The 247,862-nt window shown below is 48.3% G+C and overlaps 5 protein-coding genes across 26 annotated transcripts; all 5 read right to left on the bottom strand.

Moving 5' to 3' along the window:
- Positions 1-34,866: 34,866 nt before the first annotated feature.
- LOC128322922 (protein lifeguard 1-like) lies at positions 34,867-53,642 on the bottom strand. Its single transcript, XM_053245183.1, has 7 exons — positions 53,551-53,642; positions 52,979-53,108; positions 52,392-52,510; positions 48,943-49,143; positions 43,170-43,328; positions 40,780-40,923; positions 34,867-35,923 (listed from the first exon to the last, which is right to left on the bottom strand). Exons 2-7 carry the CDS (start codon positions 53,076-53,078, stop codon positions 35,768-35,770), a joined length of 879 nt encoding a protein of 292 aa, XP_053101158.1. The 5' UTR covers positions 53,079-53,108; positions 53,551-53,642; the 3' UTR covers positions 34,867-35,767.
- A 6,258-nt stretch (positions 53,643-59,900) lies between these two features.
- LOC128322920 (protein lifeguard 1-like) lies at positions 59,901-79,205 on the bottom strand. Of its 8 annotated transcripts, none has more exons than XM_053245171.1 (9): positions 75,904-76,103; positions 75,021-75,176; positions 73,698-73,956; positions 67,887-68,019; positions 67,336-67,433; positions 66,120-66,320; positions 65,731-65,859; positions 61,421-61,573; positions 59,901-60,941 (listed from the first exon to the last, which is right to left on the bottom strand). In XM_053245171.1, the coding sequence occupies exons 4-9, from the start codon at positions 67,981-67,983 to the stop codon at positions 60,789-60,791; spliced, it is 831 nt and encodes a 276-aa protein (XP_053101146.1). In that variant the 5' UTR covers positions 67,984-68,019; positions 73,698-73,956; positions 75,021-75,176; positions 75,904-76,103; the 3' UTR covers positions 59,901-60,788. The 8 variants fall into 8 exon arrangements, with proteins under 8 accessions (XP_053101146.1, XP_053101143.1, XP_053101142.1 ...); XM_053245168.1 differs by adding an exon at positions 68,724-68,902 and having other exon boundaries at positions 60,801-61,573; positions 75,904-76,163; XM_053245167.1 differs by lacking the exon at positions 75,904-76,103 and adding an exon at positions 79,156-79,205 and having other exon boundaries at positions 60,801-61,573.
- Positions 79,206-89,087: 9,882 nt separating this feature from the next.
- On the bottom strand, positions 89,088-103,364 carry LOC128322921 (protein lifeguard 1-like). Of its 9 annotated transcripts, none has more exons than XM_053245173.1 (8): positions 103,165-103,362; positions 102,255-102,528; positions 95,473-95,806; positions 94,736-94,848; positions 92,584-92,755; positions 92,160-92,288; positions 91,015-91,158; positions 89,088-89,548 (listed from the first exon to the last, which is right to left on the bottom strand). In XM_053245173.1, exons 3-8 carry the CDS (start codon positions 95,768-95,770, stop codon positions 89,244-89,246), a joined length of 1,161 nt encoding a protein of 386 aa, XP_053101148.1. In that variant the 5' UTR covers positions 95,771-95,806; positions 102,255-102,528; positions 103,165-103,362; the 3' UTR covers positions 89,088-89,243. The 9 variants fall into 9 exon arrangements, with proteins under 9 accessions (XP_053101148.1, XP_053101150.1, XP_053101149.1 ...); XM_053245175.1 differs by having other exon boundaries at positions 102,255-102,482; XM_053245174.1 differs by lacking the exon at positions 103,165-103,362 and adding an exon at positions 103,052-103,146.
- A 19,392-nt stretch (positions 103,365-122,756) lies between these two features.
- On the bottom strand, positions 122,757-186,937 carry LOC128322923 (protein lifeguard 1-like). Of its 3 annotated transcripts, none has more exons than XM_053245186.1 (9): positions 186,836-186,937; positions 172,803-172,898; positions 172,130-172,227; positions 145,796-145,910; positions 145,242-145,354; positions 142,102-142,302; positions 131,914-132,042; positions 124,250-124,393; positions 122,757-123,716 (listed from the first exon to the last, which is right to left on the bottom strand). In XM_053245186.1, the coding sequence occupies exons 4-9, from the start codon at positions 145,872-145,874 to the stop codon at positions 123,531-123,533; spliced, it is 852 nt and encodes a 283-aa protein (XP_053101161.1). In that variant the 5' UTR covers positions 145,875-145,910; positions 172,130-172,227; positions 172,803-172,898; positions 186,836-186,937; the 3' UTR covers positions 122,757-123,530. The 3 variants fall into 3 exon arrangements, with proteins under 3 accessions (XP_053101161.1, XP_053101160.1, XP_053101159.1); XM_053245185.1 differs by lacking the exon at positions 186,836-186,937 and adding an exon at positions 184,048-184,075; XM_053245184.1 differs by lacking the exons at positions 172,130-172,227; positions 172,803-172,898; positions 186,836-186,937 and adding an exon at positions 149,642-149,774.
- Positions 186,938-209,091: 22,154 nt separating this feature from the next.
- On the bottom strand, positions 209,092-247,190 carry GPT (glutamic--pyruvic transaminase). 5 transcript variants are annotated; one of them, XM_053249606.1, is made up of 12 exons: positions 247,159-247,190; positions 228,488-228,659; positions 225,735-225,824; positions 224,768-224,876; positions 223,868-224,001; positions 223,341-223,584; positions 221,309-221,388; positions 220,931-221,067; positions 217,160-217,334; positions 216,241-216,396; positions 213,184-213,296; positions 209,092-212,048 (listed from the first exon to the last, which is right to left on the bottom strand). In XM_053249606.1, the coding sequence occupies exons 1-12, from the start codon at positions 247,173-247,175 to the stop codon at positions 211,958-211,960; spliced, it is 1,518 nt and encodes a 505-aa protein (XP_053105581.1). In that variant the 5' UTR covers positions 247,176-247,190; the 3' UTR covers positions 209,092-211,957. The 5 variants fall into 5 exon arrangements, with proteins under 5 accessions (XP_053105581.1, XP_053105583.1, XP_053105585.1 ...); XM_053249608.1 differs by lacking the exon at positions 247,159-247,190 and adding an exon at positions 244,250-244,405; XM_053249610.1 differs by lacking the exon at positions 247,159-247,190 and adding an exon at positions 235,764-235,782.
- Between the last annotated feature and the right edge of the window lie 672 nt (positions 247,191-247,862).

Genomic DNA, 247,862 nt, shown 5'->3' with positions numbered 1-247,862 from the left:
CCTGACCCCATAGAGAATCTATGGGGCATTGCCAAGAGAAGGATGAGAGACATGAGACCAAACAATGCAGAATTGCTGAAGGCCGCTAATGAAGCATCCTGGTCTTCCATAACACCTCATCAGTGCCACAGGCTGATAGCATCCATGCCACGCCGCATTGAGGCAGTAATTGCTGCAAAAGGGGCCCAAACCAAGTACTGAATACATATGCATGCTTATACTTTTCAGAGGTCTGATATTGTTCTATTCTACAATCCTTGTCTTCTTGGTTCCATGTAATATTCTAATTTTCTGAGATTGTGGATTTGGGGTTTTCATGAGCTGTACGCCATGATCATCACAATGATAACAAATTAAGGCTTGACTTATCTCGCTTTGCATGTAATGCGTCTGTCTCATATATCAGTTTCACCTTTTAATTTGCATTACTGAAATTAATGGACTTTTGCACGATATTCTAATTTTCCGAGTTTCACCTGTAAAACAGTATCTAATTAAAAGCAGGGAGCATGTTCCAAAGCCTCAGGGCAGCAATGGAGAAGGCCTGTCCCTGAGTAGCCACCAGACCAGCCGGTGGAAACTGCAAATGGACCTCCCCGAGGATCTCACTGGGTGGTGTGATGCATAGCAAAGACGACAGTCTCTTAAATACCCAGGGCCCAAGCCATTTAGGGCTTTATAGTTAATAACCAGCACCTTGTATTTTGCCTGGCAGCCAGTATAGTTCTTTCAACACAGGAGTAATATGGTCTCTCCTAGATGACCCAGAGACCAACCTGGCTGCCGCATTCTGGACCAACTCCAATTTCCAGACTACGTACAAGGGCAGCCTCACATAGAGTGCATTGCAGTTGTCAAGGCTGGAGGTTACCAGGCCAGCAGATGCACCACTGTTCTGAGGTCATTTATCTCAAGAAACGGATGAAGCTGGTATATCAGTTGAAGCTGATAAAAGGCACCTCTGGCCACTGCCTCAAACTGGGACACCAGGGAGAGTTTGTGTCCAGAAGCACACCCAGACTGTGTACCTGTTCCTTCTGGGGAAGTGTGACCCCCATCCAGAACTGGCAGATCAAAATCATCTCCTGAGTTCCGACCTCACATAATAAGTACCTCCATCTTATCTGGATTCAGTCTATTTGTTATTTCTCATCCAGCCCATCACAGCCTCTAGGCAGACATTTAGCGAGGTTATGCCTTCTCCTGATGATGCTGACATGGAGAAATAGATTTGGGTATCAACAGCATACTGATAACACCCTGCACCAAATCCCTTGATGATCTCTCCCAGTGGTTTCATATAGATGTTAGACAACATCGGAGACAATGCGGAGCCCTGAGGGACACCATACCGAAGTTCAGATTCTGAAGAACAACAGTCCCCGAGGGACACCATCTGGAACCTGCCAGAGAGGTAGGAGTGGAACCACTGCAAAGCAGTGTCCCCCACCTCCTCAGACACTCCAGAAGGATACTATGGTTGATAGTATCGAAAGCCGCTGAGAGGTCCAAAAGAACTAACAGAATCACACTCCCTCTGTCAGTTCCCAATTGGAGATCATCCATCAGCTGACCATGGCAGTCTCCCCTCCATAGCCCACCCGAAATCCGGTCTGAAACGGATCAAGATAATCAGTTTCATCCAAGACTGCCTGGAGCTGAGAGGCTACCACCCTCTCAATTACCTTGCCCAACCCTGTCCTCGTGGTGGACAGAGAGCAGCCAGACATCTGCCTCAGTAGTAGAGGTACATAGCCGCTGTCAAAAACCATGTGCTTTTGTTTATAAATAAATGCATGCGGCTGGAGGGTAACATCATAGTGACATCATGGAGGGCGGGGCGGTGCAGCTGTCAGAAGGCGATTACGTCACCGGAAATGCATCAGCGGAAATGGTGAGAGAAGACCCCCACGTGGCCAGAAAGGGTCAGAAGTAGGGGGACGCCCTCACCCCGGAAGCTTGGCCCCCACCCTCCACCCCTACCCCCAGAATATGTCCAGACATGTCCCGAAGGTGGGCATGTGACCCCTCTACAAACACACCTAGCCATCCTGGACCAATAGGAACAGGTTTCAGGCCCCAGAAAGGGCAGTGTGTGTAGGCATGATAATGGTCAGGCGGCCATTTTGTGTAACCTTATTGTCTGAAACGAGGTCAAGTGTCCCCTCTATGAACAAAACTCACCACCCAGGGCCTATGAACAAGTCCCCAACACTTTGCCAGCTTAGCTAACAAATAAAGTCAAGGAAGCTTTAGAGGGGAAGAAGACCTCCTTCAGAAATTGGAAAGCCTGTCCAAACGAAGAGAACAGAAAACACCACAAACTTGGGCAAAATAAAATGCAAGGCATAGCCTGTGTCTCTCTGAGCCATCTTGTTTTTGCAGACTCGCTGTTTGTGCGATCATGGGGTCCCCAGAGAGATCACGGGAGCCAGCTTGTACCCCTAACAGTTGTAAAACTCAGCCCAAGAAAGCATTCTATTAGCACAAGCTCTGATGATGAGAAGTTCCCACCAAAGCTCATTAATTTCCTTCCTTCTCACAAATACGCACATGCACACTTTTTTTAAAAAAAAAGCAGGACCTCTCTCTCTCACACACAAGATAAGCATTTCTGGGATATATATCTTTTGTTGCAAACCTAAGCACACAACAGTTACCTGAGAGTAAGGCCTCACGGGTTCATTAAGGCTTTGACTTAGAAACTGTATAGAATGGTTGCAATCTGGGCTGCTATGATTTAAATCACTTCACAGAACTCAATTTTAATGATTTAAATCTCAATTTAAAGCACCATTTTCTAGTAAAAGTACATTCTTGTTGTCTAATATAACCTTCGTACGTATTCAGAGATCATAATGCTGCTTCATTCAGGCAACCAGACCTTGCATTTCTTTGTTGCTCTGTTTGCATTTTTGCACACATGTCTGACTTACCCACATGTACAGAAACTTGATTAAAATATCCCCAAGTAAGGTCTCTTTGAAGCATGCAACCATGACAGGTGTTTCCCTTCTAAAATGGAGGATACACTTGGAAAAGGTTTCCTCCGTGTTCCTGTTGCTTGCCCAGACCTATTCCAACCTCCCCAGATCCCCTTGGCCTTCTTTATCCCGATTCAGACTCTTCTGTGGAAATGTAAACAAGTTGCTGTGAATTACTGTACCTGGGTTCATTTTAAAATTCAAACCGGGATAGAGGCCCTTCAAGTGCATGGTACAGATAGGGAGTATAATGCTGTACCTGTGTAACATTTGAATGACTGTACCTGTGCACAGATTTGTACCTGTGTGTACACTCATTGTAGAACATAATGTGTGAATGGACCAACAAGTTCACTGAATATAATTAGGCGCTATGATTAACACTCATGTTCATGATATCTTTGACCTATGTTCTTTTTAAAAAAATAACTAAATGCATTGGTTTAAGGGGGGGAAATCCAATTTAAATTTAAAAATCTGGATTAAAAAAATCATTGTTTTCTATCAACCCTAGCTGCAACTCTAAGCAACATTTGCTTTATCAGTTTTGAAAAATTAAGCCATATAGATCACAGACCTGAGAAAGAATTTATACTGAAGATCTCTCCTTTCAAAACTACTATCAGTCACCAAAGTTAAAAAACAAAACAAAATAACCAGCCAACAGCAAACAAAAAAACTGGCATAATTAAGGACTCTAAAGAGAGGTGCAGCTACATGAACATTTTGGACTTGCCTGGTTTCTAAGTTGTGCCTTTTAGGTTGGCTCATAAATAGAAGGCAAGAACGTCAGATTTCTTAAAAATTAAAAACAAGTATTTCTGTTTTTAAAACATTTCAGACAGGATAGGTTTCAAATTATCCAATTAGTAATTTCAGTTAAAATATCATGGTTTTTTTTTAAAACCACCCTCCCGAGAGGAGATCCGAGGAAGTAAGCAACAGGCTCTTCTAGATCTCTGAATGTTACTAAGATTTGCTAGTGAAATCTTAGGAGACGGGGAAAACGAAAGGAAAAGAGAAAAGCTCTCTGCAAGAGCTGGAGCCCCGCCATAGCCAAACAAACTGCAGTTCCTGGAGCAATAAAGTTGAGAGACAGAGGGGTGCATATGTTACTGGATTCAAAACGATGCAGCCTGCAACTTATAATTAGGTGGGTAACATGCCATCTTCAGGGGGACGGTGCCCACTTTGCTGCCGCCACCCCCTGCATCCCGGGAACCGTTATAAATGGGTGACAGGCAACATTCCATCACCCTTGCCTGTAATGCTAGCAAGAACACTGGTGTGGCCTTTACTACCCAGTTAGCAAGGCCCCGGGATCTTCCTGGGGGAATGGGACCGGTTGAAATACAGTGTCCACACAGCAGAGACACTGTTAAAGCAGATAACTCCCCCCCTCGAATATGGGGGGGGGTCTTCAGGGGTGCCCTCTGATTCTTCTGGGCTGTTTGGTTGGGAACTCATAGCAGGGCCAACATCAGATGCCATACCTACGCAAAAGGCTCCATGACGGGTAACACACTCTTTGGTGTCTGCATTCAGAGGACCGGAAAAACGATGTGCCTCCGCTGATGCTTCAAACTCACCTGAAGAACCAGAAGCATTCCTATGCCCTCCTTGCTGGTTGCTAGATGTGTTCCCTCCGCTTTTGAGCCCCTTCGAGTGTTCATGCCCCCCTCCTCCTCCCAATGTGTGGTGGTACAGGAATACATGTACTCATTTTTAACACTAGTTCGGCCTTTACTACCCAATTAGCAAGGCCCCGGGATCTTCCTGGGGAATGGGGAGTGGGCCCGGTTGAGGTACAGTGCCCACACAGCGGGGACACTGTGAAAGCAGATACCCCCTCTCGAATATGTGGGGCCCGGGACTACACGTGAGGCCATATTAGTGTCAGATTCTGCAGAGGTATCTGCCCGAGAACTCATCGCAGGATTCAGCAACGGAAAGGTGTCTCCGTAGAAGGTCCATGACGGGGACCAACTGTTCATCAGCACCCCACGGATCAGCAGATGGATTTGACTGAGACACCTCTGTAGGATCATCAGCAGATGGGTTGGATGGGGTTACTAAAGCATTAGCAGCAGAGGATGGCTTTTGGGCCCCTACGAGTGTCCATGTCCCCTCAATGTGTGGTGGTACAGGAAAACATGTACTCATTTTAAATTAATTCCTGAAACTTGAAGGCCTCAGACAGGTCATTATAGAGTTTCAGGACTCTCTTCTGGTAATCAGTAGCTCCCACGGCTTGTTCAAAAATCTGCACAGCAACATTTTTAGGGACATAAAGAAAACTAGCCACCACCCTCAGGCTTTCATCATGGTCTTTCCCACACACCACCAGATTTGGTGGAGCGTCAGCATTGCCTGGTTCCTCATCAGCGAGTTCTAAAAACAAGAACATGATAGAGTTAGAAAACTATACATCAGCCCGCCCCACAAGGTGGTTGCAATTTATTTATTTAGATATGTATACTCCGCCCCCGCAGTACTCTATTGCCCGGGGGTGGATCAGAAGCTCTTATTTCAACAGGGAGCACATCCAAAGTCCAGGGGCTGCCCGTTCTGAGTAGCTGCCAGAAGAGTTGGCAGCAGCCACAGGCGAACAAGAACATCAATAAAATAGCTGCAATGTAAAATAAGACTAATAAAGTTAAACAAGTTAGAAGACCAGACTAAAACCACAATTTTTAAAGTCTCAAATTGAGAGTCATTTAATAAGCCCCCCAAAATTGAGAACTATCAAAACTACATCCTCTTTAAAAGTATGTGTTTTAATTGGTTGCTACAGACACCAAGTTTTTTATTCTGAATGCTTTAAAACTAGTGCCCCAGGTGAGACACAAACTCACAACCATGGTGTTGTGCTTTTCTACAAATACAAAAGTGTTTATGTACTTATCTCAGAACGCACTCAGCACTGCTCCTCAGCGTGAGCTTTTCTCTGGGTTTCTTCACCTTCACCAATTTATTTATTACCAATAAATAGCATATTCAGCTACTGGGGAATTGAGCGGGGGAATCCTCACCACCAGCAGACTACCACCCCATTCAATTCCCCAATAAGTGCTGACTCTGAGTGCATGAACCTACATTTGTACCTACAAAACTGGGGGCACAAGGGATTAAGGCTTTCATGGCCACCACTTACATTCTGAGATAAGTACATAAAAATGCAACACCCCCCAAATGACACCCCCCAAATGCGTGTGTGTAGTGCAACTCAGTTCAACGTATTTGCTCTGGATGCTGCCCCTGGGGAGTGTGTGAGAACTGGGGCCCTCAAATAGAATGTGGCTAGATTCTGGCCCTTTGTCAGAATGCAGTCCTGCTTTAATGCATCTGGTACTGCTTCACCAGCCTGTAATCTGGAACAGCCCAAACTCTGTTGCAGTATCACACTTACAACATAAAGAGATGGAGTGACACAATAAGGTTACAGACAAGTATACTATGTACATTCTTAATCAAAAAGTTAGTTAGTTTTTACTCTCATTGCTGTTCACTGGTGTGTAGAACACAGATTTCTAAAATGTGTGTTCCATCAACCATTAAAAACCCAGGTTTTAAGATGACTTTTAGAAAGTTATTAATAAAAAGAATTTTTCCACATGTTCAATGGATAGCATAGGGTATTTGTAGAAAAGCACAACACCATGGTTGTGAGTTTGTGTCTCACCTGGGGCACTAGTTTTAAAGCATTCAGAATAAAAAACTTGGTGTCTGTAGCAACCAATTAAAACACATACTTTTAAAGAGGATGTAGTTTTGATAGTTCTCAATTTTGGGGGGCTTTTTAAATGACTTTCAATTTGAGACTTTAAAAATTGTGGTTTTAGTCTGGTCTTCTAACTTGTTTAACTTTATTAGTCTTATTTTACATTGCAGCTATTTTATTGATGTTCTTGTTCGCCTGTGGCTGCTGCCAACTCTTCTGGCAGCTACTCAGAACGGGCAGCCCCTGGACTTTGGATGTGCTCCCTGTTGAAATAAGAGCTTCTGATCCACCCCCGGGCAATAGATTACTGCGGGGGCGGAGTATACATATCTAAATAAATAAATTGCAACCACCTTGTGGGGCGGGCTGATGTATAGTTTTCTAACTCTATCATATTCTTGTTTTTAGAACTCGCTGATGAGGAACCAGGCAATGCTGACGCTCCACCAAATCTGGTGGTGTGTGGGAAAGACCATGATGAAAGCCTGAGGGTGGTGGCTAGTTTTCTTTATGTCCCTAAAAATGTTGCTGTGCAGATTTTTGAACAAGCCGTGGGAGCTACTGATTACCAGAAGAGAGTCCTGAAACTCTATAATGACCTGTCTGAGGCCTTCAAGTTTCAGGAATTAATTTAAAATGAGTACAGTGGTCCCTCGACTTACGAAGTTAATCCGTTCCGAATGCACATTCGTAGGTCGAAAAGTTCGTAAGTCGAAAAGCGATTTCCCATAGGAATGCATTGGAAACGGATTAATTCGTTCCGGAGCCTAGGAAAAAGACCCAGACACCCAGTTTTATGTGCAAAACTCTTTATCAAGTGCACTTTAAAGGCATGCAAAATGCAAACTCTGCAAACTCTGCAAACTCCTGCGGAGCATTGCTCGCCATGGGGCAACGACCACATTATCAAAATTCGTAAGTCGAGGAAACCGCATCTAAAATTCGTAAGTCGAAGAAACCGCATCTAAAACCGCCAACGGTTTTCCGTTCGGATGTCGAAAAATTCGTAAGCGTGCGGCCACTTTTTCCTTTCTTAAGTCGAAAAATTTGGATGTCGAGTAGTTCGTAAGTCGAGGGACCACTGTACATGTTTTCCTGTACCACCACACATTGAGGGGACATGGACACTCGTAGGGGCCCAAAAGCCAACCTCTGCTGCTAATGCTTTAGTAACCCCATCCAACCCATCTGCTGATGATCCTACAGAGGTGTCTCAGTCAAATCCATCTGCTGATCCGTGGGGTGCTGATGAACAGTTGGTCCCCGTCATGGACCTTCTACGGAGGCACCTTTCCGTTGCTGAATCCTGCGATGAGTTCTCGGTCAGATACCTCTGCAGAATCTGACACTAATATGGCCTCACGTGTAGTCCCGGGCCCCACATATTCGAGAGGGGGTATCTGCTTTCACAGTGTCCCCGCTGTGTGGGCACTGTACCTCAACCGGGCCCACTCCCCATTCCCCAGGAAGATCCCGGGGCCTTGCTAATTGGGTAGTAAAGGCCGAACTAGTGTTAAAAATGAGTACATGTATTCCTATACCACCACACATTGGGAGGAGGAGGGGGGCATGAACACTCGAAGGGGCTCAAAAGCAGAGGGAACACATCTAGCAACCAGCAAGGAGGGCATAGGAATGCTTCTGGTTCTTCAGGTGAGTTTGAAGCATCAGCGGAGGCACATCGTTTTTCCGGTCCTCTGAATGCCGACGCCAAAGAGTGTGTTACCCGTCATGGAGCCTTTTGCGTAGGTATGGCATCTGATGTTGGCCCTGCTATGAGTTCCCAACCAAACAGCCCAGAAGAATCAGAGGGCACCCCTGAAGACCCCCCCCCATATTCGAGGGGGGGAGTTATCTGCTTTAACAGTGTCTCTGCTGTGTGGACACTGTATTTCAACCGGTCCCATTCCCCCAGGAAGATCCCGGGGCCTTGCTAACTGGGTAGTAAAGGCCACACCAGTGTTCTTGCTAGCATTACAGGCAAGGGTGATGGAATGTTGCCTGTCACCCATTTATAACGGTTCCAGGGATGCAGGGGGTGGCGGCAGCAAAGTGGGCACCGTCCCCCTGAAGATGGCATGTTACCCACCTAATTATAAGTTGCAGGCTGCATCGTTTTGAATCCAGTAACATATGCACCCCTCTGTGTCTCAACTTTATTGCTCCAGGAACTGCAGTTTGTTTGGCTATGGCGGGGCTCCAGCTTTTGCAGGGAGCTTTTCTCTTTTCCTTTCGTTTTCCCCGTCTCCTAAGATTTCACTAGCAAATCTTAGTAACATTCAGAGATCTAGAAGAGCCTGTTGCTTACTTCCTTGGATCTCCTCTCGGGAGGGTGGTTTTAAAAAAAAACCATGATATTTTAACTGAAATTACTAATTGGATAATTTGAAACCTATCCTGTCTGAAATGTTTTAAAAACAGAAATACTTGTTTTTAATTTTTAAGAAATCTGACGTTCTTGCCTTCTATTTATGAGCCAACCTAAAAGGCACAACTTAGAAACCAGGCAAGTCCAAAATGTTCATGTAGCTGCACCTCTCTTTAGAGTCCTTAATTATGCCAGTTTTTTTGTTTGCTGTTGGCTGGTTATTTTGTTTTGTTTTTTAACTTTGGTGACTGATAGTAGTTTTGAAAGGAGAGATCTTCAGTATAAATTCTTTCTCAGGTCTGTGATCTATATGGCTTAATTTTTCAAAACTGATAAAGTAAATGTTGCTTAGAGTTGCAGCTAGGGTTGATAGAAAACAATGATTTTTTTAATCCAGATTTTTAAATTTAAATTGGATTTCCCCCCCTTAAACCAATGCATTTAGTTATTTTTTTAAAAAGAACATAGGTCAAAGATATCATGAACATGAGTGTTAATCATAACGCCTAATTATATTCAGTGAACTTGTTGGTCCATTCACACATTATGTTCTACAATGAGTGTACACACAGGTATAAATCTGTGCACAGATACAGTCATCCAAATGTTACACAGGTACAGCATTATACTTCCCTTCTGTACTGTGCACTTGAAGGGCCTGTATCCCAGTTTGAATTTTAACATTTATTTTATTTTATTTATTTTTACATTTATATCCCGCTCTTCCTCCAAGGAGCCCAGAGCGGTGTACTACATACTTAAGTTTATCCTCACAACAACCCTGTGAAGTAGGTTAGGCTGAGAGAGAGAAGTGACTGGCCCAGAATCACCCAGCTAGTACCATGGCTGAATGGGGATTTGAACTCGGGTCTCCCCAGTCCTAGTCCAGCACTCTAATTCACGGCAACTTGTGTACACTTCCACAGAAGAGTGTCTGGATTGGGATAAAGAAGGCCAAGGGGATCTGGGGAGGTTGGAACAGGTCTGGGCAAGCAACAGGAACACGGAGGAAACCTTTTCCAAGTGTATCCTCCATTTTAGAAGGGAAACACCTGTCATGGTTGCATGCTTCAAAGAGACCTTACTTGGAGATATTTTAATCAAGTTTCTGTACATGTGGGTAAGTCAGACATGTGTGCAAAAATGCAAACAGAGCAACAAAGAAATGCAAGGTCTGGTTGCCTGAATGAAACAGCATTATGATCTCTGAATATGTACAAAGGTTATATTAGACAACAAGAATGTACTTTTACTAGAAAATGGTGCTTTAAATTGAGATTTAAATCATTAAAATTAAGTTCTGTGAAGTGATTTAAGTCATAGCAGCCCAGATTGCAACCATTCTATACAGTTTCTAAGTCAAAGCCTTAATGAACCCGTTGTTGGAAGTTAAAGGACTTTGCGCTGTCTCTTTGCCTCAGACAGTGGAGGACAGATTAGTGAGCCAGAGGGCTAGTCAAGAGATTGGTCATCACTTCTCCACTGCTCTGATGCTATCCCTTTGAAATGTAGATTGCTACTCTTAGGGGATTCAACTTCCTTCCTTCTCTCTCTCTTCCCTACCTGGCCTCCTACCTTGCAACATGGCAAGCCTTTCTCCCTGCACCATATGTGCAGAGAGGATGCAGAATCCATCTGCATCCAGCTAGATAGATAGAATAGAGATCCTAACTCCTCACTTTCCTATCTAGAATGCCTTAATAAATGCCTTTTATATTGATTTGAAACTATGAATTGGCTCCAAGTTACTTTACTCTCAGCACACACGCATGCCTAACTAAACTACCGCTGTGTTGTGCCTCTGTGCACTCTGATATAATGAGAAAGGGATTCTCTCACCACAGAGAATTTCCAACAGGTTATGGGAGCCCAGTATTTTGAGCTGCGTGTGCTGCAACTAGAGAGTTAGGTTTGCTCCAGGAGATCCAGTGAGATCTAGCGTGGACACTTTGAATTGCTAATCTACAGCAACTGCCTTTTGGAGCCGGTGAGGATGGCTACATACCTAGAAGGAAAACTCAGGCTGACTATCCTGAATGCAGACAATTATTTGGAATGGAAGACTCGATTGAGGATTGCACTGAAAGCAGAAGGACTCCAAAACATTACTGAGGAGGATCCCCCCCCCCCGCAGATGGATCCACAAATGCTGAGAAAACTTTCAAAGAAAAATGGTTGCGCCAAGATGCGAAAGCTGGAGCTTTGATCGCAGCTTCTGTGAGTAAAAATCTTCTTTATGCTATATGTGAACTTGGAACCTCAAAGGAAATGCTAAGCAAGCTAGATTCCTTGCATATGAAAAAAGGGTGGGCATACACCTTTAATTTAAGAAAGAAAATGCAAGATCTCCAATATAAAGATAGGGACTGTTTTTCTACTTTTGTGGGATTTTTGGAAGATTTCTTTTTCCAATTTAAAGAGGCAGGGTTGGAATTTACAGAGAATCAGAAGCTGGAAGCTCTGTTCTTAAGCATGCCCCCCAGCTATAGCAGTTTAATCGGCCAATTGGAAACCCACACCAATCTAAGCTTTGAAAAGGCTGTGGAAACATTGTCTTCAGAAGCAAGCAGGAGAAAAATTTTGAATTCACGCTGTGAGAGTGAACTGGCAAGTAACTTTGCTCTTAAAGCAACAGTTGATCATTCCAGCCGAAACCCATGGTGGGGAGGGAATGCTGCAAGAGGAAACAGCATGGGGCCCTCACATTTACATACAAAGAGATCTGGCTTTGCCGCCAAAGAAACTCAGCCCAGAGAGAGGGGTCACATGACCGCCAGCAGAGAGACTGCTCCAATCGGGACTAATGCCTTTAGATGTTTTCTGTGTAACGAATTTGGCCACAAGGTGGCAAACTGTCCCAAGAATCAGACAAAGACTAAGGAGAATGGGAATCATGATTTCAAGCATACAGGAAGATATTTAAACAGGAATTATAATGTTTACTTAATGCAAAGCGATGAAAAGTTCATTTATTTAGATTCTGGTTCATCTGTGCATATCTCAAATGATCTAGCTTTCTATACTGAACTGTTTGATATTCCTGAAGAGACTGTTTATTTGGGCAATAATACTACAATTAAAGCCAAGAAGAAAGGTGGAGGAATTTTGTATTGCAAATTGCTGGATGGATCTGTTAAACCATTTTTTCTTAAAGATGTTATGTATATCCCTGACTTCTCAAGCTCCTTGATTTCTGTATCCAAGCTAGAGCAACAAGGCTGTGAACTGTATATTAAAAATGGACAATGTGTTGTTACCCAGAATGGAGAAATTTGCCTTGTAGGCTCTGAATTCAAAGGTCTTTATTGTGTGGAATCTACAGACAGAGAAAGACCAAGACCTGAGGCATACCAGCCTAATGAAGTGAACCTTGCTAAGTCATGCCTGCATGAAAACTGCTTGCAACTGTGGCATAGACGGCTAGGACACAGGAGCTATGATTCAATCCAGGACATGAAAGAAAAGGGATTAGCTAATGGCATTGATTTTGTACCATGTGACATTGTAAACTAACTGTGTTTGTTGTCTCGAGTCCAAAGCAGTTAACAAGCCATTCCCAAAGCAGAGTGAAAGGAAGACCGGAAGACCCTTGGAACTGATCCACAGCGATATATCTGGACCACTGCCAGCAACCATAGGTAATCAAAAATATTTTCTAACTATAACAGATGATTTCTCACGATACATGTGTGTATTTCTACTAAAGGAAAAATCAGAGATGCTGGAGAGATTAAAAGAATATGTCGTGATGGCAAGCAACAAATTTGGCTAGAAGCCAAAGATCCTGCGCACAGACAATGGAGGAGAATATATGTCCAACACCACACAGCAGTTCCTGAGAGAACATGGAATCGTGCATCAAACCACGGTACCTTACTGCCCGTCCCAAAATGGAATCTCAGAAAGAAAGAACAGAAATCTACTGGACATGGTAAGATGCATGCTTGCTGACGCGCACCTCCCACAGAAATTCTGGGGAGAAGGCATCATGACTGCTGAATACATACAAAACAGAATGTACACAAAGCCTATAGCTACAACACCATATGAACTTTGGCATGGTCATAAGCCGTCCATGATGCATCTGCGTGTCTTTGGAAGCACGGCTTACTCATACATCCCAAAGGAAAAAAGGACTAAGTTAGGGGCTAGGGCCACAAAAGGGATTTTGTAGGCTACCAAGCACAGTCCAAAGCCTACAGAATTCTGGATCCTGACACCAACAGGATAACTATAAGCAGAGCGGTGTATTTTGATGAGAATGAAAGAGCTACACCTTCAGAGGGGGCCTACACCGAAGCAAGCAACCAGACCAACCACCCTGATGACTGGATTATGCTTCCTGATCTCAGAGGAATTGAGGAGGAGGAGACAGCAGATCCAGATCCAACCACACTCAACACAGAGATCCCCAGCGATCCACCAGATGCACCTGAGGTAATGGAAGGGACCACAGAGGGTGAAGTGAGGCGATCAACGCGCTCAAACAGAGGTGTTCCAGCTCTGAGACCGTCCTACCTCGCAAGAACAGCAGAACAACCAGAACCTTCATCAGGGGAGGAAATATCCCAGCTACCACAACCGGAAGCCCAGAAGTGGAGACAAGCTGCAATTGAAGAGCTTGAGGCTCTACACACACACACACACACACACACACACACACACACACACACACACACACACACACACAAAACCTGGACTCTTACTAAGTTACCACAAGGAAGGAAAGTTATAGGCTGCAAATGGGTTTTCAAACTCAAACATGATGCTGATGGTGAGATTCAGCGCTACAAAGCCAGATTAGTAGCAAAAGGATATTCACAGAAATATGGAGAAGATTATGATAAAACCTTTGCACCAGTGGTTAAACATACCACAGTAAGGACTCTGTTAAGTATTGCTGCTAGCAAAGGAATGAATGTTGAATACCTAGACGTGAAAACTGCATTCTTGCATGGTGAACTAGAAGAGGACATTTACATGCAACAACCACCAGATTTCTTAGAGAAAGGCAAAGAGGACTATGTATGCAAACTGCAAAAGAGCATTTACAGTTTAAAACAGGCTGCCAGAGCATGGAACATAAAACTGAATGATATGCTGCAGCTTCAAGCAAACTTCAAAAGAAGCAACGCAGATCCCTGTCTATACACAAGATGCATAGATGGCAAGTGGACTTACATTTTGGCGTATGTTGATGATTCGATTCTTGCCTATGAAAATCCAGATGACAGCAAGGAAATAATGCATCATCTGAACATAGAGGTGGAAGTCAAGCGACTTGGCAACATTGCACACTACTTGGGCATTCAAGTACAAAGAGAGAAAGATGGAAGTTTCCTCATCAACCAAGAACAGAAAATTAAAGACTTGATAAAACTTGCTCAGAATGGAAAATGCAAATCCTACACCAACTCCAATAGAAGTGAACTACATAAAGCAAGAAGATCAAACTGAGCCACTATCTGACAACCATAGATATTGTGAAGCATTGGGTAAGCTTTTATACATTAGTACACTCACTAGGCCAGATATTAGTACAGCAGTTGACTTACTTTGTAGAAAGACTGCATCACTAACAGTCAAGGACTGGAATGCAATGAAAAGACTTGTTAGGTATCTAAAGGGTACTGCACACTTTAAGCTCAAGCTGCCAGCTAATAGTCAACCAAAACTAGAAGCATATGTAGATGCAGACTGGGGTGGAGATCTAACAGAAAGGAAATCCACCAGTGGTCACATAATTTTCTATGGAGATGGAGCGATAAGCTGGTCAAGCAGAAAGCAAGACATAGTAGCATCATCAACCACTGAAGTGGAAATGGCTGTGTCAGCTACTGAAGGACCTAGGTACAGATGTACCACAGCCCATACCAGTATATGAAGACAACCAAAGTTGCATTCAACTCTCCAAACAAGAAGATGTAAAGAGGAGTACCAGACATATTGATGTGAAGTACCATGTAGTGAGAAGTCTGCAGAAAGATGGACTAATCAAGCTGATCTACTGCCCGACAAATGAAATGCTTGCAGACATACTCACTAAGCCACTACCAAGACCCTGCTTTGAAAAACTGAGAGAGAAAATGAATCCTATGAACTGAGTCACGAGACATCGAGATGGGGTGTTGGAAGTTAAAGGACTTTGCGCTGTCTCTTTGCCTCAGTCAGTGGAGGTCAGATTAGTAAGTCAGAGGGCTAGAGAGTCAAGAGATTGGTCATCACTTCTCCACTGCTCTGATGCTATCCCTTTGAAATGTAGATTGCTACTCTTAGGGGATTCAACTTCCTTCCTTCTCTCTCTCTTCCCTACCTGTCCTCCTACCTTGCAACATGGCAAGCCTCTCTCCCTGAACCATATGTGCAGAGAGGATGCAGAATCCATCTGCATCCAGCCAGATAGATAGATTAGAGATCCTAACTCCTCACTTTCCTATCTAGAATGGAGTTCCTTAATAAATAGCACTTACATTTATATACCGCTCTATAGCCGGAGCTCTCTAAGCGGTTTTACAATGATTTAGCATATTGCCCCCAACATTCTGGGTACCCATTTTACCGACCTCGGAAGGATGGAAGGCTGAGTCAACCTTGAGCCCCTGGTCAGGATCGAACTTGTAACCTTCTGGTTACAGGGCGGCAGTTTTACCACTGCGCCACCAGGGGCTCTTTTATATTGATTTGAAACTATGAATTGGCTCCAAGTTACTCTACTCTCTGCATACACGCATGCCTAACTAATCTACCGCTGTGTTTGTGCCTCTGTGCACTCTGCTATAATGAGAAAGGGATTCTCTCACCACAGAGAATTTCCAACACCCGCGAGGGCTTACTCCCAGGTAACTGTTGTGTGCTTAGGTTTGCAACAAAAGGATATATATCCCAGAAATGCTTATCTTGTGTGTGTGAGAGAGAGGTCTTGCTTTTTTTAAAAAAGTGTGCATGTAGGTATTTGTGAGAAGAAAGGAAATTAGTGAGCTTTGGTGGAAACTTCTCATCATCAGAGTTTGTGCTAATAGAATGCTTTCTTGGGCTGAGTTTTACAACTGTCAGGGGTACAAGCTCGCTCCAGTGATCACTCTGGGGACCCCATGATCGCACAAACAGTGAGTCTGCAAAAACAAGATGGCTCAGAGAGACACAGGCTATGCCTTGCATTTTATTTTGCCAAAGCTTGTGGTGTTTTCTGTTCTCTTCGTTTGGGCAGGACTTCCAATTTCTGAAGGAGGTCTTCTTCCCCTCTAAAGCTTCCTTGACTTTATTTGTTAGCCAAGCTGGCAAAGTGTTGGGGACTTGTTCATAGGCCCTGAGTGGTGAGTTTTGTTCATAGAGGGGACACTTGACCTCATTTCTGCCAATAAGGTTACACCAAATGGCCACCTGACCATTATCACGCCAGTGCATACGGACCTTTCTGGGCTCTGAAACCTGTTCCTATTGGTCCAGGATGGTTAGGTGTGTTTTTAGAGGGGTCACATGCCCACCTTCTTTTGTACACCTTGTTTGTAAACAAAAGGACATGATTTTTGACAGCAGGTATGTACCTCTACTCCTTGCCTCCACATCACACTTCAGCATCAAGGCTGCTGGCCCACCCACAGCTATGCATAACTCTCAAAGATTAATCAAGTAAAGTATCCCAGACCAAGCCATGTTCAGGTGGTATCCTGCAGTATTTTCCCATTAATACTTGAAACATTTCTACATTCCCACTAATCCATAGGATAAGGATTATTTTTTTGTAGGCTGCATGCTTAACCATCATATTATAAAGTGTGGTTTTTCATGTTCTACATATACTGACATATACATCTCATCTTCTAAAGAATGTAGTTTTATATCCCATTGCATAGCTGTATTTCCTATGACCTTAATAGACCATTGTGAAATTCCTTTCTGTACAACCAATAATTGTGTTTTTTTCACAATTTGTGATCTTTGCTGCAGGTGCATCATTCTTGGTCAAAAATTTCTCCCATAGATATAGCGCTCTGGGGCAAATGAAGAACCTTGTTTACATGGCCTTCCCCACATGACACTCAGGATCAGGCATTCACTCTGGAGCCGAGTACAGTTGGCACCCTGAACCGCCCCAGTGCTCATTCACTGTCATGTCAAAAGCGGAAGCTGAATACTTGATGGCAGTTGGGTCTTTAGCCTCAACACTGGGCTCTGTGATTGGCTGAGCTTTACTGATCCAGGCAAGAGATGCCCATTAAGAAGGGGATAAAACCGGAATGCCCAAACAGAGATCTAGAATTCGGGTGGAAGCAACTCTGCATCAGTTGGGAGCAACGCAACTGTGGCTGTCAATTCACCAAGGACAGTCAACGCTTCTGCTAATCCAAACACGTCATGTGAAGGTGAGTTGTGATGATCTACTGAACTTTTGCTCTACCTGAAATACAGAAAAACTATTGTTCCCAAAGCTTCTTGATTGGGAGCCAGGTTTGAAGTCTTAGTTAGACATGCCGGGTAGATCTGCCTCATGGCTACCCTGAATATTTCCCCCCTATAGTTTTAAAGCACTGCCTGTTTCCTCTATCCATAGGTAGTGACCTTCTGTTCCCCTCTTCCTTCTGAGGTCTATTTACCATCAACCAGGATTTTCTCTTGCCTAAACATACCCGGCACCTAGAGTATTTGCATCGCAACCCTTTCAATATCTTTGCAGCTTCCCTCTGAACCCTCCTCAGTCTCTCACCCCTCTCTGCTCTCTCTCTCACAACAGTAGTGCTAGGAGTGAACGCGGTGTTCAAGTCTCAAGATCCAGCAGCATTTGTTGGATCTTTTAAAATCTATTCCTTTTAAAATCTATTCCTTCTTTTTAAATCTATTCTTTTTAAAATCTTTTTCTTTTTAAATCTATTCCTTTTTAAATCTAGTCTTTTTAAATCTATTCCTCCTTGCCATTTAAAAAATTCATGTACACACAATAATCAACAATTTAGAACCTTTAAAATATACTGCCTAAAATTGCCACCCATAAAAGATCAAGAAAACAGCAGGAAAAGCAGAAATGCCTCAAAACAGGAGAATCGTATTTGCGCTCTTTCTCACACGAAGAGACCACTCTGTGTGTGATATTGCTGTTGGAAAGCAAAAAATGAAACTTTAAAGACTAATGACCATTATTAATTGTCACAATAACTTCAAGAAATACAAAGGTTTTCGCCTGGCACCTAAAACTCATGTAACTGGGCTACAGGTGGTGGGCTGTCCTAGGACCACCTAACAAAGTGCCCGGGTGCCACTACAGAGGAGGCCTCTCCCTGGCAGCAAATACCTAACATTGTAGGAGGGGGGGAGCTGGAGGTGGACTCTAAGGATGATCTCAGGCCACTCCTATGAGGCTTTGCCAGCTTTGAACCTGATCCTGAATCCGTCTGCGCCTGCCATCTTTTATCCAGCTCATGGGGAGCCAAACCCCACCACCCCAGCATCTGCTCCCCCTCACTGCCTTCTCCACTGGTCCACCCCTTGCAGGATGCTCATCGTCTGGCCTTTGCTGCTGGTGTTGGCAGTTCTGGGAGGAAGTGGAGAAGCCCAGAGCTGCAAGAGATGCTTGAAAGGCAAAGGTAAGAACGGGGGGAAGAGCAGGGTGTGTGTGGGGGTGATATTTAAAAGCCACCTCACTTATAAGACTTGAGGCAGTGTGCAACGACCTGAATACAGCAGAAATGAAACACAATAAAAGCAATCAAAACAGTTTTAAAATAGTTTTAACGAAAAGCTGAAAAAAACAGAGGAGTCTTAAAGGACTTTTAAAAGGACAGCCAGAGGTGGAGAAGCTCATACACTGACCAGGAGTGCATTCCAAAGCCCTGGAGCAGCCAGGGAGGAGGTCCGGTCCTGAGAGGCCACCAAACGAGCCAGTGGCAACTGGAACGAGCCAGTGCAGAGGTCAGCTGGTCCTCCTGTCTGCTTTTCTAACCTCCATGTTCCTTCCCCACAAGCTCCCTTGGAAGGGGGTGTCCCAGTGGCTTTGCACAGCTTCCCCACCGCCTGACAAAGGCGCTGGAGTCCCCCACAAGAAGAACCAGGCCCTTCAGCTGTGGCTCTGTGGTGCTCTCTCTCTCTCCAATGGGTTCAAAGAACCCAGGCCATGCCCAATCACGGGCCCCGCCTCGTGGCCCCGACACGCCCCCCATGTCTGACATCAGATGCAGGGGTGCTGGTTTAGCTCCCGAGTGGGGGCCACACAGCCCCTTGGGGAGCTAAACTAAGGCTGATGCTGTGTTTGCAGCGGCAGCCAGGAGTGGCTCTTTCCTGCAGGTAATTCGCTCCTGGCTGCACTTGCAATGCACCACCAGCCTTAGTTTAGCTCCATGGCCCCTTCAGTAGTTAAACTCCAACTCCCGAACAGAGCCTCAAGGCCACACACACACAAACACACATACACACGTCTGACGTCAGATGTGGGGGCTTGGCTAGCCCCACGCCCAATGTCAGATGCAGGAGGCAAGGTCAGTGGGGCCGCGGCAGTGGCCACACATGTGCCTCCAGTGGTCAGGCTCCATGCCCCCCCCCCGTCTGGTTGCTTTGAATGGTGTCAAGCTAGGGCAGGCGGAGAACAGAGGCAGGCTCCCTGGGTGGGGAAGGAAGACCCCGAGGTGCGCCTAGGTCCTTTTGGAGCCTGGCCCTAAAGGCCTTTCCTCCCCACCCCTACCACAAGATCAGGTGCAGTTGTTCGAAGAAATTCTGCATAAGAGACTTCCCACTGAGCTGCGCAGACTACATTTTGCATGGACACTCTCCCCTCTGCCTCCCTTGCCTGTCGGGAGTGTGCCAGTGCCAGCCCCAGCAAGGTCGGGGGGGAAGACAGCAAAGAAACTCTTCTGTGGCTCTTGGCAGGTGTGGGCAGGGGGGAGACACACACCAGCCGCAGCCGCAGGAAGCACCGGAACTTCTCCCTGCCAGCCCCAGGAGCTAGCTAGTGCCGTCTGCCTGCTGCGGAGGCTGCTGCCGCCATGCTTCCTCCCCCCGCCCCCCACCCCGTTTCTTCCCCCGCTGCCTCGAGTCGTGGCCAGGCAGGGCAGAAGCTGCTGTCTGCTGGGAGCTTTCCAGGTTACACCCTGGAACAGCAGCAAAACGCCTCGTCTTGGTAGGATCGTACTGAGAACGAGCCCCAGAATCTCCAGCTCCTGCAACGGGGAAATACAGCCAGTTTTCTGCCACCGACTTGCCACGTGTTGGCAATCCAAAGCAAGGCATCGGAAATGTGAACGGCCGCTTGCTGCCAGCGCAGGGCCTGCAGTGCCACCACACAGGAAGTACAGAAGACACTTGGCAGATACGCAGTGACACTGTTGTAGGGTTTACACCTTCCCAGGAGTCTGGAGAGAGCAGAGTGCCCTGAGAGGAAGGCAAGGAGGCGGCACCCAGGCCAGAGAGCTCTTGTCCGCAGCTCCTGAAAAGACCAGCCGTCTGAGACAACCGTGCTTTTCATCTTCTGTCATTTGCTTCTTTTAATATTGTAAACTGCTTTGGGTGCCTTTGTCAAGGCAGAAAGGCGGGGTTAAAAGGTAGTAAACAAGTAAACAATCTGGAAAGTGCCCTGGCTGGCTTCTCTCACCTCACCCGGCCTCATCAGCTGCCACTGCTGTACATGGACGATCTGAAGTTGTATGGAAAGTCCCAGTCAGAAATCGAATCACTACTAAACACTGTCCGTATATTCAGTAGTGATATAGCAATGGAGTTTGGACTAGACAGGTGTGCTGCATTAATAATGAACAAAGGGAAAATAACAAAAACAGAAGGAATAGAACTGCCCAATGGAAGCAAGATCAAGAACCTGGAACAGAAAGAACCTTACAAATACTTGGGCATTCTCCAGGCTGATAACATTGCACACACTGCAATTAAAAGAAAAATTGGAAGTGAATACATCAGGAGAGTCAGAAAAATCCTCAAGTCCAAACTCAATGGCGGGAACATCATACAAGCCATATACACCTGGGCTATACCTGTTATTAGATACACTGCAGGAATAATAGACTGGACCCAGGCAGAGCTAGAGACGCTAGATCGTAAGACCAGGAAAATCATGACCATCAATCATGCTCTGCACCCCCGCAGTGATGTAGATAGGCTCTACCTCCCTTGCAGCTCAGGTGGAAGAGGAATGCTGCAAGTCCATCAAACAGTAGAGGAGGAGAAAAGAGGCCTTGAAGAATATATAAGGGACAGTGAAGAAGATGCACTTCAAATGGTCAAGAACGTGAAACTATTCAACACCAATGAAACAAAACAGGCCTACAAGAAAGAACAAGTCAAGAATCGAGCAGAAAAATTGAGAAATAAGCCCCTGCATGGTCAATATTTACACAATATAAGTGGAAAATCAGACATCACCAAGACCTGGCAATGGCTTAAGAATGGCAACTTGAAGAAAGAAACAGAGGGTTCAGTACTGGCTGCACAAGAACAGGCACTAAGAACAAATGCAATAAGAGCAAAAGTCGAAAAATCAACAATAGACAGCAAGTGCCGCCTTTGTAAAGAAGCAGATGAAACAGTGGACCACCTGATCAGCTGTTGTAAGAAGATCGCACAGACTGACTACAAACAAAGGCATGACAAGGTAGCAGGGATGATACACTGGAACATCTGCAAAAAATACAAGCTACCTGTAGCCAAGAATTGGTGGGACCATAAAATTGAAAAAGTTGAAGAAAATGAAGATGTAAAAATATTATGGGACTTCCGACTACAAACAGACAAACATCTGCCACACAATATACCAGATATCACTGTAGTCGAGAAAAAAGAAAAACAAGTGAAAATAATCGACATAGCAATACCAGGGGATAGCAGAATAGAAGAAAAAGAAATAGAAAAAAAATCACCAAATACAAAGATCTACAAATTGAAATTGAAAGGCTGTGGCAGAAAAAGACCCAAATAATCCCAGTGGTAATTGGCGCCCTGGGTGCAGTTCCAAAAGACCTCGAAGAGCACCTCAGCACCATAGGGGCCACAGAAATCACCATCAGCCAATTACAAAAAGCAGCTTTACTTGGAACAGCCTATATTCTGCGACAATATCTATAACCATTGACAATAAAATTCTGGCATCCCACGTCCTTGGGAAGGACTCGATGTCTGGATAAAAACAAACCAGTCAATAACACCTGTCTGACTGTGTAAACAAGAAATAATAGGATAGAAGTTGAATTATTATTCAAGTGCTTGAATAATAAGTGAAGTTGGTATTTCGATCTAATAATAACCCTGTGGTGAGAGTCAATTCCTACAAACCAGTCTCCTGACTTGGTTGTTCCATTGATTTTGATGGGCACATCCCATTGATTCTGGGGGGCACAGCGGTGGAATGCTTGATTACCAAGCAGAAGGATGCCGGTTCAAATCCCTGCTGGTAATATATTGGGTAGTAGCAATATGGGGAGATGCGGAGGGGCGTCATCTCACACTGTGCTGGCTGAGGCAATGGTGAACCCCTCCTGCGTTCTGCCAAAGGAGACCACAGTGCGCCGTGGGTGCCGGGAGTCAAACCGGCTAGAGGGCACTCTTTACCTATGCCTTACCTGGTTTTTCTATGGGGTTTGACATATGGTGCATCAGACAATGAGATGGGAGCTACAGAAATGACTTCTTTTTATCTAAATTATAGCCATTGAAGCAAACAATAACAAAAACTCCAGTGAAGCTCTGGTTATATGTTAGAATTTTAGCTTCCTGCTAGTTGATGCAGTCGCTATAGAAACTTACAATTGGGGGCTGAATAAAGTTATTTCTATTTGGGTGCCGGTGGCTAGGGCTGATGCACCCGATGCCAACCAAGCTGTGGGCAACCAACAAATTTCAATTCTAAAGTCTTCCAATAAGATTGGCGATGGCTCTTGCAATAAGTTGGGGGATGGCTTGTGCACTCCTGATTAGTCTAAATTAATCTTGCTTTAGAAGCTTATGCTCCTTTTGTCTGGTAAGGAGCTTGTTTCATCCCTAATGGTTCCCTTTCCTCTCTTCATTCTTTCAGTCTAAGAACCTGAGGTAGCTGATGATTTTAGTCAATTTATGACCACTCAGTCTCTCAGGTTATTTTAATAACCAGAGACACAATTATAGGCAGCTACATTGATTTGCGATACTCTAAGACTAGGGCGACAAGCCCTAAACAGTCAAATATAGGGGTTAATGAACTAAATTTAGCGGACTAACGGGTGGGGACTGAAAGCCGAGCCCACTTTGTTGAGGGCGGAGGTTGGAGTTTTGTGGGTTCTGATGCGCTGCTAGAGAGGAGAGCTGGAGAGGGGACCTGGTCTGGTGGTGGTAAGCATGACCTGTCCTCATAGCTGAACAGGGTCCGCCCTGGTTGCATGTAATGGGAGACGATGTGTGAGCACTGCAGATATTCCCCTCAGATATTCCCCTCAAGTGATGGAGTCGCTCTGGGAAGAGCGTAAGGTTTCAAGTTCCCTCCCTGGCTTCTCCTGGATTGGGGCTGGGAGTGAGTCCTGCCTGCAACCTTGGAGAGGCCGCTGCCGGTCTGTGGGGCCAGTGCGGAGCTGGATAGACCAATGGTCTGACTCAGTATATGGCAGTTTCCTATGTGCCTAGACAAGGAGACAAAACAAGATAATATTCAATATATCCTAGCCGGCCGCAAAATAAATAAATAAATAAATAAATAAATAAATAAATAAATAAATAAATAAAAATAGATAAAAATAAATAAATAACGCATTATGCCTAATAATAATAATAATAATAATAAATAACACATTATGCTCTTCACGATCAGTGACGAATGGTCTCAGGGGTGAAGGGGAGTGGTCAATGCTTGCCCTAAGCAGAGGATGGTGCACCTTCCTTGGAAGAACGACACCGCTAGGCCCCTTCCTTAATAGCCTCCGATAACATTTCCGATAACATGATAACATTTCCGTTCCTTACTCTTACATACTTGCAACTGTTACGTGGGAGGCTGCTCTGGCCGGCATACACCATGGGCCCGTATGGGGGTTTCTCCGTTAAGGTACAGCACCCACCCCAAAGTTGGAGAGGAAAGTAGGCTTTTGCGTGGCAGGCTGGGCTTGCCCCAGTGGCTGAGCAGGGTCTGCCCTGGCTACATGCGTTTGTGTGACTTGAGGGGTGAGCCTCAAGTTGGAGTCGTCATTCAGCCACAAAGTGTTGCCAGATGGCAGCTGGCTGGTCACTCTCCTCTCAGCCTAACTCACTACGCAGGGAGCAAGAGCAGGATATAACATGTTAGAACAATAATAAATGACTTAAGTACTAAGGAATAATAATAACTTCGCTTAGGGCAGCTGCACAGGCCTTATAATAATAATAGCAGCTGCACAGGCCTTATAATATAATAGCAATAATAATATAATAGCAATAATATTGATGTATAATGAAATAATAACAGAATTGCACAGCCTGCATTAGTTTGAAATAATGGTTCTCTGCAAGAGATGTTTCTTTGCTTGTCAGTGCAAAGCACTGTCACAACTATGTTTCTCTAGTAATGTTCCATCCCCCATAGGTTACAACGACCGGCTATGGAATGTATTGAAGCTGATATGTAGAAGGGGTTGATATGACTAGGAAGATGTTGGCAGTCTGCCTGCGTACGTGTTTAGAGTTTGTTTTCTGGCCTTGGTTAGGCACCTTGGCGTTGATATGCTGTTTGCTTGTGAGGATGACTTTCGCATTTGTCTTGTATAAAGGTATGGATGTTTGAATATTCCTTTGTCTTGCTTTGAGCAAATAGTCAAAGTAACACCTCTGTTCTTAAGGCAGAATAAAACCTTTGATCTTAAAGTCCTCTCATTTGGGCTGATTATTGGGCTCCATCTGCCCAGGAACGAACCTCCTTATTGGGGACAAGGTTACCCTAATACATCAATATGAGTGATTATAATAAACTGAAACATCTTTTTCTTAGATTCTCACACAGTGGGCCCTACCCTTCCTTGGGCCTGGAGGGCGGTGGACCCCCGGCCCAGTGTCGCTTAGTTCTAGACCCTTGGGGGTCTGTCAGGGTCACTCACATGACTTCACATGCTGAAAGGTGGGACCAGCTACGTAATGAAGGGCTGGGTCAACCGTATGATAAAAGGCGATGGCAGAAGTAGGGTTTGGAGCGTTGGCACGGTACAGGGTGCCAATTGGCCTGGGACGCGGGTCTCAGCTATGTGTCTATGAGCACAGAATGGACTGGGATGCGGGTCCCAGCATTGTGGCTCGGAATGCCGTGGGGCATCGAGCACAGATGGTCCTGGGATGTGGGTCTCAGTGATATGGTGGAAAACGCACCCACTGAGTAGCCGGGTCACTGAATGGTCTTAGGCTGATCTCAGCTACGTGGTGTGAATGCGCACTGGTCTGGGACACGGGTCTCAACCCAGTGGGGCAGAACACGCGCCTGAGACGCGAGTCTCAGTGGTCTGGCGGGGACACACATGGGCATGGGACACCAGCTCAGCTATGTGTCGTGGACCACTTATTGGCATGGGCTATATACAACTCTGTCATGATGGGCCCGGGCGGCCTCTCTTCTAGACAGCAACCGGGATTCTTGCTGTCTCAGCAGACCATGCAGGACCTGGAGGAGGTGCTGGCATGGTGCCTGTATTGTTATTCTCTGGTCTGACAGCACGCAGCGTATGGTATGGAGGGGTGCCCGAGAGCAGAATAAGATTGATAGGGCTAGACTTGGCGTTAACACGGCGTTGGCACACCACTCTACAGGGGTGATGGGGTACACCTTTCACCCGAGGGGATGTCTAGAATCTGGGATTGGCGGGGGTCCAGAAGGGCTTGTGGGGTGCGGGGCATTAAGCTAGGCTAACGCCCGCAGTGGCAAGTACAGTGTGGGTAAAAACTGGAAAATTATCGGTGCAGCACCTTGGGTAAGCTTTTGGGCTTCAACTAGGAGGCCCTGATCCCCTGAGGCTTGACAGATCGGGGATGCAGCTCAACTCCTACCCCGCTCTAGGTGGCTTCCTTCCGTATGGCTTGACAGCATCGGATGGATAGTGCCTGCAGCAGGGACCTGACATTAGGTTGGCTGAGAAGGGCGTTCCCGCTTGTCAGCGGTCGAATTGCCTCGAGCCAAGGTGCCAGCGCCATAGGCCTTAGGGTAAGGCGGCCACGCGCGTGGCTGCGAGCGCCCACACTGTGGGGGTGGAGCGTCAATCCCAGCTGAACTCCTCAAGTCCACTGTAATTTGGAATGTTAATAAAATGGCCAATTTCACCAAAAGTAACTGTGTCCGTGTCTCCTTGGGTCTGGGTGCAATGATCTAAACTAAGAGGGGAGTTTTGCAGGGGCTGTTTCTCTCTAAGGGGTAGGTCTTAGTCTCTCTATCTCTCTGTGTGTTACTTGTTAGGGTTACTTGTTAGGGTTAAGATATCACAGGGCTAGGAGTTCTTAGGGTTACCTAAAGGCAGTGTTTACTTAGTAGTGGGGGTGGAGTCAGCTAGGGCTGGGAGGGGCCCCACATTCCTTTCCTTTGACTCCCATCCAGTGTGACAGTTGGAAGGCTACTCTACATATGAGGTGTAGGCCCAAGAGCATAGCGAACAGAGCATAGCAAACAGGGATAGCAAACTGGACGTTTTGCAAGAGTTAGGCGGGAAGTGTGCGGGGGAGCCTGGAACAAGCCCCCGCGATCACAAGGATCAGAAAGAGCCTGGTGGAGAAGAGAACGTAAGTACATATCCCTCCCTCGTATCCCTCATATTCTTGGGAAAGGCTATTTGGACAGTTAAATAGCTGACTATTACAGCTGAGACCTTTCCCAATAAACTATCTAATAAACGGACAATAAGCTCCCTAAATACTGTAAAGAGCCAACTAAAACAGTATGAAGATAGAAAGTCAGCAGGGGAAGGGGCACTTCCCAGTGTATTGCACAGAGTGCCACATGTACGACTATTTGCCCCATGGGCAGAAGTCATGGGTGTGTGCTCGGTGCAAGGAGCTCCTGGCTCTCAAGGAACAAATCCGTTCCCTCGAGACCAAGGTGGCGGATCTGGAGAAGCTCAGGGAGACAGAGAGGCATGTGGACAAGACCTTCAGGGATGTGATAGAGGCATCCCACTCCAGGGCTGGTAGCTCCCCTGCTGTCAGAATAAAGGTCTTGGGCGAGGAGGACATTGGTCTGAGGAAGAAGGAAATGCTCCTTTAGAAGGGACCCCTTCCGTGGATGATGAGTCCATATCCTCTCGCACAGGGGATACTCCTCTGGGGGGTGGGGGCCTCCTCGTAGTCGGTGATTCGATCATTAGGGGGATAGAGAGATGGGTTTGTGACCCGCGTGTTGACCGCACAGTGACTTGCCTGCCTAGTGCGATGGTTGTGGACATTACGCAGCGTCTAGAGAGGCTCCTAGGCAGTGCTGGGGAGGAGACAACTGTTGTGGTGCACGTCGGCACCAACGATGTGGGGAAATGCAGTCGGGAGGTCCTGGAAGCCAAATTTAGGCTGATAGGTAGCATTTTGAAATCCAGGACCCCCAAGGTAGCATTCTCAGAAATGCTACCTGTTCCACGCGCAAATACAGTGAGACAGGCAGAGCTGAGGAGTTTCAATGCGTGGATGAGACGTTGGTGCCGGGAGGAGGGGTTTAGATTTGTTAGGCACTGGGACACATGTTGGGGCAAGCAAGGCCTGTACAAAAGGGATGGGCTGCACTTGAACCAAGATGGAACCAGACTGCTGGTGCTTAAAATCAAAAAGGTTGCGGAGCAGCTTTTAAAATGACACCTGGGGAACAGCCAATGGGAGCTGGGCAGTATCCCGTTTGGCAAAAGCCATCCTTTAAAGTGTGAGGCTGCAAAGAATTCAAATAAAACAGATGGGGAAGGAGCAGAACCGCATAAAGAGCAGACGGGAGCCTGTGCCAGTAGGTCAAAGAGTCAAAAGAATAGCATACATCAGGGGAGAGATTCAGTGTATAGGTGCTTATACGCCAATGCCAGAAGCCTCCGAGCCAAGATGGGTGAGCTGGAGTGCTTGGTTGCTAACGCAGAAATAGACATAGTGGGCATAACAGAAACATGGTGGAACAGTGAGCACCGTTGGGACACTGTTATCCCTGGGTATAAACTCTATAGGAAGGACAGGGAGGGGCGCCTTGGAGAAGGGGTAGCACTGTATGTTAAAGAAGGCATAGAATCTAACAAGGTAGAAAACCTAGGTGGACTGGAGTCCTCCACAGAAACCCTGTGGGTGACTATACAAGGCCAGAAAGGGGACGTGCTACTGGGGATGTGCCATCGCCCTCCGGATCATAATACCGACAGTGACTGGGAGCTGCAGGAGGAAATCAGGGAGGTGTCAAGGAGAGGCAGGGATGTAATTATGGGTGATTTCAATTACCCACACATAGACTGGGTAAATTCACATTCAAGTCAGGACAAAGAGGTCAAATTTCTAGATACACTAAATGACTGTGCCCTAGAACAGTTGGTCTTGGAACCAATCAGAGAGAAGGCGACCTTGGATCTAATTCTGAGTGACACCCTGGACCTGGTGTGTGACGTCAGTGTCATCGACCCTTTAGGGAACAGTGACCACAGTGCCATCAAATTCAGCATACATGCGGGGAGAGAATCACTAAGTTTAACACAGACATTTTGAATTTCAGAAGAGGAAACTTCTCCAAAATGAGTAGTATGGTGAAAAGAAAGCTGAGGGGGGAAATCAGGAGAGTCACTTCGCTCCAGAGTGCATGGAGTTTACTCAAAACCACAATACTAGAAGCCCAGTTAGACTGTATACCCAAAAGGAGGAAAGGTACCACTAAGTCCAGGAGGATGCCAGCATGGCTAATGCTTACCGTCAAGGAAGCCATAAAAGGGAAGAAGACTTCCTTCCGAAATTGGAAGGCCTGTCCAAATGAAGAGAACAGAAAGGAACACAAACTCTGGCAAAAGAAATGCAAGGTGACAATAAGGGAGGCAAAAAGAGAGTTTGAGGAACATTTAGCTAAAAGTATCAAGGGGAATAACAAAAACTTCTTTAAGTACATCAGAAGCAGGAAACCTGCCAGGGAGGCAGTTGGATTATTAGACAATGAGGGAGTGAAAGGGATTATTAAGGAGGATATGGAGGTTGCAGAGAAGCTGAATGAGTCCTTTGCATCTGTCTTCACGGCAGAGGATACTGAGCATATACCTGTTCCTGAACCAGGCTTTTTAGGGATGGAGGCTAGAGAGCTGAGTCAGATAGAAGTGACAAGGGATGATGTTCTAAACTGTCTGGAAAAACTGAAAGCAAACAAATCATTAGGCCTGGATGGCATCCATCCAAGAGTCCTCAAAGAACTCAAATGTGAAATTGCCAAACTCCTTGCTAAAATATTTCTTATCCCTGAAATCGGGCTCTGTACCAGAGGACTGGAGAGTAGCAAATGTAACACCGATTTTCAAGAAGGTATCCAGGGGCGATCTGGGAAATTACAGGCCGGTTAGCCTAACTTCCGTTCCAGGCAAATTGATGGAAAGCATCCTCAAGATTAAAATTGTAAAGCACCTAGAAGAACAGGCCCTGCTGGGAGTGAGCCAGCATGGCTTCCGCAAAGGTAAATCTTGCCTCACCAACCTTTTGGACTTCTTTGAGAGTGTCAACGAGTGTGTGGCTCAAGGTGATCCAGTTGACATAGTCTACCTGGACTTCCAAAAAGCTTTTGACAAAGTTCCTCATCAAAGACTTTTGAGGAAACTTAGCGGTCATGGGATAAGGGGTCAAGTACATGTGTGGATTGCTAACTGGTTGAAAGACAGGAAACAGAGGCTAGGTATAAACGGAGAGTTTTCACTATGGAGGGAAGTAGGAAGTGGGGTCCCCCAGGGATCTGTACTGGGACCGGTGCTTTTTAATTTATTCATAAATGATCTAGAAGTAGGGGTAAGCAGCGATGTGGCCAAATTTGCAGATGATACCAAACTCTTCCGGGTAGTGAAATCCATAACGGATTGTGAGCAGCTCCAAAAGGATCTCTCCAAACTGGGGGAGTGGGCGACAAAATGGCAAATGCGGTTCAGTGTTAGCAAGTGTAAAGTGATGCACATTGGGACGAAAAACCCCAACTTCAAGTATATGCTGATGGGATCCGAACTGTCAGTGCTGGACCAGGAGAGGGATCTTGGGGTTGTGGTGGACAGCTCGTTGAAAGTGTCGACTCAATGTGCAGCAGCTGTGAAAAAGGCCAATTCCATGCTAGGGATCATTAGAAAGAGGATTAAAAATAAAATGGCTAACATTATATTGCCCTTATACAAAACTATGGTGCGACCACACTTGGAGTACTGCGTACAATACTGGTCACCACATCTTAAAAAGAACATTGTTGAACTGGGGAAGGTACAGAAGAGGGCAACCAAGATGATCAGGGTCCTAGAGCACCTTTCTTATGAGGCAAGACTACAACACCTGGGGCTTTTTAATTTAGAAAAAAGACGACTGCAGGGAGACATGATAGAGGTCTATAAAATCATGCATGGTGTGGAGAAAGTGGAGAGAGAGAGAGATTCTTCTCCCTCTCACACAACACTAGAACCAGGGGTCACTCAATTAAATTGATCGTTGGGAGGTCTAGGACCAACAAAAGAAGTACTTTTTCACACAATGCGTGATCCACTTTTGGAACTCTCTGCCACAGGATGTGGTGACAGCCAACAACCTGGATGGCTTTAAGAGGGGTCTGGATGACTTCATGGAAGAGAGGTCTATCAATGGCTATTAGTCGGAGGGCTGTGGGCCACCTCCAGCCTCCAAGGTAGGATGCCTCTGAGTACCAGTTGCAGGGGAGTAATGGCAGGTGAGAGGGCACACCCTCAACTCCTGTCTGTGGCTTCCAGCAGCATCTGGTGGGCCACTGTGTGAAACAGGATGCTGGACTAGATGGGCCTTGGGACTGATCCAGCAGCGCTGTTCTTATGTTCTTAGGCAACAAAATGGAGACACCACTATAACTCATAAAAATCAGAAGAAAAACAAAATAGCTCTCAAAAGACCCCTGAACAAATCAAGCGATTCTTTCTAAACCTTTGGAAAGAAAAACCTGTGTAATTTCTCCACGCAACTAAAGCTTCTCCATGCAACTTATACCATGGCTTTTAACAAGAGCTTTGGAATTGCATTGAGCTCCCAAAGATGTTTGGGTATTTCTGTCTCAAAATGCTGTCTCCCAAATCCCTTTCCAAGGTCAATTTACATTTCCATCAAACTGAAGATGTTTGCTGATGAGGTAGGGTTTTGGGCAGTCAAATTGACTTTTAGGGGGATCCTTCCCACAGAACCCCCTTTTTAAATTCTTCTAAACTAAACAACATACAACTTTGTAATTTCAAGTAAGCCAAGAATCCAGAATTCCAGAGGGAGAGAGGGAGAGAGAGAGAGAGAGAGAGAGAGAGAGAGAGAGAGTAAATGGGGGTTCACTCACTCAGTCTAGGGCTAGCGCTAGCATGCAGCAGATAAAATGATTAATTCATTCCAGGCTGGCACACTTTTCCTACATTCCCAAAGCAAGCAGCTCAGAGTAGCTAGCTGAATAGCTAGCTATTCATGTTACTCAGAATTTCTTCGTACACAATTCATTGCATTACAATGATACAACACATTCTTAACAAAACCATTCATGCCTTGCAGGGAAGCTCTGCCAGCTTTTTGTATATCTTATCTTCTGCTAACCACTCAGTGTCTCAGCTGGAGTGGAGAGGAGTCAGAGAAATCAATTTCAATTGCAACGCTGAAACAGACTTTTCCAAAGAACAAAGCATTCGGTCCGAAACAGGGTCATTTTGATTTGGAAACAAAAATCTCTGTTTTTTAATTCTTGATTTTGTTTTGATTACCAAACCTCCGAAGTTGCCATTTTCAGGCACAAAACATTTTGTACCCAAATCGAAATGCATAAGCCTAGTAAAATGTGCTTTTTCTAATAGGCACCATAAAGAATTCTCACAGCAGTTATGAATAAAGATAACTCTAATTATTCTGCAGATATAGAAGTCCTAGTTATATTTTAATTAATTAATTGCACTTTTATACCACCCCACACTCGTGTCTCTGGGTGGTTCACAATGATAAAACAGTTTAAAACACATATAAGAAGACATAAAAACAATTAAAAACTAACAATTTAAAAACCTATCACAGAATTAAAAACTTATATATTATTAAGAAGCTGAAAAAGCCTGAGTAAAAAGATGGGTTTTTAAATATTTTTTAAAAATTGTCAGAGATAGGGAGGATCGTATCTCAATAGGGAGCACATTTCATAGTCCGGGGGCAGCAGTCGAGAAGGCCCGTCTCCGTGTGGTCACCAGAAGTACTCCCAGACCGCAATCCTGTTCCTTTTGGGGAAGTGTGACCCCATCTGGAACAGGTAGATCAAAATCATCTCTAGAGTTCTGACCTAGCACAATAAGTACCTCCGTCTTATCTGGATTCTGCTTCAGTTTATTCTCCCTCATCCAGCCCATTACTGCTTCCAGGAAGGCATTTAGGGAGGATATGCCAGCTCCTGAAGAAGCTGACATGGAGAAGTAGATCTGGGTGTCATCAGCATACTGGTAACACCCAACTCCAAATCCCCTGATGATCTCTCCCAGCGGTTTCATGTAGATATTAAAAAGCATTGGAGAAAGTATGGAGCCTTGAGGGACACCATACTTAAGCTCAGATCTCAAAGAGCAACAATCTCCAATTGACACCATCTGGAATCTGTCCGAGAGTAGGAGTGGAACCACTGTAAAACAGTGCCTCCCACCCACAACACCTTGAGACGTTCCAGAAGGCTACTATGGTCGATAGTTGCGAAAACCGCCGAGAGATCCAAAAGGACCAACAGAGTTACACTTCCTCTGCCAATTGCCAATTGGAGATCATCCATCAGGCCAACCAAGGTAGTCTCCACCCCATAGCCAGCCCGAAAACCAGTTTGAAATGGGTCTAGATAATCAGTTCCCTCCAAGACCGCCTGGATCTGAGAGGCCACCACCCTCTCAATTACTTTGCCCAAACCATGGGAGGTTGGAAACAGGCCTATAATTGCTCAATTCTGAGGGATCTAATGCAGGCTTCTTTAGGAGAGGTCTATTAATTGCCTCCTTGAGACAAGGAGGCATCCTGCCCTCCCTCAGAGAGGCATTTATGATTTCCACCAGGCCACCTACAACAGCCTCCCTGCTAGATAGAACAAGCCATGTTGGGTAGGCCTCACCACTCCAAGCAGCTTGTCCACATCCTCAGGAGTCACAAACTGAAACCGATCCAGTCGAGTCGCATATGAGGAGTTGTCGGACACCTCTAGTTCAGACATCAAATTAATTGTGGAGTCTCCATCTAAGTCGGCCCGAATCCGAGAGATTTTATCTGCGAAAATTCTGTAAACACATTGCAGTGGGTAACTGATGACTCCAAATTCTGGTTCAAGGGAGGGGGGGCAGATACTAGTCCCCTCACAACCTGAACAACTCCGCTGGACGTGAACTTGCAGAGGCAATACTGGCAGAAAAGAACTGCTTCTTTGCCACACGTATTGCCTGAGCATAGATCTTTAAATGTGCTCTATGTTGTAATCTGTCGGATTTGAGTTGAGTCTTTCACCACTTGTGCTCCAGTCGCCTACCTTGCTGCTTCAGCCCCCATAGATCTTCCGTATACCAAGGGGCCAGTTTTGAAGTAGTTCGGAAGGGACGCTTAGGAGCAAGTGTGTCTACTACCCTGGTTAGCAAGTTGTTCCAATTCTCAACCAGGGCATCAATAGGATCACCCACAAAGCCAACATTAAATCCCTCCAAGGCTTTTTGGAATCCTTCCAGATCCAATAACCTCTTCGGGTGGACCATTCTAATAGGCCCCTCGCCCCTGCGGAGATGGGAAGTGGTTGTAAGTCCAACCTTAACCAGATGGTGGTCCGTCCATGATAATGGGGAAATCACAGGAGTCCCCACCCACGGAACACCACCATGATCAGAATAAAAGACCGAATCAAGAGTATGACCTGCAATATGTGTCTATCCAGAGACCGCTTGGGATAGGCCCATAGTTGTCATGGCCGCTACGAACTCCTGAGCTGCCCCAGACAAATTAGTCCCAAAATGAACATTGGTCCCCCTGCACCAGAAGTCTGTGAGATATTTAACAAAAAGATCTCTGGTGCAAAGCAAAAATCTATTTTTAACATTTGCTGCATTGTACTATGAATTAAATTCCAAAATTTCTGTGCTTTAGAACATGTCCACCACATATGGTAAAAGATTCCCGGCTGAATTGTACACTTCCAACAATTAATGGGATACTGATTGTCTCTTTTTGAGATCATCATTGGGGTAAGATACCAACAAAAAAACATTTTATACTCATTTTCTACTAGAGTATTATTTGTTGTAAATTTAATATTGACTTTTCCATTGAAATCCCCATTGTTGCATATCTATTGCAATATAGATTCTGCATCCATTTCATCATACAGTCTTTCACTTCTTCTGACTCTGAATCATACTTCACTTATATATAATGCCCAGTAGGTGTTCGGTATTTTTAGTCATTGATATTTCAAATTCTATCAGATCTCTGAGGCTACCACCTTGTTTTTGTATTTCCTTCTGAACCATGCTGCTTTTTTGTAAGTATTGAAACCAAGAAGGTTTAATCACCCATTCCAAAGAAACAGCCTGCATAGAATTAATTTTTGTCATTCCAATAGTTAAGTTTTGCAAATTATATGCAGCCTCTCTCCAATAAGCATTTTTTTATTTTTAAAAATATTCTTCTTCATGAAAGTATATATAAAGAATTGATATCTGGCGTATTCTCACTTTTATTAGGACATCCAATTTCTAGAACGTAGTGAAGCAGTTTGCCCAGGTAGTTGTTGAACATGCAGCCACTCAGGCCCCACTAAATCCAGCCCCAAGGTGGAGGGGAGGGGAGGGGAGAGAGGAAAGGCAAGGCAGTGGGCCAGACTGTTGAGCTGACTTCAAGGGGCAGGAAACAGCACAGAACTGAGTTTAAGTGATCAACTGTGCAGTGTTGGAGTCCCAGTACAACGGAGTCTGCATCCCACATGCCCAATGCCAGCCTGGAACTGGCCAGCCCCTGCCCCAGAGTTAGAGGGGAGGAGCCACCCCAAATACTTGGGGCAATATTCATAAAAAGGTGCTCAAGGGCACGCACACTTTAATAGGGCTGGAACAGAAGGCCCAGGAGCAGGGAGTTAGAGGGGATGGGGCAGGGACCTCCTAATAATGGGGTAGGGGAGGAAAGGGAGTGAAGGAGAGTGTGGGGAAGCTCACCCCCAGCCAAAGGAGATGTGTCTGGATGATCAGAGCCCAAGAATAGCTGTTGTATTTTTTGGTGGGGGGAGGAAAAAAAGAGGAGTCTAGTGGCTCCCCCACCCCCAGGCAGACTCAGGGCAGATAAACTATTTTCCTTCATGAGCTTGACAATTTCCGACATGCTAGGAAGAGGTGAAGAAAAGAGTACAATTTCCCTGCTTCCCTTCCCTTGGGGTCGTCCCATTGGCTATCCCAACCCATATCATGTTGCCTTCTCCAGAAGAGCACAAGAGGGGGAATAGGAGAACTTGAACCCCAGCAGCACCGGAGAAGGAAAAGCACTAAGCTGGAGGAGGAGGAGACGACAGGCATAGAAGGTGGGACCTTGGGGGAAGCATCATGGAGGAAAGTGGGGGCAGTGAGGGAGGGCCTACATATGCCTCAAGAGGTGAATGTTCATCATGATGTTATCAAAAATGAAGATCATGGCAATGTACTCGATGAAGGCTGCCAAGGCATAGTTGTCAGGGTTGAAGGCTCTCTTCTTCTTATTCCCCCAGATCATCTGGGTGTTTAGAACCAATACCTGAATTGGAGAAGGGGGATAGGATCAGCTCACAGAACCCCTCCCTGTCTTCCAGGCCCCCATTCATAGGCAAAGACTGGAACAGAGGAGTGAGTGGGGATAGGTCAGGGAGGGGCTGGCATGGAGCTCCTGCAGCACCTCCACTCCCACCTCCCAAACCTCCCAGAGCAGGTCCAGCCCCCTTGAAATGCTGGAAGGTTCTCAAGCAGTCGCTTCAGGCCAGGCCACCTGGGCAGGTTGTCCTCTCTGCCATGGCCCATGTGCAGCAAACACTGGGCTTGCCCCTTGGGTGGCTCATGTCCTGGCTCCCATTTTGAGGGGCTGGTTCCTCTTTAAGGGATACGTCCAAGTCTCTCTGTGTGTGTGTTATTTGCCAGAGCTAGCATTTGCCAGGGCTAGCAAACTCCTGTGTTTTTGTTTGTCCCTGCATGGAGGAGGTGGAGTCAGCTAGGGCTGTGGGAGGCCCAAGAACATAGCCAACAGAGGATAGCAAACAGGACGTTGGAGTTTTGCAGGAGTTTAGTGGGAAACGTGCGGGGGAGTGTGGAACAAGCCCCTGTTATCACAAGGAGCCTGGTGGAGAAGAAACGGTAAGTACAAATCCCTCCCTCATATTCTTGAGAAGGGCAAATCGGACAGTTAAATAGCTGACCATTACAGTTGAGACCTTTCCTTCTAATAAGCTATCTCTAAATATTGTAAACAGCCAACAAAAACAGTATGAAGATAGAAAGTCAGCAGGAGAGGGGGCACTTCCCAGTGTATTGCACAGAGAGCCACATGTATGACTATTTGCCTCATGGGCAGAAGTCATGAGTGTGTACTTGGTGCAAGGAGCTCCTGGCTCTCAGGGAGCAAGTTCGTTCCCTTGAGACCAAGGTGGTGTATCTGGAGAAGCTCAGGGAGACAGAGAGGCATGTGGATGAGACCTTTAGGGATGTGATAGAGGCATCTCACTCCAGGGCTGGAAGCTCCTCTGCTGTCAGGGAGAATAAAGGTCTTGGGCAAGGAGGACATCGGTCTGAGGAAGAGGGAAATGCTCCTTTAGAAGGGACCCCTTCTGTGGATGATGAGCCCATATCCTCTCGCACAGGGGATACTCCTCAGGGGGGTGGGGGCCTCCTTGTAGTGGGTGATTCGATCATTAGGGGGATAGAGAGATGGGTTTGTGATCCGCGTGTTGACCGCAGAGAGACTTGCCTGCCAGGTGCGAAGGTTGCAGACATCACGCAGCGTCCAGATAGGCTCTTGGGCAGTGCTGGGGAGGAGACAGCTGTCGTGGTGCACGTTGGCACCAATGATGTGAGGAGATGTAGTTGGGAGGTCCCGGAAGCCAAATTTAGGCTGATAGGTAGTGTACTGAAGTCCAGGACCCCCAAGCATTCTCAGAAATGCTACCTGTTCCACGCGCAAGTACAGTAAGACAGGCAGAGCTGAGGAGTTTCAATGTGAGGATGAGACGTTGGTGCCGGGAGGAGGGGTTTAGATTTGTTATGCACTGGGATATATTTTGGGGAAAGTAAGGTCCGTACAAAAGGGACGGGCTGCACTTGAACCAAGATGGAACCAGACTGCTGGCGCTTAAAATCAAAAAGGTTGCCGAGCAGCTTTTAAAATGACGCCTGGGGAACAGCCGACCGGAACTGGACAGTATCCCGTTTGGCAAAAGCCATCCTTTAAAGCACGAGGGTGCAAAGGATTCAGATAAAACAGAAAGGGAAAGAGCAGTACCGTGTAAAGAGCAGAAAGGAGCCTGTGCCAGCAGGTCAAAGAGTCAAAAGAAAGACAGCACACATCAGGTAAGAGATTCAGCATCTAGGTGCTTACATGCCAATGCCAGAAGCCTCCGAGGCATGATGGGTGAGCTGGAATGCTTGGTTGCAAACGCAGAAATAGATATAGTGGGCATAACAGAAACATGGTGGGAACTGTGAGAACCAGTGGGACCAGGGATAGAATCTAACAAGCTAGAAATCCTGGGTGGACTAGAGTTCTCCACAGAAACCCTGTGGGTGACAATACAAGGCCTAAAAGGGAACCTGCTACTGGGGAAATGCTATCACCCTCCGGATCAAAATGCTGACAGTGACTGGGAGTTGCAGCAGGAAATAAGGGAGGTGTCAAGGAGAGGCAGGGTTGTAATTATGGGTGACTTCAATTACCCACACATAGACTGGGTAAATTCACAGTCAGGTCATGACAAAGAGGTCAAATTTCTAGATAAGCTAAATTACTGTGACCTAGAACAGTTGATCTTGGAACCAACTAGAGAGAAAGCGACCTTGGACTTTATCCTGAGTGGAACTCAGGACCTAGTGCGTTATGTCAGTGTCATCAACCCTTTAGGGAACAGTGACCACAGTGCCATCAAATTCAGCATACATGTGGGGAGAGAATCACCAAAGAAGCCTAACTCAGACACTTTGAATTTCAGAAGAGGAAACCTCTCCAAAATGAGGAGTATGGTGAACAGAAAGCTGAAAGGGAAAATTAGGAGAGTCACTTTGCTCCAGAATACATGGAGTTTAGTAGAAGCCCAGTTAGATTGTATATCCAAAAGGAGAAAAGGTACCACTAAGTCCAGGAGGATGCCAGCATGGCTAAACGGTAATGTCAAGGAAGCCATAAAAGGGAAGAAGACTTCCTTCTGAAATTAGAAGGCCTGTACAAATGAGGAGAACAGAATGGAACACTAACTCTGGCAAAACAAATGCAAGGTGACAATAAGGGAGGCAAAAAGAGAGTTTGAGGGACATTTAGCTAAAAGCATCAATGGGAATAACAAAAACTTCTTTAAATACATCAGAAGCAGGAAACCTGCCAGGGAGGTGGTTGGACCGTTAGATAATGAGGGAGTGAAAGGGATTATTAAGGAGGATATGGAGGTTGCAGAGAAGCTAAATGAGTTCTTTGCATCTGACTTCACGGCAGAGGATGCTGAGCATATACATGTTCCTCAAACAGGCTTTTCGGGGATGCAGGCTAAAGAACTGAGTCAGATAGAAGTGACAAGATATGATGTTTTAAACTGGAAAATCGGAAAACTAGCAAATTGCCAGGGCTGGATGGCATCCATCCAAGAGTCCTCAAAGAACTCAAATGTGAAATTGCCAACCTCCTTGCAAGAATATATGACTCATCCCTGCAATCGGCTCTGTACCGGAGGACTGGAAAGTAGCAAATGTAACACCAATTTTCAAAAAGGGTTCCTGGAGCAATCCAGGAAATTAGAGGCTGGTTAGCTTAACGTCCGTTCCAGGCAAACTGATGGAAAGCATCCTCAAGCATAAAGTTGTAAAGCACATAGAACAGCCCTGCTGGGAGTGAGCCAGCATGGCTTCTGCAAAGGTAAATCTTGCCTCACATACCTTTTGGAGTTCTTTGAGAGTGTCAACAAGTGTGTGGATGAAGTTTCCTGAGTAAAATGAGTAAACAGTCATAGGATAAGGGGTCAAGTACATATGTGGATTGCTAACTGATTGAAGGACAGGAAACAGAGGGTAGGTATAAATGGAGAGTTTTCACAATGGAGGGAAGTAAGAAGTGGGGTCCCCCAGGAATCTGTATTGGGACCGGTACTTTTTAATTTATTCATAAATGGTCTAGAAGTAGGGGTAAGCAGTGACGTGGCCAGATTTGCAGATGATACCAAACTCTTTCGGGTAGTGAAATCCAAAATGGATTATGAGGAGCTCCAAAAGGATCTCTTCAAACTGGGGGAGTAGGCGACAAAGTGGCAAATGCACTTCAATGTCGGCAAGTGTAAAGTGATGCACATTTGGATGAAAAACCCCGACTTCAAGAATACGCTGATGGGATCTGAGCTGTCAGTGACTGACCAGGAGAGGGATCTTGGGGTTGTGGTGGGCAAGAACTCGTTGAAAGTGTCGACTCAATGTGTGGCAGCTGTTTAAAAAGGCCAATTCCATGCTAGGGATTATTAGGAAGGGGATTGAAAATAAAACGGCTAATATTATGATGCCCTTATAAAAAACCATGGGGCAGCCACACTTGGAGTACTGCATACAATTCTGGTCACCACATCTAAAAAAGGACACTGTAGAACTGGGAAAGGTGCAGAAGAGGGCAACCAAGATGATCAGGGACCTAGAGCACCTTTCTTATGAGGCAAGGCTAGAACACCTGGGGCTTTTTAGTTTAGAAAAAAGATGACTGCAGGGAGACAAGATAAAGGTCTATAAAATCATGCATGGTGTGGAGAAAGTGGATAGGGAGAAATTCTTCTCCCTCTCCCATAACACTAGAACCAAAGGTCATCCCATGGAATTGATTGCCAGGAAATCTAGGACCAACAAATGGAAATACTTTTTCACACAATGCATAATCCACTTGTGGAATTCTCTGCCACAGGATGTGGTGACAGCCAACAACCTGGATGGCTTGAAGAGGGGTTTGGATAACTTCATGGAGGAGAGGTCTATCAACGGCTACTAGTCGGTGGGCTATAGGCCACCTCCAGCCTCAAAGGCAGGATGCCTCAGAGTTCCTGTTGCAGGAGAGTGACAGCAGGAGAGGAGGCATGCCCTCAACTCCTGTCTGTGGCTTCCAGCGGCATCTGGTGGGCCACTGTGAGAAACAGGATGCTGGACTAGATAGGCCTCCTTGGTCCTGATCTGGCAGGGCTGTTTGTATGTTCTTATGTTCCCCTCCAGTCCTGCACATGCCAGTCAAGACGCTTCAGAGGAGCTCCAGGTTCCAGCCCAGACAGAGGCACACAGGCTCCTAGCAGAGATCTGGGGCCTGCTTGAGAGGTGCAACATGCCGCCTGGTGTGGCTGCATCCAAGCCAGGCTGAGAGCCTCTCCAACCCCCAGTCATCCATGGTGATATACTCACCCAAAGGAAGAGGATCATTGAGAGGAAGGAACCGACAATGGTCAGAACGTGGTTGTTCATGAAAACCATTAGCAGGCTGACCATGATTATCATGATTAGGGAGATAACCAGCGCCTTCAAGGAGGGAGTGAAGTCATACCTGATCTGCAGAGAGGAACAACAAATGCTAGAGAGGGGTAGTGCCCAGGCAAAAATGCAGGACAAATACCAAAACGAGCTGTACTCACGATGGCAAGTGGAAATACAACTTAAGGTGCAACTTCATAAAAGACTCTGAGTAAAGAAATGTATTAAACAGAGAACAAGGGGAAGAGAGGGAGCAACTCAACACCAAGGGGGTGGAATGTTGGCTGCAGGCTGCAAAGATGGCTGCATCCCAATATACACACTTATGACCACTTGACATGGTAGTCTTCCTGGTTTTGGTATTTGTACTGCAGAGAAGAACCCCAAGGCAAGGATCAGCAAGCACCCCTGAAGGAGCACTGCTGCCTCCCTCCCCCCTTGCCCCATTAGCCTAGCCCTCTTCGGTGCTCTCCTCCCCACACTCCACCCCCCTCCACCTACAGGTTTCCTGCCCTGCTCTGGAGACTGGGGGAGAGGACTGCCCTGGCTGGGGGACCAAGGGCAAGCCGTTCAGAGGCTGTCATGGGGAGAAGCCAAGCCCATGCTGTCCAGCTCCGGCCACTGCGGTTTCTTTTCATGGAGTCCTCAGACATCTCGCTGGGGGAGAGGCAAAGGGGCAAACTCCCTCCTGCCCTCACTGGGCCACTCCCATCAGGTGAAGGAAACCTGCCTTGCCATCGGGCAAGAACCTCCATGGCCGCCTCCTCAGGGAAACGGCATGGCCTTTAATGCTACAGTTATGGCTGCCTTCTCGGCTAGCCGGTGATTAGCCCAACAAGGCGATGGCCAGTCACTTTTCCCCACCGCAACTCCAAATCCATTTCATCCTGCTACAAGAGCCAGTATGTCACAAGAACATAGGAAGCTGCCACATACAGGTGAAACTTGGAAAATTAGAATATCGTGCAAAAGTCCATTAATTTCAGTAATGCAAATTAAAAGGTGAAACTGATATATGAGACAGATGCATTACATGCAAAGCGAGATAAGTCAAGCCTTAATTTGTTATAATTGTGATGATCATGGCTTACAGCTCATGAAAACCCCAAATCCACAATCCCAGAAAATTAGAATATTACATGGAACCAAGAAGACAAGGATTGAAGAATAGAACAATATCGGACCTCTGAAAAGTATACAGTGTACTGTGCTTGATTAGCCAGCAAACTCGCCTGACCCCATAGAGAATCTATGGGGCATTGCCAAGAGAAGGATGAGAGACATGAGACCAAACAATGCAGAATTGCTGAAGGCCGCTAATGAAGCATCCTGGTCTTCCATAATACCTCATCAGTGCCACAGGCTGATAGCATCCATGCCACGCCGCATTGAGGCAGTAATTGCTGCAAAAAGGGCCCAAACCAAGTACTGAATACATATGCATGCTTATACTTTTCAGAGGTCCGATATTGTTCTATTCTACAATCCTTGTCTTCTTGCTTCCATGTAATATTCTAATCATCATCATCATGATCATCACAATTATAACAAATTAAGGCTTGACTTATCTCGCTTTGCATGTAATGCGTCTGTCTCATATATCAGTTTCACCTTTTAATTTGCATTACTGAAATTAATGGACTTTTGCACAATATTCTAATTTTCCGAGTTTCACCTGTACTGAGTCAGACCATTGGTCCCTCTAGCTCAGTATTGTCTACCCAGACTGGCAGCGGCGTCTCCAAGGTTGCAGGCAGGAGTCTCTCTCCCAGCCCTATCTCGTTGGAGATGCTGCCAGGGAGGGAACTGGGAACCAAGATGCTCTTCCCAGAGAGGCTCCATCAGAGGCTGAGGGGAAGATCTTATAGTGCTCACATGTCAAAGGGCACCAAATGCCTGGATGTCAGAGAACAAAGCCGAGCCTGTCCCAGGAAGGGGCATGGTTTGGCCTCAGTCTGGAGGAGGGGAGGCCCCCCACCCCATGGAGCAGCAGGCTCTGACCCTGGAGGCCCCTCAGAACTCCACATCTGGCCGAGAGGGGCTCCTGGACCCAGGCTTGGCCAGGCCATATCCCAGCTGCCTCTCGCCACTCCCCTCAGGGCAGAGCGCCCACCCACCCCGCTCATCAGCCTCCTGCCAGGCCCTGGTGGGGCCAGGAAGTGGGTGCGGCAGCCTAGGCTGCTCTGGGCAGGGAAAGAGCGGCTGGCCACCCATGCTTTGCAGGGGGATAAAATGGCACAGCTTCCCTCAGCCACAGTAGGAGCCTCATTTCCTTTGTCCCCCTCCCCCCCGGGGGTCTCCCAGCAGTGCAAAGCAACACCAACCTTTATGGCAAAGATTATGACAGCCACGTGGATGACGACACTGACGCCCAGAGCAATGAAGATGGTGTCCATCTTGATTAGAGCAAAGTGGAGGTTTTCTGTCCTGAGCAAGTCAATGCTGAAGCCCAACCAACAGGACGTGCTCAGTGTTGCAATGGACTGTGGAGCAGGAGCAGATGCATTTGCAGCCAGTCGCCAGCAGGAACCCCAGGCCGTCCTCCTCAACAGGGCGGGGGCAGGGGAGACCTAGTGCTATTCTTAGCCTGCATCCCCACCTCCCAGGCCTTGGGGTGTTCCAAGGAGTAGTCCTCCACCTCTCAGCCTACCAGTAGGGATGTGCACAAGCCTGTTCAAAAGCCCTTTTCCGCGCCTTCAGACAGGTTCAAGCAACTGGCGGTTTGGCCGGTGCAAAGGTGGGGAGGGTATCCTGCTCTTACCCCTCCTGCCACGTTCCCCCCAGCAGCGCTCCATTTTTAAAGGGTCTGGAGGGGCGGCAGAATACCTCCCTGCCACCCCATTTCCCCATTGGACTGGAAGTGACCAGAAGGCCAGTCACTTCTGGTCTGAAGAGGGAACAGTGCAGCAAGGAGGTACCCTGTTGCCCCGCTGGACCCTTTTAAAGGGAGCGCCAGTGGAGGAAATGAGGCAGGAGGGGTAAGAGCACCCTCCCCCACCCTTAAAGGTATCTCTTCCTGCTTTCGAGCCGCCCCCCACCAGTTCCATGCACATCCCTACCTCCCAGCAGCCGTGCTTCCCCTGTAGCAAAGGGTTTTCCTGGCCTGGAGCTTTCCCCTACAGGGCTTCCAGCTCTCAGAGTATCCAATAAGCATAGCCAGTTCGATAGAAACTCACAGCATTAGGGAAGCAGCCCCTCTGCTTTCTACTGTGAGTTTTCTTTTGTGTAGGTTCACACTGCTTTCTTCTGCGTTTTCTTTGTGGCCAATGGCTTCCTCCCTCCCTCCCCCAACCAAGGGTTTAGTAATTAAAGCACTCTCTGTGATCTGGCTCTATTAATGTCCCCTCCCACACACAGACCTCTGCTTAATTGGTTTGTGGATCGCGTTGGCTATTAGCCCTCAGCTTTGGCTTTCTATTCCCCACCCCTACCCCCGTTGCTGTTGGACATGGAGTTCCAGTGCATTGACCTTTCACACCAACTATCCTAATGACCACTAAGGACATTGGGAGCAGAGGTAGCTAGTGAGGGTCTCCTTGCTTGTCCCTGCTTGCCTGTGCTCTATGACCCCTGCTTTGACTCATCAGGTACTTCCTATAGTGAGTCAGTCCTCTTCCTTTCCTCCTAGAGAGAGGATGGAAACATCTCCCTCCCTCCCTCTTCATTATGTAGCTGATAGATAGGATAGGTCTTTCCTATCTCAAATGTATTTCACTACTAAACCTATTTAGTTTAGACATTACATTGATCTCCATGCGTGTTACTTAAATAGCTGCAACAACTAAACTCTGCACTCTGTAACTGGAGTGGTCGCTTCCATGGTGCTTTACCAAATAATCACAAACCCCAACAGGGTTATGGGCCCAGCAGCCCAAAAGTCTGCAGCAGAGATTTTTTCTTGTAAAGTGCAGCTGAGAGAGTTAGAAAACAGCATGGATCCAGAGGTGAGCAACGCTGCCTTCTCCAAGCTAAATGGGAGGGATTATGAACAATGGGTCATGAAAACGGAAGCCCTACTGAAGGCAAAAGGAATCAACGGAGCCCTCACAGAAGCAAGATCAACAGATGGGATGGCTGCCCTGGAGGAGTGGGATTCACAGAACAACTGAGCATACGGCTTAATTCTCCAAAATGTGACTGAAATTGTCTCAGAGGTTTGGGATAAGCTCAAAAAGTAATATGGGAGAGTCTCTCCCAATGCTGCTGTCCTTTTAATTCAAATGATTTGCAAAATGCAGCTGGAAGAAGGAGGGTATATTTCAGCCCATATAAGTGGAATGTAGGAGACTCCCAGATTATTCAAACACCATGGGTCTACTTTGGGTGATCAAATGCTAATTGGCTTGATTCTGAGATCTTTGCCACAAAGTTATAACCATGTGAAGAGACTAAGGTCAGACAATGGAAGCGAATAGATGTCAAATGATATGAAAAGATTCCTAAAGGAACATAGGATTTCACATGAACCTATTTCCACATACACACCTGAACTCAATGGTGTGGCAGAGAGGAAAAATCGCCCTCTACTAGAAATGACCAGATGCATGTTACATGATGCTGGCTTGGAAAATAAATTCTGGAGAGAAGCAGTGATGACTGTAAATTACTTGCAAAACAGTTTGCTAACCAAAGCAATAGACATAGAACTATGGCATGGGCACAAACCCTCTATAAACAATATCAGAGTGTTTGGATCAAAGGCTTAAACATTCCAAAGGCCAAGAAAACCAAACTCAATTGCAGATGTGAACTGGGAGTATTGGTTGGATATGCACCTGCCCAAACGGGATACAGAATCGTTGACCCTGCAAGTGGAGAGGTCAAAATTAACAATGTGGTGTATTTTTATGAGAGAAAAGGACCAACTAGAGGTAATGTACCAGAACTTGTGCTAGAGATCCAGGTGAAAGAGGAACCACTTGAGTGGACTCTCATGAGGCAAGAGCCAGACAGTAAACCAAAAGAATCAATGCCAGAACCAGAACCAGAACCAGATTCAGAAGGGGCTGCACAGTATGAGCCAGTACTGAAGCGCTCACAAGGCCCAACAAAGGGGTTCCACCCAAAAGACTCTCACTCATGATCAAAGGAGGAGAGATACAAGAACTCACCTCATGGCAAGATATAGAAAAGATGCCAGCTGATGAAGCTGAGAAATGGAGAAAAGCAGCATAAGAAGAAATTGATTCCCTGCACAAAAATCAGACTTGGAGACTTGTGGAACTACCCATTGGAATAAAGACTGTGGGATGCAAGTGGGTCTTCAATATCAAGCAGGATGCAGAAGGGAATGTACAGCCCTATAAGGCCAGACTACTAGCCAAAAGATACTCCCAAATCTATGGTGAGGACTACAATGAGACCTTTGCACCAGTTGTGAAACCAATTAGGATACTGCTCAGTGTGGCAGCAGCCAGAAAGATGCAAGTTGACCACTTGGATGTAGAGACTGCCTTCCTTCATGGGGAAATCAAGGGAGATATCTACATGCAACAACCACCAGGCTTTGAGGTTCCTGGAAAGAAGGGGCTTGTGTGCAAACTACAAAAGAGCATCTATGGCTTAAAGCAGGGATTCTCACCGTTGGGTCCCTGGATGTTATTGGACTTCAACTCCCATAAACCCCAACTATAGTGGCCTTTGGTTGGGGATTATGGGAGTTGAAGTCCAATAACATCTGGGGACCCAACGTTGAGAATCCCTGGCTTAAAGCAAGCAGCCAGAACACTGTGGACTGAGAAATAGAATCAACTTCTACTTAAGGAGGGGTTCACGCAAGAAAAAGCTAACCCCTGCCTATATTCAAGATTCAGACACAATAGATGGACTTACATCCTGACTTTCGTGGATGACTTGATTATTGCATGAGAGGAAAAACAATTGCTATGAGATTGTACAGCATCTGAACTAGGAAATAGAGGTGAAGGAACTCGGAAGTATTTCCTAGTACCTTGGCATCCAAATAGAAAGAGGGGAGAATGGGGCATTTCTTCTCAACCACTCAGGTGACATCTTGTCCAGATTTTGTCCCCCATGCTGTTTAACACCTACATGAAACCGCTGAGAGAGGTCATCCGGGGACTTGGACTGAGTTGTCAGCAATATGCAGGTGACACTCAGCTCTATCTCTCCTTGTCACCTGATCCTAGGGAGGCGGTTGATGTCCTGAATCGGGGGCTGGAGGCTGTGATGGGTTGGATGTGGGCTAATAAACGGTGACTGAATCCGGACAAGAGAGAGGTACTATTGGTCAGTAGGAGAGTCAATCGGGATGAGGAGATTCTACCCATTCTGGAAGGGGTTGCACTCCCCTTGAAGGAACAAGTACGCAGCTTGTGGGTATGATGTATAGTAAATCAGAAATGCATAGAGGTTCACAGCTTGACATAAGCAACGCCATTATGTTTAACTAAACTCAAGGATTTGCTCGGCTAGAAGGATGCTTACTACTGTGTATTCTTTCCAGTAGTCTTCCATCCCCCATAAGTTACAGTGACCATTTGTGGAATGTGTTATGTAGAAGAAGGGAGATAAGGCTGTCTGTCTGCCTGCCTGCATGTTTGTGGTTTATTCCCTAATCTTAGCAAGTCATGATGACGTATTTGCTATGTAGCTGAACAACATGTTATTCTGGAGAACAATTTTAAGAGTATAAATGTATGCTCTCTGTAATGGTCCTTTGTCTTGCTTTGAGCGAAAGCCAAAGTAACACCTCTGTTCTTAAGACAGAATAAAACCTTTGATCTTGTTATCTCGTCTGGGCTGATGATTATTGGGCTCCATCTGCCCAGGAACGAACTTCCTTATTGGGGACAAAGTTACCCTGATACATCAGGTATTGCTGGATCCGGCTAAGGCTTTTGGAAGCTCAGGTGGAGGCGGTGGCCAGGGGTGCCTTTACACGGCTTTGGCTAGGTAACCCGCCTAACTACCCCTCCCCTTAAACTGGGTTTGTGAAGTGAATGCTCTGCAAACCTGGTTTTCAAAATCGTGAGTAGCCGTGGTGCGGCTCTGTGCCGTGGCTACTCATGAGTAGACCCCCAGCCGGGAGGCTTAAAAGTAGCCTCCCGGCTCGGGGGTCTCTCTAGTATGCCCTGTGCTCTTGCGCAGGGTATACTGGAGCTTCTGGGGGCCGCATGGCCCCCAATCCTCCGCATGGCCCCTGATCCTCCCAGTCCGCTGCGGTCGCCCAGAGCAGACTGTCTGCTCATCTGTGAGGAGAGCGGGCTTAGCCCGCTCTCCTTGCAACCCCCCTAGAGGCTCTTCTCACCGATTGTGAGAAGAGTGAGATAGGTCTTTCTAGATAGGATAGGTCTTTCTTATCCCAAATGTATTTCACTACTAAACCTGTTTAGTTTAGACTCTACCTCCATGTGTGTTACTTAAATAGCTGCAACACCTAAACTCTGCACTATGTAACGAGTGGTAGGTTCCTTGGCACTTTGCTAAATAATCACAACTCCCCTACCCACCCATCATGAGCCCCCCACACACACACATACATGTCCTCAGCATGTGTCAGTCCTCCTGCAGCATCGCCTCTGCTTTTGCAGCCCCCATCCCAGCTTGGATTGCATGCTCATTTTCTGCAAGGAAATGCTCATTTTCTGCAAAAGACTGCAAACCCTCTCTCCTCCCGGGATCCTTCTTCCTCCAAAAACTTTCAAAGAGAAAAAAGCCTGAAAACTGGCTCTCCTGCTCTTTGCCTGAGGGTCGAGGGCAGGGCAGCGAGGCATCTTTGTGTCTGCATTCCACAGGTGTTATCATGTAAAGGTATCCGCGCCTCACAGATTTTCCAGGAAACTTTGGTAAAATGCAGGATTTTAAAAACCTGGACATAAATCGGGATGAGGCGAAATTCAGGAGGAAAAGCCCGATTTGTGTTTGGGGTGCTTCCAAAGATCTCACATGGACTTTGGGTGAATGACTGTGGTGTGAAGGCCCTCACTCCCTTCCGGCGGAGAGTCCAAGTAACAGCCCTGTGTGGGAAAGCTCCTGACCTTAATGCAGCCTCTTCCCAGTCGGAGGTTTTCAAGGCAGCTTTCTCTCCCCCCTCCTCGTTCCCCCCGCCCTCCAGCTGGATAGGGCCCCACCTACCAGCAGCAGGAGGTTCCAGGGGAGCTTCCGCCGGATCGTCTTACAGCAGACCAAGACTATGAAGCAGATGATGACTAAAGCATAAGGGACAATCCCGATGAAGCTGTAGGTCTTCACCAATTCCTTCACATCTTCCACAACGACAAGAACAGCTGCAAGGGCTACTGTCACAGGAAACTGGATGGCCAGCAACAGGCACACCTGCAGGCATAAGGGCAGCAGCCCAGTCTGGGTCTACCATGGAACGGGGGAGGTGGGGAGGGATAAAAGCTGCTCCTCTGAGGAGACTCTCCTAAAGTTGAAGGAATGGTTTTCCAGGCAGGCTGCTGCCAGGAGGGGGCTGGGACAGAATTCTGTGGGCTCTCAGGACAGAACCATTGGATTTAAATCTTAGATGGGACCTTGGCGGTTTCCTTCTAGTCCAGAACTGTTATAGGAGGCCAGACAAGCTTCCCAGCCTCTGAAAACATCCAGCGGGGAGCCCACCGCAGGGCACTTTGCTGGTTGTCCAACAGCTCTGAGACTTAGGAAATTCCGGCCTTACCCTACCAGACTTAAGGTTGTATTTTGATGCTGTTTGTTTGACGTGGTTAAAAGAATGGATAACATTAAGAAATTCTAGAATACTTGATCTGGAGGGATTTGACAGAAGGTCCGGATGGCACTCCTATTTGTGGTATGACAAAAGTAAAGTACTGTACATAAAGATTTTCTTAACCACTATATAAGGAGTTTAATGAGAGTTTGGGTAAAATATAAAAAATGGTTGTAACCTAAAACTCCATTATGGTTATCCCCGATTGAAGATTTAGTACGTAAAGAGGTAAATATGCAATTGCAATGGGGTACTTATAGGGATTTGTTATGTTTTCAAGAAAAGGACTGTAAGTTAAAAAGTTTAATTGAAGTACAAACTTTGGTTAGTAATTGGTTTCAGTACCATCAGTTAAATGAAGTTTATAAGAAGGATCTTAAAGTTGGATTTGAGGATCAGATGTCGAGATTTGAGAAGGAGCTGTGTGAAAATGATGAAAAATTAGTTTCTAAAATGTATAAGCTCTTGCTTTTGGATGAGACAAGAGACGAAGTGGTTAAAACGACGATGGTAAAATGGGCTCAAGATGTGGGCTATAATATAGAAATGGCAGCCTGGGAAAACTGATTTAAAGTTCACTGCATGTTATGTTTTAAAAGAAAATTATTATAAAATGATGTATAGGTGGTATTTGACACCTAAAAAACTGGCATTAATGTATAAAAATGTTTCAAACAAATGTTGGAAATGTGGACACTCTGAAGGAACCTTTTTTCATATGTGGTGGACTTGTAGGAAGGCTAAAGCATTTTGGGACATGATATATAATGAGTTAAAGAAAATTTTCAAAATGACATTTCCTAAGAAGCCAGAATCCTTCCTGCTGGGAATAATGCAAGGAGTGTTTTCTACAACCAACTTAACCTTCTTTGTGTATGCTACCACGGTGGCCAAAATAATATATGCGTAGAAATTGAAGAGTAATGAACTGCCCTCAAAAGAAGATTGGCTGATAAACATTTTGGAATATGCGGAGTTGGCAAAACTTACAGTACTGATAAGAGATCAAAATTTGGAATGTTTCAAAGAAGATTGGAAACCATTCTTATTGTATTTAAAGAACTATTTTCCTAATATTGATTTTACAACAGGGTTTGAAATTTAGTAACATTAACAGGTTGGGTAGATCAAAATCGAGTTTGTAAGGTTTAAGATCTATGTTTTGAATTACTATTATAGCAAGGGTTAATTCTATAGTTGGTGATTCACGAGGGGGGGTGAGCGGGAAGTCCATATTTGTTCAATATGTTGTGAATGTTAAGATATTGTTAAAATCAATAAAAATTTAAACAACAACAAAAAAAAGAGACTTAAGAAATTCCTTGTGAAGTCCAGGAGGCCTGTGGATGCTGAGGACACTTTGGCTCCGCTCTGATCCCACCCGACAGGGAAATGACAGGCCTCCCCCAAACGGTCTAGCCGGGTCAAAACCCGGACATTTCCCTGGCATTCTGCTGGCCCCTTGCAGCCCTTCCCCCACCCTCTCCTACCCTCTCTCCACCTCCCCGCCTGACCTGGGACCACGCTGGAGGCAAGGGAGGGCACTCATGGTGCACTCTTCCAGAAGATTTACAAACCCTCTCCCCTTTTAAATCTCAAGGTCTGCTGGGAGAGGGGCTTGTCAGCTAGCTCTTCTGCTCCGCAAGTAGGAGTGGGGAAGAATGGGGACCCTAATGGGGAGCCACAGGGTCAGAAAGGAGGCCACTGGGAGGCGATGCATCCCCTTCATCCCAGTTCCCCAAATCTTACCCTTGAAAATCACCCCAAGAGCCAAGTAGGAGCCATTTTGGGAAGGGCGATATATAAACCAAGTAAAGCAGTAGAACAGAAATCTTGTGTTCTTGGCTCTGGGGGTGGCTTTGAAGGGCAAGGGCTGCATTCCGAAAATGGGGGTGAGGGAGAGAAAGTGCAACTCCCCGACAGGGAGGGGCCCTCTGCTCCTGCAGGTCCCCTTCTCCCCTCCACCATGTTCCTGGAGCAGAAGAAGTAGCTAACTGGCCACTTGGGTGGCTTGAGGTTTAAAACCACAAGAAAACCTTCACCCACCCCGCACCCCGATCTAGCTCTTGCATTCTGGGAAGGAAGGAGATTCCTCTTGCCCTCGGCTGCCTCCCAGAAGGGGAAGAAGAGAGGGCAGTGTGGGGTGCAGCGGGAGGTCTGGCAGGCATGGGAGAACTCCAACAGACTTCTGCAACTAGAGAAGGAAATCCAGGACCAGTTCTGGCTGCCAGGGGCCCTCCCTGTCATTGTGGAGCTCATTCCACCACTGCCCAAGCCCCGCAGAGGGCCTATCAGGTCCAACATGCCTGTCGACCCGACACAACGCACAGCCCGGATGTCTCTCCTGAATCGGTTTCCTTCTCGTTTCAACCCTTCAGTTCTAGTCTTGCCTGAGGAGCAAAAGAGGAACCCTCCACCCCATCTTCTACAAGGAGGAGGAGTTCCTCCAAACTGGCCCAGCTCCCCCCTGCCCTGAAGTTAGTGCCAACTTTCCTGTAACCTCATTAACCAGTGAAAAGAGGGGCACCAGCACCACCATCTCCTCTCTGGTGTGTCCTGTGAGGTCTCTCCCCCCACCCCCAATCCCTGCTAGTGGAACTGGAGATGCTGCCAGGGATGGCACCGGCATGCAGAACAGGTGTTCTTCCACCAGGGAATGTGATGCTGCTTGGCCCAGCAAGGCGGGGGGGGGAGAGGATTTGGGCTCAAGACACCGCTCCCCCCCCGGGACAACTAGGCCTACTGAACATGCTGCACTTGCTCAGCCCTTCCGAAAGCACAGTGTGAGGGCTCCTCCCGCCTCCCCAGGCTGGCCTCGCTGCAGACACACCGGGGAGTCCTCCATCACCCTCACCTTGCAGACAAAGGTCTTGCGGAGGTTCCTGTCATCCAGGTCAATGGTGGGGGCATCCAGGTTGACAGAGCCAATGGATGGCCCGTCTTCGTTGTTGCTGTTGTTGCTGTGCTGTGTTGCTGGAGACAAGCAGTAGGCAGGGTCAGGGGGAAGGACTCCCAGTGCTGCCCCTTCAAGCTCCCGGAGGAGTCCTGCGGTCCTCCTGCCTCTGACCATGATGAATGCTGACTCCTTTATCCCAGTCCATGAGAGGGGCACTCGTCAGTCCAGGAGGCTGTGGGGCCTGGCACTCTGCCCCACAAGGAGAGGGGCCTCACTCACTCCTCCTTGAGCTCAGAATGCTGCAGCAGCAGGTGGGGAAAGCAGCCCGAGGGGGCCAGAGCCCCGTGAAATGCCACCTGGCCCTCGGATCCACAAGGGCAGCCCAGGTCCCCATGGAAGAAGCTAGAGGGCGTCAAGCACTGCCCTACAGCAAGGACCAGAAAACGGGGCGAGGGCCTCTCAGGGACTCCCCTGAGCAGCCTTATCACAGAGAACCAGGCAAGGGAGATGGGCCCACCCCTCCCCACAGCAGGGTGGCTGCTTACTGGCTTGACCCACAGTGCCTGCAGGGTGCAACTGAGTGTTGGGGTCCAGAGGGGAGCCAGGCTGACTGAGCCCCGAGAAGAAGGTCTTCAGGAGTGACATGGCTCTGGTGTGCACAGACACTTCTTGGAACTGCAGAGAGACCGAGAGAGGCGAGGTGAGAGACTGCACCTTGGCGTGCCCCAGGAAGGAACCTTCCCAGCAGCCCTGCCCTCCCGGCACAATTTGGTCCCCATATATGTTTTGCGTAGGGTCAGGAGGAACGTCTCCCTGACCAGGCTGGTTGCCAACCCCATGTCAGCTTTCACAGGGTGGAGAAGAGGAGCTGTGCCCAGTGCGGGTCTCACTGACATTCTCTCTGGCTTTCTCCCTTTCTGGCACCAGACGGAACCCAGCCGATCAGCAGGTGGCACACTTGAGCCAATGCCAAGGGCCCAGAACCCTGTGGATGGGCTTTGGGGGCTTGAGGCCTATGCTCCTGTTATGTTGCAGTCTGGCACAAAAGAGGATGAGCATCCCCTGCCCTGGTGGGCTGTACTACCGTTTTCCTCCCAACATCCTTCCTCAGACTTGCCTGAGATGCTGCTCCACCTGCTGCAGCCAGTTCCTCCACCCATCTAACCTCCTGGTCTAGCAAAGAGGCCAGGAGGAAAGACCGGCTCTCCCCAAGAGGCTCCCTCCCTCCCTCCCGCCCTTCCTCCCAGCCTGTTGGTCTAAGTGGCTCTCAGATGCTGCCGTGGCCCACCAGGAAACCAGGCTCTATTGTGACCTCTGTCTCTATAGCAACGCTTTGCCGCCCATTTGCCCCTGGATGCTGGCTTCCCAGTGGCTCCAGGGCACAGCGCTGCCACTCAGAGGTTTCTCCACTCCAAGGGAAGTCTTGCAATCAGCAGCCCCCTTCCTCCTCCAGGGTGACTAGTTTCCCAACACACGGAGGGAAGACCAAGTGATGGAGCACGCAGGAAACAGCATGTGTGTAAGAGTCACCGGGACCCAGCCCTTCCCTCTTTGCTCCTGGACCCATACCCGAAGATAAGGTTGACCCCCACACTTGTTCCCAGCCTCCCCTGCAGCACTACCCACCCACCCCTCCAGATGCTCCTGGCTTTCTCTCAACCTGCCCAGCCTTCCCTGTAAATGGACCTTTGTGGTGGAGGGCCAGCTTAACGAATGGCCTGTAATGGGTGTGTTCCATAGAGAGGCAGAGCTGGTCTGCCATGCAGAGGTGAACCTAGATAGTGTTGGGGCCTGGACCTAGAGGCCTTTGGAGGGCCCCCCCTGCGAATTCAGCATTGTCATGCCCGGCTGTGTGACCACATCACTCAGGATAGACTAAAGAGGATTTGGGAGCTCCCAGGGGCTGTGGAGGCCCTGGACTTCGGCCCCGAAGTCCAGGAGTAAGAGTGCCTCTGCTGCCATGGAAGGAGGTCCCTCCCAACAGTGCTGGTTGGCCTGCTCCTTGAAACACAGGCACAACACACAATGCAAATGTAAGCACACACACACAAACACACACACAGAGAAATTCATGCTGCAGACACGCATGCACATACCATACAAACACAATCACACACACACACACACACACACCACAATCAAACCCAACCGTGCAACACAGAACACAAGTGCACACAATATGCACATGTACTACAAACATGCACACACAAACACAGACATGCAACAAAGACACAAACACAGATGTGCAACAAAGACACATGTGTGCCCACACATGCAACATAAACATGCACATAACAGTCACTAATTGCTTGGTGGAAGTCTAAGCCCACCCTCGAGAGGAAAGAAAAAACACACACACTGATTCCAGGGCAGTGTGTGCACCTCCCCCCGCCCTCATTTCTTTTTCTTGAGGGTGATGCTTGGACTGCCCCCCCCCCAGCAATCAGAAGCCAGATGACTTCCATTTTGGAAACTCCTTCTTGTTTTGGGGGGCCCCATTGAGGAAGGGAAGCAAACGTAAATTGGGGTGTGTGAGCGCAAGGAGTTGCTGCTAATCTGATTGGGGTTGCCTCCCCCATTTTTATGTCTGTCATTCCCAGACTGTCCCCTCTTCTTGCCCCCCTCACTTCCTCCTCTCTCACTGCTGAGAGAGTCAGAGGGCCTGTGGGCAAGAAATAGCCTCTTTCCCTTCGAACAAGGAGCTTCCTCAGCAGGTGCATCTCACTCCATTCAGTAACCTTTCCAGCCAGCAGCAAGGAATACCAATATGTCGTATACAAATATTTATATGCTGCTTCTCAACAAAAGTTCCCAAAGTGGCTTACATGGACATAAAAAAGGAAAATGGCTCCCTATCCCCAAAGGGCTCACGATCTTAAAAAGGAATATAGGATAGACCCCAACAACAGTTACTGGAGGGATGCTGTGCTGGGGATGGATAGGGCCAGTTGCTCTCCTCCTGCTCAATAAAGAGAATAACCACTTTTAAAAGGCGCCTCTTTGCTCAATTAGCAAGGGTACCCCGCCCCCCATGGCTTTTGTGCCAAGACGCACAAGACAGACAATAGGATACAAAGCTGGAGGGCCTGGATTTGGAATTAGAATGGGACCTTAGACAGGAAAGCTGTGGTGTCCTCTTGTTTAAGCTGGAAATGCTTGGTGGCAGTCATATCTCCTTTGTGTCAAACTATTATTATATCCCACCTATATGATGCACCGGCACTTGCTGGGAAGAATAACAAAATTATTTTTCCTTCAAAATTATCCTTTTTACAAGGGGAATAACAACAACTTCTTTAAATACATCAGATGCAGGAAACCTGCCAGGGAGGTGGTTGGACCATTAGACAATGAGGGAGTGAAAGGGATTATTAAGGAGGATATGGAGGTTGCAGAGAAGCTAAATGAGTTCTTTGCGTCCATCTTCACGGCAGAGGATACTGAGCATATACCTGTTCCTGAACCAGGTTTTTTAGGGATGGAGGCTAGAGATCTGAGTCAGATAGAAGTGACAAGAGATGATGTTCTAAACTGTTTGGAAAAACTGAAAACTAGCAAATCGCCAGGGCCGGATGGCATCCATCCAAGAGTCCTCAAAAAACTCAAATGTGAGATTGCCGACCTCCTTGCTAAAATATATGATTTATCCCTGCAATCGGGCTCTGTACCGGAGGACTGGAAAGTAGGAAATGTAACACCAATTTTCAAAAAGGGATCCAGGGGCAATCCAGGAAATGACAGACCGGTTAGCTTAACATCCATTCTAGGCAAATTGATGGAAAACATTCTCAAGGATAAAATTATAAAGCACATAGAAGAACAGGCCCTGCTGGGAGTGAACCAGCATGGGTTCCGCAAAGGTAAATCTTGCCTCACAAACCTTTTGGAATTCTTTGAGAGTGTCAACAGGATCTAGGTGATCCAGTTGACATAGTCTACCTGGACTTCCAAAAAGCTTTCACCAAAGTTCCTCATCAAAGACTCCTGAGAAAACCTAGCAGTCATAGGATAAAGGGACAAGTTCACGTGTGGATTTCTAACTGGTTGAAGGACAAGAAACAGAGAGTAGGGATAAATGGAGAGTTTTCACAATGGGGTCTAAACTGTAAGAAGTGGGGTCCCCCAGGGATCTGTACTGGGACCGGTGCTTTTTAATTTCTTCATAAATGATTTAGAAGCAGGGGTAAGTAGCGAGGTGGCCAAATTCGCAGATGATACCAAACTCTTTCGGGTAGTGAAATCCAAAACGGATTGTGAGGAGCTCCAAAAGGATCTCTCCAAACTGGATGAGTGGCTGACAAAGTGGCAAATGCAGTTCAATGTTAGCAAGTGTAAAGTGATGCACATTGGGACGAAGAACCCCAACTTCAAGTATACACTGATGGGATCTGAGCTGTCGGTGACTGACCAGGAGAGGGATCTTGGGGTTGTGGTGGACAGCTCGTTGAAAGTGTCGACTCAATGTGCAGCAGCTGTTTAAAAAGGCCAATTCCATGCTAGGGATCATTAGGAAGGGGATTGAAAATAAAACGGCTAATATTATCATGCCCTTATACAAAACTATGATGTGACCACACTGGGAGTACTGCGCACAGTTCTGGTCATCATATCTAAAGAAGGACATTGTCGAACTGGAAAAGGTGCAGAAGAGGGCAACCAAGATGATCAAGGGCCTAGAGCACCTTTCTTATGCGGCAAGGCTACAACACCTGGGGCTGTTTAGTTTAGAAAAAATACAACTGTGGAGAGACATGATAGAGGTCTATAAAATCATGCATTGTGGGGAGAAAGTGGATCAAGAGAAATTCTTCTCCCTCTCATATTAGAACCAGGGGTCATTCCATGAAATTAATTTCCAGGAAATTTAGGTCCAACAAACAAAAGTATGTAATCCACACAGCCTGTAATCAACTTGTGGAATTCTCTGCTACAAGATGTAGCTACAGCCAACAACCTGGATGGCTTTAAGAGGGGTTTGGATAACTTCATGGAGGAGAGGTCTATTGACAGCTACTAGTCGGAGGGCTATAGGCCCCCTCCAGCCTCAAAGGCAGGATGCCTCTGAGTACCAGTTGCAGGGGAGAAACACCAGGAGAGAGGACATGCCCTCAATTCCTGCCTGGCACTTTTACACACATAACTGTTAGTTTGAATCTCCTCCAGAATTGAGGGTGCCAGCCAAAATATCAGCTTGATTAACCCCGAAATCACTGTAGGCTATCAGTGACCAGTTCAGACACAACACTGTTTCCCCCCCAGCATTATGTCTGTGCATTATGGCTTAGCCCAAATTATGTCTGGCATAAAAAAAAACCCCTTCTGGTAAACCCCAGCCCTTATCTGTGATGTGTGGAGTGGCCATTGCTGATCATTCATTTCCCCCCCAAACTCACAATACCAAGTAACAGGAAGGAGAGTTTGATAGATCAGTCTGCTCTGCTCTTTGAGTGATTTGCAATTGTGAGGGGTGGGGGGTGGGGAGGGGTTGTGGCAGATCGGTGAAATTCTGTGGAGGGAGTCCAGAAGGGGAGGGGGAGGGAAAAATTCTGAAGCACATGCAAAATGTGGGTCTTCCTATGCTTTCAAGTTCTTCTTCGTCTTATTGAAGCCTGGTCACCTTAGGAACCTAGGCTGTACATATCAGGGGCGTAACTACTATTAGGCAAGGGGAGGCGGCTGCCTGGGGGCCCCCAAGCCTCGAGGGGCCCCCCAGAGGCAAGTCACATGTGAAGTGTGTGTGTGTGTGTGTGTGTATCAGCGAGGGGCCCGTTTTAAAATTTTGTCTCTGGGCCCACTCCAGCCTTGTTATGCCCCTGGTACATATGCAATGTAGATGTTGTTGGAAACTTTACAATGGAGACTACAGCTTCTGACATAACCTGAGCCCTTTGTGTCTGAGCTGATTGAGGCTGCATTTTTCTTCATGACAGAGAGAAAGCAACAATTGCTACTTTAAACTTTCCTGCCTCTTAAATGGTCGGGGGGGGGATGAGGTGATGAAGGCAGTCTCTCAAAAAGCAAGTTCATTATAAAATTCAGCAAAGATTTGGGTCAGATATGGCAGGTTCAGGTTTAGCATTCTGTATCTGTTGTTTGATCCGGCTGCTTGGCAACTTGTCCTGCTGGTCTTCTGTAACCAACTGTCAAACTAACAACCACAGCAACAAAGGTGTCTCGCCTCCTCCTCTGGGTTGTGATTGGTTGGAGAAGAAACCTGGAGCAAGCTCTGGGAACACGCACAGGAAAAAGATCTTCAGGGACTGTGGAGAGGAGCCGACCCTATGTGAATGGTCCATTTAATCCCCCAAATTAAACATCTGCGAATCTGCTACGAAGCAGATTCACTCTTCAGGTGCCCTGTGGCATGAAGCTGTGTGTGAATAACTCCCCATAGGCTTCCAGCAGCATCTGGTGGGCCACTGTGTGAAACAGGATGCTGGACTAGTTGGGCTTCATTGGGCCTGATCCATCAGCAAGGCTGTTCTTTTGAAGAGAGAGTGACCAGAGAGGAAGCTCCTGTTTATTCTGCCTGTTTTGTATATACAATAAAGAAGTGTTACTTTGATGGCGACTGTGCTCCGAGCTCCCATCACACCATTGGCTCAGCCCTGTGAGATATAGACCATGGTGGCGACTCAGAGGTGGACCTTCTCTGTAGCTGCTCATGGGCTATGGAATGCACTCCCGGCAGAAATCCGTAATTTGAGTTCATTACTGTCTTACAGGAGAGCCCTTAAAGCCTGTCTCTTTGGCCTGGCCTTCTAGGGTTTTTAAATTGTTGTAAACTGTTGTAAATTGTTTTAAATGTTTGCCCTGGTTTTCCAAGGTTTTTAACTGTTCGAATGTTTAATTGGTTTTATTCTGTTTTTATAGTTTGTTTTTTTAATTGTTAACTGGTTTTAATTGGTTTTATTCTGTTGTAAAGCGCCCTGAGCCATTTTGGAATGGCGGTATATAAATCTAACTAACTAAGACACCTAAAAGTGCTGAGGAAGTCAGTGAGCATGTGTATGCCATCTGTGTGCATCATCAGTGGTGTTTCCTGTTAATGCTTGTGAGCGTGCCCTCTGCCTCTCTTTTCTGCACATACACATCAAGGGGATCTAGAGTCAATTGGCCCATATGCAGGCATGGGTCCAATCAGCAGTGGTGAGCTGTGTTCATATCCAATAGGCTGGGTGTGTGTGTGTGATCTTCATGAGCAGCTGTCGGCCCCACCCCCCATGTGTGTCATGGCCAACCTCTTTTGAAACAGTTTGTGATAGGACACGCCAGGCTTGCTGCTCCAAAGAAAAAGTCAAGATCCCACCACCAGACAAACCTAACATATTGCGCGTGCCTGAAGCAGCTCTACCCATTAGGCCATTCCATGACAGCTCTGGGTAGCAGCCCCCCTCCCCAAAAGAGGCGAAAGTTTGGGGCGGTATACAAATTTGATAAATAAATAAATAAGAGACCGACAAAATGGACGGCGGCTGCCTCCTCACTTTTATTAGGACACCCTGTGTCGATTGCTCAGTGCAAAAACCAGTCCTGGTGCACAGTGGTGGGTGCTGAGCATGCAGTAACGCAGGGCCCCCCTTAAACTCAATGTGGGGAAGGGAAATAAAGGGAGAGGAAAGGTAAAGTAGGGAGTGCAGAGTGTCAGGCTAGCTTCAAGTGTCAAGACGTTCCACATATCTCCATACGAGCATTCAAGAGAGAAAAGTGTGGCGGTCCAGTGCAAAGCTCCTCCATCAACCCCTGCCCCCCAGTGCTAGCCTGAGTCTGGAAGCTGATCAGCCCTGACCCATAGCGAGAGGGGATGAAAAGCCACCCCAAGCACGCTGGAAAACTATTCACACACGGGTGGTGGGGTGTTCCCACTGTAAGCACAAAGCCCAGGAAGGTGGAAGGCAAAGTGGCTGGGAAAGGGACCTCCTAAATTAGGGGGAAGGTAGACAGGAAGGCAAGGAAGGTCTGGGGAAGCCCACTCACAAGCCGTCTTGGTGGTGGTGAAACTACGTGTGTGGGTGAGCAAAGCCCCAGAAATGAATTGCCTGGGCAATCAACGGGGGGGGGGAGGAGGATCTGGGTGCCCCCCACCTCCGCACAAACCCAGGGCAGAGCAAGACCTTGCTTGGGTGAGATTGGCTGCCTGCCTCCCCCATGCTGACAGCAGGTAGTGAAAGAGCGCCTCACCCCTCCCTGGCCTCCGTTGTGTGTGGCACAAGTCAGCGGGGAGGAGGAGACCTCGGGCCCCAGGCCGGAGGAGCCAACACACACACACCGAGAAGCAAAAGCAGAGGGGTAGGAGGTGGGGCAGAGGGGGCTGGCATGCAGTGCCGGAGGGGAGAGGGGGAGGAGTGGGGGGCCCTAGATCTTGCCCAGCAGGTTGGTGATGCTGAAGATGTGATCGAGGAGGAAAATGAGGAGGTAGTAGTGGACGAGGGCGGCCAAGACAGGGTCGTCGGGGCTGAAGTCCCTCTTCGTGCCCCCATGGAGCATCTGGCTGCTGGTCACCAGGCTCTGAAAGAAGGAGCAGGGCAGCAGGCAAGAGGCGGCGGTTGGCTCTCGGAAGAGCCCCTCCCTTGTACACCCCACCCCATGCATAGGCATATATAGGAGCCCAGGAGGAGATGGGGGCCGCTGCCTGCCTGGGCGCTCTCTCCATCCCTGCCGCCAGCCCACCACCCATTCCAGCCCACCGGAATGCGGCAGTGACTGGCACCTGCAGGCCAGGGAGGAGGCTGGGCCAGGCCGTGCACAGCGACAGGCCTCTTCCCCAGGCTGCCGTCCTCTTGGCCCCGCTCCCCTGCAGTGGACGGTAGGCCGCGGCTAGCCCCCCTGCCGCCCGGTGGCCCCCTTCGCTTCCCACCCAGGCCAGTGGAGACGCCATTGCCAGCAGAGGCAGCACATGTGGGGGGCCTCAAGAAGAGCCCCGGGGACATGGGGGGGGATGGCTGGCCTGCCGCAGGTCCCCTCCTTCTCGCGCCTGACAGCCTCACCCAGATCAAGAGGGAGAATCCGAGGAAAAGCAGCACGATCAACATGGTTTTCAATTGTCTCAGCTGTGTTAAACGTCCCAGGCGCCCGAGGATGAGCAGCAACATCAGGCAGCCGAGCAGCACCTTCAAGCCGGCGGTGGAATCGCACGGGGCCTGCAGTGGCACCGAGGAAGAGGAGGAGGAGGCCATGGTGGTCAGTGAGAACTGCAGCCGGAGCCCCCACGCCCCCCCTCCCTGCATGACCTCCCATTTCTTCACCCAGCCACTCGGACCCCCTCCCCATGCACCCCCCCTTATGGAATTGGTCCCCTCAGAGGTGTATCTATGGAAAATAGCACCCAGGGCAAGCACTGAAATTGCGCCCCTGTCCAAACATCTGACGCAAACTTAGAATAAAACTGCTTTGTTCCAGTAGGGTGGGGAAAAGCAAGTTAGAAGGGAAATACAAAAACAAGCCCACCTCCCACACAAAATCAGCACAAGCTTCCTGTAAGAATTCAGCAGTAAACTGGGTTTTCCAACAGTCCTCAAAATTGTCGCCTCCCTATTGACTGAGCCATCCATGATTGATCCCTAAAGGGAGCATAATTCATTACAGCAGAGGTTTTCAAATGTGTGCCCTCTGATGTGGCTGGACTACAGCTCCCATCATCCACAGCCAAAAAACCACTGTGGGTGATGGATGTTGTAGTCCAACACCTGGGGACCCATGTCTGAGAACCCCCTGCACTCAACAACCAAGAAACAAAGAAATAATTGCTTTGATGTTTATTTTTTTATTTCTATTCTACTCTTCTTCTAAGGAACTCTGGGTGGCATATATGGTCTCCGACATTTTAGTCTCAAACTTGAAAGGGGTCAATTTATACTCCTGTCACCCACAGAACCCTGTTGTTTTCTTTTGGTAGAATACAGGAGGGGTTTACTAACCCTGAAGTGGTACAGTCCAATCTTTCACCTCAGGGATATACCACATCATTTTAATGAATATGTAGACTAGAGCTGCAGTAGATCTGCCTATCACAAGCTCTTCAGACTTTGAGTAAAGAGACTTGTAGGGTTTGCATTCTTCCTGTAGCAAAAACTACTTTTATTTGTTCTTACAATAAACTCATTTTGTTAATTAAAACCTCTCTCCCAGGCCAGTTTTCTTGAGTTCAGACACTTGCACAAATTAAAACTGCTTGGAACTCTCTCCTCTTTTAAGCTAAATTCCTCAAATTTGCCCAAACTGGGGGTGTTGCCCAATCATCCCCAAGGCAGTTCCATCAACACTACAGGCTGACAAAGGATGGAGAACTACATTGTGTAGTGCACACATGTACCCAATAAACACAGTATAACAGTTCCAGACTAAACAACAAGTCTGGAAGTGCCCTTCTATTCCTTTTGGCCAGAGACATCCTTGAAATTTTTTTTTTAAAAAACCCACAAAAAACTCAGAAGCCATAAAGTGCTGAATAAAACTTCTGATAGTCATACACTGGGATTTTGATGCTTATTGGCTTTCCTGAAGATTTACAAAAGCAACTTAGATACATGGGAAGCTGCTTTATACTGAGTCAGACACTCAGACACTCCATCTAGCTTGGCATTGTCTACTTGGACAGGCAGCGGCAATCACTGACTTATATTATATTAAATAAAATTACCTGTAGTCCCTTCAGGTGGCTCCCTAAAGGCCACGGGGGGGGGTCTTCAAAGGTTCCCCCTCACCCCACCGGACTCTTAATTTACCGCCGTAGCCCGTCCCAGGCTGATTTTTGGGCCCGTTCAGGCCTGCAAAGATCAGTGTGGCAGCCATTTTGGAGGCAGCCACGCATGCCCAATTGGTCTCTGCAAGGCCTGGCAAGGCCTAGAAAGGCCTATGGCATCGCAAGGGCCATTTGAGTATGTGCAGCGGCCATTTTTAATTTTTTTAATTTTTTTTAAAAAATGTCCACCCAAAACAAAATGGCCACCGCACATGCTCAGAGGGTCCCTGAGAGGCCCTAGGCCTTGCCAGACCTTGCAGAGGCCATTTGGGCAAGTGTGGCAGCCTCCAAAATGGCCACCACGCTGATGTTCGGGCCCGAAAATTAGCCCAAGATGGGCTGTGGTGGTAAATTAAGAGGCTGGTGGGGGAGGGACAACCTTTGCAGACCCACCCCTCACAGCCTTTAGAAAGCCCCCCCAAAGGGGCTACAGGTTAAAAAAAATTTCAGTTTAAAAATATTTCGTGAACTGGGGAGGGAACTGGGGAGGAAGCAGAATTGCACTGGCGCCCCCTTCAAGTGGTGCCTAGGACATGTGCCCTGGCTGCCCCAGCCTAGATACATCCCCTACTCAAAGCTGGAAGAGCAGGACAGAGGAGGGGCCTGGCAGGAGGTGGGGCTGGCAGTTTCCACGCTGCCCCAGTGGCAAAGCATGCAGACGTGCTGCTCTTCTCAGGGTGGCCAGAGAGGGAAGGAGGAGAGACAGGGGGCCTCACACTTTTACCCTGGCCCCTCCCATCAGGTGGTGGAGGCAAGAGGGACTCAATTCCCCCAGTAGTGCAAGAAGAGGCCTTGTGGCTTCTCTCGGCCCGGGGAAATGGCAGAGCCATCCCAGAGCACTCTCTGGCCAGCCAGCCAGTGATGTACCCAGCAAAGAGCCCCTGGTGGCGCAGTGGTAAAACTGTAACCAGAAGGTTACACGTTCGATCCTGACCAGGGGCTCAAGGTTGACTCAGCCTTCCATCCTTCCGAGGTCGGTAAAACGAGTACCCAGAATGTTGGGGGGCAATATGCTAAATCATTGTAAACCGCTTAGAGAGCTTCGGCTATAGAGTGGTATATAAATGTAAGTGCTATTGCTATTGCTAAAGAGAAAACAATCAGCTCGGTTCCCCAATCATAAACCCAAATCCTCCTGGAAGAGATTAGACTTTACAGCTGTCTCAGAGTCTGAAATTTCTTTTTCTTTATTTTGTTCTTGATGTCTTTTCTGATCTTTACCAATGTAACTAATTAGAAAAATGATGTTTTTCATTATGATGATTTTGCTTTATATTGTCTCTACGGTGATCTGTTTCCCCCCTGTTTCCTTTGGTTTATTTCTTAATAAAAAATTGATTTGCAAAAACCAACCAACCAACCAAACAAATCCTGCTGGAAGAGACAGCATATCAGAGAGGCTGGAGGACATGAATGCTGCCTGGACAGCTCAGTCCAGAGGTTCAAGCCTGTGTGCTGCCAACATGGGATTTGGATGGGCCTCCATCTAGGGAAGGATCCCTGCCCAGCAGGCTCTGGATCCAGGCTCCATTTCTGGCACAGAGGAACTCCTGAGGTAGGTCAGGCTCTATCTCAGAAAGTGAGAGAGCAACAGCTGCCCAGAGGTGCACCTAGGTAATTTTTGCCAGGTTAGCACATTAAATAAATAGATAGATAGATAGATAGGATTTGGGGGCCTCCAGGGGGAAATGCTTGACTAACAAGCAGAAGGTTGCCAGTTCGAATCCCTGCTGCTATGTTTCCCAGACACGTATATCGGGCAGCAGAGATATAGGAAGATGCTGAAAGGCATCATCTCAGACCCTGTGGGAGATGGCAATGGGAAACGCCTCTGGATTCTACCAAAGACAACCACAGCGCTCTGTTTGTGCCAGGAGTTGAAATGGACTTGACGGCACACTTTACCTTTACCTTAGGGGTGTGGAGGCCCTAGATTTCGGCCCAGAAGCCCAGGGGTAAGAGTGCCTCTGCAGAGCGCTTTTCAGATTCAGCTGGGCAGAATCGTTTGAGAATCATTTTCAAATCGTAAACAGAAGTTGTTGTGCAAAGCCACCAGCAGGGGGAGCCGTCTTTTCTAGCTTGCGTGAAACTTTTGCATTGGGAAAACACAGCTATTTATTTACAACATTGTAAAGGCTGTATCACAAAGATAACACCTGAAAGAAGGCACCAGAAATGTGAATGGCACCTTGCAGACAGCGCAGGGGCTGCCGTGTAGAAACATGGGCAGTACGGAAGGACACTTAATAGACACGGAGTGACACTGCTGTAGTGTCCAATCCGGAAAGCGCCCAGCTGCCTCTGGCGGCTTGCCTCAGGGCAAAGCCCCCCCCCCCGTCAGCAGCCTGAGACCGGCCCTGGTGGGGACAGGAAGTTGATCAGCCCCAGCTGCTCTGGGCAGGGAAAGAGCCACGCTTTGCCAGGGGGTAAAACGGCCCACCTTCAGTCAGCCACAGAACAAGCCTCATTCTCATTTCCCTCTTAAAGGGGTCACAACAGTCTAATGCGGCCGGCGGGGGGCGGGGGGGGGGAGATTGGGGCAGAGGACACACCAACCTTTATGGAGACGATTGTGACAGCAAAGCAGATGACGACAGTGGCGCCCAGAGCAATGAGGATGGTTTCTGTCTTGAGGAAGCTAACGTCGACGCCCAACATACAGGATGCCCACAGGGTCGTGATGGACTGTAGAGCAGAGGCACCTGGAGTTAGCAATGCCACACAGGGCAGGGCTGGAGAGAGAGATGGCGTGTGCTAGAGCAGCTCCCCGCCTCCTCCCAGGGCTGGGGGTCGGCCAAGGGGCTTCCTCTCCCCCCTCCCCATCAATCATCTGCCACAAAGGCCTTTCCTTGTCAGGGAGCCACAATCTACCACCTCAGCTCAATGCCCTCCAGGCAACTGTGGTCTGCCACCCCCCCTCCCCCATGACTTGCCATGGCTCCTACCAGGGGAATGAGGTTCAAGGGATGCTTGAGCCGGGTCTGCTCAAAGAAGATAAGAACCGAAGCAGACGTAAAGGCAAGATATTCAAATAGCGCTCGCATATAAAAATTCCTCTTCCAAACTTGGTGCTCATTCTTCAGAGAGGCTAGGGTGGCTGCAAGGGCTAAAGTCACGAGCATCTGGACAGTCAGGACGAGGAACACCTGTGGGCACAAAGGCAGTAGGGCCATCTTGGTGACTCATGGCAGCCTCTGCTCACTTGAGATTCTTTTATTTATTTATTCAATTTCTATACAGCCCTTCCAAAAATCGCTCAGGGCAGTTTACACAGATAAATAATAAATAAGTAAGATGGCTCCCTGTCCCCCAAAGGCTCACAATCTAAAAAGGAACATAGGATAACCACCAGCAACAGTCACTGGATAGGGCCAGTTACTCTCCCCCTGCTAAATCAAGAGAATCACCACATTAAAAGGTGCCTCTTTGCCCAGTTAGCAGGGATCTGGAATTGCTCTGGATATCTTATTTGCTCTGGATATCCACCAACAAGTTGGGGAAGATATCTTTGCCTGACCGTTTTCCTTGACATACTAGCAGCAGCAATAGAACAACAACAACAACAAATGCACAGCTTTTAAATTAAGGTCCAATTCTGCACACTCTTATTTGAAAGAAGATCTGATTGAAACTAGAGGTGCTTACTTCTAAGCAGGCATGCACTGAACGTAAAGCCAAGAAAGTCCTTTAACATCACAATACACAGCCTGGTAGGCAGGCAGTGGCTTACATCAAAAGCAAGCTATCCTCTCAACTGCCTGAAAGAGATCCCCTGCTGATAACAAACAAGGCAACATTCCTCAGGGGATTCCTGTACTTGTGAAAGTGAACTCCTCCCAGCCTTTCTGGTTTCTTCCTCTCTTAATCCAAGTTCAGCGGCTGAGTAAAATCGTGACTGCACGTTTTGCTCCATAACTCCTACATGGGCTAAAGCTTAGCTTTTAAAACATTGTTATTTGAAAGCTGAAATCCAGGTGTATCTGGGTGGGCTAAGCAATCTGGGTGAGATCCTCAAAATCCGGGTGATACCCAGAATTCTGGGGGGCATGGCAATGCTACATGGCACCACACCAAGCATGTGCTTCCCACCGCACAAAGACAGCCTCCCGCAAACCCTTCTCTTTGCAGACACACCCTGCTACCCTCCCTCACCAGCCTTACCCTGCGTATGAAATACTTGCGGGTGTTCCTGGTGGGCAGGTCCTGGGTGCCGTAGTTGGAGGGTGGCCCATCCTCGGGGTTGTTGCTCTGCTGAGGTGCTGGCAAAAGCCACATCAGGCAAAGTCAGGCTGGAGCTCCCCCAACATTGTCTCTCAGGAAGGAGCAGTGAGCGCCCCTCCTGACTGCTTCATGGAGGGCACTCACAAATGCTGGAGGCCGTGGGGCCCGCTCTCCATACCACATGGATGGGACCCCTCACTCCATTCCGGCAGTGAGGGGAGGGGAGCCTGAGTGGGGCCCCAGAGCACTGCAAAAAGCCCCCTTGCCTTAGATTCCACAGGGAAGCCTGGCCCCCACCACTGAGTGGGGCTAGAGGCTGGAGAGGGCTAGCCTGGAGCAAGGGTCAGGCTGCTATGATGGGCCCCTTCGGAGACTCCCGGGAGAAGTCTCTAAAACCACCACACACCGCTGCATGTGGGGAAAGGGTCCAGGTCCCCACTGACCTCTTGCAGGAAACCCCCCCACCCACCCACAGCAGGCCTGCCCCTTACCTCCTTGGCTCTCAGTGCCTGCAGGGTGTGGCTGAGCCTGGGGGTCTGGAGAGGAGTCTGGCTGCTTGAGCCCCCGGAAGGTCTTCAGGAGCGACATGGCTCTGGTGCTCACACATCTGTCCCCTCCTCAAAACTGCAGAGAGACCAAGAGAGGGGAGGGGAGGGACAGCACCTCTGCCTATTCCTGGGAGGAGCCTTCCCCCAAGAGCCCCCTCCCCATTTATTGACATTTTTATTTTATTTTTTACATTTATGTCCTGCTCTTCCTCCAAGAAGCCCAGAGCGGTGTACTACATACGCAAGTTTCTCCTCACAACAACCCTGTGAATTGGGTTAGGCTGAGAGAGAAGTGACTGGCCCAGAGTCACCCACCTAGTATCATGGCTGAATGGGGATTTGAACTCGGGTCTCCCCGGACCTAGTCCAGCACTCTAACCACTGCACCACACTAGCTTATTTGGATGGAGAAGGCCAGTTGCTCTCCCCCTGCTCAATACAGAGAACTGCCACTTTAAGAAGGTGCCTCTTGGCTCACCTAACCCTGGCACGCCAACGTTTCTTTCTGCTTGAAGAGCCAGCTAGGGTGGGCCCTTTCAACAGCACCAGCAGTGAGAGAAGTGTGCTGTAGTAGAAGCAGTAGTAGTAGTAGTAGTAGTAGTAGTAGTGATGGTGATAACAGCCACCTTTATTTGTTAGCCACCCCATAACAAATTGTTCTCTGGGAGGCTCACAACATGACAAAATACACAAAATACAGTGCAAAACAGTTTAATTTTTTTTTAAAGTCAGTTTTAAAAATCAAATTTAAAAGGCCTGAGTGAACAGAAAGGACTTTACCTGGCGTCTAAACGAACAAAGTGATGGTGCCAGGTGAGCCTCACTGGGGAGGTTGTTCCCTAAACAGCACATCACACAAGAAGCCCACCAGCGCCCTCCCACAAAGTGGAGCATTTTGTCCTGCGCCCTTCTAACACGAAGCCAGCCTTGCACAAGCACTCAATTCAGGGTCCCACATCCTGCAAACCAAAGTATTAAAAATATGCAATCACGTTTATTAAATAAACCTTCCGGCCTCCCCACACTGCAGCCACTCCATCCGAGGATTGGCAGCTTGAAGCCCCCACATGTCCTCAGTGATGTGTCTGCTTCCGAAGGGGAAGGAGGAGTGTGAAGATCGTCCTTCTTGATCGGCTGGCTAAGTGCTGCACAAGTTTACTCAGGGGTCACTAGTCTGGATATAAGCCAGTGACTGGAGTAGTCTGTCTCATAACTGTAGAGTGAGAGAGAGTGTGTGTGTGTGTGTGTGTGTGTGTGTGTGCAAACATCCTAAAAATCTTTATGGGGTACCTGAGCTGGAGGTTTTTGACGGGGGGGGGGTACAGTTTAAAAAGGTTGATAATTACTTCTGTAAGCCATATGCGAGAACTGGAGCTGGGGCAGAGAAATATTCCATCATATTGCACAGTTTGTGTTATTGGCCAGTTAGCAAGAATTCTTGACTTGCTAGTCAATGGTACGGCAATGTTAAAGGAGTAAGGGAGTGCCCCTTTAGTTGGGAAAAAAAGCAGGAAAAACAGGTTCTTCCGTTATAATCCTCAAAATTGAATTGCTTATAAATATTACATCTCTTGAGTTAATAACATGAAATGTGTCATGCATGAACTACTAAACACAGACTACAAACATGCCCAATTTCAAAGTGATCTGATAAACATAACCACAAGTACAGCAAGGTATAAAGTGCTGAAAGTGATGATTTTTGGGTCCAAGTTTTAGACAGGCATATCATATATTCTGCCTGCATTCTCCAGCAATCGTTTATGTGTATTTTGGTACACTAAGGCTCATGATGTGCATACTGCTATGCTTCTCTTCCCCCCCCCCACCCCCCATAATAGCTGTTCCCAGGCTGACATAATCCCCTAGTTTGTGCACCTTGTAGGAAGGCCCACTCTCAAGACCCCTCTTAACAGGGTCCACTGTTTAGATCCCTCACTTGGAAGTGCTCTAAAGCACACACCTTTTAGCTGCTTTTGCTAATGGGCCCAGTAAAATATACTCATAGATACTCCTGGTGTCCATGATCTTATCTTATCCCTTTTAGAATTTGATATTTCCCAAATACTTCTGGTTTAGGGATCTGATTCCAAAAAGGGGCAAAGGAAAGATTAACACTGGAGGCCAGAATTTTAGTCCAAGAATATATATATTCACTTTTGAGCATGTATATATTCATATATTTTGAGCATGTCCAAATTTGATGTTAACATAAGCTATTTTCTTAAATTATAGAAATTCAAAACATTTATTGATTGATTGTTTGATTGATTGTTCAATTTCTATACCGCCTTTCATATGGCATCCCAAGGAGGTTTACGAAAGTTAAAATACAATAAAACTCCATAAAAACCACACTTTAAAACCTTAAAACCAGTTCAACAGACCATAAAATTTTAAAAAGACAAATATAAAAAGCTGAGAAAGCTTGGGCAAAAAGATGGGTTTTCAGGGGTTTTTCAAAAATTGCCAGAGATGGGGAGGATCGTATCTCAGCAGGGAGCACATTCCACAATCTCGGGGCAGCGACCGAGAAGGCCAAGAATTTACTTGAGAAACTCATGAAAGAATGTCATACAGATCATCTTAGTTATAGTTTAATTGGGACAGACACAACCTCCTGCTAAACATGTGTCAAGCTGCAAAGCACAATCCTGTGTGTATATTAACACAGTGTGCTGACATAATTTAGTGTCAAAAGAAACAAAGAAAGAAAGAAAGATCATCAAATATAAAGATCCTCTTTGATTTAATATTAGAGTTACAATTTCCACTCATGCTCTAAAACTGATAGAAATGGCAAGTTAATAGGGATGGGCATGGACCAGTCTGGAGGCCATTCTAAAGGCCACCGGACTGGTCTGGACCAGTCCGGACCTGGCCGGTACAGTTCGGGCGGGGGGGGGGGTTACTTACCCCTCCCACCGCTTTCCCCCCTCCAGTGCGCGTATTCCATGTAGTAATTGGGGTGGCAAGATAGCTCCCTGCTGCCCCTTCTCCCGCTTGAGCTCAAAGGGCTGCACAGAGCCGTTTGCGCACGCGCACGTTGCACGCGAGCTTGACGTCTCCTCGACGTATGTGCATGTGGCCATGCGCGTGCACATGTCGGGGAGATGTGAAGCTTGTGCGCAACGTCCGCATGCACAAAAGGCTCCCTGCAGCCTTTTGAGCTCGTGGGAGAAGGGGCGGCAGGGAGCTATCCTGCCGCCCCAATTACTACATGGAATACGCGCGCTGGAGGGGGGAAAGCAGCGGGAGGGGTAAGTAAACCTTCCCCCACCCTTAAAGGAACCCCCTCCACAGTGCCGGACCGCAGCTTTGCGGTTCCGTGCACACCCCTACAAGTTAAGATGCCAACCTTTACACCAAGTAAGACTTTGTACAGCCTCATATATTATTCTGACTTTACAAACGAGACTCATGCACTCATAATTTGCCAAGATATTTCCCCAGGACATTTGGATGGGGAGGGATGCATACAGGCAGAAATTCAACCGGTGCAGCTTCCCAAACTACTTGCTAGGGTCTCCTGATAAATGTCTGCATATCTTCAAAGCACAGTACTTCCCCCAAATGCCACCTACTATAGTAACTAAATGTGCAGTCAGAAATTAGAACATAAGAGCATAAGAACAGCCCTGCTGGATCAGGCCCAAGGAGGCCCATCTAGTCCAGCATCCTGTTTCACACAGTGGCCCACCAGATGCTGCTGGAAGCCACAGGCAGGAGTTGAGAGCATGCCCTCCCTCCTGCTGTGACTCCCTGCAACTGGTACTCAGAGGCAGAGGCATATCTAGGGAAAATAGCGCCTAGGGCAAGCACTGAAATTGCGCCCCCTGTCCAAACATCTGACACCCATCTTTCAGATAACTTTACCATAATATCAGCTGAAAAATACAAGTCAAGCTCATTAATCTTTTAATATTTCAAAAGCTATTTAGCAGTGGACGTAGCCAGCTGCCAGACCAAAAAATGATGGAAAACTACAAATTTAAGTATGCTGGGGCTCATGAAATGCCCAAATACTATGTGGAGATGTACTTGGAAAACTAAACAGAAGTGCCTGTCTAATTCTCTACTATGCATTGTAGCATCACTATTACATAAGTTTTAAAAATAAGTGGAGAATTTGACTTTTCCCAGATACTCTGAAAATAATTAAAGGATATGCAGAGTAAACTGTGTCACTGCTTGGAATATATTCTAGTATTTCAGAAAGACAGTTAACATGAGAGAAAGAGAGCAAGAAACTCCCAGTGGACTTTAATACTAAGGATTTCACATGGATTCAAAGACAAACTCACCATTAATAGCCATATTATTAAGACATCACATTTAACTCACTTATCACAAGAAACAAAGTAAGAGCAAATGAATACAATCTTAGCTCATAAGCTTCAGCTCAGTATTCACAAGCCCTGATTCTCTGTACATAGTGCCAAACTGAATATGTGTACAGTGACTTATATTATATTTTTTAAAAAATGTTTTTACCTGTAGCCCCTTTGGGGGGCTTCCTAAAGGCCAGAGGTGGGGCGGTCTGCAAAGGCCTTGCAGGGACCATTTGAGTATGTGCGGTGGCCATTTTTTAAAACAGTTTTTTTTAAAAAAAATGGCCGCTGAAAACAAAATGGCCACCAGGCATGCTCAAATGGCCTCTGCGAGGGCTGGCATGACCTAGGGCCTCACAGAGGCCATTTGAGCATGCGCGGTGGCCATTTTGTTTTCAGCTGCCATTTTAATTTTTTTTAAAAATGGCACCCCCCTTCAAGTGGCGCCCGGGGCACGTGCCCTGCCTGCCTTACCCAAGATATGCCCCTGCTCAGAAGCTTCCTGCCTTGGAGGCTGGAGGTGTCTCTCCGACTAGTAGCCGTTGATAGACCTCTCCTCCATGAAGTTATCCAAACCCCAATTAAAGCCTTCTAGGTTGTTGGCTGTCACCACATCTTGTGGCAGAGAATTCCACAAGTGGATTATGCATTGTTTGAAAAAATACTTCCATTTGCTGGTCCTAAATTTCCCAGCAATCAATTTCATGGGATGTCTCCTGCTTCTAGTGTTATGGGAGAGGAAGAAGAATTTCTCTCTCTCAACTTCCTCCACACCGTGCATGATTTTATAGACCTCTATCATGTCTCCCTGCAGTTGTCTTTTTTCTAAACTAAAAAGCCCCAGGTGTTGTAGCCTTGCCTCATAAGGAAGGTGCTCTAGGCCCCCGATCATCTTGGTTGCCCTCTTCTGTACCTTTTCCAGTTCTACAATGTCCTTTCTTAGATGTAGTGACCAGAATTGTACGCAGTACTCCAGGTGTGGCCGTACCATCGTTTTGTATACAGGCATGATAATATTAACAGTTTTTATTGGAGCTACTTCAGCTATCACTCCTGCAGGTAGTCTCCCCCTTCACCCTGCATCCAGACCTATAGCAATGCAAGGGCTTTCTTTGCCTTCAGCCTGAAGTGGAGGAGAGCATCACTGAACCCTTCCTGACTTCGTCCCTTTTCTCTGCATTGCTTTGCCTTGCCAACCCATGCAGAAGTAATCACCCGGCTGGCTGCCTCATCACATGCTTGCCCATAGCCTCCCAGCAACAATTTGGAGTTCTTTTGGGGTGGACTTGAAAATGTCTGTGAGCAATGCTCCCCCCAGCATTGTATTTTTCATTGCAAGCTGAGCTCAAAGTGGAATATATCACTGTATCTGGAAGAGTCCTGAAAATCTGGTGTTGGTGGTGGGAGGACAGAGAAAGCTTACCAAAGCCAGCAGGCAAAGAAATGAATGTCCCAGCGAAATCCCCTTGCTCTGCTTTGCCAGGCAAGGTTGTCCAAATGTAAAGGTTTTACTTGATTCCTGTACACCTGTCAGGCTGACCCTGGTGGGAGTCCCAGGGCAATCAGCTCCAGAAAAAAGAGGTCACTGCAAAGACGGAAGGAGGAGGGCCATGCTGCTGTGCCCTGGTCTCAGCTCATCTCTGTTCAAAATATGTCAGGGCTGGCCAGTCGGCTGCAGGATTCTGGGTGAGGGAAAAAAGAAACAGAATTTAAAAACCTGTCTAAAGTTTGCATCAGCAGAAGATGAAAACTTATATATATACAATTAAAAGAAAAACCTTTGGTTTACAGAGATAGTTATGGGTGTGGCAACTTCAACTCTGCTCCAAAAAAGAGAGAGTTGATGTTGTTGGAAATTCTCTGTGGCAAGAGAATCCTTTTTCATTATAGCAGAGTGCACAGAGACACAACACAGTGGAATTTACTTAGGCATGCATGTATGCTGAGAGTAAAGTAACTTGGAGCCAATTCATAGTTTCAAATCAATATATAAGGCATTTATTAAGGAACTCCATTCTAGATAGGAAAGTGAGGAGTTAGGATCTCTAATCTATCTATCTAGCTGGATGCAGATGGATTCTGCATCTCTGCACACATGGTGCAGGGGAGAGGAGCTTGCCATGTTGCAAGGTAGAAGGACAGGTAGGGAAGAGAGAGAGAGAGAGAGAAAGGAGGAAGTGGCTGGAAGGAAGTTAGTCCCTGAGATTAGCAATCTACATATCCAAAGGGATAGTGTCAGAGCAGTAGAGAAGGGATGACCAATGTCTTGACCCTCTAGCCCTCTAACTCACTAGTCTGTCCCCCACTGTCTGAGACAAGAGACAGCGCAAAAAAAGTCCTTAACTTCCAACAGTTCACACCATGAGGGCATGAGAACTGATGTCCTGTCTGAGATATTGTACTGGCCTACAAAATAATAACAACCATGGAAAGAAACGCCATTTAGCTAGGTCCTCTATGCTCCAATGCACTCCCTGTATAGGCTGGTGGCAACAGCAAAAGCTGGGGATCCAGGCAACAGCAGTGTTTAAGAAGAATTTGATAACGTGCCTTTGAGCAAGGTAGGAGATACGTTAATGGGACTGAAGGTGAGCAAATGTGGACCCCATCTTCAAAAAAGGGTAGAAGTAGAGGAGCTAGAAAACCACGACAGACCTGTCTGCACTTAGAGAAGAAGATGGCAGTTAGAAGGAGCCCTAATGGGCCCCTGTCAAACACAAGTCACACCAGACAAATATCATCTCACCTTGACAGAGTTCCTAGTTTAGCAGCATCATGGCAATCCTGGGGACAAAGTGTATTTTGGTTCCAGCAAAGCATTTGACAAAGTTCTCCACAATATCCCAGTTGACAAGTTGGTAAAATGTAGGTTAGATGATGATCCTGCCACGCAGATTCACACCTGGTTGAACAACCGTACTCAGTGAATATTCATTAAGGGTGCCACATTATCCTGGAGGGAGGTGTGGGGTAGAGAGCCACTGAATTCTGTCATTAGTCCTGTGCACTTCCAAATTTTCTTGAATGGCTTGGAGGAAAGAGTAGAAGGGGATGTGCATCATATCTGCAGGTGGCATGAAGCTGGGGTGGGAGCGGGAGATAGCTAACGGCAGGGTCGGATTAACATAGTAGCAAATGTAGCATTTGCTATGGGCCCCACGTTTTCTAGGGTCCCGCATGCCTGGCTTGAACGTCTGCCCCTTCTTTCTGCTCTCTATTTGGTGCTCTCTGCTGACTCTCCTCATTGCCTGCTGCTGCCCATTCTCATCTACGCATCGCTTGAGGCATTTAAGCAAGGTCTTCCTGGCACCATGGTGTTGATTGGGTTATCTATTATGTTAAGCAGCACAGGAGGGGGTAGTAAGAACAACAATAGGAACAGATAGCTTGCAAAGGGGTCTCAAAGATAACTTAATCGCCAGGGAGTTGGTCCTTATTTGTTTAAACTGTAAAGTTTTTAAAAACATACACAGAGAGAGAGTAAAAGAAATAAAAGTAGTTTAGATTAAAAAACAACCAACTATTAATGCTGGGTGGAAGAAAGGAAGCTAAGGAAGATGCTAGTTGAATGTTCCTAGCGTTTTCCGACTGACTGGGAGAGGGTAAAGATAAACAATGAGAACGTGTACCTTTAAGAGGAAAAAGAAAGCCGGAAGTAACTCAGATGCGCGGCAAGAGGAGTCTCAAAGTTTAGTGGATCAATTGAGGGGAGCTTATATCACGGTCTTGTTGGGTAAGGTCATTTATATCCTCCTTTAGTATCTAGTGCTGTTGGGAGGGAATTTGTGATCATTGCTTTTCATGGAACTGCCAAATTTAAGGTGAGCTCCTTTCCTCTCCTCTAGAACTAAAATAACTACTGCTGTGTTGCCAACTTCATTAGCTTTATGCTGGGATGCCCGTTGAAATTGTCCAAAGATAAACGGAGTCTGCAAACCTAAACACGCTTACTTACTTACTAACACGCTTAAGGCTGAGTGGGACTTACTTCAGAGTAAACATGCTTAGGGTTGCACTGAATGATTTGTGCATTTCCTCTTTTTAATATTAAGCATGTTAGTGTGATTTAGATTGAAAGAGGCTGTGCCTCCTGCCAAAAGATTGTCTTTTGGATACTTCTGTTTTCATGGAAGTTGCTAATGCACCTCATCATAATCACATTCATTTGCAATGCATCAACTATTTTAAATATACATCTGCTTTCCTGTCAGGCTTGCACAAGAGGTTAAACATATATTCTTAATATTGTCAAATGGCCCTTTTAATGTGATGGCTGCTGGGATCCAATATGTTCTGCACACATTGGAATCAAACATCCACTGCTGTGTGCCAAAATTGCTAATAGGTTCAGATTTCTCAAAGTTCAGAATTCCTGAGAACCTTTTAATTTAAACATTCAGAGTTTTGTTCCCCACCCCCTTTCTCTTTGTGAAAATAACTCCAAAGGAGAACCCATGGTCAGGAGTCACAAAAGTGTGTGTGTGGGTGTTTTGCAAAGTTTGTTTAACTGGCTGGCTCAGTTGAGTGGAAGCATGGGGCGGTTGGTGGTGGTGGGGCACTAGGCAAATGAAAAAACTGAATTACTTTACTATGCAAGTAAATAATTTATGTTTCAGTATTTATGTGCATTTTTTAAATTTGAGGCCCCTTCATAACATTCTGAGTACCCAGAATGTTGGGGGCAATATGCTAAATCATTGTAAACTGCTTAGAGAGCTCTGGCTATAGAGTGGTATATAAATGTAAGTGCTATTGCTATTGCTATTGCTATTGCTATAACATATGCTACAGGCTCCACACTAGCTTAATCCGGCTTAGAAGACAGAACCAAGATTTGGTCTGATCTGGAGAGGCTTAAGTCATGATCAACTTTAATTGGACCAAAGCCAAGATGATGAAGTTCAACAGAGACCAACATACAGTCCTGTATTTAGGTAAGAAGGCTCAGCTGTAAAGACTTGTGTTTTATAGCTGTTTCCCTCATAAAGGCAGTTCACAATCATAAATACAATAAAAACACAATAAAACAAACTATTAAAACAAGTTACAGCAATTTAAAACATTCAAAGGTTACTAAAAGCCAAGCTTTAAAAAAGTGTCTTAAGGGCTCTTTTAAAGTCTGACAAAGATGTTAAGCCACAGATCTCATACTAGATATCATACTACTAGATAAAAATAAACAACTTGTATCTTGGGTAAGAAGAGTACAGGAGTATGGGGGAGAGTAGGTTTGGCAGCAGGAAAGGAACCCAGATGTCATTGTGGACAGTAAGTTGAATATGAGCCAGCTGTGTGCTGCAGCGTCTTAAAACACTTAATGCAATCCTTGGCTTCATTAACAAAGTCAGAGGCCAAATTCGCATGTGACATGGAACTGCATCCCCGCCCCCTGCTCTCCTGTCGCCCAGGAGAAATCTGGACGTTCAGGAGAACATCTTGGCAAGAGAGCTGGCTGTGCAGTCTTCCTTCTTGCTTGAAGGACAGCCCACATAGCCAATCAGGGAGGGAGAGAGGGAGGAGCTTCCTCCCTCAACTCCAGTCCGGCTGAATGCATCCCCAAGTTCTGCATTCAGATGAAAAGGAGGCTCCCAGTTTGGAGCAATGGACCTCACTACAGACTGAGGGTTCAAATTGGAGTCTCATCAGTGCGACCTCCGGTCGTGCTTCCGGTGGGACTAGAGTTGGTCGGGTTCAGACATAACGATAGGGAAACCATGGGTCCCTCCAACTGTGGTCCCCCATTACATGCTAATGCAGCTATAGTGTCCAGATTACAAGAAGTAATTGTTCCATTCCATTCTGCACTGATCAGAACTTGCATTCTGTGTCCAGTTCTGGGCACTGCATTTGAAGAAGGAAGTTGATAAATTGGAACTGGTTCAGAGGAGGGCAACCAAGATGGCGAACACCAGGTCGTAGGAGGAAACGTTGAAAGAGCTGTGCATGTTGAGGTTGGAGAAGAGGAGGCTGAGGGTGGGGGTGGGAATATGATTGCTGTCTTCCAATAGCTGAAGGACTGTCCCATAAAAGGAGGAGAGGGCTTGTTCTCTGTTGCTTCTGGAGGCAAGACTGGAACCAATGGGTTGCAATGGCAAGGAAGTAGATTTAAGCGGGACATTCGGAGGAGCCCTCCAAATGGCAAGAGCTCTTCAGAACAGCCTGCTCTGTGCAGTGGTGGGCTTTTCTTCACTTCTAGTCTCCAAATAGGGGCTGGAGATCTAAGAAATCATGTTGCAATTTCCTGCCTGTAGCTGGGAGCTGGACTAGAAGAACCTGAAGGCCCCTCCAGAAATAAAATCCTGTGATCTTAAGATCCCTTGCATGTTTAGGAGAGCAATTATAATAAACTGCTCCCCCCCATTCAATCAAGAGGAAGCATCTTGATATGCTGGGAAGGAGGGGGAGACCTGCCACTCAAGGCTTATACACATAACATTGTAAGGTATAGACTGTAGACCACCCAGGGCAGGGACCTGTCCTATTGTGCCTGCAAACATATGTGGCCTACAAAAACAATCTGTTCTGTTTTTTTGAAACCAGCACCCTGCCCCTTTCTGGGTTAGACAGCAGAAAAAATGCTTCTGCCTGCACCCCATGCCCAATACGCTCAGAGCTGAGCAGAGCTTCTCTTAGACCAGGGTGAGGACCTTTGGGATTCATAGTCTATGTTCTTAACTCTATTTTCTGGTGAAGAAGGGAAGGATCCCCTGCTCCATTAGGCTCTATGGCTATTTTCCTCCACTCAGTGCCCCCCCCCCACATCCATCCTCCGGCCTTGCCTGTGATGCTCTGGCTGCTGTGGTCAAGCCCTCATTCTGACCTCCTGGCCCACCCAGGATGAAGACCAGACACCCCCCAAGAGGCTTCCTCTTCTCACCCACCCCTGCCTGCCAGCCAGAGCTGCTCTCAGCTACTGCCCAGGTTCTATTGCGGCCGCTGTCACCATAGTAACCCCCTTGTCCCCATGGGCCACCACATGACAGCTTCCTAGTGGTTCTCGGCCAAAGTGTTGGCACTCCAAAGTTCTCTCCACTTCCCAGGAAGCTCTTGTCATTTGCCAGCCCCTTCCTCAGTCCAATCCAGCATCTTGTTTCCAGCCAAATGTCTGTGGCAGTCAGAGATAGGGTTGCCATGTCCTCCGGAATTTAGGTTAGCTCCCGGATTTTGGCTCCTCCACCCGGCTGCTAAATTCCACCCAGATTTACACAGATTTCAAATGTGCTGCCCGGATTACCCAGATTTTACTCTGGATCCGATCACATGGGAGAGCAGAGAAGGAGGGGAAAGTATACAAATCCGTCAAATAAATAAATAAATAAATAAATAAATAAATTTCAAATCAGTCGCCCCACAACTTGCATGATATGCAAATTAGGCCACCCAGATTTGGGAAGCTTGACTAGGGCAACCCTGGTCAGGGATATACTGCTTCTGAACATGCAGGAGGCACCTTTTAGAAAAAGTGGCTTACAGACATTGCTGGATCCCTCCTCCTCATCTATGAAATTGTCAACACTTTCCCTTGGGAGACTGCATCATTTCTCCTAGGAAAGAAACCACTAGAAGGTGACCCAAGCATGGTGAAAAGGTGTTTGTGAATGCTCCCAGCCCTTTAAGGAACTTATTCATTTCACCCTAATGCCTGCAGGGCTTCCATACAGGGCAGAAGGTCAGAGAGCATAAGATGCCACCCCCCAAAAAATTTGATTGCTGAAGCTCAGCTGTTGGGTAACTGTGTAAAATATTTTTTAAAAAATTGGTGGAGGAAATAAAGGATTCATCCCCATTAAAAGCCTGTTAAAATAAAGACATCACACCTCATAGAACTCAAACATGTACCTAAGAAATATGCTGGAGATGGAATTCACCAACTATCACCAAACTACCTTTTGCACCAGCTATCCTAATGACGACTAGAGGTAGTGAGTGAGGGTCTCCTTACCTGTCCCTGCTTGCCTCTGCTCTATGATCCATGCCTTGACTCCTTCTCAGGTACTCCCTGTAATGAGTCAGTCCTCTTCCTTTCCTCTTAGAGACCAGATGGAAACATCTCTCTCTCCCTACCTATTCATTGTGTAGCTGATAAATAGGACTAGGTCTTTCCTATCGCAAATGTACTTCACCAATAAACCTATTTAGTTTTGATTGTACAACAATCTCCATGTGTGTTCTTTAAATAACTGCAACAACTAAACTCAGCACTGTAACTGGAGTGGGTAGCTTCCATTTGGTGCTTTGCTGAATAATCACAAACCCTAATAAAATGTACTCTGTGTATGCCCAGAAGCTATGTCCTCTGTGTACTTCTAAAATGTACTGCTCTGTAGACAGCAGGTAAAGGAACACCAATAAGTGTCATACATTATTCTTTGGCGTGTGTGGGGTGGTAAGGTTAAAATGTGTAGTAAAACAAGATTCCCCACCACCAGATTTAAATGGAAAAAATGGCCACTGCCATGGAGGATCAATGGAGCATTCTGGGAAATAGCTGTAAAAACTCTGAATTTTGTGAAATATTTAAGTTCTATATCTCCACTAATCAGCAAGGAACATAGAAAAAGATCCCTGAGATCCTCTAAGCAAAGAAGAGTAGGAAATTTCCAGGCTGAAAAATCTGTGTTTGGGGTTGGGGGCTGGCCTGGGCCAGCAGTGTCAAATTCTGCTTGTTCAGTCTGCTGCTGTTTGACTCCAGTAAATCTCACAAGATCTGGACATCTGTAGACAGAAATAAGTGTGCATAATTATCCTTAAGCATGATCTTCTACAATTTCAGTTTCCCTGAAAATTCATGGATAATTAAATTCATGGACAATTTTGAGAATATCTGTAGCGGATTAAATCCTTTGTCTCAGAGTAAGCTCAGTGGGGAAAATGAGGAATCTTCTCTGCTGAGCTTGTGGAAAGGCTTCTCCTAGAAACACTTCTGTATTAATGGTAGGTTCAAAAAGCTGGCACCAGATCTCTCCTACAGGGTACTCTGAATGGGAATTGGCGTGACCAAAAATTCTCATTTGCCCTTTCCTCCTTGCTAACAAGCAAGTGAATATTTCCAATTGTCCTCCCTGGCCTGCTCCCCACATATGGAGTTAAATTGTTAATTTGGCCAAGCTCTCATTGAAACGTGTTTTGCACCAGAGAAAAATCCCCCTTCAGCCCCCCCTTTCCTGAGTTAAAAATCAACTCAGAGAGGCTTGTAAAATGCAAAGAACAAAAAGAAAAACAGTTTTATTTCCAGTACTACAGACTGCTTGCATCTGAGGCTGGAGTACTGAGAATACTCAGTATGTTACAAGAATATTTCAAAAATCACCCTGAATGATGTTGAGGCAGCACACTTTAAAAATCATGGTTACTCTGTTGCAAAGTACAGGTATGTCAGAAAATGCAAAAGCACACTTAAATGCTTAAAGAGTCTTTTACAACTCCCTGGCTAGATGGACGAAGGCTATTGTTTCTTAGGTTAATTACATTACAGGTAAGCAATTTAGAACAGTATCAGGGATTTACAAAACAAACACACAAAAGTAATATAACTTCTAATGCCAAGTTTGACTAAACAAACTGTTCCCTAGACTAAACTTCCTGAAGCCAAAGCCCAGGCTTCCTTTTCTCAAACTCACCAAACTCTGGTTGAGAACTCAAGCTTCTTGCCATCCTGGCTTTCCAGGACCTGCAGAGTCATTTGCCAGCAGCCATCCTTTATGGCCACATGTCCTCCTCTGCACCTCCAGCCCAGCTTCTTCTAACAAAGAAGTCCCTTCTTCCTGTCAATGGCTCTCTAGGACTGATTGGCTGAGCCCTGGAGTTCACCAGTCTGTCAGTCAAGACAGGGTTCATTTCCAATTAACTCTTTAGAGGGAGGGGTGGCTGATCACTACAACTCCCACCAGGCTGAAAGTATCAACTCAATGTACAGCAACTGGGGGAAAGGCCAAGTGCATGTTAGGGATTATTAGGAAGGGGATTGAAAATAAAACTGCCAATCCGCATGATCCCCACCACACGATATTGTCATCTGAGGAGGTCCATCTCCAGTTACCACTGGTTCGTCTTGTGGCGACTCACAGGCGGGCCTTCTCTGTAGCTGCTCCTGGGCTATGGAATGCACTCCCGGCAAAAATCCCTATTTTGAGTTCATTACTGTTTTTCTGGAAAGCCCTTTAAACCTATCTGTTTGGCCTGGCCTTCCAGGGTTTTTGAAATGCTGTAAACTGTTTTAAATCGCTTTAAATGTTTGCCCTGGTTTTCCAGGGTTTTTAGCTGTTTGAATGTTTAATTTGTTTTATTCTGTTTTTATAGTTTTGATTTTAATCATTACTTGTTTTTAATTGTTTTTATTCTGTTGTAAACAGCCCTGAGCCATTTTGGAAGGATGGTATATAAACTGAATAAATAAATAAAAATAAAGAAATATTATAATGCCCTTATACAAAACTATGGTGCAGCCACACTTGGAGTACTGTGTACAGTTCTGGTCAACATTCCTAAAGAAGGACATTGTAGAATGGGGAAAGGTGCAGAAGAGGGCAACCAAGAATATCAGGGGCCTGGAGGCAAGGCATGTTGTAGCCTGTTGTAGCAAGGCTACAGCATCTGGAGCTTTTTAGTTTAGAAAAAAGACAACTATGGGGAGACATGATTGAGGTCTATAAAATCATGCATGGTGTGGAGAAAGTGGATAGAGACAAAATTTAAAAGAGGCTTAGACAGATTCATGGTGGACAGGTCTATCAGTGGCTATTAGTCTGATGGCTGTGGGCCACCTCCAGCCTCAGAGGAGCAATAGCAGGAGAGAGGGCATGCACACACATACCTCTTGCCTGTGGGCTCCCCAGAGGCATCTGGTGGGCCACTGTGTGAAACAGAATGCTGGACTAGATGGGCCTCCTTGGGCCTGATCCAGCAGGGCTGTTCTTATGATCTTAACATTTTCTCCCTCTCGCATAACATTAGAACCAGGAGTCATCCCATGAAATTATTTGACAAGAAATTTAGGACCAACAAAAGGAAGAACTTTTTCACACAATGCATAATCAACTTGTGGAATTCTCTGCCGCAAGATGTGGTGACAGTCAACAGCCTGGATGGCTTTAAGAGGAGTTTGGATAACTTCACAGAGGAGAGGCCTATCAACGGCTCCTAGTCTGAGGGCTATAGTCCACCTCAAGATGCCTCTGAATACCAGTTGCAGGAGAGTAACAGCAGAAGAGAGGGCCTGCCCTCACCTCTTGCCTGTGGGCTTCCCAGCAGCACCTGGTGGGCCACTGTGCGAAACAGGACACTGGACTAGATGGGCTTCCTTGGGCCTGATCCAGCAGGGCTGTTCTTATGTTCAGGACCATTCTGAGTAGTTACTGCCAAACAATTTCTGATTTCAAAAACAAACAAACATAAAAAACAGACCAGTGAAACAATCTGCTTCAAATGGCACACCCTGAGTGCTATCTCTATGGGTGACAACCATGAGTATTTTGAGCATTTTATGTAAAGCCATTTGTGGTTGTTACTCCTGAAAACATGCATAGAAGTTCAAGTTCTACCCATTCTTACCAAAACTGCTCGGGAGTGCTGGCTAAATGCTCGAGAGTGCTGCTCGGGAGTGCTGGCTAAATGACTGGGCATTTTAGGCTGAAAATGGGGAAATTGGCTTAGTTTGGGGAGCAGTTGGCTCAGCAGTAATCTGTTAGTCTAACTGGCCTATTTGGAAAAGATGGGGAGACAGGAATACAGTTTAAACATGTAGTCAGGATAAAATCGGGGTACAAAAGGCAAAAATCAGGTTGGGCAATTGGAATCGTACTTTTAGCCATTGTTCTAAACAGTAATTCTACTTAATACTGCAATAACTCAGACTAGTATTCAAACCAGATCTAGACTTAAGGTTTGCAGTAAGAATGTGCCAAAGAGTAGCAAAACAGGTGAGAGAGAGAGAGGGTGTGTGTGAGAGAGAGGTGGGGGAAAGATTTAAAAGAGCAAGATGCTCATACAACTGTTGCCTTCCTCTTTTGGTGCTGCTGCGTTGGGTGCCGGTTGGTTGGCCTCTTCTCTCTCTGTACCGTCGATGAGAGTCAGAGAGCAGAGTAGAGCTTAGCAGGGCGCAGAGTTGCTTAGGGTGAGCCAGAGCTGCTGATGTGAAGTAGTGGGCTTTTGCAGGCCTCCCTTGTAGAGTTAAGTAAGGCTTCGCTTGCCTTATGATTGAACTTGTGTTTTTCAGTTTTCAACCTATGCTGTAATCTGTTTTGCTGGAGTTTAGTGCAGGCTACTGTGACTTGTATTTTTGTACTGATGGAATACAGATGTTATGGGTTGCATACTGATAGGCAGCTTGTACCCAAATATGGTTAACAGGGTTGACCTGGCTTGCCAGGCAGGAACTGCGTAAGCAGGTTTCTGTGCCAGATGCCTTGCATTTTGTGCTTGCAGGCTGTCACTAGGGTTTTTTTTGACAGTAAAGAACATCTCTAAAGCTTGTTATACTATGGCCGAACTGTCAAGCTGCCCTGAAAAGGTGCATGAGCAAGGAGGAGCATTTTGCTAATATTGTCCCCAGATGTTTCCTGGAATTTCCCTTTTGTAGGAGCATTGGCAAGGTGCCATGCTTACTGGACTCTGGTTGCTATCTGGGTTTGTTTTGCTGGCACGGCCTGGATATCCCCCACAGATTGGAGAAAGGTCAGACAATGGCCTATAAAGGCCCATAGCTGATGTTGCTGTGGGGCTCTTCATCTCCACTGTAACTAGGGGAAAGGAGCCCTGTCTTAAGCTAGTGCCCCTGAGCTTGAGAGATATTGGCCAAATTTCTCAAGCGTCAGGAGGAAATAGGTAAGTATCGAACTGCATGACAAAATGCATAAGATCTGACCTGTGGCAAGCTGCAGAGGATTGAGAAGGGATGAAACTATTGAAATCTGTGAATATACCTATATTTTATTTCACTTAAATAAATCTCATGTATATTTTACTCATTTCTCCTGTTTGGTTATTCGGGGCCAGTCTCTAGGTTGCCACTCATCTGCTTTAAAGGACCTGTTTTGTGAAAAGCCCCAAGAAGGGAGCTCTGAAGGTTGGGAGTTAAGTTAAAAGCACAACACTGCCATGTGTTTGCGTAGGATATATTTACACTGCAAAATGTGTCTGGAGGGTGAGCTCACACGACTCCTCAGGGGCGGAGCCACCGTTGGGCAAACGGGTTCAAAGAATGCATTCGCAGCGTGGCTGGAGCGGCTCTCCCTGCCTTTTAAAAGCTGCGCTGCGCTGGCTGACTGAGCTCCCCAAAGGGGCCACGTGACCCAGTTTGGGGGCAAAACCACATCCCCGCGTCTGATATCAGACATGGGGGGAGGGGGGCGCTAAACGCTCCCTGCGTCTGATGTGTATGGTAGTTTGTTGTTTCATGCACTGAGTTCCTGAGTGGATTTTACCTGGAGAGAGACAAAGGCAAATGCTCAGAGGACTCCACTTTCATTCTAAAATTCCTATGGACTAGAGGTGGCCATACGTTCCTGCAGCGCTCAAATTATTTGAGGCCAAACCACTGGCGCAACTCCTCTATGGTGCCCAATTGGGGGCCCCCTCCAAATTTGCCCCAGTGGAGCGTTTTCAGGCCAAATTTCTAAGAATGGCCCTCCAAGTGCCACGCTCTATCTCAAATGCTGCTTTACACTTGGAAACGGGCATGATAAAGGTAGAGGCCTGAGTGTGGATCACCACTTTTAATCTCTGGCTTAAATTATCCCTCAGCCCTCAGGGCCTGAACCTTTGACCCTGCAGGACAATTTTCAGTCTTCCTGGAAACGGGCCATTTGGACTAAACGGTCATTCCTGGGCTTTACCCCTTCTCTCCCACTTGCTGTGGACTGTGACCAGGCAAGAGCAGTCATCAAGCAGAGGATAAAGGACACTGAGCACCAGGCTGACCTAGGCAGGGCTTCAACCTTCCTGTCCGTGGGAAGACACAGATACTCTGCCTCCCCCTCCGAGTACCTGTCACAGCTGGAGACCTCAAACCACAGAAGGGCCTTCACCCTTGCCCGTTGTCATGCCCTCCCCACCACTGTCCTGGAAGGCAAATACAGAAAGATCCCAGTTGTGGAGAGCTTTGTCCTGTGACATTGGGGAGGTCGAAACCACAGAGCTTGTACTCCTCTCCTGCCCCTTTTACAGAGACAGCCGGGCCAAGCTTATATTTCCACTACTTCTCAAGTACCCTGGACGCCCAAGCCATGCAGATACCCATATATTACTCTTGGATGAAGACCTGGCCTCCACATATAACCCTGCCAAGTGATGTGTGGCAGTGTGTAGGATCTGCCGGGCCTTGACTACCAGTCCATACCCTTGCATCAGCTCAGCATAGCTTTAAACTACAGACTAGTAGTTTATCTTTTCCTTCTAGTGTCCCCATTTAGATAATTTATTTTACATACTCTGTTTTACATACTCTGTTTTAAAATTTTGCATTTTAAATAATTCACATTTTTTATGTTCTTAACTTTTTAAATATGGCTGTTCAATGATTTCACAGCTGCCCCCTTTTCTAAGGTGTAGCAGTTTTATAGTATTATAATATAATTTTATAGTATTAAAGTAGCAATTCTAAAGCAGTTTAATGGTTCCACAACTTGTTTTTATTATGACAAATCATGCCCTACTGTTCTGTCTTATGCTGGTCTTGGACCGTAATAAAGATGGTTGATTGATTGATTGATTGATTGACTGACAAAGGTAAACTATGCAAACTGTGCAGTACATATGGTGAAATGATTGGAACTAGATGACATATCATAAGATCAGGATGTACTCAGATGTGAGATTACACATCTATCTAATTTGATGGGCCATTTCTCCACTGTCCGTGTCAGACAATTTTTAGTTCACACCGGGATAGGAAGGTTCCATCTTATCAATGTAGTTTGTGAGAATGCATTTCCTGCATCTCTTGAGGTGAGGAAATTCCTCTCCTGATTGCTTCATTTCTAATAGTACATCTATCAGGCAATGCTGATGAAAGGGGCTACCTATGGCTCTGTTTCGATTCTTGTGATAATCTAACCTGCAGGTACTATAACTAACATGTACATATGCCAGCATATGCCAGCATCTGCCTCTGAATCTTTGCTAGGCAAAAGGAAAAAATCCATTGTATACTGACCATGAGGCCGTGATGCAGTGCATCTGTGATATCCAATTTAGGGGTGCTTTGCTTTGCTCCCTGAAACAGAGCAGTACTGGCATCACCATCGCACAACTGGCCTATAGGAAAGATTTTGGTGTGGTTTGTGTGGAGGGGGTTAGTACATGTCTTTTAGTGAAAAACTGCTCGTTACATTCTGTTCATTTCCTGCCCCCCATGCCTTCCCCCCTCTGGATCAGAGATGTTTGCTTTCCCCACTTTTCCCTCCCTAGGATGTGGGATACACACACACACACACACTATATATATATATATATATATATATATACACACACACACACACACACACACACACACACACACACACACACATATGGATATTTATTTACTGCAGCCAGTGCCAGCCACCACTGATAATTTCCAATTAGAGATGCTTTCTCCATGTACAGGTTTTCAATTTTTACTAACCTATCTGGTCCCTCCCTACACCATAGCCCCGATAAATCAAACAAACCCTTTTCTGCTCAAATGGAATAGAAATACTTTTTCCAAAAATGCCAATTATCAATACTCACCTGTCTCCACTAAAATATGTATCCCACTGCTTTGCCACCATGTGTGGAAGATCCACTCTACTCTGCTACCACAAGACACAGATCTCCCTGACAACTGCTAGTTTAACTGTTGCCACCAGGGTGCTTTCCAGGCTAGCTGCTCAACAGCAGCAAATGCCTCCATTCAGGCAAGTCACATTCAAAACGTAAACAGCAGGGGGAGCAGCAGTCTTGTGGAAACTAACAACCCCCCTAAACAGCAACTTTTTAATGCTGGATATACGATGCCCTAGCTCTATATTGCAGCAATTAAATTCGAAACAAGGTATTGAAAATGTGAATGGCACCCTGCTGTCCACGTAGGAACTGCGGTGTCACAACACAGGAAGCACACTTCAGAGATACGATGTGTTTCTAGTCTGGAAAGCACCCAGGTAGACTTCTGAGCTTTAGGCTGGGTCTACCACAACCGCCTTTCAACTTCTCTTGCAAAACCAGAACTCCAACTCTTTCCAGGTCCAACTCTGATTTCTTATGGGACTCTCCACTCTCTTCCAAAAACTGAACTCTAACTGCTGACTAAAAACTCTCTCAAACTCTCTCTCTCTCTCTACCCAATTTTACTCCAACAGTTTTTTAAACAACCTAATTAGTGTAACTCAAAGTTCTCTCCATTTTTCAAATCTTCGATTCCTTCCAAAATCAACTGTCAAACTGACATTCTCAAAAGTGAATCCAAAGTACAGCAGCCCTGAACTCTTGACCTTGCCAGTTTTTTCCCCATGCACAGGGATTTGCAGACATAATGAACAGAAATCCTATTTACATGAATGAGGAGTTTTTAGGAATATCAAGGCATTAATAATACAATTCATTTACAAGCGCTTGTTTACAAAAAAACCCCAAGAGGTCTAAGCCTCGTTCCTCCTCAAGGATCAAAATGGGAGCTTCATTTTCACAGAGGGAGATGGGTCTGCACCACTGAAAGCCCCACCTGTGGCTCAAGAACTAGTCAGTTCAGCTCCGAGGAAAGCAGAAAAGCACAATTTTCCCAGTGGTGGAGGTTGCACGTTGCACTCAATCTCAAATGTTACACTCCAGACAGAGGAAGGAAAGGCAAGTCCAGTTTACAGTTAGAAATTGTTTTATGGTTTGTTTTTAAACAGGTAATCATCTGTAATGGGAACGTTGCCCCCTCCTGGCCTCCCTGTGGGGCTGGCCCATTTGCTACCTTGAGGCCTATTGTGTTGCCTTCTGAACACAAGGTGAAGTATAGGTGAACTCAGACCCCAGGGACAGGCAGGGACACAAAAAGAGAAGGAAAAGAATAAAACCTGGGCAGGGGCAAAGGAGAAGAAAGAGTTGGAGGCCCACAAGAGACGGGGCTTGTGAGGAAGGACTGAATGCTAGAGGGATGAGGGTGTAGGAGGGGGAGGCCTACTCCTTGGCAATTCCAATGATAGTCAAGATGAATAGGAAGATGTTGATGATGTCCAAGTACAGCATGAGAGCTGCAAAGACAAACTCCTCCGGGTTGATGGCCAGTTGCTTGTTCCCCAGGATCATCTGAGTGTCCACAGCCAGGAACTGCAAAGGAGAAGGAAGGGGCAGGTGACTCACAGAATCTCTCCCGGCATGAGGTGAAAGAGAAGATGCTAGCTGGCCTTCTCTTGGTAATACATGGAGTGAAAACCTCTCTCAGAGAGAGAGAAGCCGGGATGGAGGTGAAAGTACAGGCTTGAATAGCCTGGAGGTTTTTCACACAGGGCTCTATGTCTTGGGGTATCTGAAGAGTGAATCTGCTTCGCAGCAGATTTGAAGCATTTTAATTTGAGGGATTAGGTGGACCATTCACGTAGCCATCAGCACCTCCATCAAAACCTTCAGAGAAAGCAGAAGCCCTGGAGTTTTTTTCAAAAACTGCTGGAAACAGAGGATTTATTTTTTTTACCCGGGGCTAAGCCGGAATTCGCAGCCTCCATTCGTCACATTGTTGTATACAAAATACACTTTACTTCATTGCCTCTGAGTGTGTTTATTCCTCAGTGTGGTTTGCTTGCCAGTGTCTGTAGACTGAGAGATCCACATGTTATTCACACTTGCAAGTTTGCTTCTGAGTAATTCCCCCATTTTGATCCCAAGGCACAGGTGTACACACACCTGTCTAGCAGTGTTCCCTCTAGCAGGGTTTTCCAGATGCTGTTGACTATAACTCCCATAGTCCCCAGCCAAAGGCCATTGCAACTGGGGATGCTAGGAGTTGTAGTCAACAACATCTGGGAATCCCCGTTACAGGGAACACAGCAGTCTAGGATGCCTGAGTTCAAGGATGCAAGCCCAGTCACACTAGGCACCCAGATGATTTGGGACTCCCTGGATGAAGGCGCCTGCACAGCAGCCTTAGATGCCTCCTCCCCTGCAGTGAAGGCCTTCCTGTTCCCTGAAAGCCAGATCTCCAGCTTACCTTCCCCCCCACCCGCCCAAGGTTACATCTCAATATACAGAATAGGAAAGATATAAACTGCTCATGTTTTCTCTCCTCCCTCCAATTTATTTTCTCCCTTTTTCCAAACACAGGAGGCCTCACTTGGGCCATTTCCCACTTCATTCTTCACTTACCTGATGAATGTGGTGTTTTCTTCATAAAACATTATTTTAAAAAGAAAAAGGTCTGGGCCTCCCAACTCTGTTTGCCTCCTGGGGTACATTATGGTGATGCTTCATTATCTGGACCTGATCTGATGCTACACATGGTTGCTTGTGTGGTGCTAATTAATCTAGACCTTTCCTCCTGGATGGCTACCTGCCTTCTTCCCCAGCTAGTCGGAGTTGGCTACAGAAAGGAAGGCTTCCCCTCGCAGCTAAGTAATTCCCCTGGCTGTAGAGAGTAATTCCCCCAGAATTGGTTTGGCTCCCCTACCCAAGGGACTCAGACTAGGTGCACACATGTAGATGAGACACAGCAGTCCGAGGAAGCACGGCCAGAGAGACTCCAGCGACTGGCACAAGGGAACGGAGAGCCGCTCCCTACAGCTGCCCCCTGTGACACTCACACAGGTGAAGAGGAGGGCTCCGAGGGAGGCATAGACAAGCTGCAGGATGCGGTTTCGGATGAAGATGCAAAGGATGGCGAAGATGATCAAGATCACGCAGCCGACAAACAGCACCCCATGGCACAAGGTGAAGTCGTACCTGGTCTGCAGGGAAAGACCACCCTGTCAGAGATTGGCGAGCAGCTAAAGAGGTGCCAGTGCCCCCTCCCCCCTCGCCTCCATTAGCCTAGTCCACTTTGGCCACTTCCGCCGTTTATTCCACATCACCAAGACCACCCCTGATTGGGTTTGTTCCTTGCTCTGAGCTGGAATATTGGGATCTAACAATGGCTTCGCTGAAAACGGTCAAAGGTGCTGTTTTGTACCAATCATCAGAGCCTCTCTCTCTCTCTCTCTCTCTCTCTCTCTCTCTCTCTCTCTCTCTCTCTCTCTCTCTCTCTCTCTCTCTCTCACACACACACACACACACACACACACACACACACACACACACACCTTATTTCTTGATCCATGGCACATCTGCATGATTTTGCTCTGCTGTGAATGTTAGGACGTCAAAGAGCATCGTTCGCCTGGGAGCAAGGGCAGAGGCCTGAAGAATCTGCACCAATATGAGCACCTGTCTCCCAGAGAGCAACAGCTGCCTCTCACGGCTCACCTCTGGGCAATGCCATGGGATGTGGTGATGGCTACCAGCTTGGATGGCTTTAAAGGGGCCTTGGGCAAGGGCATGGAAGCCAGGTCTATCCATGGCAACTAGTCTGGTGGCTACCATCAGACACACGGGCTGCCAGTGGCAGGGGAGCAATGGCAGGAGTTGGGGCATGCCTTCTCCTCCTGATCTGGGGCTTCCTAGAGTCACTGCAGAAAACAGGGTGCTGGACTAGAGAGGCCTTGGGCCTGAGCCAGCAGAGCTCTTATGACGGAGCTGCCCAGTCAGCTGCCTGCTCAGCCCTGGTGGCTCCACCAAGGGGATGACCAGCCCTGGTTGTTCTGGGCAGGACAAGAGTAGCTGCCCACTCTTTGCAATGGATCGCACTGCATGGCTTCTATCAGTTGCAGAACATTTCCCCTTTCTATGCCATGGCTAAGGGGGGCCCTAGAAGTCCCGTGCGGCAGGGGAGAGGGGCAAAGCACCCACCCACCTGCATGGAGAAGATCACGACACTGAAGCAGACGACGGCAGTGATGCCCACCGCCATGAGGACGGCTTCTGTGTTGTACATGCTGGTGATAGCACCCAGCAGGTAGGAGAGGCTCAGGGTCACAATGGACTGTGGGGCAGAGACAACAGCAGTCAGCTCTGGGGACTCCAGGCTGCCCTTCCCTAGAGGGAGAGGGAAGGCAGCACGCTCTCTTCCAAGCCTGTCTTTCCCTACCTCCAAGGCCTTCCCCTCCCATCAGCCTTCTTTCCCTTTCCACACAGGCCTGCCTTTGTCTTTCCACAAGACACCTTGCAGCCTGGTGTCCTTAAGGCGGCTGCTGTCCATTGCCACCCCTCCCCCTCCCCACCCCCAAGAGGGGTGGGTCTGGCCCCTACCAGGACCACAAGGTTCCAGGGGTACTTGCGCTGGAACTGGCGGCAGCAGGCGAGGACCATGATGGACACAAAGAGGACGATCAGGGAGGCAGTGACTAGCCAGCCGTGGGCATGCACAAATCTCTTCACCTCCGGCACAAAGGTGAAGATGGCCACGAAGGCTGATGTCACGGAGAGCTGGAGGGACAGCACCAGGAACACCTGCCGGCACACGGTCAATGGGTGAGGAGAAGAAAGCCGCTCATGGGAGGTGCTGCTGCCACCACCCGAGAGGGGATCAAACAAGCAGGCCCCAGCCAGAACGGGCCTGGGGCAGAGTCCTGGGTGTCCTCAGGACAGACCGATATAATTTTGGAGGCGCTAGGGGGCTTGGTGGTCTTGTAGCCCCACCCCCTGCCAGCGCAGGAATCTGTTACAGGCTCCTTGACAGCTGCCTGTCCAGTCTCTGTTGGGAAACCTCTAGAGAAGGAGAGACCACCAATGCACAAGGCAGACTGCTTGGCTCTTAAACAGCTATCAGGAGGGTTTCCCTCAATCTGCTTCATTGTGATTTTAATCTTTGGGTCCAACTCCTGGCCTCAAAGCGACAGAGAACAGGCCCTCTCCCTCTCCGACAACGCGAACGGTCGCTTTCAAACTCAGCGGTGGCCAAGCATTTCCCTGCTCTGCCCTCTCCTGTGGAAGAGGCTCCACACAATGCCGATACCTCTTCACCTTCCCAACTGCTGCTGTTCGCCATCATCTCTTGCAAGGTTTCTCCCTCTTCTTTCTTTTGAATGGGAGATGCTGCCAGGGAGGAGACTTGGACCTTCTGGGAGCAGGTGCTACTTCACTAGGGCAAGGCTGGGATTCAAGCTCACAGCTAGACTTGGGGAGAATCATATGTCCCCAAAATATTATCTGCAATTTCTCTGGGGGAGACTATTGTTGTGTGTGGGTGGGTGGGTGGGAGATATTGAGGAATTGCCTCTGAACTTAAGAATATTCTCCAAAATACAAATATGACAATACAGTATAACACATATTTATATGCCACTTTTCAACAAAAGTTCCCAAAGCAGTTTACAGAGTTATAAATACATAAATAAAATGGCTCCCTGTCCCCAGAGGGCTTTCTAAAAAAGAAACATAAGATAGACCCCAGCAACAGCCACTGGAGGGATGCTGTGCGGGGGATGGATAGGGCCAGTTGCTCTCCCTCTGCTCAATAAAGAGAATCACCACTTTAAAAATGTGCCTCTTTGCTCAGTTAGCAGGTGACTGCTAAAATCCTCATGAGGATCTTTTTCTTTAACATAGGAGCTGACTTTCCAGAAATGATACTGCACCCCACCAGCGTGCTCCTCATTGAGGAGAAAATACAAGAAAAACAATGTCCAGACATCACTGAGAGGGAAAGAAACCATGGAAATTTCTTGGATTGAGACTTCTCACTTGCTTTCTATAAAAGGACAAGAAAATCAATCCACAAGCAGCTGATAGCATCTGTTTAAGTTTATAACCAAGATAATGAACACATTCATGACTCTGCACATGCTCAGAAACCGTGGACATACTGTGCTTAGATTCTTAAGGTAGAGACACAAGGAAATAATTGTGTGAACTGGATCTATATTTATGAAAAGGTGTGTGACTGCCCAAGCACAGGCACTATGGACATACTTAGATTCACACAAAATGGATTGGGGTCTTATACTCAGCACATGCGCAGAGTGAACAGTATGCATAATTCAGTAACAAGCTTCACTGAATGAAAGGAGAGGCACAAGAGGGGTTGGGTGATTCTTTGCCTCCTGATAGATTGCACCAGCCACTCTTGTGCCATTTTTTAAAAGACAGAATTCATTGGTGGTCCCCCAACCCTGAGGTTTGCTTCCTCTGTTAGCCATGGCCCCTAGAAGCTATCAATGGCTATATGAATGATTCCTGGGTGAAGAACTATGTGAGGTGAGAATTTGTGAATTGGAATAATGACCTTAAGACTTCTCCTGCCTTTCAGGTGAAGAAGACTAGAAAAAGCACGACTGGAGGACATTCTAGTCCGTGTCTACCAGACACAACCAGCCCTGCCACTGAATGATGCCACATCTGCACAGCCCCTCTCACAGCACACAGGCCTCCTCCCCACTCCCCAGCCACATCACTTAGCAGACACACCAGGCTTCCCTTCAACACCCTCACCTTGCGGATGAAGGCCTGGCGGAGCTTCTTGTCATCCCAGTCGGTGGTGGGTAAATCCTGGTCGTTGTACGTGGGGGGCAGCCTATCCTCACGGTAGTTGCCATAGCGTGGGGCTGGGATCAAATGGAGGCAGAGAAGGTCAGGCTGAGGCTCCACCCTTTGAGCACTGTCCCTTTGAGCACTGTGGGTCTCCTGCCTTGACCATGCCAGGCCCCTGCCTCCCTCATCCCAGCCCATGGTTGGGGGCCCTGCTCAACAATCCTTGAGGATGCCCTGGTAACTTTGCTCCATATCACATTGACAGGGCATCTCCCTGAGCCTTGGGGGCAGAATGCAGCATGCGGGCAAGTGAGCCTGAGATGGGCCCCAAGTCGCACGGCGATATGCCATGTTGTCTATATGCTATATTGCCCTGGACGCCCCAAGGAAGAGGCTGGAGCAGGGCTGCACAACTCCGGCCATCCGGATATTTTTTGGAGAACAATTCCCATTATTTCCAGCCAGGGTGATTAATAGTCAGGGATGATGGGAGTGGGAGGCCAACATCTGCAAGAGGCTGTGCAACTTTGGGCGAGAAGATGGAGAGTGCTAAACTGGAGCAAGGGTCTGTCAGCTCTAAGGGGGACCCTTGGAGAATCCCAGGGGCAACTGCTTCAAACCCTCAGAGCTAGCTGTGCAAAGGAGATGAGCCCTGCTCCCCCTTTCAAGACCTTCCCCACAGCAGGATGGCTACTTACCTCCCTGGTCCACAGGGCCAACAGAATGGTGCTGGATGTAGGGGCCCTGCACGTAGGGCCCTGGAGGGTATACGGTTTGAGGATAGGGTCCCTGTGGATAAGGTGCCGAAGATGGATAGGAACCTTGTGGGTACGGCCCCTGAGGGAAACCAGGCTGGCCGTAGTAGGCCCCGGGCTGGAACTGCGGCTGTGGATAGGGAGCCACTGGGTATGGAGGCTGAGCGTAGCCAGGAGGGATGGGAGTCTGCTGGCCAGGGATCGGTTTGCCAGATGCCACGATGTTCTTCCCATCCGACATGGCTCTGGTGCTCACACACCTGCCAACTGCTCAGAGCTGCAGATAAAATGAGAGAGAGAGAGTGAGAGAGAGAGAGAGAGAGAGTGAGTTAGAAATTGCCCCTCTGTGCATCCCAGAAAGGAAACGTGTCCCCACTTGGGTCTAAAAATATAGCCCTCTTCAGGCATAATATGGAAGGCACTCTGCACAAGAAGAACGTCTAAAATGGGGCTAGAAGTCCCACCCCTTCCCTGTGAGTCATTCCTGTCAGTACCCCTGTTCGCAGAGTGTTGTTCATCTGAAGAGGAGGACTGTCCAGACAAACACCAATCTAACCCTGCATTGACTGAATTGGAAGGCCTGCCCAAATGAGGAGAACAAAAAGGAACACAAATTCTGGCAAAAGAAATGCAAAGTGACAATAAGGGAGGCAAAAAGAGAGTTTGAGGAACATTTAACTAAAAGCATCAAGGGGAATAACAAAAACTTCTTTAAATACATCAGATGCAGGAAACCTGCCAGGGAGGTGGTTGGATCATTAGATAATGAGGGAGTGAAAGGAATTATTAAGGAGGATATGGAGGTTGCAGAGAAGCTCAATGAGTTCTTTGCGTCTGTCTTCACGGCAGAGGACACTGAGCATATACCTGTTCCCGAAACAGGCTTTTTAGGGATGGAGGCTAAAGAACTGAGTCAGATAGCAGTGACAAGAGATGATGTTCTAAACTGTCTGGAAAAATGGAAAACTAGCAAATCTCCAGGGCCAGATGGCATCCATCCAAGGGTCCTCAAAGAACTCAAATGTGAAATTGCCGACCTCCTTGCTAAAATATTTAACTTATCCCTGAAATTGGACTCTGTACCAGAGGACTGGAAAGTAGCCAATGTAACACCGATTTTCAAAAAGGGATCCAGGGGCGATCTGGGTAATTACAGGCCGGTTAGCTTAATGTCTGTTCCAGGATCACATTCGCATCCTCAAGGATAAAATTGTAAAACACATAGAAGAACAGGCCCTGCTCGGAGAGAACCATCATGGTTTCTGCAAAGGTAAACCTTGCCTCACAAACCTTTTGGAGTTCTTTGAGAGTGTCAAAAGGTCTGTGGATAAGGGTGATCCACTTGACATAGTATACCTGGACTTCCAAAAAGCTTTCACCAAAGTTCCTCATCAAAGACTCCCGAGAAAACCTAGCAGTCATGGGATAAAGGGACAAGTTCACATGTGGATTTCTAACTGGTTGAAGGACAGGAAACAGAGAGTAGGGATAAATGGAGAGTTTTCACAATGGGGTCTAAACTGTAAGAAGTGGGGTCCCCCAGGGATCTGTACGGGGACTGGTGCTTATTAATTTATTCATAAATGATCTAGAAGCAGGGGTAAGCAGTGATGTGGCCAAATTTGCAGATGATACCAAACACTTTCAGGTAGTGAAATCCAAAACGGATTGTGAGGAGCTCCAAAAGGATCTCTCCAAACTAGGGGAGTGGGTGACAAATTGGCAAAACTGCTTCAGTGTTGGCAAGTGTAAAGTAATGCACATTGGGAGAAATAACCCCAACTTTAAGTATACGCTAATGGGATCTGAGCTGTCGGTGACTGACCAGGAGGGGGATCTTGGGGTTGTGGTGGACCGCTCGTTGAAAGTGTTGACTCAATATGCGGCAGCTGTGAAAAAGGCCAATTCCAATCTAGGGATCATTAGGAAAGTGATTGAAAATAAAACTGCTAATATTATAATGCCCTTATACAAAACTATGGTGCAACCACAGCTGGAGTACAGTGTACAATTCTGGTCACCACATCTAAAAAAGGACATTGTAGAACTGGAAAAGGTGCAGAAGAGGGCAACCAAGATGATCAGCATCCTAGAGCACCTTCCTTATGAGACAAGGCTACAACCCCTGGGGCTATTTCATTTAGAAAAAAGATGACTGTGGGGAGAAATGATAGAGGTCTATAAAATCATGCATGGTGTGGAGAAAGTGGAGAGAGAGAAATTCTTCTCCCTCTTACATCACACTAGAACCAGGGGTCATCTGGCTGCTGTCACCACGAGATGTGGTGACAGCCAACATCCTGGAAGGCTGTAAGAGGGGTTTGGATAACTTCATGGAGGGGAGGTCTATCAATGGCTACCAGTCGGAGGGCTATAGGCCACCTCCAGCCTCCAAGGCAGGATGCCTCTGAGTACCAGTTGCAGGGGAGTAACAGCAGGAGGGAGGGCAGGCCCCTTTCAACTCCTGCCTGTAGGCTCCAAGTGGCATCTGGTGGGCCACTGTGTGAAACAGGATGCTGGGCTAGATGGGCCTCCTTGGGCCTGATCCAGCAGGACTGTTCTTATGTCTAATACAGCAGAGTGGGACTTCTGGCCCCACTTTAATATCTCTGTGTGGGTGAAGCCCCCTTCATATAGTGCCTGAAGAGGACTTATGTTTTGATAGGACCCAGAAGAACTTCTCTCAGGCCAGACTGGATACCAATTCAATGTCAGATTTTTCAGGGTGGAGAAGAGAGAAAAGGTATGGTGTCTACCAGTGTTCTCTCTAATCCCCCCCCCATCCCCTGCGACCCAGCTGGGTTTTTAAAAGGTTTTTTTGGCATGTGCATGCAGCATGCAAATGCAAGTGATATCTTTGCATTGACATAAGAACATAATATAAGAACAATCCCTTCTGGATCTGTCCCAAGGCCTGTCTAGTCCAGCTTCCTGTTTCACACAGTGGCCCACCAGATGCCTCCCAGAAGTCCACAGGCAAGAGGTGAGGGCATGCCTGCTTTTTTGCAGTTGCTCCCTTGTAACTGGCATTTAGAAGCATCTTGCCTCTGAGGCTGAACAAAGGGCAAAGATGAGGCTCAGACCAGACAAGGCAGCAAACCTTGGATTTCTCTCCTAAGGAAGACAGCCGGCCATCCATCCAGCAATATATAAATAAATAAATCATCACAAAAACAAGGGGGAAAGGACAAGCTAAGTTTGTTATGGCCCGTTTTTTCTAGGGTCTGATTTCTGGCATATGTTCAGGAGCGCGTCCTCTCTGCAGTCAGTGAGCCTGAAGAGAGGCAAGGGAGCTGGCTGTGCAGGCTTCCTTTGAGCTGAAAGGACAGCCTGCACAGCCAATCAGGGAGGGAGAGAGGGAGGAGCTTCCTCCCTCAACTCCAGTCCAGCTGAATGCACCCCCAAGTGCTGCATTCGGAGGAAAAGGAGGCTTCCTGGAGGCTCCCTGAAGTCTCCTTGGATTGGAGCAACAAACCTCATTGCAGACTGAGGGTTTAAATTGGAGTCTCGTCAGTGCAACCTCGGGTCGCATTTCTGACGGGGCCAGAGTTGGTTGGATTTGGACATAACGAGAGGGAAACTGCCCTTCCAACTGCGGCCTCCCGTTACAAGAGAAGGCAACTATAGGGTCCAGATCGCAAGAAGTAATTGCTCCATTCCATTCTGCACTGACTGGATCTTGCATTCTGCATCTAGTTCTAGGCACTACATTTGAGGAAGGAGGCTGATAAATTGGAACAGGTTCAGAGGAGGGCAACCGAGATGGCGAGGGGTCTGAACACTAGGTCCCAGGAGGAAAAGTTGAAAGAGCTGTGCATGTTGAGGCTGGAGAAGAGGAGGCTGAGGGGGGAACCAATGGGTTGCAATAGCAAGGAAGTGGATTTAAGTGAGACATGCGGAGGAACCCCCCAAATGGCAAGAACTCTTCAGAACAGCCTGCTCTGTGCAGTGGTGGGCCTTTGTTCACTGGTAGTCTCCAGACAGGGGCTGGAGAGCCACCTCTCAGAAATGATGTTGCAATTTCTTGCCCTTCCCTGGGAGCTGGTCTAGAAGAACTCCATGTCCCAATCCATTCCTGAGGTGCCTCAGTTTGCAAGCAGCTCTTGAAGACAAGGCTCAGGCCAGAGGAAACAACAAACTTTTTATTTCTCTCCTGAAGAAGACATCAAGCAAAGAAATAAAGCAAGGAAGTAAAGAAACAAAGAAAAAAAGGGGGGGGAAAATACAAGCTAAGTGTTAGGGCTAGTCTTTTCTAGGGTTTGATTTCTGGCTGGCTGGAAGTTTGTGCTTATGACAGAGCAGTTAGATTGGGTGGGGGATTATCTCCAGGTGAGTCACACATCTTGTGGGAGGGGCCACATTCCTGAGGTGCCTCAGTTTGGAAGCAGCTCTTTAAGACAGGGTTTAGTAAAGAGGAGCTTTGCTCCCAGGAACTTCGGAACAGAGGCTTGCAAACAGATATCTAAGGAGTTTGGTGTGGAGTTTAGTGGGAAATTTGAGGGAAGACACAGAAGTGGTCCCCATTTATCACAAAGGAGACACTCATCCTGAGGAGAAGGTGAGTACTACTTCACTTTTGTAATTTTCTTGGAAGACAGAGCTTAAATGCTTTACTTAGCTGACAACTGAAGCTTAGACCTAGTTTACAATTTATCAAGTTCTATATATTCTAAATAGCCAATAAAACCAGTCATGGAGGTAGAATGTCAGCAGGGGAAGGGGTGCTTACCAGCGTACTGCACAGAGCATTGCATATATGACCTAATACTTGAGGGGCAGAAGTCCTGGGTATGTGCTCAGTGCCAATTGCTCCTGGCTCTCAGGGAACAAGTTTGTTCCCATGAAGTCAAGATGGCTGACCTAGAGAAGCTCAGGGAGGTAGAGAGGTTTGTGGGTGAGACCCTCAGGGATGTGATAGAGGCATCCCATTGGGGGTGGAGTAGCACTGTATATTAAAGAAAGGATAGAATCCAACAAGCTAGAAAACCTAGGAGGACTGAAGTCCTACACAGAATCATTATGGGTGACAATATGAGGACTGAAAGGAAAAGTGTTACTTACTAGGGACGTGCTCTTGACCAAAGGCAGTGTTCCCTCTAAGGCATGCTCATGCGCGCGCACACACACATTTTAGATCCATTAATTTTAGATCCTGCACAGGCTGAATAATAAAAGCCCCATTCTGAATGCACATGTGCACACAATGCCTTGATAACAAAACTCAATCTACACAGAGAAGAAAATTAGAAGGAATGCTGCCCGCTGGACCAAAATGCTGAGCATAGCTTGGAGCTGCAGAAGGAAATCAGGGAGGCGTCAAAGAGAGACAGAGCAGTAATAATGGTTTACTTCAATTACCATCACATTGACTGGGCAAATTCTCATTTGGGAATTGACAGAGAGGCCAAATTTCTAGAAATGCTAAATGACTATGCCTTAGAACAGTTGGTTGCAGAACCAATCAGAGATAAAGTGACCTTGGATTTAATCCTGAGTGGTGCCAAGTACCTGGTGTGAGATGTCAGAGTTGTAGAACCATTGGGGAACAGTGACCATAGTCTGATCCAGTTCAGCTTATTTGAGACTGGAGCACTGCCAAGGAAGTCCAACAGAGATGCGTTGGACGTCAGAAGAGGAAACTTCTCAAAAATGAGGGGACTTGTAAAAAGGAAGCTGAAAGGGAAAGTCAGGAGGGCCAAATCACTCCAGAAAGCATGGAACTTATTTAAAATCTACAATAATACAAGCTCAGTTAGACTGTATACGAAGGAGGAGGAAAGGTACCACCAAGTTCAGGAGTACACCAGAGTGGCTAACAAGTAGAGTCAGGAAAGCTATAAAAAAGAAGACTTCCTTCATAAAATGGAAGTCCTGCCCAAATGAAGAGAACAGAATGGAACAAACTCTGGCAAAGAAAATGCAAGGATAGGACACAATAAGGGATGCAAGAAGAGAGTTTGAGGAGCATATAGCTAGAAGTGTCAAGGGGAATAACAAAAACCTTTTAAAATATATCAGAAGCAGAAAACCTGACAGGGATGCAGTTGGACCCTTAGATGATGTGGGTATGAAAAGGATTATTAAGGAGGATAAGGAGATTTCAGAGACGCTGAATGGGTTCTATTCATGGCAAAGGATACTGATCATATACCTACTCCAGAACTGAGCTTCTCAGGCTCAGAGGCTGAAGAACTGAACCAATTTGAGGTGACGAGAGAAGATGTTCTAAACTGTTCTGAGAAATGAAAACTTAACAAGTCACCAGGGCCACGGCGATGGCATCTGCCCAAAAGTTCTGAAGTAACTCAGGTGTGAAATTGCTGGTCTCCTAGCAAAAGTATGTAACTTGTCCCTACAATCAGGCTCTGCACCAGAGGATTGGAAAACAGCTAATGTAACTCCGATTTTCAAAAAGCGATCTGGGAGGGATCTGGAATATTACTCCTGTGTTGGATAAATTGATGGAAAGCATACAAGGACAAAATTGTATAACAGGCTTGCTGAAGGAGAACCAGCATGGCTTCTGCAAGGGCTATGTTACAGTAGCTATTTTCCAGTCCTCTGGTACGGAGCCTGTTTGTAGGGACAAGTTCCATATTTTTGCAAGGAGATCACAAATTCATCTTTGAGTTCCTTCAGATTCCTCTGGCTCTTCTCAGGTTCCAGGGTAAAACCACCTCCTTTCCAAGGCAGGCCTGGCCTTTGCTAGGAGGTCCAGCACTTGCCTGTTCTTCCGCGGTGTCCTTATTCCAGTGCCAAACACCTTCCCAGGCCAACTGGAAGAAGCCAAGTTGTGGGAAGTAGAAGTGGTAGTCCAGCTGCCCCTCTCACTGCTGAGCTTCCTGGTGCAAAGGAACTCTTCTGGGCAGAGTGGAGAGGCTGGACCTCAACACCAACCACCCTGCAGGTGTGTCTGTCCACACACATGCAAAAGGCTTCACAAGTTACCCTGTCTTCACATAAGTATTAGAAATAAGTGCACATTTCCGCCATCCACACCTATGAATATGATGAATATTTAAACACTGCTTTTTAACAAAAGTTCCCAAAGTGGTTTACACAGAGAAATAAGAATAAATAAATAAAATGGCTCCCTGTCCCCAAAGGACTCACAATCTAAATCACCACTTTTTAAAAGGTGCCTCTTTGCTCATTTAGCAGGGGCTTTCCTTCCTTTGCACCTGTGTCTAATGATATATTGTAAGCCCCTCAAGGCAGGGACCGGCCTTCTTGTGCCTTGTACTTAGAACCATGTACTTAGATGGCACAATAATATTATGGCCCGTTATCCTTGAAACAACCAGCCTCCCTCCATCTGTGCTCTCTTGCAGAGGAATTGCCTAAGCCGCGCTCCTAGCCAACCCACTCCCAATGAGCTCATAATTGAGCAAAGCTGCTTTCAGACCTGGGCAGCGAGGAGGGTGTTGGGGCCCATAGCACATGCTCCTCACCACTGCTTTGCAGCCTGCGTCTTGGGGCTCTACAGCCATTCCCTTCCATCCCAACGTCTCTCCCCACCCACCTTGCCTGTGTTGCTCCTGCTAGTGCAGCAGCCAAGCCCTCCTTCCAGCGGACGGGCTCCCCACAGGAAGCAGCCCCTTCCCTCTCCCTCCCTCCCTCCCTCCGCTGCCCTACCTTTCAGGGCAGCTCTCAACTGCTGCCCAAGAGGACAGAAGATGGTCGGGTTCTATTATGGCCACTGTTGCCATAGTAACCACCTTGCCCTGGAGTGTTTTGATGATAGGCAAATGGAGGCAGGGACCTCAAGGGGCGGGTTCAGGGGCCATTGGAGTCGGGGGGGGGGATGTGCCACTGTCCCTGAGGCAGACTGAGCTGTGCCATCCACACATACACCCCCTCCCCCCGCCAGCTTCTCAGTCCAAGTTGCCCAGGACTCCCAGCAGGCAGCGTCCTTCCACCGACAGAATGCTGCATTGGATGTTGGCCACTCTTCTGAATTTTGTATTTATCTTTCTGCCGGCAGTTTCCGTAACACACTAGCAGTTCAGCTGTGAAGATACTTGTAGCAGGATGGAGGGAAGCTTGTAGCAGGATGGAGGAAAACACACACACAAAATAAAAAACCAGTTTGTGAGACCATGAGAGCCAATGTGGTTACGTCAGAGGTGCAGCGAGGTAATTTTGGAACCTGGGCCTGAGGGCCTTTGGAGCCTCCCACTCCGGGTGCTCCAAGTTAAACATCTTTTTTAACATGTAGGTTCTTAAGGGCACAAACCACACCACCCAGGACAGACTAAAGAGGATTTGGGGCCCCCCAGGGGGTGTGGAGGCCCTGGGCTTCGGCCCCCAAGTCCAGGGGTAAGAGCGCCTCTGAGTTACATGGTGAGGCTGGACTAGGTGAGGCTGGACACTCACTGGGTGCCTCTGGGCCAGTCACTCCTCTCTCCGCCTCACCTACCTCAAAGGGAAGTTCGGAGGTGAAACATCACCATGTGCACTGCTCTGGGCTCCTTGGAGGAAGATCCAGAATAGAAATAAAGACCCAGAAACAAAGAGTGCAGGAGGCCCACAAATATCACAGGTTCTGCAGTCACTGTTTTCTAAAAAAAAATCATTATTCTTTACCATTTTTGACATTATGTGGCTTACAAACATCTTTCACAGTTTTTTCTATCCCCCCCACCCCAAGCTCAACCTTCCCTCCCTAAGCCAGCCTTTGCATGCTGTGCAAATGAAAGGGGATTAATGATTTGTATTGAAAATCTCATTTGCTACCAGAGAATCTACACTCAGAACACCTCAGAAACAACAGAACCCTGTACTACATGGGTTAGAAACCTATGGGGGTGGCTGGCCCACTGTTCACTACACTGCCACTCGCTCTGTTCCACCTCAGAGCCCTCCAAGTACGGTTATGGGGCTGCTGAAATTTACATGATTCCCTATGGAGAAAAAGCTTAAAGATGCGTAAACTTCAACAAATCACCAAAAATCAGCCCTCTGCCCAATCCCCCTGCAATTTGGGTGGTAGCTTCCACCCATTAGGCACTACCATCCCACCCCCCACTCTTCTGCCCCAGATCCCACTTTATGCCCCAAATATGCCTCAAAGACACTAAAACTTCAACAATTCACCAAAAATCAGCCCTTTGCCCAATTCCTCTGCAATTTGGGTGGTAGCCTCTACCCATTAGGCACTTAACTTAAATTGAGTAGTACCCCACTGTCTTGAGGGTGAGAGTGGGGTGTAGTTGGCACATGGCAGTTGACAGTTGGCACTGCCGAAAATACAGTCAAAATGAGTAGAAGAAATGAAGATGTGTAATGAATCCTCATAAGGATTCATTGAGTGAAAGTTATTATACACCAGAGAATCCAAACACTTGAGTGACCACACATTTTGCTCCATAACTCCACTTCTATGAGGGCTAGAGCTTAGCTCTCTCTCTCTTTTTAAATGAAAGCTGCGGATCTGGGGGAATTAATAGGAGGGATCCAAAATTTGAATCATTTCGAATCGAATCAGGTGTGATTCAATTTGTACCCGATTCTAGCCAAAGGACCACAGGGGTGATTCGCTTTGTCTCTGAATCACCTGAATCAGATAGATTCGGGTACAAATCGATTTATACGCAAATCAATTTGCACATCCCTAAAATTTAATAACTGTTCTGTCTAACCTTGCTAGTAATTGCTAGCCATAATATGTAATGGGGCAGAAAAACCTCAATAGATTTTGAACTACTACTGAAAATGCCATCAACTGCTTTCTGGCCCCACAGGAGCAGAGAACAGCCCCCACATTCTGAGTCTTTCAACCCTTAAAAGGATTTGGTATCGCATGAGCCATTCTTAAGATCTGGTCATTGGTCTGCCCCATTCTTGCCCCAAATCCTGATATCTTTCCTTTAATCCCCAATGCTTTTATGATTTGACTCTCAACTCAGGGAAGCAGCAGTAATTTATTTGATTTTTTTGTATATGTTTTACTCTGTGCCTTAGATCTAGATGAAGAGATCTGAATGCGCCGAAGGGCCTCCTCTGCCTAGCAGCCTCCCTAGATGAGCTGAGTCAGAAAAGAGGATGCAACAAGGGGCTGGGCACAGATTCAGCTTCCTCACTCTGGGGAGTGTCCCTTATTAGGCAATGTGAGAACCATGGAGTATTCTGGGTTTGGTCAAGCCACCCATGATGTCCCTCCTTCACCCCTTATCCAAATCTTCTCAACTTGCAGCAGCCATCCATTGGCAAATCAGGAGATGGGAGCCCCACCTGTTGCAGGCAAGTCAGGGATCTGAATGGGAGCACAGAGCGCTCTGCTCAGGCCTTTTGTTCTGAGATATTCAAGGTTGCTACTAAGGTATGGGAAACTGCCTAGCCATGCCTGTAGGGCATTTGTGTCCTATGAAAGATGCTTTCTCTTGTCAATCAGCAGGGCCTGCAACCTGGATCTTGTCCCCACGACCTGGACAGCAGCAGAAGTGAAGAGCCTCCCCCTTGTTCCCCATCCATCATCCTCAAGCTCAACCACCACCTTCACCCATGGAAGGACGAACCTCAACTTTGTCATCTTTGCATACCAGCTGTGTAGAAGCTTAGGATAGGTATCTAGATGGTATTGCTATGCCCCTATCGCTTTGTCTTTCACCCCTATCTATGGGTGATAGATGGCATCTGGCCTTACAGAGGGCATTTGTGCATGCGTGGCGGCGGTGGCCAAAATGGTGGCCACTTGCTTTTATGGAGCCATAAAAGGGCAAAAAATACTACGTTTACCCGGCCGCGGAGGTGATGAGGGAGGCCAGCAGGGGGATAGGGAACCCGCGCAGACCCCCTCTCAAAGGGGCTACATCAAGCCCCCTCAAAGGGGCTACAGGTAGTTCCTTTTTACATTTAAATTTGAAAAGAAAGTTCACAGACCGGTCCAGGACCAGACCGGACCCAGGGGCGGGGTCGATGGGTGCCGGACCGAACTGACACCGTTCTGTTCAAGGCCAGTCCAGCCTCAAAACAAACTGGGCCAGACGGTGCTGTGCACACTCCTAGCGTTCATTATCTTGTAGGTAGGATCTTCGTCTTATTTGGTTTCCTGGGAGATAGCCAGTTACTTACCCTGTGCATCCCAGAAATTATCATATTGTATCATATCTGATAATACTGGGGGAAAGAAAGAGAGTTCTGTTGGGCAGGGCCCTGAATGTTTGCTTCTGTTCCACTCCCTCCAGGTGACTGCTATATGAGAACAGGCTGTGCCAGGGGCATGAGCAGCCCCTTGCTCTCAAGGCTCTCATCCTTGCAGCTCTCAACCTTGTGGTGAGCAGACTGGGGCCTTGGAAGCAGAAAGAACAAACGGAGCATCCCTTGCTTTCAACCAAGAGTTAGCAAGTTCAATACAGAGCATCAAGAAAGCATCAAGAGACATTGTTTATCATCTGGCTAGGTGGCGGTGACTGGTTGTAGAGGTGGAGGAGTTGGAGGGTAACAGCAGCATCTTCTCAGTACTGGCTACTTAGAGTTGTGCCAGCAAATTGCTGCTGGGTTTGTTTGCTTGTTTGCTTATTTATAATTTTTTTATTTATTTGATTTCTATACCACCCTTCCAAAATTGGCTCAGGGCAGTTTACATTAACACAAACTATAATCAATTGACTATTAAAATCAAAAACTGTAAAAACAACATAAAACCATTATTAAAACAATTAAAACAGTCTGTAAAACGCTAGAAAAACAGGCCGGACCTTTACAGTTTAAAAACAGTTTAAAAACCCTGGAAGGCCAAGCCAAACAGATAGGTCTTAACAGTTCTCCTGAAGGCCAATAATGAAAGATTGTGGATTTCTGCTGGGAGTGCATTCCACAGCCCAGGAGCAGCCACAGAGAAGGCCCACCTCTGAGTTTCCACCAGACGTGTTGGTGGTAACTGAAGATGGACTTCCTTAGATGACAATGTGTGGTGGGGATCGTGCAGAAGAAGGTGCTCTCTAAGGTAACTCAGACCTAAGCCATTCAGGGCTTTAAAGGTAATAACCAACACTTTGTATTTTGTCTGGAAACATATTGGCAGCCAGTGCAACTGTTTCAAAACAGGCATAATATGGTCTCTCCAAGTTGCCCCAGAGACCAGTCTGGCTGCTGCATTTTGAACTAACTGAAGTTTCCTAACTATGTACAAAGGCAACCCCAAGGAGAATGCATTACAATAGTCAAGCCAAGGAGGTTACCAGCTCATGAACCACTGTCTTGAGGTCGTTCTCTTCAAGGAATGGGCGCAGCTGTCAAATCAGCCAAAGCTGATAAGAAACGCTCCTGGTCATAGCCTCCACCTGAGAAACCAGGGTGAGGCCTGGGTCTAGGAGTACTCCCAAGTGTTGTAAACCTGTCCCACTAATCTGGAGCTATAAATATCAGCTGCTGGAGAGTGAAACAGACAGGGGCAGAAGTCAAACAACAAAGCCAGGCAGTGAGCAGTTTCTTCAAACCAGAGTCAGTCCGGGTTGTAATATCACCTGTCAGTCTAACAGAGTCCAAATCGCAATCCACAAACAGAGTCCCAACCATCCAAGGTCAACACACAGGCACGCAGAGAGTCCAAACGGTCCAAGGTCAAAACACAGGCACGGCAAACAGGAAAACAGCCAAGTATCTCATTGAAGAACAACATTGATACCAGCACAGCGGCTGTGGCAAAGCCGGCTAATATAGGCTGAAGCCATGTGCTGTTAATCATGGATCCCTGACTCAGCAGTGTTGCTTGTTAGTCTAGCCGTTCTGCGCATGTGGTCCTTTATCTCCTGCTGTCTCTTTGAGCGATGGCTCTCCACTGCTGAGACCGGCCATGGTAACCAGGTTTCCCTCCTCTGGAGTTCTTCCTGTTGGGAATTCTCTCGGGTAGGAGAAATCCTTTTTAATTATAGCAGAGTGCACAAAGGCACAACACAGTGGAATTTAGTTAGGCATGTGTGTATGCTGAGAGTAAAGTGACTTGGAGCCAGTTCATAGTTTCAAATCAATATATATATGGCATTTATTAGAGAACTCCATTCTATATAGGAAAGTGGAGAGATATGATATCTAATCTCTCTATCTAGCTGGATGCAGGTGGATTCTGCATCTCTGCACACATGGTGCAGGGAGAGGAGCTTGCATGTTGCAAGGTAGAAGGAAGAGGAAGAGAAGGGGAGGAGGAAGTGCAAAGCAGGAAGTAAGTAAGTTAGCCCCTAAGAGTAGCAATCTACATTCCAAAGGGATAGAGCAGTAGAGAAGGGATGAGCAATGTCTTGACCCTCAAGCCCTCTGACTCACTAGTCTGTCCTCCCATGTCATTGAGACAAGAGACAGCGCAAAGTCCTTCACTTCCAACACCCCCTCTCGATGTCTCGTGACTCAGTTCACAAGATTCATTTTCTCTCTCACCTTTTCAAAGAAGGGTCTTGGTAGTGGCTTAGTGAGTAGATCTGCAAGCATTTCATTTGTTGGGCAGTAGATCAGCTTGATTAGTTCATCCTTCTGCAGACTTCTCACTACATGGTACTTTACATAAATATATGCTTGGTACGCCTCTTTACACCTTCTTGTTGGAGAGTTGAATGCAGCTTTGGTTGTCTTCATACACTGGTACAGGCTGTGGTACATCTGTACCTAGATCTTTCAGTGGCTGACACAGCCATTGTATCTTGTGACAGCCCTGTGCAGCTGATGCATATTCTGCTTCAGTGGTTGATGATGCTGTTATGTCTTGTTTGGTTCTTGATCAGCTTATGGCTCCATCTCCATAGAAAATTATGTGACCGCTGGTGGATTTCCTTTCTGTTAGGTCTCCACCCCAGTCTGCATCTACATATGCTTCTAGTTTTGGTTCACTGTTAGCTGGCAGCTTGAGCTTAAAGTGTGCAGTACCCTTTAGATACCTAACAAGTCTCTTAATCGCATTCCAGTCCTTGACTGTTGGTGATGCAGTCTTTCTGCAAAGTAAGCCAACTGCTGTACTAATATCTGGCCTAGTGAGTGTACTAATATATAGAAGCTTACCCAATGCTTCACGATATCTATGGTTGTCAGATAGTGGCTCAGCTTGATCTTCTTGCTTTATGTAGTTCACTTCCATTGGAGTTGGTGTAGGATCCGCATCTTCCAGTCTGAGCAGGTTTATCAAGTCTTTAATTTTCTGTTCTTGGTTGATGAGGAAACTTCCCTCTTTCCATCTCTTTGTACTTGAATGCCCAAGTAGTGTGCAATGTTGCCAAGTCGCTTGACTTCCACATCTCTGTTCAGATGATGCATTATTTCCTTGCTGTCACCTGGATTCTCATAGGCAAGAATCAAATCATCAACATAAGCCAAAATGTAAGTCCATTTGCCATCTCTGCATTTCGTGTACAGGCAGGGATCTGCTTCAGTCCTTACTGTGGTGTGTTTGACCACTGTTGCAAATGTTTCATCATAATCGTCTCCATATTTTGTGAATATCCTTTTGCTACTAATCTGGCTTTGTAGCACTGAATCTCACCATCAGCATCATATTTGAGTTTGAAAACCCATTTACAGCCTATAACTTTCCTCCATTGAAGTAACTTAGTAAGAGTCCAGGTTTTGTTTTTCTGTAGAGCCTCAAGCTCTTCAATTGCAGCTTGTTCCCACTTCTGGGCTTCTAGTTGTGGTAGCTGGGATATTTCCTCCCATGATGAGGGTTCTGGTTTTTCTGCCATTCTTGTGAGGTAGGACAGTCTCGGGGCTGGAACACCTCTGGTTGAGCACGTTGATCACCTCACCTCACCCTCTGTGGTCCCTTCCATTATCTCAGGTGTGTCTGGTGGGTTGCTGGGGGTCTCTGTGTCGAGCATGGTTGGATCTGGATCTGCTGTCTCCTCCTTCTCAATTCCGCTGAGATCAGGAAACATAATCCAGTCGTTGGGGTGTTTAGTCTGGTTGCTTGCTTCAGTGTAGGCCCCCTCTGAAGACGTAGCTCTTTCATTCTCATCAAAATACACCAATCTGCTTATGCTTATCTTGTTGGTGTCAGGATCCAGAATTCTGTAGCCTTTGGATTGTGCTGAGTAGCCTACAAAAATCCCTTTTGTGGCCCTAGCCCCTAACTTAGTCCTTTTTTCTTTTGGGATGTATGAGTAAGCCGTGCTTCCAAAGACACGCAAATGCATCATGGATGGCTTATGACCATGCCAAAGTTCATATGGTGTTGTTCCTACAGGCTTTGTGTGCATTCTGTTTTGTATGTATGTAGCAGTCATGATGCCTTCTCCCCAGAGTTTCTGTGGGATGTGTGCGTCAGCATGCATGCATCTTACCATCTCCAGGAGACTTCTGTTCTCTGACACTTCATTCTGCAATGGGTTGTAAGCTACCGTGGTTTGATGCATGATTCCATGTTCTCTCAGGAACTGCTGTGTGGCACTGGACATATAATCTCCTCCATTGTCTGAGCAGGATCATTGGCTTCCACCCAAAGTTGTTGCTTGCCATGGCCACGTAGTCCTGGAGTTTCTCGAGCATCTGTGATTTCTCCTTTAGTAGAAATACAACTGAATATTGCGTATAATTGTCAGTGGTTGTGAAGAAATATTTGTGATTACCTATGGTCGCTGGCAGTGGTCCAGATATATCACTGTGGATCAGCTCCAGGGGTCTTCTGGTCTTCCTTTCACTCTGCTTAGGAAATGGCTTGTTAAATGCTTTGGACTCAAGACAACAAACACAGTTAGTCACAATGTCACTTGGTACAAAATCAATGCCATCAGCTAATTCCTTTTCCTTCATGTTCTGGATTGACTCATAGCTCCTGTGTCCTAGGCATCTATGCCACAGTTGCAAGCAGTTTTCATGCGAACATGACTGAACAAGGTTCACGTCATTGGGTTGGTATGCTTCATGTTTGGACCAGGCTGGTCTTTCTCTGTCTGTCTTTGACACAGGTTACTCCTGCACGCTGTACAGGCCTTTGCATTCAGAGCCTACAAGAGAAACTTCTCCATTCTGGGTAACAACATGTTGTCCATTTCTAATATACAGTCCACAGCCTTGTTTCTCTAGCTTGAATATTGAAAGCAAGAAGCTTGAGGAGTCAGGGGTATACAAAACATCTCTCGCTAGAAATTGATTAATGGATCTATCTGGTAACTTTCAATACAAAATTCCTTCACCTTTCATCTTTGCTTTAATTGTAATATTATTGCTCAAACGAACAATCTCTTCAGAAAATATCAAACAATTTAGTATAGAAATCCAAACGATTTGAGATATGAATCATGGAACCAGTGTCTAGAATAAATTTTTCATCACCTTGTATCAGGGAAACACTGAAATTCTTATTTGAATCTCTTTCTGTAAAGTCAGCTTTCCTTGTCTGATTGTTGGGACAGTTTGCCACCTTGTGGCCTCCTCGCTGTGCCCATGGCAAAAATTAACCTGAACCCACTAACCCTTTTGCAGAGCACACACACACACGTACACTATGCTTAATGCTTCCTCACCAAATAATCTAAAGCAGTGATTCTCAAACTTGGGTCCTCAGGTGTTATTGGACTTCAACTCCCATAATCCTCAAGCAAAGGCCACTGAGGCTGGGGATTATGGGAGTTGAAGTCCAATAACACCTGAGGACCCAAGTTTGAGAATCCCTGATCTAAAGTCTAGCAGTATATATGTGATTATATGTATATTATGCAATTTATTCAAATGCCTTGGATGGTTTGCTTTTAGGTTTGTGCGTTTTGTATTTTTTCTGTTTTGATTTGTACCAAATCCAAATCAACCCCATTTTGTATTTTGTCTGAAATTAAGCCTTCCGAATCAACCCAGTTTTGTTTTGTATCCGAATTAATCCGAATCTGAATCCGAATTAATTCAGATTTAAAAATGGGTCATGTGGTCAAAAGAGTGGGTGGGGGTTATAGTGCCCAATGAGTGGAAGCTACCATAAAATTTTCAAAGGAATTGGTCTAACTGCTGATTTTTGGTTAATTTTTGAAGTTTGCGCATCTTCCAGATTTTCTCCATAGGGTATGATGTTGGTTTCAGGGAAAGTATAGCTTCACGTGGGGTCGGGGGGGAAGGGTGGCCCAGAGTGGAGTGTGGTTGGTGGTAGTACCCAGTTGGTGCAAGGAAGCTACCACAATTTTTTCAGAGGAATTTGGCAAAGGGCTAATTTTTAAAGAATTAACAAAGTTACGTGTCTTTCAGATTTTCCTTGTAGGGTATAATGGAGGTTTCTGCAGTTCCATAACTCCACTTGAGGGGCACTGGGGTGGCCCAGAGCAAGTGGCGGTGTAGTGCACATAGGGTGCCAACCATCCACATGGGTTGCTAACCCATGAAGTACAGGGTTTTGTTCTAGAGATGTTCTGAGAGTAGATTCTCTGGTAGCATATGAGAGTGGATTCATGGTTTTTCATTAAAAACCTCATTTGCTACCAGAGAATCTAAACTCAACTCCTCAGAAACAACAAAGCCCAGTACCCCAATGGGTTTGCAATCCAGGGGGTTGGTTGGCACCCTCTGTGCATTACACCACCACTTGATTTGGGCCATCCCAGTGCCCCCCAGGTGGAGTTATGGGGCTGCTGAAACGTCCATTATTCCCTATGGGGGAAGAATCTTAAAGATGCATAAACCTCAAAAATTCCTAGGAAATCAGCCCTTTGCCTATTTGAAATCTGGGTGCACCACCCTTGGGGCACTGCCACCCAACCCATTATTTTGCCCCTGAAGCCCCACATAAACAAGTTGAATTTGTGAAGAGAATGACCAATAAGCCAGCATGGTGTAGTGGTTAGAGTGCTGGACTAGGACCAGGGAGATCCGAGTTTAAATCCCCATTCAGCCATGATACTAGCTGGGTGACTCTGGGCCATTCACTTCTCTCAGCCTAACCTATTTCACAGGGTTGTTGTGAAGAGAAACCTAAGTATGTAGTACACTGCTCTGGGCTCCTTGGAGGAAGAGCGGGATATAAAATGTAAAAAAATAAAATAAAACTGCCTTGGTACTATGGAACAGCTTCAAATGTTCATTTAACTGAACTGGAGTGAGCCATAGCCCAAACAAATCAGCCTACTGTTCAGAATGGTTGAGATTTATCATCACTGCATTTAAGAAAGTGCAAAACCATGGATCACGGTTACAAGAAAGAGAGAAGCAACTAAGATTCCTGGGGATGTCAATAGATTGACAGGCGTGTTCCCCACCCCCTCCTTTTGTCTCCTGTAGTCCCATGTGGATGACCTGTCCCAGCAATGGCAAAAGTTGTGAACCCCTGGCTTAGACATCATGTCCCACCATATTACATTGTGGCCTAAATTACATTAGACTGCTCAACTTGGGCATCAAAACTTAGACACCACTATAACTCACAAAAATCAGAAGAATAACAAAATAGCCGTTCAAAAGAGCCCTTAACAAGTCAAGAGATTCTTTCTAAAACCTTTGGAAAGAAAAACCTGTGTAATTTCAGAACTTCCCTAACCAGCTTCTGGAAAAGCTTCTCCACACAATTTATACCATGGCTTTTAGCAAGAGCTTTTGAATTGCAATGAATTTGAAGTGCAATATTTGGGTATTTCTGTCTCAAAATGCTGTCTTCCACATCCCTTTGCAAGGTCAGTTTGCATTTCAATCACACTGAATACAACACTTAACTAAACTATTCATGCTCAACAGTTTTTGCATATTTTACCTTCTGCTAATCACTCAGTGCCTCAGCTGGAGTGGAGAGAGTCAGAGAAGTCAATTTGAATTGCAATGCTTTTCCGAAGAACAAAGAACAACAAAGCATTCTGTCCGAAACACAGTCATTTCGATTTGGAAACAAAAATCTCTGTTTTTTAATTCTTGATTTTGTTTTGGTTACAAAACCTCCGAAATTGCCATTTTGGGGCACAAAACGTTTTGTACCCGAATCGAAATGCACAAGCCTATTTGCTTTGTTGTGTCTGCCTGTATTTGGGGGACCTCATGAATGGGCACTGTCTGACTCTTTCTCTCCCCTCTCGCTGGACTTCTTTGCAATGAAGAGAGAGACTGGGTCATATTGTGACTTGTAGAAGCATCATCATTTTTATTCAAACTCGATCACTTTTATGGCTGGGTGCCAGGTGTAGCTGTGTGTCTATCTGTGATATAACACTTACTTACTTGTTAATACTGGCTGCTGCTGCAGTTACCCTGCATTGGAAGGGTGTGCATGGGGCAGTGCATTTCATTGTTGTTGTTTCACACTGCTGTGTGTTCTGTTGGGGTGTGTGTGTGTGTGTGTGTGTGTGTGTGTGATGAGCATGTGGATGGACTCCGAGGAAGAGGAGGAGGAAGAGACAGACAGGATGGCAGCAGAGGTGGGAGTGCAAGGTCCAGCACTTGCAGAGGAGAGTGGGAACAGCCCATGGGAGGCTGGAGAAGTGTTAGAGCCTGTTGTGGCAACTCCTATGGAAGAAGGACGGCCAGTCTCAGCAGTGGAGAGCCGTCATTCAAAGAGACAGCAGGAGATAAAGGACCGCATGCACAGAATGGCTAGACTAACAAGCAAGGCTGCTGAGTCAGGGATCCATGATTAAAAGCACATGGTTTCAGCCTATATTAGCCGGTTTTGCCACAGCCGCTGTGCTAGTATCAACGTTGTTCTTCACTGAGATACTTGACTGTGTTTCTGTTTGCTGTGCCTGTGTTTTGACCTTGGACCGTTTGGACTCTCTGCATGCCTGTGTGTTGACCTTGAGTGGTTGGGACTCTATTGATTATGATTTGGACTTTGTTAGACTGACTGGTGATATTATGACCCGGACTGACTCTGGTTTGAAGAAACTGCTTACTTCCTGGCTTTGTTGTTTAACCTCTGCCCCTGTCTGTTTCACTCTCTGGTGGCTGATATTTATAGCTCCAGATTATTGGGACATGTTTATGACAGTATATGTGAAATTTGGAAACGTGGTCCATTACAAAGCTCTGCTGTTGTTGATGTGTGATCTTGATGTTCTTTGGGGCAGATTCGGGGCAGAAAGGGGGCTTCAGGTGCAGAAGAGTGGGTTGGGTGGTGGTATCCCAATGGGTGCCACTGCCTGCCACCACCCAGATTCCAAAGGAATTGGGTAAAGGGCTGCTTTTTAAAGAATTAATGAAGTTTACGCGTCTTTAAGATTTTTTCCCATAGGGAATAATTGAGGTTTCAGCAGCCCCCAAACTGCACTTGGGGGGCACTGAGGTGGCCCAGAGCAAGTGATGGGTAAATGCACATAGGGTTCCAACCACCCCCATACCCACAAGCCTCTTGGGAACAGGGTTTTTTTTGTTTCTGAGGTGTTCAGTGTAGATTCTCTGGTAGCATATGAGATTTTCAGTGACAAACAAGAATCCACTCTCATAGAGAATCTACACTCAGCCCTTTGCCCAATTCCTCTGAAAAAGTTGTGGTAGCTTCCTTGCTCCCACTAGGCACTACCACCCACCACACTCCGCTCTGGGCCACCCCTTTCCCCCAACGTGAAGCTATTCTTTTGCTGAAACCTCCATTATTCCCTATGGGGAAAACCTTAAAGACACGTGAACTTCAACAATTCACAAAAAATCATCCCTTTGCCCAATTTTGAAATTTGGGTGGTAGCCTCAACACACTAGGCACTACCACCCCACCCCACTGTTTTGGCCCTGGGACCCCCTTTTAAAAATCCAAATCAATTCAGATTCAGATTAATTTGAGTACAAATTGAATCAGGGGTGATTCAGATGGGTCAGATTTGGACCCCAAACAAATTGGGGGTGTTTTGATTCAGCTACAAATTAAAATGAAAAAATCATTTCATGCACGCCCCTACAAAACACTTCCTTCAAGGAACAAAGGAGAAAGATTTCCCTTACTGACAGGTCCATCCAAAACAGATTGTGTATGTATGTGGATTGTGGACATTTGGGCCATGCTGTGCTCATGGTGCAGTGTTTCTTTGAGGGGTTCATCATGAGCACAATGTTTGCCCACATCTGGCACCAGTAACTTATCTGTGGCATAGTCAAATGAGGAGCAAGTTGTATTTATGGTGAAGCAATTGTATGGTCAAATCATTTGGGGAGGGGAAACAATTCCTCTTACCCCAATTAATCTGTTCTGCATTTCCTCTTTCTCTCTCTGCACAGAGAGCAATTGGTAGGGGCATGTTTTAAAGGAGTGACTCAGAAGGATTCCCCTAAACCCAAGCTGCTACAGAGTAAGAAAAAGCATCATCTAAACAAAGCTGTTGCTAGTTTATATACAAACCAAAATGATTTATTTGTATATCCTCCTACAAATCCAGAAAATAAAGAAGATTCTAATTGCCCCATAAGCCAAGGTGGTATAGTGATTAGGTTGTTGGCGGAGAACTGGCTCACTAGGCTCACTGTCCCTCCAACAGGGATTCTCCAATGTTTTTGTTGTTGACTACAACTCCCAGCATGCCCAGCTGCAATGGCCTTTGGCTGGGGATTATGGGAGTTGTAGTCAGCAATATCTGGGAATCCCTATTAGAGGGAACAGTGACCAGAAGACCCAGGTTCAAGCCCTCACTCAGACATGAAGTGGCTCACTGGGTGATCTTGGGCCACTCACATTTCTCGGCCTAGCCTACCCCAAAGGATTGTTGTGAGGATAAAATGGGGGGAAGCAGACTTGAGATGTTGTACATGGAGTCATCTGCTCCTGTGAGGCACTCTCTCTCGCTCTCAGTATAGCCAACTTTACAGGCTGTTGGGAGGAAAATGAGATATTCCCTACTCGCATCTCTCTCTTACTGCTTGAAAAAGTCATACACAAAAGAAAAGAAAACCCTGCTTGGATTCAACAATATATCCAATCATCAAAATGAATCCCAATATTATATATGAATATTTTAATATAATAGTATATGTTTTGAAAAACTGTCCAAGTATAATCTGAATTTAAAAATCTATATTTCTCAAATAAAACTATACAAAATGATCATTGAGATACTCTGTATCCAACTGGAGAGTCCAATAGTGCATTTCAAAATTGCCGATGAAATGGGAGAAGTATAGATGAATGTTCCCAGTATCATTTTTTAATTAGAAGATGAACTATCATACCGTGATTTTGCCGGCCTCCGATCCCCTCTTGTGCTGTTGCCAGATGCGTTTTGACTAGCTCGTCTTCTTCAGTGAAAATCTTAAAAATATATGTATTAAATTGCAATAGGACTGAGACATAGATATTAAATTACATAGATATTAAATTGCAATAGGACCATAGATATAATGTTTAACAAACTACAATGATAAGATGAGACAAAATATTATTTATTTTATTATAATTTATTTATTTAAAATATTTCTATACCACCCAAAACTTGCATCTCTGGGCGGTTTACAATTAAAATAATTTAAAACATTAAATCAATTAACAATTAAAATCGTTTAAAAGATTAAAAACCTTTAAAACCCAGTACTAAAATTATTTAAAACTATAAATCTAATTAAAAGCCTGGGTGAATAAATGTGTCTTCAGTGCCTTTTTAAAAGTTGCCAGAGATGGGGAGGCTCTTATTTTAACAGGGAGTGCATTCCAAAGTCCAGGGGCAGCAACGGAGAAGGCCCCGTCCCCGAGTAGCCACCAGGCGGGTTGGCGGCAGCCACAGGTGAACCTCTCCAGATGATCTCAACAGGCAGTGGGGCTTATGGCAAAAGAAGACGTTCTCTAAAATATACAGGATGTTCTCTTAAATATACAGATTTATACAGTATATTTGTATATACATATATACAAATAGATGTTCTCCTAAATATACAGGATGAAATATTTATACCCCCACCCCTCCAGTACATTACTGCTCAGGGCAGCTCACAACATTTATAAAACAGTTACATTATAAAATCATTAAGAAATATCTTAAAGAAGGCTGGTAACACAGATCTAGTACATTACTATAAATTTTCATATGAATACCCAAAGTAGGCTGAATTGCAATAACTAGATTAACTATATATATTAAACAAAACAAACAAAATGATGAACCCTAATGCAGACTGATGTCGATCATAGAGCCAACATAGTAATCTGCAACTTTCTCAAAATGTAAATTCTCCTGGAGCCTTTATAGACAGGGTTTCCAGCTCTCGGAATATTTAGCCAACAAAGTGACTTCGAATTAGACTCGCAGCACTAGGGAAGCAGCCTCTCTGCTCTGAGTTTTCTTTTGTGTAGGTTCACATGCAACTCGCTTCTGTGTTTTGCTTGGGGCCAATGGCTTCCTCGAGGAGGCAGGACGCCACACTTCCCTTTTCCCCAAGGGTTTAGTACTGTAATTGAAACACCTTCTGTGATCCGGCTCTGTTGAAGTATGTACACACACACACACACACACACACACACACACACACACACACACTCACACTCCTAGCATGTGTCAGCCCGCCCGCAGCATCACCTCTGCTTTTGCAGCCCCATTCTTAGCTTGGATTGCATGCTCATTTTCTGCAGGACTGCAAACTTTTCTTCTCCCTGGATGTCCCCACTCCAAAAACTTTCAAAGAGCAGAAAACCTGAAAACTGGTTTTTCCAGTCTTTGCCTCTGTGCAGCTTTCTATAGTATTTGAATTTCATAGGTGTGACTTGCTGTTATCATGTTAATGTATAGAGTTGCTGTGGTTTATCCCAAAAAAACTCCAGTAAAATACTGGATTTTTAGCACTCAGACATAAATTGGGATGAAGTGAAATCTGGAAGGAAAAGCCCGATTTGGGGGTGGTGTGCTTCCAAAGACATTGAATTGACTTCGGTGGGAATCTGGCTGTAATGTGAATGGACTCCTTCCCTATTGGAGGAGATTTGGGGTAAAGCCTCTGTGTGGGGAAATTCCTGGAGACCATAGAGTACTTCAGGGGCATAACAAGGCTGGAGGAGGCCCAGAGACAAAATTTTAAAATGGGCCCCTCGCTGATACACACAGACTTCACAATATATAGTCATATGACTTGCCTCATGTGACTTGCCTCTGGGGGGGGGCCTCGAGGCTTGGGGGCCTCCAGGCAGCCGCCTCCCCTTGTCTAATAGTAGTTATGCCCCTGGAGTACTTGCAGTCTACTATTAGTCCCAACCCAACATTAAGATTGAACTGCTGTTGGTTTCTCCCTTCAGCTTTCCTTGCTAGCTCAGTTCTAATAGCTTAAATAGAATCTATCTTTTCCTAATGGGATTGGAAACATCTGATAGCACCACTGAATTGAGTATCCAGCCTTCTAATCCTGCTGCAACTTACTCCCATGTTATATAATAGAAAACATGTATATATTTAAGATGAAATAAAATGAAATAAAATGCACTCTAGACTGGGATGAAAAACCCCAATTTCAAGTATACGTTGATAGAATCTGAGCTGTCGGTGACTGACCAGGAGAAGGATCTTGGGGTCCTGGTGGACAGCTAGTTGAAAGTGTCAACTCAATATGCAGCAGCTGTAAAAAAGGTCAATTCCATGCTAAGGATCATTAGGAAGGGGATTGAAAATAAAACTGCTAATATTAACATTCCCTTATACAAATCTCTGGTGCAGCCACATTTGGAGTATTGCGTACAGTTCTGGTCACCATATCTTAAGAAGGACATTGTAGAACTGGAAAAGGTGCAGAGGAGGGCAACCAAGATGATCAGGGGCCTAGAGCACCTTTCTTATGAGGTAAGACTACAACACCTGGGGCTATTTAGTTTAGAAAAAAGACGACTGCGGGGAGACATGATAGAGGTCTGTAAAATTTTGCATGGTGTGGAGAAAGTGGATAGAGAGAAATTTTTCTCCTCTCACATAACACTAGAACCAGGGGTCATCCCATGAAATTGATTGCCAGGAGGTCTAGGACCAACAAACGGAAGTACTTTTTCACACAATGCATAATCCACTTGTGGAATTCTGTGCCACGAGATGTGGTGACAGCCAACCACCTGGATGGCTTTAAGAGGGGTTTGGATGACTTCATGGAGGAGAGGTCTATCATCAGCTACTAGTTAGGGATGTGCATGGAACCACGGAGGCATGTTCCGGCACTGGGGGGAGTGTGGCTTTAAGAGTATGGGGGGTAGTACTTACCCTGACCCCACCGCTCTTCGCCCTCCCGTGCTGGACTTAGTTAAAACATTTTTGGGGTGGCAGAGTTCCTCCCTGCCACCCCTGCCCCCGTCGTTGCCTGAAAGAGCTTCCAAAGTTCCAAGCAGTAGACGTCATTGTGACGTATGCAGCATGCGTGGGCCGGCAGCGGTGGGCGCATGCGCCTGCCACCAGCTTCTACTGCTTGGGACTTTGGAAGCTCTTTCAGGCAACGACGGGGGCAGGGGTGGCAGGTAGGGGTGGGTCCGGACCGGTCCGGAGGCCCTTGTAAAGGCCTCCGGACCGTCCGGACCGGTTCGGACCTGGCCGGTCCGGTCCGGGTGGAGGGGGACCCTTTAAGGGCAGGGAGGGTTTACTTAACCCTCCCGCCACTTTGCTCCCTCCAGGGCTCGTATATATTGTAATAATTGTCCCTCTGAACGCAGCCTCCAGGACGGGGTGGGCGCGCGCGCGCTGCTCTGCAAAGGGAAGATCCTTCCAAAGGGAAGACTCACATTTTAAAAGTTAACTCTTGATGGCCATCATAAACCCCAACGAGAAGCCGGAACAGCACCGAGTCAGCCTCTGGCGCCTCTCCACTTGGCGGCTCCCTTCTGGCTGCCTTCCTTCTCCTCCCATTGGGCCACTCTGTATGTGGGGGGAAGTCGCTTGGGATCCAGAAGTGAGGGTGGGCTGGGCGCGTCAGTGCGTCCTCCCTGGCAGAGCTCTTCTCAGTGGCTGCTGGCGGCGGCTCAGAATGAGGGAGGTGGTGTTTACGATGGCCATCAATAGTTAACTTTTAAAGCATGAGTCTTCCCTTTGGAAGGATTTTCCCTTTGCAGAGCAGCGCGCGCGCGCCCACCCCGTCCTGGAGGCTGCATTCAGGGGGACAATTATTACAATATATACGAGCCCTGGAGGAGGCAAAGTGGCGGGAGGGTTAAGTTAACCCTCCCCGCCCTTAAAGAAACCCACCCCACTGTGCCGGACCGCAACTCTGCGGTTCCATGCACACCCCTAGTGGCAGGGAGGAACTCTGCCGCCCCAAAAATGTTTTAACTAAATCCAGTGCCAGAGGGGGAAGAGTGGCGGGGGTGGGAGTACTACCCCCAAGCTCTTAAAGCCACACTCCCCCCAGTGCCGGACAGCTGAACCAGCCGAATTCCGGACCCGTCCGGAGGCCTTTTGCATGGCCCCGGAACGGTCCATGCATACTCCTACTACTAGTTAGAGGGCTGTGGGCCATCTCCGGCCTCAAAGGCAGGATCCCTCCTGACTACCAGTTGTGGGGGAGTAACAGCAGGAGGGAGGGCATGCCCTCAACTCCTGCCTGTGGCTTCCAGTGGCATCTGGTGGGCCACATTGGGAAAGAGGATGCTGGACTAGATGGGCTTCCTTGGGCCTGATCCAGCAGGGCTGTTCTTATGTTCTCATGATGCTGAACATCTGGTGCCTCTGGCCAGCTGCACTCAGGGGGCTGCCGGCTCACACACAAACACTAGGCAGGGGGAAGGGGCTGGGGGCTGTGTATATTTGTAAAGGTGTGAATTTGTAAATGTGTAAATTTACAAATGTGTAGATAGGTGGCTTGGGGGGGGTGCAGTGGGACTGTGTAAGTGTGTTATAAGCCTCACCCAGGCTTTTAATTAGATAGTGTTTTAATTGTGTTTTAATTGCATTTTAATAGTTTTAACTTTTTAATTTTAATTGTTGAAATGTTTTAATCTTTTATTGGCTGTTTTTATTGTTTTGTAAACCGCCCAGAGAACTTACATTTTGGGCACTATAGAAATTTATTAAATAAATAAATAAATCTGAAAATATGTTAAACTGTAAACCTGTAAAATTGACTGTCAATGTGTAAGTTAGCAGATGTGTAAATGTGTTGATAGGTGTGTAGAGGTTTGTCGTATAGATAGACGTGTAAATAACTGTATAGATGTGTACATACTTGTATATATTTGTACAATAGTGTATAGCTTCCCATTTCTTTCCCCTCAGTTAGTTGTAGCGCCCACACACATACACACCCAACACGCATGCACCAGCAGTGATACGTCAGTGTTTGAGAGCCTTGCTATGTAGGCTCTCAGCAAAGGTGTGGTGGCCCTGCCAGTCTGAGGTGGATTTTCCTTTATTCTAGAATGCACAAAGAGAAGAGGACTGCTAAAGGTGTGTTATTTTAATTTTTTTATTGGATATCTGAAATGTGGGTTTCTGGAATTGCTTTGCCTCTTTGGAATTTGCATGTAATGCGGGCTGGTTTTTCGCTGCCTTGTGCCGTCTTCCTAGGCTTGTGTGGCTACAGGCTACTGGTTGTCTTTAGTGTTATTTCCTTTCCTGCTGGTTTTCTTGGCTTCCTTTGCAGTTGTTGTCATGATGTCAGTCTCATGGTGTAGCAGGTCTGTCGCTGTTGTAGGTTTTTTTAGTCAGCAGTTTGGTGGTCTCCCTTTAGTGTTGTATTGGTGTGCAAACAGGAGCACAAAACCGGGGTGGGTAGTAGGCAGGGGGCGGGTAGAAAATTAGGCAAGAAGTGAGTGGGGAAGCTCACTCCCAGCCAAGAGAGGAGAAAAACCATGTATTTGTGTGACCAGAGGACCAGAATAGCTTTGGCATATAGGGTGAGAGAAGTAAAGAAGAGGGTCTAGATGGCCTCCCCCTTCCTGCTTGTTTGGGGCAAAGAAACCTTTGTCTTTTGAGCACTGTGCAATCTCCACATGCTGCTGACAATGGGGAAAAGAGCACCCCACCCCTCTCAGCATCCCCATAGGATTAACTGATTTGCTGCCATGACCCCTAATTTGTTGCCTGGCCCCTAAAAGCGTAAGATGAGGTGTAGGAAAATTTGGACCCCCAGGGACACAAAAATGAAGGAACATAAGAAATGAAGAAATGAAGGAAAAGAACAAAGACCTGAAAGAGGAGGAGGAGGAGGAGGAGGAGGAGGAGGAGAGACAGGGCTTCTTAAGAAAGAACTCAATTTTGGGTGGATAAGGAGATAAGAGGGATGTCCCAGTCTCCAAGCCAGAGAATGATCAGGGAGAAGCAAAAAAATAAAATAAAAATGTAGCGATGCAGGAGTAAGTCTGCCCAGATATAGTCAGCCGGAGTGAAGGTCCTCTTCTTGTTCCCCAGAATCATCTGAATGTTCAAAGCTATGGTCTGAAAAGAAGAAATGGGGTTGGGGGAGCATCAATTGGCACACAGACACCCCCCCTACTTCTACTTGAGGAGGCAGGGTTGAATACCATGCACACACTGCCTAGGCAAATTAAGGTGAGCAGGAAAGAATGGAGGCCGTTCAGGAGGGCTGCCGCCATGAAGCTCCACCAGCATCTCCACCCCTCCCTCCTCCAAGTTTTCTACCTGTTCCAGCTCCTTAAAGTACTGGAAACTACCCAAGAAGCAGCTTCAGGCAAAGTAGGCTTGGCCAGTCCATCCTCTCTGCATTACCCACTATTCTGCCCTCTGTGTCACCACCTACAACAGACCACACATCTTGGCTGGGCCCTACCACTTGTGCTGTTTCAGATCCTGGATGTGCCAGTGGAGAAACTAGCTAGGCAGGTCTTACAGTTTCCAGCACGGGGGCCCCACGGGAGAGTCTCAAGAGGCTGCCTATTGTGGAACAAGATTCTATCTGCGGCCTTCCCCAGGGTAGAGAGTAGCTCTCCACAATCCATTGTGATACTCACCCAGGTGAAGAGAGGGATTGCAATGAAGGCAAGGACCATATCCAGAATTTCTCTCTGGAGGATAACGGCAGGGATGAGGAGCAAGGAGAAGACTACCACACAGGCAGTCTGCACCCTAGCATATACGGTGAGGTCGCACGTGGTCTGCCAGAGAGGAGCACCAAGAAAGAGGTCAGCTCATGACCCACTCATACCCCATCCCTTTCTTCCTCCATCAGCCTAGAACTCTTATACCTCCTCCTCCCTGCTTCCAAACCACCAACATCTCTATTGAGTTTGTTATTGAAAATATTAGTTCTCCATTCTTAATTGCCTTGTTTGTTCAGTACATTTTTATGCAGCCCCAAACTCATGCCTCTGGGTGGTTTACAACAAATGTAAAACAAAAGATTAAAGCAATAATCCAAACATATAAAACAGCTTAAAACACAGTCATAATTTACAGATCTAGCTAAAAGCTTGAATGAAGCAGCATGTTTCAGTCACACTGATCTTTAAACTATGTTGGAGATCAGGAAGCTCTTGTTTTGGCAGGAAAAATAAAGCATATTCCAAAGCTTCACAACAGCAACAGAGAAGGTCAGTCTCTGAGCAGCCACCAGATGAGCCAGTGACAACGGCAGATTGACTTCTCCAGATTATTTCAATAGGGTGCTTTCCAGATTAAACCCTACAAAAGAGTCACTACGTATCTGCTAAGTGTGCTTCCGTACTTCCTGTGTTGTGACACCGCAGTCCCTGCGCTGACAGCAAGGGGCCATTCACATTTCAGATGCTTTAATTCGGATGTTACATTTGCATTAAATGTGCTACAACATTGCAAGTCCATCGCAGAAAAATTTCTGTATTTTCCCATTGTAGGAGCTTGAGATTCTGGGGATCGTTTTCAATACAGCCTTGCCAAGCCAAAGCATTTTACCCCATTGCAGTGTGTAATCTGGAAAGCACCCAGGTGATAGTGTTACGGTATGGCGCCATTGATTAGGAGAGATATGTACCTGCTGAGAATGTATTATTTATCTCAGTTTAGACTTTTCCTCTCCCAGCAAAATGAAAGCCTGTGGTATTAAGCTAAACTTATCCAAGGATTGTTCAGACAAGTAAAAAAGAAGTGGGATTTGTTTCTCCTGTAACATCTCTTTATTTGGCAATTAACAAAGAAAATAAATGTTAGCACACTAAAAGTAAGTTGCCAAACTCAAGCACTGACATGATATCAATGCACAAAGTGTTTTAAAAGAGTTTCCAGTGCCCATCTAAATTTGTCCATACTAAACGCCCAAATTTCTGTAAATACAATAAAATCATTTCACTTTACTAGAGGGACCTCGTTTATTCCAGCGGCGATTAAGTTATTTGTCACTAAAGTTTATCTCAAATTATAGTGCCCAATTGGGGCCTCCTAGTAATTTTGTCCTGTTGGAAGCTGTACAGTCCAAATTTATTAGAGCCATTCTTCTAGTTTCCCCCTGCATTCCCAATACTCTCACCAGGCAATAAGTAGGTCTTGCTAGGGCTGAATCGGGTTACTGGACATGTATTATAAAGTTTTGGTTAAAACTGGTTTTTGCCAATGTAGGCCTGGCTTCCTTGGTAATGATTGATGAATTTAATCATAAGTGAGAAGACCTTGGTTAAAAATAAACTACTTCAGTTTGGGTTCTCCCATGAGGAAATTCTCAGATTTGGACATGATCAGGCCTGGCAGGTTATTAAGCAGCGTATTGCTGATGCAGAATTACAAGTGGATACAGTCTGTCTAAGGAGTGGAATCTATCTGGGGAAACAACTTCTTAATTCCAGACCAGCAGCATATTTAGAGAACATTCTTATCTCTAAATTTAGGCATCCATTTACTCTTGCCCGCCTAAACGCCCTTCCAACGACTGTTAGGGATGGTAGATATAAAGGGATTCCATTTAACTTAAGGATTTGCCCCTGTGGAATGGGTGCCGTAGAAACTACCCCTCGTGTTATTTTATACTGTAATTTTTATAGTGATGCTCATTTAAAACTAATTTACCCTCTTTTGGGGAAGTTTCCGTGTCACTCGGATAATTTTACTTAGAGTTTTTGTTATCTAACTTTAGTAAAGAGATCACTTTCAATGTGGCTAGGTTTTGCTACATTGTTTGTATGACCCGCTTGAGTCTTATGTAAGGTTTTTTGCTGTATTGTCTGGTCTATGATTGTAATAAAGCTTATTCTATTCTAAGGGTTTCCAGTTTCAAAAGGCAATAGCTGCAGCAATAGCAAAAATCAGATCATCCCCCCAAAGCAGGTCTCAGAATAAAGATCTCTTTCTCTCGGAGGGCTTGCTAGAATAAGCATTCAGAGCTGACTTCTCCATCCCAGATGTCTTCAAACTGCTTCAGTATCCACTCAAGATGTAAATAAATAAATATAAATAAATAAATGTCTCCTTTTGCTCCCCAGCAAACTGTTGCAGGCCTTAGTTAAAAGCTGCGTCCCCTTCTTCCCTCCTCCCAGTTCAAAGCATAGGTCAGGTGCAGATGATCTCACTGTTTTGACTAGGAGGGCACAAGTGGAGGCCATGCTCAACAGAGTGCAAAACAACAAGTGCAGCTGTCAGCAAAAATAGAGATGCTTCCTGTATGTAAGGGAGATAGAAGATGGCTCATGTAAGGTTTGCTTTTAATTTCATTTTTTGTCCTTTGAAAGCAAGCAGCCACCAAACTGATCTCAAACATGGACACGGAATGTAACAGTAGGGCTCATAGCAAAGAAGGCTCTTAAATGTCCTGGGCCAAAACAGTTTAGAACTGTACATAGGAACATAGGAAGCTGCCATATACTGAGTCAGACCATTGGTCTATCTTGCTCAGTGTTGTCTTCACAGGCTGACAGAGGCTTCTCCAAGGTTGCAGGCAGGAATCTCTCTCAGCTCTATCTTGGAGAAGCTGCCAGGGAGGGAACTTGAAACCTTCTGCTCTTCCCAGAGTGGCTCCATCCCCTGAGGGGAATATCTCACAGATCAAGTCTCCCACTGAAATGCAATCAGGGCAGATCCTGCTTAGCTAAGGGGACAAGTCATGCTTGCTACCACATGACCAGCTCTCCAACTGTATAGGTAATAAACATCTCTGAATGTTTTAAATGTTCAATTGCTGTTTAATTTTTTAAAATTGCTGTAATTTTGAATGTTTTTAATTTTTTAATTGCTGTTTTAATAATAAATAACCAGCACCTTACATTTTGCCCAGAGACATATTGGCAACAAGTGTAGATCTTTTATTATAGGGGTAATGACCTTATCACCAACCTTATCACCAGCAATGGACACAACTGGCATATCAGCCAAAACTGAGAAAAAGCACTCCTGGCCAGAGCCTCAGCCTGAGGCACCAGAGAAAGGTTTGGGTTCAGAAGTACTCCCAGCAGACTGTGTATCTGTTCTTTCTAGGGGAGAGTAACTCTGTACAGAACAGGCTGGTCAAAATTGTCTCCACAGTTCCAACCCCACACAATAAGTATCTCTGTCTTATTTGGTTTCAGTCCCAGTTTGTTATCCCTCGTCTAGCCCACTACCACCTGCAGGCAAACATTTAGGAATGTTATGCCATTTCCTGATGAAGTTGACAGGGAGAAATAAATCTGGGTGTCAGCAGCATACTGATAGCATCTTGCACCATATCAGATCATGTAGACATTAAAAAGTGTTAGAGATCAAATGCAGCCCTGCAGGACTCCATACAAAAGCTCACATCTGGAAAGCAACAATCTAAAAGTGAAACCATCTAGAATCTGCTTGAGAAGTAGGAGTGGAATTACTGTAAAGCTGTGCCTCCCACTCCAAACTATCACAGATGGTCCAGAATGATACCGTGGTCAATGGCATCGAAAGCTGCTGAGGGATCAAAAGAGTCACATACCCTCCTTGGATTCCCAACAAGGAATAATCCATCAAGCAGACCGATTCCATCCCATAGCCCACCCCAAAACAAGGAAATGTGGCTGGGGATAGATGCTAGGGATGATGGGAGTTGTATTTCAGCAACAGCTGGAGGCCCACAGGTTGGGAAAGCAAATTTCTTTCCTCCAAGATTGTCTGAAGCTGAGAGGCTACCTCCCTCTCAGTCACTTTGCCCAGCCATGGGTGGTTGGAGACAAGTCTATAATTGCCTGACTCTGAGAGATCCAATGCAAAAGAGGTCTAATAATTGCCTTCTTTAGACAGGAGGGTATCCTGCCCTCCCTCAAAGAAACATTTAGGATGTCTCCAAGGCCTCCTCCACTAATCCCTTACCAGATAGTATAAGTCATGTGGACTTATACATGTTAGTCAAGAGAAGAGATGGCAGACTACATGGCTCCAAGTGGCTTGTCCATGTCCTTGGGAGTCACGGAGTGAAACTGATCCAATCTAACCATATAAGAGGAGTGCCTGTATTTAAGGAGGAAGAATTCCCCAATTATCCTTCACAGCCTCTCACACTAAATTACAGGCATGGGCATTGCCTCAGAGTTGTGGAGGAGGGAAGTATATTCACTCCACTCCTTCACCTATCAGCGGGAATAAAGATCCACGTTCCTCTCTGGGAGCCCACCAGATCAACAACTCCTGTCCCTGCTGATTGTCTCATCTTTGACAGCCCCTGCCTTAAATAAAAGCCCTACATTTAGGACACTCCTCCCTCTCGCTTCCAGCTTGCTCCTTCTCCTTTGGCCAGGCAAGAGGATTGGCCACCCAATCTCTGGCCTCCCAAGGGGCCTTCTCCTCCAACTCTACCCCCTTGCTAGCATTTCCACACAGGGCCGCAGCTGTGGGTCAGACGTCATCATTATTCCATCTCCCCCACTCTGCCGCCTCTCTTGGCACATCACCGTTTGATCCAGTAAACAACCCTGTTTCATGGAGGAGGGTGAGGAAGCCCAACAAGGAGACACAACAAGGAGTGGGCACTTCTGCAATAGACTCTGTAATAATTGTGGAGTCTAGGTCAGCCTGAATACAAGAGATTATTTTTTTCCTACAAAAACACATTAGAAGTGCTGCAGTGGGTAACTGATGGCTCCAAATTCAAATTCAGGGAGGGCGGGGTTTGTATTAGCCCTCCTTCACAACTACAGACAACTCTGCTGGACACAAGCTTGCAGATGCAATACAAGCAGGAAAGAATGGCTTCTTTGGTCTTGCTTACAAATTGCTCTCCATGCACTCATACATTTCCTTGGTCTTTGAAGCAGAAATCAAGATGGGGAGGATGGAGTGCCTGGCAACAACAAAGATAACCCACCTTGCCCACTGAAGGCAAATTATAAGCATGGGCATCGGTGGGGTGGGGGAGAGGGGACAGTTGCCCCCTCACCAGATTGAGTCAGTTCCCATTGAATTTTTATTTTTATTTTTGCACTTATATCCCTCTCTTCCTCTGAGGAGCTCAGAGTGGTGTACATGGTTATTTTTGTCTTCACAACAACCCTGTGAAGTCGATTAGGCTGAGAGCTACATGACTGGCCCAAAGTCACCCAGTGAGTTTCATGGTTGAATGGGGATTTGAACTAGGGTCTTCTTCCCGGTCCTAGTCCATGGCTTCCTCCCACCCTGGAAAAGTCCTGCAGATGCCCTTGGTTGTAAGTGAACACATTCAGTGATATTGCACAACATAGTGCAGAATGGGGCAACCAAGATGATTGGGGGCCTGGAGCCCCTTCCTTATGAGGCAAGGCTACAGCATCTGGGGCTTTTTAGTTGAAAAAAAGGGGTACCTATGGCAAGACATGATAGAAGTGTACATACATATTTCTCCCTCTCTCACAACACTAGAACCAGGGGTCATCCCATGAAGCTGAAGGCTGGGAATTTCAGGACCAACAAAAGGAAGTACTTTTTCACAAAGCGTGCAATTAATCTCTGGAATTTTCTGCCACTCTATGTTTGCAGTTGTTGCTCATTTCTATGTCTAGGAACATAGGAACATAGGAAGCTGCCATATACTGAGTCGGACCATTGGTCTATCTAGCTCAGTGTTGTCTTTACAGACTGGCAGAGGCTTCTTCAAGGTTGCAGGCAGGAGTCTCTTTCAGCCCTCTAAATCTTGGAGATGCTGCCAGGGAGGGAACTTGGAATCTTCTGCTCTTCTCAGAGCAGTTCCATCCTCTACGGGGAATATCTTGCAGTGCTCACACTTCTAGTCTCCCATTCATATGCAACCAGGGCAGACCCTGCTTAGCTAAGGGGACAAGTCATGCTTGCTACCACAAGACCAGCTCTCTGTTTCTCCATTGGGATTGCATGAATTTTTGCATGAGTTGTGTGCATTTCTGTGTTGGTGTTGTGTGCGCTGATGTGCCATGAATTCTTACTTCCCACCTGGCTTCCTGCTACTTGTCCATTTCATGCCCCCTCTTCTTTGAGAACTTAACAGAACAATAGAATCCATTAGGTTGCTCCACAGGCAAACTTTAATAACTTTTGAACCACTGCTTGAAATGTCAGCAAATCACTAAAAAGCACCCCATCCCACCCCAACACATCTGACTGAGCACATTGAGTGCATTGGTAATTTTCTCCAACATTTGAAAGAAATACATGCTATGCTGTTCTAAATATTAGCGAAAACCCTAAAAATTAGAGGGAAAGGACTAAAGTGTCAATTTTCAGCAGTTTTTTAATTTGCTATACAGACAATTTTTAGCAGAACCCCTGGAAATTAAGCTCATTTGTAGGTCATGCATGCCAAATTTCAAGTTATTTCCTCCATAGAAGCCACATTTGCAAGCAATAGAATTAGGTAGCTTATAATGGTGGGACCTGTTTAAACTTTATTTTTTCTACTCATCTTAACTAAAGACAGACCCCTGGGTAGGGTTGCCATCCATCCTCCCAACTAATTAGGGTGTCCAGATTTTGTTGGAGATGGAGTTCCAGTGCATTAACTTTTTGCACCGACTCTCCTAATGACCACTAGGGCCATTGGGAGCAGAGGTAGCTAGTGAGGGACACCTTACCTGTCCCTGCTTTACCTCTACTCTATGACTCCTGCCTTGACTCCTCAGGCATTTCCTGTGATGAGTCAGAATCCCATCCTTTAGGTCCAGGCTCCAAAAGTACCTAGATGCACCTCTGCCCCTGGGGGCTCCTGTCCCAAATCCTCTTTAGTCTGTCCTGGGTGGTGTGGTTTGTGCCCTCAAGAACTTACATGTTAAAAAATGGTGCTTAATTTGCAGTGGTGGGGGCGGGGTGCCAAAGGCCTTCAGGTACAGGCTCCAAAATTTCCTCGGTGCACCTCTGGCTAGTACAGCCTATTTAGAATCAATGTATTGGGGATCTGGATGTGCACGGAACCGGGTGGGTGTGGTTCAAAGTCAGGGGGTGCATCTTTAAGGGCGGAGGAGGGTGCATTTACCCCTCCCTCCATTTTTCCCCTGCCAGTGCTCCCTTTTCCTAAAGTCCATTGGGGTGGCAGCGTACCTCCCTGCCACCCCGTTGCCCCCTTTACCAGAAGTAACTGGAAGTATCCGACATGCCTGCGTGCCAGGCACCGGCACACGCCTGTCGCGCCTGTCATACACAAACTCACACCATGTGCGTGCCTGCCTGCAATGTGTGCATGCCTGTGAGAGCCCCCTTTTTTGTGTCAGCCCCCTGCACTGGTTTCTAGCACATCCAATGGGGAGCGAGGAGCAAATTGCGCACCAACCTTTATGGAGAAGATAGTGACCGCAATGCAAATGGCAGTAGTGATGCTCAGAGAAATCCAGCTGAAGTCTGTCCTGAAGTGGGCAATGAGCAGTCCTGCAAAGGGGGTGAAGCTCAGGGTCTCGAGGGACTGTGAAGGAGAGGCAGCTGCAATCAACAAACAAAAGCTAGGCTCTCCTTTTAGTCCTGTAGATGTAGGATCTGAGGTTGAAATAATTCCCACAGGTGTGATTTTTGTGTAACTTAAGAATGTACATTGCATTTCAACATTGTATTTCAACATACCAAAAACATAGAAGTCTACCAATGTGCAAAAACTGTTTACCAAGTTTGAGGTACTGATATAATTGATTAACTTATAACACTAATCTAGTCATGCTGAAAGGTTTAAAACACACAATATGATAAAAAGTTAAGAAGGAATTTCCTCCCCAGCTGAAACCGTTACTTAAGTAGGAACAAAGTACAATTACGTTTACACAGGAAATGAGATGAGAAGATACTGTTATCATGTATTAAAGAGATTACTTGCCTATGTGATCTGTAATGTATAAAAATCTGTTGTAAATGATGATCGGGGTTCTGGAATTTGGGCACTAGCCGGCCAGAACCTTTGCTTCTGCAGAGCAAATAAAGCCTTTTAAAAACTTCTCCGCTGGTGATGTTCTTTGGCTCGCTAACCCAGTAAAAGAACCATTTGGATGGTATAGCAAATTGGTGTCGTGACTCGGATCAGGGCCACGTTCCTTACACGAGCATAGGCAACCCCCACTGGGTGGAAAGGCCCCCAGCGACGGACAGACTAATCAGCCCAGCCGGCACCTCACCTTTGTTGAGAAGTGGGCAAGGCTCTACCATCGCACCGGGACCTTCCACGACCAGGGGCCAGAAATTGGAGAACTAAGGCAGGAAAACAGTGTAAAGCACGCTGAGGGGAAGGATGCTCCGGAGCAGGTAAGTAGATTTAAACAAGAGGGGTTGGAGTCCCCTGGGGTGGGTTAAAGTCCCAGATTACGGTTAAAGGGTTAAAGTCCCAAATAACTAAACTACTTACCAGAAAAGGATGGGAACTGCTCAGAGCAAGTAAAAGGGGAAAGACTGTACTCCGCTATAATGTGTATTAAGTAATTGGATATTCCTAATGGGAGGAGATCCCCTTAGGAAAAAGAAAATCATTAATTTCTGTCAGAATTGTTGGCTTTATTACCAATTAGAAAGCAGGGCCGTATGGGCCCCCTGCGGATCGATCGATTATCAAACCATACTGCAGTTGTTATTGTTTTGTACCTGGGAAGGAAAATTTGAGGAACATCAATATGCGCAAGCATTTATGGAGCTCTGGTGTAGGGATGAAATCCTTAAAAGTTGTGGGTTGAAGAAGACACAGGCTGCTCTGAGGGCAGAAGCCAGTCTTCAGAGAAAGAGGAGGACACTTAATTTTTCTGAACATGAATATGCTGGTGGTTTTAGGAGTTTGTGGGCAAAACCTGAAATGTGTAAACAATGTGGTTAAACTCCTACGGGATTAATGATGTCTGTTGATGAAATGGGTGCCCGATTGATATCAAGTGGGGAGGCATCCACCCTGGTGGCTCAATTTAAATTGGCGTCCAGAAAGGGGTTAACCCCCTCAGCTCCACCTCCACCTTATGGAGGTGAGGGGGAAGATTTGCAGAGAAAGGGAAAAGGGAGAAAATGAGAGGAGGAAAAGGAAAAGGTGATAGAGAAAGGGGAAGAGACTGAAGTAGTAGTAGTACTTTGGGAGGTCCAGACGCCCTCCAAAATTCAGTCTGATACGAAGGATACCAGAGTGGTGCTTCAGAAAGTACAGAGAAAGGATGATAAGCAAGCACAGAGAAAGTTGGGAGAAAGAAAAGTGAGTGCCAAGGCATTTCTAGTGAGAGAAGTGACTTTTGAAGGAGCTAATGTGGCTTACGTACATGTTCCCTTTACTAGTATAGATATCATGGATACCTCCAACACCATATTTTGCCCAAGGTTCTTTATTATTGCAGTTTATAGATGATCTGTTTTTGGCTACAGTGGATAAAAAGGCCAATGAGCACTTAACTGTTTTTATTTTGACCCATTTGGCACAAACAGGTTTTAAAAGCCTCAAAACTGAAGGCTCAGTGGGTCAAATCTGAAGTAAATATATGGGCCTCCTGTTGTCAAAACATGCTAAGACTTTATTGCCAGAGAGAGTGCATACGATTGTGGGAATGAGGCAACCCACTACTGTTAAGGAGTTTGCTCTTTCCTTGGCATGGTTGGTTTTTGTAGACAATGGATTCCTGGTTTTAGCCAAATAGCTCAAGTAGCTTGTATGATCCAACTACGCAACCCCACAATCTGTCTTGGACAGAAGAGGCCTGAGATGCTTGGGATAACTTGAAATCTTTATTAGTTTCTGCACCTGCACTAGCATTTCCAAACTATGAGAAACTCTTTTACTTGTTTGTAAAAGAGGACAAAGGATGTATGGCTGCAGTTGTGACCCAATATTTGGGTCCAGCATCATGACCAGTAGCCTACCTTTCTAGAAAATTGGAAAGAAAAAAGACCACCATGTTTCTTCCTATTGTAGCTAAATATAAAAAGTGTAATTCCTGCATTTTAACCATACTATGTGGGACTTGGGGAGAATTGGAGCCTTTTCCTCTCCCCCTGCTTCAGTAAAATCTCTTGGGAACCCAACCCAGCCAACCTTTTAGTTAGATGCCAACCAGTCAGAGGAATAGCTAGTTGAGAACTCCAGCTTGCAACCTATTGGAATTCATTGAACTTTTATTAAGAGATTTAAACTATATTTCACCATTAAGATTATATATACGATAACTAGCTGCAGGAAATAGTTTAATACTGTGCAATGTGTGTTATGTTTGTAACGTCTTTGTACATTCTCTTATGGGAAGGTTGGGTGAATTTGGTGGATGGAGTTGTTGTTTGGAAACACTTTCATGAGGAAGCAAAAGGGAGCTTTTATGCTCTGAAGATGGGTAACACCTTGGTCATATACTCAGTGATTCTTCTGTAAATGATTGTGCTTCTCTTAAAGTTGAAATAGGGCAAATTAACCCTTGATTCATAGTAATCATAGAAAATTAGGAAAGGATTCTAAGGTCTCAATGTTGTAATTCAGTTGAACCCCTTTAAATTGATCTCTTGTTTATTTTGGGTTTTTGTATTGTCTTATCAGATGTCATTAGTCTGTTCAGTTATTGATAAAGTAATGAGAAAGAGGGGAACTGTAGCACCTTCCCAGTCCGACACCCACCTTTTGTACAGGAGGGGCTCTTAGATTCCCCCCCCTACAGTTAACCTTGCTTAAGATTTTTTTTTAATGTTATGAAGGAATGTCAGTAAATTGTGGGAGGAAATAAATAAATAAGAAAGAAAGAAAGAAAGAAAGAAAGAAAGAAAGAAAGAAAGAAAGAAAGAAAGAAAGGAAGGAAGGAAAGGTTTTAAGCTGAATGGATAAAAAGAGTTGTAAACACAAGCTGATATAATGTGTTGTAAATACTAGAGGTTTTTATGTCTTTGTAATATTTTTGTTATCATGTACACTGTGAGCCACTATAAAATGGTCTAAGGCCATTTCACAGCCAGCCTTGCTTTGCCTCCGTAAAGAACTTTTGAAATCTAGATGCCACTCCTGTAGCCAGTTATACCAAGTGGCAGGGAGTTCCCAAGTACTGGTTTACATTCACCTGAAGGTCTTCTCAGCTTAAAAGGATCTAGCTTTCTGTATGCTACTGTTAAACCCATACTGTTTTCACAGCTCCTGATTAGAGACTTGATAATAACTTGTGTTTATCACAGGCTTCACCCCTCTGCAAGATTATGGACAACTTTTCTGATAACATATTTTTGTTTCATGAGACACTAGGCCTCGTGAAAGAGATTTCAATCCTATTTCTACCAGGTATATTAATTTTGCCTGGAGGCAAGGACAGTTTCCTTTTATATAGGTTTTTATAAGGATATTGTTGACAGAGAGTTGGAACACTATCTAAACGTGGCTTAGATGGGGACAGTGAAGATCCCGAAAGCCAGGTGTCACTGACGAATCACCCTTTTATGGAGAATGAAGTCAGGTACACTGGATGGAGACTGATTGCCCTGACAGAAGTCTGTAAGTATGCTGGCACAGCGTGGTGTAGTGGTTAGAGTGCTGTACTAGGACTGGGAAAACCCGAGTCCAGTTCCTCATTGAACCATGACACTTGCTGGGTGACACTGAACCAGCCACTTAAACAGCCTGGCCTGCTTTGAAGGGTTGTCGTGAGAGGAAACTTAAGTATGTAGTACATCACTCTGGACATCTTGGAAGAACAGCTACATGAGGCTACAGGAGAACAGGACTTTATCAGCAGTTCTACCCAAAAGGCCTTTGCGAGATTCAAGTGCTGAAGTTTATGTTGTGGCCTCTCGAGTGATAAGACTATGTTTGACCTGCCAGGTTTTTAAATGTTTCTTCAAAGTCACAAACCCACGAGGGTGGGGTGAACGTGAACATTATCATCATCATTATTTTTTTTTTATTTTGACTTTTATTACTTTTGCCTCCTGCCAAGGATTGCTGCTTGCAAGTCGACCCATTGGGTTGAAGCCCTTTCTACAGCCCACAAGCCATAGTGGCCATTGCAGGCCCCAGTGGAGGACATTATCCCCTGTTTTGGACTTTGGGAAGCGGGGAAGTGAGGGAAAGCAAGGAAACAAAAACATTATTGAAAAAAATAATAATATTGCCAAGAGACCAAATTGAAGTGGCCTCAGGTTTTACTTATTGTATTGCTTGCTTTGAGAACTAGACCTAAGAAAGGTTATGACCTTCCTCTTTTGGGAATGTTGGTTGGCCACCCTGATCCCAGGATGCTGTCCCTTCGGCGGGGGGGAGGAACTGATGTCTTGTATGCCTATCTTTTTCTCTCAGTAAGCAGGGTCCTCTCCAGGTTCTGTTGGTGACCCAAACAGTGGTAAAGGGAAGAATCCCAAGGGAGTCTCCAGAGGACGTCAACCCTGACCCAGAAGAAGGACCAGCAGTCCACCATCAGCAACAGCTGCAACAAAGGAGAACCCAGAACGCTGGGAAGTTGAACCCCTTGATGGGTTAAAAACTTTGTTCTAAAGGGTAAAAGGAGATTGAACCATGGGAAAATCTGTTAATCATGACTATGTATGCTTCTAAATCCTGGTAGCTTTGTGCACTGGGTAAAGAGGAAGAGTGAAAACCCCATATTGGAGTGGAACTCTGGGTTTCATCAAGCCTAGTAACTGAAGGACTCCCGAAAGGTATTTCACGATATAGGGAAACAAGAAGCTTGAGATTTGTCGGGGTGGCTGACAAGCTGGCTATCTGATTTTGGATGGCTACGCTCTCTGGTAATGGAACTTTTAGCTTTTGGTGCTCTGATGCTTTTTGGATGTTGTATTAATATGATCCCCTCCTACTCCTCTGTTGTTGTATACAATGGGTCCCATACTGTTTAAACCGGACATTGACATATATAAAAAAAGAATCTATATCCCGGGTGAGATATCATCGTACCAGAAGGGGCTAAGCAATTAGTCCCCACTAAAAGAAAGGGTGGAATTGATATAATTGATTAACTTATAAAACTAATCTAGTCATGCTGAAAGGTTTAAAACACACAATATGATAAAAAGTTAAGAAGGAATTTCCTCCCCAGCTGAAACCATTACTTAAGTAGGAACAAAGTACAATTAAGTTTACACAGGAAATGAGATGAGAAGATACTGTTATCATGTATTAAAGAGATTACTTGCCTATGTGATCTGTAATGTATAAAAATCTGTTGTAAATGATGATCGGGGTTCTGGAATTTGGGCACTAGCCGGCCAGAACCTTTGCTTCTGCAGAGCAAATAAAGCCTTTTTAAAACTTCTCCGCTGGTGATGTTCTTTGGCTCGCTGACCCAGTAAAAGAACCATTTGGATGGTATAGCAGTACCACAATAAGGCTGTAAGCAAAATTGACCCACACCTGAAACTAATGTCCACAGAAGTTATTTCAGCTTTTTCAGATTCAAGACATTCCAAAATATGGAAAACCAAAAATATACCGTTGTATCTACATGCCAAAAAAAAGAAAGAAAGAAAGAAAGAAAGAAAGGGGGGAGGGATTTACTGTAAACCTCTTTTGTGAATACAAAAACACTGGCTGAATCACCAATTTACACATTTTTAACAATTTGCATCTTTTCATTTTTTATTTTACTGAAATGTGATTTTCACATTTGGGGGTCAAACAGTTACAGGATGCAGTTCTCCATTCACACTTTTCCAGCCAAAGTGTTTCAGGCCAGGAACATTCATGCCAGAGCCTTTCAAACATTGCCCTGGAAATGGACCCGGAGGAGATGGCAGTACGTTGCACTTTCTGTTGGAAGCAAATGAGCAATGTCAAAGTCATTCCCTGCAGTAGCAATTTTCTTCAAGCATTGCTTGTACCACAACAAATTCAAGATATCCTTCTTAAGATTTCCACCATACAGCAGGGTGTCGTGGGAGCAGGGGAGCACAGGGACGGAGTGTCAGTACTTCTCGGCTTCTATGGCTGTTGTGGTGGGCATGGCCATGGGGGCTATCATGGAGAACACCTGCACATCTGAATTTCCAACTACATCATTGCCATACAGAGAAACAAGAATTGTGCAGCCAACCGTGATCACCTCATGAACAGGAACATCTGCCGATTAAAAGAGATGAGCCCACGTGTGTAGCACATCTGAGTTACACAAGAGTCAAAACACTACTGATTTATGAAATAATGCGCTAGTTGCATTCAATGTTCCTTCTAACAGGGATTCCCAGATGTTGTTGACTACAACTCCCAGAATCCCCAGCTGCAATGGCTTTTGCTTGGGGGTTTGGGGAGTTGTAATCAACAACATCTGGGAATCCCTGTTAGAGGGAACACTGGTTGCATCACACCCCATCAAAGTATGTGTGAAAATGACAATCTGGCATATGGTTCTTCACCAGTTGCCTGTCACATTGCACACGTCACACATTTTTTCACAAGTTGTGGTGGATTGCTTTGCAATGTTCCCTCTAGCATACCGAAGCATAATCGAGATGTCTGTGTCATTGGTCACCACTGACACATGTCTGTCTTCTGTCTTTGCAATCACTGTGTCTGCATCAGTTTCAGCATCAATGACATTATGACCTTTGTCTTGCAAGTAGGCTCCAAGCATATCTACAAAGCATTGTTGATTCTCTCTGTTGATACGAAATGAGCTTTTGAGGGAAAGTATTGTCATGGATGATTGCCTCGCCTTACATGGCCATTGTGTTCCATGTCCCTTACACTAGACTCCCTATAACCATCAAAGACGATTACTGCTATTCCATAGTGCTTCACAAAATGTTTCTCATATTGCTCCAGTTTTGGCCATGGTAATTTGTGAATCAATGCCCCCACCAACAAGAACATGATGAGTCTCATTTATTTACTTATTCATTTATTTATTTAACACATTTTTATACCACCCAGAACACAAGTTCTCTGGGCGGTTTACAAGACAATAAAAACAACCAATAAAAAGATTAAAACATTTCAACAATTAAAATTTAAAAAGTTAAAACTATTAAAAACACAAAAAAACACGATTAAAACAGTATCTAATTAAAAGCCTGGGTGAACAAATGCGTCTTGACTGCCCTTTTAAAAGTAAGAGATGGGGAGGCTCTTATTTCAGCAGGAAGTGTGTTCTAAAGCCTTGGGGCAGCAATGGAGAAGGCCTGTCCCTGAGTAGCCACCAGACAAGCCGGTGGCAACTGCAGACGAACCTCTCCAGATGATCTCAGTGGGCGGTGTGGTTCATAGCGAAGAAGACATTCTCTTAAAATCCCAGGGCCCAAGCTGTTTAGGGCTTTATAGATTATAACCAAAACCTTGTACTTTGTCAATGGCATTCATCATCAAAGCATCAAGAGTTCTTGCCAGAGATGACTAGCTGGCTTCAGGTCCGGACTGGGGTCACTGAGAGGGCGGTGGAATGTATGTGGGGAGGGTGTCGGGTTTTGAGCAGACTGGGTAATTAAGGGTGGGAGTTGGGGCGCAGGGGTGCCCCGTGGGTGGGGTGCACCGGAAATATGCCCTGTTGCCCTGTGGGCCAGTCCAAGCCTGGCTGGCTATTCTCATACACTGCTTATCAGGCTCAAACAAAGACAGAGGCCAAGAACACAGTTTGTATTTGAATTTACACGTGATTTCTCCAATTCTGCATTTAGTGAGATAAGCAGATGAGCATTATTTGGATCATGAAAAATGGGCCAATATGGTGGATCTCACCACTGAGGACAATGCCTTTCTCCAGTGCTTTCATTGTTACAGTTTGAGAAGATTTGGCCATTTTCAGATAATTGCAAGATTTCCCCATCATGTTGTCATGTATTCTCTGGCCAATATCTTCAGCCTCATCTTCAGTTACCTTCTTCTGGCTGTCTGAATGGCCAGTGGATATATGGCACAGGCCAGTAAAATATGGGCTGGAAGGATTATGAGATGCCAGTAACGGCCATCTCTTTGTCATGTCCTGCAATTCCCTCGACATCCTGGCACTGGAAATATCAATGTGCTGAGGTTCATGGAAACACCTATCTTGGTCTGGCCCCTGACACGTTGATGGACCTGATCCACTGCACCTGCAAAGCGTCTGTCACTAAACCATGCACTAGAAGTTGCAAATGCAGGCAATGCTGTGCTCTGCTGTTTGCAGCAGAACCATTGTGGGAAGGATTGTACGAATGCAGGCACTGTAGAAGACAAAAATGAGGAGGAGCCATTAATTAACCAGCGATACCATAGACTTAGCAATCACATTTCATTTTTTAAAAATGAGGCATGCATTGTTTAAAATGGGTAAATGGGTATCTGTCATTCAGCCTATTCTCATGAGCAGCCTAATCCAGGCTAGAACAGCCCAGCCTGGGTTAGGCTGCTCATGTGCAGCACTGGGATCGAGTCCAATCCTGGTGCTGCTGTAGTGCCTAACCCAACTTTTGGACCCAGCTTTTTACCGAGGCTCTGAGGTCATGTGACCACTTGGCCCAAGCCGACCCAGAGATAGGCGCCTAGAGGGGCCGTCACATGAGAGTATCCCCCAATGCACCACACTCATCATGTGGTGCATTGTGGGATGGCTGGAGGCCAGGATGCACTGTCCACGTCACTGCTGCATGCAGCATGCATTGTGTAGGAGTGTGGTGCACGTTTCCCACCACCGTTCCAGATCATCTGGGGGGAAGGTAAGGCAACCTTTGTGCCACCTGCCTGCCCACTTCATCTCCCATCAAGTGCATACCTATAAAGCCCTAAACAGCCTAGGTATTTAGGAGAACTTCTTCTTCTCCATGAGCCCCACCGCCAGGTGAGATTATTATTTACATTTTGGAGAAGTTCATGTGCAGTTGTCACCAACTTGTTTGGTGACTTATCAGGGATGGGCCTTCTCCACTGCTGCACCGAGGCTTTGGAACGCGCTCCCTGTTGAAGGAAGAACCTCCCCATCTCTGACAACTTTTAAGAAGGCAGTTAAGACACATTTGTTCACCCAGGCTTCTAATTAAATTCATATTTTTAATAGTTTTAACATTGTGTTAAATTTTAAATTATTTTAATGCTTTAACATTTTAATTTTGTTTTAAATTGGTATTTTATTGTAAACTGCCCAGAAATGTATAAGTTTTGGGCAGGATACAAATGTGTTAGATACTGTAGGTAGATAGATAGATAGATAGATACTGTAGATACCCTTCATGTTTTTGCAGTCACAAAAAGAGTTTCACAATAAAAAACCCCTCACCTGTTTTTGCATGTGTGTATAACTGTATCTTTTTGGTTTTTCATGTTTTGGAATGTCCTGAATCTTAAAAAGCTGAAATACCTTCTGTGGGAATTTCTTCTAGGTTTGGGGATAAATTTTGTTTATATCAGGATAGGGTGGAGGGCACCTATTATTGTATGTGGCAATAGACTACGTCCCGGGCCTTGGGGTGGGCCAAGGGCTATCCCCTCCCCATCCCATCTACCGTATTTCCTCTTCTGCAGGGGTCCATTCCTGTAAGACCACAACATACCCTCTAATCTCAATGCCCTGAAGGCAGCTGCTGTGAATTACCACCACCCCTTCCCTCCATGACTGGCCCGGCCACCTACCAGAAAAATGAGGTTCCATGGAAACGTGCGCCGGATATGCTGAAAGACCAGGAGGGTCAGTGAAGAGCTGCTAGAGACAATAATGAGGGCAAAGAAGGTCCGGGAATGGCGCTGCGCAAATTCAACAATATCGCCCACAAAAAGGAAGCCAACCGCAAAGGAAAAAATCAAAAGGAACTGGACACCCAGAAGCAAACACACCTGCGGGCAGAACAGGAGCAGTGAGGGCTGGGTTACTAATGGGAAAAGTTCCTTATGTGAAGCTCCACGAACGTCTGAGAATGGTAAGGAATGCCCCCATCCTTACCAGCAGCCAGGGGCAGAGCCAAATGCATCCTCATGACAAAACCATGGAATTTCAGTGTTGGAAGAGACCCCGAGGCTGTTCTTGCAATCAGCCTAACCGGGCTAGGAAAGCCAAACACTTTGCTGACCGTAAGAACCACCAGGAGCTGCATGGCTCCTGACAGCAGCACGGCAGCAAACCCTGCTAAGAGGCCAGCCTCTTAAATGATTTTAAAGACATTTTTCCAGTCTGCCAGTTCTAGCTGCTTACAGCCAGGGCTGGCAGACTGCAAGAGTCCTGGCTGGTGTCGCGGGGATCCCAATAATGCACCACACACTTGTGCGGTGCATTATGGGATTTCCAGGGGGTGGGGCAACATGTCCGGGGCCCAACCCTCTGCTGCTTCTGGGGAGAGCCAGGGAGAACTGGAGTCCGTGTAGGCGCACAATCCACAGATTGTGGCTTTCTCATGGATCGTGAGAAAGGGCTCTTTGTGTGAAGGAATGAGGCTTGAGCCTCCTCTTTTTGTGTTAAAGAATTTTGTATTACACATATGTTTGCTTTCTCCCTATGTTCTGTGTCAAAAAAAGCTGTGAGGGGTCATAAGTTCACAGCTCCTGTTCTACAGTTGGTTTGGGGGAGAGAAGAATTGTACTGGTTAAATTCTGGAGGGAAGTGAGTGTTTGATTTGATTGGGTGTGTTTTAAAATAATAGAGGGAACTTGAGTTGTTTTGATTGGCTTGTTTGAGAAAGATTGGCAGGGGAAAGTAGGATATAAGGAGGCTGCCTTCAGCAAAGCTTTAGTGCAAGTTGGAGAGCTGAAGAGGGTTCAAGTGAAGGAGTTCAAGGAGTGCAGGTGGTGGTCAGAGTCAGAAGCACAGTCAGTGATCGCCAGAGCTGGAGTTGGAAAGAAGAACAAGGCCTTTAACAAGGTCTTTAAAAAAAAAATTAAATGGCCACCAAAATAAAATGGCTGCCACTCATGCGCAAATGGCTTCTGTGAGGCTTTTCCTCACAGAGGCCATTTGCACATGCACGGTGGCCACTGTTTCAGCCACTGTGCCATTTTAGGAAAGCCCGAGCGGGCCAAAAAATGGGCTTAAAAAGCCAAAGGGGGGCATTTTGAAGGCTGGTAGGGGGAAGGGGAACCTCTGCGCACCCTCCTGCTACCTGAACAATCACTTTTTCAAAAAAAAAAAACCAACCTTAAAAGTGATTGCGAACCCCCTGGACCGAACCAAACTGGGCGGGGGGGTTTGAGGGGTGCCGGAGCAAACTGGCCCAGTTGGGTTCACGGCCGGTTCGGCCTTGAACCCAACCAGGCCAGCCGGTTTTGTGTACATCCCTAGCTGGCTGGCCCCCAGAGATTCCAGGGTGCCCCACGCAAGTGCTCAGGGCATCCTGGAGAGACCCCTGAGCCCGGCAGCTTCAAGCAACCTCCCAGCTGGGGGCCTACTCATCTGTCACCTCGCACCATTGCAGCACACGAGCAAAAATAATGAGGTTAATGGAGCACTCACTCCGTTAACCTCATTTAAGAGGAGGGTGTTCTAGGCAGTAGGGATGTGCAAACTGGTTTGGGGTTTGGGGGTTCGGGTTAGAACCAACCCTCTCGGTCTGGCTGAACCGAACCAAACCCGCTCCCCAGTTCACAATATATTTTTTAATGGCCGCCACACATGCTCAAATGGTCCTTGCAAGGCCCTAGGCCTTCCCAGGCGTAGCAGAGGCCATTTGAACATGCGCGACAGCCACCAAAATGGCCGCCACCCAATCGTTGCAGGCCTGAACGAAAATCAGCCTGGAATGGGCTATGGTGGTGACTTAAGAGGCCGGTGCGGGGAGAGGGAACCTTTGCAGAGCCCCCCCCTGCAGCCTTTAGGCAGCCCCTCCCGCAAGGGGCTACAGATTTTTAAAAAGTATTAGAAAAATTTGCAACCCTCCCCGGACCAAACGGAACTGTGGTGGGGTTTGGGGGGGGGTGTGCCAGACCGAACTGGCCTGGTCAGGTTTGGGTGCAGTTCGCACCCGAACTGAACTGGGCCAGCCAGTTCCACGCACACCCCTACTAGGCGGGCTAGCTGCCTTGGGAGCACTGGGCTCACCCATGAGCCCTGGAAAAGTGGTCTAAGATCCCTTAGCCCACTTTCCAGTGCTTATGGGACTAGCCTCAACATGTTGTTGTTTTTTTAACTTGTGTTTTGCATAGCCTGGATGCAGGCCTTCCCTACCATAGCCTAGCTGAAAGACAATGCAAAGTGTGGGTGCATGGAGCTTCATTTCTAAAACCAGCCTCATATATGAGACTGAACAAGTCTTTACAGCTTGTGGAGCTTGGAAATTATGATGGGTACCTTAACTTTCAATTTCCCTATATTTTAGAGCACAAGTGAAAATTGAAGGCATCTTAACTCTCACCTTAAACTGAAGGTTGTTGCATGACTGATTATCATCTGTTCAGCAACCATTTCCTCAGTGTTCCCACAATGCCTTTGCTTAGAATCATATCCTTAAATTCAAGAAACTGTGTCAGCCACTCTTAACCTTTGCTTAGCCACTGACAGCAATGGCCAGAGCTCTTCAGGGGTTCACAGGGAGTTTTTCCCATCCCTTCCTTTTGAAATGGAGATGCCAGGCATTGAACCTGTGAACTTTGGTATGGAAAACAGGTGCCCTAATAGCAAGGAATTGTTTCACCCAGCATGGGAGAGGCTAAAATTTGAGCTCCCAACCCCACATTAGCTCCACTAAATCACTGCACCCCATCAGCACAGTCCTTTCAGAGCACACATCCATTTCACTAATCATGTCTCCTTGCAGAAATGCCAGGCTTCCCTACAACGTGAACCTCACCCTGAGAATGAAGGTCTTGCGGACATTCCTGTCAGCCAAGGTATTGGGGAGAAGATCCTGAGTGCTATAGCTTGACGGTGGCCTGTCCTCCTCGTTGTCATTCTGCTGAGGTGCTGGGGACAAAGAGCAGCAGAGAATGTCAGACTGAGGCTCCCCCATGTTGTCCCTATAGGAACTCAAGAAGAAGCAGTCCAGGCCTCCTGACTCCTTCATTGGTGGAGGGGGTGTGCTCACCAGACCTGGAGGCCATGATGCCAACTCCCCATTTCACAAGGACAGGACATCTCACTCCATCTTGGGGACAAACTGCAGCAGGTTAATTGGGTATCTAGCCTGGAGCCATCTTGCTCTTGGCTCCAGAGTACCCCAGAAGATAGCCCCCATGGAAGAAACTAGAGGATGGGGTGTGCTATCTTGAAGCAAGGCTCAGGCAACCTTGCAGATCCCTTGGGGCAGCCATATAGCAGATATCTGTGTGAAGGAAATGGATCCAGCCTCACTTCCAGGGCCCTCCCCTCAGCAGCGTGGCTTCTTACCACCTTGGTCCGTGGTACCTGTAGTGCATGGTTGAACATTGGGGTCTTGGATGGGCTCAGGTTGCTTGAACCTCCAGAAGCTCTTCAGGAGTGACATGGCTCTGGTGCTCACATGTCTACCAACCGCTCAGAGCTGCAGACAGACCAAAAGAGAGGAGATTAGATACTGCACGCCTGTTTATTCTAAAAGGAACCTTTCCCAGCTGCTCCCCACAACCTGGACCACAACCCAGATAGAGGGTGGTGTTTCTACCATTTGATGACAAGGGAGTGAAAGGGATGCTTAAGAAGGACATAGAGACTGCAGAGAAGCAGAATGAAAGTAGTTGAGCAACTTCTGGAGTATCACAGGTTGGGAACCCCTGATATAGAGCAACAGGCCTTCCTGAAAGAAAATCAGCATGGCTTTTTCAAGGGCAAGTCCTGCCTCACCAGTCTTTGGGAGTTCTTTGAGAGCACCAATAGGCATGTGGATGAAGATGATCCAGTTGACATAGTATACTTTGACTTCCAAAAAGCTTTGACAAAGTCCCCCACCAAAGACTTGAGTAAACTTAGCAGTCATGGGATAAGCGGCCAGGTTCATGTGTGGATCGGTAACTGAAGTAGGACAGAAACAGTAGGAATAAATAGACAGTTTTCACAGTGGAGGGAAGTAAGAAGTAGATCTGTACCCAGGGATCTGTACTGGGACTGGTGCTCTTTAACTTGTTCATCAATGATCCAGAAGTTGGGGTACACAGTGAACTGGCCAAATCTGCAGATGCCAGTAAAGTATTTAGGGTAGTAAAAGCCAAACAGATTGTGAGAAGCTCCAAAAGGTTCTCTCCAAACTGGGGGAGTGGGCAACAAAATGGAAAACGCAGCCCAATATAAGCAAGTGTAAAGATTTTTAGATTGTGAGCCCTTTGGGGACAGGGATCCATCTTATTTATTTATTATTTCTCTGTATAAACCACCCTGGGCCATTTTTGGAAGGGCGGTATAGAAATTTAATGAATGAATGAATGAGTAAATAAATGTGTCGCATATTGGGGCAAAAACCCCCAACTTCACATATAAAATGATGGGGTCTGAGCTGTCAGTGACTGACCAGGAGAGGGATCTTGGAATCGTGGTGGACAGCTGTTTGAAAGTGTTGACTCAGTACACAGCAGCTGTGAAAAAGGCAAAAACCATTCTAGGGATCATTAGGAAGTGGACTGAAAATAAAACTTCTAGTATTATAATACCATTATAGAGATCAATGGTGCAGTGACATTTGAAGTACCGCGTACAGTTCTGGTCACTGTATCTCAAAAAAGACATTATAGTACTGGGAAAGGTGCAGAAGAGGGCAACCAAGATGATCAGGGGCCAGAGTACCTTCCTTATGAGGCAATGCTACAGCATCTGGGGCTTTTTAGTTGGGGAAAAATACGACTAAGGGGAAACATGATATAGATCTATAAAAAATTGAATGGTGTGGAGAGAGAGAATTATTTCTTTGTCTATCACAAAACTAGAACCAGGGGTCATCCCATGAAAATGATTGCCAGGAAACTTGGAAGAATAAAAGGAATTCCCCACCCACACACACACAATGCTAACTTGGCAAAGAGACACCTTTTAATGTGTTGATTCCCTTTATTTAGCAGGGGGAGAGGAACTGGGCCTATCCACTCCCAGCACAGGACCTCCAGTGACTGTTGCTGGTGTCTATCTTATGTTTCTTTTTAGATTCTGAGCCCTTTGGGGACAGGGAACCATCTTATTTATTTGTTTGTCATTTCTTGGTGTAAACTGCCCTGAGCCATTTTTGGAAGGGCGGTATAGAAATTGAATAATTAATAATAATAACAATAACAACAACAACAGTAATAATAATAGCCAAACTAACAACTGGGAAAACTCATCTCATAATGAAAGACCCAGCAAAAGGTGCAGTTCCAAGTAATTATATACTGATAACCTGCCTGCCAACCATGTTCAAATTATTAACTGGAATAATAGTAGATGAAGTGATACAACACTTATTAACTAACAAACAGCTTCCAGTTGAACAGACAGGAAATTGCCTGAACACTAGAGGCACAAAAAAACCAGCTGCTGATTGACAAAATGATTTTAGAAAATTGCAAGAGAAGAAAAAGAAATCTAAGTGTTGCATGGGTTGACTACAAGAAGGCCTTCGACTCATTGCCTCACACATGGATATTAAAATGTTTAGAAACAACTGGTGTCAGCAAAAACATTCAGATATTTATTTTAAAAAGCAATTACCATGTGGAGGACACGTTAACAATCAATGGCGAGACACTTGGACAGGTTAGGATTAAAAGAGGTATTTTCCAAGGGGACTCACTATCCCCTCTGTTGTTTGTAATCGCCATGACTCCACTTTCACAAATACTAAACAAAACAGGCCTCTGATACCAAACATCTAAAACATCCAGTCAAATCAACAATCTGCTCTGCATGGACGATCTGAAGTTGTATGGAAAGTCCCAGTCAGAAATCAAATCACTGCTAAACACTGTCCGTATATTCAGCAGTGATATAGCAATGGAGTTTGGACTAGACAAGTGTGCTGCATTAATAATGAACAGAGGGAAAATAACAAAAACAGAAGGAATAGAACTGCCCAAGGGAAGCAACATCAAGAACCTGGAAGAGAAAGAACATTACAAATACTTGGGCATTCTCCAGGCTGATAACATTGCACACGCTGAAGCTAAAAGAAAAATGGGAAGTGAATAGATCAGGAGAGTTAGAAAAATCCTAAAGTCCAAACTCAAAGGCGGGAACACCATACAAGCCATAAACACCTGGGCTATACCTGTTATCAGATATGCTGCAGGAATAATAGACTGGACTCAGGCAGAGCTCGAGACGCTAGATTGTAAGACCAGGAAAATCATGACCATCAATCATGCTCTGCACCCCCGCAGTGATGTAGAAAGGCTATACCTCCCTCGCAGCTCAGGTGGAAGAGGAATGCTGCAAGTCCATCAAACAGTAGAGGACGAGAAAAGAGGCCTTGAAGAATATATCAAGGATAGTGAAGAAGATGCACTTCAAATGGTCAATAACGATAAACTATTCAACACCAATGAAACAAAGCAGGCCTACAAGAAAGAACAAGTAAAGAAGCAAGCAGAAAAATAGAAAAAGAAGCCCCTGCATGATCAATACTTGCACAATATAACTGGAAAATCAGACATCACCAAGACCTGGCAATGGCTTAAGAATGGCAACTTGAAGAAAGAAACTGAGGGTTTAATACCGGCTGCACAAGAACAGGCACTGAGAACAAATGCAATAAGAGCAAAAGTAGAAAAATCAACAACAAACAGCAAGTGCCACCTTTGTAAAGAAGCAGATGAAACAGTGGGCCACCTAATCAGCTGTTGTAAAAAGATCACACAGACTGACTACAAACAAAGGCATGACAAGGTAGCAGGGCTGATACACTGGAACATCTGCAAAAAATACAAGCTACCTGTAGCCAAGAATTGGTGGGACCATAAAATTGAAAAAGTTGAAGAAAATGAAGATGTAAAAATATTATGGGTCTGAGACAAACATCTGCCACACAATACACCAGATATAACTGTAGTCGAGAAGAAAGAAAAACAAGTCAAAATAATTGACATAGCAATACCAGGGGATAGCAGAATAGAAGAAAAAGAAACAGAAAAAATAACAATATATATATTCTTATGTTAGAGCTCTTTTAAATCTAGATGGAGAGGGAGGCCTTTTGGATCAGAACCCATGCTCTTAACTGCTACACTGCCATCTGGCACAAAAGACCTCTACTTCAGTGGGGCTCTTCTACCATTTTCCTCCACCCAGAGGTCACACCCCAACTTCCAGCCTTGCCTGTGGCGGTCTGTCTGATCCCGCAAAGCTCTCTTTCCAACATGGTGTCCAGCAAACCCACTCGAACTAAGGCCATACTACTCCTCACAGAGGCAGTGCTCTTTCCTGCACCCTCCCTCCTCCCCTCCCTCCCTCCCCCAGCTTGAACTAATCTCAACTGCTTGCGCAGGAACACAAGGCCAGGTTCTATTCCATTCTCTGTCACCATAGTGACCCCTGCATGGTGGCTTCAGTGCTAAGTGCTGGTAGTCAGAGATACAGCCCCTGAACCTGGAGGTACCATGTAACCATTAAGGTGGTACCAGAGCACCTGCTTTGTGTGCAGCAGGCCGCAGGATCTGTCCCTGGCATTTCCAGGGAACAGGGCAGGGAGAGCTCTTGGAGCACCAGCCAAAGGAAACCAGAGGGGGTTGGCTGGTCTTGAGAGGCAGCTTCTGGTGTTCCTCGCGGTGGGGGTCCCGCCTTGCAGCAGGGCTCTGCCCTTGAGGTTGTGTTGGCCAAACTCCAGTGTCGAATTTGTGCTTGCTTGGACTGTAAACCTCACACCTTAAGCAGGCTAAACTCTTTGGTTTTTGAAAGTGGATTTCCATGTTGGCTGTACAAGGGCGCTCTGCTCTTACTCTCCAGTGTTTGCAAGATAATGCAACGATCTCTGTTTCTTTTTGCACTTGTGGTGTTGAGTGTGGAGCCAGGTGCCCATGATCTTTTGGGAAGGGGCTAATGTGGTGGGAGGGGGTGAAAAATACTGTACAGGTCAGGCTGGAGGTGTTGGGTGCAAGGAGGTGGTTTCTTTTGTGTGTGTGAGGGGGGGTGCCTTCCTGACCTCCCAGTCTCCTGCCAGGGCTGCATGAACAACGTTACCTTTGGGAATGAGCGTGTCGGTTATTATGAGACAGTGGCAGGAGGTTCTGGGGCCGGGCCCCACTGGCATGGTCGGAGTGGGGTGCACAGCCACATGACCAACACCCGCATCACTGACCCCGAGATCCTGGAGAAACGGTGGGTGCTGCCAGGAGTGGCGGGGAGGGGGCGCTCTGTTGGTGAGTCTGGACTCGGCAGGGCAGGGCTCTTGGGTGGGATTGGTCTCTGGCAGGGAGGAATAACTGGGCCTTTCAGTCAGTGTTTTGGGGGCAGAGGGCAAGTGTTGGGATGGATGCTTGGGCTTGAGTGGGGGTGGAAGGGTCCATGCCTCATGCCATGGGGGTGCCCCTCCCTGCAGGGTGGACTGCTAACTTGCATTCCTGCCTCCCAGCAGCTTGCAACTCCCAGCAGGGTGGGAGGGCAGGACAGCCTTTGGCCAGCACGGGGGGGAAACTGTGATGTAGTGCAGCAGGGAGGGGGAATTCAGGTGTGGGGGGAGGACAGCAGCAGCAGTGGTCCCAAGAGGAGGGACCAGAGGGTGTGTTGGGGGTGGAGTGTTTTGCAAGGGGTCTGGGGTATGTAAAGTGAGTCAGGGGGGCAAGAAGAGGAGAGACCAGAGGTTCTGTTTCCAGGTGGTTAGTGTGGCAACAAGGGGTCTGGGGTATGTAAAGGGAGTCAGGGGGGCAAGAAGAGGAGAGACCAGAGGGTGTGTTTCTGCGTGGTTAGTGTGGCAAGGGGGGAACAATCTGGGAACAATCAATGAATCAAACCCAAACCAATATGCAAAGTTAAACAAAGAAAACCTTAAACCAATTAAAAAGAATCAAAACAGGGCAGAAAGTCGGGGGGGGGGGAACCAACAACCAACAGGGAGGAAGGGAGTGGGACACACACCACAAAACCAGAACCAAAAGATGCTGATCACACAACAACTAAAATCCTAAAGAAGGCGGAACTCAGGCAGGCAGCAGCACTAGTGAGGATTGGGGAACAATCTGGGTGGGAGGGGGCAGGGCAGGACTGGAGGTGGCGGTGGGGGGAGTAGGGCCACACAGAGGGGAACAACAGGTCCTAGGGCCAGCAAGTTGCAACATTGCCCTGCCCTCCCTCCCCCAAACATCTTTTTGTCCACTACAAGCAAGCAACAGAGAGAGTCAGACAGAGACACAGTCAGCAGCAAGCAACATCTGTGGCACCCAGCCATGAACACATTCAGTAAGGATGCAAAACAACATTCTTCCAGTGGAGCAGTGAGGCAGGCTTGGCCCACCTCTTGCCTATAGTGCCTACACAAGTTCAAGGACTGATGAATTGACAACAACAATGGCAGCACACAATTTTTTGACGCATTTCTGCAATGGATCGGAGCCTGTGTGCCATGAGCTGCCTGAGCACTGTGAGCACAACTTATGTAGATGCAATCAAGCAATCTTTGAATAAAAATGCTGACAACTCACAATATGACCCAATCTTCTTCATTGCAAACATCAAGTATACATGTGTGCATGCGCACAGTCAAGAGAAGTGAAGTGAACCTGTCCTTTGCCCACCTCACACCCATGAGGTCCCTCAAAAGTTAGTTTGGCACACATTGCATTTTGGGATTGCATTGCAATGCATATTGCATTGGAGGGTGGGGGAGGGGACAAAAACAATAGTAGTATACCTGTGTGACTGTGCATGCATCCTCTGTGAAAGGGCTAGTGGCTGGGTTTAGGGGTAAAAATTTGGCTGTCACCTCAGAATGCTGTGTGTGCTCTCTAAGTCTGCATGAGACAGACATTTGTGAGGGCAGCACCAGCAGCAAGCTCATCCTTGGCGGCAGCTATCTGGGGGATGGGATGGGGGTACGGGTGGGGGGTGCATGTGTGTATGTGCTGCTGCTTCAGTCACAGTCCTTCCATGCCATGGGTGGAAAGGAACAAAGCAAAGTCAGACTCAGAGACAACACAAACATTACATTAAATATAGACAATTAAAATACTTTTTTAAAAAACAATTTGAAAACCTTGGAAGGCCAGGCCAAACAAGTAAGTTTTTACTTGTAACAAGTACTTGTAACAAGTCTCCAATTGTAACAATCTCCAATTCCAGTCGAATGAGAGACATTTCTACCAAAGCATAGAATGAGAAACTGCAAGATGCATAGAAATACCAAATAAAGAAGAAACTGCAATTCTGGGGGAAATTATGGGACAATTCAATAGATTATAATAAAAAAGCAGGCTGGGTAAAGGAAGTCGAAACATGTAACCAACAAATGCAAGCTCTAATAATAACACCAGAATTAATAAGTGAAAGAGCAAAGAAAATTAAAAATTGGACTGCACCAGGAGATGATGAACTGCATGGCTTTAGGTTTAAACACCTAACAAGCCTTCATAAACAACTATCAAAACAGTTCAATCACATTTTGCAAGGCGGTGATGTTGAACAATGGCTAACAACTGGGAAAACTCATCTCATCATGAAAGACCCAGCAAAAGGTGCAGTTCCAAGTAATTATAGACTGATAACCTGCCTGTCAACCATGTTCAAATTATTAACTGGAATAATAGCAGATGAAGTGATACAACACTTATTAACTAACAAACAGCTTCCAGCTGAACAGAAAGGAAATTGCCCAAACACCAGAGGCACAAAAGACCAGCTGCTGATTGACAAAATGATTTTAGGAAACTGCAAGAGAAGAAAAACCAATCTAAGTGTTGCATGGACTGACTACAAGAAAGCCTTCGATTCATTGCCTCACACATGGATACTAAAATGTTTAAAAACAACTGGTGTTAGCAAAAACATTCAGATATTTATTTAAAAAAGCAATGAGCATATGGAGTACACAGTTAACAATCAATGGCGAGACACTTGGACAGGTTAACATTAGAAGAGGCATTTTCCAAGGGGACTCACTTTCCCCTCTATTGTTTGTAATCGCCATGACCCCACTTTCACAAATACTAAACAAAACAGGCCTCGGATACCAAACATCTAAAACATCAAGTCAAATCAACCATCTGCTGTGCATGGACGATCTGAAGTTGTATGCAAAGTCCCAGTCAGAAATCAAATCACTGCTAAACACTGTCCGTATATTCAGTAGCGATATAGCAATGGAGTTTGGACTAGACAAGTGTGCTGCGTTAATAATGAACAGAGGGAAAATAACAAAAACAGAAGGAATAGAACTGCCCAATGGAAGCAAGATCAAGAACTTGAATAGAAAGAACCTTATAAATACTTGGGCATTTTCCAGGCTGATACATTGCACACACTCAAGTTAAAAGAAAGATTGGAAGTGAATACATCAGGAGAGTTAGAAAAATCTTCAAGTCCAAACTCAATGGCAGGAACACCATACAAGCCATAAACACCTGGGCTATACCTGTTATCAGATACACTGCAGGAATAATAGCCTGGACCCAGGCAGAGCTAGAGACACTAGATCGTAAGACCAGAAAAATCATGACCATCAATCATGCTCTGCACCCCCGCAGTGATGTTGATAGGCTATACCTCCCTCGGAGCTCAGGTGGAAGAGGAATGCTGCAAGTCCATCAAACAGCAGAGGACGAGAAAAGAGGCCTTGAAGAATATATCAAGGACAGTGAAGAAGATGCACTTCAAATGGTCAATAATGCAAAACTATTCAACACCAATGAAACAAAACAGGCCTACAAAAAAGAATAAGCCAAGAACCGAGCAGAAAAATGGAAAAATAAACCACTGCATGATCAATATTTGCACAATATAAGTGGAAAATCAGACAGCACCAAGACCTGGCAATGGCTTAAGAATGGCAACTTGAAGAAAGAAACAGAGGGTTTAATACTGGCTGCACAAGAACAGGCACTAAGAACAAATGCAATAAGAGCAAAAGTAGAAAAATCAACAACAAACAGTAAGTGCCACCTTTGTAAAGAAGCAGTTGAAACAGTGGACCACCTAATCAGCTGTTGTAAAAAGATCGCACAGACTGACTAGAAACAAAGGCATGACAAGGTAGCAGGGATGATACACTGGAACATTTAAAAAAAAAAAAAAAACAAGCTACCTGTAGCCAAGAATTGGTGGGACCATAAAATTGAAAAAGCTGAAGAAAATGAAGATGTAAGAATATTATGGGACTTCTGACTACAAACAGACAAACATCTGCCACACAATACACCTGATATCACTGTAGTCGAGAAGAAAGAAAAACAAGTGAAAATAATCGATATAGCAATACCAGGGGATAGCAGAACAGAAGAAAAAGAAATAGAAAAAATCACCAAATACAAAGATCTACAAGTTGAAATTGAAAGGCTGTGGCAGAAAAAGACCCAAATAATCCCAGTGGTCATTGGCGCCCTGGGTGCAGTTCCAAAAGACCTTGAAGAGCACCTCAACACTATAGGGGCCACAGAAATCACCATCAGCCAATTACAAAAAGCAACTTTACTGGGAACAGCCTATATTCTGTGACTATAACAACAGCAACAAGATTGACAATAAAATTCAGCCATTCCAGGTCCTTGGGTAGGACTTGACAATGTCTGGATAAAACAAACCAGCCAATAATACTTGTCTGACTGTGTAAACAAATAATAATAATAATAGTTTGATTTCTATACCACCCTTCCAAAAATAGCTCAGGGCGGTTTACGCAGAGAAATAATAAATAATTAAGATGGATTCCCTGTCCCCAAGGGCATCACAATCTAAAAAGGAACATAAGATAGACACTAGTAACAATCACTGGAGGTAGGAGAGGAGACCTGGTCTTGTGGTAGCAAGCATGACTTGTCCCCATAGCTAAGCAAGGTCTGCCCTGGTTGCATATGAATGGGGGACTTGATGTGTGAGCACTGCAAGATATACCCCTCAGGGGATGGAGCCGCTCTGGGAAGAGCATCTAGGCTCCAAGTTCCCTCCCTGGCAGCTTCTCCAAGATAGGGCTGAGAGAGATTCCTGCCTGCAACCTTGGAGAAGCTGCTGCCAGTCTGTGAAGATAATACTGAGCTAGATAGACCAATGGTCTGATTCAGTATATGGCAGTTTCCTATGTTCCTATGGTCCTACTGTGCTAGGGTGGAGAGGGCCAGTTACTCTCCGCCTGCTAATTAAAGAGAATCAACATGTTAAAAGGTGTCTCTTTGCCACGTTAGGACTAGCAGGGGTTCTGTTTATATGGTCTCTATTCCACATTACACACTTCCATGGGTTTGTCAAAATAAATGTGATGCGAATTTCTATAAATTAAGCAAATAGCTTCTATAATAACATCAAATTTTCATGTACTCAGATCAGTCAGAATACAGGAGGCCCTCATTTCCCACAGGGTTTGTGTTCCCGCCTACAATCATGAATAAAGTATGATATTGGGAACCTTGTGTCTGTGGGAATTCAGGGGTTAGGTTCCTCTGAAAAACCCCAAGCACCAAAAATCATGAAAATGGGGGAAAGAAGATAAAAGAAGAGTACAGCCCAGTGCCCCGAGCCCTCCAGGAGTGTGCCCCAATCTCCCACCTTCCCTGATTTTCACCCAAAGACTCACAAATAGCCAGAAATAACCCTTGAGATGAAAGAAATAGGGTCCCTACTTCCTATGGTCCAGGCGTGGACTATAAGGAACGTGGGCAGAGAAGGGAAGGGAAGCCAGCATGTGTAGCCTTCTACACATGTGGGGTCAGCTGAATTACTTCTGGGCCCTGGTGGGGTGCTGCAAAGGAATTCTGATGAAGGAAAATGAAGATCTGGAGGAGGAGGAGGAGGAGGATTCCTGAAGTTTGTCATGTGTTTGGGATAGGAATATCTGAAAGGGGGCAGGCAGAGACTAGGTGAATGGGAAAAGAAGAGGTTGGCAGCTTTCTGCTTTGGATCAGCTGTAGGTCCAGCTCTTGGAGACTGAGCTCTGAAGTGTCAGGAAAGCCTAGGATCTCCTTCGTTATCCATCGTGTGGGGTAGAAACCTTTATCCAACTCCTCCTTTGGAACTGGTTTGTTTTTACCCTCATGAACAAAAGACTTTTGAGGGAATTAACGTTCAGTGTTTATATTCTATCTATCTATCTATCCATACTATATTTTTGTGCATGTGGATGGGGTTATTAATAGATGCAAATAATTTGTTCAAGTTGATTTATGGCAAGGTTTCTTCCAATGCGCAGCTGGACTTATTTTGTGCAGTGGAAATTAGGTTTTTATGCAGTTGGGAATATGGAAATTTAACACAGAACAGAGTTGTAGAAACAAATGAGCATACATAAGTGACGTGGTGCATGGCGCATATCAGCTAACAGTTGCTATAGGTGGTGGAGCATTGTTGGACGTAGAAGGCATTGTAAAAGGCTGGGTTTGCCACCAGCAGTCTTGGATTTATGGTTGATGGTTTTCCCCATTCTGATACAAAGGAGGACAGCTGAAATTGAAGCAATACAACTGACTGACCATAAGACAACAGAATAACTAAATGTATATTCAGTAATTCAAAAATCTTTAGTTTAAAATGAGAGTTAAGATGCTTTACCTTTAACTCATGCTCTGAAAAGAATGGAAATTTCAAGTTAAGGTGCACATCTTAACTTCTGCACCATATAAGCTGTAAATATGTTCATGGTCTGTATCTCATGATGGCTTCAGAAATGTGGCTCCATGCACCCACATTTTGCCTTGATCAGAGATGCATCATACAGTAATTCATCAGAGGCATCTCTAAGAAGTGATTGGGGAAACTGTACCAGTTAAATGTCCACCTGGATGCACCCCTACCCAGCCCAATGTCCAATTAAAAGACCAGGAATTGTGGCTTTTTACCATATATAGGAACTTATACTTTGCTCTATGACCTCTAGAAAAACAAAAGCCCCCCTATTCTTGAAACCTCAACTCTTTTAAGGGATGGAAACTTGTATGACACTTCTTCTTTTTCTCCTTCCTTCCTTCAGGACACACAGCAGGCCTTGAGCAGCAGCCCTACAAACACCTTTCCAGGGCCTATTCTCTGGCCACAATTGAGCCCTGAGGAGGTGATAGGAGCGCTTCTGGCCTTGGTTCTTCTTCTTCTTTTAATACATTTGTGGCATGTGTTTATGATACTTATTCATTTTCTCTCTCTTTTCCTCCTATCTAGAAAGTAGTATATTTTAAAAGTTGTACGCAAGTCATGCAGCCTCTGAGCGTAGATGGAGTAGATTTCTCCCCTTTAAGCCTCAGGCCTTATGGCTGATAGGATAATGGCTTACTCAAAGCAATCTCATTGAAATTAAAAGAACATTAGGATGTTTAATTTCAGTAGGATTACTTGAAGCAATGTTCCTTATTATGTCAGTTGCTATCTCTTTCTTGCGGTAGTCTCTACAAAGTAGGAGAGGAGGGATAATTGGCATTTTAAAAAACAGACTAACCGATCTTATGCCCTGAGGAATGATGTGGCTAATTTCGGATTCTTTGAAAATAATCTGTGTGCTGTGTGCTGGGTGGGTTTATCTCACAGGACTTTTACATCGGTTTCTACTCACATTTTTAAAGGGACCTTTCAATTATTGGTCTTTGAATTATTCCCCACCATTTCCAGGGATTGTTTTTGATTGATTAACTGCCATCAAGTCAGTGTCGACTCTCAGCGACCACATAGCAAGACCCTCTCCAGGATGATCCGGCTTCAACTTGGCCTTTAAGGTCTTTCAGTGGTGCGTTCATTGCTGTCATAATCAAGTCCATCCACCTTGCTGCTGGTCGTCCTCTTCTCTTTCCTTCCACTTTCCCCAGCATTATGGACTTCTCAAGAGCACTCCCCAGCTGTGTACCTGTTCCTTCTGGGGGAGTATCTGAGTGTCATCAAATAGGATATTGAAGTCTCCCCACGCTAAATGTCTGGGTGACTCCAACACCAACTCCGAGACCAGCTCCATCAGCTCAGTTAGGGAGTCAGTTGGGCAGCGGGGTGAGCGGTACACCAACAGAATCCCCAATCTATCCTTAGTTCCCAGCCTCAGAAAAACACACTCAATATAGGTCAACTGTCTCACAGGGGCCCTGGTAAGGGAGATAGTACTTTTATGGACCACAGCCACTCCACCGCCCCACCCACTTCCCCTAACCTGCTCCACAATGGAGTAGCCTGGAGGGAGAAGTTGACTACAAAACTGGAGCACTTGCCTTCCCCAACCAGTTCTCAGATTGTTGCTCTCATGCCAGGTCAGCTCCCTCATCCACGATCAAGTCATGGATGATTCTGGTCTTATTCTGAACCAACCTGGCATCGCAAAGGAGCATGGCTAGGCTCTGTGGGTAGCTAGCACTGCTCCCCAAGGCCTGAGAGCTAACAGGGCAGCCGGAAGTGGAAATAGTTACTAGATTAGTGGTTTCCCTTCCCTTGAAATGGCCAGCTGCTCTGCCAGCACCAATTCTTCTATTCCTCAACACTACAGAAATATCTGCCGCACGCACCCGCTGCACCACCCTCTCCAAAGAGCCCACACATACCTGCCAAGAGGCCTGGCACAACCCAATAAAATGGAGAACCAACAAACTCTAGCCCAGGCCTCTAGCCACCCTAATATAACCTCCCCCAGACCTCAGTCCCACCCCAAAGACCAGGCACCAACGGCTGACCGGCTTTGGCAGCAACCTTTTAACATGCATTTAAAGTAGCCCAACTGCCCAATTGCTTTTTGGGCTTGATTGTAGGTAGCACCCATCATAACATACCACTCAACCTATTTTGGTGTCCCTAGGCACTACGCACAGCCACCTAATGGCACAGTTGGGAAGTAACTTGCATAGGGAGCAAGAGGTTGCTGGCTCGAATCCCCACTAGTATGTTACCCAAACTATGGGAAACGCCTATATTGGGCAGCAGCGATATAGAAAAATGCTGAAAGGCATAATCTCACATTGTGCGGTAGACAGCAATGGTAAACCTCTCCTGTATTCTACCAGAAAACCCTGCATGGCTCTGTGGTCTCCAGGAGTCAATGGCACAACTTTACCTTTAGGCACTACGCATACGGCATAATGTTGTATATGAACTTCCAGTGCATCGACCTTTGCACCAACTGTCCTAATGACCACTAGGGGCATTGGGAGTAGAGACAGTCAGCCAGGGTCTCCCTCTCTGTCCCTGCTCTATGACCCCTGGACTGACTCTGCAGCACTTCCTGTGCTGAGTCACAATCCTTCCTTTCCTCCTAGAGAGCAGATGGAAACATCTCTCTCTCTCTCGCCTTACCTATCCACTATGTAGTCCTTTAGATTAGACATAGGTCTTTCCTATCTAAGTGTATTTAACCAATAAATATTTAGTGTTTAGTCATACAAGGATCTCCATGTGTTTTCTCTAAATAGCTGCAATATCCAAACAATCCTCTGCGACCTGCTCTGGAACTGGAGTGTGTGCTCATTCCTTAGTGCTCTGCTGTTTTACCTATTGTCGGTAAAAATCAACTAGGGATGTGCACAAAACTGGTTCGCCTGGTTCGGTTTGGATCCGAACCGGGTCCGAACCGGACTGGGGTGGTTCAGTTTTGGTTTTGTCCGAACCACCCCCTGGTCAGGATCTCAAAAAATAGCTGGTTTTAAAGGGGACCATGTGTTCTACCTGCCACCCAAATTTCAAGTCGATTGGACCTTCCTCTGATATTTTACAAATTTTTTTGAAATTTTCAATTTTTGCCCATAACTCCCTAAGTGGAGCACTTAGGGGCAAAAAGCTGGGCTGGGTGGTAGCCACCCATGGGTGTCCTCCACCCCAACAATCCCAAGGCAATTGGTTGCTCCTAGTATTATTGGTGAATTTGGGGGGGGGGGAATTCCCATTGGCTAGAATGGGGGTTTTGGGCTGCCCCAGACCTGCCTCTGTGGGGCGGCAGCACCCCCAAAGTGGGTCCGGGGCCATGGCAAAAATGGCCTCAGTCCCTCCCATCAACCCCCGGAGAGATAGGAGTGATGGTTTTTTAATTAAGATTTTCTAAGGCATTAAATAATATCTAATTGGAAACAATAGAATGTGTGTCAGTGGGTGAAAGGTAAAGCCACATAGAGAGACAGTTATTTAATGCCTAGGAAATCCTAAAAAAAAAACCATCACTCCTATCTCTCTGGGGATTGCCAGGAGGGACTGAGGCCATTTCTGCCATGGCCCCCCAGACCCACTTTGGGGGTGCTGCCACCCCACGGAGGCGGGTCCGGGGCTGCCCCCCCCAAAAAACCCAATCTAGCCAATGGGATTTTTTCCTCTCCTTTTCAAGAAATCCACCAACAATGCTAGGGGCAACCCAACAATTGCCACCCCAGCTTTTTGGCCCTCTCTCTGGGCGCCCTAACATGTAACACCCAGTCAGTCCACCTTAATGCCTACCTACTACCACCTATCCAAGCAACTAAGATGACACTCAGAGAGACAACACCAACTCTGTATCTGATCTAACAAAAAGGCCACTACTGTGCTGCCTGCCAGCAGCAGCAGTGGAGCAGCACACTAAGCACAACAGCACACACACAGAGAAGAAGCAGGAGGTGGAGCAGCAGAGCAGCAGACCTGCTGCTCTGCATGATGGGTGATGTGATGCCCAAAGAAACCACCGCCTCACTCAGTGCCTGCCACTGACTAGGCCCGACAGACAGAAGCCAGCCAACCTGCTCTGCTCTGCTCTGCTGCTCCCCATGGATGATGCACACACATCTGCATCCAAACCAGACCAAGTGCGCAGAGTCAGCACAGGGCACCAGCCACCAGCCCAGCAGCAACAACAACAACTACTGCTACCACCACAACCAGTGTTGCTGCTACACTAACATTTCCAGTCCAGTCACGCGCGCCACAGCCTGAGCCTAGCACACAGCCAACAGCTACTGCCAGTCAGTGCCTAGCAAGCCAAGCCAACATGAGGAGAGAGCTAAGTAGACGGCACGCGCACACCAACCCATCACGACGCAACTGCAAGGGGAGAGGGCACAATTACAGGCAGGAGGAGGAGGCGAGGCAATCCTAGCACAGATTTGAAAGTTTAAAATCCACCAGGACAGCTTCTTCGTTCTACCACCAGCTGTAGTGTCTAGTTAGTGAGTGCTGTGCAGCTGAGCTGAGCTGCGTGTGAGGATGATAGCAGTTAGTTTAGTTTCAGCAGACTGAGCACTGAGCATGGGTAATGGCATTGGGAAGCAACACAACACAACACTCACCTGCTGCTGGTTCTAGAAGTTGCCTCTTCTCGTCTTTTCACCTCTTCTTCGTGTGTGTGTGTAGTGAGTGCATGCCTTTTGCCTTACTTGAAAGAAATGCTTCTCTGGTCCACCACCACATATTTGCTCAAGGACACAGAGAGGCCCAAGGCAGGTGGTGGCACCAGTGTGAGTGCATGTGTGCTGGTGGTGTTTGCCACCACAGGTGTTTTGTGTGTGTATGTGTGCGCTGCTAGCTAGGAGGGGGGAGGGAGGGAAGGGGGGAGGAAAGGGGAGGGGGAGCGGGATGTAGCAGAGGGGATTGAAGGGGGAGAAGGGTCCGGCTCAGAGTTGGTCAGCCACATATTATGCACACACGTGATCACGTGTGTGCTTCGGTGGGAGAGACCAGATTCTCATCATCTGCCAGACCAGGTTTTGGGGGCAGGTGAGGTGGTGGTGGGCTGGAAGGGAGGATGGAGGGTGGTGAAGAGGAAGGGGGGAGGATGAGAGGGGAGGGATGGAGGGAGGCATGGGGGGAGGGAGTCGGAGGGGGGGAGGGAAAAAAACATGTAGACAGACACACAGCACAGACTCAGAAGACAGCACACAACACAGAAAGCATCCACAAACACAGACAGTGCTAGGCATCCATTCACACAGACAGACAGACACACAACAGGAAGAGACAGACTGAGCCTGCACCACACACACACACACACACACACACACACACACACACACACACACACACAATTCCCCCCCTGCATAGTTATCAATCAATATGTTGTGTTGGCAGCCAGTTCATTGGTATTCTGATGGTTTTTGTTTTTTTGCCATCAGCCAACATCAACAGTGACCACAATCAAGATGAACATAAGATGATAATAATTCATTCGTTTCATTATAAAAAAAATCATCAAATTATTTTCTCCATGTAAACCAAGCCCCCCACACATGATTTCTGGTAACATTTTCAATAGAATCAATTCATTTAGCATTCATCATTTTGTTCTCCCTTTATTACCTTTTTTCCCTCTTTTGCATAATTTTGAGGGTTGATTTTAACATGGGGTTTTAAAGAAAAATTATTTACATATTTATTTACATACAAGTATTTACATATTTACACTGCATTTTAGAACGTATACCCGCCGCTGCCGCTAAGTCTAGTACTATTTGGGCTGTGCTACTTTGGGTGTGTGTGCCGTGCCCACGCCAGGTCCCCAAATGATGTCAGGCAGAGAGATAAGGGCCTGTGCTGCTGGTCAGCAATGGGTTTCTTTTTAGGTGCGCGTGGGCATTGTAAATGTCTGGCCAGTCGCAGCACTACAACTACTACTGCATCTGTGTGTGGGCACTACACGCTGCGACTGGCTGGCACGGCTCAGCATCTGTCACATCAGCTCAGCTAGAGGTGGAAGGGGGAGGGTAGGAAGAAGCACAGAGGTCAAGCCAGGCAGGTGACCAACCATGGGGCATTGGGCAACCCACGGTAATCACTCACCCGGCTCAAAATCCAGCTTGGGGTAGCCCAGCAGGGGGAGGTTGACCTTGAGGAAGACCAACTGCTCCACCAGATCAGCGTCCAAGCCCGATCACTCTGGACACTGGTTGGGGGGCAGGAGAGGAGGCGCATAGCAACCACCGCCAGGTCCGGCCAGACTTGGCGGCGGATCGCCCAGAACTGTGCGCAGTCCACGCCGTCTTCCTCCACAGGCTCCTCCAAGTACTGCACAATGCATTGCTCAGCACTGGAGGGGGGCCTGGCAGGTCGAGCCTCCCGCATACCAGGCAAGGCGCCATAGCAGACCCGCTGAAACCACTGGGTGGATTTCGCGGCGGGAACAAATGGCTGCTGCGATGGCGCTGCCTGGGATGCCACGCTGCTGGACTGGGAAGAGGGAGGGGAAGGGGAAGCTGACGCCGGCTGGCCGCCCATTCTGCTGCTGTGTGCGGGTTGGGCCGCGGGGGCCACCCCCGCACCACTACCAACTTCCTGGTCTCTGCAGGCCCTAGCGGCCTCCTCCTCCCAGACCTTCCGTACCACCCTCTAACAACCTCTAACACATAATAGGCCCATTATTCCTTAGGGCAGAACCAGAAACAGCACTGCACTGAATTAAGTTCACACAGAGACATTTTAAACCAAGGGATACTCCCACCCACAGAACGCAGTGCAAAGCAGACCCCAAAAAGAATCACGGACCCAGATTCTGTGCCACTGTCAGCCAGACAGTACAAGGTGCCCTGCGCAGTGCCCGACAATGTATCCTTGCCTCAGGTTGCTCTCCAGAAACACACAGAGGCTACTCCCACGATCAGGAGAAATTGGGCGAGGGGAGCCTAGCCCGATTTCTCCTGACCATGAGAACCACTGGGCTCGCAGGCGAGCCTGGTGGCCTCTAGGCAGCTAACCCGACAAAACAACCTTCCCCTTAAACTGGGTTTGCGGAGTGAATGCTCCACAAACCTGGGTTTTTTGCTCATGAGTTGCCATGCTGCGGCTCCACGCCATGGCTACTCATGAGTAGACCCCCACCCGGGAGGCCCGAAAGCATGCCCTGCGCACCCGTGCAGGGCATGCTGGAGCTTCCGGGGGCTGTGCGGCCCCCGAACTCCCCAGCCCCGGCCAGCTCCATGATGGAGCTGGCAGTCATGTGGGCAGCTCTTGCGGCTGCCCAGAGCAGACTGTCTGCTCATCTGTGGGGAGAGTGGGCTAAGCCCGCTCTCCCCGCAAACCCCCTAGAGGATCTTCACACTAATCATGTGAAGAGCCTCACAATTACTCTATAGCAACAGTGGAACCCTTTTGACCAAAGTACTCAAGAAGGCCTCTCTAGTCCAGCATCCTGTTTCACACAGTGGTCCTGACTCTGTGCACATGCAGAATGCGCATCTTCAGACCACCAGACCACAGTCCACAGTGCGCTGTGCCCCTGCAAGGAGAGACACATGTCATGGAGCAAATCTCACACTGGAAATCAGGAGCAGACAGAGATTTTGCCACAATACCAGTGACCAGACCAAACCTCAAGACTCAGGCATGAAAGCCAGGCAAGCCAGGCAAGGCAACCAAGTTCTTCTGATCCAGCAAAAGCAACCAAAAGCAGGCAGAATCGAATTGTGTGCATGTGCACTGAGATTGAAAATGGAAAAGCACATGAGAGAAGACTTCTTTCTTCTTTTCGTGTGTGCTATAAGTTGGCCTGACAGCCTGCAGGCTGACACAGACCAGGGAACCAGTCTAGACTCATAATGGGCCAATGCGTGAGCACGCGCGCACACACACGCACACACACAGACATGTTGGTTTGGCCATGCTAAAAACAAAACAAACAACAACCAAGCAAAGCATCCAACACAAAAGTCAGTCAGCAAGCCAAAAAACAAAAACAAAAAACCAGCACCTCATTGAATGACTCATGCGGGCTGCTGCACCGTGGCCTCAGATGGGAGCTGGCCCTGCACCATTCCACCTGCCCAAATCCGGCAGAGCCAACACAAGCCAATCATCAAGCCCAAACTAAACCACCTATGCTCCACAGCAGCCTCTTATGGATGCTGACCCTGGGGTGCCAGTCAATGATGGACAGCATGAGCCAGTGGCATGCGTGTGTCTCTGCAGCACTAATGTGCAGACTATGACATATTTGGGTTGAGCAGGGTGAGCCAGTTTTACAGCCAGCATCCTAGTTTTCCAGCATTAGGGACTTCTCAAGGGAGCTGAATGGGTCTAAAGTATGATCACTTGAGCCTGGTCATTCGTGCCTCGAGTGAAAATTCTGCAATGGTTTGTTCTATGATCCATTTGTTTGTTTTCCTGGCTGTCCATGGTATCCTCAAAAGTCTTCTCCAGCACCAAAGTTCAAAAGTGTCAAAACTTTTTCTATCTTACTTCTTCAAAGTCCAGCTTTTGCATCCATAGAGTGTCACGGGGAAAACCATGGTCGGAACGATTCTAATCTTTGTAGGTATAGACACGTCAAAGCATCTAAATATCCTTTCCTAGGTCCCCATTGCAACCATACCAAGTGCTAGTCTGTGGAGTATTTGCTGACTGCTGGATTCTTTACTGTTGATGGTCGATCCTAAAAGGCAGAAGCTATCCACCACTTCAATGTCCTCATTATCAATCCTGAGGCTGGTTGCTGTACCTGTTGTCATTAGTTTAGTCTTCTTTACATATAGTCGTAGTCCCATTTTTTCACTGTGCTCCTTGACATTCATTACTAGAGCTTGCAAGTCATCCGCATTCTCAGCCATCAGAGTGGTGTCATCAGTGTAGTGCAGGTTATTGATGTTTCTTCCTCCAGCCTTAAAACCACGCTCATCTTCTTCCAATCCAGTTTCTCTCAGTATATGTTCAGCATGTAAACTGAATAAATAAGGAGAAAAAATACAGCCAACAACAAGAACAAATATTTATATAACACTTTTAAACCAAAGTGTCCAAAGTGGCTTACATAGAGAAATAATAAATAAATAAGATGGCTCCCTGTCCCAAAAGGGCTCACAATCTAAAAAGAATCATAACCAGCAACAGTCACTGGAGAGATACTGTGTTGGGGTGGATAGGGCCAGTTCCTATACCCCTGCTAAATAAAGAGAATCACTGTTTTTAAAAGTTGCATCTTTGCCTAGTTAGCAGGGGTTAGTTAGCCTTGTCTTACTCGTTTGCTGATCTGGAATGAGTCTGTTTTGCCATGTTCTGTCTGGACTGTGGCATCCTATCCTGTGTATAGGTTTCTCATGAGAACAATGAGATGTTCTGCCACACCCATTTTCCTAAGGATATTCCGCAACCGGACATGGTCAACATATTCAAAGGCTTTTCTGTAGTCAATGAAGCATACCTGGAGGGTCTGCAGGTTTGACTCACTCTCCTTGCAGACGATCAGGGAGACCTCATTGGGTGGCATAGTTTGGTTAGAGCCATGACTGATTCTTCTTCTGTTACCTGCCATATTTCTATAGCTATTCCATCCATTCCTGTAGCCTTCTGATTTGGTAGTGACCGGAGTGCTGATCTAACTTCATCTTCCTGTACTAGAGGTTCTTGCAAGTAGGGAATATCTTCTAGAGTATCTTGGATTGTAACGTCCGTGCTGTACAGATTTTCAATATACTGCTTCCATCTCTGTTTGATCTTCTCTGAGTCAATTACTATCTGTCCTTTGGCATCCTTTAAAATACCAATCTGAGGTTGGAACCTCCAAGTTCAGAGATCTTTTGGGAAATATTCCTTGTTTTTCCTTGTCTATTTCCATCCTCAAGGTCTTTACAGATGCCCTTGCAGTACTGCTCCTTGTCTCTTCTAAGAGCTTTCTGAAATTCCCTGTTAAGTTCCTTCATGAGGTCTTTCTCTTGTAATAAACTGAACTGAACTGAAACTAGTGGTTTGTAGTTAGGTTTGTGGTTTGCTTGGTTTGTGGTGTCTGTAGTTAGGTTTGTGGCTTGCGGACTTCTAGGTTAGTAGTTTGTTGTAGCTGTTAGTTTGGTTTGTGGTTTCTTCTTGAAGCCTTGATTAGTGTTTGTGTTTTTAATGTGGTTTGTGGTTGGTGTTCTGGATTACTGCATGCCTAGGTACTCCAAAGCGGGTTGGGTGTCAGGACATGGGTGCCAATTAACAGCCAACCCACTGCCTTGTAGGGCACTCAGATAATTTTTTTAAAGTAATTTTTTAGTTTTTGTCTGGTTTAATTTTTTCTGCTATCGGGAATACTGGGGATTCATAGTGCTCCCATTATTTTTGGTGGGTAGCCCCTCGGTACTCCAAAGCAGGTTGGAGGATAGGGCACTGTTGGAGCCAACTACCACCCAACCCACAAGGCAGTGATGCAATCAGGTAATCTTTAAGGAATGTTTATGTATTGTAGATTCTCTGTTGTTCATCATCATGATCATTCATTTATTACGGTCCATGACTAGCTAGCAGTTACAATAATCAGCATAAAGGCAATACAGTTTTTAAAACTCCAATACTAAATAATACTAAACTATCAACACACCACCATAATAACACATGTACCTTACATAACAAAGGGTTAACCATTTGTTTCCTGATGCTACAGCAGTGGCATAAAATCTAGCCACACAATAGGTAATCTGGACCTTAGAGTCAGAAAGAAGAAAATGTACATAAAAGTCATCCAGCCTGCCTGGATAGTGTAATGACTTAGTGTAATGGCTCTTTGCAGACCTATTTCAGAGAAGAACAATATTACCATTATCGTCCACAAAAAGAAGTGCAGGAATTGGACGGGAGGCCAAATTAAGAGGGTGGAAATGAGAATATTGTAAGACTTTTTTCATAGGGAACTGCTTTGAAGACAGTGTAGATTCTCAGTTGTTATATTCAGTGAGGGAAATAAGTATTTGATCCCCTGCTGATTTTGTCCGTTTGCCCTCTGACACAGAAATGAACAGGCTATAATTGGAATGGTAGGTTTATTGTAGCTGTGAGAGACAGAATAACAACAAACAAACCCTCAAAAGCCCAGTGCCCAAAAGTCAGCGATGGATTTGCATTGTAGTGAGGGAAATAAGTATTCGATCCCTTCACAAAAGATGTCTTAGTACTTGGTGGCAAAACCCTTGTTGGCAATCACAGAGGTCAGACGTTTCTTGTAGTTGGCCACCAGGTTTGCACACAACCCAGGAGGGATGTTGTCCCACTCCTCTTTGCAGATCCTCTCCAAGTCAGAAAGGTTTCGAGGCTGATGTTTGGCAACCCGAACCTTCAGCTCCCTCCACAGATTTTCTATGGGATTAAGGTCTGGAGACTGGCTGGGCCACTCCAGGACCTTCATGTGCTTCTTCTTGAGCCACTCCTTTGTTGCCTTGGCTGTGTGTTTTGGGTCATTGTCATGCTGGAATACCCATCCACGACCCATTCTCAATGCCCTGGCTGAGGGAAGGAGGTGCTCACCCAAGATCTGACGGTACATGGTCCCGTCCATCGTCCCTTCGATGCGGTGAAGGTGTCCTGTCCCCTTAGCAGAAAAACACCCCCAAAGCATAATGTGTCCACCTCCATGTTTGACGGTGGGGATGGTGTTCTTGGGCTCATAGGCAGCATTCCTCCTCCTCCACACACGGTGAGTTGAGTTGATGCCAAAGAGCTCGATTTTGGTCTCATCTGACCACAACACTTTCACCCAGTTCTCCTCTGGATCATTCAGATGTGCATTGGCAAACTGCAGACGGGCCTGTACATGTGCTGCCTTGAGCAGGGGGACCTTGCGGGCACTGCAAGATTTCAGTCCTTCACGGCGTAGTGTGTTACCAATTGTTTTCTTGGTGACTATGGTTCCAGCTGCCCTGAGATCATTGACAAGTTCCCCCCGTGTAGTTCTGGGCTGCTTTGTCACCGTTCTCATGATCATTGCAACTCCACGAGGTGAGATCTTGCATGGAGCCCCAGACCGAGGGAGATTGACAGTTATTTTGTGTTTCTTCCATTTGTGAGTTATCGTGCCAACTGTAGTCACCTTCTCACCAAGCTGCTTGGTGATAGTCTTGTAGCCCAGTCCAGCCTTGTGCAGGTCTACAACCTTGTCCCTGACATCCTTCGACAGCTCTTTGGTCTTGGGCATGGTGGTGAGTTTGGAAGCTGAGTGATTGCTTGCTTCTATGGACAGGTGTCTTTTATACAGGTACTGTAACAACCTGGGATTAGGAGCACTCCCTTACAGAGGGTGTTCCTCATTTCAGCTCGTTACCTGCATATAGTGAAAAGACACCTGGGAGCCTGAAATCTTGCTGGTTGATAGGGGATCGAATACTTATTTCCTCACTACAATGCAAATCCATCGCTGACTTTTGGGCACTGGGCTTTTGAGGGTTTGTTTGTTGTTATTCTGTCTCTCACAGCTACAATAAACCTACCATTCCAATTATAGCCTGTTCATTTCTGTGTCAGAGGGCAAACGGACACAATCAGCAGGGGATCAAATACTTATTTCCCTCACTGTAACTTCTTCATGTTATAATTGCTTCATGAAGCATTTCCCCTTTATCACGAAGGAGACACCCAGCACAAGAAGGTGAGTACTAACCCACTCTTGTAATTTTCTTGAATGGCAAAGCCTCAGTTTGCAACAATTAAGAATACTTTCAAGCCATGATTCTTCTTCCTCATTTATTTGCACGTTTCTTCCCTATATAGCTTACTTTCCAGTAGGTTTATGAGATCAACCAGCATTGTCTGTGTGTGTGTCCCACTATCAACTTTGCAACGCCTGGACCAATCTGAATCAAATCGGGTACCAATTTGAACCAAATTTGCTATAGATGTAGGGACACATAGGGATGCCCAAAAGGTGTGTGGCCGCATGGACATCTGAGGTACAAGCGGACTAATTTGTGGACTGTCTAACCAATTTAAACAAAATTAGGTACAGTTGCAGTGAGTGACACATAGGGACACCTCAGTAGCATAGTTTGTGATGATGTCATCCACCCCAATCCAAGATGGCGGACACATAAACATTTGAGGCGCAAGTGGGCTAATTTGTGAACCACCTAACTTGTGAACCACCTAAGCGATTTGAACCAAATTTGTTACACATGTAGGTACACATAGGGATGCCCAAATGGCATGGTGTGTGATGATGTCATTCACTCCAGTTCAAGATGGTGGCCGCATGAACATCTGAGGCACAAGTGGACTAATTTGTGGACTGCCTAACCTATTTGAACCAAATTGGGTACAGTTGCAGTGAGTGACACACATGGACACCTCATTGGCATAGCTTGTGATGATGTCATCAATGGTGGACACAAACTTTTGAGGCATGAGTGGGCTAACTTGTGAACCGCTTAACTGATTTGAACCAAATTTGCTACAGATATAGGGACACATAGGGACACCTCAAAGGAGAAGATTGTGATGATGTCGTCCACCTCAATTCAAGATGATGGACACATAAACTTTGGAGGTGCAACTGCACTAACTTGTGGGCAGTCTAACTGATTAGAACCAAATTTGCTACAGCTGAATGGTCACATAGGGATGCCCCAATGGTGTAGTTTGTGATGATGTCACCCACCCCGATCCAAGACAGCAGATGCATAAACCTTGGAGGCACAAGTGCACTAATTTGAAGACTGTCTAACTGATTTGAATCAAATTTGGAACAGCTGTAGTGAATGACACACAGGGACACCTCAATAGTGCAATTTGTAATGACGACATTCACTCTGATCCAAGATGACAGACACATGAACATTTGAGGCGCAAGAGATCTAACTTGTGGACCTCGATTTGCACCAAATTTTGTCCAGATGTAGAGACAGTGAAAGAATTAGGCTGATTAGTTCTTACTAGAACAACTTGTTATTAGTTCAGATATCATTTTCTCCCTAAACATATCTTTTTGTTGTTGTTCAATTGTTACCCCTAATTTTAAGAAATAGGAGATACACCATATCAGCCTGTCTTAACCCGCTGTTGAACCATTGGAAATGATGGAAGCAGCTCTGAGGTGAGGTCCTTCTCACCCCATGATTAGCCTATTTTCCAGGAGGGTTATGAGATCACCTGGCACTCTGTATGTGTGTGTCTGTGTGTCCATGTGTCTGTCCGTCTGTGTGCCCCCCACCCATCAATTTTGCAATGCCTGGACAAATATGAACCAAATTGGGTACAGTTGTAGGCACACCCAAGGACACATCAACAGCATAGTTTGTGATTATGTCATAGACCCCCATTCAAGATGGTAGACACGTAAACATTTGAGGTGCAAATGGGCTAATTTGTGGACCGCATAACCAATTTGAACCAAATTTGCTACAATTGTGGTGAGTGACACATAGAGACACCTCAATAGTGTAGTTTGTAATGATGTCATCCAGCTCAATCCAAGATGGTGGACACATGAACATTTGAGGTGCAAGAGGGCTAGCTTGTAAACCACCTAACTGATTTGAATAGATGTAGGGACACATAGGGATGGCTCAAGGCCATAGTTTGTAATGATGTCATCCACCCTGATTCAAGATGGTAGACATATGAACATTTCTGGTTCAAGTAAGAACCAATTTGGACCAAATTTGGTACACTTGTAGGGCACATAGGGACAATTTAAAGACAAAGTTTGTGATGATATCATCCACCCCAATTCAAGACGGCAGACATATGAACTTTTGAGGTGCAAGTGGACTAACTTGTGATCTGCTCAACCAATTTGGATCCAATTTAGTCCAGTGGCAGGGACAGAGAAAGGAAAGTAGGCAGATGCGTTCTTACTTGAACAACATGTTTTGTTTGTTTGAACTTGACATGCCAGGGATTGGACCTGGGACATTCTGGGGGCAGAGTTGGAGGGGCCCTGCTTCTACCTGCCACTGGAAGGGCTAGCTCACAACCTAGTCTGACTAAACATCTGCACCACACCTGCACAACCCTCCCCACAGCACACGGACTGCCTCCCCCAAACATTTCTCTCTGCAGACACATCCCACTTCCCTGCATCCCCACTCTCACCCTGCGAAAGAAGAACTTGCGGGCATTCCTGGCGGGCAGATCCTGGGTGCCATCACTGGAGGGTTGCCCTGCCTCTTGGTCATTGCTGTCCTGTGGTGCTGGAGAAAAGCAGAAGCAGGCGCAGTGAGACTGAGCCCCCCCTTTTTCTGTGGTCAGGTTGAGGCTCCCCCATGCTTTCCCAATGAAATCAGCACTTCAGCCATCCTGACTCTTTTGTGGAGCAGCACTCACCAATCCTGAAGACTGTGGGGCCTGCTCTCCATATTTATTTATTTATTTATTTATTTATTTATTTATTTATTTATTACATTTCTATGCCATCCCACACAAAGGCTCTGGGCAGTGCACAATATATCACATGGATGGGGTATCTCCCTCTTGCTCAGGGACTTAATGCAGCCAGAGGGTAGGAGAGCCTGAGGAGTACCCAAGAATACGGCTCAAAGCCATTTTGCCCTAGAGCCCTCAGGGTAGCCCAGCTCCCCATGGAGGAGATTCAATGACAGAGAGTGCCAACTTGGAGCAATGGCCAGGCAGCTGGGAGAACCTATTGGAGATCCTCCCAGATGAAATGCTGTCAAGCTATGCTAGCACAGATGACTGTGCAAGGAAATGGGTCCAGCCTCACCTCCACCCCTTTCAGAGTCATCCCCACAGCAAGGTGGCTGCTTACCTTCTTGGCCTGCGGTGACTGATAGCTGGTTGTACCCCAGAAAGTTCTTCAAGAGTGACATGGCTCTAGTGCCCACAGATGTTCCCCTCCTCGAAGCTGCAGAGAGGACAAAGAAGTGAGGTTACGAACAGCAGCACCTTTGCACATTGCATAAAGGAACTGACCCTAGCAACTCCCATGCCACAACTTGGTTCCAAAATATGTGTATGTTAGGGACAGGAAGATCAGTCTCTCTGGCCAGACTATTGATACTACGGCATCTTAAATGGAGGGAAGCTCTGATGCTTGCCTCCACTGTGTTGGAAATTCTCTGTGGTGAGAGAATCCCTTTCTCATTATAGCAGAGTGCACAGAGGCACAACACAGCGGAATTTGCTTAGGCATGCGTGTATGCTGAGAGTAAAGTAACTTGGAGCCAATTCATAGTTTCAAATCAATATATAAGGCATTTTTTAAGGAACTCCATTCTAGATAGGAAAGTGAGGAGTTAGGATCTCTGATCTATCTAGCTAGCTGGATGCAGATGGATTTTGCATCTTCTCTGCACACATGGTGCAGGGAGAGAGGCTTGCCATGTTGCAAGGTAGAAGGGCAGGTAGGGAAGAGAGAGAGGAAGGAAGTTAATCCCTAAGAGTACCAATCTACATTTCAAAGGGATCGTGTCAGAGCAGTGGAGAAGTGATGACCAATGTCTTGACCCTCTAGCCCTCTGACTTACTAGTCTGTCCTCCACTGTCTGAGACAAGAGACAGCGCAAAGTCCTTTAACTTCCAACACACTGAAGTTTACTCTTGGCACAGTTTGGTGAAAAAGCATCTGTTTTGCATGCTGAAGGTCCTAGGTTCACTCCCCAGCTGCATCTCCAGGATGGGCTGGGAAAGACCCTTGCCTGAAACCCTGGCGTGCCACTTGCAGTCAGTATAGATTATACTGAGCTAGATGAACATTAATGCAGCTTCCTATTATGCTATGGGTCCTATGCACAGTTGAACAAATGCCTCAGACCCACGCTCTCCACTAACCTCATCTGGAGCCAGCCCTAAAACCTCACACATTCACTTACTCTCCCACATTCTCCAAACCAAAATATATGCAGATATGTTGCTTCCCCTATATCTTCATTATGCATTTGCCTTAAAAGGCTCAGATTGCCCAATAATTTGGATAGGTTTATTTGTATAGATTAGTGTTTGGTTTCTCTGTAAAGATAGGTAGATTGCAAGAATACTGGAAGATCAAGTATGTATGTGAACAAGTAGGAGCCAAGAAGGCACTTTTTAAAAGTGGTGATTTTCTTAAATTTAACAGGGGGAGAGAAACTGGTCCTCTCCACCCCCGGCACAGCATCCCTCCAGTGGCTCTTGCTGGTGTTTATCTTATGCTCTTTTTTTAGATTGTGAACCTTTTGGGGACAGGGGGCCATTTTATGTATTTATTTACTTATTTATATCTATGTAAACCACTTTGGGAATGCTTATGTGGAAATAGTATATAAATGTTTGTTATATTCCTGCTTGTAAGGCCCTACTGTAAAGACCCAGCCTCTCACTGCTGAAACCCTGCTAAGGACATGGGATGTTTTGCAAGCCCCCACCCAAGGAAAATTGGTGGTGACCTCTTTATTCCATCCAGACATATGCTGACTGCCATGTGTGTTTTGTTTTGTTGCTTTGCTGATGGGTTAGATTTAACTGCTGTGCTCAGTTCTGATGCATTTTATTATTTATTATTTATTTATTTATTCGATTTATAAACCACCCTTCGAAAATGGCTCAGGGCAGTTTACAAACAATTAAAACCAGTTATTAAAATGAAAACTATAAAAAAAGGATAAAACCAATTAAACAATCAAACAGCTAAAAACCCTGGAAAACCAGTGCAACCATTTAAAACAATTTAAAACAGTTTGCAGTAGTTTAAAAACCCTGGAAGGCAAGGCCAAACAGATAGGTTTTAAGGGTTCTCTGGAAAAACAGTAATGAACTCAAATTATGGATTTCTGCCAAAAGTGCATTCCACAGCCCAGGAGCAGCTACAGAGAAGGCCCGCCTCTGAGTCGCCACCAGACGAACCGGTGGCAACGGGAGATGGACCTCCTCGGATGACAACGTGTGGTGGGGATCATGTAGAAGAAGGCACTCTCTAAGATAACTCGGTACTAAGTCATTCAGGGCTGTAAAGGTAATAACTAGCACTTTGTATTTTGCCCAGAAACATATCGGCAGCCAGAGTAACTGTTTCAGGACAGGCATAATATGGGCTCTCCGGCTTGCCCCAGAGACCAACCTGGCTACAGCATTTTGAAATAACTAAAGTTTCTGGACTACGTACAAAGGCAGCCCCACGTAGAGGGCCTTGCAATAGTCAAGCCGGGAGGTTACCAGCTGATGCACCACTGTTTTGAGGTCATCCTCTTCAAGGAATGGGCGCAGCTGTTGAATCAGCTGAAGCTGATAAAAAGCACTCCTGGCCATGGCCTCCACCTGAGATACCTGGGTCCAGGAGTACTCCCAAGCTGTGCACCTGCTCCTTCTGGAGGAGTGTAACCCCATCCCGCACAGGAAGATCTAACTCACCCATCAGATTCTGAGCCCCCACAATGAGCACCTCCATCTTGCTCGGATTCAGCTTCAATTTGTTATCCCTTATCCAGCTCATTACTGCCTGTAGGCAGGCATTTAGAGAATGAGTGCCATTTCCTGAAGATGAAAGGGAGAAGTAGATTTGGGTGTCATCAGCATACTGATAACACCCAGCACCAAATCTTCTGATGACCTCACCCAGCGGTTTCATGTAGATATTGAAAAGCATTGATGACAGAATGGAGCCCTGAGGGACTCCATATGTCAGCTCCCATTTTGAAGAGCAACTGTCACCAAGTTCCACCATCTAGAATCTACGTGAGAGACAGCAGCAGAACCACTGCAAGGCAGTGCCCCCTATCCCCAACTCCCCCAGGTGATCCAGAAGAATACCATGGTTGATGGTATCGAATGCCACCGAGAGTTCCAGAAGAACCAGCAGAGTCACACTCCTTCTGTTGGTTCCCCGGTAAATGTTGGAAATTCTCTGTGGTAAGAGAATCCCTTTTTCATTATAGCAGAGTGAACAGAGGCACAACACAGCAGAATTTGCTTAGGCATGCGTGTATGCTGAGAGTAAAGTAACTTGGAGCTAATTCATTGTTTCAAATCAATATATAAGGCATTTATTAAGGAACTCCATTCTAGATAGGAAAGAGAGGAGTTAGGATCTCTAATTTATCTAGCTAGCTGGATGCAGATGGATTCTGCATCTTCTCTGCACACATGGTGCAGGGAGAGGAGCTTGCCATGTTACAAGGTAGAAGGAACAAGTAGGGAAGAGAGAGAGGAAGGAAGTTAATCCCTAAGAGTACCAATCTACATTTCAAAGGCATAATGTCAGAGCAGTGGAGAAGGGGTGACCAATGTCTTGACCCTCTAGCCCTCTGACTCACTAGTTTGTCCCCCACTGTCTGAGACAAGACAGCGCAAAGTCCTTTAACTTCCAACACCCCCTCTCGATGTCTCATGACTCAGTTCACAAGATTCATTTTCTCTCTCACCTTTTCAAAGCAGGGTCTTGGTAGTGGCTTCGTCAGTATGTCTGCAAGCATTTCATTTGTTGGGCAGTAGATCAGCTTGATTAGTCCATCCTTCTGCAGACTTCTCACTACATGGTACTTCACATCAATATGTTTGGTATGCCTCTTTACATCTTCTTGTTTGGAGAGTTGAATGCAGCTTTGGTTGTCTTCATACACTGGTATGGGCTGTGGTACATTTGTACCTAGATTCTTCAGTCATTGACACAGTCATTGTATCTTGTGACAGCCCTGTGCAGCTGATACATAATCCGCTTAAGTGGTTGATGATGCTATTATGTCTTGCTTTGTGCTTGACCAGCTTATGGCTCCATCTCCATAGAAAATTATGTGACCGCTGGTGGATTTCCTTTCTGTTAGGTCTCCACCCCAGTCTGCATCTACATATGCTTCTAGTTTTGGTTCACTGTTAGCTGGTAACTAGCTTGAGCTTAAAGTGTGCAGTACCCTTTAGATACCTAACAAGTCTCTTAATTGCATTCCAGTCCTTGACTGTTGGTGATGCAGTCTTTCTGCAAAGTAAGCCAACTGCTGTACTAATATCTGGCCTAGTGAGTGTACTAATGTATAAAAGCTTACCCAATGCTTCACGATATCTATGGTTGTCAGATAGTGGCTCAGTTTGATCTTCTTGCTTTATGTAGTTCACTTCCATTGGAGTTGGTGTAGGATTCGCATTTTCCAGTCTGAGCAAGTTTATCAAGTCTTTAATTTTCTGTTCTTGGTTGATGAGGAAACTTCCATCTTTCTCTCTTTGTACTTGAATGCCCAGGCAGTGTGCAATGTTGCCAAGTCGCTTGACTTCCACATCTCTGTTCAGATGATGCACTATTTCCTTGCTGTCATCTGCATTTTCATAGGCAAGAATCAAATCATCAACATACGCTAAAATGTAAGTCCATTTGCCATCTTTGCATCTCGTGTATAGGCAGGGATCCGCGTTGCTTCTTTTGAAGTTTGCTTGAAGCAGCATATCATTTAGTTTTATGTTCCATGCTCTGGCAGCCTGTTTTAAACCATAATTGCTCTTTTGCAGTTTGCATATAGTCCTCTTTGCCTTTCTATAGGAAACCTGGTGGTTGTTGCATGTAAATGTCCTCTTCTAGTTCGCCGTGCAAGAATGCAGTTTTCATGTCCAGGTGTTCAACATGCATTTCTTTGCTAGCAGCAATACTTAACAGAGTCCTTACTGTAGTATGTTTAACCACTGGTGCAAAGGTTTTATCATAATCTTCTCCATATTTCTGTGAATATCCTTTTGCTACTAATCTGGCTTTGTAGCACTAAATCTCACCATCAGCAACATGTTTGAGTTTGAAAACCCATTTACAGCCTATAACTTTCCTTCCTTGAGGTAACTTAGTAAGAGTCCAGGTTTTGTTTTTCTGTAGAGCCTCAAGCTCTTCAATTGCAGCTTGTTTCCACTTCTGGGCTTCTGGTTATGGTAGCTGGGATATTTCCTCCCATGATGAGGGTTCTGGTTGTTCCGCTGTTCTTGTGAGGTAGGACAGTCTCGGGGCTGGAACACCTCTGTTTGAGCGCGTTGATCGCCTCACTTCACCCTCTGTGGTCTCTCCCATTATCTTAAGTGCGTCTGGTGGATCGCTGGGGGTCTCTGAGTCGAGTGTAGTTGGTTCTGGATCTGCTGTCTCCTCCTCCTCAGTTCCTCTGAGATCAGGAAGCATAATCCAGTCATCAGGGTGGTTGGTCTGGTTGCTTGCTTTGGTGTAGGCCCCCTCTGAAGGTGTAGCTCTCTCATTCTCATCAAGATACACCGTTCTGCTTATGGTTATCTTGTTTTTGTCAGGATCCAGAATTCTGTAGCCTTTGGATTGTGCTGAGTAGCCTACAAAAACCCTTTTGTGGCCCTAGCCCCTAACTTAGTCCTTTTTTCCTTTGGGATGTACAGTATGAGTAAGCCGTGCTTCCAAAGACACACAGATGCGTCATGGACGGCTTATGACCATGCCAAAGTTCATATGGTGTTGTTCCTATAGGCTTTGTGTGCATTCTGTTTTGTATGTATGTAGCAGTCATGAAGCCTTCTCCCCAGAGTTTCTGTGGGAGGTGTGCGTCAGCAAGCATGCATCTTACCATATCCAGTAGACTTTTGTTCTTTCTTTCTGAGACTCCATTTTGAGACGGGCTGTAAGCTACCATGGTTTGATGCACGATTCCATGTTCTCTCAGGAACTGCTGTGTGGCGTTGGACATATATTCTCCTCCATTGTCTGTGCGCAGGATCTTTGGCTTCCAGCCAAATTTGTTGCTTGCCATGGCCACGTAGTCCTGGAGTTTCTCGAGCATCTGTGATTTCTCCTTTAGTAGAAACACAACTGAATATAGTGAGAAATCATCTGTGATTGTTTAAAAATATTTTTGATTACCTATGGTTGCTGGTAGTGGTCCAGATATATCACTGTGGATCAGCTCCAGGGGTCTCATGGTCTTCCTTTCACTCTGTTTAGGAAATGGCTTGTTAACTGCTTTGGACTCGAGACAGCAAACACAGTTAGTTTACAATGTCACATGGTACAAAATCAATGCCATTAGCTAATCCCATTTCCTTCATGTTCTGGATTGACTCATAGCTCCTGTGTCCTAGGCATCTATGCCACAGTTGCAAGAAGTTTTCATGCAGGCATGACTTAGCAAGGTTCACTTCATTAGGCTGGTATGCCTCAGATCTAGACCAGGCTGGTCTTTCTCTGTCTGTCTTTGATACAGGTTGATCCTGCTCACTGTATAGGCCTTTGCATTTAGAGCCTTCAAGGCAAACTTCTCCATTCTGGGTAACAACACATTGTCCATTTTTAATATACAGTTCACAGCCTTGTTTCTCTAGCTTGGATATTGAAAGCAAGGAGCTTGAGAAGTCAGGGATATACAAAACATCTTTAAGAAAAAATGGTTTAACAGATCCATCCAGTAACTTACAATACAAAATTCCTTCATCTTTCTTCTTGGCTTTAATTGTAGTATTATTGCCCAAATGAACAGTCTCTTCAGGAACATCAAACAGTTCAGTATAGAAATCCAAATTATTTGATATATGAACCGAAGAACCAGTATCAAAAATGAACTTTTCATCGCTTTGCATCAGGCAAACATTAAAACTCTTGTTTGAATACCTTTCTGTAAAGTTACTTTTCTTTGTCTGATTCTTGGGACAGTTCACCCCCTTGTGGCCAAATTGGTTACACAGAAAACATCTAAAGGCATAAGTCCCAGTTGGCCTTATTTCAGGAGCAGTCTCCCTGCTGGCGGTCATGTGACCTCTCTCTCTGGACTGAGTTTCCTTGGCAACAAAGCCAAACCTCTTTGTATGTAAATGTGGGGGGCCTATGCGGTTTCCTCTTGCAGCATTCCCTCCCCACATTGGGTTTCCTCTGGTATGATCAATTGTAGCTTTAAGAGCAAAGGTACTTGCCAATTCACTTTCATAGTGAGAATTCAAAACTTTTCTTCTGTTTGCTTCAGAAGATATCATTTGCACTGCTTCCTCAAAGCTTAGAGTGGTGTGGGTTTCCAACTGGCCGATTATATTGCTATCACGGGGGGTGGGGGCATGCTTAGGAACAGAGCTTCCAGCTTCTGACTCTCTGTAAATTCCTCCCCTGCTGCTTTAAATGGAAAGAAAAAGTCCCAAAGTAGTCCAACATGCATGGCAAAACAGTCCCCATCTTTATACTGGAGATCCTGCATTTTCTTTCTCAAGTTAAAGGTGTATGCCCACCCCTTCTTCATATGCAAGGAATCTAGCTTGCTTAGCATTTCCCTTGAGGTTCCAAGATCACATAACGTGTAAAGGTATTAATTTTTACTCACAGAGGCTGCGATCAAAGCTCCAGCTTTAGAATTCTTGAGTACTCATGTTTCTTTGGCAGTTTTCTCAGCAGCTGTGGTTCCACCTGTGGGGGGGGGTGTCTTCCTCAGTAACTTTCTCGAGTCCTGCTTTCAGTGCAAGCCTCAATTGGGTTTTCCATTCCAAATAGTTGTCTGCATTCAGGATAGTCAGCCTGAGCTTTCCCTCTAGGTAAGTAGCCGTCCTCACTGGCTCAAAAAAAAGAAAAGAAAAAAGGCTGTTGCTGTAGATTAGCAATTCAAAGCGTCCACGCTAGATCTCACTGGATCTCCTGGAACAAACCTAACTCTCTAGTTGCAGTACACGCCACTCAAAATACTGGGCTCCCATAACCTGTTGGAAATTTTCTGTAGTAAGAGAATCCCTTTTTCATTATAGCAGAGTGCACAGAGGCACAACACAGCGGAATTTACTTAGGCATGCATGTATACTGAGAGTAAAGTAACTTGGAGCCAATTCATAGTTTCAGATCAATATATAAGGCATTTATTAAGGAACTCCATTCTAGATAGGAAAGTGAGGAGTTAGGATCTCTAATCTATCTATCCAGCTGGATGCAGATGGATTTTGCATCTTCTCTGCACACGTGGTGCAGGGACAGAAGCTTGCCATGTTGCAAGGTAGAAGGAACAGGTAGGGAAGAGAGAGAGGAAGGAATTAATCCCTAAGAGTACCAATCTACATTTCAAAGGGATCGTGTCAGAGCAGTATGACCAATGTCTTGACCCTCTAGCCCTCTGACTCAGTAGTCTGTCCCACACTGTCTGAGACGAGACAGCCCAAAGTCCTTAACTTTCAACAGTAAATGTCATTCATCAAGCCGACCAAGACTGTCTCAACCCCATAATCAGCTCTAAAGCCAGTTTGAAATGGGTCTAGAAAATCAATTTCCTCCAAAACCGCCTGGAGCTGGTCAGCCACCACCCTTTCAATCACCTTGCCCAATCCAGGGAGATTGGAGATTGGCATGTAACTATCCATTGCTAAGGCGTCCAGGGAAGGCTTCTTTAGGAGTGGTCTGACCATTGCCTCCTTCAGTTGCCAGAAGCCTGGTAGGGAGAAGGAGGCTTTAACATCTGCTTCCCAGAAACAGTCGCTGCCCAGTGGTGAGAGCCTGGTGTGGTTGCTGTCTGCTGTTGTCAGCTTGCCAGCCTGTGTGCCATGAACGTGTGGGGCTGTGGCTGCCCTGCAGGTGAGTCTGTGCGGGATCAGCGCCAGAGTGGGTGAGTCAGCATTTCCTGAGGGTCAGCTGCTCAGATTAGCTATCTTTCTGGGCTTATATAAGGGCTGCTGGCCTGTGGAGGCGGACCTACCACTGACGGGGTCACCACCAAAGGGGTGACACCAAAGGGGATCACCCCCTTGGGGAAGCCACCACGGGGGGCAACAAGGGTGAGGGCCTGGTGATATTTTTTGGCTTCTGTTGTTTTTGGATCCTGGGTGTTTCGGATGTGCCTTGGTTTGTCTGGGGATGGGGAGACAGGGGTGTGTCCACTGACTGTGGGGTGGCTATTCTGGTGGTGGTGCGGAATAGAAGAAGTAAAGTTGGCAGGTCAGTGCGTCGTTACAGGGGAAGGGAAGTCAGCACTCTGACCTTGGGGAGCACTGCCGAACTCTCACAGACTCTCACCTGGCTTCTCTGTAATGCCAGGTCTGTCCAGAATAAGTTGGAAACCATCCATGATCTGACTCTGGATGAAGAGGCAGACCTGGGATGTATTACAGAGACTTGGCTGGGGGAGGCTGGTGGCCCAGTCTGGTCCCAGCTTCTCCCTCCAGAGTACTCTGCTGGGGAGCCGGTGTGGGGACATGGGCGGGGAGCAGAGGCGTAACTAGGGAAAACGGCGCCCGGGGCAAGCACTGAAATTGCAGGGGCCCCCGCTGCGCCCCCCCCGCCCCCCCAGCATACATCTGACTGACACACATTACAAGGCCATTTGTTTCTATTTTACGCCACTTTAAGTGTTATGAGAATCCTAGGAGTTGTAGTCTGGGGAGGGTGCTAAGCATTCTGTCTTTGAGATCCCTAGCCTCCTGACACAACTACTCAGATCATTTTCACAGATGGTCCTTCCCCCACCCCCTGCTTTCATTTCCCAGTTGGTGAAGAAATACTTTGGCTTGATTATAGATTCCATAGTGCATATATAGTCTTCCTTCAGTCCCCCATCCTTTTTTACCTTGCATAAACAACATTCACAAATCACACTTGTCCCAGTCTACATGAAGTGCTCAGATTACAACCTTCTTCCCCTTCCTCTAAACATTTTTACAGGTGACAGAAACAAGCATTTCTGGTGCTATTTTTGTGCACATATGGACGTTCTTTATGCAAAATCTTTATGCAATCTTAAAAAGAATCAGAAGATAGACACCATCAACAGGCGTGGGAGGGGTGCTGTGCTGGGGATGGAGAGGTCCAGGTGCTCTCCTCCTGCTACAGAGAAGAGGAGCACCACTTTTTAAAAGGTGCCTCTTTGCTCAGTTTGCAGGGGGTGCCCAAACTGCCAGTTCTGAACTCCTGGAAGTTCCAGGTTGTTGACCGGAGCATGGCTGGGAAGTGAAGAGCAGCAGGGGGTCCCCACGTTGGGGAGGAGGGGGGGGAAGCTTCTCGCTTCCCAAGCACTTTCTTAATTGCGTACAGCTGGTGCCCGAGTGCCCATGCGCTGCGCCCCCCCCCCAATTGTCAGGGAGACTTCCTGACGCACACATCTCAACACATGATACCACCCAGAGAGAGATGCGGTCACACGCACGGACATCCAGGCACACTCACACATGCGCCACTTGCCCGCTAACCCCTGTGACACATGTGCACGCACAGTTGGTGTCCTCTTGCACCGCCATTTCTGTGCACCCGCTCAGTTCGCAAGTTTGTAAGCGAGATTGGCCATCCTCAAAGAGGGAAGTGCGTCGTGGTGTTGTCACGTCCCAACCCAGAGAGACAGGCACCACATCACATCATCACAACTCGTTCTGCTGTTGACGGGAACCCGACAAAGCTCTTCATGACACCGCTTGCCATCCTAACAAACAGGAAGCATCCGTGCAGGATGATGGGATCAGATCCCCACCCACCACCATCCCCGCACATCCATACACTCGCGGCTGTTTCTCTGGCATCTTTCTTTCCCAGGCACCCCAAACCATGATGTGCACCCTAAGCCAGGAGGAGCCGGCATGCGGGGGGGGCTCGGCATGGGGTTTTCCCACTGGCCACGGCCACCCCAGCATGCTGTCCAGCACAGCGAGAGCGGGACATGCTGCTGCTGCCGCTGCTGCCCACCCACACACCGTTTCGCGGCCACTCCTGTTTCCCTCAGGAAAAGTCATGGCTGAAGGCTGCGGTGGCAGCAGCAGCAGCGTCGTCCCTCCGGAGCGAGCGACCCCCGAGCTGGGCTCCGGCACTCCACAAGCCTGCTCTGGTGCCCGGCCAGACCTCCCCCCGTGTGCGCACCCAGAGAGGGGCCCTCATCGCCCCACTAGGGCCGGCCCAGGTAGCAGCAGGAGCAGTGGCTGGCTCCGGGGGTGCCCAGCTGCAGAGAGGCGCGACACTTCTGCCCCGCACCTGGTATGCCCGCCGCAGCTCTCCCCGGACCCTGTGCTCGGGCTGCAGCAGCTGCCCCGCTGCCGTGAAAGTTCCTGGCCGTCGTGGCTCGCTCGCTCCCTCCGGCCCGGGCAGCTCCCGGCAGCGCTCCGAATGCGGCGTCCCGATCCCACCAAGACGCCCCTGGCTGGCTCGCTCACTCACTCACCGCCACCGCCGCATGCCCCTCTTGCTGCCTGCCCTTCCTTTCTCTTGTTGTCCGTCCGTGTGTGCCGCTGCCTGCGTCTGCAGCCCCAGCAACGCTCGGCTCTCCTCTCCGCGCCACGTGCAGAAGGCGAGCCGAGCTGGGAGAAGGAGGACGGACGCACGCATGCGCAGCGCAACGTGTGTGACTAGACCCTCCCTCTGGCCTGATAAGTTCCATCGTCGTGGCAACAAGCAGCACTGTGAACTAGGCGCCTGCCATAGCGCCCGCCCGCCGCCAAGCCGAAGCCAGCCAGGCCAGCAGCAAAGCAATGGGGGGGGTGCTGGCGCGGAAGGGACCACTCATGGGGGAGGGGGTGCCGATGCGCTCCCTTGAGTGCTGTAATTTTTATTTTTAAAATTAAAAAAAAATAAAATTGGGGGATCGGCGGGGCTCATGGCGGCGCCCACCACGTGACCCTCAAAGATGGCGCCCGTGGCACGTGCCCCCCTATCATTACGCCTCTGGTGGGTAGGTGGAGTGGCTGTGGTCTATAAGAATAGCTTCTGCCTGACCAGGATCCCTGTGGAAGTGTCTGACCATACTGAATGTGTGTAACTACATTTGGGGACCAGGGACAGACTGGGACTTCTCTTGGTGTACTGATCGCCCGCTGCCCAATGGAGTCCCTAACTGACCAAGTCAGTCTCGGGCTTGGCGTTGGAGTCTCCCAGGCTTGTGGTGCTGGGGGACTTCAATGTCCACTTTGGGACCAATTTTTCTGGGACGGCTCAGAAGTTCATAGTGTCCTTGATGACTATGGGCCTATCCCAAAGGGTCTCGGGACCAACGCACATTGCTGGTCACACGCTTGATTTAGTCTTTCACTCTGATCACAGTGGTGTTCTATGGGTGGGGACTCCTGTGATTTCCCCATTGTCATGGATGGACCACCATCTGGTTAAGGTTGGACTTACAGTCACACCCCACTTTCGCAGGGGTGGGGGCCCATTAGAATGGTCTGCCCGAGAAGGTTATTGGATCCAATAGGGTTCCAAGAAGCCTTGGAGGGATCCTGTTGAAGCCCTGGTGGAGAACTGGAACAGCAAGCTCACCAGGGCAGTGGACATGATTGCACCTAAGCGTCCTCTCCGACCTGCTTCAAAATTGGCCCCTTGGTATATGGAAGAACTACAAGAGTTGAAGCGGCAAAGTAGACGACTGGAGCACAAGTGGAGGAAGACTCGAGTAGAATCCGACATATTACAACATAGAGCACATTTGAAGATCTGAATTTTAAATTGTTGTAATGTTTTAACTTTTTGCTGTCATTTATCTTAACCAATGTTTTAATTATTTTTGTCATTTATTTGTTTTAACTCATGTTTTAACTTTTCTGTTTTTTGTTGTAAACTGCCCAGAGACATAGGTTTTGGGTGGTATAAAACTGTGTTAAATAAATACATAAATATTTGTTTATATATTTATATAAATATCTAAATATTTTTATAAATATATATATGGGCAGGGGCTGGACCTTAATGTGTGTCTCTCTCTACACATGTACAAAACACTTCCTCGCTTACTATTTCTTCACAGACATCTCAGAAAGGACACATATGTCCTATGCCGCTATTCTCCCTCTATTTTCCTCATGTCTATACTGCAAACCTCTCAAGCAACGACCTCCCTTCTTTCAAGTAGCTGGGGCAGCTATTACTGTTGTGGTGGGGAATAGAAGAATTGGCGCTGGCAGAGAAGCTCAGGTGGAGGCCATGGCCAGGAGTGCTTTTTATCAGCTTTGGCTGATTCGACAGCTGCGCCCATTCCTTGGAGAAGATGACCTCAAAACAGTGGTGCATCAGCTGGTAACCTCCTGGCTCGACTACTGCAATGCGCTCTACATGGGGCTGCCTTTGTACATAGTGTGGAAATTTCAGTTAGTTCAGAATACGGCTGCCAGGTTGGTCTCTGGGGCAACCCGGAGAGACCATATTATGCCTGTTTTGAAACAGCTTCACTGGCTGCCAATATGTTTCCAGGCAAAATAACCACCACTTTGTATTACCTCTAAAGCCCTGAACGGCTCAGGTCAGAGTTATCTATCTAAGAGAGCGCCTTCTTTAACATGATCCCCAGCGCACCTTAAGATCATCCGAGGAGGTCCATCTCCCGTTGCCACCGGTTCGTCTGGTGGCGACTCAGAGGCGGGCCTTCTCTGTAGCTGCTCCTGGGCTGTGGAAGGCACTTTTGGCAGAAATTCGTAATTTGAGATCATTGCCGTCCTTCAGGAGAGCCCTTAAAACCTACCTATTTGGCCTGGCCTTTCAGGGTTTTAAATGATTAACTTTTTAAAATTGTTTTAAATTGTTGTCCTGATTTTCAGGGCTTTTAGCTGTTTTATTGGTTTTATTGTGTTTTTAATTGTTAGTTTGTTTTAATTGTTTTTATCATGTTGTGAACCGCCCTGAGCCATTTTGGAAGGGAGCTATATAAATCTAATAAATCTAATGAATGAATGAATGACAGATAGTATGAGCCATTGTCCTCAAACAACCATCCTTTCTTTCTCTGGGTGAGATTCCAATGGGATTTCCCAAGTTCCCTCGCATGCCCCTAATAAGCTCGTAGATGAGTACAGCTCATTTTTACTAGGGCTGAGAAGGGGTCTTTCTGGCTCCTAGCCCATGCCTTTAACTGATGCACTACATTATGGCACAGAAGACACTAAGAGTCCCCTGCTTCAGTGGGTAGTCCCAACATTTTTCTGCTATTCAGGAGTCCACTCCCCAAACCCAGCCTCTGGCCTTACCTGTGATGTTTCATCTGCTGAAGCCAAGCTCTTTCTGACTTCCCTGCCCAGCAATGGAATGAAGGCCAGGATCCCCAGAGGAGGCAGGCTCTTTCCCCCGCCCCTTCCACCTTCCTCCCACCTCCCCTGAGCTTGAGCAGATCTCAACAGCTGTCCAGGAACCTAAGGAGACTAGGTTTTATTGCATCCTTTGTCACCATAGTAACCCCTTGTCCCCCCTCCTCCCCTAGATGCAGGCTTCTTGGTGTCTCCAGGACATAGTGCTGGCACTCAGAGGTCTACCCAACTGCCAGTCCTCTTGTACAATCACCTGCCAATTACCTTTCTCCTTCGAGGTGATTCTCACAAAGAATGCAGTTGGATGCAGTTTGGATCCTAACCCCCGCAGATATTCCAGGAGGATACTATGGTCAATCATATCAAAGGCTGCCGAGAGATCCAAGAACAACAACAGAGTCACATTCCCTCTGTCAATTCCCCATTGGAGATCATCTAGCAGGCTGACCAAGGTAGTCTCCACCCCATAGTCTGCCCGAAAGCCAGTCTGAAACGTGTCAAGATAATCAGTTGCCTCCAAGATCACCTGGAGCTGGGAGGCCACCACCTTCTCAATCATTTTGTCTAGCCATGGTAGGTTGGAGACAGGCCTGTAGTTGCTCAACTCCAAGGGATCCAAGGCAGGCCTCTTCAGAAGTGGTCTAATGATTGACTCCTTAAGACAAGGAGGTGTCCTGCCCTCCCTCAGAAATGTATTCATAATGTCTACCAGGCCCCCTACAACAGCTTCCCTGCCAGAAAGTATAAGCCATGTTGGGCAAGGATCAAGAGGGCAGGTGGTAGACCGCACCATTCTGAGCAACATGTCCACATCCTCAGGAGTCACAAACTGAAATTGATCCAGGGTCGTCTCATAAGAGGAGCTGATGGATACCTCGGCATCAGACTCGGCAACAATTGTGGTGTTTGAATTCTGAGGCTCTTATGTACTGTTAAGGGTATATTTTATGTTCCTGCAGATGATGACTTTGTCACTAAGAATGTAAAATCCCAGAGAAATGTGTCTTTGCTCTCAAAGGGGATGTTTTTTCTCACCGATTTGCAATTTATAAACTGACTAGCTATCTCCCAACAGCTAAAAAGCCTTCTCGATAATCTAACCAGTGACCTGAAGATGATAACCCAGGGGACCCATACATAATATTTAAAAAGGAAGAGGTTGAGCTCACCCCACATCCTGGCCCATCTGTGCATGATTGCATGGCCTCTTTTTAATAACTTATTATTTGTTAGTAAGGTAAAGATTAATAATAGCCTTGTGTTTCTTTCCCCAACAGTTAGCCTTGCAAACACCCAGGAAGATGTTTGATCTGGAATGAGTGTCAGAGGGTGGTTTTTGTGCAAGCAGTTCCTGTGCTTTAGGGTTAGGAGAGAGGAACTGATTTTGGGGGGGGGGGGGTAAAGCCTGCTTTTTGTCTTTTCTTTTGGTTCTGTATTTTGTACTTGCCACTGTATTTCTAACTGAATACCTCAACCCAAGGGTGTGCATTGACCTTAGGTGAACGTTTGATTGTTCTTTTTAATTCTTTCAGTAAAAGAGATACGCAGCAGGGAAATGCTTGATGAACAAGCAGAAGACTGCTGGTTCAAATCCCCACTGGTACTATATAGGGCAGCAGCGATATAGGAACATGCTAAAAGGCAACATCTCATACAGTGCAGTAGGAGGCAATGGTAAACTCCTCCTGTGTTCTACCAAAAGAAAACCACAGGGCTCTGTGGGTGCCAGGAGTCGAAATGGATTTGATGGCACACTTTTTTACCTTTATGGGGGGAAAGGACCCTTCATCTTCTTTAGTTCTCACTTGTCTGGACAATCCTTGGCCTGGCACAGCCCAGAACCAGAGGTGTCCACTTTGCTGGGCAGGAGGCCCAGCTGGGACAAAGCAGACATCCCCGGCTGGCACATTCCTCTCCCCCTCAGGGGTGCCATATACACATGACAGGAACTGCATGCATGATTCCTGGTATGGATGTCTGGATCAAGCAGGAGGGCAGAGCTCACAGGCTTGTGTCAGTTGGACTGAAAGACAAATGTCCAGATATATTAGAATGCTGGGCTCGAAGATGTGTTTCACATCAGTGCTGCATATTGTTGCAATCACTGCTTATGGTCTGGAGATGCTATAATCGCCTTACAAAACAATGGATCAGCTTCTTAGTCTCTTCACAACTATTAAATTTCAAGAAGGAGCTTTGGAACAAATCTTTCAGGAGAAGGAAGTTCTGCCTGTTTGCAATGGTGCAACTATATAGCAAAGGCATTTTTGTAGTCTTGGGTAACGTCTCATTTTTGCACTACAGCTCCCATCACCCCTGGCCACAACGGCCAAATCCTGGAGATGATGGGAGTTTGTAGTTAGCATTGTAGTTAGAAGCTACCCAAGACTGCATTATCGGTGTCCTTATCAATGAAGGAAGGAATGCAAATCTATTTGTCTAATTTCCTTTTAGCTTTAGTTTCCTCATGAGCCATTGTGATGAAAATTGGTGCTTATGCCATTTTATGAGCTGAGTAAGTGATGCAGCGGGGAAATGCTTGACTAACAAGCAGAAGGTTGCTGGTTCGAATCCCCACTGGTACTATATCGGGCAGCAGCGATATAGGGAGATGCTGAAAGGCATCATCTCACACTGAGCGGGAGGAGGCCATGGTCAACCCTTCCTGTATTCTACCACAGGGCTCTGTGGGCGCCAGGAGTCAGAATCGACTTGACAGCACACTTTACCTTTTCCTTAAGTGTTGTCAGCAGCAGCTGCCTGTGTTAGGGCTGGCATCTGAAAAGCTGCATGCTGCTCCCCCATCTGGTAGCCAGTTGAATGACACCCGCCTTAACAGAGGACAGAGTTCCAAGTAGGGATGTGCACGAACCGGTTCGGCGCTCCTCTTCTGGAGTGCTGAACCGGTTTGAAAGTCTTGCGTTCAAGCTGGTTCAGAGGTGGGGGGTTCCTTTAAGGGGCAGGGAGGGTGTCCTTACCTGCCCTGCCGCTTTCCCCTGCTCTCCCCAAAAGCGCTAGTGTGGGCCTGCAGCGTACCTCCTTGCAGCCCCATTCAGCGTCATGACATAAATGGCCGACTCATGTGTGTGCATGCCATGCGCACGCACATCAGCCATTTCCTTCATGACACTGAAGATACGCTGCATCCCCACACCAACACTTTGGGGGAGAGCGTCAGCGGGGGGAAGCGGGGGGCCAGGTAAGGGCACCCTCTATGCCCCTTAAAGGAAACCCGCCCCCCAGCACTCCTAGGAATGCACGGACTAGTTCATGCACATCCCTAGTTCCCAGGGCTCAGACTGATTCTGTCCAACCAGGTTGTTCATGGAAAATGTCCAGGATGGGAAGAATATAAAGGCTTCCTGCCTAAGCTCTGGCTCCTTCCACTTCAGGGCCTCTGTAGTTCTAGTGTGTTGTGTTTCCTGCTCTACTGCCGAGGAGCTAATAGCTACCGGGAGAGAATTCCAAAGCCTGGGGGCAGCCACAGAGAAGGCCCTGTCCCACGTGCACAATAACCGAGCCTGGCACCCGGAGCAGAGCCCCCTCAGATGACCTTGTCAAGCGGGCAGCAACCCTTGGGAGCAGGCAGTCCCTCAGGTATCCCGGGCCCAAACCATTAAGGGCTTTAAAGGTCAAAAATAGCACCTTGAATTGGAACCGGAAACAATCTGGTAGTCAGTGCAGCTCTTTCAAAATGGGTGTGATGTGCTCCCACCAGGCAGCTCCAGATAAAACCCTAGCTGCTGCATTTTGCACTAGCTACAGTTTCCAGACAGTCTTCAAGAGCAGCCCCACGTAGAGTGCATTACAGTAATCCAGCCGTGACGTGACTAAGGCATGGGTAACTGTGGCCAGATCTGCCTTCTCGAGAAAGGGGTGCAGGTGGTGCACTCGCCGAAACCGTGCAAGGGCACCCCTGTCCACCGCCTCCACCTAAGCTTCCAAAAGGGTCCAGTAACACCCCCAAGCTGCATACTTGCTCCTTTCTAATAGCTCCTTTCTGATAGTTCCTTTCTGATTCCCTTGGGGTTCTTGATTAATTTGGAATATAGTTTTATTCCTGATTTTATGGTACATGAAGGTATATAGCCATATATGGTATAGAGCACGTATATATCCCCTGCAAACTGAGCAAAGAGGGACCTTTTTAAAGTGATGGTTCTCTTTATTTAGCAGGGGGAGAGCAACTGGTTCTATTCCTTCGGTGGCTGTTGTGGGTGCCTATCTCATCTTTCTTTTTTTGATTGTGAGCCCTTTTGGGACAGGAGGGGTCATCTTTATTATTTATTTATTTATTTATTTCTATGTAAACCACTTTGGGAACTTTTGTTGGAAAGCGGTATAAATATAGCAATAGCAATAACATTTATATACCGCTCTATAGCTGGAAGCTCTCTAAGCGGTTTACAATGATTTCGCATATTGCCCCCAACATTTCTGGGTACTCATTTTACCAACCTCGGAAGGATGGAAGGCTGAGTCAACCTTGAGCCCCTTGGTCAGGATCGATCTTGCAACCTTCTGGTTACAGGGCGGCAGTTTTACCACTGCGCCACCAGGGGCTCTTTGTATTATTATTATATATAAATATATTTGTTGTATATGATCCTAGAGAAAATGGGGAAAACTTGGAAAGTTGGTGAAATGACCAACTCAGGAATTTGTCATAACTTCCTGGAATCCAAAGTCCTTCTGGAATTTTTCTAGTGTTGGGAATTCTCTCTGGTAAGAGATACCCTTCTATTACAGCAGAGTGCACAGAGGCAAAGCCTAGGCGTGTGTGTATGCTGAGAGTAAAAGAAACTTGGAGCCAGTTCATAGTTTCAAATCAATATAAGGAGTCTTTATTAGAGAACTCCATTCTAGATAGTAAAGTGGAGAGATAGGATTTCTAATCTAGCTAGCTAGCTGGATGCAGAGGGATGGTTTCTGCATCTCTGCACACACGGTGCAGGGAGAGAGGAGTGTGGGTGTTGCAAGGGAGAAGAAAGGGAAGAGGAAGTGGCAAGGCAGGCAGGCAGGAAGTCCCTGAGAGTAGCAATCTACATAGCAAAAGGATAGTGTCAGAGCAGTAGAGAGGAGGAACAACCAATGTCTTGACCCCTCTAGCCCTCTGACTCACTAATCTGTCCCCCTCTGTCATTGAGACATGAGACAGCACAGGGTCCTTCATTTCCAACATCCAGACTGTGAGTATTACTGTGGCAGGAGTGGCTTAAGTTAGCACGAGTCAGGATTAAAGTACATGCACATATAATAGGGTTGCCAACGGTCCCTCATTATGCGGGACGTCCCTCATTTTGGTGGCAGGGCAAGCAGCTTCTTATTTTGAGAAGTCTTTGGATGAAAAGTGGCATAACTTGAATATGTTCTAAATAATAACAATGCTGGCATTATTCAATAGCATATAATTCAATTGCATATACATCAATGATAGGCTCTTGTTTCCCACTGCATACACCTCCTGCCCGCCCCCACCCATCCAGCCCCCCCAAACTTGTGTCCCTCATTCTGGCAATGAAAAGTTGGCAACCCTAACATATAAGCACAAATAAAGCATGAATCAGAGTAAATCTGGGCCATTCACATCGCTGCAGCTGCCCCTCCTGCTGCCTCCTCCTTCCAGTTCCCCTTCTCCTCCTCCTCCTCCTTCCACTGCCTCCAGCCTCTCACTGGCTTGCCAACAACAAGGCAGCAAATTTATTTATTTACTTACTTACTTACTTACTTATTTATTTGACATGTTTGTGTACCGCCCAAAACACGGAAGTTTACAACAAAACAATATAAATAACAAATATAAGGGTTAAAACATTACAGTAATTTAAATTTTCAAACCATGTTAAAACTATTAAAACAAACAACAAACTATTAAAACAGTAAAGCCTGGGTGAACAAATGCATCTTGACTGCCTTTTTTGAAGTTGTAAGAGATGGGGAGGCTCCAGTTTCAGCAGGGAGCACCTTCCAAAGCCTTGAGGCAGCAACGGAGAAGGCCCGTCCCTGAGTAGGGGTGGAGCAGTTCTGCCTTTCTCCTACGGATGAGTGAGAGAAGAAGGAAAACCCTCCAGCTTCTCATCTCACTGGCTTCCTGGCGAGCAGGTGGAGTGGTTCCTTTCTCTCTTCCTCACATAAAAGAGAAAGGAACTGCTGTTGGAGATGGGGTTCCAGTGCATCAACCTTTTGCACCAACTGCCCTAATGACCACTAGGGGCATAGGAGTAGAGTTAGTGAGTGAAGGTCCCCATACCTGTCCCTGCTTTGTGACCCCTGCCTTGACTCCTTCTCAGGTACTTTCTGTAGCGGGTCAGTGCTACTTCTTTTCTCCATGGAGCGCAGATGGGAGCCTCTCTCTCTCCCCCTATAGTTAGGATAGGTCTTTCCTATCCCAAGTGTACTTAACCTAATAAATTCTTATTTATTTTATGCTGTACGGCAATCTCCATGCTTGTTCTTGACTAACTGCAATGATAAGGCCCTGCACTACTTCCTAACTGGAGTGGGCAGCTTCCTCTTGGTGCTTGGCTAAACAATCACAAGTGGCAACAACTGCTCCACCGGGCTTGGCCAGCTGGTGATGGGCTGGGCAGCTGCCTGCTGGAGGCAGAAGGAGGTCGAAAAGCAGAATGCTTCCCAGGGGCATCGGGTGGGCCACTGAGTGAAACATGGTGCGGGACTCGATAGGCTTCCTTGGGCCTGATCCAGCGGGGCTCTTCTTAGGTTCTAATGCAGCAGAGGTAGTGGTGGCAGTAAGAGGTCCTAGCACTATATCACAGCGATTAAATTTGAAACAAGGCATTGGAAATCTGAACGGCACCCTGCTGTCCGCATAGAGACTGTGGTGTCACAACACAGGAAGTGTGGAAGCAGACTTCCGAGATCCGATGTGACCCCGTTGCAGGGTCTAATCTGGAAAGCACCTTGGCCTGGCTTGTCAAGTGGGCAAAAGGCCCGATGGGTGCCCGCTCGCTGAGTAGGTGGTGGAGGCATGTAGAGGAGGGAGAAGAGGAGAAGGCTAAAGCCACCAGCATGGATGGCTTTAAAAGGGGCTTAGTTAGATTCATGGTGGACAGGTCTATCAATGGCTACTAGTCTGGTGGCTGTGGGCCACCTCCAGCCTCAGAGGCACGATGCCTCTCATTCCCAGCTGCAGGGAAGCCACAGCAGGAGAGAGGGCATGCATATCCCTCTTGCCTGTGGCTTCTCAGGGGCAACTGGTGGGCCACTGTGTGAAACAGAATGCTGGACTAGATGGGCCTTCTTGGGCCTGATCCAGCAGGGCTGTTCTTATGTTCTTAAGGCAGTGGGTGGGCACCCATCCACCTGGAGTATCCCGTGAAACTGCTTCAAAACTCTTCCAAAGTGCAACTTTTAAAGGAATAGAGATACTGCGTATTAAGGGGGGAAAGCTGAATTACGATGCTGGTTGTATGGACCGCACCTTGTCGTCTCTGTACTGAAGTCGCAGTAATTTCCTCCTTTGTATGAACGCGCCCCAACCCGAAGCATAACAAAGCCCCCTGTAGTCACCATTTGGAAAAGCCCCTGGCTAGAGATTTTTTCAACCATTTGAGGAGGATACGGAGTGGGCTCAATGGCCGTCTGTGTCAAAGAGCAGCTTCTAAGGCCATGAAGCAGCCACGGTGGACATCTGCCAGGGCCAAGGAGGGTAGTGACCTCACTAGCAGGCCCTATCACTGTGACCACCACCACCTAGCAGGGGCAGGACAGAGAGACTCCAGGGTGGGGCTGCTCTTTGGAATGGTGGTGGAAACGCCAGTCCAGACATCTTCAACAAACAGCCATCATTCCACTCTACATTCTTGATGTATCAGGGTAACCTTGTCCCCAATAAGGAGGTTCGTTCCTGGGCAGATGGAGCCCAATAATCATCAGCCCAGGCGAGATAACAAGATCAAAGTTTTATTTACTCTCAAGTAGTAATGGTATTGTTTGGCTCATGCTCAAAACAAGACAAAGGACCATACAGATTGCATACATTTTATACTCTTAAAATTGTTCTCCAGAACAACATGTTGTTCAGCCACATAGCAAATACGTCATCATGACTTGCTAAGATTAGGGAATAAACCACAAACATGCACGCAGGCAGACAGACAGCCTTATCTTAAAATTGTTCTACATTCTAAATCCATGGTCACTCTAACCTGTGGGGGACGGAAAACTACCAGAGAGAATACACAGTAGTAAGCATCCTTCTAGCAGAGCAGATCCTTGAGTTTAGTTAAACATAATGGCGTTGCTTATGTCAAGCTGTGAACTTCTATGCATTTCTGATTTATTATACATCATTCTGGCTGATGTTTGCTTTGCACCTGAGATCTGGTTTGGTCACCAAGATTTCTCCAGCCTGTTTCTGGGCCCAGCCAGAAGCTCAGCCTGTCCTCATCCTCAAGAACTCTCAAACCAGTGGAAGGCTAGAAACGAAAAATAGAAGAGTCTGCTTGGGAGTCACTTCCATTTCGGGACAGGCAATGCGGGTGGTCTCTCCCGAGCACTGATCTACCAGCCAGGAGCCATAGACCTCCACCTCGCACAGCATCAAGAACTCTTCCCAGCCAGGGATGGTGAGGCTCACGTAGCGGCCCTTGTGTCCATGGCAACAGATGATGCTGAGGGAGCCAGCACTGCCATTTGTGATGGTCCCACAACTGCAGGGAGAAAATGCAGGTCAGTCACGTGGGGGATATTTGGGGTATTCTGGGTGCCTCTCTCCCTCCAAGCCATGCTTACATGCCATAGAACTGCGGAGAGTTCTGCATCTCTGTAGCTCTATCTATCTATCTATCTATCTATCTATCTATCTATCTATCTATCTATCTATCTATCTATACGCATGCATTCATGCATGCATGCACTTGTGATATTGCCAGTCACCCTCTGATTCTATTGCTCCTTGGATCAAACACACTCCAAGGAGTCCCCAGCATCTGAATCCAGGGCACTTTCCAGATAAGCCATTCAACAGAAGCAAAATGCTTTCTTTCAAGCAAATCGTATTCAATCGGTAAACAGCAGAGGGAGCAGTCTTGTGAAAACTAACAACCTGAAAAAACAGCAACTTCTTTACGCTGGATATACAGCATCATAGCACTATATTGCAGCAATTAAATTCAAAACAAGGCATTGGAAATCTGAATGGCACCCTGCTGTCCGTATAGGGGCTGTGGTGTCACAACACAGGAAGTGTGGAAGCACACTTCAGAGATACGTTGTAACTCCATTGCAGGGCCTAATCTGGAAAGCGCCCAGAAAAGCCAGATGCAAAGCAGGGTTGCATGAATGAATTTAGGCTGTGTCATTTTGGTGGCAAATTTAGATGTCTATTGAAAAGAAACTGGGTTTTGGTGGAAGACAGGATGGGGTATCTGGAACACCTGGAGTGCTCTAAGAGTCAGGGGCAGATGGTCAGGATCTGGGAACAAAGGGAGGGGGGGACTGAGAATGAGGTAGTGAGGGAGGAGTGAGGAAAGAAACTCTTCTACCTGACCCCCCAGGAACTTCACAGATTCAGAGCCTTCAGGCCTTTCCTGCCTGTCCTCAGCTTTCAAGATTGTGTTCTAACAATAAAGACTGGATTCTTACACCTGTTAAATGAGAGGCATGTATGAAGAAGCTTTTTCTGACATTGCTAATAGCAGCAAGGATTGGGGGCCTACAGATTAATGTTGGCCAACGCCTGGTCCCAACAGCCTCCTTCATTTGGAACTCCTGGTCCTGAAGGCTGAATAAATCCCGCCTTTTGCTTCTTTAACCACCTGGCCATGAATCTGAAAGGATGCCAAAGGGGAGACTGAATCAGTGAGACATGATCTTGGCTCGCTCGCATCATTTGCAGCAGGGACGGGGGATGCAGCCGCCACTCACACAGGGTTGCATGTGCCATGGTGGGTCACGAGGTCTCCCACGTGGACCACGGCTCCCTTGAGCCGCTCAGCACAGCAGTCCTGGTGGTTTTTCACCACCACCGCCGTGACGGCAAAGCGGCTGCCCAAGTCCACACGCCACCAAGGCTCCCTCTCCTTCGTGGTGTGGCTTCAGGACCCCCGACTCCAGTCCCCGTCACGGCGCCCATCCATGGCACTCTCTGCCCCACTGTAGATGGTGCCCCACTGTGGGAATGTTGAGGACTGCCTGGCCGGGTGGTTCTTGGCCCAGTTCTTGGCTAGAGTCAAAGAAGGATATTGCTTTATGTACACCTCTCACATCTCTTGCCTGCTCTATTGACAATGCATTGAAGGATGGCAAGGGAAAGTGCAGGAACCCAGCAGCTTAAACAAATAAAATTCAGGTTAAAAACTTACGACGCAACAGCAGAAATAACCAACAAGGTCTTTACTCTCCATAAAGAGAAGATCAGTAAAGATATATCCTTACCCATAAAAGCCTTGGGCGTGCGTCCGTGCCGCCCGTGTCTTTTTCGCCCGATCTGGGCATGCGCTCCGCGCATGCCCAGATCGGGCGAAAAAGATACGGCCGCCCAGAGACGGGCGGCCATGTTGGACCAGGCGGTGGCCGCGGCGGAGCGACTGGCTCCGATGGCGGCCGCCGCCGTTACGGCGAGAGGGCCGGGAGGAGCAGAAGCGGCGGGCCAAGGAGAAGCGGCCGCCGCCAACGGCAGGAGGAGAGTGTGGCCGAGGCGGCGGCGGAGCCGCGGCCTCGGCCAAAGGTAGTTGTGGCCGCGGTGGGGCGACTGGCCCCGTTGGCGGCGGCTGCGACGCCACCGAGAGTGCGGGTGAGGCGGTGGCGGGGCGACTAGCCCCGATGGCGGCCGCGGCCTCAGCAAGAGGTGGCAGTAGCTCCCCTTAAGGCTAGCGCCCGTTATTACAACGGGCTAAAAATTACTAGTGATATATAAACCCATGAAACTCTCCACAGCCCTTCTTAGGCCCTGCAGGGACAATCTCAGCCTCAGGCAGGCAGCCTCAAGCCAGGTGTCCCAAGCAGGAGAGAGCTGGTCTTCTGGTAGCAGGCATACATTGTCTCCTTTCCTAAGCAGGGTCTGGCCTGGTTTGCAGTTGAATGGGATACTACCTGTGTGTGCACTGTAAGATATTCCCCTTAGGGGATGGGGCCGCTCTGGGAAGAGCACCTGTCTGCTTGCTTGCTGAAGGTTCCCAGCTCCCTCCCTGGCAGTATCGACTGAGCTGAGGATGGAGGGGGAAAGAGGAAGGACAGGGTGGGGAGAGATGGCACCCATGGCTGCCAGACTGGGAGTGATCCAGGATCATCCAGTGAAAGAATTCATCAGAGAAAGCACAGATCAGGGATCCTGAGCCCCAGAGAAGCCTGTGCGAGGGAGCCCTGGAAGGCAGCTCTGCAAGTCCAGAAGCCCAGCCCCAGCCCCAGGACAGAAACAGATTTCTGGAGAGGAGCGCCTGTCTCACTCTAGTGGTCCCTGGTGGTGACAGAGAAGCAGCAGCAGCCAGGCCCAGCCCAAGCTCCCCACTGCCGGCATAGTGGCTGAGGCCTTGGGATGAGCTGCTGCTCTGCACGCAGAGCACATGATGTGCCATCCCCCTCCCCTGCTGATTCCCCACCCCTGCCCAGTCTCCCCCCACCCTCCATTCTTTCGTCTTCCACATGACACACAGAGCAGGTCACTTCCACCCATCCAGTCTCCCCTTCCTGCTGCCATTTCTGCGCCCTCAACTAATCTGCCTTCCTTGCCCCCATCTCCCCCACCACCGTCTGGTGGTGGTGGTGGTGGTGGTGGTGGCAGCAGCGGCAGTGGCAGCAACAGCAGCAGCAACAGCCATGGGCCTCCATCCCTGCCCCTCCTCACCCCAACCTGCCTTTTCAAGAGTCAGAAGGCCAAGAACTGAGTGGCCAGAAGTAATCCAAAGACTCCTCTTGCTGCCACATTGTGCCACACTCTCCTTTTGAAAAGGCACAGCGAGAGGGAGGAAGAGGAGGAGGAGGAGTGTGGGAGCAGTGGTGACTGGTGTGTGGGGATGGGAGGCCATGATGGGCGTGGCAGTCCAGCCACATCTGGAGACCCCACAAGGTCGCTAATCCCTGGCGAGCTGGCTGCTGGAGGACATGCAAAGCTGAACCCTAGGCCCCCGTTTGGCTCTCCCCACCCATCTTACACCCAGGAGGAGGCATGCAGTTCTTTGCCGCTTTCTGTCCTTCCAGTAGTTCTGTGGCCAGCAGCAAAGTCCAGAGCAAGAGCATCCTGCAAGTGGAGAGAAGAGATGGCTGTGAGCCAGCAGGTCCAGTGCGGCATGAATTTAGGTTGCCTGCATAATGCTAGCCAGATTAGTGAGCAAGGCAGATGCGTGGCTTGAAAGGGGGCTCAGACAAATTCATGGGGGACGGATCTATCCATGACTGCTAGTCTCCAGATGGCTATAGGCCACCTCCAGCCTCAGAGGCAAGAAGCCCCTCAATACCAGATGCAGCAGTGGAGCAACAGCAGGAGAGAGGGCCTGCCCAGAGGCACCTGTGAGAAACAGGATGCTGGACTAGATGGGCCTTCTCGGGGCTGATCCAGCAGGGCTCTTCTGATGTTCTTAGGCAAGTGTTGCTGGGACTCCATGACGTTTCCTTAATGGTTTGCCGCCATTGATTGCCTAGGAGTTGGGGAGGAGGGTGCAGGAGAGAATATGTCCTCTCTGGTTCTGCAATCCTATTTTCCTCTGAAAAAGCATGGTTAAATTGGGCTAAGCTGCAAGTAGCATAAAAGCTAGGCTTGTGCACACAAATAAAAATAATAATATCAGATCCAACGTGATTTGTTATACCACATGAAAATGGTTGGATTTGGAATTAGAACCATTTGAAAATGTCATATAGTTGGGTCATGTTGAATTTCCAGTTGGATATTCCACCGTAATTTGGAAATTTTGCCATAGAGATCAATGAGAAACAATAACACTTGAATGGCTAGTCAAAAAGCTCTGAAATTTCACACAGTGGTAGTACATAATGGCAGGACTCTGTGTGTTCAGTTTGAAATATATTGGTCTGCCCATCGATCTTTAATGACTTTTTGAAGCAAAAAATCTTTTAAAAAGTGCTACAAACTACTCGTTTCATGGTAAAGGGGTACAAAAACTGCAGAAACTGAAGCCCCCACTGGCCATTATTCAAGTCTCCTTTAGAAACCCTTGCTTTCATATAAAAAGGAGTAGTACTTCCTTTTATTGCACCCCATGTTATTACTCCAGAATGGCTGGCAGGAAGCTTTAAAAATTTGCACAATGATAGTACCTGATGACATCAGCAAGTGTGTTTAATTGGAATTAAACCAATCCACCCCTTATTTTTAATGAATTTCTTTGAAAACCATTTAAAACATTTCCATCAATTCATTTTAAAAACGAGCACTGGGTTCTCTAAAGTTACTGCACTTTCTGCCATGAATAAGATAAATGCCTTAGAAATCAGTGGGTGGACTGATTAAAGCCATCCCAGTCCTGGCACAGGGAAAGCTGGGTGGCTGCTGTGACTCTCGGGAGCATCCAGGGTGGGTGGGGGATGCTGCAGGAGCGGCTGGACATACACGTGGGGCAGCTGGGAAGCACAGGGATGCCTGGGGGATGGAGTTCCCCCCAGAGCTGCTCCCATAGGAGGGGAGGAACCTTCCTCTGGAAGGAACTCCATCCCCCAGGCAGGCATCTCTGTGCTTCCCAGCCTCCCAATGCGTGTGCCAAGCCCCCCACCCCACCACACTCCCTGCACACCCCCGGACACACCCAAGATTCACTGCAGACATCCAACTTGCCCTGGACCAGTGCTGGGGTGCCTTTTAAAGGAGCCCTACCACCACCACCCTACCTGGGACAGTTAGCCCAGAAATGGCTGCCTCCTCATGGTGGAGGGTGAGGATTCTGGAGTGGGATTCCAAAATGTCCAACACTCACAGCCCTATCTTATAACTTTTTGCCATGAAACAAGTAGTACATCACATTTTTTAAAATGAAGTTTTTTAAAATCAAAAATGCATTAAAAAATCAATGGGTAGACCAATTTAATTCCAATTAAACACATACAGTCCTGTTGTAGTGTACAACCACTGTGCAAAAAGTTTAAGCTTTCTGACCTGCAATTATGGAGGGTTTTAAAGTCAAAATTTCTGACCAGCAATCCAATACAGTAAAGAATTGTATGTATGTATTTGTTTATTTTGGCCCAAGGCCAGCATAAATACAAAAAGAAAAAGAAACAACAACAGCAGTAAATACATAAAATACATAAAACATTAATACCTTCAAATACCGTATACATGGCTAATTTTGTTCAAATAAAACCGGCTAATCTGAAGTGCACAACCCAGCATCTCGTGCCTCAATCACTCTAAACCGAATCTTGCTTGCTATGGAGAGAAATTTTGCTACCCTCCTATAAGCATACTCTGACTTAGCAGTAAGCAGGGAAAGGACCTTGTCCCCATCAGAAGGGAAATTAGAATTGTAATGAGTTAGTAGTGGGGAGAGAAGCTTTCCCCTTAATTCAGTATAAAATCTGCACTTCAGCATCAGATGTTCCATAGTCTCCACTTCACCGTTCTGGCAGGGGCATAATCTTTTATCGTAGGGCACCTTCCCAAAACGTCCTTCCAATACCGCCGTATGAAGGGCATTAAGTCTAGCTGCTGAAAGAGCCCTGCGATGATCCCCATTGGAGATCCTAAGTAAATATTCAGCAGGGGAATGACTACTGATTTGATCTCCTAGGAATAGGCCAGGGCCTATTTGGGCAACATCCCCCTGCTTCATCATATCCCAAATACGTTGAGTTATGGCCATTTTGGCCTTGCTATGACCCAGAGTTCTAATCAGGGGCAGGGGGAAACCCAAGGACACTAACATTGCATTGATATCATTTTTCCAACGGGTCATAAAGCCATCCTCCAATATCAAGGGAGCAATGCCCGTAGGGTGAAAAATCAGATTAAGCCAATAGAAGAAAACCATTTTCCATAATCTCACTTCTACAGATGGCCATCCGATCTCCAGCCTAATGGCAGCATTTGAAACTGAACACGGTAATCTAAGAAGAGACCTAATAAACTTAGATTGGACCGTCTCCAACTTCGGATAATTAGTTTTATTCCCTGGGGGGCCTCCCACCAGAAACAAGGCAAGAGCCTTGGCCTTAAAAAGTTCTAAAGCTACTTGCAGCCAGTGAGCTCGTTTCAGTAAAGAATTACTTCCAACATTTTCAGCACACTAGGAACTCTGTGTGTGTTGGTTAAGGACATAATTCCAACAGGTCTGCTAGTGGCACTGTCAGACCCAGCACAGTACTATCAGAACCATCCAACTGCACAATCCTAATAAATACATCTCCAGCAGCTCACCTGGACAACTGCAACTTTGGGATGGTTCTTCTCAGCTGCTGAGCAGTCAGAGCTGCCTGCCTTTCAGATGCTGAGCAGCAAAGAGAATTCAGGCGCTTGCTTCTCCACAGGCAAAAGAGAACTTGTTGCTTCCACCTCTTGAACCTCCTTTGGGCAGGGGGTTGAGACAGGCACAGTTTTATCCTGTTCCCAGTGGGAGGTTGCTGCCTAAATCAAAACAGAGAAGCCAATCAGGAAGATGTTCCATGCCGGTTTCTGAGGCTGATGGTTATTTTCAAAACCAGGTTGTCAGCTTGCTTGCTTGCTTGCTTGCTTTCTCTCTCTCTCTCTTCATGGGTGTCCACAGGACTTTTTCCGGGTGGTGGGCAAAAGCTGCAATTACATGCCCACCAACCCGGGTACTGAATTGAATTCAAGATCCAATTAAATTCAGCTGTGAATTCAATTCACCCATTGGATTCAGCGGGACTGGCTCAATCAGGGGAGAGCAACTGCTTACTTTTGCTAATCCCTCCTCCTCCAGACTTACTTCCTTCCCTGCTTCATTGATAACTTGTATCTGTAATAACACAACTCAGCAGAAATGTCTGGTATCCTTTTTTGACTGACCTGCTTTAATGTTCTACCAACAAGATGGAGTAAACTTTTCAAAATAAATGAAGTCTCATCCTGAGGGTGTTCCTCCCACCTGTCTGCCACCTCTCACAGAGATTGTGGTAGGAAGGAGGGTGCTCCATTGCATCTTCTCGAACATAAGAACAGCCCTGTTGGATCAGGCCCAAGGCCTATCTAGTCCAGCATCCTGTTTCACACAGTAGCCCACCAGATGCCTTTGAGAAGCTCACAGGCAAGAGCTGAGGGCATGCCCCTTCTGCTGCTGTTGCTCTCCTGCAACTGGCCTTGTGGTAGTGAGCATGACTTGTCCCCCTAGCTAAGCAGGGTCGACCCTGGTTGCATGTGAATGGGAGACTAGAAGTGTGAGCACTGGAAGATATTCCCCTTAAGGGAGGGAGTTGCTCTTGGAAGAGCATCTAGGTTCCAAGTTCTGTCCCTGGCAGCATCTCCAAGATAGGGCTGAGAGAGATTCATGCCTGCAACCTTGGAAAAGCTGCTGCCAGTCTGTGTAGACAATACAGAGTTAGATGGACCAATGGTCTGACTCAGTATATGGCAGCTTCCTATGTTGCATCTTGCCTCTGAGGCTGGAGGTGCCCTATAGCCACCAGACTAGGAGTCATTGATAGACCTGACCTCCATGGATTTGTCGAAGCCCCTTTTAAAGCCATCCAAGCTAGTGGCCATCACCACATCACCCATCACCCATAGCAGAGCATTCCACAGGGTAATGATGCTCTATGTAAGTGGAAAAGTACTTCCTTTTTCCTCAGTTTACTGGCCATAGGTTTAATAGGATGAGTCCTGGTTCTAGTGCTGTGTGTGAGAGAGAAATTTATCTCTATCCATTCTCTCTACTCCATGCATAATTTTATAAACCTCTATCATGTCTTCCCTCAGTCTTTTTCCCCCCTCTCCCTGTTATAAACAGACGCTGTAGACAGACATTGTAGCCTTGCTTCAAAAGGAAGATAGAGGTGTGCACAAACTATTTGATGTCGAACCAGTTCACATCGAACTGGGCCAGTCTGGCAGCTTGGTCGCACACTGAACCGGGGCTGGTTTGATCTGCAGTCAAACCGAATCAAGCCCGGTTCGAGTGGACCGGTTCAACATCAAAAAGCAACAGTGCGGGGGGAGTGGCAAGAAAGGTAGTCTAAGGTTCTTACAGTCCTGTGCAGCTGCTGGCACTCACCACCCCCAATGCAGCCACACTGGGCTGGGCTGGGCTGGGCAGTAAGAACCTTAGACTTGCTGCTCCCCCACCACCCAGTGGATTCCCCCATCCCACTCTTCTACTTGTAAAGGGGAATCCTCACTGGATTCCCCTTTACCATTATTGTCGCTCTAACAGCTAAATTGGTTCAGCCGATTGGACCAGACCAGCCGGTCAGTTCAACCAAACTGGTTCAGCAGAACACGCTTGGGTTCAAATTTGATTTGAATTTGAACCAAATCACATTTTTGGGTTCATGCACACCTCTAACCCCCTGCTAACTGGGCAAAGAGGCACCTTTTACCATGGTGATTCTCTTTATTTTGCAGGGGGAGAGTAACTGGCCCTCTCCACCCCCAGCACAGTACTTCCAGTGACTGTTGCTGGTGTCTATCTTATGTTTCATTTCGTTTTAGAATGTGAGCCCTTTGGTGACAGGGAGCCATCTTATTTATTACTTATTTCTCTTTGTAAACCTCCCTGAGCTATTTTTGGAAGGGCGGTGTAGAAATCGAAATAATAATAATAATAATAATAATAATAATAATAATGATGATGATGATGATGATGATGATGATGCAACTCAGGCAGAGCTAGAGACGCTGGATCGTAAGACCAGGAAAATCATGACCATCAATCATGCTCTGCACCTCCGCAGTGATGTTGATAGGCTATACCTCCCTCTCAGGTCAGGTGGAAGAGGAATGCTGCAAGTCCATCAAACAGTAGAGGAGGAGAAAAGAGGCCTTGAAGAATATATAAAGGACAGTGAAGAAGATGCACTTCAAATGGTCAATAATGCGAAACTATTCAACACCAATGAAAGAAAGCAGGCCTACAAGAAAGAACAAGTCAAGAACCGAGCAGAAAAATGGAGAAATAAGCCCCTGCATAGTCAATATTTGCACAATATAAGTGGAAAATCAGACATCACCAAGACCTGGCAATGGCTTAAGAATGGCAACTTGAAGAAAGAAACAGAGGGTTTAATACTGGCTGCGCAAGAACAGGCACTAAGAACAAATGCAATAAGAGCAAAAGTAGAAAAATCCACAACAAACAGCAAGTGCCGCCTTTGTAAAGAAGCAGATGAAACAGTGGACCACCTAATCAGCTGTTGTAAAAAGATCGCACAGACTGACTACAAACAAAGGCATGACAAAGTAGCAGGGATGATACACTGGAACATCTGCAAAAATTACAAGCTACCCATAGCCAAACATTGGTGGGACCATACAATTGAAAAAGTGGTAGAAAATGAAGATGTAAGAATATTATGGGACTTCCAACTACAAACAGACAAACATCTGCCACACAATACACCAGATATAACTGTAGTCGAGAAGAAAGAAAAACAAGTCAAAATAACCGACATAGCAATACCAGGGGATAGCAGAATAGAAGAAAAAGAAATAGAAAAAATCACCAAATACAAAGATCTACAAATGGAAATTGAAAGGCTGTGGCAGAAGAAGACCAAAATAATCCCAGTGGTAATTGGCGCCCTGGGTGCAGTCCCAAAAGACCTTGAAGAGCACCTCAACACTATAGGGGCCACAGAAATCACCATCAGCCAATTACAAAAAGCAGCTTTAATGGGAACAGCCTATATTTTGCGACGATATCTATAATAACCAACAGTATTGATGATAAACTTCAGCCATCCCAGGTCCTTGGGAAGTACTCAATGTCTGGATAAAACAAACCAGTCAATAACACCTGACTGTGTAAACAAGAAATAATAAAGGAAGGTGCTCCAGGCCCCTGATCATCTTGGTTGCCCTCTTCTGCACCTCCTCCAGTTCTATAACGTCCTTTTTGAGATATCGTGACCAGAACTGCATGCAGTACTCCAAATGTGGCCACCCCATAGATTTGTATGAGGGCATTATGTATTAGCAGTTTTATTTTCAATCCCCTTCCTAATGAACCCTAGCATGGAATTGGCCTTTTTCACAGCTTTTTCTGCCACACATTGAGTTGACACTTTCATCGAGCTGTCAACCACAACCCCAAGATCCTTCTCCTGGTCAGTCACCGACAGCTCAGATCCCATCAGCATATACTTGAAGTTGGGGTTCTTCGTCCCAATGTGCATCACTTTACACTTGCCATCATTGAACCGCATTTGCCACTTTGTCGCCCACTCCCCCAGTCTGGAGAGATCATTTTGGAGCTCCTCACAATCTGTTCTGGATTCCACTCCCCTAAATAACTTGCCTCTATAAACATCGCCAGTTCCCTATTTAACAGTGCAGAGGGTGAAACACATGGGGCAAAATGAAGCCACCTGGCTGGGTGTGAATGTGGAGCAAGTAGCAAGGTTCTTCCTCTGCTCTAAATTACCTTCCCTCCAATGGGGTATTTCTGGGGAGGTGCAGCCCTGTAGCAAGGAGGGAAGGGGAGGCCACATGCTGGGTCGGAATGTGTGGAGACCCACCCACAGTTCTTCAATGTAGGCAGCAGCAGGAGGTTCTTTGGGCAGGCAAGCAAAAGAGTACAAAGGGCTCTTGAAGGCTCAGCCGCTGCCCTCGTGTCCCCCCCCCCAGGTAGCCCACCAGGGTTGCCTGTGATAACAGGGATTCCCAGATGGTGTGGACTAGAACGCCGATCATCCCTAGCTGCAGGGGCCTCTGGCTGGGGGTCATGGGAGTTCTCGTCAACACCGTCTGGGAATCCCTGTTGCAGGGAAGACGGGAGCCCACCCCTCCCTGGGAAGCCCCTTTCTCATCACCAGCTGTGGGTTGGGGTCAGTGCCGGTGGGGTGCTGAGCCCTCGGCTTCCACCCAACAGTGCCAGCCTCTGATGTGGCTATGTGTGCCAGTTTCATCTGAATACCACAGTAATTATGCCCCATTAATGAGCCTGAGAGACCGGCCTGCCTGTTTTCGTGTTTGGGTGCTGGAACAGCGCCCTTGAGTGTCCTTGATCACGGAAGCGTCATAACACCGATGCCCTGGAAACAGCCATTGTCTTGCAGGAGGGTTCATGTTCACAGAGTCAGACCAGCCTGTCCTAGAGATGGGCCACTTGCTCTACGTTCTTGGCAAACAAGAAGCCCAGTTGGAGCAGAACAAACAGTGGGCCCAATCCACTCAAGCATCCGGCTCTCTGCAGTGGCCAGCCAGATGCTTCCTGGGAGCCCACAAGTGAGGCATGAAATGCAGCTGCTCTTCCCCACTGTTGCCTCCCAGCAACCGGCATTCAGAGGCAGTAGGTGGAGGGGGCATTTATTTAGTCATCATCGCTAATAGTTTGGTCTATTGGACACAGATTTGGCTGATCCTCCTTTGAGACTGGTGACAATCACTGCAGATTGTGGCAGCAGATTTCATAAGGCAAGAGTTCTCAAATGTGGATGCCCAGAGGTGGTTGGACTACAACTCCTATCATCCCCAGCCACAATGGTTGAGACTTGGATGATGGGACTTGTAGTCCAACAACATCTGGGCACACAGGGTTGGGAAACCCTGCCTTAAGAAAACCTTTAAACCTAGGAAACACTGCAAAAAAGCCTTCTTGAATGTCATAGCCCTGTGCTATACCTAGGAGGGCTCCGTGTTCAAATGAGGAGCCAGGAACTGAGAAGGCTCCGTCGCTCTAGGACTTGGATAGAACAGATCTTTTGGCACACTGTGCAGGACTAGATGTGGGGGAGGTGCCCTAATGAACAGGCTGCCCCGAGTCTCCCCATTTCAGGGTGGGGAGATGCTGTGCAGGCCAGCCAGGGAGCCGGGCAGCCCTTTGGCTTCCTCTACTGTGGTGGTCAAGCGGCCAAAGGACATTTGGAGCAATGGGATCAAACCACCAAAAACCATCACGAATAGGTGACACCTTGCCATGATGGTGTGGCCTTCCACACTAGATCAACTCAAAAGTTTAGATCTGTGCATGGAATGGATTCCAAAGCCCAGGAGGGGTGGGCTTTCAGGTCAGAGCAAGGCTGACAGCAGTTAAGATACATCCCAGAGGTGCATCAAAAAGAATCTCACCACAGAGCAAGTGCCCTTGGAGTTTGTGCTTTCCCGTGCCTGTGGCTGTCCCTTCTCGCTGAATCAAGAGCTGGGATCTGCTCTTCCCCACTGGCTGGTGGTGCAGCCCTTATCACTAACACCGCCTCCCCACTCTCAGCAGGAAGCACCCAGCAGCCTGCTGCTTGGGACGGGAGGCCGCTGTGCTGCTCCAGGCACTGGGCTGTGGGGTGTTTTCTTCTCTAGGAGGAGAGGAGGAGGAGATGGCGGTAGTGCCATGCCCCACCATCTTCCTGTCGGCAGCAGCCTGGAGCCAGAAATGGATGCAGCCTGGAATAGGGGCCCAACCCCTGACCCAGCAAGTACAGAGAACAAGGGAGATTGTGGAGCCCTGACAAACACCTCCAGGCCCCTGGGAAAGGCCCCATTTGGGGAGGCTGCAGTTTCCGGGGAGCTCACCCTCCTCTACTCCAAACCTTCCAAAACCATCACAGGATGCCAGGAGCAGAGAGGGCAATGAGTCTGAGCAGGAGAACAGCAGGTGCTCTCCAAATCTGGCTGCACAAGGCCTCCCTTGTCAGAAAGCCCTACTCAGAAGTAGGAAACAATTACTAATGCGTGCTGTGGATCAGGACCCTGATGCTGCTGCAGGAAGGGGTGGGGCAGCATGGGGAGCTAGGCCATTTCTCAGGCGTTGCCTGGCTGTTGTTGGTGCAACATCTCCTTCTGCCTAGAGCCTTGTTCTGGGTGTCTCCTGGGCTGGACAGCTCCCCGGCCATTTCAGTAGCCTTATCACAGATCTGCATGAGTTTGTCCAGTGTACTTGGGAGGTTGCAGGGGTTGGCTGCAGAGAGGAACCCGTTTCAGTGCTGGTTAGAAAGTGACCCAGGAGTTTTTGCGAAGGCACTTGTGAATGCTCCCACCTATTTCAGAAACCAGTTCATTCCAACCTGGTGCTAACACTCATGTGAAAGGGCATATGGGATGTTTTTCAGCCCGTTAGATTGCAGCAGCTCCGTCGTTTGGAAGAACTTACTTAGGAAAGGCAAAGAGCCAAAAGATTGCAGAGGAGATTATGAACAGGAGATTTAATCAGAGTAAACAACATTATGGGTCCTGGTATTGTTAGTGGGATACAGTTTGCAGTGCCCCATACAGAGGAACACTTGGCTTGAGATAAGAAACATTTTGTGAGTTTGTAAATAATTAACCATGCAGTCTTTCACCATTTTTGACTACCAAGTATTTCCATTGTCTTTGCAGGATAGGCTGCACTTCCAGGCCATTTCAGTAATCTTGTCCCAGAAGCAAACCCCGTAGACAAAAGGACTTACTCTCTTTCCTTTTCTCCTTGCCCCCTTTACTGGGGTCTGGTCACTGGTGGACATCCATGGGCTGTTTGCTTTCCACCTATTGGCAACAGGAGGAGCAGCTTGTCCTAACAAGCAGGGATGGGGGGTGGGCAAAGGAGGCACAGCTGCCTCTCCTTCTCGGAGCCACACAGCTCAACCTGATGAATGGCCAGCCTGCAGGCAGCATGGCTTCCATCAACACTGGGGCTGGGGCAGAGAGGAGCAAATTGAGCTCCTAGAAGGAGAAGCAGCTATCCCTCCTTTGGCGCCCCCTCCCCTTCCCAGCTCATTAGGACAAGCTGCTCCTGATTGGGGATATGAGTTGCACCCACCCACCTGCCAGAAATTGGGAGAGACCAAGGTTGCTTGGCAAGTGTGTGGATGCATGGAAAGCATTGCAACTAACAGTATTTACCTGTGTGCTTGCATCTGCACCCCACCTCGCCTCACTGCTGACCATGTGACCTCTTTATTTCTAAGTCAACAGATCATTGCAAAATAGCCTTCAGCTTGCCTCCTCCAAAGGAACCAAGCCAATAGGAGCTGACATAAAATTTCCATGACCACTCAGGGAAGGTGGAATCTGAGCAAGGGGGGAGCATGATCAGCCAGCCCCATGAGGAGATCCCCACAAGTCTCCACATTGCACCAGAAACAGAAGCGGGTATAAGCTGCTGGCACCTCGTTTTGCCCCTTGCAGTTATGAACGGAATCTAGCAGCAGCATCCTTCAGGACTCCTCAACTCCCGTTTAAATGGGAAGTGTACATTTGCTCTAACCGACTTCCTTGCAAAGTCACCTTAAGTAGTACAGCAGGGAAATGCTTGACTAACAAGCAGAACGTTGCCAGTTCAAATCCCTGCTGGTACTATATCGGGCAGCAGCGATATAGGAAGATGCTGAAAGGCATCATCTCATACTGCACAGGAGGAGGCAATGGTCAACCCCCCTGTATTCTACCAAAAAACCTCACAGGGCTCTGTGGGCGCCAGGAGTCAAAATCGACTTGACAGCACACTTTACCATTATTTTACTTCCTTGAAAAGCACCAGAGCACCCTCTGCTGGTGAAGGAGTGGAGGAGAAGTCCCAAGAGCACCTGGGCCAATGACCAAAGCCACCTGAGGAGGTTCAGCCATTCACCTGGGCCTCTATTGGCAGATTAGCCATCATGAGCATTGGATGTCCTTCCCAAAGAATGTTGGGGTCCATGAAGGACTCTCTGTCTCTCTCCTGCCCATAGCAAGTAGGTTGTCTCCAACATCATAGGGACACAGGAAGCCACCTCATACCGAGTCAGACCCTTGGTCCAGTATCTAGCTCATAGGGTCTACACAGACTGGCAGTGGCTGTCCAAGGCTGCAGGCAGGAATCACTCCCATCCCTACTTGGGACCTTCTGCATGCCAGACAGATGCTTTACCACTAAGCTGTGGCCCCATCCCCTAAGGGGAGAATCTTACAGTAGGCAGCAATCACATGTACAGTAATCACCCATCCAAATGCAAACCAGGGCAGACCCTGCTTAGCAAAGGGGGCAATTCACACTCACTCCCACTAGACCAGCTCTCCGGCCCTAGGATAGAATGGGTGACTCCCTCCCTGACCACCAGCAGGCCAAAACTCAGCTAAATAGCCTATCCTGAGTAGTGGAACAAGGAATGTGCAAGGATCTAATATCGCCGGTCTAATATCGTCCAGTTGGCATCATGGCACAGACAGGCACAGGACTGGTTGCAGTGCCTACGAACCCACAGGGATTAGATTCCTCCTCTTCTGACTGGTTCATCAAGTGGCTTTTATTGCTCTTCTCCTCTCCCTCCACGCACACAAGCGAGAGGGAGCCGTTTTGCCAGGTCTACCGGAGAGGCCACCCCATCCTTGTTTGGAGAAGACTCTGGTGCAAGGACCCCTCAAATGCTGCTGCTGCTGCTGCTGCTGCTGCTGATCTGCTCCCAGGTGTGTGGGAAGCCAAGACTCCTCTCTTCGGGGACACACGCTCTGCTTCCCACCCCCTCCCACAGTGGCCATCAGGAGAACAGACAAGCTGGAGGGAGGGGCAGCTAAGGAGGCACTTCTGTCCCCTGGAATCTGAGGGCATAAGGCACAGTCGGCAGGGCGGGGACAGAGGAACCCAGGCCAGGTCAAGCAGCTCAAAGCCCAGCATGGGCCCCCGTAGTCCAGGCCGAGGAGTTCGGCAGGCACCAGGGACTCAAGGTGCCGAGGCCTGGACAGTGAGAGCAGCCGATGAGACGGGGCCCCGGAGGGAGGCAGAGGTCGGGGTGGGGGCAGGGTCCCCTCCAGCCAGCCAGCCAGTCGGATGGAGCCACTCCACATCCCAGGCAGTCCCTTCTGGGTAGCAGCGAGTCCAGCCACTGGGCAGATGCCCCCCAGGGCCTTTGCTTTGTTGGAGGTGGGGAGGAGAGCTTGCAGAGTGTCATGGTGGTGAGACATGAAGAGGGGGGCATGAGGAAAGGTGGCTGGAAGGCAAAGCAGGAGAGAGCCCTCCCCATGGCTGCTGGGCCCCCACCCCTCCCGCTTCTGGGTGGTCTCTCCCTGCCCTCTGCCGCCCCCTAGTGCTGGAGTTAGGAATATTCCTGGGTGAATTTGGCATGGAACTGGCTCAGCTTCTGCACAAGGATCTGCAGCTTCTCCAGGGGTGGCAAGATGGTCATTCTGGGGTGAGGAGAGAGAGAGAGAGAGAGAGAGAGAGAGAGAGAGAGAGAGAGAGAGAGAGAGAGAGAGAGAGAGAGGTGGCCAGGTGAGAAACATGGAATCACCAGAGTGTCCAGCCAGGTGAGGAGGGGGAACCCAAAGGACATCTAGTCCACACCTCCCCATCCCACCCCAGAGGCCCCGCTTGTCCTGGGGGTTCCTGATTATCATTTTTCCCCATGACTTTGGAATCATGACACAATCTGGAAGTTTATGTTGTGGACTTCCTTCTGTAGTGCTTGGCACCTGTAAACGAAGAGGTTTCCCCATATTTCTGAATGTCTTCTCTTCTATTAAGGCTCCATTCAAGGTGTTGGTTATCGCCTTTACAGCCCAAAGTACCTGAGTATCTCTCCCCATATGAGCCTGCCTATGCTCCGCAGGCCTTTCAGAGGGTCACCAGGGCACAGAATTTTCCCCGCCAGAGAACCCAGTTGATTGGGCCTCCAAGGTCACTGCCAATTGGTTAGGCACAGTGTGGGTGGGGCTTGCCATGTACGACCTAAGCCTTTTATATACTGTATATAGACTGTGAGCTGCCTTGTGCATTCTCAGAAAGGCAAGATATAAATCTGTTGGTTTGATGAATTAATTAGGCAAATCATACAGCCAGTTTGCCATAAGTTGGGGAAGGTCTGGGCTGTCCTCTTCCTGCTGCCATCGTGTCCCGAGGGGCCGGCAACCTCTCCTGGGATTCCCTGGGTCCGTTTTTGGAGATGCCGGGTGAGTTGGCTTGGTCTGCACTGCAGTTCAGTCTTTTAGCTTCTTGGGAAACTCTGGCCAGGCTGATGGCAGCCAAAGAAGAGCTGCTCGGCAGGAAGTGAGGGGGGACAAGACAGCAGCCAGTCAACACAGCCCTACCCAGTGAATGGCCCGCCTGCAGTCAGTGTGGCTCTCATTGATACTAGGTGGGGCAGAGCAGGGGGGAGGAAAGAGGTGCAACCAGAGGCAGCTGAGCCTTGGTTGGCACCCCCCTGGCTCATCGGGAAAGGATCCCAGTCCTGGCATCCAGATGGGGACATGTGGGGCACTCCCGGGCCCCTCTGAAGAAGCAAGGCTGAGGGGGAACACCCCCGAGGGGCAGGAGGAGCCTTACCTGAAGTGGAAGGTGCCCTCCTTCTGCCCAAAGCCACTCCCCGGAATGACACAGATGCCCGTCTCCTCGAGCAGCCTGAGGCAGAAAAACATGTCTGGGGCCTGGCCTTGAGCCTGGAGTGGGAGACAAGACGGTGAAGGGGTCAGAGAGAGGAGCTCATGCGGAACTGAACCAGCCGGGCTCCTGGGAAATGGGGAGTGGCCGTTGCTCTCTGCAGCTGGAACCTCTGTGGGTCACGAGCCCCACCCTCAGCGGCCAGTTGGAGTCCAACCAGGGTGAGGCTGAGCCAGCACAGGACCCGGCTCCCTGCCCTGGAGAAGAAGCAATAGCAATAGCACTTACATTTATATACCGCTCTATAGCTGGAAGCTCTCTAAGCGGTTTACAATGATTTAGCATATTGCCCCCCAACATTCTGGGTACTCATTTTACCGACCTCGGAAGGATGGAAGGCTGAGTCAACCTTGAGCCCCTGGTCAGGATCGAACTTGCAACCTTCTGGTTACAGGGCGGCAGTTTTACCACTGCGCCACCAGGGGCTCATAGCAGGGGCGCAAGCAGGACCCATGCCGCATTCAGCCCCCGGCCCCAGCAATAGTCCAGAGCCTGTGGGAGCCCCAGAGGTTAGCCCTGAGGAGGCAGAACCAGAAGCCAGTCTAGCCTCCGATCCCAGAGTGGAGCTGGTGGGAGCTCCAGAGACAGAGAGCCCCCTGTGACAGGGCCCGGGGAGCCTGGAGCTTCTCTGGTGACATCCTCAGAACCAGAGCCCCCAAAGGAACCAGCCTCTCCTCCTCCTCCTCCTCCTCCTCCACCCCCACCAATATCAGTGTGTCAGCACCAGAGGCAGACAAAGCAGGAACAAGGGGAGAGGAGGAGGGGGAGGAGAAGGAGAAGGAGGAGGGCCTGGCTTCAAGCCAGCAGAGGAGGGCTGCCCGTTCAACCAGTTGCTGTCTCAGCAGGGAGGTGGAGCCCAGCAGGGGTGGACAGGGCTCAGGAGTGTCTCAAGGCCCAGGCGGCCTCTGCCTGCTGTTGAGCCAACATCTCCCATGGCTCTGTCCATGGTGCTGCCCTTGCTGCCTGAACATCACCTCGCCTGGACTGTGCTCCACTGCTTTAATTGACCGTTGGACTCAGAGGACAGGGCACTATGGAGCCAATGCTTTGCAGGCAGAAGGTACTGACAGGTGTCTCCAACTCCTGGTGTCTCCAGTGGGAAAGATCCCAGGTAGTGGTTGATGAACCAGCAGTCTGACTCAGCAGAAGGCAGCTTCACACACCTGCACAAGTCAGTGGCTAATTCCAGGTTTGGGTCAGGCTCTCTTTGAACCACTTGGAAAGGTTCTAAAGGAGACAATTTAACCCAACACTCTCTGATTTTCTGACAAGGGCCAGTCAGGCACTCCAAGAAAAATCACCAGCAGGGGATCTTCTAGTGTTTATCCACAGCACTCAAAAATTATCCACAGCATCTGTTGCCTCTGAATATGGAGAAATTCCAGCAAGGGAGGTGAAAGTGTTAGTCCACTGCAGGAAAAGCAGCAAAGAGCTTTGCTTTTTGCCCCAGAAAGTCACAAAGCTTCTCAAGCTTAGGGGCCCAGATGTAGCTGCTGAACTACAACTTCCATTATCCCTCGCAGCCACAAGGGCCATCTGGACAACCAAGATTAGGAACCTCCGCCTTAAAGGCTAACCAGTTCAGTATGGCAGAAGCTTCAATGGGCTGGAGTCTCCTTCGTCAGATGTGCAAAGTGGCCACCTGAGTGAGGGAGTCTACCTGCCCTGAGAAACAAAAGGGAGGAAATGGTAATTTTGATCAAGTGGGCACAAAAGGTCAAGCCATGTAATTGCCACATGACTATGCAGAGCACAGATGAATATACAAAAGCCTGGGTGTGGATCCCACACCCAACTGGAGGTCTTTTTCATTACTACTTTTGTGACAACTGGGGAAAGAGTAAATCCCTCCCAGAATGCAAGAGATGGCCAGCAGGTGGCAGTGTGGAAATTGCACAACAACCCTGCTCCATGTGCATGCAGAGGTTAAGATTGCACTAGGAAGTAGCGTGGAAACCTGCAGGAGCGTCTGTGAGTAGGTTTGTGTTTGCAGCTTGGGTGAAAGCATTCAATATTACACAGCTTATTGCCAACAAAGACAACAAATATTTATATGCCGCTTTTCAACAAAAGTTCCCAAAGCCAATTACACAGAGAAATAATAAATAAATAAGATGGCTCCCTGTCCGCAAAGGGCTCAGAATCTAAAATGAAACACAAGATAGACACCAGCCACAGTCACTGGAGGGGTGGATGGGGCCAGTTACTCTCCCCCTGCTCAATAAAGAGAATCCACCACATTAAAAAGGTACCTGTGCTCAGTTAGCAGGGGTTGCCATCTGGGAAGATGGCTGGGAAGACCCTAAGTGCTGGCAAGGAGCAGGCCAAGCAAGATCAAGCGTGCACAGAAACACCTCGAGAAGGACAACCACTTCCTGCTGCAGAGAATGAGCCACTCCCACCCACTCTCGAATCTGACTCCACAGTGGCAAATGTGGACATGACCTTCCAGCACAGCAGTTTAAAGCTGGCGTCTCCCTTTCTCTGCCTGTTTCCGGGAGGAACATTCCGAAGCCTCAGCTGTCAGGCCCGGGCTTCCTCTTCCCATCTTGCAAAACAGAGCCGGGATAGTTGCATGGACTACACCACTTCTGGCTGCAGATGGGAGAATGACATTTTGGGATGCTCTCCTGTGTTAGAAGCTGCCTGCAACAGAAAGGCAGCACAGCAGGCAAAGGGCTGGGATAGAACCTGTCTCCTTATGTGCCAGTTTCCTATTTGCATAGAGCATTTTACGTGGGAGAGCCATTAAGTGTGGCATCACCCGAGTGCAGTTTGGGGTGATGCAGTCCATTCTCTCCAGGGTCCCAGGCAAGAGGTTTCCTCATCAGCCACTCCCTGGCCCGAGAGCAAAGCCTGCATGCAAAACGTCCCCCCCCCAGGTGAGTGTGGGCTCCCCTGTACCCCTGAAATCAGGACGCCTGGGGAGAGGGGCTCCCTTACCTGTGCTTCTTGAACAGCCCGAGGCGGCAGCTGAATGCGTGGGAAGGCGTACATGGCCCCCTGCACGGGATTGCAGCGGATCCCGGGGGATTGATTGAAAGTCTCCTCAGTGAGCCGGGCCTTCTTGGCCAGGGCGCTCAGCACTTCCTGCTTTTCCTGCAAGGAAAGGTCAGCGTGTGAAGGGGAGGGCTCTCTGGGTGGTGGCCCTCCGGCCTCTTCCCAGGGCCTGGAAAGAAGAGCAGCATGTGAGTGCCTGCCTGGATCCCAGGCTGGCAGAGCAACACCCCGACCTGCCATCTAAAAGGAGACCCTTCTGTCATGGGCATGCTGGAAGACTCCGAGGAGGAGCTGGAGGAGGGGACAGAGGTTACAGCAGAGGAGGGAGGGCAAGGACCAGAAGTTGCAAAGGAGAGTGGGTCCAGCGCACGGGGAGTTGAAAATGAGTTAGAGCCAGGTGAGGCAGCTCTTGTGGAGGAGGCGCGACCGGTCCCAGCTGTGGAGAGGCATTGGTCCAAGAGACAGCAAGAGTTAAGGAACCGCATGCATAGCACAACAGGCAAAGCTGCTGACTCAGGAACTCTTGATTAACAGCACCGGGGGTCAGCCTATTTAAGACAACTGCGCCACAGCAACCCTGCTGATAGCAACGTCAATTTCCTGTGAGCTAATCGGCTGTGTTCGTGTATTGCCTTGACCGTGTTTGGACCCTAGACTGTGGTGACCTTGCCCGTAGACTTCGATCTGGACTCTGTTGGATTGATTGGATTTGACTCGGACTGAACCTGATTTGGAGAATTTCTTCCTGTAAGACTTTGTATTCTACTTCTGCCTCTGCCTGTTTTACACTCCGTCTGGCTAGCCTGACAGATTTACGACATCTTCCTCCACTGCGCAGGAAGGTTGGTCCTCTTTGACTAACCTGGCAGAACTGGTCGTAGGAAGGCTCTCCCGGCTGAGGCCGGTTCACCACCACGTCAAGGAGGACCTGCCCAGTCACTGGCGGACACAGACGCACCGAGACCAGCTTGGTCAGCTGCTGCTGGACTGCTGGGTCCATGTTGATCACCTCCATGTAGCCGCCCCGGAAACCACACCTGGAAGCGTCAAGGAAGGGGAGAGGGAGACTCTGAGGACCTGGGCCTCAAGAAGGCGGGCAGCATGTCTGCACACAGGTGCCGCTGCAGACCTCGGCCCCACTCTCCAGTAGGGATGTGCACGGAACCAGTGGGGCGTGGCTCAAGGGTGGAGGGGTGATAACTTTAAGGATTGGGGTGGGTGCTCTTAACCGTCCCCCCCCCCCCCGGCTGCATTTCTCTTGCTGGTGCTACTGTTGAAAAGGGTTCAGTGGGGCAGCAGTGTACCTCCCTGCTGCCCCATTGCCTCCTCGGTCCAGAAGTGACGGGAAGTACCCAGTGTGTGTGTGTGTGTGTGTGTGTGCATGCGCACCTCCCTCTTCCTTGCTTTTCCTTGTGTGTGCCCCTGTTGAGGTTGCCAGTGGGCAGCACTGCCAGGGACTGGTCAGTCATTTGATGTTTGCACTGCATTGAAAAGAATCCAGTAGTAAGGTTCCATTTAATAAAACTGTCTGTCATACCATAGAAAGCTATTCGAACGCAATTAAATATAGTTGCCCCAAATCAATACCATATATCCATATAACAAAACTAAATCCATTGAAATCAATAAATGATATCTCATAAAAATGTCCACTACGTGACTGGTTAAGAAAGTTAGGTCCAAGAATGTCTCCATTGTTTCATTTCTGAAGTATCCTGTGCTGCTAACTTGTGGGAGGAAAAATGGATGGATGTCCCCATACAATTGTCCGTACAGGGACGTAACTATAATAGGGCAAGGGGAGACAGTTGTCTGGGGGCCCACTGCCTTGGGGGCCCCCCAAGAGGCAAGTCACATGACTGACTCCACCAGCCATGCACCCGCCCGGGCTTCCTTCAGTTGTATTCATTCTCCAAAACTGATGTGAGTGTGAAGACTTGGAGCTACCAGAACAGCAGGTCTTTCTCTAGGCCCATTCAATGACTTGCATCGTCCACCATTGACAAAACCTTTTAAAAAATAATTTAGGATGATGTTCTGTTGTGGCACGTACGTGTTTATACATTTTACTATGCTTTTTGTTACCACTATTCAGCCTCATTTAAGATTTCTTTACTTCATGAGCTGAGCTTCGGGGGGGGGGCATTTTAACCTCTTGTCTCTGGGCCCACTACAACCTCGCTACGCCCCTGTGTCCGTATAGTACTCAACTGAAAGGTGGAATATTGGATTTATCTTGTGCGTCTTGCCAGACACGTTTCAACCTTTGAGCAGTCTTCTTCAGTGACAGGCTTTAAGGAATTATGCCAATATTTTTTTCACTTGTAGATTTCTATCCCTTCATTGGGGTTAAGCTAGTAGATCCTTCACCCTTTATTTCCCCCCAGAACTTTGAAGGGATAGAAATCTACAAGTGAAAAGTTAGCAGGACGGGATACTTCAGAGATGAAACAATGGAGACATTCTTGGACCTAACTTACTTAATAAGTCACATAGTGGACATTTTTATGAGATCTCATTTACGGATTTCAAAAGATTTATTTTTATTATATGGATATATTGTATTGATTTGGTGGAACTACATTTAATTGAGTTAGGATAGCTTTCTATGGTATGAACATTAGTATTATACTATTGGATTGTTTTTTGTCTCGCACTAATTGTTGAATCCATATAAGGTTTTTGTACTGCATTGCAGGTATTCATTATTATTTTATTGGTTAAATTCCATTTATGACTACCAATAGTTAGATATCACTTTCCTTCAAAAGTGCCCCAAGTGGTTTACATAGATAAAAGAAATAATAATCAATAAGACAGTTCCCTGCCCCAAAGGGACTCTAAAATGAAAGTAGACACCACCAGCAGCCACTAGAGGGGGCTGCTCTCTGCTGTGGTGCTGTCTACTGGGGTTGTATTATTTAAGGCGGCTGGCCGTGATGTTCAGCAGCCTCTAGCGCAGGGCAGGGCTAGGCAACTTCGGCCCTCCAGCTGCTGTTGAACTACAATTCCCATCATCCCCAGGCACACTAAATAATGGAGGTTGTCGTTCAGCAGCAGCTGGAGGGCCAGGTTTGCCCACCGCTGGCCTAGAGGCGGCTCATCCTGTGGGCCTCCCTTTCTGTCCTGTCCCCTCCTGCTCCCGCCTGCTGCTCAGGGCCGCTTACGAGGCAAGCAAAACCAGAAAAACAACAACAAATAATGTTTATATACCGCTTTTCAACAAAAGTTTCCAAAGCGGTTTCCATAGAGAAATAATAAATAAATAAGATGGATAAATAATATAAATAAATCAGTGATACATGATAAAAAATAAAACAATGAATAATAACACACTAAAAACAAATCAGCAGCAAGCTAAAGCGGCAGATAGGACTCAGACTGTTTTAAACTGGAAACTGGATTAAAACCCTATTTTAAAATGCCTCTCCATAAAAGCGCATCAGACCCTTCCTGCTCCCCTCCAAACAGGACTCGCCACAAATCAAGGAGAGGATGCAACAGAAACAAGGCAATTCAGCCGGCTGAAATGCTCAGACTTCCAGTGAAATCGGTGGACCCCGTACCATCTTACACAATTATCTTTATCCTGTGGTCATAGCTGTTTCTATTCCTTTCATTGGACCTCTCATCAAATCACAAGCATTTTAAACGACCAGCTCCCAGATTTTGTTATGTCCCACTACATCTACCTGCAGGATGTCTCCGTGTACCACCCCCACCGATATCCATGTTGAAATCCCACCAATGTTTAGTTATTAGTCTACCTGTTTGCTTTACTCATAGAATTTCCCACTCAGAGAGCTTCAGACTCACAAACATCTGCAAGGTCACTTCTGAGGACAGAGGCCTACCTTTCTATTCCTCTGTAGTCAAGTCTGGTCAAGTCAAAGCTTTCCTTATCCATAGCGCTTGCTAATACACGACTATTAACAGAAATTGCAGCAGGAAAATAAAAAGGCCTTTGCTTGGCTCTCAAAAGGAACGGGAGTGGCTAGCCGATGCTGAGTCTCCCTAGAAGGGTGTTCCCAAGGGGGGGGGCCTACAGTGAAGAGGGGCCCCCTCTGCTCACCGCCAACCTAGCTTCAGAGGACAGGGATGCCTGGCAAAGGGGCTCCCAAGAAGACCTTGAAGTCCGGGCAGAGGCATGGAAGAGTGGGCAGCGCTTCAGGTGCCCAGCTCACAAGCGGGCTTCCCCCAAATGAGTACTGGCACTCTGCTCAGAAATGGCAGAGACCGTCATGGAATGGTTTTCACACTGGTGAGAGATGGTCCCATCCACTGCTTCCAGTCAGCAGCCCGCAAGGCCGGACTAACTGCAGTTTCCAAGCAATCTGCCCAAGCAGCCTTGCATAGACCACACATGGCGGCAGTCTAACCTTGAGTTTGCCAGAGCACAGGTAGCCATGGCCAGGTGGCCACTGTCCAGGGGAGCCAGGGAGGGAGGCAGAGGACTTCAAGGACTGGGAAGAAGCCCCAGTCACCCTCCTTCCGTGTCACAGGAGCTGGAAGAGGGTAGCCCAGGGATGGCCCACCTTGGGTCCCCAGGTGTTGTTGGGCTGCAGCTCCCATGGTGGCGAGGAGCTCCTGGGAGAGCCGACAGGCACCATGGAGGGAAAGGTGGCCAACTCACTCGCCCATGAAGCCCTTGGAAATGGAGTGGAAGGAGGCCAGCTCCAGGCTCTCCGAGTACTTGGGCCCCATCTCGAAGAGGACCTTCTTGAAGGAGTGGAACTGGGAGCCCTCTGCATACACGTTGTCCTGGTACACCTGCGGGGAGAAGAGCCAGGGGGTTGGCGTGCAGCTGGCATCGGGGCAGGAGGGGGCCAAGAGCAGAACTGGAGGCTTGGCGCCCTTGACGCCGCAGTAGGGAGCTGTTGGGAGTCCGAGGATGGACGGGCTCCGTCTCCCTCCCAGGAGGAGGCTTTGGGCTCGCTTTCTCGGAAGAGGAGCTTTGGCCAAAGGCATAAGTAGAGGGGGTGGAGGAGGGGAAGGAGTCCGGGAGCCTCACCTCATCAGCCAGGAGGAAGAGGTGCTCCTCCCAGGCAAAGCGGATGACGTCTTCAATGCACTGGCGGCTCTGGACCTGACCTGCAGAGGCAGAGGGAGAGTTCTGAGGAGCGGCTGGTTGGCCAGAAGACCCCTGCTTAAAATCAAGGTTCTCAGTCAGCAGGACAGAAACAAGCCTCTTCAACCACACACAGGAGGAGCCGTCTGCCTGTGAGCTCCTTTGCAGAGTAGCTCGCTGGCCCTCGGTGCATCTTAAAGGTGCTAACTGTTTTCTTTGTCAGAAGTTCATCACCTTCTTACCCCAACAAGAGCCTGGAGCCATGAATGGCTCAGGAGGACTTGCAAAAGTTATCAACTTTTTAAAGAGGCCTGATTTAGGGGGGGGGGGCGGGGGGGGGGACTAAGCTTCGGTTTCTTGTAAGAACAGACCTTTTTTCATAATTTTCTCTTGCCAGATATTTAAAGGGAGCTCTGGAGTCATGCATTGCACATCACTGTTGGGGTGGGTGAGTCAATTGAGTCAAGTTAATCAGCTAAAGTTTTCTCCAGCTTGGACACACAGTAAATGGGAAGGCATGAACAAATATCAAGGACGAGAGAGCCTCTGAGCACACAGACCTCTATCATGTTTCCCCGCAGTCGTCTTTTTTCTAAACTAAACAGCCCCAGGTGTTGTAGTCTTGCCTCATAAGGAAGCTGCTCCAGGCCCCTGATCATCTTGGTTGGCCTCTTCTGCACCTTCCCCAGTTCTGGAATGTCCTTTGTAGTCATGTGGAGATCTGTTCTTGTCTAGGCAGGTCATCCCAGTACTTGACTTATGGGGTGCCCCTAGAAACTGCACCCACCCCCGGACTCTGCTTGTACCAGGCTCCACCCCCTCCTCTGCCTTGAGCTTCTCAGGGACCTCAATGGTGGGCCTCGCCTCCAGGAACATCGAGTATAAAACCAAGTCGGCCCCATTGCTGCCTGCCCACCTGTTTTGCAGTGAGTCTCACACACACCCTAGGAAAAGAGAGGTCCGCCGTGTCAGGTTGCCTCTGGCGGAAATCTCTCCTGTATCATTCAGCAGCACGCATGCACCCCACTCCCAAACTGCCTGAGCGTCATCCATCCCTCCGGCATCCCAGTTGCTCTGTAATGCCAGCTTTGCTTATTGAACTTGGCTGTCCAGGAGGCCGTCAGAATGACGCCATTGCCTGGACTGGAGATCTGCAGAGCAGCCCCCAAGAAGAACACAGAAGCTGGTCATCACAGGGATGGAGATGGGACCTCTCACACAACACTAGGACCAGGGGTCATCCCATGAAATTGATTGCTGGGAAATTTAGAGCCAACAAACAAAAGTACTTTTTCACACAACACGTGCTCCACTTGTGGAATTCTCTGCCACAGGACATGGTGACAGCCAACAACCTGGATGGCTTTAAGAGGTGTTTGGATCACTTCATGGAGGAGAGGTCCATCAATGGCTACTAGTCGGAGGGCTGTGGGCCACCTCCAGTCTCAAAAGGCAGGGTTCCTCTGAGTACCAGTTGCAGGGGAGTAATGGCAGGAGAGAGGGCAGACCCTCAACTCCTGCCTGTGGCTTCCAGCGGCATCTGGTGGGCCAGTGTGCGAAACAGGATGCTGGACTAGATGGGCCTCTTTGGGCCTGATCCAGCAGGGCTGTTCTTAGGTTAGGGGTGTACATTATGGGTGTACATTGTGGCAACCAGCCTGCATTGTGCAGCCTTGTCTCAGGTGGAATCCTAGACTATCACACCGCAAGTCAGCCCTCCTGGAAGAGAGAGGGAGAGGGAGAGGGCAGAGGATGGGTGATAAGGGGGCAAAGAAGAGACCCTCCCTGAAAGGTCCTCTTTGTACTATGCAGGGCCGAGAAGGCTCCATCAGCAAGTCTTCTGGGGGCAAGTGCTGGGTGCCATCCCCAAGCAGCCAATGAGCCCACCCCTCTCTGGTGGGTATATGGCACTCCGGGCCTCTCCCCCTCCCCCTCAAGGCCCCAAGGGGTCCCTGCTCTCCTGGCCCACACATACCCGTTGGGTTGCCCGGGTTGATGATGCACAAGGCGCGGGGCTGGCAGTGCTTCCGGGCTTGGTGCAGTGCCCTCCGCAGCTCCCCCACGTCCAGCGCCCAGCGCTTCTCCTCGTCCAGGTAGTAGTTAATCTGCACCGCGCTGAGCTCCGCCAGCCCAGCTGAGTAGAGGGGGTACTGCGGGATGGGGATCATCACCCCCGTGCGGGAGCTCCCCTCCCCGGACACCAGCAGCTTCAGGATCGTCTAGGGGGCAGACCCGGAGAAAGCAGGAGGAGGCTCAGGGGGTGGTGCGCCTCTGCCCGCTCCTGACCCACCCAAGGGCCCTTCCGGGAAATGGGCGGCCATGCTAGGTGCATCATGGAGGAGGAGGGGGGAGTCCAAGGGCACGGCACAGAGAACATCCCCTCCCGCTCCAAGCCTGGACACAGGACTGCCCACCCTCGCTGGGGAACCCCTCCACTCCTCCTCTCCTGTCTCCCCCACCCCGATCTGCCCCTCGGCTCCACCCGGGGGTCCCGGGCCGTACCATGATGGCGTCGCTGGCGCCTGTGGAGAGGAAGATGTTGTCCAGGCTGGTGGGGATGCCCCCGTCCCGGTGCGTGATGAAGTTGGCCACATCTTGGCGGATGAGCTCGATGCCAGGGCTGGCACTGTAGGCACCTGGAGGGGGCACCGGGGGGGGAGAGAGAAAGACCGAAGCCCTGAATGGGGGGGATCTGGCCCAGTCCAAGGGGGTCTCACCTGAGGGGCTCCTTCAGGTTGTGGACAATAATCAGGCATGAAGCCCCTCCCTGCATGCAAGGCCATGTGCCGTCTTGGTGCACAAGTGCAGCCTGCCTCTGTGAGAGGGGAGAGCGCTATCCCCATTGGGAAGCTGGGGGGCCGAGGGAGGGAGAGGGGCTGGCCCCAGTCACCCATGGGATGCCCGGCAGAGTCAGGCCCAGAGCCCCCTCTCCTGCCAGCCAGTGGGGGGGGCTCCCTCCAAGCAGAGGGGCCCCCCTTGCAGTGCAGCAGTGGGGCAAGAAGGGCCGTGCCTGACCCAGGGGCTGTGCCCAGCACAAGGCCCCTTCTGGCCAGGAGTCCCCGGGCCACACTGGGCAGCAGCCCCTCGGGGTAGGGGACAAGCCACAGGCCAGCCCTGCATCCAACTGGGCACCCTGATCCATCCCCCCTGCAGCCTGCCAGCCTCTTGCCCTGAAGCCGGACGGGGGAACGGTCCTTTGGGCAACTGCAGCCAGCCCAGGGGCCAGGTGAGGGGCTCTGCCACCTCCCTTGAGAAAAACGCTCCCTTGAGGGGCTCAGAGGAGTTCTGGCCTGGAAGGGTCCCCTGCAGGGCTCATGTGAACAGGGTGCAGCGTTTCAGCAAAGAGGTGGGCAGGAGGCCACCCGGCGAAGGCTGCCAGAGGAAAGGCGGGGGGGCACTCACCAATGCTTTGCCCCCCACACGCGGCCAGCAGCCTCCGAGCTTTCTGCTTGGCATCCGTAGGCAGATTCGGGTCCTTCAAGAGCTCAGGGTACATGCAGAGAGCGGAGACCTGCCAGGGGAGAGCTCGGCTGAGAGCCCGGTCTTGGCACCCCAGCTCTCCCTCCTCCCTCCTAGCTGGAAGCCCTGGCCCCAACCCCAGCAAAGGCACTCTGTGTATGCTCAGAGTCACTCTTGCCTTTATTGTCGCCTTAAGTGTCCCAACAGGGACTGAGCATGCTTGTCCTCCGTTTCTCTACTGATGTTTGAGACTGAGAATAAAAGGGGCACAGGGGGAGCTCGATCAGACTCCTGGGAAGGGGGGCCTGATCACCAAAGCCCCACGAGCTGGGCAAGGAGGCACCTCTGACACTGGCCGCTTCCTTTAAATTTAGCAGGGGGAGCAACAGCTACCTTCTCTTCTTTCTTTTTAAAGTTTGATTACCTTATTAATTGTTGTTGCCTTCGTTATTATTTGAAATAAAGAAAAGGTTTTGAAAACAGGAGGGGAAGAACCACTGGGGCTGTCCAGCCCAGCCCAGCCCAGCTCCCCCCCACCCCGCATGGTCTGTTGCTGCTGCCGCCTCCTTGAGTTTCTTGTTCTTCTGAGATGGCGAGAGCCCCTTCCGGACAGGGGAGCCTCTTCTTGTGCCCTGACCTCTGCTAAGCGCTTGGAGAGCATCTTTGTCGGAAAACACAGGACAATACATAAGGGGGGAAAGGCCCTGGGGCCTTGTCCCATCTCCATTAGAGGGATAGGAAAGGGAGGACGCGATGCCCCTTTCCTGGCTTTTGACAGCTGTGGGCCAGGCAGAAGTCCAGCGGTTTGCAGCTCCCTGTTCCTCACCCCATCCTGCCCCCTCTCCAGGCCCTCGTGCATGACCTCCGCTGAGCCGCGGCCAGCCCCTCTCCCCCCCACCCCAGATCATACCTGGCGGAAGAAGGTGATGGGCTTTTGCCCCATGGCATGGGCGTCCCCAATGTTGGCTCTGATCACTTCCGTGAAAGGTTTCTTCACCCCCTGCAAAGAAGAGAGGCTGCTTTAGGGGGACACAGACACCCCCACCCCCACCCCCTCAGCCAGGAAGAGAGACAGGAGAGACCCCCCACCCACCCACAGCTCTCTCCCCCTCTCCAGCCCAGTGCATGGCACAGAGTGAGTCCCATGAACTGCAGGACACCCGACTGCCCAAAGGAGAAGTGAGGCCACAACTGGTGCCCTCCCTGCAGCTGGAACCATGTCAGAGGGACACTTTGCCATGGATGGAAACAGAACGCTTGACCAGGTGGATGCATGTCTAGCTTGCATGGCTTCAAAAGGGGCTGGAGGACAGGCCTGCCAATGGCTACTAGTCTGGTGGCTGTGGGCCACTTCTAGCCTCAGGCACGATGCCTCTCAATACCAGAAGCAGGGGAGCCACAGCAGGAGAGAGGGCATGCCCTGTCCCCTTGCCGGTGGGCTTCTTGGAGGCATCTGGTGGGCCACTGTGGAAACAGGATGATGCTGGACTAGAGAGGCCTTCTTGGGCCTGATCCAGCAAGCCTCTTCTTATGTGTCCTTATGACCTGATGATCCAGCAGGGCTCTTCTGGCAGGCCTCTGCACCTGACCACCTCCCACCTTCCTCCTCCAGAAAATGTGGAGGCCAAGGAAAAATTTGCCCCTGTTGACTCAGGAAGGACTCCACAGCTTTTATGAATGGCACCAAGGCAGAAATTCAACAGGAGGAGCTTCCACATCCCTGCATCTCTTTGGCAGAAGAACTGCACTGTGAATTTCTGTCTGCCACACCTGAAAGCACAGGAGCATTACTGGGGGCGAAGGGAAGATGAGACGGCTCTCCTGGGGAAACGGGGAGGTGGTGATCAGTTTCTAGGGGGCCACTCCTGGCATTTTTAAAAGCTTGGCAGTCCATCTCGGTGGAAAAGGCGGCCGGCCAGCAGTGTTCCTTGTAACAGGGGATCCCAGATGTTGTGGACTACAACTCCCAGAATCCCCAGCCAGAGGCCATTGCAGCTGGGGATGCTGGGAGTTGTAGTCCACAACATCTGGGAATCCCGGTTTCGGGGAATGCTTCTGGCCAGCCTCTACCCCAGTGTCGCCCTCACTCCCGTGGGAAAGGAGACACGGCTCTCGCTGCCACACACACCCCGACCGAGGGTCACAGGCTAAGAGAGGCCTCCCCCCACCCCGCCATCACCTGGAGCCTGGTCCTTTGTGCTGGAGGAGATGCTGCCAGCCAGGGATTGAACCAGAGGCCTTCTGATTGCCAAGCGGGGGCTCTGCTGCCACCGAGCTGCAGGCGAAAGAGGCCTTTCTTGGGGCCTGGGAATGGCAGCCGGCCCCTGAGGAGCCTCCCTGATCTTTTTGTGCCTCCGTGGCAGCGAGGGGTTGAGCCAAGAGCCAGAGCCCAGCGGCCCCATTCAGAGCCGCGCACCATGCAGGTTGCCATGGCAGCCGGACAAAGGGCCCAGGCAGCAGGCGGCCAGCACTGCCCCAGAAGAGTGAGCGGGACGTGGGCTCCCCTGGGCCAGCCGGACTCCAGCCAAGTTTGCCCAGCTGGGGAAGAGGTGGGAGCTGTTAGGAGCGGAAGATGATGCGCCCGCAGGATGCGGCCAAGGTGGTCTCTGGAGGCTGGCCTCCTGCCTCCCCAAGGGGCCACCCAGATGCCACCAGAAAGCTACAAGCGGGGCAGGGAAGCACACGCTGCTCTCCCCAGTGTTTTGACCTGCTATTTACAGGTACACTGCCTCTGAAGCTGGAGGCTCTGCTTAGCTATCATGGCCAGTAACTATGAACATGTTCATGTTTTAGCCCTTGATTACCCACAAGGACAAAATGTGTCATGAAGGAGCCTTGGCCAGAGACAGCTGATAAGGAACCAGCCTGTGAAATACAGGCCCCACTTGCCAGCTGGTGCTCCATGGCTTAAACAGCTGCAAGGCAGGCAGGAGTTCAACAGAAGCAGCCTTTCCCCACGCAGAGCAGGATACGCTAGGAAGACCTTCCTTTAGTGAATCCTAAGGGCCAAACTAAACATCCACCAACTTGTGTTAGTAAGAGGTGGGCATATGACTGAAAAAGCCTCTTCGTCTAATAGGCAAGCCTCTCACTAACACAAGTCAACACCCTCAGGGTCTAGTTTGACCCTAAGATGTGACAGAGGCAGCTGACTCTGGCTGTTCTCTTCTATGCCATCTGATATAAATTGCCAGGCGTTTTCTCGTCTCTGTCTTTTTAACTTCCAAGGCCCCATTGAGTCTCTTTTGAGTCACATTTGATAAAAGGGTCCAATCCATTCATACATCAAATCCATTCATCTGGGGGAAACACCAAACTCTGGTCATGCACTCACACACGCTAGTGCAGATTCAAATCGCAGCTTCACCCAGAAGCACATAAAAGAGCGCAGCATTTTCAACGCGTCGCTTGTATGTAGTTTGACATAATCATGTTATACTGTTTGCACGGGATTTATTTTAGCCTTGCATTTCTAAACTGTCATCTGAACACCTTTCTTGAAAAGTGGGAAGGAAGGAAGGAAGGAAGGAGAGAGAGAGAGAGAAGAGGTGACCAGCTGAAGACTCCATCCAAGGGCAGAGGAGAGCAGAGCGGAGCCTGCCCAGTGGCCGAATGCTTCTCTGCCCCGAAGCCAGGGTGATGGGCACACCACCGCTCCCTTACCTGCTGCAGCTCCTTCTCCAGCTGGACGGCCCGGGTGACGATGGGCCCCCGCACGGCATACTCCACCTTCTTGATGGAGGGGTTCATGGACTCCAGGGTCAGCACCTTCTCCCTCGGGGCCAGCCCGTTCTCCGCCATCCTGGGAGGCTGGCTTGCCTGCTGCCGCAGGGCCCTGCAAAGCAAGAGGGCAGCAGCCGGGCTCAGCGGGGGAAGCAGGGGCATGGACCGTGGGCGCCCCCCTGCCCTGGCACGGGGGCGGCAGCTGCAGCCCAGAAGAGCCCTGGCCAGCCCACCCCCTGGCATGGCCTTCCTGGGGACATGGGTCCCAGTGGTTTCAGCGGCTGGGGTTAAAGTCCTGCCCGGGCTCCGCTGAGCTGGGCCAGGGCGGGACAGCAGCAGCTGCGCAGGTGGCAAAGGTCTGCCCGTTCCCAGGCTGGCGAGAAACAAGTGCAAGCCTGGGAGTGCGTCTCCATGCAGGAGGGGAGGGGGAGGGGGAGGGAGGGGAGGACTGCCCTCCTCCCCTCCCCTCCCCTCGCCTGCCCTCCCCTCTGCAAGCAGGGCCCTGTGCCTTGGCTGCCTTCCCTGCCCCACAGCCAGGAGAAGAAGGGCACCTACTCCGCTGCCAGGCCGGGCAAGAGGCAGCCGGGAGGGGACGGAGCAGCTCCTTTTAACGCAGGGCGGGAGGGAGGAGACTCGGCTGGAAGAAAGAGGCCCATTGAGGAGCGGAGCCACTGGGGAGGCCCTCCACTGCCCCTGTTGTGGCCATCGCGCTGGGGGGGGGGCAAGGCAGGGAACAAATCCAGCCCTCCCCCACCCCGCTCCAGTCCTCCACAGAGCCTTTCACGGCCCCTGGGCAGGCAGCCCACGGGGGGCCGGCGGGGGGGAGGAGAAGAAGAGGGAAGAGTGCTGGAGGGGGGTTGGGGGTCCCTCCAAGTAGCCCCCCTGTGCATTGGCATCCTGAGAGCCTGGCAGGGGTGGGCGGAGGAGCCAGCCAGGAGAAGCCGCCCGTGGGCAGAGGCTGGACCACTCCTCTGCTGCTCTGCCCAGCACCTGGCAGGTGGCTTGGAGGCCTTTGGTTTGGGTGGCCTCAGAAGAGCAGGGATCACACCGCAGGGCTCCTCCGTTCTTCGTGGTGCCAGCTGCTGGGAGCTGTTTTGCCCCGTCCAAGGGCAGCTGCAGGGAGGGCGATTTCGAGCAGGCCCATCGGGTGCGGGGAGGGGGCAAGAAAGCCAAGGCATCACCTCCTCCGGACACCATCACAGGCGCAGAGGAAGCTGGAAGTCCGAGCCCTGGTCCATCGAGCTCAGGACTGTCTACCCAGACGGGCAGCAGCTTCTCCGAGACTGCCGGCAGGAGTCTCTCTCTCGCTGCCCTTTCGGGAGATGCTGCTGCCAGGGAGGCAACTGGGAACCTCCTGCGTGCAAGCAGGCCGGGGCTCTTCCCCAGCGTCAGTCTGCCAAGGGCCCCGGCCGGCTGGGCTTGAAATGCCCCGGAGGTTGGACTGCATCCGGGCTGGGGCTGATGGGGACCTCCGACCTGACACTCCACCGTCAGACCTGGTCTGGAGCCTCACGGAGTGCCCAGAGGCAGGCAATCAGGGCCCCACTTGTGTTTTTTTTTAAAAATGTGGCTAATTTTTTGTGGGGTCATTTAACTTCTTGGGTGCCTCTGTCCCAGCAAAGCAAACCAAGGGCAGTGTCCCTCACCAGGGGGGGTATTTCAGGGTGCCGCTGGGGGTGCTGCCCAGGTCTTTGGCTAGTGACATGTTGGAACTTTTTGTCCTTGAGTGCCTCGTGCCCAGTGGAAGCTGACCCCAGGCTGGGGCTGGAGAGGACCTCCGTTTTCCTCACTGGCACCCTCAAGTGTAGGGCTGCTCTTGAAGACTCGCCGTAAATACCTCCGGCTGCCTCATCTTGTGCCCCAGCTGGGGGGGGGCAGCCCCCTTTCAAAGCCAACCTGCAAAGCTCTGGAAGTGGCATGGGGGGAGGGGGCGGAGGAGAGACCCTTCCCAGCAGCCTCCTCTCCTCACCGCGTATTTCTTTCCAGTTTTGCAAGGATCTCACACCCACCAAGAGCCACCCTGCCTGCAGACTGGCTGTTCATCAGGCAGAGCAGTGTGGTTAACCAGACAGCTCTACCTGATGAATGGCCAGCCTGCAGGCAGCATGGCTCTCGGGTGGGGGGGAGAGAGGGGCACAACGCCAGCTGCTGCTGGGACGCAGAGGCAGCTGTGCCTCCTTTGGCACCCCCAGGTGGCTCCTTAGGATGAGCCGCGACTGGGGTGAGGAGGAGGAGAGGGGCTCCTTGCCAGGACCAGTTCAGTCCCCAAGAGCTGCTCTGGCTGCCCGGCTGGCACCCCGGTTATCTGGAGGCAACCGCCTCGCCTTGACCTAAGAAAAGGCCGCCCAGTCTTGGGCATTTCCACCTGTGATCCCAGGAAACACCCATGGGTCTTAGGCCTTTCCCTGCGATTTGTGCCGTGTCTGGATGCCAATAGACCCATTCACACATTGTGTTCAGCACTCATACAGTGAGTGTACAGTGCACACACAGCGGTGTCGCTCTAATTGAGTGGATAAGTTCAAAGAACCTGCCCCCCAGCTCCTGAGGGGCCCCCCAGCTCCACCCCTCCCTATTTTACTCACTCCAAGGGGCTACCGGAGAGAGGGGTGAACACGGCCCCCTCTTCCCTAGCTACGCCCCTGTGCACACAGGTACGGATCTGTACACAAGTGCAGTCATTCACCTGTTATGCCAAACGCAGGTACAGAAGTGCACCTCCTCTCTGTGCATTTGCAGGGCCTGTACCCAGGTTCCATTTTAAAATGAACCCAGGTGCAGCCATTCACACAAATGTGTGTGAGCGTACAGGCATTTGAACACTTGTGCAACATGATGTCTGAATCGGGCTATCGTGGGATGGGAAACAAGGGTATTACTGGGCTCTGTTGGTTGCACAACCATGCGGCAGACCATTGACAGCAAAACCCCTGGGGGGGGAGTCCCCTGTGCACCTCATCATGCCAGGTTGAACCTGGTTGGGGCAAAGAGCCTGAGTGGAGTGGGCCCTGGGAGTGGCCGTTTCTGGCGGGGTCCTCGGGTGGCAGGGGGCCCTCTGAGGGCTGCACACACCTCCTCCTTGGGAAGACCGCCAGGGTGCCCCACGTGGACCTCTCAGGCCCCTCAGCATCACGGCTTGGGCTGGCACGAGGTTCGGGGGCCAATCCCGGCAGCCCAGCCCTGCCTTGGGAAGCCTGGCGGACTCCGCACCCCGCTCCCAAAGGGGGAGTCCTTTCCCCTGACCCCTTGGGGCCTCGGGTTGTCTCCCTTGATCGGAGAGAAGGGTGGGGCGGCTGCATCGGCCCCTCCCACACCGAAGCCAGGACGGGGAGGCACCCTCGGAGCACCCAGCCTGGAGGGCCCTTGAGCCAGCCTGCCCCCGGCTGCTCAGGGAAACCGGAACCGGGCGCAGCCTGTGGGTGCCAGGCACCTCCGCCGACTCTCCTCCCCTTCTCATTGTCTGGATCCCTCCTGCCCCTGGGCCCTGGCTCCCGGAGAACCGGTTCCTCCGCTTTGCCCGGGAGCTGGTTTGCTGGGGGATCTGCCCTCGCTTCCTTTCAGCCTGGGTGGATAGAATTTCCTGGGCGCTTCCTGGAGGAGCTGCGGGTCCCCTTAGCGAAGGAGGGGGCTCAGGGCTCCCTGGCCGCACGTGCTGCACCCACAGAAGGGCCCAGCTTCGTCGCTCCAGTTCAAGGTTCAGCAGAACTGAGAACCACTGGAGGAGGAGGAGGGGAGATGCTGCTGAGCCCTCCCGCCGGCTGAGCCTCCTCCTCCTCCTCCTCCTTTCCCCTGCTGGGTGGGTGGGTGGCTGCTTGTGCCCACTTCTCCCCAGGCCTGCTGCTCCAGCCGGCCTCCCTCCCTCCCCTGCAAGCCACTCATCCCTTCCTTCAGCAGTGAGCCCTTTTGCCCGGGGCCCCCACAGCCTTTCCAGCCGAGTCCTTTGAGAATGCATTTCTGCACAGATCTTGGTCCCTTCCTTGTGCCTCTCTCTGCTCATGTGCCTGCTCTTTCCTGAGTTGTGCAAGAACCAAGAGCGGCTCCTCCGGGGCAGGACTTCGACCCCAGCATCCAGGTGTGCCCCTGTGTCAATACCTCTGGGATGCAGGCACAATCACATAGATTAGGCAAACACGGTCAGGACTCTCTGCACAGGCAACGATTCATGCAGGCCCAGTCCTATGGCGCCCCCACCCCACCCCGCATGCACTGACACTCATGTTCTTGCCCGAGCAGTTTGTCCTAATGAACCGGCTGGGGGGGGGCACCAAAGGAGGCACAGCTGCCAGGAAGGAGAGTCAGCTGTGCCTCCTCTGGCACCCCCCACCTCTGGCTCATTAGGACAAGCTGCTCCAGGCAAGAACATGAGTGTCAATGCCTATTGGGGGGGGGGTACCATAAGTGTGGGCATGCATGAACCATTGTCTCTGAGCATGGCTGCATAATCTGTGTGAATGCAGATTGCACGTGCAACCCAGTGGCATCAACTCCACGGCACCTGGATGTACCCCCAGCCTCCAATAGGGGTCAGTTAGTGGTGATTCCATTACAGGCAGCCTCAGACCATCCTTTGATCCCAGAGGCGTAACTATAGGGGGGGCAGGGGGGGCATGTGCCCCGGGCGCCATCTTTTCTGGTCACGTGGGGGGGCGCCGCCATGACCAATTTTTTTTTTAATTTTTTATTAAATTTTTTGTTAATACAAATGTTTCCTGCTCAGTGCAGCAGCGCTGCAGCAGTCAAGGGAGCGCGTCGGTGCCCCCTTCCCCACGAGTGGTCCCTTCCACGCCTCCTGCGCCCCCCCCCCCCATTGCTTTGCTGGCGCCTGGCAGCCAGTCATTGGCCTGGCTTGGCGGCGGCAGCGGGCACTTGTGAGGAAAAACCTAAGTATAATGTAGTACGTTGGGGGGGCGGCGGAGGGGGGCACGGTGGGGGGGGGCGCCATTTCAGTGCTTGCCCCGGGCGCCGTTTTCCCTAGTTACGCCTCTGTTTGATCCCTCTAACCTCGGATTCTCTACTCCAGGGGTTCCCAACCCTGGGTCCTCAGATGGCCTTTGGCCTTGTGGCTGGGGATGGTGGGGGTTGTAGTCCATGGACCTATGATCTGGGAACCCCTGGCCTGCTCTAACAGGCAGTGGCTCGCCAAAGTGTCAGGCCGAGTGAGGGTCTTTCTCGGTTCCACTGAACCTTTTTAATTGGAACGTCTCAGCTGGGACCTTCTGTGGGCACAGCAAGTGCTGCCAGGGAGCCCTGAGCACCCTTCTTCACTAAGGTGACCATGACAATATGTGTAGGTTCTGGAAGAACTCTGGGCTATGGCTGCATCCAGGATGCAGTGAACTGGATTCTAGAAGACCAGGCCTTGTGGAAGGAGAACCAGCCTGGCTTCTGCAAGGGAAAGTCCTGCCTCACCAACCTTTTGGAGTTCTTTGAAAGTGTCAACAGACATCTGGATAAAGGTGATCCGGTTGGCATAGTATACTTGGACTTCCAAAAAGCTTTTGATAAAGTTCCCCACCAAAGGCTCTTGAGTAAACTTAGCGGTCATGAGATAAGGGGACCGGTTCATGTGTGAATTGGTAAATGGTTGAAGGACAGGAAACAGAGGGTGGGAATCAATGGAGAGTTTTCACAATGGATGGAAGTAAGAAGTCGGGTCCCCCAGGGATACGTACTGGGACCAGTACTCTTTAACTTGTTCAAAAATGATCTAGAAGTAGGGGTAAGCAGCAAAGTGGGCAAATTTGCAGATGACACTAAACTATTTAGTATAATAAAATCCAAAACAGATTGTGAGGAGGTCCAAAAAGATCTCTCCAAACTGGGGCATTGGGCAACAAAATGGCAAATGCAGTTCAATGTCCGCAAGTGCAAAGTGCTGCATATTGAGGCAACCAACAAAATAACAAAACTTCACATAGACACTGATGGGCTCTGAGCTGTTGGTGACTGACCAGGAGAGAGATCTTGGGGTCATGGTGGACAGCTTGTTGAAAGTGTCAACTTAATGTGCGGCTGCTGTGAAAAGGGCTAATTCCATACTAGGAGTCATTAGGAAGAGGTTTGAAAATAAAAATGCTAATATTATCATGCCCTTATACAAATCTATGGTGTGGCCACATTTTGATTACTATGTACAGTTCTGGTCACCATATTTTAAGAAGGACATTGTAGAACTGGGAAAGGTGCAGGAGAGGGCAACCAAGATGACCAGGGGCCTGGAGCACCTTCCTTATGAGGCAAGGCTACAGCATCTGGGGCTCTTTACCTCGGAAAAGAGGAGACTAAGGGGAGACATGACCAAAGTGCATAAAATCATGCATGGAGTGGAGAGGGTAGGCAGAGAGAAATCTTTCTCCCTCTCTCACAGCACTAGAACCAGGGATCACCCCATGAAACTGAAGGTTGGGAAATTGAGGACCAACAAATGGAAGTACTTTTTCACACAGCACATAATTAATCTATGGACTTCCTTGCCATGGGATGTGGTGATGGCAACCAGCTTGGATGGCTTTAAAAGGGGCTTGGACAGATTCATGGAGGACAGGTCTGTCCATGGCTACTAGTCTGGTGGCTATAAGCCACCTCCAGCCTCAGAGGCACGATGCCTCCCAACCCCAGTTGCAGGGGAGCCACAGCAGGAGAGATGGCATGCCCCTTTCAACTCCTGCCTGTGGGCTCCCCAGAGGCATCTGGTGGGCTACTGTGTGAAACGGGATGCTGGACTAGATGGGCCTCCTTGGGCCTGACCCAGAAGGGCTGTTCTTATGATGCTCAGAGCCTGAGGTGGCAGGAGGGAAGGGATCCGGGTGGGGGAGGGCCACGGCCTGACGCACACCTACGAGGATGCTGGGGGGATGCTGCACAGGTGGGAGGGGACAGGAGCCAGCGAGTGGGCAGGGAGGTGGCATGTGCTGCCCAAGCCTGACCAACGGCAGTAGCAGAGGCGGTGAGGAGGCAGCCCTGAGTCTGCCGCCTCCTCCTGCCCAGTTGCCTTCTAGGCCACCCGAGAATGGGGCTTGAGGATCCTGCCCTCAACGCACATAAAAAGAAAGTGGCAGCAGAAGGGAAAGGAGGTGGCTGGAGATGGAGCCGGCCCAGCCCCAGGATGCTGGCCCCTCTGCCAGGGGGCGTGGCCAGAGACTGCTGGGGGCTGCTGATGCTCCGGGCAGCCCAGCTGGTCCTGCCAGCCCTCCCAGGCCCCTGGCCCCTGCCCTACCAGATCGAAGCGCTTCCATGGCCTGGGCAGGAACCAGGAGCTGCGTTCGGAAGCGGAACCCTCTGGGGGTTCTTGGGACAATCCATGCAGTGGCCGCGGGAGAAGCCGCCCGAGAAGCGTGGGGACTCCCCGCCCCTTGGATCAGAGCGGTTGGCCCAGCCCCTTCTTGGGAAGGCAGCTGCTACAGTCTAGGAAGGACAAAAGCCTCTGGGCTGGTGATTCGCAGGAGGGCACAATCCCCAGCTAAATGCTTCCGTCCTGCTCTGTGTGTGGAGCCAACCCTCGACTACACTCTGACCCTGGAGGCCTCGGCTCCTCAGATGCTGTGGGGTGACCGTGCCCATCATTCATTCCAGGCTCAGACTGGCCCACAGGGCAACAGGGCATATTCCCGGTGCACCCCACCCGCGGGGCGCCCCTGCACCCCGCCGCACTCGGCAGCAGAGGATACTCCCACCCTTCAGTAGCCATTCTGCTCAAAAACCCGGCGCCCTCCCCACATACATTCCTCCGCCCTCTCAGGGCCCCCAGTCCAGCCCTGATTCATTCCCAACAGCTGAGAGCCCCTGGGAGTAGGCAGAGGGACAGAGGATGCAGCCATCAGCCTGGAGCAAAGGTCTGACTCGGTGTAAGGCAGCAAACAAATGCTGGAAATGTGGACACTCTGAAGGAACTTTTTTTCATATGTGGTGGACTTGTAGGAAGGCTGAGGCCTTTTGGGACATGATATATAATGAATTAAAGAAAATTTTCAAAATGACATTTCCTAAGAAGCCAGAATCCTTCCTGCTGGGAATAACGCAAGGAGTGTTTTCTACAACTAATTTAACATTTTTTATGTACACTTCCACGGCGGCCAGAATAATATATGCACAGAAATGGAAGAGCAATGAACTGCCTTCAAAAGAAGATTGGCTGATAAAAACTTTGGAATATGCGGAGATGGCAAAACTTACAGTACTGATAAGAGACCAAAATTTGGAATGCTTTAAAGAAAATTGGAAACCATTCTTATTATACTTAAAAAACTATTTCCCTAATATTGATTTTACAACAGGGTTTGAAATCTAGTAATATTAGCAGGTTGGGTAGATCAAAATCGTGTTTGTAAGGTTTAGATTTATGTTTTGAATTATTATTATAGCAAGGGTTAATTCTATAGTTGGTGATTCACGAGGAGGTGTGAGCGGGAAGTCAATATTTGTTTAATGTGTTGTGAATGTTAAGGTATTGTTAAAATCAATAAAAATTTAAACAAAACAAAAAAAAGACCTTTGCTCCAGCCAGCTCCGTCTTGCCTACACTGACTGGCAGCCGCTCCCCAGAGTTCCAGCTCAGGGGTCTTTCCCAGCCCTCCCTGCCAGGGCTTGAGCCGGGGGGCTTCTGCCTGCTAAGCAGATGCTCTGCCAGGGAGCTACAGCCAGTCCTCACCATTGCCCAACAACAACCTCTAGCTTGGGAACTCCTGTCCAGATCGCTGTGGGAGGGAGGGGGGACCCTCCTCTCCCCTCCCCCCCAATCGAAGCAAGCAAGGCTAGTCTTCCACTTGACAGGTGGGACGGAGGTGGCTGGGCCAGCACTCACAAGGCCCTGCAGGCGAAGCGCCCAGCAGCAACGTCCCAGCTGAGCTCCCTGCTGGGATCTGAGTGTCCTGGCTGGCTGCCTTTTTGACTGGCCTCGTTCCAGAGCTCCTTGCAGCCAGAAGCTGTGGCAGCCCCAAGCCCCAGTCTTTGGACTGCTCTTGAAGGAACTTCTGGATCGTGGCCCCCAGAGTCCCTTGGGCCTCTCGCACTCAGCCACTTGTCTAGTGATGATATGGCACAGACGTGAGATGCTCCACCCCATGGATGGCCCATCATTTCTCCATCACCCCTGATAAGCAGTTGGAGCCTGCATCCCGCCAGATTTCTAGAGCCCGGACAACCCTGGCGAAGGCTTCTATTAGAGCCTGAGTTACTGTCTTGGCATCTATTCGGCTTAGGGCCACTGCTTCTGGCCACCTAGAGGCATAGTCCACTAGGGTTGGTACATATGGGCACAGAGAGGGAGGAGGCGTGCCCTGACATCATGCCGTGGGTCCCCGGGAGGCGGGGAGGGACAGGGGGGCCTGAGGCTCCGGCCACTTTCTCGCCACTCTCCTCCTCCTCCTCCTCCTCACGGGGTCTTGTCCAGGACCTGCTTGGGGTCGGGTGGTCTGCTGGGTCCTGGCTCAGCTGGGCAGGCAGAGGGTGGGGGGGACGCCCTGGTGAAGGGGGGATTTCTGCAGGGGCAGCTTTTCTCACATCTGCATGAGAAGCCTCACCCAACAACCCCAGCCCACCTCCGCAAGGGATCTACAAGGGCCCTGCTTTCTCCTGCGGCGTCATCATCATCGGATCAACCTGCCCTTCGCTGTGATCCTGACACTTCCTTGCAGCAGCAGATCCACCTTCACTTGGGCCATGCAAAGACTTGGGCTGACCTTGCAGGTCCTCTTGCTTGTGTGGCCTTAACCTGGCCTGGCCTGGCCAAGCGCCTCTCCTCCCAGGCCCCACTCAAATCCCCTGCCCCTAATTTTTCCTCTCTCCGCTTGATTTCTCTCCTGGCTTCGCGGCTGGCATTTAGCGGTGCCACTCGGCCTGCATTTGGTCCACTTGGCAAGCGTAAGCTCTCTCTCCCTCTCACCAGTGGGCGGGTTGGTTTGCGCTAGTGACGGCATGTTTGCAGGGAGCTGGGGGGGGCGGAGGGGGGGGAGACACCCTGCCAGGTTGCTCTGGAAAGGGCACCCTCAGCAGAACCAGCCCAGAGACGCAGGAGCCACCCCCTCTCCTGCAAACACTGATAAGATCCGGGGAGGGTGTGGGGACGGGGCCTTTCAGGCAGCCTTGTCTTAAGCAGCCGGCCAGGCAGTCCTCCAGTGCTCAGGATTACTTGCGGGTGGGGGCACCTCTGGGGTTCCCCAGTTTCTCCCCATAGATTCTCTTCTTGGTCTCCAGCTGGCGGAATGGGGCCCACGTCTGGGCTGGGCTCTGTCCTAAAGTGCGTGACACACCTGTGGAACTGACCCTTCTTTTTTGTCTCTTCGAGATGTCTTAGGAGGAGGAGAAAAGACGGTAGGCGGGAGAGAAAGAGATGGGCGCGTATGGCGAGGAAGGAAAAGATGTGGGGAGGCTGGAGTTACAGATGTGCCCCAGAGATGGTTCCCGGCTGATTGTCATTCCGGACGAACCCTGGGGGATCAGCACTGGTCAGTGTGCCACAGGAGCAGGGAGTGGTAAAGCAGTTGGCAACCCCAGTCCCAGATCCGAAAAGGATGAAGACTAGATTAATCAGAAGGATGTGGGCGGGGTGGGGGGAGAGAGCCCCACTGGGTCAGGCCAACCACAACAGACCCGCTGGCCCAAGAGCCGCTTTTCTCGCAGAGGCCAAACACAGGAAGCCCCCAAGTTGGGCCTGAAGAAGCCCACCCCGCTCCCCTGGCACGGCATGAAGCCCCCCAAGCCAGGAGCAGCTGTTTCTCCTCCTTATCGCCCGTCCCTCTGCCATTATGACTGGCCACGGTGTTTCTCCCATTCTCCAGGGGTTCCCAAGCGTGGGCCTCCAGATCTTGTTGGACTACAACTCCCATCACCCCCCACCACCATGGCCCCTGCAGCTGCCAGAGGCCCCTGAAAGCAGTTCTGCGGCTTCCAGCAGCTCGTCACAGCCCAGGTCAGGCCAGGCAAGTGACCAGGAGGTCCCGGGCAAAGAGACGTGGCCATGCTCCCAAGCTCAGTTCCCCAGTTGGATGGCACCTGCTCCGGCTGCATGTTGGGCGCTGGGCAAGGACCCCCAAGCACAGGGGCAAGATCAGCGCTGGGCGGAAGGGGAGCAGGGCTTGAACCTGCATCGGGGCCCCTAAAGGCCATGCAGAGGCAGCAAACGCTCTCTCGCCCCGGCACCCTCCTCCTCCTCCTCCTCCTCCGGCGGCTCCTGCACTTTGCCCCTTCCCTTCTTGCTGGGCAATCTGCCCCCCCCCCCCGCACGGGCAGCTCTGCCGGGTCAAACTCCAGGGCCCTGGGCAGTGCTGCTTGGCAGCTGCCTCCTGCTCTGCCCTCCCCACGGCAGGGAGTTTTGCGACATGCACAGATGCTGAAAGAAGGCCTCAGACTGCATGGGGGGAGGCCATGGCCCACCCCTCCTCCCTAAGGCAAGCACAGGGCTCGGTGGGTGCCAGGAGTCGGAATCGACTCGAGGGCACACTCTGCCTTTCACCTTTGCTGGAACCTGGGTTGTTTTTGGTGGGGGGGGGGGCCTGGAGTGGGGAGCCCCACCGGCTGGGGACGTCTCTCCATCGGCTTTCGGCAGCATCGCAGGAAACGGTGCCTCAGCAGGGCAGGGGCTGGCCTGGCCCTTTCTGCCTCTCCTGCCACGGTGTGCCAAGCCCCGGCCCACATCACTTCCCGCCAGTGCCCACCTGGGCAAGGGGTGTGTCGCTTCGGAGCAATGTGCAGCACTTGGCCCGTTGCCCGGGCTAGGCAAATATCCAGAAGCGGGGACCGAGCCCAGGCTTGCTGCCGGTTTTTCCTGGTGGGGCTTCCATGCCTTGAACAGTGGCAGAAATTCAACAGATGCAGCTTCCCTTTTCCCCACCACCACCACCCCCAGGCACCATGATGAGAAAAGTGTCAAGTGTTGGATTGCTGCCCGCCGTCGGTCTTGCAGTGTGGCAGCTGGAGTCCCAGTCTGATTGGGTGGGGCTGGCCTCGTGACCCAGGGTCCTCTGCTCCATGGCAAAGTGTTCCGGAGACCATCTCTAAGGCCGTGGGCAGCTGCCTCTGCTTTCTGGAGTCCAGTTGCGCCTTTTCTCCCATCCCGGCTTACGTTGAGCTGCACTGCCTGCAGGCCGGCCATTCATCAGGTAGAGCTGTGCAAGCTCGCACAGCTCTACCTGATGAACGGCCACCTGCAGGCGGCAGCACCGCTCTCCTTCATGCAATGTGGGATGCAGACACAATCGGACTGCTGGGAAGCAGAGGCAGCTCCGCCTTCCTTTGACCCCCCCCTGTCTTGCTAGGATGAGCCGTTGCTGGCCAAGGGTGCCCCGAATGATGCTGCTGCCGAAAGGGACCGATTCAGTCCAGGGAGCAGCCAGGCCGGCTCTGCCCAGATCGCTCCCAGAGATACTGGAGGACACATCACGGCTCTTCAGCTGCTCTGATCACCAGCCGTGTTGTCCGTCCTCCATGTGCTTGACACAGTCACCTGGAGGACACCCGATCCGAGCAGGCCCCGGAGCTGAGACACGCCAAGTATGTCTGGATGAAGGGCATGCTGGGATGACGGGGTGGCGCGAGGTGGTTCCCCGGAAGACAGGAAGCTGCTGCCTGCTGAGTCAGGCCTTTGGTCCATCCCGTTCAGAATTACTGGCACTGACTGGCAGCCATTCTCCAGAACCTCAGGCAGGGGCCCGCTGTCCCAGGGATGCTGCCAGGGAGTGAAGCAGGGACTGTACCACTGAGTGGTGGCTGTACCACTGAGCTGGCTCCTTGAGTGTGTCCACCCAGAGGGGCACCTACCTCAGTAATTTTGGAGCCTGGAACTAAAGGCCTTTGGAGCCCACCCACCCCCCTGCCCCCGCCAGCTGTGAGTTAAGCATCATTTGGGGGGGCGGGCCCCAGGGGGTGTGGGGGCCCTGGACTTTGTCCCCCAAGTCCAGGGGTAAAAGGGCATCTGTGCCCACCACTGGGACCTCTCTTGCAGGCCATTTGTTTGTTTGTCTGTCTGTCTGTCTGTCTAACATATTTATATGTCACTCTGGGCAGTTTACAGTAAAACAACACAAATTAAGACAAATAAAACATTAAACCATTTGAAATGTTAAAACAATGTTGCAGTCTATTTAGTAGTATTAGTCTATCAGGTAGTTTTGCCCCCTTCTCCAGAGGAACACCAGAAGCAGCCCTACCGTGACGGGACCGGAGGAGACGCTGGATCTGGGACACCACTACCCGGGGGGGGGGGCAGAATTGACACTCCTGATCAATGGGGCACAAGCCAAGAGGGTGGCCTCCTGCGCAAGACCCCTTGGAAGCCACAGGAGCTGTGCAAGCTCAGGGGGGCTGTCCCTTCCCCTCAAGCACAGGGTGTGAGTATCCTGTGTCAGACAGAGGAAGGCACTCTGCATGTGCTCAGGGGCCCTGCTGAGCCCTGGTGCTCAGAAAAGATGCCAGGGCTCAGCCCTGATGAGCCCTGGTTGTGGGGAACAACAACAACAACCCCCCCCCACACACACACAGAGGCTATGGACATCTAGGTCCTCTGCGGCCTCGGACGGCCACTTGGGGCTTGGAGGAGGACTCACCTGGCACTTTCCCCGCTCCGAGGCTCATTGCCTTTTGCCTGGAAAGAGAGCCCCATCGGGAGCAGGGCCTGCCGCGGTGAAGGGGAGAGGGGAGCCTGGGCTGGAGGGCACAGCCCTTCTTATCAGCCCCCAGCAGCTGCTGGAGAGGGTGGGGCTGGCCAGCCTGCAGACCCCGATAGACCCCCTGGCTGGAGCACCAGAGTCTCCCTTTGGGGCTGCTGGGTAGCATGATGTGGCCCAGACAGGCAGCCGGGCTGGCAGAGGGGAACCCCCCCCCAGCTCTGGCAGGGCAGCCCCTCCTCCTGCCCTCCTGCCCCCCAGGGGTCTGCAGTGGGGCCCCTCCCTGCCGCCTGAGCAGCTCTGGCACCAGCCGCTCTGCCCTCCTCCACACACACACAGCATTCCCTGGACTGGACCGTCAGGATGGGAGCCCAGCAGAGAAGGGTGTCAAGAGAAGGATCGGGGCCCCCTTTCAACCCCGCTGGGCCCGTGACCTGGGACCTTACGCCAGCAGGCGCCCCCAAGGGCTTACTGTGAGGCTTGACTGCGAGGCTGAATTTGACCCAAAAACCGAGGCAAAAAGGGGGGGGGGGTTACTCCAGATAGAAATCGGGCTACACTCTAACGTGCAATAAAAAAACCAAAGTGTGTGTGAACGGCTTCCCGGGAGCTCGCAGGGACTTCAGGGTAAATCTGGCACCCCCTCCAAGCCGGAGGAGACGGGAGCTAAAAGCCGGGGGTGGGGAACCGAACAGAAACTGGGCAGCAACTGGAGACCCCCTTGCAGGAGAGGCTGGGGAGGCTGCCTGCCCAGCCTGGCCCCCCAGCCAAGGAATTTGCCGTGGGCAATGGCGATGCAGATGGGTGAAGCCTGAAAGGGGGAGGCCAGTGGAGTTCCAGGGGGAGGATGAGAGGGGCAGGTGAAGCCAGCCGGTGGGGGGGGGGCACTTCTGGACCTTCCTGGGGCAACAGAGTTGGGCACAAGAGCCAGGAAGAAGGCAAAGGGGGGTGCACGGGGAGGAAGGGGGGAGACCCAGCCAGGGCCACCTGCCTGGGACAGGCACTGCCTCCCAGGGCAGGGAGCGTTTTCCCTGGGCTGTTTCGGGCTGCCAAAGGGCTTCCGGAATGGAAGGGCCCATTCCTCAGGTCGAGCTTCGTCCTCCCAGCTGTTGTTGGACTACAACTCCCATCATCCTCAGCCGCCGGGGCCAATAGCTGTAGCCCAATGTCTATACGAGTAGCTCTGCCCAAGAGGGAGGCATGGAGAGGAGACCCTCGCTGGCCAGAAGCAGCCGCATCCCGCAGGACCACAGGAGGGTCTTCAGCCCCCCAGGGCCACAGACATCCCCTCCCAGCTCCGGAGAGATCCGCAGCTCTCCCACCCCGAAGGTCCCCCCAAGGAAGGACGCTGCCTCCTTAAGAGGACCCACCCCCACCCCACCCCTCCTTAAACACACACAGAGAGTCTCATGAAGCCGCCAAGAGGCCAACTCATGGCTAGCTGGGCCAGCATCACAGGCAACTCAGGGCAACCTTTTAACAGGTGCCCATGAAGCCACCTTGGGATCACGGGGGGGGGCACCCCAGAGTGCCACAAAAGCCCCTGGTCGCCTTCTCGGGCACAGAGAAGCTGCAGCCATTTGGGGCAGCAAATTGCCTCGGGCGAACCTCCTCCCCCAAGCCAGCTCTGTAGGGACACCCCAGAACAGACAGTCACCAGCTATTCAGACCACAACATCCAAACCCCACAGGTGCCCAAAGGGCAGCACACACACACACACACACACCCATGATCACCCCAGCCCCATGGAGGAGCACAGGAACCCAAACTTTTTCAGACCGCCGCAAACAAATGTCCCAGGCTCGCTCCGGGCCCCAGACAGCTCCATGCGAGGAAGGGGAGGGGCTGGTGGGGAGGGGGGCCCTCCTCCCTGACCAGTGCAGGGGACGGGAGCAAGGTGGGCCGGAGGGTCAGGCCGGTCTCCCTCCCCCCTGGAGCAATGCCGGTCCGCTGGACGCTTTGCTCTCCGGGACTTCTGGCCGCCCTGAGCAGCTGCAGGCCAAGGCGCCCTCGGATGTCTCAGAACCTGAGCCTGGGGCCCGTTCATCAGCCCCCTGCTGCCCTCTGAACAGGCCGGCAGTCCTGAGCAACGGTGGGACTCACCCCAAACAGCAAGCCGCAGATCCTCGGCCGGTACCTTCAGCTCTGCTTGTCTCCTTCCCAAGCCAAGGGCTGCCCTACCTGTGCCAGGCTGCAGGGGGTGCTGTTGGGCAGTGCCCCCTCTGGCTAGGGGAAGAGCCCCTCGCCTGCCCCCCCCTTGCTGCTGCCTTGGGGGGCTGGCTCTCTCTCTCTCTCTCTCTCTCTCTCTCTGGGCCAGGGCTGTCCGGGTTCCTCGCCTCCTCTTTGCAAATCTCCTCCTCCTCCTCCAAATAAGGCAGGCCGAGGCCAAGGGAGTGGGTGGTGGCAGCGCCCTTTGCATGTGGCCTGACAGGCAGGCCTGACCTTTGCTGCCGCAGCAGCTGCCTCCAGGGGCAAGCCTCAGGTGGCCGGATCACTCACTTGACACCCTGCCTGCTCTCCTGGCCACACGCGGCAGCCTCGGCAGCACCAGGGCAGGGCTGGGGTCCTTTGCACCTTCCCAAGGCCCCCCCCCCCCGCCCACCACCCGCCCCGGGTCCTGCCCTCCTCCAGCCCTGACTTCCTGGGAGCACAAAGAGCACACAGCCAACGCCAGGCTCAGACCCCCGACCCACCCCCCAGCAGCAGCCCCAGCAGGGCTTCATGTGACCGTGACTCAGCCCCAGGTGGCCTGGCCCCTGCGGTCACTGCGGGAGATCCGACCTGGAGAGGGGCAATGGAGGGAGGAGGGCCCTTGTGCGACCTCCCAGCCCCCCACATCTGGGGCAGCTCTTCCAGCGTGACCAGAGTGCAGATTCAAGCAGGGCTGGGCTCCCTTTCAGAGCCATGAAATGCTTCCCAAAGAGCTCCAAAGAGAAGCCACAAATCCAGACGGAGCGCAGGAGGACAGGAATCCTTCATGTGATGCCACCGCCACGGAGCAAACCTGGCCCTGCTCTCATAAAGCATAGGAACACAGGGAGCTGCCATATGCTGAGTCAGACCACTGGTCTATCTAGCTCAGTATTGTCTTCACAGACTGGCAGCGGCTTCTCCAAGGCTGCAGGCAGGACAAGTCATGCTTGCTACCACAAGACCAGCTCTCCTCTCCAGCATGCTCCTCCCCACTGAAATACTCAGCACAGATTACGGAGCCCGCCCCGCCCCGCCAGATCATACAAACAACGATCAGACCCATGTCTGAACCTCCTCATAGAACTCCATGAAGTACAAGGATACCCACATGCTCTTTCCAAAGGACTTTGGGAAGGAGAGCTGGTCTGGTGCTAGCAAGCAGGACTTGTCCCCTTAGCTAAGCAGGGTCTGCCCTGGCTGCATATGAATGGGAGACCAGAAGTGTGAGCACTGTAAGATATTCCCCTTAGGAGATGGAGCCGCTCTGGGAAGAGCAGAAGGTTCCAAGTTCCCTCCCTGGCAGCTTCTCCAAGATGGGGCTGAGAGCGATTCCTGCCTGCAGCCTTGTTGGAGAAGCCGCTGCCAGTCTGTGTAGACCAGAGATTCTCAGCGTTGGGTCCCCAGATGTTTTTGGACTTCAACTCCCATAATCCCCAACCAAAGGCCACTGGGGCTGGGAATTATGGGAGTTGAAGTCCAATAACATCTGGGGACCCAACGTTGAGAATCCCTGGTGTAGACAATACTGAGTGAGATGGACCAAAGGTCTGACAAAGGTGTGGTAGAAGGCAACTTCCTATGTTCCTATGACTTAGAAGACACTCGGAGGCTGTTCACACAACCGAAAACCGAGCAAGACAAGTGTCCTATCCAGTCTGGGGAGCTGTGTGCACTCTCATTGTTGAGTTGTGTGGGTCCCAACTAATAGCAGGAGGGAGCAGTGACTGTGTGGGAGGGGGGAGCTGGTGGGACAGCACCATCCTGCCCAGCATTTGACCAAGGGAGGAGGAAAGGCTGACCTACCCAGCTCTGGACTCCCACACAATCCCTTCTCCCTCCTGCGCCCGAGTTGTTTGCACCCACACAACTGGAAATGGGGAGTGCCCACAGCTCCCAGACCTGGGGAGGACACTTGTCTGACCGTGTTCTCAGGTGTGTGAACAGCCTCTCTGACATGGAATTGCTTGGCTAGCATATACAAGTCATGGTCAGGATATCTGTCATAATCTCACATTAGGGTTCACATTTAATTAAATTTAAATTTAATTACATTTAATTAAATTTAATTTTAAATTTAATTAAATTTAATTTAAATTTAAAGTTCAATTTAATTAGCCATTAAATTGAGTGGTCCATCATGGGGGTCCCAGTCTGACCCACTCCTGCAAGACTCTGAGGCTGCCATCCTTGCTGTATCCCCACATGTTGCTGGGCTACCAGTAGCAGTTTGACAAGAGCCCAAGAGCCAAGACGGCCTACCCACATTTAAAAACAACAACTCCCACTTTCCCCCAAAACATTCCAGTTCTGTTTATGAGTCTATTGGGGCGGAGGGTTTCTCCTTTGGGAATGTTCTCTCCCACCCAGCCCTCCGATGCCTGCTTGCAATTCCCCTTAGACAACAGTCAGTGCCAAACAGCCTGTGGCGAAGGGCTTCTCTCCATGAGAGATGGGCCCCCAGATCTTCTCAAGCCCCTCGAGGGCCCTTCTCCCCTTCCAGGATCAGCTGCAGGTCACAAGCAGGAGGAGGACCCCGGCCGGAGGAGACACGCTGGCTGAGAGGAGAACCCGTCCTTCAGGCCGGCTCAGGTGTCAGCAGCTCAGCTGGCCAAGACATTCCTGCCAGAGGTCAAGAGCTTCTTTTGGCTCTTCCAGGGAGGGGTTGGGGGGGAGGAGCACGTACTCCCCCTCTCCTGATTTCCTTTCCTTGTCTAACAAAGGCCTGTGGTGGAATCCATCACCCTGCGATCTGGTGCCCTCCGAAGTATGTGGTCCCCATGAAAGATCTGGTGTGGGGTCAGGCAGGCAGGTTCTCTTACCTTTTATATGAAGGCATATTGGCTGAAGCCGATACCTTAATCTGCATTTGCATTCATGGCTGCAGGACCAGGAAGTGGAAGGATTTCTGAACGAAAGGAAACAGAGAGCTCCCTGGTGTGAACTCGTCTCCGTGGTCCAAGTTTACTTTGAAACTCCCAAGGCAGCTGTGGCTTTTGCAGGGTGTGAGATCTCTGCCTGTTCCGCACAGGAGCAGCTCCTGAGCAAGGGATTGCCTCATCCGTCCTGGTGCCATCAGAAGACTTGGCATGCCTGCCTGTCTCCATGGCACCAAAGCCACAGCCAGCCTTGCTCATGCTGAACTGTCCCTAGAGGAGCCATCCCCCACTGGAGAAAGCGTGCTGCCGAGGCATCTCCTCCGGATGGAGCTGGGGACCCTTTTTACTGTCCTGCTGCTGCATATCCAGATGGGCACAGGAGGGCAGCTCCACGCTTCCCGGGGTCCACACAGTCACTGGGTACATACACCACTGTCACGTGAGAGTTTCCTCCTCCAGGTGTGCGGAGAAGGCACTTGAAGCTGACAGAGGCAAAGGGCTGCGCACCTGTGGCTGCTGTGGGAGCCTCTCTCCCTGAGCGTGCCGTCCCGGCCACTTCCCACCAAGGCAAGTCCTGACTCTGCAGCAGTCTTTGGGAGTCCTTTGTCAGTAGGCCTCTCTGGGCAGGGGCTTCCTGTAGACAGGAA

This window comes from Hemicordylus capensis, chromosome 4 (assembly GCF_027244095.1).
Source record: "Hemicordylus capensis ecotype Gifberg chromosome 4, rHemCap1.1.pri, whole genome shotgun sequence".
Taxonomy (NCBI): Eukaryota; Metazoa; Chordata; class Lepidosauria; order Squamata; family Cordylidae; genus Hemicordylus; species Hemicordylus capensis.
The sequence above is the reverse complement of the archived record's forward strand: the minus strand, read 5'-3'. Positions and strand labels throughout refer to the sequence as shown.

Excerpts from the sequence above, each read along its gene's own strand:
- LOC128322920 (XM_053245167.1), bottom strand. The coding sequence starts at position 67,983 with ATGTCGCTCCTGAAGACCTTCCGGGGGCTCAAGCAGCCAGACTCCTCT. Across the intron at positions 66,321-67,335 it reads GCAAGTATTTCATACGCAGG|GTGTTCCTCGTCCTGACTGT; the intron begins GTAAGGCTGGTG and ends TTGTGCCCACAG. Across the intron at positions 61,574-65,730 it reads TCACAATCGTCTCCATAAAG|GCCCCGTGCGATTCCACCGC; the intron begins GTTGGTGTGTCC and ends GTGCCACTGCAG.
- LOC128322923 (XM_053245186.1), bottom strand. The coding sequence starts at position 145,874 with ATGTCACTCCTGAAGAGCTTCTGGAGGTTCAAGCAACCTGAGCCCATC. Across the intron at positions 142,303-145,241 it reads GCAAGACCTTCATTCTCAGG|GTGTGTTTGCTTCTGGGTGT; the intron begins GTGAGGTTCACG and ends TTCTGCCCGCAG. Across the intron at positions 123,717-124,249 it reads CAATCCCTCTCTTCACCTGG|ACCATAGCTTTGAACATTCA; the intron begins GTGAGTATCACA and ends TCTTCTTTTCAG.
- GPT (XM_053249605.1), bottom strand. The coding sequence starts at position 228,790 with ATGCCAGGGGGTGGGCTGGCCAGGGCTCTTCTGGGCTGCAGCTGCCGC. Across the intron at positions 225,825-228,487 it reads TGGAGAAGGAGCTGCAGCAG|GGGGTGAAGAAACCTTTCAC; the intron begins GTAAGGGAGCGG and ends TCTTCTTTGCAG. Across the intron at positions 221,068-221,308 it reads TCTTCCTCCTGGCTGATGAG|GTGTACCAGGACAACGTGTA; the intron begins GTGAGGCTCCCG and ends TTCTCCCCGCAG.
- LOC128322922 (XM_053245183.1), bottom strand. The coding sequence starts at position 53,078 with ATGTCACTCCTGAAGACCTTCTTCTCGGGGCTCAGTCAGCCTGGCTCC. Across the intron at positions 52,511-52,978 it reads AGGCACTGTGGGTCAAGCCA|CAACACAGCACAGCAACAAC; the intron begins GTAAGCAGCCAC and ends GCTTGTCTCCAG. Across the intron at positions 40,924-43,169 it reads TCATAATCTTTGCCATAAAG|ATCAGGTATGACTTCACTCC; the intron begins GTTGGTGTTGCT and ends TCCTCTCTGCAG.
- LOC128322921 (XM_053245180.1), bottom strand. The coding sequence starts at position 95,770 with ATGTCGGATGGGAAGAACATCGTGGCATCTGGCAAACCGATCCCTGGC. Across the intron at positions 92,756-94,735 it reads GCCAGGCCTTCATCCGCAAG|GTGTTCCTGGTGCTGTCCCT; the intron begins GTGAGGGTGTTG and ends GTGTGCCGGCAG. Across the intron at positions 91,159-92,159 it reads TCGTGATCTTCTCCATGCAG|ACCAGGTACGACTTCACCTT; the intron begins GTGGGTGGGTGC and ends CTTTCCCTGCAG.